At 54.2% G+C, this 279,802-nt stretch overlaps 5 protein-coding genes, 3 long non-coding RNA genes, 1 other non-coding gene and 1 pseudogene across 76 annotated transcripts; 6 read left to right on the forward strand and 4 right to left on the reverse strand.

The window, feature by feature from the left end:
* Positions 1 to 1,823: 1,823 nt before the first annotated feature.
* On the reverse strand, positions 1,824 to 12,051 carry PXMP2 (peroxisomal membrane protein 2). 2 transcript variants are annotated; one of them, XM_072802026.1, is made up of 5 exons: positions 11,883 to 12,049; positions 10,295 to 10,411; positions 8,541 to 8,703; positions 5,067 to 5,186; positions 1,824 to 2,169 (listed from the first exon to the last, which is right to left on the reverse strand). In XM_072802026.1, the coding sequence occupies exons 1-5, from the start codon at positions 12,002 to 12,004 to the stop codon at positions 2,101 to 2,103; spliced, it is 591 nt and encodes a 196-aa protein (XP_072658127.1). In that variant the 5' UTR covers positions 12,005 to 12,049; the 3' UTR covers positions 1,824 to 2,100. The 2 variants fall into 2 exon arrangements, with proteins under 2 accessions (XP_072658127.1, XP_072658126.1); XM_072802025.1 differs by lacking the exon at positions 1,824 to 2,169 and adding an exon at positions 3,360 to 3,892 and having other exon boundaries at positions 11,883 to 12,051.
* Positions 12,052 to 12,266: 215 nt separating this feature from the next.
* POLE (DNA polymerase epsilon, catalytic subunit) lies at positions 12,267 to 64,496 on the forward strand. Of its 6 annotated transcripts, none has more exons than XM_072801997.1 (49): positions 12,267 to 12,414; positions 17,548 to 17,689; positions 18,060 to 18,140; positions 18,543 to 18,587; positions 18,738 to 18,830; positions 19,104 to 19,258; positions 20,206 to 20,347; positions 20,478 to 20,558; positions 21,288 to 21,395; positions 21,915 to 22,025; positions 22,268 to 22,353; positions 22,667 to 22,786; positions 24,121 to 24,253; positions 24,346 to 24,459; positions 24,570 to 24,782; positions 24,974 to 25,081; positions 28,884 to 29,012; positions 29,091 to 29,193; positions 29,298 to 29,444; positions 29,845 to 29,990; positions 32,951 to 33,099; positions 34,309 to 34,401; positions 34,601 to 34,745; positions 37,005 to 37,162; positions 37,492 to 37,687; positions 38,912 to 39,126; positions 42,212 to 42,314; positions 42,772 to 42,852; positions 42,933 to 43,055; positions 45,897 to 46,109; positions 46,384 to 46,593; positions 46,827 to 46,970; positions 48,210 to 48,350; positions 48,498 to 48,651; positions 48,728 to 48,834; positions 48,996 to 49,172; positions 49,252 to 49,475; positions 49,574 to 49,794; positions 50,105 to 50,309; positions 50,737 to 50,910; positions 51,844 to 51,969; positions 53,347 to 53,479; positions 54,921 to 55,098; positions 55,887 to 56,015; positions 56,095 to 56,309; positions 61,517 to 61,717; positions 61,868 to 61,993; positions 62,786 to 62,914; positions 63,056 to 64,496. In XM_072801997.1, exons 1-49 carry the CDS (start codon positions 12,353 to 12,355, stop codon positions 63,167 to 63,169), a joined length of 6,903 nt encoding a protein of 2,300 aa, XP_072658098.1. In that variant the 5' UTR covers positions 12,267 to 12,352; the 3' UTR covers positions 63,170 to 64,496. The 6 variants fall into 6 exon arrangements, with proteins under 6 accessions (XP_072658098.1, XP_072658100.1, XP_072658099.1 ...); XM_072801999.1 differs by having other exon boundaries at positions 62,825 to 62,914; XM_072801998.1 differs by having other exon boundaries at positions 56,116 to 56,309.
* Positions 62,653 to 69,006, reverse strand: P2RX2 (purinergic receptor P2X 2). 11 transcript variants are annotated; one of them, XM_072802011.1, is made up of 12 exons: positions 68,804 to 69,006; positions 68,553 to 68,688; positions 68,390 to 68,461; positions 68,224 to 68,299; positions 68,056 to 68,152; positions 67,820 to 67,900; positions 67,567 to 67,705; positions 67,071 to 67,201; positions 66,830 to 66,920; positions 66,642 to 66,707; positions 66,473 to 66,550; positions 65,915 to 66,328 (listed from the first exon to the last, which is right to left on the reverse strand). In XM_072802011.1, exons 1-12 carry the CDS (start codon positions 68,977 to 68,979, stop codon positions 66,224 to 66,226), a joined length of 1,248 nt encoding a protein of 415 aa, XP_072658112.1. In that variant the 5' UTR covers positions 68,980 to 69,006; the 3' UTR covers positions 65,915 to 66,223. The 11 variants fall into 11 exon arrangements, with proteins under 11 accessions (XP_072658118.1, XP_072658117.1, XP_072658112.1 ...); XM_072802010.1 differs by having other exon boundaries at positions 67,567 to 67,741; XM_072802018.1 differs by having other exon boundaries at positions 65,915 to 66,550; positions 68,572 to 68,688; positions 68,836 to 69,006.
* A 178-nt stretch (positions 69,007 to 69,184) lies between these two features.
* LOC140619118 (uncharacterized) lies at positions 69,185 to 77,857 on the reverse strand. Of its 6 annotated transcripts, XR_012019034.1 has the most exons (7): positions 77,744 to 77,829; positions 76,037 to 76,239; positions 75,592 to 75,695; positions 73,825 to 73,853; positions 73,516 to 73,685; positions 73,127 to 73,299; positions 69,185 to 69,318 (listed from the first exon to the last, which is right to left on the reverse strand). It is a non-coding gene; the product is annotated as an uncharacterized lncRNA (long non-coding RNA). The 6 variants fall into 6 exon arrangements; XR_012019029.1 differs by having other exon boundaries at positions 73,516 to 73,853; XR_012019030.1 differs by having other exon boundaries at positions 73,516 to 73,853; positions 75,954 to 76,239.
* A 5,269-nt stretch (positions 77,858 to 83,126) lies between these two features.
* LRCOL1 (leucine rich colipase like 1) lies at positions 83,127 to 119,348 on the forward strand. 3 transcript variants are annotated; one of them, XM_072802061.1, is made up of 16 exons: positions 83,127 to 83,585; positions 84,965 to 85,090; positions 85,206 to 85,331; positions 85,414 to 85,536; positions 86,720 to 89,444; positions 89,665 to 89,799; positions 90,024 to 90,124; positions 103,314 to 103,462; positions 106,044 to 106,104; positions 106,792 to 107,546; positions 109,356 to 110,946; positions 114,572 to 114,688; positions 114,913 to 115,080; positions 115,438 to 117,134; positions 117,463 to 117,533; positions 118,042 to 119,348. In XM_072802061.1, the coding sequence occupies exons 1-5, from the start codon at positions 83,496 to 83,498 to the stop codon at positions 86,723 to 86,725; spliced, it is 471 nt and encodes a 156-aa protein (XP_072658162.1). In that variant the 5' UTR covers positions 83,127 to 83,495; the 3' UTR covers positions 86,726 to 89,444; positions 89,665 to 89,799; positions 90,024 to 90,124; positions 103,314 to 103,462; positions 106,044 to 106,104; positions 106,792 to 107,546; positions 109,356 to 110,946; positions 114,572 to 114,688; positions 114,913 to 115,080; positions 115,438 to 117,134; positions 117,463 to 117,533; positions 118,042 to 119,348. The 3 variants fall into 3 exon arrangements, 1 of the variants encoding a protein (XP_072658162.1); XR_012019057.1 differs by lacking the exons at positions 85,206 to 85,331; positions 85,414 to 85,536 and having other exon boundaries at positions 83,572 to 83,585; XR_012019056.1 differs by lacking the exons at positions 83,127 to 83,585; positions 85,414 to 85,536 and having other exon boundaries at positions 85,078 to 85,090; positions 114,572 to 114,824.
* On the forward strand, positions 108,479 to 108,560 carry LOC140619850 (U4 spliceosomal RNA; annotated as a pseudogene).
* FBRSL1 (fibrosin like 1) lies at positions 118,151 to 196,422 on the reverse strand. 27 transcript variants are annotated; one of them, XM_072802034.1, is made up of 21 exons: positions 196,032 to 196,415; positions 179,078 to 179,278; positions 165,618 to 165,722; positions 163,565 to 163,600; positions 148,410 to 148,439; positions 131,813 to 131,858; positions 131,131 to 131,352; positions 128,951 to 129,272; positions 128,627 to 128,844; positions 127,916 to 127,984; positions 127,531 to 127,745; positions 126,725 to 126,775; positions 126,439 to 126,534; positions 125,907 to 125,975; positions 125,716 to 125,745; positions 125,508 to 125,579; positions 124,260 to 124,371; positions 122,165 to 122,242; positions 121,873 to 121,956; positions 121,450 to 121,648; positions 118,151 to 120,471 (listed from the first exon to the last, which is right to left on the reverse strand). In XM_072802034.1, exons 1-21 carry the CDS (start codon positions 196,308 to 196,310, stop codon positions 119,508 to 119,510), a joined length of 3,498 nt encoding a protein of 1,165 aa, XP_072658135.1. In that variant the 5' UTR covers positions 196,311 to 196,415; the 3' UTR covers positions 118,151 to 119,507. The 27 variants fall into 27 exon arrangements, with proteins under 27 accessions (XP_072658135.1, XP_072658133.1, XP_072658134.1 ...); XM_072802032.1 differs by having other exon boundaries at positions 128,627 to 128,847; positions 196,032 to 196,414; XM_072802033.1 differs by having other exon boundaries at positions 124,260 to 124,368; positions 128,627 to 128,847; positions 196,032 to 196,413.
* Positions 129,253 to 133,517, forward strand: LOC140619125 (uncharacterized). Its single transcript, XR_012019058.1, has 3 exons — positions 129,253 to 129,882; positions 131,793 to 131,877; positions 133,111 to 133,517. It is a non-coding gene; the product is annotated as an uncharacterized lncRNA (long non-coding RNA).
* LOC140619851 (U6 spliceosomal RNA) lies at positions 182,632 to 182,738 on the forward strand. The gene has a single exon (XR_012019656.1). It is a non-coding gene; the product is annotated as a U6 spliceosomal RNA (small nuclear RNA).
* A 35,986-nt stretch (positions 196,423 to 232,408) lies between the features above and the next one.
* On the forward strand, positions 232,409 to 261,739 carry LOC140619119 (uncharacterized). 19 transcript variants are annotated; one of them, XR_012019037.1, is made up of 12 exons: positions 232,409 to 232,514; positions 232,882 to 233,029; positions 233,228 to 233,394; positions 234,334 to 236,143; positions 236,695 to 236,905; positions 239,661 to 240,016; positions 242,555 to 242,693; positions 251,580 to 251,785; positions 251,946 to 252,014; positions 257,747 to 257,919; positions 260,327 to 260,612; positions 261,616 to 261,739. It is a non-coding gene; the product is annotated as an uncharacterized lncRNA (long non-coding RNA). The 19 variants fall into 19 exon arrangements; XR_012019050.1 differs by lacking the exons at positions 251,580 to 251,785; positions 251,946 to 252,014 and having other exon boundaries at positions 234,334 to 234,515; positions 235,274 to 235,346; positions 236,041 to 236,143; XR_012019038.1 differs by lacking the exon at positions 251,580 to 251,785.
* The last annotated feature ends 18,063 nt before the right edge of the window (positions 261,740 to 279,802 follow it).

Here is a 279,802-nt window from a genome sequence, read left to right on the forward strand (position 1 = left end):
AGTTCTGTGGCATGAAGTACATTCACACTGTTGTGCAACCACCACCACCACCAACCAGCTCCAGAACCTAAATCTTCCCAAAGTGACACTCTGTCCCTATTGAATACTGACTCCCTGACTCCCCCAGCCCATGGTACTCACTATTCCCTTTTCTGTCTTTTGGATTTGACAAGTCTAGGGACCTCATGTAAGTAGAATCACACAGTACTTGTTCTTTTGAGACAGGCTTATTTCACCTAGCATAGTGTCCTCAAGGTTCATCCACATTGTCACATATGTCAAAATTTCCTTTTTAGGGCTGAATAATATTCCACTTTATGGATGGAACACATTTTGTTTATTCATCTGTCAATGGACACTTGAGTGGCTTCCATCCTTTGGCTACTATGAATAATGCTGTGAACATAGGTGTGCAAATATCTCTTTAAGTCCCTTTCAGTTTTGGGGCATATGTACCCAGAAATGGAATGGCTGGGTCCTCTTTGTAGGTTTTTAAATCAGGAATTGACATGATCTGACTTACATGGTGTCTTGAACCCATACATTTATGCCTACTCCTTCCAGAAGGTTGCTTACTAAAATGATAGTATAAAAATATATATATTTTTAAGTACACTCCACACCAGCATGGGGCCTGAACTCACAACCCTGGGATCAAGACCTGATCTGAAATCAAGACTCAAGATACTTAACTGAGCCACCCAAGTACCCAGTAAAAACATTTTAAGAAGAAAAAAAAAAAAAAAGACAAGCCCATAAGAAGAAATAAAAAGATTGGTTGACAAAATATTGGAAGCTGGAAATCAGATCATTTTTGACCTGAGAAGATGGAACATCAGCCGCCAGCATTGCAGGAAGCCAAGAAGCAAGCTCAGTTAGTTCAGTGAGTCTGGGAGAATCTGGGAGTTATAGGCAGTAGCCCCACCTCTGAGGAAAGGTGTGGGATTGAACAAAGGTTGACTGAAAAACCTGTAAGAGGCTGTCCTCTATACTCCCTCTGTTACCTGTATCTTCAGGTGAATACCTCACCTTCATCATGGCAGAAGACTTTCATTCCAGAGGATTTAAACCAGAAGGACTATGGCTTGAGAACACCAGACAGCTGAGATTAGGATGCATAGTACAGCTGAGATTATACTAACAGGACCTCTTTTCCTCTAGTTAGCTACAACAGTGTTGGCCACTAGACTTATACCATGCTCTACTACAACCATGACCCTTCCCCTAGGCAAAAAATTAAAGAATTCTTCTCTGGGGAAACAGGCTAGTCTAAGAGAAAAGGCCTCAGTTACTCAAAATGAGTGATCTTCAACAAAACTGGCTCCATGCTTGGTTAGTCCACAGTGAAGGCACTGCCTGAATGGCTGACTCTTAAGGACTTAGGTACAATCAGTAGACTTTTGGAAATCCTGATTGGAAAAATAAAGAGCAAAACAAACAGGAAAAAACACCCGTGAACCCTGAGAAAATGGCATATGAGACAAATTTTTTTAAATTAAATATAAAATTAAGATCCAAGGGTATTGTATCCATAAAACAAGAATGGGATACTGAAAATGAAAAAAGGTGAGTAGGGTTAACAACAAAAGAGCAGTAAGAGCAGAAAAAAGTCAGCTGAAAGGGTGGCATACACTTCTCCTAAGGCCTCCAAATGTCAAGGTAAAGTCTTGTTCTGGAAGGGCCCTTTCCCAGTGGCTCCACGTAGATAAGCAATAGCATTATAGATTTTACAACTTTTTTTAAAGTAAAAAAGTCTGCGGGCAGCCCTCTGGCCACCCATTTCTACCAAAGTGACAAAAGTGTTTTAAAAAAATCACTACAGAGAAAGCTACATTATAATTTATTGCCATCCTAATTCAATTCAAGGTGATAAGAGAGAGGTCAACACTGCTGTATTTTATGATTCTAAGGCAGCATTGCCTGAAGACAGTTCCTGACTTTTTAAAACACAAGATTCTTACATTAAAAGATTTCTGTTTCTCCATCTTCATTCACATGATCCGGAATCAGATAAAGTTATTTATTTCTGTTCCCTCACCCTAAGCAGGTGGGTCCCTAGACCCACATGGGCAGTGCATCTGCATTCACTCCAGGTCATCTTCACTTCCCCAGAGAGGCCAGGTAGATGTACCAGAACAGAGACACCAGGTTCGCAAAAAGCACTCGGAACTGCCAAAGAGAACACAGACCACAGTAAAGTGAAGCCCTGACCATATTTACTACTCACTGATCTCCCAGGACAGCTCATTCACTGGTCAGTCCATCTGCCCCCTATTGTATTCACGGAGCCTTTATTTCATACAAAGCACTGTGCTAGAGGGGTGACCAGGACACTATGCCTAGCAATGCTACAGGCCAGTAGGGAAAACAGACAATAACTGTCCCATATCCTTCTTCACTGAGCACCAGCTCCAGGCTCAACTTCTGACCCCAAGACTGGCCATCATGCAGCGGTTTCACCCAGCCCATTGGTGATACCCCTCCCCCCAGCCCAGACCATTACCCTGATTCGATGATCTGATGGATGTACTTCCACCTGATGCTACCTCCCTGGCATATAAGCTCCATGAAAGTAGGAGTCTGTTCTATCTTATTAATCACTGTATCGGGATCCCTGGGTGGCGCAGCGGTTTGGCGCCTGCCTTTGGCCCAGGGCGCGATCCTGGAGGCCCGGGATCGAATCCCACGTCGGGCTCCCGGTGCATGGAGCCTGCTTCTCCCTCTGCCTGTGTCTCTGCCTCTCTCTCTCTCTCTCTCTCTCTGTGACTATCATGAATAAATAAATAAAATCTTTAAAAAAAAAAAATCACTGTATCCCTAGAGTCTAGAGCAGTGGCGCATATAGTAGGTGCTCAGTAAATATTTAATAAATTCCACTGCCTCTTGACGCTCACCTGCAACCACCTTTTCCTTTTCTATATGCATTAGAATCCATGGCCCAAAGCCTTTGTTGCCTTTCCTTTCTGTTCCTTAGTTGTCCTCCCTGGAGAAACTTCCATCCTCCCTGATTCCCTGGAGCCCTATGCCCAAGAGGGTCTTCAGTTAGCTCCCTCCACTATTCTCTACAAGTTTACCCTATCTTTTCTCCTCTCAAGACACCCATCCTATCTCCTCTCTACTCAGTTTGGCCCTGACCTGCCCTCTGCCCTCCAGAGTAAAGAGGTATAGAAGGCAGTCCCCAGTGTACAGGCATCTCTCTCCTGTCTTAGGAAAGAAAGGCCTCTGCCTAAAGCACCTCTCTGCTTATGCCCAAATCCCATGCCTCCCTTTTTAGGGTACATATGGCCTCTCCTAGCTTCAAAGCCCTCTCCCATAATTTCTCCCCATATCTTCACAAATTTTTTTAAATATATTTTTTTAATTTTTATTTATTTGTGATAGTCACAGAGAGAGAGAGAGAGAGAGAGAGAGAGAGAATGAGGCAGAGACACAGGCAGAGGGAGAAGCAGGCTCCATGCACCGGGAGCCCGACGTGGGATTCGATCCCGGGTCTCCAGGATCGCGCCCTGGGCCAAAGGCAGGCGCCAAACCGCTGCGCCACCCAGGGATCCCTCTTCACAAATTTTCTGATAGAATTTTGCAGACTTCTGATTTCTTTTCTTCATTCACTACTCAATTCATAGCAGTCTGGCTTTAGCCCTCATGGAGCCACTGAAATTGCTTTTGGGAAGGTCACTGGTAAGATCATTGTTAAAGCCAATGAAACTGATTTTCATTTTGCTTTAATCCTGCAATATCTGTGGTTGTGTGTCACTGCCTTCTGGTTTTCTGCTACTCCTTGATGCGTATGGTGTGTGTGAGAGAGAGGGAGAGACCCTGCCCCTCCCTTCCTCTTCCCATCCTTCCAGTGGAGCTGTTGTTCAAGGGAGTTCCGCCCAGGTCTCTCTCCTCTCTAGAACAGGGGTGAAAACAAGCAGGTTACCTAAATAGTGTGGGGAAAAAAAAAGCTTGAGGCTGCTGTCCTTGGAAAGGTCTGTTTGAGAGGCTAGCCCTTACTTGGAGCTTGGGAACTTAAGAGTTCCTAAGGGTTCTCACCTTTTTCTTGGAGCTTGGGAACTTAAGAGTTCCTAAGGGTTCTCACCTTTTTCCAACTGATAAGAATGGCTCCCTATGCCTAGACTGCTTGCTAAAACATGGGTCATGCTGAGCACTTGCTCTCTTTCTGGGAGTTTAGAGTTCTGATACATGCCAGGCAAATGGTGCCTACATGACCAGCCTTCCCAAAAAACCCTAGGTGCTGTGTCTCTACAGGGCTTCCCTGGGCAGAAACATGGCCTACGTGTTGCTGCATTTTGGTGGTGTATGAGAGCTTGCTGTGTGACCCTCATGAGAGGGAGGGAGCACAGGAAGCCTAGAGTGGATTCCTAGGATCTAGTTGTATAACCTTGCTTTGAGGCTGTAATATACCCAGGCCGTGCGCATGCAGATATGCCAAACCCCTCTACCAGATCTCCAACTTTGGGTATGGTCTTAGGGCCGGACATAGATGAGCTGTACTTGGTGTATAAACGCAGTGCTCAGCCTTACCCTGGTAAGCTGTTCCTGAAGCTTAGAGTCCCTCCAGGCTCCCACCTTGCTCAGATCAGGGGTTCGAGGTGTGGCATACAGGGCAGTTTCAGCAGCTTGCCTCAGATCATGACCTACCTGGTGCCCAGACATGCTGAACCCCATGTGCATGGCACCCCAAGGGCTGCTCCACCCCCATGTCCCACTCTCTGCCAGGGTGCGCTCTGATGTCACTGCAGGTGAGGCTGCCCTTGCCTCTCCTGCACATCCTGCTTGAGCACTGACACTGCCTGGAAACTGTGTGAACTTTCGACTGACCCACAGGGCCAGGCACTGGCAGTACCACATCCTTGGGATATCCAAGCTGTTCCTGGACTGGGGGCTTTTCAAAAACATCTCTGGGACTAACAGATGAGGTGTGGACACCTGCTTCATCTCTCCAAATCCAGAATTGCTGATTCTGGGCAGAGAGAAAATCACCAATCATTCTAAGCAAAAATAAGGCTGGTAGTAGAAGATAAGGCCCCCTCTGGTTCTGCATGGTGCCAGCTGGCCCTCACCTGCAAAGGGACGTAGTTGATGTTGATGAACTGCACTGGGGTCCAGACTCGCCAGTTCATGCACAGTGCTGGCCAGAAGCTTCTCCTTATCTGGACAGCGAAAGCAGCTGTCTCTCTCCCCTGGAAAGGAGAGGAGTATGGATGGTGAGCAGTTGCTACTGCCATCAAAACAAGCTGGGGTTGCAAGGTCTGGAGGGCCCCAAACCCTAACATGATGATTTTTAAAACTGGATTTTATTCAATTTGTACGTAGACAGCACACCTGTGTGCCTAATTAGTGTTGCAGCTATCAGGAGCCAACCGCATGGTTGAGAAATCAAGAGTGAGATAGCCCACTTGCTGACACTGTACTGATGGCCCTCATGGACTTTCATCACTCTTTACAGAGCTGACTGAATGGTGGGATTTGTGCTGCTGGCCAGGGGCAGCTATTTATGGCTCAGCTGTCAGTTCTCAAAATAATCTAAAAAACTGATGGATTTTTCAGGCAAAACTTGAAGTGTTTAAAAATTGAACCCCAATAAATTGATTCTAAAAGTAAGTGCAATACTCTGGTTTCTTTTCAGATTGTATAATCTTTTGCCTTTTAAAAGATAAGAGCATAAGAATAGCCATCTTGAAAAAGAATAGCAAGGGGAGGCCTAAATCACTAAAAATTTAAAAAATACTTTGAAGTGATGGTAAAAGCTAAAAAAAAAACCCCACCATACCATGGAAATCAATAGAATTCAGCAAAAGATCAGAGGTCCAAATAAAGGCCAGCATGTATGGGAATGAGAGAGTGATAAAGTGGATGTTTCAAAGTACAGGAGATTGTTCAATAAATGGTAACAAGACAATCTGCTATTAAATGGAAAGAAACAAGACAAGTATATCTCCCACATATAAATAAAAAAGGATACTAGACTATTTCTATTTATCTGTTTATCAAAATGTACACAATAAAATCATAAAACAAACTATAGGAGAATATTCCCAGTATTTTCCTTGAAGGAAGCCCACAAAGGAAAAGAATGACAGATTTGAGTACATATATTTTTTAAACTCCTGTATGGAGTAACACACTATAAATAAGCTTTATTTATGTAACTTCAAATGTTTAACTTTATCTGTAGCTAAAAGACAAAAACTTGAAAAATGGGAAAAGTATCTGCAGTCTGTATTTGGCAAAGGATTGAGATCCTTAATATACACAAATATACAAATCAGTGAGAAAAAAGCAAACACTGATAAAAAATAAACAGTTCATAGAAGAAATACAGCAAGCATATAAAAAGTTCAATCTCATAAGTAAAGATGTATACATTATTTTTTATGTGTCAAATTGCAAACTATTTAAAAGAAAAATACAATCATGGTTATCAAGAGTGTGTGGAAGCCAACCACACTGGACAAAGCTGCGAGGGTTAAGTGCTCTGGGATCATAAAGCCTGGGTTTGACTGGACTCACAGGCTTGCAAGTTATGGCAACTTATGCTGTGGGCCTTAGCTTCCTCAAATATGGGGTTGACTTGCGGCTCAGATGACACAAAGCACTCATTGCAGAGCTTGGAACAAGTGCTCAATAAATGTCAGTTGTCTGTACTGTTCTGTACCACTGCAGGAAGGACGAGCAAGGACAGCCTTTTTGGACAATTCTAGGAATTAACCAAACAGGAATCCTTACACAAAAGAGACAGGCAAATGGTGGAATACTGTGCAGTCCAGATATGGTATCTGTGATCAAAAAATGCTGGACGTTGACACAACACAGGGAATAAGGTCAATGATATTATAATAAGAGTTGTGGTACACATAGTGTAATGTATAGAGAAACTGAATCACTGTGCTGTATAACTGAAACTAACATAACATTGTCAACTATATTCAAATTAAAAAATTTTTTTGTTAAATTTTTTTAAAAGATTTTATTTATTTATTCATGAGAGATACAGAAAGAGAGAGAGGCAGAGACACAGGCAGAGGAGAGAAGCAGGCTCTATGCAGGGGGCCGGACATGGGACTCGATCCAGGGTCCCCAGGATCACATCCTGGGCTGAAGGTGGCGCTAAACCTCTGAGCCACCCGGGCTGCCCCTTAATGTTTTTATTTTATTTTATTTTATTTTATTTTATTTTATTTTATTTTATTTATTTTATTTTATCTTATTTTATATTTTATTTTATTATTTTATTTTATTTTTTATTTTATTTTATTTATTTTATTTTTTATTTTATTTTATTTATTTTATTTTATTTATTTTATTTATTTTATTTTATTTATTTTATTTTATTTTATTTTATTTATTTTATTTTATTTATTTTTTTTTTTTTTTTTATTTATGAGAGACAGAGAGAGAGAGAGAGGCAGAGATACAGGTAGAGAGAGAAACAGGCTCCATGCAGGGAGCCCGACATGGGACTCAATCCGGGGTCTCCAGGATCATGCCCTGGGCTGAAGGTGGCGCTAAACCGCTGAGCCACCCAGGCTGCCCCCCCCCCCCCAATTTTTTTAATGCAGATGCAGAGGTATCTGTAGTGTGTGTGGTATAATGTCCCACATATATCATTTATTTGTTGGGTACTTTATACACTTTGCTACCTCAGATTTCCTAAGAGCTTCTCTGACACTTCTTTTTACTATCAGGGATTCATTACTAACCAGTTAAGTTGAAGCATCTTTCCTGCTTCCCCCCAGGAATGCTTTAGACCACAAGAGGTGTTCTCAGGAACAAAAACTCAAGATGCTGTTTCAAAATAAAACCTGAAGAAGGATTTACCTGCTGTGATTGGTTGGAACAATTACTTTCAGAGCAGAACATGACACATCCAGGGTAACACATCCAGGGTATACACAGTGAATGGAGAGATGGGTGGAGGTGCTAGTGAACTGGGAAGGGACTTTGGCTAAGCACAGTGAACAGACATGCCTGGTGATTAGAGGTGAACACACCTCTCATGTGGTGGGTTTTAATGTTTTAAGTCTACGCTGATACGTTAACCTCTTCAGAGCACTTGTGATGTTCAGGCATTGAGTTAGCATAGGCTTCTGCAATACCATCAGGGGCCTAAAATTTCTGTTTCATGAATCTCACGGACCCCCTTCTGAGAATCCTGTTTATAAAATAAAATATATCAACTACACTACTGTACTGAAATATACTTTTCAAAATATTCAGGAAAAGAATCCTAGACCAGTAGATGTGCTTCCATATTAACCTATTCAGTAATGAGCCTTGAAGGCAAGTACGAGGAGTCACAAAACAAAAGATATCCTGTCGAGGATAAATGATGTGTGATATCAAGATATTTGTGACTTCTTACTGTGGACCAACACTTACTGCCAGTACAACTGTGGTTTACGTTGATGTTTACACAGAGAAGTGAAAAATTTCAGTTTGAGTGTACTGAAAAGTTCACAGACCCTCTCAATTCCACCCACAGATGCCAAGTTAAGAGCTGCTGTGCCAGACAAGGAGCTATGGCAGAGACCAACCTCCAGGAAGTTCATGATGAGGAAGAACAATAGCAGGAAAGCTGGTGCAAAGAGGAGGCGGTCCAGGAGAAGCCTCTTGACCCCAGCCAAAGGGACCTCAGGAGGAATCCAGTGTTCCATGAAGAGGTAGAAGAAGTGATTCAGTGGCCCTGTGAAGAAGAACCTGAGGGCCCCCCGGTGATGGTGAGCAGGACTGCCATTCTCTGGATGTACCCTTCTTGGTCCAGCTTCACCTCCATACCCTGGAGTCCTAAAACCTGCCTTCCTGGAGTTCCCCATCACTAACCACACAGGCCTGTGTGGTCCCTCTAGAAAACAAGCTCTCTTTGAGAGCTTCAAGAATTTTTTTTTTTTTTTTTTTTTTTTGCCTCCAGACTTGTTCCTGCCTTGGATCTCTAATCAGTCTCTACCTAGCCAGCTCCTACTCAACATTGTCAGCTTGGAGACTTTGTTCATGATTTTTCTGGACAATGAACCCACCGCTCTCCCAGCCATTCTCTATTCCAGGTCCTGTTTCATTGTCTTGATAGCATGTATCACTATGTCATGATCTCATTTGTTTAGTCATATGGTGCCCTCTTTGTCACTTTTGAGGTAAATGTCACAAGACACAATTGTGTCTGTCTATTCACTGCTGTGCCTGCAGTGCCTAGAACATGGCCTGGCTCAGAGTAGGTGCTCAAGAATAAAACCTGGTGCTGTGCATTGACTTGTCTGTACTGCTACTATGTATTTCAAAGTGTAGAGTACCTGGGACAGAACTGAACCCAGCCACTCCATCTCCTGGTGCAACAAAACTGTAACTCTGTAAAATTCAGCAATAAAAAGATGGGCAGGGACCCAGGGGTCTTCCAATTTTTGACACTGGAAGTCCTTACACCAGTGGTTCCCAGCTGTTATTTCCTATCCTGCCACACATTAAGTAGCCTAGAGCAGGGGTCCTTAGTGGGAGAAAACAGAATTTTAACTGTACTTATTCTTTTTTTAGTGATCTCTAAACTGTGAAGCTTGACCTCATGACCTCGAGATCAAAAGTTGCATGTTCTACTGACTGAGCCAGCCAGGTGCCCTGAGAAGGAACAGAAGTCTTGAAGATGGAAACTGAGTGGATAAAGCCTCCCAGGGATTCTGACATGCTCCCTCCTTCCCGGGTGATTATGGCTTTAACTATAGTATAGAAACTTGTGATGACTGCAACCAACATGCTTACAAATACAAAGTGATATTTGTGAACTTTAAATTGAAAAAATGACTCATGTTGCAAAAGACTTCAAAATAATCCATCTATACAAACACTATTGTTGGCCAGAGAACTCAGTGTGGATTTAATTGGTAAAACTCCTGAATCTCTGTGGTCTCTGCAATTCCAAAAGTGGTTCAGAAACTGGACATTTTTCAGGATACCTAAGTATTTATTTTCTGGATGTTTACACTATGAAAATAACAGAAACAACTGGCCATATTTGAGTCCATTTTCCTTTTTCATGGTCTTTGTGTCTTGAAATCTCATTTAGGTTCAAGTGAGTTATCTGCTCTCAAATCTCTCAGCCCAATGAAGATAGCCGCTCCCACCCATGCAATTCAAATGAAAACCATAAAACCAGTTCACATTATCCACCATTCTGGTTTTTTCCCCATGTTACTTCAGTGCTTTTTAAAAATTATTTTTCCAAGTTAGATTATTTCAGAAAGTTGGTCTTGATACCCTAGCTTTGTTACAATTAGTTTTCTACTGGGTCCTTTATGGAACTCACCCATAAATGGCGTATCTGAGAGGCCCACTGACATCTAGCTTTTGAGAGCAGTTTTCTTTTTCCCGCTTCTTCTCAATCATCTGAGCCAGGAAATTCCCAAGTGCTGACAAAATGCCACTGTGGACAGAGATATAATCAGAAAACAGGAGCAAGGGACACCTGGGTGGCTCAGTGGTTTAGCACCTGCCTTCAGTTCAGTGCATGATCCTGGAGTTCCGGAATCCAGTCCCACGTCTGGCTCCCTGCAAGGAGCCTGCTTCTCCCTCTGCCTGTGTCTCTCTGTGTGTCTCTCATGAATCAATAAATAAAATCTTAAAAAAAAGAAAAAAAGAAAACAGGAGCAAGCAGCAGAAGTGTGTCATTCCTGCATGTAATCAGCATAGCTGTTCTGAGATCATGGTGGCATGGGTGGAGATAGGTCCTTTTTTTTTTTAAAGGCAGATGCTAAACTGCTGAGCCACCCAGGGATTCCCCGCCCCCCCCAGATGAGTCTTTTTTAAAACAGCCCCAGTGTAAGGTCCCTACATCGAAAGGTGGAGACAGTAGAACTTTACACACACGCACCCTTAACCTGTGGACTGTACCCATGCCAGTGACCTGCATGTGATATTGTACCACAGTGTTACAAAGTGTTACCAATGGGGGAAAGTGGGCAAAGTGTACAAGAAACCTCCCTGTATTATTTCCTACAACTGAATGTAAACCTACAATTACCACAGTAAGAGTTTCAGTAGAAAGGTGGAGACGGGCCCAGGTACTCCAGGGTTTGGTCTGTAGCTACCTTCTGATAAGCTCTGGGCACTTAAAAACTCCAAAATTCTTTGTATGGCGGATAAAGACCTTTTTGATCTGCTTCCTGCCTCACTGTTAATTTTCTGCAGCAAGGCAGACCTCCTCTCCACTGCTCCATTATTGGCTTGCTCCTCCCGGAGGGCCTTTGCACTTGGCACCCTCTGTCCAGGGAGCCTGTTCCCTTCCTTCAGGTCTTTGTTCAAATGCTGCCTCCTCAGATAAAACCTACCGACCACTTATCTGTGTGATCTATTTATCTGGCTTTTCTCTACTTTTTCAATAGAATAGAAGGTCCGCTGAGGGCAGGGACCTTACTTCACTTATTTGCTGCTGATGCTGGCACACCGGGGACATGCTGTACGTATTTATAAAAGGCTGCATTTAATAAAAAGGGACGAACTTATAAAACTAACTAATTAAGCTAACGAGGGAGAGCGACGTCTCATAAAAACGTTAGAACCCGGATTTAAAGGTGCAACGGAGCAGTCGACCCGGGGGCCTTCGGGCACCTTCCTCCCAAATTCAAAGCCGCTAAGACCACGAAAGTGCACACAGGCCGCCCCGCGGGCTGCGGCGCTGGAGGCCTGGACCCGCACAGGCCATCGGGCTGCGGCCGCCGGTCGGGGGAGAGCTGCAGGCGGGGCACCTGGCTATCCGGGAACCACCGTTCAGAACCCGCCCACGAGGAGCTCTCCGGCCGGTCGGGGCAGCTCGCCTTCTGCACCCCCATTCCCGCGGCCGGCCGAGCTCCGGGCATCCCCCCCGCCCGCCCACCTCCGCGGCCGCTCCTGCCGACCTGGTGGCCGCCTTGGTGAGCACTGGGTAGAGCCGCAGGAGGCGCAAGTACTGGACGAGCGCCCGCCGCAGCAGCGCCCGAAGCCCGGCACCCGCCCGCAGCCTGGACGCCGCCGGCGCCATCGCCTCCCGCTCCCCACCGCTGCGGACCCCGACCCCGCCTCACGCCCGCCGGGCCGCGGGGACTGCCTCACATTTCCCGCCCCGCTGCGTCCCGCAGTTCCGCCCCCGGGCCGCCCCCGCCGTACGCGCCGGGCGCGTCCTCACACTTTTCCCGGAGTCCCTATCCGGCCACGTGTCCCCGCCCCCCGCCCCCCATCCGGCCCCCGCGCCCGCGGCCACGGGAGTTCGCGGGGGGCGGGGAGCGGCGAGCCTGCCGATTGGGCGGCAGGCGCTTCCGCTGTCTCGCGAGGCCTGGTGGGAGCGCGCCAAATTTCTCCGGGAGAGCTGCGGCGGCCTCGGCGCGGCGCGATGGTTTGGAGGAACAGCGGCCGGCGTCGCGCGGAGCCGGGCCCGGACGGCGAGGCCAGCCGGTGAGGGGCGCGGCGAGGGCGACGGGAGAGTGGCTGGCGGGCGGGCGGGCCTGCGTTCTGCGGAGCGCGTAGCCGCGGCGGTTTTCCGCAGGCGGCTCCCAGCGGCGCGTTCCTCCTGGGCTAGCGCTGGTTGCCGCGGACGGAGTGCTGATGGCGACTCCGGGCGGAGCAGGTACAGCAGCCTCCCGTGGTTTGCAGAGCCGGGCCGGGGAGAGCGACCCCGCTGGGTCACGGCGCGTGCGAACGCTTCTCCCTCACCTCTCTCCCGGCTGGCTGCGGGGCGCCGTGGAGCTGTGAGGGGACCTGGAGTGTGTGTGCGGGCGGGGGAGCTGTGAGGGGACCGGGAGGGGTGTGAGGAGGGGGGGGCTGTGAGGGGACCGGGAGGGGTGTGAGGAGGGGGGGGCTGTGAGGGGACCGGGAGGGGTGTGAGGAGGGGGGGGCTGTGAGGGGACCAGGAGGGGTGTGGGGGGGGCGGCTGTGAGGGGACCAGGAGGGGTGTGAGGGGGGCTGTGAGGGGACCAGGAGGGGTGTGGGGGGGGCTGTGAGGGGACCAGGAAGGGTGTGAGGAGGGGGGGGCTGTGAGGGGACCAGGAGGGGTGTGAGGTGGGGGGCTGTGAGGGGACCGGGAGGGGTGTGGGGGGGAGCTGTGAGGGGACCGGGAGGGGTGTGAGGAGGGGGGGGCTGTGAGGGGACCAGGAGGGGTGTGGGGGGGGGCTGTGAGGGGACCAGGAGGGGTGTGGGGGGGCGGCTGTGAGGGGACCAGGAGGGGTGTGAGGGGGGCTGTGAGGGGACCAGGAGGGGTGTGGGGGGGGGCTGTGAGGGGACCAGGAGGGGTGTGGGGGGGAGCTGTGAGGGGACCAGGAGGGGTGTGGGGGCGGCTGTGAGGGGACCAGGAGGGGTGTGAGGGAGGCTGTGAGGGGACCAGGAGGGGTGTGAGGGGGGGGGCTGTGAGGGGACCAGGAGGGGTGTGGGGGGGAGCTGTGAGGGGACCAGGAGGGGTGTGGGGGGGGTTGTGAGGGGACCAGGAGGGATGTGGGGGGGAGCTGTGAGGGGACCGGAGGGGGGGTGTGGGGGGGAGTGTGAGGGGACCGGGAGGGGTGTGGGGGGGGCTGTGAGGGGACCGGGAGGGGTGTGGGGGGGAGCTGTGAGGGGACCGGAGGGGGGGTGTGGGGGGGAGTGTGAGGGGACCGGGAGGGGTGTGGGGGGGGCTGTGAGGGGACCGGGAGGGGTGTGAGGGGGGGCGGCTGTGAGGGGACCAGGAGGGGTGTGGGAGGGGGCTGTGAGGGGACCAGGAGGGGTGTGCGGGCGGGGGAGCTGTGAGGGGACGGGGGGGGGGTGTGTGGGGGGGAGTGTGAGGGGACCGGGAGGGGTGTGTGGGGGGCTGGGAGGGGTGTGAGGGGGGCGGCTGGGAGGGGACCAGGAGGGGTGTGTGGGCGGGGGAGCTGTGAGGGGACCAGGAGGGGTGTGGGGGGGGGGCTGTGAGGGGACCGAGTGTTTTGTGCCCCACAGGGGCCTGGACTAGGGTCAGTGAGCGCTACCCAGCCCCACCGCCCGCCATGCAAGCTTTGTGAATAGAAACAAGTGAACCGATTGATCGATCAGGTCGGTCGAGTAATGTCTTTCAGATAATGTATTCGTTGCAGAAGTTCACCTGTAGACAACAAAAAGTACATATATTCTTACATCGTGTTGATCTTTAATAAATATCACAAATGCTGTTTGTTGAGTGTCCAATGTGAACAAAGAATCCTGTCTATCGTATGCATATGACTTGTCACTGCTCGTTTTTTTTTTTGGCAAAACTAGAATCCAGTCCAAATTGGTCATCAAGATTCTTGCTTTTTTTAGTACCCTGCTGCCAACTTTGCAGTTTTCATTGTTTCTTACAATATGCATCAAAACCTCCTATGGTAGATATGTTACTTTTATTTTACCAAGAAACAAACTAATAATAAGTTTGAACGCTGTCACTTTAGAAATAAATAAAAATACAAAGAAACAATTTCTTTGAGTTAGTTGTAGATTCTTAGGCAGTTGTAAGAAATTACACAGATCCCATGCACTCATAAGCCAGTTTCTCCAAGTGGTAATGTAGTTTACTAGAGCACAAGGTCACAACCAGGAAATTGATGCTCATACACTGAATGGACACTCGTTATGTATTATGTGTGTATTTAGTTCTGTACACATTGTGTGTTTCTGACCCTGGCCATAATCAAGACACAGAATAACCCTTTTGTAGCCATGTCCACCTTCATTCCTCCCTCTTCTTCATCCACGGCAGCCACTAATCTTCTCCACCTCTAATTTTCTTTCAAGAATTCTACTTAAGTTGGATTAAAAGTGTTTAATTTGGGGAGGTTGGCTTTTTTCACTCAGCATAATTCCCTTGAGATCCATCCAAGTCATTGCATGAATCAGTTCAGTTTCTTCTGTTTTATTGATGGATAGTATTCCATGGGATGGATATAACATAGGTTAAGTATTCACCTGTTAAGGGCTATCTGGGTTGTTTTCACACTTTGGCTATAATGAAGTGGAATGAATGTTCACACATCAGTATTTGTATCAATGAGTTTTCATTCCTCTGGGGCAAATGCCCGGGGCGGGGGGGCAGAGAAAGAGTTTTCTTGTTGTTGTTGTTTTGTTTTAAGATTTTATTTATTTATTTATTTATTTATTTATTTATTTAGATTTTATTTATTCATGAGAGACAGAGAGAGAGAGAGGCAGAGACACAGGCAGAGGGAGAAGCAGGCTCCATGCAGGGAGCCCGCTGTGGGACTCAATCCTGGGTCTCCAGGATCACATCCCTGGACTGAAGGCAGCGCTAAAGCACTGAGCCACCAGGGCTGCCCCAGATTTTATTTATTTATTTGACAAAGAGAAAGGTTAAGGAGGCAGAGTGCTAGGCAGAGGAAGAAGCAGACTCCCTGCTGAGCAGGGAACGGATGTGGGACTTGATCCCAGGACCCTGGGATCACGACCTGAGCTGAAGGCAGACAGTTAAATGAGCCACCCAGGGAACCCCAGAGAGAGAATCTTTTTTTTTTCTTTTTAATAAAATAATTTTTATTGGTGTTCAATTTACCAACATACAGAATAACACCCAGTGCTCATCCCGTCAAGTGTCCCCCTCAGTGCCCGTCACCCACTCACCCCCACCCCCCGCCCTCCTCCCCTTCCACCACCCCTAGTTCGTTTCCCAGAGTTAGGAGTCTTTATGTTCTGTCTCCCTTTCTGATATTTCCCACACATTTCTTCTCCCTTCCCTTATATTCCCTTTCACTATTATTTATATTCCCCAAATGAATGAGAACATACACTGTTTGTCCTTCTCCGACTGACTTACTTCATTCAGCATAATACCCTCCAGTTCCATCCACGTTGAAGCAAATGGTGGGTATTTGTCGTTTCTAATGGCTGAGTAATATTCCATTGTATACACAGACCACATCTTCTTTATCCATTCATCTTTCAATGGACACCGAGGCTCCTTCCACAGTTTGGCTATTGTGGACATTGCTGCTAGAAACATCGGGGTGCAGGTGTCCCGGCGTTTCATCGCATCTGAATCTTTGGGGTAAATCCCCAACAGTGCAATTGCTGGGTCGTAGGGCAGGTCTATTTTTAACTCTTTGAGGAACCTCCACACAGTTTTCCAGAGTGGCTGCACCAGTTCACATTCCCACCAACAGTGTAAGAGGGTTCCCGTTCCTCTGCATCCTCTCCAGCATTTGTGGTTTCCTGCCTTGTTAATTTTCCCCATTCTCACTGGTGTGAGGTGGGATCTCATTGTGGTTTTGATTTGTATTTCCCTGATGGCAAGTGATGCAGAGCATTTTCTCATGTGCATGTTGGCCATGTCTATGTCTTCCTCTGTGAGATTTCTCTTCATGTCTTTTGCCCATTTCATGATTGGATTGTTTGTTTCTTTGGTGTTGAGTTTAAGAAGTTCTTTTAGATCTTGGAAACTAGCCCTTTATTTGATATGTCATTTGCAAATATCTTCTCCCATTCTGTAGGTTTTTTAGTTTTGTTGACTGTATCCTTTGCTGTGCAAAAGCTTCTTATCTTGATGAAGTCCCAATAGTTCATTTTTGCTTTTGTTTCTTTTGCCTTCGTGGATGTATCTTGCAAGAAGTTACTGTGGCCGAGTTCAAAAAGGGTGTTGCCTGTGTTCTCCTCTAGGATTTTGATGGACTCTTGTCTCACATTTAGATCTTTCATCCATTTTGAGTTTATCTTTGTGTATGGTGAAAGAGAGTGGTCTAGTTTCATTCTTCTGCATGTGGATGTCCAATTTTCCCAGCACCATTTATTGAAGAGACTGTCTTTCTTCCAATGGATACTCTTTCCTCCTTTATCGAATATTAGTTGGCCATAAAGTTGAGGGTCCACTTCTGGGTTCTGTATTCTGTTCCATTGATCTATGTGTCTGTTTTTGTGCCACACTGTCTTGATGACCACAGCTTTGTAGTACAACCTGAAATCTGGCATTGGGATGCCCCCAGATATGGTTTTCTTTTTTAAAATTCCCCTGGCTATTCGGGGTCTTTTCTGATTACACACAAATCTTAAAATAATTTGTTCTAACTCTCTGAAGAAAGTCCATGGTATTTTGATAGGGATTGCATTAAACATGTAAATTGCCCTGGGTAACATTGACATTTTCACAATATTAATTCTGCCAATCCATGAGCATGGAATATTTTTCCACCAGAGAGAGAATCTTAAGCAGGCTCCATGCCCAGTGTGGAGCCCAGTGTGGGGCTCAGTCTCATGACCCTGAGATCGTGACCTGAGCTGAGTCAGGCACAAGAGTCAGGCACTTAGCCGACTAAGCCCGTGGGGTGCTCCTGTGCATTTTAATATCTTATAAGGCAGCAGTGTCTTGCCATGATGGTTATTTTTATTAGTGTTCTGGTTACAGAGTTGCATAGGTTTTGAGGCTCCTTCCCCAGTCATGGTTCCTGCAACTTCTATTATTTTAATGAACTGTTTGGCCAAGGCTTTTCAGGGAGGCATCTACTATGTGGCATCCAAAATGCTTACACTGGGTGAACTGAGGGTTGCGGGAATAGATAGTGTCATGATCGGTGAAGACAGAATTTCCTTTCTCCTTTCATTCAGGGATGATGGCCTCTCCTCTTCTGTCTCAGCACTTAAGCGCCTGGAGCGCAGTCAGTGGACAGATAAGATGGATTTGCGGTTTGGTTTTGAGAGACTCAAGGAGTCTGGGGAGAAGACGGGCTGGCTTATCAACATGCACCCTGTAAGCACCTGGGCAGTTGCACTCTCCTTGTGGCTTAGGCCTTTGAAGAGTGGGTAGTGCAGCTGGAGATGGGATTGTTTGTAGCTCTCCTCCTTATTTAATGTCACTGGGCTGTATAGAGGTTACTGGGAATATAAAACTGAGGGGTGTCCCTGTTAACCTATAAAAAGTTTTCAAAGATGAGGGAGAGATTGAGAGAAATCCTCATTTGGAAGATGTGGTATGGTTCTTTGTGAGTAGGGTTGGTAGTGTTTATGTGGGGGTGGAGAAGGGTTTTGTTTTTGTGCTCAGTTTCCCAGAGTAGGAGCAAGAGGGTTCTTGTACTGCATAGAGGATAACCTTGTGCCCGTGTTGACTCATTCTCTCACAGACTGAGATTTTAGATGAAGACAAACGCTTAGTCAGCGCAGTAGATTACTACTTTATTCAAGATGATGGGAGCAGATTTAAGGTAAGCTCCTGAACCCCAGGCAGCTAAGACCCACTCAGTGATGAGGTATAGGTGGGGTCCAATATGCCAGGTGTTCATTTATCTGGGAGGAGAGGGGTTGGGAGGCTTCTAGTGTTCAGCTGCTTGAAGCATGTCAGGGACATGGACCCCTTGAAGCTACATGGGTCACTATTTAAGATATCATAACCAGCTTGGAAAGACCGAGATTTTGTTTGTCTCAGACTTTCGCTCCTGCCATATGTGCAGGTCCTAATTCCTGACTGTGTCATCTGGTAAAAGATGTCAAAGTCAAGGACACGTCGGATCTTGGCTGCTTGTGGGTATAACTGCAAATAGCCTGTCTTCACTTTTCTCCCTTTTTTTCTTTCTTATTGCCCCTGAATGGGTTGGTGGCTCTTGCAGGTGGCCTTGCCCTACGAGCCGTATTTCTACATTGCAGCCAGAAAGGTAAGTCTGTCGTCCATAGAATTAAGTCACATGACCTGTGCCTCATTTTATAGGGGGGGCTTCAGAACTGAAAGAGGCCTCTAGAGGAACATACAAGGAAAACAATAGTTTTTACTAATAGGAAGTCTTTTCATTCTGATCTTGATTTAGGGTTGTGAACGAGAAGTTTCATCTTTTCTCTCCAAGAAGTTTCAGGGTAGAATTGCTAAAATAGAGACTGTCCCCAAAGAGGATCTAGACTTGGTGAGTATCACCTGGACCTTCCAGGGTAAATGAGGCTGAGTCTACCCTGCTCCTGGGGTGAGATGGGAAGAAGCCAAGTTGAGCACCTATGCGATGTGACTGTCTATATGTCTTCTTAGAGAATTCTAGTGGTATAGAGTTGGACAAGATGCTTTGGACTTGCCAACTCTTCTACTTGTGTATTTACTTTTGAGTTGTTCTCCCTTTATTTTTTTACCCCAAATAAAGTCCTTTTTCTCTTGAACTCATGAACACAATCTCATCACTTTCTAGCCAAATCACTTGGTGGGTTTGAAGCGAAATTACATTAAGCTGTCCTTCCACACTGTGGAGGATCTTGTTAGAGTGAGGAAGGATGTCTCCCCTGCTGTGAAGAAGAACCGGGAGCAGGGTCATGCTGGTGATGCCTACACAGCTATGCTGTCCAGGTAAGCCTTGTAAGCAGAGCAGCTAGGCAGTCCACAGGACTGTTTTCCCATTTTTCATAGGTTGACAAGATGAATAGGAAGCAGGAATGCTCAGCAATGAAGTTAGCCTTAAGGCTCTGTTCAGTGTGGATACACTTGCAAGCAATTAGGTGGAATTTCTTTTCTTAAAATAAATTAAAATTATTTATGAGAGCAAGGGAGCAATGGGAGAGAAAGAGGGAGAGGAAGAGAGAGAATAATAAGGAGGTTCCACATCTAGCACAGAGCCAGGTAGGGGACTTAATTTCTGCATCTTGAGGTCATGACCTGAGCCAAAATCAAGAGTCAGACGCTTAACCTAGCCACCTAGGTGCTCCAGCCTAGGTAGAGTTTATGTGTTGCATTTGTGTTAAATGATTTCCTGGGTTGTAGTTTTAACTGTGCCTCTTTCCTTACATAGGGGTGGATTTCTGGCTGTGATAGTAAGGACATTTTGGATTCCCAGTGACACTACTTTTTTTTTTTTTCCTTTTTAAGATTTATTTATTTGAGAGAGCGAGCAAGAGCTAGTGTGAGCCTGGGGAGAGGCAGAGGGAGAGAGAGAATCCCAAGCTGACTCACCGCTGAGTAGAGAGCCTGATGTGAGGCCTGATCCCAGGACTCTGGAATTATGACCTGAGCTGAAGGCAGACACTTAATCCACTGAGCCACCTAGGCACCCCAATTTTTAAAAATTTTGACTTACATTTTATAAGACACATGTCCTAAGTGTGCATAGAATTTCCTCTGTATGGCCTGCTGCTTGTGGGAGGATGTCATCCAAGGCCATTCTCTAAGAAGAGCCTCTTTGGTCATCTCTGCCACCTTGATTTACCTTCTGTGTTTATTCCACATAGATTCTGGTCTTCCCTCTTTTTTGACCCCTAGTAGGGTATAGTTGAATAAGCTGGCCTCTCTTTGTTTTGCAGCGTTCTGCAAGGGGGCAGTGTGGTTATTGATGAAGAGGAAGCCTCTAAGAAGGTCACTGACCAGTTGGACAATATTGTGGACATGCGAGAGTATGATGTGCCCTACCACATCCGCCTCTCCATTGACCTGAAGATCCATGTGGTGAGTGGGCCATTACTTTGGGCAGCCGGATGGACAGTCAGGAGGTGACCCTGAAAGGATAAATCTGTAGAGATACACACCTCCCAGGACAGATGCAGAGCTCTTTATTAACGTGCTGCATGTCCTGCAGGCTCATTGGTACAACATCAGATACCGAGGAAGTGCCTTTCCTGTGGAAATCACCCGCCGAGATGACCTTGTTGAACGACCTGTGAGCACTGCTTGCATTTCCTCCATCCTGACTTTTCCACTTATTTCTGGAGAGATCTCATTTGGTGCTGAAGGATGAATTTGATTCAGACTTGTTTTTCTTTTTCCTCAAATACTTTAAAAAGTTGCAGAAAAATATTTTTTTTGGGGGGTGGTCAGTTTCTGACCGAGTATAATTTCATTCTGTGCTTACGTATCACCATATGATGTCTGTGTTTGAACTGGGCTGGATCTGAACATTTGAGGGAAAGCTCTGACTTCCATTTTGAGTGGTTGATGGTGAAGTGTTGTGGTGAAAAGTGAATTTATAATTGGCAGACCTTGATTCAGGATGGCTTTATGTTCTTGGGCAAGTCTGTACTCTGTTTTCTCATTTCCAGAATGAGAAAGCATTTCTACCACCATCTCCTATCTGGATTATCATAAAGGGGTCATGCATTTGCATGCACATCGAGACTCAAGTGTTCTGTAATTCTAGGATTTTCCTATCATGCTCCAACCTCTCATATATGTTTAAGTCTTCATAACCATCAGTGAATCATAGAATTCTTGATATAGGTCAGTCAACCCCCAAATGCCTGTCTCACTTCTTTTGGAACCTCTCCCTGTGGCAGCTCAACTCTTGCTTTTAGCAGCTGGAGGTGGAGGGGTGGGTGTTGAGATGACCATTGGGGTCTCTGGAGCTCGAATTGGTTTATGTCCAGCTTAACAAGACATCTCATCCCTGCAGGACCCTGTGGTTTTGGCATTTGACATTGAGACAACCAAACTGCCTCTCAAGTTTCCTGATGCTGAGACTGACCAGATTATGATGATTTCCTACATGATTGATGGTCAGGTAAGTGGTATCTTTTGGGATTTAAGCTTCCTAGGAGCAGGAACCTTGTCTGGTCCCTAAACCAGAGCAGTATCCACACTGTGGTTAATATATTTTGGGTGAAGGCAGCCTGGGTGGCTTAGCGGTTTAGTGCCACCTTCAGCCCAGGTTGTGATCCTGGAGACCTGGGATGGAGTCTCACGTCTGGCTCCCTGCATGGAGCCGGCTTCTCCCTCTGCCTGCCTCTCTCTCGTGTGTTCTCTCTCTCTTTCTCTCTCTCTCTTATAAATAAATAAATAAAATAAAAAAATACGTGTGTGTGTGTATGGTGAAAAATTAGTGAGTTGAGTTCAAGAAAGTGAACAAACAAGCCATACTCCTTCCTTCCAATACAAATTTGAGACACTTGGTGCTCTTCTTGGGAGAACTGGGGGCCTTCCCATTGCTGCAGATTCCTATGGTAGGGTCTTCTGCACCAAAAGTATAGTGTTTTGGCTTTGTGTGTCCTAACTCGCGCTGACTGGCGCACGCACTTTCTAGGGCTACCTCATCACCAACAGGGAGATCGTTTCAGAAGATGTCGAAGATTTCGAGTTCACCCCCAAGCCAGAGTATGAAGGACCTTTTTGTGTCTTTAATGAACCTGACGAGGTAAAGAGGTATTCCTTGGGAGACTGCCTAGTATTTGGGGTGAAATGGGAGGAAGAGGCACAACCCAGCAGTGTGCTGGACTGGATATTGAGTGGTGTGGTCCTCATTCACATTGGTGGCACAGGGTGAGTGTGAAAATAGTGACACGAGGTCCCTGCTTTTCCTAAACTTGGGGAGGGGTGCTTGGAAATAGCTCAAAGAGAAACGGAAATTCTCTGACAGCTAAGAATCATTGAATTCAGGTTCATCTAATCCAGAGATGGTTTGAACATGTCCAGGAGATGAAACCCACCATCATGGTCACCTACAATGGGGACTTTTTTGACTGGTAAGTCTGATGTCTTCTTTGTGAGTAACTAAAATGCGTTTGGGAGGGGATGTTGCACAGTGGTGTGAATATACCGCTTACTGCTGCCGAACTGTACACTTACTTACAAGTGGTTGAGATGGAAGGAAAGTGTTTGGGAGAGAAGGGAGGGATAGGAGGAATGCCACTTGGTGGCCGAAGAGGCTCCTTGTATTTTGAGGAGAAGTGTGGGGCTTCCTGGCTTTGCTTAGGGGTGTGCTAGGCGCAATCTTCTTGTCTCTGAGGGACTGAAGGATAACTGCCCATGTGCTTGTCGGTCTTCCCTTATCCTTAGGCCGTTTGTGGAGGCCAGAGCAGCAGTCCACGGACTAAGCATGTACCAGGAGATCGGGTTCCAGAAGGACAGTCAGGGAGAGTACAAGGCATCCCAGTGCATCCACATGGACTGTCTCAGGTAGGCCCGGCAGCTCATCGCACTATCTTAGGAGGGCCTTCTGTGACTGGAATCCAAAGCTCCTTTCTTGCACTACTGGTCCTGTTCACCTCCCTTTGAGGAAGGGGCCTTCTGAGAAGCAGCAGCCATCACCTTTGAGGACAGTGGCTGGGGCTCTGGCTAGGTCCAGGAATGTGCTGTCTTCATCATGTGCTCTTATTCCTTCTGCCAGTAAACATGTTAGCATTGGACCTGCTAGGGAAGCCAGAACAGAAAGATGGCCAAGTAGAGTAAGGTCTTGATGCTGTGAAAGCCCCCCACAAAGGTGGGGGTGCAGCAGCCAAGGATGTCCACACTGGAGATAGGCATTTGACGGGGCTCAGGGTGTTGAGAGGAAGGCTGAAGGGAAAGGAGGTTTTGTGGGCCCCTGTCCCCTGTGGGGAGGTGAATTTTGGGGAGCCATTGACACACTTAAAGTTTTATCTCTTTCCTCTGTAGCCTTGGCATTACCGTGCATGGGTTGGAAGGGGCAGGCCAAATCATAATTAGGATGGGAGTGAAGAGGGATGGACTTGGGGCCGGGGGCCTGTGGTCCTGTGGTTTGCGGTGGGCTTCTGGGCAAGGAGCACGTAGGTTCTAGGTGTAAGCAGGCCTGGGAACCCCATTCCCATGGGGCATGGTGATCAGCGGTCTCTGAGGAAAGGACGTAAAAGGATGGTTGGGGGCTCTCAGAGGAGGTGGCAATACTGGGAGGCCCCAGGGGGCATTTCTGAAGACAAGGATGGCAAGAGTGTGGAGGCCGAGGGAGGTGAGACTCAATGCAGTCAAGAGACAGCTGTGAGTGCTAGAGACCTAGCTGTGTCAGTCATGGGCTGAGCCATGGGGAGGATGTGGAAATGGGCACAGGGTGAGGGGTGTAGGGTGGCTTCCTGTTTCCATGCTGAAGGGGTTGTGTGAGGAGAGAACAGGAGTTTAAAACTAGGGCCTGGGGGCGGGGAAGAGCACAGCAGACTAGCAGCACCCACAGGAGAACCCGGAGAGGTTGAGGGAGGCCGGAGGTTATGGGTTCCCACTTGCTCATCTTTATATTTCTCCATGAGGGAGAAAGGGAAGCCATGGGGCTCAGAGGACTGGCCCTGGCATGTCCTCGTGTTTGTGGGCACATGGATGAAGCCAGCTGGATCTGGGGGAAAGGCTTCACGGGAGGCCAGGGCCTGCACTGTGTGGGGTCTTAGTGGAGATCTTTGGGGTGCCTGTTAGAACTGCATCTTTCTGGGGTGTATGCAGCTTTGCCATCTCTCATGGTTCTCTGTCTTTATCTCGGACTCATCTTTGACCTTTGGTCTCGTTCCCAGGTGGGTGAAGAGGGACAGTTACCTTCCTGTGGGCAGCCACAACCTCAAGGCAGCTGCCAAAGCCAAGCTAGGCTATGACCCAGTGGAGCTGGACCCTGAGGACATGTGCCGAATGGCCACCGAGCAGCCCCAGGCACGTGCATTTCCTCACTATGTCACTTTTAGCTTTGATGTTGTGCCTGCTTGGCTCCTCATTGCTCTTACTCTCTAATGTTTTCTCCTCAGACTCTGGCCACGTACTCCGTGTCAGATGCAGTGGCCACGTACTACCTGTACATGAAATACGTCCACCCCTTTATATTCGCCCTTTGCACCATTATCCCCATGGAGCCTGATGAGGTCAGTGCCTCTCCTGGCCCCATGTGCGCAGTGGAGCCGGGCCCAGCAGCTGATGTGGATGTGGCTGTGGGATTTTGACATGTGATTGAGGCCTGGTGTCTCCCCCACAGGTGCTGCGGAAGGGCTCTGGGACTCTCTGTGAGGCCTTGCTGATGGTGCAGGCCTTCCACGCCAACATCATCTTCCCCAATAAGCAGGAGCAGGAGTTCAACAAGCTGACAGGTGATGGCCACGTGCTGGATGCCGAGACCTATGTGGGTGGCCACGTGGAGGCCCTTGAGTCAGGCGTCTTTCGCAGTGACATCCCCTGCCGGTTCAGGATGGTGAGCCTCTCTGGTCTTCCTGGCCTCACCCCTTTTTTGCCCTGTGGATTCCTCCCTAGGCCTCCTTTGTCTGGGCTGCCCTGGACTTGGCTCCTCTGAAGCAGTCTCTGCAGTGTCCCACCTGAGGCAGATTGGCTGGGGCAAGGGCACTTCCCATCTCATTCCTGTCCTCTCTTGGTCATTTGTGCTAGAATCCTGCTGCCTTTGACTTCCTGCTGCAGAGGGTGGAGAAGACCATGCGCCATGCCATCGAGGAAGAGGAGAAGGTGCCCATGGAGCATGTCACCAACTTCCAAGAGGTGATGTTCCACTGGCCAGGGGAAATGGTCTTTGCCTGCCCTGCCTGTAGACCGGCTTCTTTCAGTAGCATGTTTGTCACATACCTCCTGGGCCCTGACACAGATGACACAGGGTCTCTTCTGGTCTGGCTGTGGGGGGCAGGACAGTGTTGTGGTCACAGTGAATGACCCAACTTGGAGACGTAGGAGAGTTTTACAGGGAGACGGGGTTCTTGGGCTGGCTCTTGGAACATCATGGTGGGTGGATGTAGGGCAGAGGTGAGTGCTGGCTCTCCTGCTCAGTTCATTTGGACTATTCTATAGGCAATGAGGAGCCATTGGTTTTTATTTTTCGTTAAAGAGACTTTAAAAGTGCTGAGAGTCAGTTCCTACGAGTGATGGAGTATAATATAGTGACCTTAACACCTATCAAATAACAGCACCATTTACAACGTGCCCCAAGCCTGGAGACCCCAGGTACCTCCCAGCTTACCAGTCCTGGTCTTCAGACACGGCAGTTCTCAGGTGCCTCTGCTGAGCACTGCTCAGCACTGGGGGGTACTGAGAGACTAGTGGTTTGGAATTTTTACCAGTTTTAGGATTGATTTCAGGAAACATTCTAATTGGCAGAACTCAAGTCAATTTGCGTACTCTGGAAACTGAAGTGCTATGCAGCGGTTGTCAGCTCCAGTTGCCATTTGCTTCAGGAACTCTTTTTTTTTTTTTTTTTTTTTTTTAATTTATTTATGATAGTCACAGAGAGAGAGAAAGAGAGAGAGAGGCAGAGAGAGAAGCAGGCTCCATGCACCTGGAGCCCGATGTGGGATTCGATCCTGGGTCTCCAGGGTCGCGCCCTGGGCCAAAGGCAGGTGCCAAACCGCTGCGCCACCCAGGGATCCCTGCTTCAGGAACTCTTAAGGGACAATATGTGAAGAGCGTCTAGGCTGAAAACCAAACATGAGTTAGCACCTCAGAAGGAACAGATACTACTTTCAAGTTGAAGAAGTGGCAGTATGAGTATGGTGTGCTGGGCAGAGGCCTCCCGACGCCTGGGGAAGCCCAGCAGGGGGCTCCCAGACGACAGGGAGTGGTCTGCGGGCTGTCTCCATAGTGGTCTAAAGGGCAGCCCAGGGTTTTTAGGGAAAGGAAAACAGGCTCATCACGTTTCTGAGGGACCATCCCAGCTCCAGGATGCTGACAGGAGGTGCCAGCTAGGGGTCTCAGCAGCGTAGGGCTCATCCTCTGGGAACTTTGCCTCCCGGGTAGCATTTCAGAACATGACTCAGGATAAAGAAGGATGGAGTGTCTGTTCTCCTAAAGATTCATTAGCTGAGAATTTAGTAACAAACAGAAGGTATTGATGCTTCTGGGATTTCCCAATCTATAGGATAGATTTTACTTTTTTTAGTTATGTTTTTTTATGATTTTTGGTGTGTTTTTTATCTTGACTGCTTTGGAGGAAGGGTTTTAAGGAGTCTTTTAATTCTAAGGGCATTTTTGTGTTCAAGTGATATTTCTCACATGACTGCCAACTTTAACATATGGCCACTTTCCTGGTTAATCTTGTGTCTATTTAGATGTTTTCCAGTTTACTCAAAATGGTCTAAAACAGAAGTGGGCAGATGATAGCCTGTGAGACCCATGTAGCCACCAAGCTAAGAATGGTTTTCACGTTTTTAAAATGTTATGAAAAAAAGAGTATGTGACAGAATGTGTGGCCACAAAACCTAAAGTATTTATTATCTGGTCCTTTACAGAAGTTTGCCGCATTATTAGATTAACCTGTGAATATACTAGTTCTCAAACGTGGGGATTGCATTCCTTGGTGTTGTGTACATTTGGTGCAGAATGAATTTACCAGATAAGTGCATGTTAATGCTTTGATTTAAGTAGATGTTGTGTTTTGGGGAGTGGATAAAAATATCTGTTCATCAGAAGCCATACTTTATTTTTTAGGACAGTATTTTTGTTTCTGGAGGCTCCGTTCTTTTCTGATGTGCTTCATCTTTTTTTTTTTTTTTTAATGGACTCTTTCTCTTCCTTTTAGAGTTTTAGTCTTCAGTATTTTTAATTGTGCTCATTTTCCCACATTTAGGAGATTTATTCTCAGATTCTCAGGGCTTCCTCCCACTGGGTATGCTCCGGGTCATGGGGTATTCTTCTCTCTGAGATTTGGAATGTGAATTTTTTTTTTTAAGATTTTATTTATTTATTCATGAGAGACACACAGAGAGAGGCAGAGACATAGGCAGAGGGAGAAGCAGGCTCCATGTAGGGAGCCCGATGTGGGACTCGATCCCGGGACTCCAGGATCACGCCTGGGTCAAAGGCAGCACTAAACCGCTGAGCCACCCAGGGATCCCTGGAATGTGAATTTATATTCAGCAGAGAGTCTCAGGCTGAGACTATAAGGAGCTGTCAGGTTCTTTGATGTTGTTTCTGGGCTGGAGTCCCTTCTTATGTGGATCCATGGCTGGAGGGTTCCTAGACTAAGTGGAGAGTATAATGTCAACCACACACTTGTTGGAGGGACCAGTCTGTGGTTGCCAGGTGCTCAGGAAGACTTTCTCCAGGAACCCAGAAGAGATGTGATTCTACTGAGCAGACTTCTCTAGTTTATCCTTTCACAGAGGTGGCCTTTTTGGATCTGGCCTTTATTTGGGGTTCTATTTCGTCTCCCTGTTGTGTGCAGGTTGCCGCTTGCCAAAGAGGCATGGGAAATGTGTGGGAGCACTCACACTGAGGGCTGAAATGGCCAGCCTTGGGAAGGCTTGTGTGTGAGGCTGGGACTTGGGGTTCAGGGGTCCTCAACTTCCTTGGACAGGAGTGCTGCGTGAACTTTACTCACGTATGCAAACACTGTTCATGCCGAGCATCCGCTTTCTTTCTCAGAGTCAGCAGTGTGTGTGCAAGCAGAGGACCCTACCTGACCAGCCCCAGTAGGGACCGTGAGCCCTGGGCCTGTGAGCCTCCCTGCACCAAGGCACTTGGCATATGTTGTCCTAGTTTGATGCTGGGAGCATGAAGCTCATCCCAGCTCAAACCTAACTTCCTGACTCTGCCCCATGTGCCTTTTCCCTTGGCTGGTTGAGTTCTATGTCCTTTCACTGTGAGTCACTGCACTATGGCGTGGTCCTGGGGACCCTGACACAGCCTGGTGTCTGCCAGGGCATAACCAAATTAGCTCACTGCTCTGGTTTTGAGTCTACTCTTTGCTTTTGCCCTCTGTGGGTAACTTAGAAGCTAACTTCTACATTTACAGGGTTCTCATATTTCATGCAGGATATCTGGGTATTTGGGATCAGGAGGACTTTTTAAGCTAACTGCTCATTTTCTGGTTTATAAAGAAATGCTGGAGACCATCTAGCACCGAGGATCAGAACATAGCATTTGGGCTAAGGGGGCCTATGCTTGAGCCCCTGCTAATCTCTTGTGACTTCTCATCTATCAGGTGAGGGGTTGCTAAGGGAGGGGTGTCACATGCCCCCACCATGCAGGGCACCCAAGAAGAGTGCTGTTGATATTCTAGCCGGGTCTTATCCTCACTGATGGATGGCCCTGCCGTGCAAGGCTACTACTCTCTCACAGTTTTCTCCCAACCCTGAAGGTCCTCTAGGGCAGAGGCTTCTGCTCCCCGATATGCTGTCCTCCTTAGGGCTCTGTCTTTTCTTGCAAGGGTCCTGTACATCCAGGCCCTGGTGTTGGTGGCCATTGTTTACTGTCCTTCTGGGACCTACGGGTGCTTTCTTTGTAACCGACAATACAATGACCATACAATCTCAAGTTTTTGCCTTGGGTGCCACTCCTTTGTCCTTTCTCCTAGGTGTGTGATCAGATTAAGACCAAGCTCACCTCCCTGAAAGATGTTCCAAACAGAATAGAGTGTCCCCTTATCTACCACCTGGATGTGGGGGCCATGTACCCTAACATCATCCTGACGAACCGCCTGCAGGTGAGACAGATTCCCACATCAGCATTGAGCTCTTTCTGCCCAGACCCTAACTGATCCCCCTGCTGCCCTGCCCTGCAGCCCTCTGCCGTGGTGGATGAGGCTACCTGTGCTGCCTGTGACTTCAATAAGCCTGGGGCCAACTGCCAGAGAAAGATGGCCTGGCAGTGGAGGGGCGAGTTCAGTGAGTGCAACACCAGGGCGGGGGTGGGGTAGCTCGGTGGGGTGGCTCAGTGGGGACCAGATGCATAGGTCCCTGTCATGGACTCTCCTCTGTCACCCTCCTAGTGCCAGCCAGTCGCAGTGAGTACCATCGGATCCAGCACCAGCTGGAGTCAGAGAAGTTCCCTCCCTTGACTGCAGAGGGTCCAGCCCGGGCCTTTCACGAGCTCTCTCGAGAGGAGCAGGCTAAATATGAGAAGCGGAGGCTGTCAGGTGAGCAACTTTCAAATGCTGTGCCGCCTCTAACTTGGGCCTTTGTTGGGTCGTGTTGGTACATCACTGCCAGAGGTCACTTAAAGGAGATGTTGCACTAGATGAGATCACTGTGAATGGGTTCTTCCTACAGCCTTTATTTCTTCTTTAGTCAGTGTTCAGATGATGAATTCTCCTTACTGTGCTCTTGAGGAATTTGGTCCAGTCACACTGGGGCTGTCCTTTTCTTGATAGGATAAACCAGCATGTATCTTCCTGACTTTTCTGCTGCTTTGTGTTAACCTAGAAAGCTGCATTTGTTGGCATCTGTTGCTTCCTAGCTTTCTTTGGCTATGTCCAGGAGGCCTGGCTCCCTCCTATGTGGAGTCTCTCATGCTCCCCTGCTCTCTCTGGGCCTCAGATTACTGCCGGAAGGCATACAAGAAGATACACGTCACCAGGGTGGAGGAGCGCCTCACCACTATCTGCCAGCGGGAGAACTCTTTCTATGTGGACACAGTGCGCGCCTTCCGAGACAGGCGTTATGAATTCAAAGGTCTCCACAAGGTGAGCCTAACCTTTATGAGGTCAGGACAGAGTCTAGTTTCTGAGATGAGACTCTTTCATGTGGGCAGTTGTAACTTCTCCACCTAGGATGTATGACTCCCAACCTCTAGGCTCTCATGGGTTTGGAAAGTAACGAGTGCACAGTTGTTTTTAGCTTTTAAGAATTAAAAACTTGAGGCCTTGAAACTATTCTGAATGACTGCTTTTGAAATATTTATGTAGAGCCAGGGTCAGCATACTATAGCTGAGTAGTCCATTTTTATCAACAAACTTTTATTGGAACTGAGCTGCATTCCCCTGCAGCAGGAGGTGAGCCCCTGGCATAGAAACAGGCTGCACGAGTACAGTAACCACCATGTGGCCCTTTAGTTTGCCAGCCTCTGATGGGAAGAGGCAGAGGGCAATTTACTGACAGGTTTCATTCAGTATGATCAAGGAAGGTCCATAGCAACACCTCAGTGATCGTCGCAGATTGTTATTTTAGACTTGAGCAGGTGGAGTTATTTCTCCTGAAAGACCTTTCACGACTAGACTCCGTAAGGCCCCTGCTCTGATAGATTCTTGTCATCACATTTTATTATTACTACCTGTTTTGCTGTTTTTTTTTTTTTTTTTTTGTGGTCAAATAGACATAAAACTTAACATATTTAATAAGCGCACAGTTCTGTGGCATTAGAGACATTCACACTGTTGTGCAGCTCCACCTCGTCCCTCTCCAGAACCCTTCATCTGACAGATGTGCCCATCCTTCTTCCTGTCTCAGAATTTAACTTCTGTGGGGCCTCTAGGTCAGTGGAGTCATGTGGTGTCTGCTGATGACCGGCTCCCTCCCTCAGCATCATGTCTTCAGGGCTCGTCCTGGTCGTGGCAGGTGTCAGAAGTTCCTTCCTTCTGAGACTGAACAACAGTCTGTTGTGTGGATGGACCACATTGTATTCACCCTTCATCCATGGGTGCTGGGTGGCTTCCACGTTTTGGTGTCTGAATGATGCTGCTGTGAACGTGGGTGTGCAATACCTCTTCAGGTCCCTGCTTTCAGTTCTTCCAGGGGTTTGCCCAACTGGAATTGCTGGGTCCTATGGTAATTCAGTTGTTAATCTTTTGAGAACTGCTGTATCATCATCTCATTTTGTTTCAATTGAGTATTAAGTTTCTTATTCCTTTGTCTCTCTTCACATAAGCACTAAAAGTATAGTGAGTGTATTTGTCTCATTTTTCAGAATGTAACTCAGTACATGGCAAGTAGTAGGTATTCAGTAAATATCTTCTTTTGTTTTTTAAATAGATAACAAACTTTCAAAAAAATTTCCTTCTCATACTGGTGAGAAGTGAAATATTTATGGCCTGCTCTGTGTGTCCTTGTTAGTTGCTCTTACTAGGGGCCTCTTGAGTAGCTCTTGTTACCCGAAGTCGAGTTAATACAGAGACATCTTGGCCTCAAGAAAGCCAGTCCCATCACAGAAATGCACCCCACAGTTTCTGCTAGCGAAGACTTGCTTCATCTCAGTGAAGCAGGTGTAGCTATTCTGCCACTGTGAGTCTCATCCACACACTGGGGATGTCCTCTGGCCTTGTCTTCTAGGCTGAGCATCTCAGGATGTGCAGCCTGTGGGTATGATGGCCAGGTGTCACCATGTGCCCCCCTCAGCTGCACTGGGTGGTGCTAGAGTCTGGTACCCCAGGCCCAGCATTCGTGATCTGTGGCTTCCAATCTGATTCAGATTCTAGAGAGCCTTTCATTCAGTCAAGATGTTTGTTGTCTATTTTTTGCCAGGCTTCTCGGTATTGAAACGCATTAGCCGGGGGAATGATGGTGAGATGTTATGGGGCAGGAGAAACTTCAAATGTTTGACAACTGTGACAGCAAGTAGGGACAGACATGCAGCTTGGGCAGGAGTGAGTTCAGGTGCCCCTGAGTGCCCATGCTGGTCACCTTTCCATGTGGGCAGTTCTATGGACTTTGACAAAAAACATACAGCTGTGTAACCACCACCACAGTGAAGAGAACATTTCCATCACAACCATTTAGAACAAGGTCCTTTGTTAGCTTGATCATGTCTGTCTTCCAGTGCTTGGTACAGGATCTGATGAGCAGCTCTTGGTCTACCAAGAGTCATGGCTCTTGAGTCAGTTATTATCTTGAGATGTTGCCTTTACTGCTGTGCATTTTTGCTCTCTGCCTGTTAGTAGTTTCTGAGTTCTGTTGTTGGAGAAGACCAGTAACTCAGATTATTGACTTCACTAAATCAGAGTAATTGGAATAATGGCGCATGTTGGGAACCCTGATACCTCTTGGGTGGCGTGAAGCCTCCGCCTCTGTTGCTGGTCTCAGACTTCGGTTTCATAATTTCTCTAGTTTACTGTTGGGTTCTGGGTTCTGTCCCAGGAGACTGAAGTTGTTCCAAGTGTCCAAGAGAGTTGCCATGGTATTTTCTCCCTGTCTTTGATCTCACAAGAATAAAAACATAACGTGGATACAATCCTTTGTGTTCAGAAGTCATTTCAGGACGTCTGCCTTACACCGGGGGCAGTGCTAGGTTACTGATGGCTCAGGACACGTGGGGCCAAGTGTGTGGTTCCGGCCTGGCTGCAGGATTGTGGGTTGTGCAGACCTGGGAGGGACATGTTGGTACCATACCCTTGTTAAATTTTTCAGGTGCAGCAATAGTGTGGTGGTTGTATAAAATGTCTTTATTCTTACAAATTGTGTGCTGGAGTCTTTAGGGGGGGTCAGGTCATGATGTCTACACCTTTGCACTGGCTGTGCCTGTGAAAGGAAAGGGATAGAGTAAATGCTGAGGGTCAGCAGTGGTTTTTTGGAATTATCTATTGTCTTCAGTTCGGTTGATTTTTGAAGTTTTCTATAGATTTGAAATTTTCAAGCTATTAAACTTTTGGGCCTTTGTGTGAAATGTGAGCTGAAGAAGCTGGGAGGCCATCAGTGTTTTTGTTGTTTTCAGGTGTGGAAGAAGAAACTCTCTGCAGCCATGGAGGTGGGTGATGCGGCCGAAGTGAAGCGCTGCAAGAACATGGAGGTCCTGTATGACTCCCTGCAGCTGGCGCACAAGTGCATCCTCAACTCCTTCTATGGCTACGTCATGCGCAGAGGGTAGGCTCCTGCCTGAGGGCATGAGTCAAGGGAGAGCCAGGAGAGTTGGTGCCTGTGGGCTTCATTCTGAGGGAGGTGGGAGAGATCTGGCTAGGGCGGGGGGCTGGGGTACGGCCCCACTGTGTGGGGTGCCAGGAGATGCATACTACAGGCATGTTGTCTCCAGGTCTTGGGCTAGAGATGGTGATTTGGTAGATTCCAGTATATTTATTTGACTTAGTGAAAGTCATCACTTGGAGGCTGTGGCGAGGCTCCAGGCAGTCCCTGAGCAGCACAGCGTGACTAATGAGGGGTGTGAGGCCATTCAAGGAGTCAGGATGGCCAGGAATGGGGGGGCCTTAGAGCCAAGGTGGACTGTTTCTGATGGACTTGGGACCAGGTGGGACCTGAATGGTGGGCAAGGACCTTGGGGGAAGGGGGGGTGGGGGTTGTGGAGGCCTGGCCACTGTGGTAGGGGTCATGAGGAGGGTCAGCATGGTGGCTCTGGAGAAGGAAAAATATGGGGCACTGGGGATTAGGTTTGAGGGAAAGTTGTTTTATTTTTTGTTGTTTTTTTTTTTTTTTTTTTAAGATTTATTCTAGAGAGAGAGCACGTGCTCACATGTGTACAGGACAGGGGGTAGGAGCAGAAGGAGGGAGAATCCCAAGCAGACTCCTCACAGAGCGTGGAGCCCAACACACGCCTTGATCCCATGACCTGAGCCAAAACCAAGAGTTGAATGCTTAACTGTCTGTGCTTCCCAGGCGTCCCTATTTTTTTTGCTTTTTAATGACAGAAGGAGGGGCGAGAAACAGGGCAAGAGTGGAGGCCCCAGGGGCAGGAGGGGTGGACCTTGGGTCACCTGACACCTCTAGATGAGACTTGGTTTGGGGGCAGTGAGGCAGATCTAGCGGGAAGCTGAGGCTGTTGCGAGCTTGTGTTTTCCTTGAGAAGTCAGAGGATGAGCATGGTGTCTGGGAGATGGGGAAGGCAGGAGATGGTGCTGGGGATGGTGAGAGGGCTCATGGGGACACACAACCTCTGGGCTGGTGCTGTGGCAGCCTGCTATATCTTCCAGCTCTGCACCCTGAAGGAAGCACAGAGGTGAGTGCTTCTGTGGTTCTCCTGCCCTGCTTCAGACAGCCCCTGCTAGGTGTCCTTCTCTTGCCCTCTAATGACCCTTTGAGGGGAGCCCTCCTCCCCCGCAAGGCTGTGACTCTCTTCCTCAGGGCTCGCTGGTACTCCATGGAGATGGCAGGCATTGTCTGCTTCACAGGGGCTAACATCATCACCCAGGCACGGGAGCTGATTGAGCAGATCGGGTGAGTGCTGTGCTCTGGTCAGCTGCTGTGAGTGAACAGCCTAGAAAGGAAGGGTGAGGAGTGGGAATAGGGAGTGAGCAGGTGGGTGTTGTGTTTCATGGGTCTCCAGCCAGGTAGGGCCTTCATGCTGGGTTTCTCCCTACATGGAGGAGGCCATGGTCCAGTATTCATATGGCCTTGCTTCTCTGTTTCTCTGAAGGAGACCCTTGGAGCTGGACACAGACGGAATATGGTGCGTCCTGCCCAACAGCTTTCCTGAAAACTTTGTCATCAAGACAACCAGTGTGAAAAAGCCCAAGGTGACCATTTCCTACCCTGGGGCCATGTTGAACATCATGGTGAAGGTGAGCCTGGGTCTCCAGGGAGGACCTGCCATCTGGGCCTGGGTTCCTAGCATCCTCACTCTGATGGAGATTTGGGAGGGGGACTGCATTGGCTCTCAGGTGTGTGTATTCCCTCTCCAAGCATCAGACTACCCTACCTGTGCCATTCGGCTTTTCTGTAGCCCGGGGATCTGTATAGAAAATGCTGTGCTCTTAAGTTTTCTCGTCTAGCACAGTGTCAGACTGTTTTACTTTTAACTTATTTTAAAATACTTGTAGACTTACAGAAAAGTCATGAAAATAGAACAGAGATTTGCATATATCTTTTAGCCAGCTTCCTCTCACGTTAACATCTGTAAACTGTTATCAGAACTAAGGAACTTATGTTGACACAACACTGACCAAGCTTGAGTCTTTATTTGGATTTCCCTGTTTCACCAGGGCTCCACACTGGTGTGCTTGTCCTGTCTCCTCTGTCCCTTCCAGGCTGGCCATTCCCTGTCTTCAAGGAATCCTGCTAGGTGTTTGTTGAGGGTGTCCCTTTTGGATCTGTGTGTTCTTTCTTGTCATTAGAATGAGGTCATTACGGGATGCCTGGGTGGCTCAGCGGTTGAGCATCTACATTGGGCTCAGGGTGTGATCCTGGGGTCCTGGGATTGAGTCCCCATCAGGCTCCTTGCGGGGAGCCTGCTTCTCCCTCTGCCTGTGTCTCTGTCCCTCTGCACTTCTGGTCACTTCTAGGTCAGCTCCTGCCTGGTGGCCTCCCCCTGTCCCACCCACTGTTCTGCTCACCTTCTCCCTGCAGGGGTAAGTCAAGGAGCCCACACTCTGGGGGACGAGCATCAGAGAGTCTGGCCGTGTGTAGAGACCAGCGGAGCCTTGAATGAACACTGGAGGAGATACTTGCGACTCTACAGTTGTCCTGTATCTCTCTAATTTTCCTTCGTTTGAGTATCTGTCGGTGATTCTGTGGTGGCTTTCCCCTCTGGCAGCTCTCTTTCCCGCATTCCTGGTACATTTATTAATTGGAATCCTTGTGTAAGGAAGCATTATCACCTTTCCTTCCCACTTAACCCTGCTTAGTGATTTCCTCGTCCTATTCTGGTATGTTTGTGACTCTGCTTGTTCCTCCTTCACATTTGCCTACATATTCTTGACACATGCCTCTGTTCTGTGGTTGGAGTTCAAGTGTGGATTTTTTCTTTTGTTTTGTTTTGTTTTTTTAAATTGCACTTTCTTACTTCCTGGTCCTGTAAGATGCTCCAGCCTCATCTTGAGTTTTCTTAGTCCCAGCCCTGGAATCAGCCATTTCTCTAAGGAGCCAGGTCCCTTTTATTGGAAACCAAGGTCAGGTGCAGGTGCTTGTTGTTACTGGGTGTTACTGCTTCTAGTTGCTCTCAGTGAATCAAGCTAGGAGAGATGTGTATGCCTGAGACCCGCCTCACCCACACATGCATCTGGATTTGTTTGTCTGCATGTACACTATAAAATACAGAACGTGAGTCTGCATTGATCTGTCCAGCCCCTAGCTGGTCCCCTTTCCTCATTCTTTCTTATAGTGAAAAGCCTGTCCCTCACTTTCTTGGTATGTTTATTTGCTTAGTGTGTGTGTGTGTGTGTGTGTAAAGTGGCTTCAGGATTGTGCCATCACGTGTGTAAACTTACTGGCTACAGCACAGTGTTTGTGTGTGTAGTTGTTTTTCTCTTTGGTTTGTACTACCCTGTCAAAACAGGGTTTGCAAGAGTGACTTCAGTCGGCCCTTTAGCGGGATTCTGTATATAATGTGGTCAGCTAGTGTCTTCCAGTCTGCAGTCCCTCTAAGGTCTACCCCATGTCCTAGTTGAATATTTTTTCATTTGCTTCTGGTAAGATTCACTCTTTACAGAGTGCAGTTCTGTGGTTTTTGACCTACATGGAGAGTCATGTTTCTACCACCACAAAGCAACACAGGACGGTTCTATCACCCGGAGGCTCCCGAGTGCTGCTCCTTTATCATCAGCCCCTCTCCCCATCCCCAGACCTTGGCTACCCATTGTGTTCGTTGTGCAATAATTCTATCTTTTCTAGAATGTCCTGTGAGTGAAGCAAGTCATAAAAGCTTCTGGATTTCGCAGAATGCATTTTAGTTCATTGACGTCTAACATGTGTCAGAACTTAACCTCTTTTTCTGGCTGAGTGGTGTCTGCTGTACAGTTTGCTGGTCCAGCCAGTCTTCAGAGGGCACCTGTCACTTCCAGGATGGTTGGGAGTGAGGCAGCCACCTTCCTCTTGGTTTGCAGGAAGGCTTCACCAATGATCAGTACCAGGAGCTGACTGAACCATCCTCACTCACCTATGTCACCCGTTCAGAGAACAGCATCTTTTTCGAGGTTGACGGACCCTACCTTGCCATGATCCTTCCAGCCTCCAAGGAAGAAGGCAAGAAACTGAAGAAGAGGTAGGAATCTCAAAGGCTTGTGTTTGGGAAGAAAATGAATGGATGATTGAACAACCCATCCAGGAAGTAGACCAGGAGGCCAGATGGGAATAGTGCTGGTTTTTTACCTTTTTGATTCAATTTGAAAAGGTAGTAACATGAATACCACCAGCTCTTGCTCTCTACCTGTTAGATTCTGGTTGTACAGACTGTAGGCCCTTACAAGCCTCAGGTGGCAAGATGTTTGCTGCCTGGTAGATGCTGGAGGGGGAGGGTCAGACAGAGGGCCAGGACACGGAGCCAGCATCCCAGGCTCCCATTCACTGCCGTGCTCGCCGGGGGGATTCCAGATATGCTGTCTTCAACGAGGACGGTTCCCTGGCTGAGCTGAAGGGCTTCGAGATCAAACGCCGAGGGGAGCTGCAGCTGATTAAGATCTTCCAGTCCTCAGTGTTCGAGGCTTTCCTCAAGGGCAGCACCTTAGAAGAAGTGTATGGCTCTGTTGCCAAGGTGGCTGACTACTGGCTGGACGTGCTGTACAGTAAGGTGAGGCCACCCCCTCCTTCCCTGGCTGCGAGGGTCCTGTGGGCAGAGGGGTGCTGTGTTCCCTGGGCTCCTGGAGAGCCAGGGGATCAGGGCTAACCCTGACAAAACCCTAGGACTGCCCTAGTTCTGGTGCCTCTCAGGATCCCTGTCAGCAGGAACCCCGTGTCCAGGGACAGAATTCTGTGAAGGAAATAAATGGCACAGAAAGATCAGTTGTGAGAGATAAATTTACCAGTGATCCCATCAACTTCTTTGATTTTCTAAATCTTTGTAGACTCTGTAAATGGGTATGTAGTTTCTACAGTGTAAACAATGGTGCTGGCTTCCCTTTAGAAACATCTCACAGAATTTTTTCTTCCCTCTTTGTTAATCATTAGTCTGTATTTCATCAAGTTCACATTACTTAACTCCCATAACTATCCACTGTTGCTGGGGATCAGATAGGCTTCTGGTTTCCACTGCGGTAATGTTGCCTTCAGCATCTCTGTACACATGATTTTCCTTCCTTGCTTGCATTGTTTGCTAAGAGGAGGCTTTCTAAATGAAAAGTATCCTGGAATATTCTGGAACATTTTTCTGTCTTCCTTTGTTTTGTGGGCTCCTGTAGCTTGGCATGTTGTCTTGTTCTGAGGGTTGGCCATAAATGAGAGTAAGTGCCAAGAGAGAAAAACACACAACACAGGATCCAGGCAAATATTACAGAATGTTGGGGGCAGAAGACCAGGGGTACATGTACACAGGAGCAGCTGGACAGAGAAGGCAGTGCTTGCATGTGGGAGCAGTGGAGCTGGGAGGTCAGGGGTGTGTGCACGCAGGAGCAGTAGAGCTGTTTGCTCTCGGCCTCTGACTCCTCATTGGTGAGGAGTGCTTCTACCCCTCAATGGGTCCATGGCTCTCCAACTGGCATAGTAGCTCCTCCTTTCCCTGTTTTTCTTTTCCTTTTAGGAGAAAAATCACCAGTTCTGTCTCTCTCTTTTGCAGCTCTGGTATCAGTAACCCAGTTGTTAACATCTTCTACATAGTTTAATGGTGTGGCAGTTAAGGGTTTGTGTAAGGATTTGTAAGTGTTGCTGTTCGCTGGTGGGAGACAGCCCTGGTATACTTCTGCCTCCAGCTCATCTGGCTGGAAAAGGTCAGATGACTCTGGGAGGAATGTTGTCAGTGAGCCTGGGGTAGCACTCCTTCCCTTCTGTGTGATGTTGTACCTGTTGCCTCTCTCTTCAGGCAGCTAACATGCCCGATTCTGAGCTGTTTGAGCTGATCTCTGAGAATCGCTCCATGTCTCGGAAGCTGGAAGATTATGGGGAGCAGAAGTCCACGTCTATCAGCACAGCCAAGCGCCTGGCTGAGTTCCTGGGAGATCAGATGGTGAAGGATGCAGGGCTGAGCTGCCGTTACATCATCTCTCGGAAGCCCGAGGGCTCTCCGGTCACAGAGAGGTAAGAGTTTTTGAGGTTGAGGAAGGGATTGCTTCATGTCTTGGATGCTCAGTTTGGAAGCCTGAGTCTGTTATGGAACTTCTGTACCTTCATAGTGAAGTGAGTTTCCTTGAAAAAGGATGGTTAGATGTTAGAGGAGGTGAGGGGACTGGGCCTTGGGCCCCTGCAGAACCTGGGTTCTTAGCAAGGCCAGACTGAGAGTACCCTCAGGCATAGAAGTGTGGGGGTGGTTAGGGGGTCAGCTACTATGGGCACCATCACAGGGTTCAGTTGAAGTCTAGGGCAGGGCCTTGGATCTCTCACATCCTCGAGGAGGCTGTTGCCACCCTGGCTGGAAAGGTCTCAGTGGTGAGCTGCACAGAATGCTCCAGCATCCGAGGCTCTGTTGTACTGCCAGTGCTGTATCCCTTAGCCATCTCTACTGACAGACGGAAGTGTCCTCCAGCTTCTGAAACATGTCCAGAATAATAGCAAAGGATTCCATCAGACAGCATCTTCCACTCCCGACTACAGAAGTTTCGGAGTCAGCAGGTGGTTCTCTTGTCACTCCCTTGCTCATCAGGTTGCTTGAATTGTGCAGGGCCCACATGAACAAAATAGAAAACAGTGCATTGAAGGCTCCTAGAATGGGCTCCTAGAATGGGCTCCTAGAATGATAGGTCTTATTCCTGCCCGTCATTGTGTGTCTGTGGTAGGGCTTCCCACCAGGAATTCAAGGGTTAGAAGTGATTCTGTGGACAGGCCTTGAGAAAAGTGCACAGATGGCCCGGGGGAGGGCAGGTGGGGTTGGGGGGACAAGTACTAAGTACCAACAAGAGAAAATGTTTCAAAGATGGCCAGAGCTGTGCTTCTGTGACCCTTTGTAACAGGGCCTTATTGCTCCTTCCACAAAGGGGTGTGCCTTCCTTTTCTTGTTCTCTGAGCAGCCCTGTGACTCACTGTGGCCAATGCAACATGGCAGACATGACCGCTGGTTGCAGGAGGCCTTGTGGTTCTGCTCTTGCCCTCTTGCTGCCTGATTGGCCTGCTGGGGGCTGAGAGGTCCTATGCAGAGGGAGGTCCAGGTGACAGCACCAACTGCCACACTTGGAGGGGAGGCCATTGCAGCTACGTGAGTGACCTCACGCAGGACTACCTCAGTTACAGACTCGTAAGCCGAAAAAAGGTTATTGTTTCAATTCATTGAGTTTGGAATGGTTTGTAATACAACAGTAGACAACTGATAAAGCTACAAACATTGATAATCACTGTTCTTGCCTATGCTAGGAAGGTTGGGGGAGAAAAGCAAATGAATGAAATAAACAGCAAATATTTCTTTAAAAAGAAATCCTCAGAGTTCTAACAAAAAGAGAAGGAATTTGGTATAAGTCTAAAAAAGGTTTTATACAGAGTAAAATAAAGAAGTCCTATCTGTCAATAAGAAAAAGACATCATAAAAAGCAGGCAACAGATATGAGCAGGCAACTGACAAGTGACGAATATGATGGTCAGTACACGGAAAGATGTTTAAACTCAGAGTAATCAGGAAGTGCAGATTTTGGAAGCATCTATTGGTTGGAAAGGAAGAGTGTGATGGTAGCAGTTGTCATGCATGTGGACAGGAGTGTGGGTGACAGTTACTTCAGAGCGAAGCCAGCAGTGCGTAGTGAGGTAGATGATGCCTGATTCCCCTCACAATTGAGCATGCCTGGGGATGTGCCCTGAATAATTGCCCCTGTGTGTTTACATTGTGTTGAAGAGTAAATGTTGGGAATGCCATAGTATCCCTCAACCAGAAAATGGACAAGTGTGTTTTTTTTAATGCAGTGAAATGCTATGAAGGCATTGGAATGATTGAATCACAGCTACATGGTGTGCTGCCAGGTGGCACATGAATTACATTGTACCAATAACATCTGTATAAAATTTACAGACATGAAGTTCTTGTTTCAGGAACATATGGACAGGAGTAATATAGAAGTATTCATGGGATTGGTAAACACTAAAATGGCGATCACATTTGTCTCTATATATGAGGTCGGTCTGGAGAGCTGCACAGAACTTCATCCTTATATTTATTTTCTCATATGTGAAGTAAAAATGGCAGGCCATGAAGGTTGATAGGACTAGGTGATGTGTGCACAGGTGTTTGTTGTGTTTTAAGTTTCTTTGTTTAGAACATTCACAGTAACAAATATTTCCTCCATTGAAAGGAAGGGGTATTGACAGTTGCTCTGTTGTTTTGCTAGTGACACGAAAGCTGGCTTATTCTTTCCAGAAGCACGTGGACTCTGCCTGTATCTTACTGAGTAACGTTTTAGAAGTGTCTAATTGTGGGGCACCTGGGAGGCTCAGTGATTGAGTGCCTTCAGCTCAGGTTGTGATCCTGGGGTCCTGTATCAGGTTCCCTGCAATGAGCCTGCTTCTCCCTCTGCCTATGTCTCTGTCTCTCTCTGTGTGTCTCTCATGAATAAATAAATAAAATCTTTAGAAAATAAAAGAAATAAAGTAAGCTTCATGCCCAGAGTGGAGCCCGATTGGGGCTTGAACGCACAACCATGATATCAAGACCTGAGCTGAAGGGACACCTGGGTGGCTCAGTGGTTGAGCATCTGCCTTTGGCTCAGGTCCTCATCCCAGGATCCTGGGATAGAGTCCCACGTTGGGTTCCCTGTAGGGAGCCTGCTTCTCCCTCTGCCTATGTCTCTGCCTCTCTCTCTTTGTCTCTCATGAATAAATAAATAATAATAATAAAAAAAGAAATGTCTGATTGTATGTACACACGTAAATATGTGAGTTATGTAAGAACATTTGTCAATAGCTCTAACAGTGGCCAAACAACACAGACCAAATGGCCACCAGTTGGGATTCTGCATTAATTAACCCATGATACTTTAATACAGTGGAACATTATGTAATTATTAATATGATAAATATTAGATGTTAGCTGTACTTTATACAAAGTGATGTCATTAAGTAAAAGCACGGGTTACAAACTAGGTTATGATCCCTTATTTCCATGTGAATTACACGTATGCTGGTGAGTGCTGTGACTGGAATCGGGGAGATTCCTGTGTTCCTGACTTTCGTGCCTCTCTTCACCCAGGGCCATCCCGCTTGCCATTTTCCAGGCAGAGCCCATGGTGAGGAAGCACTTTCTCCGGAAATGGCTTAAGAGTTCTTCCCTCCAAGACTTTGATATTCGCACGGTGAGTGCTGGCTTTGTTACTCTGAAAAGTTTAGGAGGAAGAGTCAACAGCAGAGTATCCCTGATTTGGGTCAGCATTTTGTCTGGAGTCTTCATTCTTGACATCCTCATTTCTCATACACAACGGGTGACACAACGGGTGAGGAGGTGGTTCTGCTTTAAGGCAACCCAGCACTGGGGATGGCTTGGATTCTGGTGCAGGGTTCTTGTGCTTCTTCAGCCATTTGCTAAGTCTGGGATCCTGGGAGTCATCTAGGTGCTCTGCCTTAGTTTCCTTCTCTATAAAGTAAGTACGTTTCATCCCACAATTTCAAGGTGGGTTAATAAGTACAACACAGGAAGCATTCAGAGCAGCACTTGGCCTAGAGTGGAGCAAAGCGCTGCTGCTGCTGCTGCTGCTACTGCTACTGCTGCCTCTTCTCCTATACGCTGTTGTTGTCTCTCTCCCGGACCCCCAGATTTTGGATTGGGAGTACTACATTGAGCGGCTAGGGAGTGCCATACAGAAGATCATCACGATCCCTGCAGCTTTGCAGCAGGTGAGGCCTTGCCAGTGTGGACGGCGTCTTGTGCGGCTCAAAAGCCATGCAGACAAATGATCAGTGTCACTTTTGTGCAGGTAAAGAACCCAGTACCACGCGTCAAGCACCCTGACTGGCTGCACAAGAAACTTTTGGAGAAGAATGATGTCTGCAAGCAGAAGAAGATCAGCGAGCTCTTTGTCCTCGAGGGCAGGAGACAGGTAGTGGGCCTGGGACAGCAGAGCCGCCATTATGGCCCCTGTGCGGCCTCCTGCTGCTGCTGTTTGAATGCTCCCATTCAAGTGTCTAGAGTGTTTCTTTTCTTTGTAGAAATGTGTGCCTGACAGTCGACTCTATTTCCCTCTGGGGATCTTCTGGGGTAGGACATACTGGATCTTCTGTTAGGGAGAAAGACTGTTTTCTTCTCTGTGAATAGGGTGGTAATTGGTCTCAGGGACTCTGTGAATTACTGTGCCAGAGACTTCAGTTTTTTTTTAAAAAAAATTTTTTTAAAGATTTATTTTATTTATTTATGATAGACATAGAGAGAGAGAGAGAGAGGCAGAGACACAGGAGGAGGGAGAAGTAGGCTCCATGCCGGGAGCCCGATGCGGGACTCGATCCCGGGACTCCAGGATCGCGCCCTGGGCCAAAGGCAGGCGCTAAACCGCTGAGCCACCCAGGGATCCCCGAGACTTCAGTTTTCTAAATTACAAAATAAAACCCTGTAGAAACCCTAGAAAATACTGAAGGGCTTAGCTAAAACTAGAAAAGCCAAAAGAAAATTCTCAGGTGCTGAAAATGAAAAGTGAACTTTATTATTATTTTTTTTCATTACTGACTTTTTGTCCCTAGAAAAGTGAACTTTAAACCAGAGCAGTATACAAACTTACCTGCAAAACAGATTCTCAGGTGGGAATTTTGAAACCTAATTTTATTTTAATTATAAGAGCTATCCCTAGGAGGCGAGGGGAGAAAGATGAAAAGGATGGAAAGTACACTATCAGTCAATACTAGCCTAAACAAAGGTAGTGTGGCTGTATTAATGCCAGCAAAATGATCCTTAAGCCAAAAGGTATTCGTAGGGTTAGGATGATTATTAAATAGTACTGAAAGTCCACAGTTTACCAGAAACTGTAATTCTTTTTTTTTTTTCTTTAGAAACTGTAATTCTTAAATTAAACCCAATTTAAATTTTGAATTACATAATGTAAATATTTACCTGATTAGAAGAAATAATTGACATCCAGTCAAATTTGGGAGATTTTAACAAATCCCTTTCAAATGAAAGATCTAGCAAACCAAAACAAGAATACATAAGGTTGGAGTGACATAGTTGACCAACTATGTTTAGTAACTAACCAGATTCACAGATTCAGTGAATAAATACTGGCTTGCACTCAGTGATCAGGAAATACACACATTCTTGTCAAGAACGTGCATTAGGGGCGCCTGCATAGCTCAGTCAGTGACGTGTCTGCCTTTGGCTCAGATCACGATCTCAGGGTCCTGAGGTCGAGCCCCACATTGGGCTCCCTGCTCAGTGGGGATTCTTCTCCCTCTCCCTCTGCTGCTCCCCCTGCTCATGCTCTCTCTCCCCCTTTCTTGTGTTCTCTTTCTCTCTCTCTCTCAAATAAGTTAATAAAATTAAAAAAAAAGAACTATGTACAACAATGACCATGTGCATACCAAAAATGACATCTGTATAATAATAACAAAAAGTAGATTGCAACAGATTCTAAATAGTTCATATGCAGACCATTTTGTTTGGAAATTTAAAAAAAATTGTAAATAACTCACGGAAAGAAATCATAATGGGAACTAGAAACACTTAATGAAAGTACTAATCCTATCAAAATTTGTGGTATGCAGCTGAAGAGCACCTATGTGTACATTGTATCTGCACAGGTAGATATTAGGAAAGGAAAGCAAGTAGGAAATTCAGCTTCCAATAAGTCAGAGAACAGCAGAGTGAGCTGTGGAGGTAGAAAGACAGAAGGTATGAAAGCAAGAACAGGAATGAGGAAAATGACAGTAAAACCCAAACAATCTTCGAAAAGGCTTAGAAAATGGACAAATCTTTGTCAAGGTAGATGAATCTTTGAGTTTTATTTTAATGAAAACAGACACAATTGTAGACACAGTAAACCCTAAAACAACGTTAGGAATTACCTTTCCCCACTAACCATGTGGGTGGAAGCTTAGATGGAAAGGACTGAATTATTCAAACTGAACTGAAAACCAGACTAGAACTTAAGCCATTAAGACATTGAATCACAAGTGAAAGGAAACAAACCAAATGATTTTTCATAGGATTTTTTTTTTTTAAGATTTTATTTATTCATGAGAGACACAGGGAGAGAGAGAGAGAGAGAAAGAGAGACAGATGCAGAGGGAGAAGCAAGCTCCATGCAGGGAGCCCGACATGGGACTCGATCCCGGGTCTCCAGGATCAGGCCCTGGGCTGAAGGTGATGCTAAACCACTGAGCCACCTGGGCTGCCCATAGGAATTTTTACCAAAGTTCTTAAACAGATTATTTCAGAGAATAAGAAAAGAGGAAGAGGCTCCTTAGCTCTTTGGAATGGACCGTATCTATATTATCTGTAGGGGTCTATCTCAAAAACACGTCATTGAGTGGGAAGAGCACAGGTTGCAGTGGGGCTGCACGCTATGGGACTCTAGACCACCCCAGCCCAAGGGAGGGGAGCAGGTTTGTAGGCTTGGAGTAGAAGAACAGAACACATGGGAAGTGACAGATGCTGTGCTGGGGGCTGGGATGCAGAAAGAAGGTACCCATCCTTTGCAATAGTTTCTTACAAGAAGGAGAGAGTCTTGGAGGAAACATGGAAAAATGTAAATGTGTGCTTCACAGTTGTGGTGTTTGAGTGACATTTTGTTTAACCTCTTCACTATTAGAAATTAGAAATAGATTGGTCAATGACTACCCATCTTTGTGTACAATTATTTTATCCCATTCAATTGATACCCATATGGTTTATTTCTAGAGGTGGAATTATCTGAGGGATGGTAGCATTTTAAGTCTCCTTTGGGTCTTTGCAGGTGGGCATGGCCCAGGTTCCAGAAGGCACCCAAAGCCTGGGTGCTCCTGATATGGAAGATTTTGGCCTCATGAAGCCATTGCACTTGGCCGTTCCTATTGCCACTAAGAGGAAGCGTGTCCTCTGGGAGAGCCAGGAGGAGTCACACGACCTGGAGCTGACGGTGCCCTGGCAGGAAATCTTGGGGCAGCCTCCAGCCCTTGGAACCACCCAGGTGATAAGCCTTGGAGCCTGGAGGGGCCAGTGGAAGGAGGCAGCAGGGACACCAGCAAGGCCTGAGCTGTGGCAGACTGTCTCCTATGGAGTCTTAAGTAGCTTGGGGGCCCCAGGATGGGTCTTGATCTCTGAGGTGGCCAGTAAGAGAGGTTTAGTCCTTATAAGAGACAGCCGGGCTTGGAAGCTAGGTCATGTGATTGCTGAAAAAGGCTGTTTCTGATTCGCTGTCTTCATTGTGTCCTCTTCCTGACCTGTTCTGCCATCTGTCCTAGGAAGAGTGGCTGGTTTGGCTCCGGTTCCATAAGAAGAAGTGGCAGCTGCAGGCCCGGCAACGCCTGGCTTGCAAGAAGAGGCGGTGTGTGGAGGTGGCAGAGGGCGAACCTCTGCCTGGGGCCATCCGAGAAAGGCCTGCCACTGGGTTGGGGGGCTTCCTGCGAAGGACCGCCCGCAGCATCTTGGACCTTCCATGGCAGATTGTGCAGGTGTGGACCGCTATCCATTGACAAGTGGGATGCCTCCAAGGGCAGCAACACAGCCAGTGGGAAAGGGTGTCTGGCAAGCTCATGATCCTGGAGACCCTCCTGTGGTCTGGCAGGGAAAGGGCAGGCCTCTGCTTTGGTGCCCCGGTGATTGGGGCTGGTGCCGGGAAGCACCTCGGAGGCCAGCATTTCCTGTGACCAGATGACACACCTGCTGTGTGCTCTTTCCCTTTCAGATCAGTGAAACCAGCCAGGCTGGTTTATTCAGGCTGTGGGCTGTCATCAGCAGTGACTTGTACTGCATCAGGCTGAACATCCCCCGAGTATTCTATGTCAACCAGCAGGTGGCTAAAGCTGAGGAGGGGCCTTCCTATCGCAAGGTATGGAGTAGCAGGTGTTGCTGGTCACTGTGGTCAGCTGCCTGCTCAGCCTCTGAGGTGGTCTCCACACCGATGGAGGGGGCCTCATGGAGAATGGGGCTTTGCGGATATAGAGCCTACTGAGCCAGGTGACCCTGAGCAAGGAGCCTCTGTCTCCTGAGAACCTTCTTGGGCTGCAATAAGAATTGAAATGGTGTCTTTGAAGCCCTCAGTGACCAGAGTTGCCAATGTCATCCTGGGTGCATTATCCTCTTGTGTCCGATGTCCATGTAGCAGGGCAAGGACGAGGTAGATATCTGTCTGGAGAGGCTGGAGGCTGTCTCCATAGGCTTTTCTGATGTTAACGGCTTCCCTGGGATACACTTCGATGCCACATGACTCATTTAAAGTGTGCTGTTCAGTGGCTTTTAATGTGTGTCTGTCATGCGGCATCTGCCACAGTCTGCCGTAGAACCTTTTTATCACCCTCAAAAAAAACCAGGACCCTTAGCAGTCTCCCCTTCCAGCCCCTGGTAATCACCACTCAACATTTTGCCTCTGGATTATCCAGTCGTGGATGTTTTATGTAAATGGAATCCACATAACTTTGAGCTCCACCCAAAGCTCATTTACTGAGGCTGTCGGCGCACATTTCTCAGTTGGGCACTAACAAGCTGATGTCTAGTTGAGGAGGTGAGATGTATGTGTTTATAACTGGGAACTGGACTGTAGAGGCTTTCTGGAGAAGGTGAGATTCAGTTCTGACCAAGGATTCAGCAGAGTGTGGGCCCAGAAAGGGCAGCAGAGAACATATGATCTGAATTCCTATGCTTTTCTTAGATGCAGTGCAGCTTTGCAACTTCAAAGGGGAACATCTTTTGGGGGGGATATTTTCCTGTTGAGTGCCCTCTCCTCTCCCCAAGGTCCCCCTGTACTCTTTGGCTCCTCTAGAGCAGTCTTCTGACCAGGCAAAAAAGGTTCCTCTCAGGTTAAACCCAGCAGACAGCAGGAAAATAAACTGGGAACACCTACTCCCTTGCAGTCTGAGCATTCCTCTGCTTTTCGGGAAGCTTCAGGCTGCCTCTCAAAGTAATAGCCCCAGCTTTCGGTTTTGTTCATTAGAAGAAATGGGCTCTAGGTGGTTCACTCTGTGTGCTTGTGGGCTCCAGAAGCCCTAGGACTGTTTAAGTGATGCACGTGTGTGTTTAACAGATATCACCACTTAGCCTTGTGACAAGGTCAACCCTCTGTTGTCACCAGGTCAGCCGAGTCCTTCCTCGCTCCAACATGGTCTACAATCTCTATGAGTACTCCGTGCCTGAGGACATGTACCAGGAACATATCAATGAAATCAATACTGAGTTATCAGCCCCAGACATTGAGGGCGTGTATGAGACTCAGGTAACAATCTTCCCAGCTCAACTGAGCAGGGATGGATCCATCTTGATGAGATGGAGGAGGGGAACTTCATATGGCATGGACAGGCTTGCAGCCCAGCTATGTGTCTGCTGAAGACACGGTGACCCTACCCCGTCTGCTCTCTTCCAGGTTCCATTACTATTCCGCGCCCTAGTGCAGCTGGGCTGTGTCTGTGTGGTCAATAAACAGCTGGTGAGGCACCTTTCAGGCTGGGAAGCAGAAACCTTTGCTCTCGAGCACCTGGAGATGCGTTCTCTGGCTCAGTTCAGCTACCTGGAACCAGGTATGATGCATGCCAGCTACCCATGCCTGGTCCAACCTCCCACACTCCTCAGGGTGACGGCCATGTTCTCCTACAGGGAGCATCCGCCACCTCTACCTGTACCATCATGCACAGGGCCACAAAGCACTCTTCGGCTTGTTCGTGCCCTCCCAGCGCAGAGCATCTGTGTTTGTGTTGGACACTGTGAGTTCCTGGCAAGAGGCTGGGGGAGGGGCAGACCTTTGGGCAGATCTAGCCTTCACTGACCAGAGCCTGCGGAGATTGTGTCTGAAGTAGTGCCATAGAGGGGACCTGCCCCCCACAGCTGCACAGGGAGAGGGCTGATGTGGCCTCTGTTGGTCCAGGTGCGAAGCAACCAGATGCCCAGCCTCAGCGCTCTTTACTCAGCCGAGCACAGCCTTCTGATGGAGAAAGTGGGCCCGGAGCTCCTGCCTCCTCCCAAACACACTTTTGAAGTTCGGGCGGAAACTGACATGAAAACCATCTGCAGAGCCATCCAGCGCTTCCTGCTGGCCTACAAAGTGAGTGCAGTCAGGCTTCTGTGTGCGAGCCCCTCCCCTAGCCTGGGTCCTGCTAGCTGCTTTCTTCTGGTATGTCCAGGAGGAGCGCCGTGGGCCCACACTCATCGCTGTTCAGTCCAACTGGGAGCTAAAGAGGCTGGCTGGTGAGGTTCCTGTCCTAGAGGAATTCCCACTAGTGCCTGTCCACGTGGCAGATAAGATCAGCTATGGAGTCCTGGACTGGCAGCGCCTCGGAGCCCGGCGCATGATCCGCCACTACCTCAACCTGGACACCTCTCTGTCACAGGCCTTCGAGATGAGCAGGTGAATGGAATGAAGGGAGTTTCACTGTGTTTCTGAGCTCTGACTTCTTTGCCATTTGCTCGTTGACTTTCTGGGGCCGACCCCATGTCCCTGTGCAGGTACTTCCACATCCCCATTGGTAATCTGCCTGAGGACATCTCCACCTTTGGCTCCGACCTCTTCTTTGCCCGCCATCTCCAGCGCCACAGCCACCTGCTCTGGCTGTCGCCTACGTCACGCCCTGACCTGGGTGGCAAGGAGGCTGATGACAATCGCCTTGTCATGGAATTCGATGACCAGGCCAGCGTGGAGATCAATTGTCCAGGCTGCTACTCTACAGGTGGGTGCTCAAGGCACATGGGGTCCACACCTGCTGGTGTTTCTGCCATTTATTGCCATTCATTGGTGGTGGGAATGCCTACTCATGGATGCTCAGCGCTTGGCTGTGCCGGTGTGGGAAATGAGTGTGCAGGAGCCTCTGCTGGTATGAGATAAGCAAGGGTGGGCTCCATCGTCTGCTCAGTGATGGTTTTGTCAGCCACCCCTGGCTTCCCTGAGTACCTAGCAGTATGTTTTCTGAGATACTGCTTGCTGTAGTTGAACTGAAGATACAAGAGGATTGTTGGACAAGTTCGTTTCTCTGTATGCAGTGTGTGTGGAGCTGGACATCCAAAACCTGGCTGTCAACACCATCCTGCAGTCCCACCATATCAATGACATGGAGGGGGCTGACAGCATGGGCATCAGCTTTGATGTGATCCAGCAAGCCTCTCTGGAGGACATGATCACTGGCAACCAGGCCGCCAGCACTCCAGCCAGCTACGATGAGACAGCCCTCTGCTCCAGCACCTTCAGGTATCCAGGAACCTTCCTCCTTGAGAATGTCCTCCAGAGACATTTTTGTTGACTCTTTGTTTTTTTGTATCCTGTCCCCTTCCTAGGCAGAACAGCTGAGTTTGGGATCTAGAAGGAACGTTAGAAACTCTTTTACCTCTCCCTTAGTTTTAGAAAATTAAGAACTAAGTTACTGGGGCTTCCCCTCCGCTCCAGGTGGCAGAGCCAGAAGCTCACAGGGGTCCAGGCTCTTTCCTCCATTTACTGCTTAGCTACCCGTTGAGCATTGTGTTCTGGCCAGAAGCATGCTGTAGGTGTTGAGGCCTGAGGGTGCAGGAGAGGGCCCAACAATGAGGTCTCTCTCCACAGTGAAGAGGGAGTACACAGAGGGTGATGGAGTAGGGGGATGCTGGTGACAAAGGGGACACCCTGTGCACCTTTTTTCCAGGATCCTGAAGAGCATGGTGGTGGGCTGGGTGAAGGAGATCACACAGTACCGCAACATCTATGCTGACAACCAGGTGATGCACTTTTACCGCTGGCTCCGGTCCCCATCATCACTGCTCCATGACCCTGTGCTGCATCGCACACTCCACAACATGATGAAGAAGCTCTTTCTGCAGTGAGTGCTATCAGTGGCTTACCCCAGGTCATGCTGAACTCTCAGTCCCCAAAACCAGAGATATGGCCAGCCAGCACCTCTGATCAGGAGCTCACTTCTGGGCTGGTGGCCCATGGCAGTAAAGGTCCTGGGGAAGGGTTAGCTGCTGTCACAGGCTGCAGCATCCTTCAGAGGTGTGCTGTGTGGTACAGTCTTTTTGCCTCCTTGTGATACAAGTCATCCTGCCCTGTGTTTGCTGTTCTACACCTCTAGTTAACGGTAGACCTTGGAGATGCACGTGTGGATGTGTCATCCTAACGGGCACTCAGGCTGCTGTCAGAACTTCAGTTGCTGTAGATCACCAAGCAAGAATAGTCATGTGAATGTATCTGGAGAGTAATCTCCAGCAAGTACCACTGATGCAGGTTTGGTAGATGTCATAACTAAATAGAAAAATACTAATTTGATTGATAGTGACAAATTTTCTCCATGGAAGTTGTACAGCTGATTGTACTAACAGCAGTCATTAAGAATGTGTGTCCCCAGGCCCACCAACACGGCAGACACTGGTACCAGCCTCCTGCCATAAAATGCTATCTGGGCATACTCTTAATTTTCAATCCTTATTATAAAAGAATTTGAATTTTCTTTTCACATCCTTTGCCCATTTCTCTGTAGTTTTTTTGCTTTTTTCCTCATTGATTTATCGGTTCTTTCTACATAAAAATTAGCCATTTTTGGGTGATATAAATTGCATGTTTTTTCCTGTCTTTGATGATCTTTACTTTTGCTTATGGTGGGTTTTTACCCTGAAGAAATCTTCATTCATTGTTACTTCTGGATTTCAAGCATATTTAGAATAGCTTTTTAGCTCAGGATCATCAGCTTGTTTTTTATGGTGTCTTGTGGTTTCTCTGTGGCATTTTGATCAGTGGTTCTAACCTTGGTCTGCAGGCTCATCGCTGAGTTCAAGCGCTTGGGGTCATCTGTCGTCTATGCCAACTTCAACCGCATCATCCTCTGCACGAAAAAGCGGCGGATCGAGGATGCCATTGCTTACATGGAGTACATCACCAGCAGGTGTTCACATTTCTGGATTTCTGCTGCTTCTCTTGTTCTCCTCTGATACCATTTAACTTCTGCTGAGGAACTTCCTGTCAGGAGCTTATAGTATGGATCTGTTCGCCATGAACACTTTCTGCCATTGGATATCCAAAGATATCCAAAGGAACCTTTATTTTACCTTTTTTAAAAGATATTTTTGCTGGCATAGAATTATAGGTAGATCTGATTTAAAATTTTTTTTGTTTCTCTCTGTATTTCTTTTTGGGCAATTTCCTTAATTGCATCTTTAAACTCACTCACCATCTCCTCAGGGTTCAGTCTGCTGTTCATCTTATCTGGTGGAGTTTTCACATCTAGATGCCTGGTGGGGGTCTTAAGTATTCCTAGAGTCTACTCAGCATGCTCTGTCTTCGTTCTAGCTCTGTGACTACATAGAATTCAGGTTTAATAAGCTTCACAGTGTCCTGTTTTGTGCAGTATAACACTTGTTTCAGCTCTAATTTGTATAGATTTGATAGATTTTTCTCTTTATTCTGGGTTTTCTCTGCTCCTTTGCTGACCTTGTGATGCCAGATTAGATGCCAGCAATTGTGAATCCATGTGAATGCTTGTCTGTTGGATACTTTTGCATTTTATTCTTCTGTAAATATTCTAGAGCTTTGTTACTAGGAAGCAGATTGACCCTTTCTGGCATTTTTGGAGATCTGTAGGCAGGGCAAGATCCAGGTTTAGTCTAGAGCTCATTATTCCTCACTGCTGAAGCAAGCCTGTTGCAAGCACAGCTTGGGTGCCTCATGAGTTACGAGGCTGTCAGTGGTGGGAGCACGCACTCTGCGGTCCTTGTTCTAGCTTCATGTGGTCTTCTTGCACACATGTGCCATGCCCTGTGGCATGCTTAGGGCCAGCCTGGGGAGGTCTCATGGTCTTACGCAACTCTCACTTCTCTGGTCCCCTTTGCACCGGTTCTTGCCACTCCCTCCTGGTTGGTACAGAAATCGCCTTCGTGTTGGGTTTATCATGTTCTCTAGAAAGTTTGAGAACAGATATAATCTGAATCCACTAAGTTTTGTGTTTTTTTTAAAGATTTTATTTATTCATGAGAGACACAAGGAGAGAGAGAGGCAGAGACATAAGCAGAGGGAGAAGCAGGTTCCCTGTGGGGAGCGTGATGTGGGACTCCATCCCAGGACCCCAGGATCACGCCCTGAGGCAAAGGCAGATACTCAACCACTGAGCCACCCAGGCGTCCCAAGTTTGTTTTTAAATAAGTGGAGGATAAGCAGATAGGTATGAAAATAAAAGAAGAAAAGTGGAGAATAAAAGAAGAAAAGTGGAGAAAAAAGGAAAACTATTGATTTCATTTAAACAGTTTCTGTTTTGATTTTTTTTTAGCATCCATTCTAAAGAGATCTTCCATTCTTTGACAATATCTTTCTCTCGGTGCTGGGAATTTCTTCTCTGGATGGATCCCTCTAACTATGGTGGAATCAAAGGAAATGCTCCATCTAGTATCCACTATGGACAGGTAAGACATAACCATCTTGGAGAGCTGAGGCTGGAATCTGAAATAACTTTGAGGTACATATTTGTATCTTTGCACACACTGGTGGTTATGGGCTGAATGCCTGGCGTGGTTCTCGGCCACATCCTGCAGTATATTCGAGAGCATGCTGCTCCTCCTGTGGAGTCTGTGAGGGAAGATTAGCGAGTAAGCAGGTGTAGAGGGTGGAGCAGTGGTGAGGGCTCAGAATAAACACAAAGCAGGGTAAGGGCAGAGAGCAGTCTGTGGGGCAGGGACTGATTTAGATGGGAAGGTTGTGCAGGGCTCTAAGGAGAGGACAGGCAAGTGAGGCTGGAAGAACTGGGCCAGGAGCCGGTGTCAGATTGCCATGTCAATGGGGTAGGGTTGGGCTTGTGGTCACAAGTGCAGCACAGAGCGGTGAGGGCCAGGCCACTTGGGTACACAGGCTGAGTTGGAGATTTGGTTTTTAGTGATGGAGAGATCGTGAGTGGGGACATGTCAGGGCCTGACTTCTACTAGGGCCCCACATCGTGGACAACACCGTAGGTCAGGCCTCGAGTAGCAGCCCAGTTAGCATTGGCCCAAGGGAGGGTGTAGGGCAGGTAGGGTCAGCAAGACAGACTCAGGTAGGTTTTGAAGGTGGAGGGAACAGGTCAGTGGAATGGCTATAGTTGATGTCTGGGGGTTTGTGTGTACCCAGGGGTGTGGAGCCATGTGTCTATTACAGATAGATAGGGAAGGAGAGCAAGTATGGGGTGAGGAGAGCATGCTTAGCCAGGGCATGAGGTGTACACAAGGTCAAGCTGCCCTTGGTACTGAGACTGGGTGGGAGACAGGGCTGGCCTCCGTACTAAGTGGTTGGGGGATGGCCGCCCTCCTTGCTGAGTAAGAGGTCCTGTGGGGACCCCAGTGGGAGTAGAGTGTAAGTATTGTAGCTGGATCAAGAGAAAGGCAGTGGTGGTTGCTGCTCTAAGGATACGGGCTCATGCCAGAGTTGATGTGTTGATGTGAAAGGCCCCCTTGAGAAGGGAATTTGGTAACACAGGAGGTATCTGTAGTAGGGCTGTATGGATAGAATTGTCACCATCTCAGAAGATCTGGGGTTCAGACAAGAGAACTACACCCCAGGTCACCTGCTTGTGACTCTTCCCTACCTGGGAGGAGGGGAGTTGAAGAACTTTAAAGTGAGTTCTCTGGAAGAACAAAATGAGCATCACAATCACCATATCTGGAGTGCTTCTACACATCGGGTGCATTACATATGTGACCTCATCCTCAGCGCCATCCTGTGGAAATTGTACCCAGGCCCAGGGATGTGGACTAGATGAGCATCACACTAGGCAGGTGGGGTCAGTAGACCCAGGTGTAAAATGACTTGTGCACTTCCTGCTGTGTGATACTGCTACGGCAAAGCCACAGCTGGGTCTTTGTGTCTGTATTACAGCAAGACTCCCAAAAAGGGGGCAGAGTAGAGGAGGAGGAGGAGGAGGAGGAGGAGGAAGAGGAGGAGGAAGGCAAACAGGAACCAGATGTGGAGGACATGCTGGAAAACAACTGGAACATTGTGCAGTTCCTGCCACAGGCAGCCTCCTGCCAGAGCTACTTCCTCATGATTGTTTCAGGTGAGCCATCCACACTAGCCACTGTGTCTGAGTTATGTGGTGGGAATAACATGGCTCTGGTGTGTTTGCATAGCAAGAAGGTAAACAATTGGAAAATAAACTAGAGTTCCAGATGCCCTGATTGCACACCTCCCTGCAAGGTGGAGAGGAGACCCTGTCTTCTGCCCAGGGCCTCAGCCTTTTCCAGAACCCCGTGAGAGTGGCTGCCCTCAGACGAGTCACCAAAGGGTTCATGGTTCTGTCCTAAGACTTGTCTGTGCACAAATAGGAGTAAAAATAAGTAGAAGAGATTAGAAGTTTCCTGAATCAATCCCCACTGGTAGGTCTTTAAGGCCTAACTTGTTGTGTCAGAAAGTCCTAAGTCTGATGTAGGGCTAAGGGTTCAGCGTTCAAAAAATAATATGGTTCAGTATTTATACAGCAAGGTGTCTGGGGTGGCTATTCACATGAAGTGTGTGAATTTTCCTCTGTAACAGCCCATTGCTGCACGAGCAGGTAAGGACAAGCACTGCAGAGAAGCCTGCTGATACATGGCGACCATGGCCGTTCTGTGCTATGCACATTTCTGTGTGCTTTGGAATGGATATGGCTGCTGGAGTTGTCCAGAGAGGGTGTGCAGTCCAGCTTTGGTTCTGTTGTGGGCCATTCTGTGGCCCTGCCCAGCGTACAGGTGGATGGTGGTGCCAGGCATCCAACCCCCCACGACCCGCCCCCCCCCCGCTTCTTCAGCTGAGCGTGGTCCACCAACAGCCACAGGCAGACCCCTCAAGGTCGCCCTTTCTCCACAGCATACATCGTGGCCGTGTACCACAGCATGAAGGAGGAGCTGCGGCGCAGTGCCCCAGGAGGCACACCCCTGAGATGGCGGGGGCCCAGCCAGCTCTCCCAGGATGCTGCGGCCTCCAGTGCCCTTCCTGGTGAGCATGCCCTCACCGTGTCCCAGGGGTCCTCGGGGCCCGCCCTCCACGTCCTGCTGTGGCTCAGTGGGGAGCTCAGCTATGGTCCCTGCCCTCCTAGGAATGATCACCTTCTCCCAAGACTACGTGGCCAACGAGCTGACTCAGAACTTCTTCACCATCACTCAGAAGATTCAGAAGAAAGTCACAGGCTCCCGGAGCTCCACTGAGCTCTCCAGCATGTTTCCTGCCCTTCCAGGTTCTCACTTGCTGCTCAACAACCCCGCATTGGAGTTCATCAAGTACGTGTGCAAGGTGAGGCTGCAGCACCCATGTGTGAGGCAGGGACTCTCCCACTAGCGAGGGTGTGCTAGGGGCTGGGAGGGCAAGAGGGTGGCCAGGTGCCTGGGTGCTGGCATGCTGGTGTGCACAGAGTTGGGAGTACATTCTTGTGGACTCCCCCACCCTTCACTACCCATTCTGTGCAGCTGCTGTGTGAGTCATTTGGGATGAGAAGTGGACGGGACAGGAAAGACCCCCATCCTCATGGAGCCTGCGCTCCAGTGAGGGGAGGACATGTCAGTGAGGGGCAGGGCAGGACATGTGAGGAAGAATGGGGCCCCCAGTGAGACCCTGTTGACCCAGAGGGCCTGGTCAGGTGCACCCTGTGCACCCCAGGAGGAACAGGATGCAAAGGCCTTGAGGTAGGATGATCTGGGGTTGCTGCTAAAAGACACATGCAGAGTGGGCATGAAATGGCAGATGCTTGCAGATCTCATGGCTGGTGGGTCCAGGGACAGACTCCCATAAGGAGTGGGCTGTGGTGGAGCCGCAGGGGAGAGCTTGCTCTGTTGCGAAATGCCTCTCTGGGAAGGCAGGCCGAGTCAGCGATGGGATAGCATTACTAGATGGCAACCATGCAGGCGTCACCTCTTAGAGAGCACTTTGCTGTGCATCAAGTTACCTCCCCGCAAACTGCCTTTCGACAGGATGCTCCAGGCTCAGGTGACTGCCGCTGGTAGTGGAGAGGTAGTTTAGCATGCTGTTTCCCTGCTTTGGTGGACTTCATAATTCTCAAGGTTTATTTATTTCTTTATTTTTTCAAGGTTTATCTTTAAGTGAAGGATAACTTATGTACAATGAGATCTCACAGTTGTTAGTCCCTGTCCTGTGAGCTTTGGCAAAGGCATACAGTCGTGTCTCCAGCACAGTCAGGATGCAGAACATTTATCCTGCACACCCACCTCGGCATGCGCTCCTCTGTCCCATCTGTCCTGTGTCCCTGTACTTTATGAAATTCACACACAGTAAGACCTACTCTTGGGAGGGCAGTCATTGGAGTTTCGCAGAGGGATGGAGCTGGGCCCCCAACAGCAGGGTTCCCACCATCACCACCTGGGTGAACTCCCCCTGCTTGCCTGGCACCACTGACCTGTCCCTGCACTGTCACCTCTTCCAGAATATGACATCGTGGATGATGTAGCCTTTTAGGTCTGGCTTCTTCCCCTTAGCAGAATGGGTCTGCACTTCTTCCAGATTGTCCCATGTTTCAGTATTTTGTTTCTGTGGCTGAGTGGCACCCCATTGTGCAGAAGAACCACGGTTTGTTGTTCACTGGTTAAAAGTACATCTGGGTTTTTATTTTTTTATTTTTAATAGCAAGGCTGCTATAAACATTCTTTTTTTTTCATTTTTATTTATTTATGATAGTCACAGAGAGAGAGAGAGAGAGGCAGAGACACAGGCAGAGGGAGAAGCAGGCTCTATGCACCGGGAGCCCGACGGTGGGATTCGATCCCGGGTCTCCAGGATCGTGCCCTGGCCCAAAGGCAGCCACTAAACCACTGCGCCACCCAGGGATCCCTATAAACATTCTTATATAGGTTGGTGTGGGGTTTTTTGTTTTTGTTTTTGCTTTTTTTTGAAGATTTTATTTATTCATGAGAGGCACAGAGAGAGACAGACAGACAGACAGAGGGAGAAGCAGGTTCCATGCAGGGAGCCCAACATGGGACTCGATCCCGGATCTCCAGGATCACGCCCTGGACTGAAGGTGGCGCTAAACCACTGAGCCACCCGGACTGCCCTCTTATATAGGTTTTTGTGTGAACAAAGTTTCATTTTATTGGATAAAAATGGAGGAGGAGGATTGCTGGGTCACATCTTAAGTGCATTCTTCTAAAGAGGCTGCTCCAGTGTGCATTCCCCCTGGTGGTGTATGACAAGATCCCAGCTGTTCCACATACCTCTTGGAACTTGGTAATCTTCAAAAATTTAGCTGTTCAGATAAGTGTGTGGTGGTATCTCATTATGTTCTTAATTTGTATTTCCCCAATACTAACAATGCTGTGTATTTTTTCACATGGTGTTTTTTGTCCGTATGTCTTCAGTGAAATGTCCAAAGTTTTTTGCCCATTATTAAAAACAGGGTTATTTTTCTTACTTTTGAGGGTTTTTTTTTAAAAGGTTATTTTTATTTATTTCAGAAAGAGAGAACATGAGCGGGGGCAGAGAGAGAGGGAGAAGCAGACACCCCGCTGAGTGGGGAGCCTGACTTGGGACTCAGTCCCAGGACCCTGAGATCATGACCTGAGTCAAAGGCAGGCACTTAACTGGCTGAGCCACCCAAGTACCCCATTATTTTTTAGTTTTAAAAGTTCTTTATATATTGTGGATATAAGTCCTTTATCAAATATGTGATGTCTAAATATTTTCTTCCAAACCTTTACCTACCTTTACCTACCTTTTCAAAATTCTCAACAGTATTTTTAGGTGAATGGATCTTAGCTTTGATTTGTCAATTTTTTTTTCTTTGGGGGAGGGGAGGAGAAGGGCAGACAGAGAGGGAGAGAGAATCCTAAGGCATAGAGCCCAACATGGGGCTGGATCTCACAACCTTGAGGTCATGACCTGAGGCTTAACTGACTCAGCCACCCAGGTGCCCCTGAGTTAATTTTTATAGAGTGTGCAGGTTGCAGATTGAGGTTAATATTTCTATGTAAGTGTGTCTGATTATCCCAATACGATTTATTTGAAAAGATTGTCCTTTGTAACTTTTTCAAAACTTAACTGGCCATATATATATATACATATGGCTCTTTTTCTGAATCTCCATCAGTCTCCTTGTCTATTTTCCAACACCACGTTGTCTTGATTTATGTGACTGTTGAGTCTTAAAACCAGATGGTGTGAACGCCTCAACTTCGTTTTGTTGTTGGTCTTTTCAAGATTGTTCTGGCTTTTCTGTCTAGTTCATTTGCTTTAAATATAAATTTTTGAATCTGTATATGAGGTTTTTTTTTTCCTTTTTGGATTTTATTTATTTAACAAAGAGAGAACACAAGCAGGGGGAGCAGCAGAGGGGAGGGAGAAGCAGACACCCTGCTGAGCAGGGAGCCCAATATGGGACTTGATCCCAGAACCCGGAGATCTTGACCTGAGCTGAAGGCTCACCCAGCCGAACTACCCAGGCACCCCAGTCTATCAGTTTCTATCCAGGAAAAAAAAAAAAAAATCCCTTTCAAATGTTGATTGGAGTCATTTTAACCTATAGATTAACTTAGGGAGAATTAACATTTTAGTGCTGAGATTCCTCAATTCGTGAACCATTGTATCTTTCCATTTATTTGGGTCATCTTTGGTTTTCTTCATCAGTGTTTTGAGGTTTTCAGCATATAAATAATTGCACACATTTGCACTTAAAGTTTTCAGGTTGTTTGGTCCCATTGTGATGGCAGTGACTTCTTTTAAACTTGTTTCCAGCTATTCATTGCTAATATATAGAGATACATGGATATTTGTATATTGACCTTGTATCTTGTATCACATCTTTTTTATCTATTCATTATCAATGGACACTTGGGCTGCTTCCATAATTTGACTATTGTAAATAATGCTGCAGTAAACATAGGGGTGCATATATCTTTTTCAATTAGTGTTTTCATTTTCTTTAAGTAAATACCCAGTAGTGGAATTACTGCATCATATAGTAATTCTAGTTTTAACTTTCTGAGGAACCTCCATACTATTTTTCACAGTGACTGCACCAGTTTGCATTCCTACTAACTGTCCATGAGGGTTCCCTTTTCTCTGCATCCCACCAACACCTGTTCTTTCTTACATTGATTTTAGCCCTTCTGACAGGTGTGAGGTGATACCTGATTCTGGTTTTGATTTGTATTTCCCTGATGATGAGGGATGTTGAGCATCTTTTCACATGGCTGTTGGCCACCTGGCTATGGCACTCATTTTTTTTTTTTTTTTTAAAGATTTTATGTATTCCTGAGAGACCGAGAGGCAGAGACACAGTCAGAGAGAGAGGGAGAGAGAGAGAGAGAGAGAGAGAGAGAAGCAGGCTCCATGCAGGGAGCCCAGTGTGGGACTCAATCCCAGGACTTCAGGATCACACCCTGAGCCAAAGGCAGACACTCAACTGCTGAGCCACCCAGGCGTCCCTGACACTGATTTTTAAATAATGATCCAGCCTTGCATTCCTGGGATATATCCCACTTGATCATGATGTGCTATTCATTTTATGTATTGGTGGGTTCAGTTTGTTGGTATTTTATTGGGGATTTTTGAGTGTACATGATGGTTGTTGGTCTGTTATTTTCCTGTACTGTCTTTATCTGGTATCAGGGTGATGTTAGCCTTATAAAGTCACTTAGATGTGTTTTCCTTTTGGTGTATCCTAGTAGATACTGTGTAGAATGTTGTTTTTTCTTAACATTTGGTAATTTACCAGTGAAATCTCTTTTCATTTTTTCTCTTTCGGTCCAGTTTTTTAAATTGGAAATAAGTAATCTGTATGTTTTTAAGCTTAAGTTGTCGTTCTTCATTATACATACTTGCCTGTTTACTTGTTTTCCATAATCTACTTATCTCACTGAATAGGGTGGTGTGCTTCAAATTTGACTATAAATAGTTATCCCAGGAATGTCTTCTAAGTGCTCTGTAGTTTTGTGGTGCTTTTGGCATTAATTTGACTATGGGAGCCAGAAAGATGTCTGTCCTGTCCTTCTTCTCCTTTAGGGACAGTCCTTCCCCTCTCATCTGTGGCTCTGTAAGCACCACCACGAGAGCCAGGCTTCCCAGCACCGGGTACACAGGCTGTAGCGTGAGGTAGAAGAGGCTTCTCTAGGCGGGCATGGGACTCCCCCCACCATTGGGGGTTGAGATCACACACTCTGCAAATGAGAATGTGATGTCCCGTTGATTTAGGACTGCCGTCATTGAGGAGGAAGGAATCAGTAGGAATGACAGGTAGAACATGTCGGTATGCTCCAGGGTCCCCTGGAACTGGGACTTGGGATCAGGGTAAAGCCTCTGTGCAGAGGGCTCTGCACTGAGGAATTGCTGGTGTGGATGCTACCACACCTCTCCTCTGACACTTGCAGCAGAAAAAGCCAGGGGTGAGGTGATGCTGAGGAACTGCAGCTTCAGGAGTTCACCTCAGACTTTTCCAGTCCAGACAGAGCAAGGAGGCCCAAGGGGCCATCCCTGACAAGCTCTGTTCTCCAAAGGTTCTGTCTCTGGACACGAACATCACAAACCAGGTGAACAAATTGAACCGGGATCTGCTTCGTCTGGTGGATGTTGGTGAGTTCTCGGAGGAGGCACAGTTCCGAGACCCTTGCCGTTCCTACGTGCTCCCTGAGGTCATCTGCCGCAGCTGTAACTTCTGCCGGGACCTGGACCTGTGTAAAGAGTTCGCCTTCTCGCAGGTGGGCAGTTGCTGGGTTCTTGCGCTCGCATTGGGTGGGAGGTGCTGCCGCGCCCACTGTTGAGCTTCTTCTGCTAGTTGTGACATAAAAGGCACTCACTGGCCTTGAGGACAATAGAAGACTGACCTGGCCCTGTCCTCCTCTGCCTAGGATGGGGCCGTGCTGCCTCAGTGGCTCTGCTCAAACTGTCAGGTTGCCTATGACACCTCAGTCATCGAGATGGCCCTGGTGGAAGCCCTGCAGAAGAAACTGATGGCCTTCACTCTGCAGGACCTGGTGAGCCTGATGGACCTGGCCTGCCCTCCAGTGGGCAGAGGGCTTTTTTTTTTTTTTTTTTTTTTTTAAGATTTTATCCATTTACTCATGAGACACACAGAGAGCGAGGCAGAGACAAAGGCAGAGGGAGAAGCAGGCCTCCATGTCCAGGGCTCCACCCTGACATTGGACTCGATTCCGGGTCTCTAGGATCACGCCCTGGCCTGGGCCGAAGGCAGCACTAAACTGCTGAGCCACCCGGGCTTCCCCAGAGGGCTTCTTAATAAGTAGTTTGCACCCATGAGAAACTATGGTTTGTACACTTCTCAAGTCACAACCCAGTCCTCTGAGGTGACCATCCCTTGGTTCAGGCATTGTCCTCGTGATTCATTCTCCTAGTGTCTTTGGGGTTCCTGCAGGGGCCAGGTGCTGGCTATGTGGACTTCTCATAGTGGGAGGGGATAGCAAGCAAGGTAGAGTGTGTGTCATGATAAGTGTCAAGAGAACGGGATGGGGGAGAGAGACACAGGGGTATTCTCACTGAGAGGAGACATCTGAGCAGAGATCTGAGGGGGTGTGATGGAATGGGGAGGCCCAAGGGAGGAGCAGGGGTGAGGGAGCAGAGTGAATGCAGCACCCTCAGTGATGGTGTTAGGAAGGAAGCGAATAGCGCATTTGGATAAATCCTATTGCAAAATCTTGAATTTTATTCATAGTTGAGCTAAAGGCCATGGTGGTAGAGAGCAGGGAGGGCCTGTCAAGTGAAAGTGCTGAGCTGCTGACCACTGCTGGCTGTTACCGTTACTGGCCTAGGCTGGGGAGACTCCTGACCAGGACTGCTCCTCATTGCAGATCTGCCTGAAGTGCCGAGGTGTGAAGGAGACCAACATGCCTGTGTACTGCAGCTGCGCCGGGGGCTTTACCCTCACCATCCACACCAAGGTGGGGGCTCCACAGCCAGCTAGCTCTGCAGCCCTTTACCATTTTCCTTTATCTGCTTCTTTCTCTACGTATGGGGCCTCTGCCATGCTTCCCTGTTCCTCCTCTGGAACCAGGTCTCACTGTGATGGGTCATTTCTGCAGGTCTTCATGGAGCAGATTGGAATCTTCCAGAACATTGCCCAGCACTATGGCATGTCCTACCTCACAGAGACCCTGGAGTGGCTGCTGCAGAAGAACCCTCAGCTGGGCCACTAGCACCGTGAGCAGCATTCCCATTCTCTGCCCTGACTTCCCAAACTTGTCACCTTGTCTGGGATGGAGCACCAAGGAAAATAAGCCCCAGGGAGCTTCAGGGAGCAGGTCACATGGCTCCGGAGAGGCCTGACCGAACCAGTGCAGGAAGCGGCTCCATCTCTGGGTTCTCTGGGCCTCCAGCTGTGGTCAGGCCACCCATGTCAGGCCTGACAAGGGAGGGGCCCCACCACTGTCTTGCTGAATAAACAGTCCTCCCTGCAGCCCTGCCCTCCTACCCTCTCCACTGCTGTTTCAGCGGGGCAGGGTTGGGGGGGGTTGTCTTGTCTGTGCAGAGTCCTTGAGGGTAGGTGGGTCTAGTGATGTCTAGAGAGTCTGCAGCCCCTGGCCCATGTTTTCTGATCACTTGTTACCACGGAGAACATGTCCTGGGGCTTGACGTCAGCAGGATTTGGGCCATTTCCAGGTACTCCAGAACTGAAACCTGTGGGGACCCGTATGTTTTTCGCACGATGAGTTCCCGAGACTTGGGCTTCTTGTCTGGAAACTTCCTGGACAGAGTAGGGTCTACAGGAGCAGTCCCCTTGTCTGCAGCACCACTACCCTCTGATGCATCTATGCTGTGACAAGTGCCCTCCAGGTCCAAGCGCTGCTCCCAGACTAGCAGGGAGCCAGAGGGCCCAGTGGGGGAGGCAGGTGCACACCATCTATTGCAGACTTGAATGTCATCAAGTGTTAGCACCTGGGTTTAAGGAAAACATTTCTTTCCATGAAGACTTCAAGTTTTTTCCTTCAGCTCTGAGGGATCTGTGTCTGGGGAGAGACAGGAGAAACACAACAGCAGCAATTTTGTGGGGGTTGAGCAGTTCCATTCTGGCTTCTCAGCCTTAGGGATTGGTCCAAGCCCTCTTTCCCTGGTGAGGCCAGCCCGGCCTCCAGAGGCCAAGTGGTCCATAGATCTGGGACCTGATGCTGTGCTCTCCCCGTGGATGGGGCTGGGCAAGGGGAGGAGCCCCAGGTCTGGGGGAGGGAGGGTCTGCCCTTCAGTGACCCCAAGAAGACTGCTGAGCATCTGCTTCCGCTGTTGTTTCGTCAACCCCAGAAGACCAACTCCACGCTTCGTTTTTAACTAGATGAGACTGGAAGCAGAAAAGGAACAGTGGAGTTGGCAAGGCAACAAGCAGGCTAAGTGAGTCCTTTGCTCAGGCCCCAAATGGGCAGCCCCAGGGGAAGCCCTGGGTGAGCCCCAGGCTGCTGTTGGCGCTGCATCCACCAAAAATTTACCCTTGTTGCCCAACTTCTCAGTATTACACTACACTTGGAACTCTCATTTTACTCTTTGAATTTTACGTTTCTTAAAATTTTACGTGTGTGTGTGCAAGGTGTCTGTCTCTACAAGGATAGAAGGAAGAGTAGCTACCATCTGTCCAGCTGGGTGCATTGGCCCCTGTGTCCTGTGCATGGGTGTGTCTAGGCCCCGTGGCCATGAGAAACTTGACACTGGCTGGAAGGTGGACAGAGGCTGCATCAGCCCCCAGATGGAGATCGAATCAAATTAGGGCTAGGTGGTGGGGGAGGGGCACTAACTAGGCTTCCTGGAAGCAAAGCCAGGGAAGTCCCAGGGGGTGGGGGTGGGGCTGGGGACCTGGACACTGCACCCTGTGTCCCTGCAGCAGGGCTCGGGCATTTGGGGTGGGGTAGCTGTGGGCCCCAGGATCACGCTCATGCTTGGGAATGGGAAACCTGAACCCTGGCCACAGTCCTTGAATCACAGTTCAGCCCTGACTGGAAAAGCCAGTTTCTCCAAAGCTAGAGCTGGATGTCAGCAAGCCAGACACCTAGGATGTTGCAGGCTTTGGATGACCGTGGAGTTATCACCTCAAGGATGGGAGGGTCTCTACAGGATGCCAGGCGGAGGCTTCTCAGATGTGTTATTGCTGGCCGGGTTGGGTGTGGGCAGGTGGAAGGGCTAGCTCTGGCCACTTGCTAGTGCCGCTTGAACTTGGGGACTCAGGCTGGGCAGGGTCTGAGACTTCACTGGACCTTGGAAGTGACAGGATCCCAGCTGAGGTGATGTGTGCAAAGCATGACCCATGCTGCCTCAGAACTGTGTACTTGCCATCCCTGTTGCTAGGAAACCGCCGTCCAAGTTCTGGCAGCCCCTCAAGTGGGGGCTTGACCAGGCAGGCACCAAGCAGGGTTGCTGAATGCAATGACTGCTGTGGTCTCTGAGGGTGTGGTGACCAATTATCTGCAGGCCTGGCCAGCTGGTGCCAACATGTATGCCTCTTCAACCTGGCCCACCTTCTCCATCCCCCTGACCAGCACTAAATTCCTGCCCTGCCCAGGCCCTGCTTTAAGTGGGGCCTGGGAAGCTTGTACAGGTATTTGAAGCAAGAGCCAGTGTTTGCCTTAGCATGACTCTCCTCATCTCCCTGGCCTCCCTCCTCCAGAGTCCCCATCCTTTCCCATGTTTTGGGTCTGGGGTGATAACTCCTGCCCCCAGGAGGCTGGTAAGCTAACTGAACCGTAGGCGCTGGGACAAGTCTGAGTTCATGCACTGAGCCCAGCCCCTTGGCCCTGCTGCTGACCTTACCATGACCTGGCTGGACGTGGGGGTAAACATGCCTGTGTGCCGGGCTGGGGAGACAGGGCCAGAGGCGTCCACTGCCCCCACTGCAAGGATCCTCTACTACATGTTTGTATTCAGGGCCTCAAGATGCTTTTACTAAAAAATGAGGCCAGAGCTTCTGGTCACAGGTTTATTGGATTCTGGATGTGTGATTTCTTGGCCATGAAGCAAGCAAAGGGCCCGGGTGGGGAGGGGTAAGAGGCCTGAGAGGAAGTCAGGGGAGAAGGAGGCAGAAATCTGCCCCTCTCTCCAGGCCTAGGGACATGGCCAGGGTCTGGGTGCCACCCATTTCTGTCAGCGCATCACTCGGTTGCACGGGGATCTTTGGGTTCCTGGTCTCCATGGGTTACCAGGGAAGTGCAGACACCAGGGACCCTCCAGGTGGGGCCTTGCTCAAGCAGCAGGATGGAGAGTGTGTGGTGGGCTCAGAGCTGGGCCAGACCTCGGGGATCTGCGAGTGTGGAGTCCTGCCAGGGAGGCTCGGAGGCGCACAGCTGTGGTCCAGTGGTCTGCTCAGGAGTATCCACCATCTGCTTGGGTGGGGGCGGGACAGCCAGAGCTTGGCAGGCCTGGCTGGGGTCTGCAGGGCAGGGAGGGGCTGGGGGAGGGGCCTGGCCCAAAACCAGAGCCAGAGTCACGGGCCAGCTACCAGGGGAGTGTCTGGGCGCGCACACCTTGTCGAATTTCTTATGGCTGTACACCTTGTTTTTGTTCATGAACGTCAGCAAGATCCAGTCACACAGGAAGGAGCCCTGGGCCAGCAAGACCCACGTGTGAAGGCCAGGGCAACACCCTCCCAGCCACCCCCACAAAGACCCCCATGCCCAGCATGTATTTCCTTACCACTCCAATGGAAGTCAGTGCTGTGGCCAGATTAATGATGGTGGGAATCAGGCTGAACTTCCCTGCCTTGGGAGGGGAGGCTGCCTTAGATGGTTGTGGGGTCAGGGGCACATGGGACTCAAGGGAGAATGTGGGAGATGGGACAAGCCTTCTCAGTTCTGGGCCTGCTGGAACCCAGGCTGCTTTACCTGTCCATGCACAATGACATCAATGCGGATCCCATAGGCCTTGATGAGTGTGCGGGTTGTGCTGTTGTTTGTCTTGTAATATTTGGCAAACCTGGAAAAGAACGACCCTGAGGAGCATGGTGGTGGGCGCCCACTCATCACCTGAGATGAGAAGCTGCAAGACCCCACCAGCCCCTGGCCCTGTTATGTTGGAGCTACTGCAGCAGGGCCAGTGAGGACCCTGCCCTCGCAGGGCTGTTACCTGAAGTTGTAGCCAGACGAGGCTGGGACGTGCTTGGGGTCGAGCCTTCGGAAGGAGTATTTGGGGTTGCATTTTGACGCCGGCAGGTCCAGGTCACAGTCCCAGTTGATGACGACTCCAATGACGCCACCCTGCCAAGAAGTGGGCACAGAGACGGGTGTTAGGGAAGGACCCTCAAGAGCCAGGGGGTCCTGCCCTGAGACTACTCAGATGGGGTGCTCATCTCTGGGTACCTGGGGCAACTCAGGGCTGAGCCAGGAGTGCTGGGGGAGTGTCCTCTGCTTCTGAAGCATGAGGGGACACCAGTGGCCAGCTGTGTGAGCAGGAGTCAATAATTCAGCAGGAGCCCTGCACACCCTGCACGATCGGGTTGGCCGATCATGTTTCTCTCCTCTGCCTGAACAGTGCCAAGGTTGGCAGACCCTTGGTCTACAAGTAGGAACCAGCACCTGGTCGGAGGGCTGCTTCACCCACTCCCCCTCTGCCGCCCCCTCACCGTATGTGCCAGCTCCGTGAAGTTCTCCCCTGCTTGCTCCACAATGAAGCCCAGCTTGAAGATGGGACAGTAGAGGTCAGAGACCTCATCGAATGTGCAGTGTTTCAGGTAGCCGTCCTTGCGGTGCTCTATGTTGCCCCTGAGGACAACATCAGGTGGGGGAGGAGCAGAAGCTCTGTGCCCACACACCCCACATTCCCAGGAGGTAGCTCCCATCCCTAGCCCGTTGTCACCATACCCTAGTGGCTCTTACTTGGAGAACTGGAATTTAGGGTAGTGGATGCTGTTCTTGATGAGGATGGTGAAATTTGGGGCCATCTTGCCGAGAAATTGGCTGAGGAGGCACAGACTGGGTGTGTTTAGGGTTCCCGCCCCAGCCCCCCTCCCCAGCACATCCCAGCTCTGGTCACTGAGGTAAGAAAGGAGCAAAATAGTCGTGCTGGGGTGTCCACTGGGTCCCAGGGAGGTGGGGTCACTGGGTGTGCACACCTGACAGAGGCCCCATCTTCCACTGGGCACCAGCCAGACACTTCGCAGGTCTTGGCTGAGCCTTGGTAGTAGGGTACACAGCGCCCGGTCCGCAGGCCTGTGGGCAGACGTGGGCTCAGGGGCTGAGGGGTGAGGCCCTGCCCCACCCCAGGGCCAGCACGCACTAACCGTTTCCCAGCATGTCCAGCTGCCCCGACACACAGTCCTCGTCCACGTCACAGGTGGCGTTGCTGACCCTCACACTCTAGGGAGGAGCCCGCGTGGTCAGAAGCCCCACACCTCCCGGGCAGAGTCCCCTCCGTCCACCCCAGCGTGGCCCTCCTCCCAGCCTCACCTCTGGGCAGTTTCCGAGGGTCTGGGAGGCTGTGACCTCAATCCTGGTGATGATGCTGAACACGCTGCCTCCCTGGGCTCAGAAAGAGGGGATGGTCGGCCAAGGTGGGCCGCGCAGTCACCCCTCGCTCCTTCCCAGGGGCGCGCGGGGCGCGCGAGCGCACCTCGGGGGGCTTCACGTACTCCTCCACATCCCACACTTTGTGCTCGGAGTAGGTGATGCCCTTGACCTTGGTGATGACGGAGCTCTCGGGGCCCGTCTCGCTGTCCTGGTAGCTCTTCTGCACGATGAACACGTACCTGCGGGACGGGCAGGGCCGCTCTGGAGGCGACCCGGGACCCTGCCCCGCCGGTCGCCGCTGCTCCAGGCCCCCGGCCCCGGCCCCCGGCCCGGCCCCCGCCCAGCCACACCCACCACACGAAGTAGAGCAGGATGAGCAGCTGTACCGCGCGGTACACGACGCCCAGGCGCCGGTTCTTCACCACGATCACCTTGGGCGTCTCGTAGTCCCAGAGAGCCGACCAGCAGCCCCCGGCCAGGCGCCGGGCCGCGTCCGCCCCCGCCGGGGGCTTGGGCTCCGCGGCCGCCATGGCCCGGAACTCCGCCCGGGGCAGGAGGCGGCGCGCACCCTGCGGGCTAGGGGCGCGGGCAGGGGAGCCCCGCGGCACCGCCCCGGGGCGTGGCCTGGCGCGCCCCGCCCCACCCCACCCGCCGGGGTCCACTCAGGGCTCGGCGTGCGCGGGGGCGTACCTGGCAGGTGCCGGCCCGGGAGGCCCGGAGCGCGCGGAGCCGAGCGGCCGGAGCGGGGGAAGCGCGCCCCGAGAGCGCCCCGGAGGGCCTCCTGGAGATGTGGGAGGACGGCCCCAGCGGCGTCTGAGCGCCAAGGGCAGCCCGTGCACACACTTCCCGGCTTATCGACCTTCGACACGCTTAAGACATCGAGTTAGTCTAAGGTCTACGAGGGGATTTCCGAAGGCCAGTTCTTGATTCCTGCCCGCCTTCACGTCCCGGGGATTGCCGCAACCCTGGGGCTCTTTCCTGGCCCAAACAACCCTTTGCTTGATCTCCGGACATGCTCAGAGCTACTCGGTTCAAGCCCCTGCTCCGCCCGAGCGTCCGACCCTCGCGTGTACCCAGTTGGCTATGGCTCCCAACTCTGCTTTTAGCCACTTCCAGTCCATGTGTTTTCTTTGCAACCAAAGTTGTTTTTTTAAATTAATCCTTGTTATATATTCACCCCATTTCATTATTTTGGAGCAAATCCCAGACATCATAGTATTTCACAAAATGACAAATTTCTTACTTTATTTAGGTGAAATTTACTTAGCCTCTAAGTAACTGTCTTAACGAACAATTGTTTAATGGACAATTAAACACTGTTGTGCAACCATCGTTATCTACTTCTAAAATATTTATATCTGGGCAGCCCCGGTGGCGCAGCGGTTTAGCGCCGCCTGCAGCCCAGGGTGTGATCCTGGAGACCCGGGGACGAGTCCCACATCAGGCTCCTTGCATGGAGCCTGCTTCTCCCTCTGCCTGTGTCTCTGCCTCTCTCTCTCATAAATAAATAAATAAATAAATAAATAAATCTTTTAAAAAAATAAAATATTTATATCATTCGCAAATAAACTCCCTGTTTCCCCCTCTTCCCATGCATTGGCAACCACCAATCTCCTTTCTGCGGATTTATCTCTTTTGTATATTTCATATAATGGAATCATATGCTATTTTTCATTTTGTGTCTGCGTTCTATCACTGGGCATAATGTTTCCAAGGTCCATCCAGGTTGTAGCATGTATCAATACTTAATTCCTTTTTGTGGAAGAATAATTCCAGTGAGTGGTTATTTCACAACTTACTCATCTTTTGATAGATGTTTGGGTGTTTCCATCTTTGGCTATTGTGGTGTTATGAACATTTGTGTACAAGTATTTGAACACCTATTTTCAATTCTTGGGGGGTATAGGAGTAGGGTTTCTGGGTCATATGGTAATTCTGTGTTTCACTTTTTGAGGAACCCCTATACCATTTTCCAAGCAGCTGAACCACTTTATGTTCCAGTCAGCAATGTATCAGGGCTCCAGTACTTGCACATCCTTGTCAACACTTGTTCGTTTCTGCTCATTTAGTCATTGCCATTCTAGTGGGGGAAATGGTATGTGTTTGGATAAATTTCTACTTAATCTTTTGCCAATTTTAAAATTAGATTTGCCTTTTTGTTGTTGGTTTGTAACAATTCTGTATATATTCTGGACACGAGGCCCTTGTCAAATACATGATTTGCAACTATTTTCTCCCATTGTGGGCCATCTTTTCACTGTCTTGGTCATGTTCTTTGAGACACAAAAGTCTTTAATTTCAACAAGATCAGTTTGTCTATTGTTTTCTTTTGTTGCTTGCATCTCTGGTGTCATTTCCAAGAATCTATTATCGATTACTAAATCCAAATTTATTTACAGGTTCAGTACAATCCCTATCAAAGTTACAGGTGCAGAAATAGATACACTGATCCTAAAATTCATATGGAAATGCAAGGGACCTGGAGTTGCCAAAATAATCTTGAAAAAGAAAAAGAAGTGGAAGACTTATACTTTCCAAGTTCAAACCTTACTACAAAGCTATAGTAATCAAGATCAATCAAGTTACTGTAGGATCTAGCAATTCCACTCTCATTGACATAAAGGTAGAAATGCAGATCTATGGAATTGAACTGAGAGCCAAGAAGTGAAATATAAATATGTAAAATAGAATAAAACAAATTGATTTCTAACAAGTACCAAAATAATTTAATGGGGAAAGTGTAGTCTTTCAACAAATAGTCCTAGGAATTTGGGTTTCCACATGCAAAAGAATGAACTTAGACCCCCTACCTCATACCATATATAGAAACTAACTCAAAATGCATCAAGGACCTAAATGTAAGAACTAAAAGCATAAAACTCTTAGAAGAAAACATGGGAGTAAACATTCGTGGCCTTAGATTTGAAAACGGAGGGCACCTTGGTGGTTCAGTGGTTGAGTGTCTGCCTTTGGCTCAGGTCGTGATCCTGGGGTCCTGAGATCTAGTCCTGTATCAGGCTCCCTGCAAGAAGCCTGCTTCTCCCTCTGCCTATGTCTCTGCTTCTCTCTGTATCTCTCATGAATAAATAAATAAAATCTTTTTAAAAATTAAAAAAAAAAGATTTGGTTGGGGGATGCCTGGGTGGCTCAACAGTTTGGCACCTGCCTTTGGGCTGGGGCATGATCCTGGGGTCCCGGGATGGAGTCCCGCATTGAGCTCCCTGCATGGAGCCTGCTTCTCCCTCTGTGTCTCTGCCTCTCTCTCTCTCTCTCTCTCATGAATAGATAAATAAAATTAAATATATATATATGTATTTGTTGGGACGCCTGAATGGCTCAGTGGTTGAGTGTCTGCCTTTGGCTTAGAGCATGATGCCGGAGTCCCAGGATTGAGTTCTGCATTGGGCTCCCCAAAGAACCTGCTTCTGCCTCTGCCTATGTCTCTGCCTCTCTCTATGTGTCTCTCATGAATAAATAAATAAAATCTTTTTAAAAAAAGATTTGGCAATGGATTCTTATAAATTACAACAAAGATATAAACAAAAAAATAGATAAACTGGACTTCACCAAAATTAACAACTGTGCTTCGAAGGATGCCATTGAGAAAGTGAAAACACCCACAGAATGGGAGAAAATATTTGCAAATCACATGTATGATAAGGATTTGTATCTTAAAAAAACAACCCTCTTATAATGATGACGAATAATGGATTAAAAAATGGGCAAAGTTAAAAAAAAAGGGCAAAGTATCTAAATAGAAATTTTTCCAAAGAAGATACACAAATGGCCCATAAGTACATGAAACAACTCTCAACATCATTAGTCAGGAGGAAGATATCACTACATACCACTGGGAAAGACATCCAACATTGTTGGAAAGGATGTGGGAAAATCACATTCTTCTTATATCTGATGGGAATGTAGATATGCTACAGCCACTGTGGAAAACTGTGTGGCAGTATATCAAAAGATTTGAACCTAGAGTTATCACAGGATCCACAATTCTACCTTTAGGTGGAAATGAAATGAAATGAAAACATGTTTTCATGCAGAAACTTGTACATAAGTGTTCATAGCATTATACATAATGACAAAGATTGGAAACAGCCTGAATGTCTATCAACTGATGAATGAATAAATAATACATGGTATATCCATACAATGAAATAGAACTCTGCAATAAATAGAATAAAGTACCTTATATGTTCCATATGTTACAACATAGGTGAACCTAGAAAATATTATGCTAGTGGAAAAAGCTAGTCCCTGAAGGCCACCTGTTGTATGAGTCCACTTATATAAAACATCCAAAATAGGCAAATCCATAGAGAGGAAAGCAGATTAGTGGTGCCAGGGGCTGGGTAAAGGGGGCAGCAAGTACAGACTACAGGGTCATGGTGCTGCCTGGGTGCGCGGTGGGATGGGCCACTGCTCCCTGTTGCCTATGGCCTGGGGATGACAGAGACCCTGTCCCCAGACCTGCAGATGTTGGTGTTGGCAGAGAGGGTCTCTATGCCTTAGAAGGGGGTGCCTGGTGAGTATGTGCCCCTTAGGAGCACAGGGTACATGGCTTTCCCACTGGCCAGGGGCTGGTCACTGTGTATCTGGTGCAGTGACCAGCCTGATCCCAACAGCCAGGAGGGGCACACATCCTCACTCAACATCTGGCACACTGACCTGACCAATAGAGGCTTTTATAAAGTCTTCTGGATCCAGTCGAGATTCAGGTATGTAAGGTGAAGGAGAACAGCTCTTCCAGGAGGCCAAGTGGAGGGAACATCCCTGACTCCGAGCACAGAGGTGGGTGCCAGAGCGAGAGGACAGTTGGGGTGCGCAGGGCAGTCAGGAGCCTGGGACACAGGGTTTGAGAAAGAGAAGACAAGAAGTGATGAATAATTGAAGCAAATTTTCTGATTTGAGCAAAGACTTGAATCTGCAGGTGAGTATGGCTTGTTGGGTCCCAGGGAGGATGACTTTAGGAAAGGTGCCCAAACAGTCTGGGTTAGATGTTTAAATTCCAGTGATGAAGACAGGTGGACTCAAAGAGTGTGCACTCTGTAGCTTACCTGGCTCCCTGTCAGCGAGGCCCCACCCTGGCAGCGTGCACAGGCATTTTTGTCTTCTACATATACTCAGTGCATCTTCCTCATCTTTTCTCAGAAGGAAAGGTATGCTAGATAATCTCGCGTTTGTCCCAGAATTTATTGATTTCTGTTCTTGAGATGGGTTTCCTGCCCTGTGTCATTAGGAATGCACGTCATGCAAGGAGAGCTCAAGGGCCCCTGGGAAGGTTCCAGTTACTAGCATACAAGCAGTCTCTCACATTCAGTGTGCAGTCTATGTTTGATTGGCTTCTGGAGACGCGAAGCACTTACAGTGAATTTATGAGGTATCCAGAAGTCTGCTGGAAAGAAAATTAAGAAATCAAATGGGAGCGGCTGGCTGGTTCAGTTGGTAGAGCGTGTGACTCTTGATCCTTGTGAGTTCAAGTCCCACACTGGGCAAAGAGCTTACTTAAGAAAATAAAAGTGTGTGTGTGTGGGGGGGGGACCAGAAAACCCTCCCGCTTAATGAAAGAAAGCAATAAAATGAAAACAGTTAATGCTAACTCCCCAGGCTGGGAGAAAGCCAATGTGGACTTTAGTCAAGGAATTTGTAAGAACAGCCAGTGTCCATTAAAACTCATAATTTGCATAATACTTTAAGATATTTTATTTATTTATTTGAGAGGGAGAGAGCACAAGCAGGGGGAGCAGCAGAGGCAGAGGAAGAAGCACATCCCCACTGAACAGGGAGCCCAACTTGGACTTGATCCCAGGACTCTGGGATCACAACCTGAGCTGAAGGCAGATGCTTAATGGACTGAGCCACCCAGGCGCCCCATATAATACTTTAAAATAAGTTAAAGAAATTAGTCTTGGGATCCCTGGGTGGCTCAGCAGTTGAGCATCTGCCTTTGGCCGAGGGCGTGATCCTGGAGTCCCAGGATCGAGTCCCGCGTCGGGCTCCCAGCATGGAGCCTGCTTCTCCCTCTGCCTGTGTCTCTGCCTCTCTCTCTTTGTGTGTCTCTCGTGAATAAATAAATAAAATCTTTTAAAATTTTTTTTAAAAATTAAAAAAAAAAGAAATTAGTCTTAGGAGGATTGAGTCTCAATAGTTTTTCAAGTGGAGAAGTTTACAAATGAAAAAATTAAGTTATTCAATTCTAAAACCTTTGGTTAACAGGAAATATTACTCTATGGCAAGAATCGAATAAAAATATCTATAAATAACAATATAAAACAACCAAGTTATAAGTAAAAGTTCAAAATAAAAAGTAAAAATAGATTTCCTTTATTGATATCAGATTCACATGCCTTATAATTTTTCCATTTGGAGTGGAATTCATTGTTTCTAGTATCTTCCCAGGGTTGTGCAAACATCAAAATCTGACTTTAGAGCATTCCCTGCCCAGAACAGCAGCTGCATACCCATCCCCAGTGCCCAGTCCCTGCTCCTGGACCCCCTGGACACCAGGACACCAGGACTGCCTGAACCCCTGGACCCCCTGGATTCCCTGGGGCCCCCCAGGACCCCCTGGACTCCCTGGGCCCTCTGGACCTCTGGACCCCAGGATCCTCTGGGTCCCTCGACCCCTGGACCCCTGGACCCACTGGACCCCAGGACCCTCTGGACCCCTTGGGCCCCCTGGATCCCAGGACCCCCAGACCCTGGACCTTCTGGACTCCAGGATCCCCTGGAACTCAGGACCCCCCTGGACCTCTGGACCCTCTGGACTCCAGGACCCCTGAACTCCCTGGCCCCCTGAACCCCAGAACCCCAGGTCCCCCAGGACCCCTGCACCCTCTGGATCCCAGGACCCCTGGACTTCCTCAGCCCCCTGGGCCCCTGGACGTTTGGACCCCAGGACCCCCTGGGCCCCCTGGACTCCTGGACCAGGGGACTCCTGTGTCTCCACCAGTGCGCCTATGTGCAACCCAGGCATCTGGGCTCCCTCCACACCCAGCTGCCGGGCTCTGGGCTGGGGTGCAGAGCCACTTGGACCCTGTGGGGACTTGGACCCGAGAAAGAACCAACCCTGCGCGCAGCCAACCTACAGGGCCCGAGAAACAATACCGACAGATGGCCCTCCAGATTTGTACCTCATTCTGCATCAGCTATCTGTTGACACAACCATGTCCCAAACTGGACCAAGCACTCCCAGGTGGCAGGGGACGCACAATCCTTTCCTCTCAGAGCCTAGCACCTAGTTAATAAGGAATACGTTGGTACACGTACTGACGAGTGAATGGTGTCTGCAGACACGAGTGAAGACCACCCCCTGAGACAAACAGACCATTGATCCAGAGCTTGGGAGCCAGCCCCCAGGTGGGACCGGGGAACCCACAGGTGGGGATGCTGTGCCCAGAGGGAAGTAGAGGGCAGCCCACCTGACTGGCTAGGGCGCATATTTGGCTGGTCCTGACTTGGAAAGGGGGAAGTGGGGGGATCTGGGGTCACTGACCCAGAGCTGGCTGTCCAGCCAGTTGCTGCCTTGGCTGTGGTCAGCTTCCCCGGCCCCTGTGTGCAGGGGACATGCCTGCTTACATTTGGTCCCTCCTGAAGAATGGTGGACGACTCTCATGGGGTGGAAGGTGGGGACAGGGTGGAGACAGGACAGGACGGTGGGACATGTTCCAGTGATGCCTCGGCACTATGCCCTGGGCTCCCTTGGCCTTGGGCCTCCTGGTTCTCCCTTGGGGGTTAGAGTCTTTTCTGGAATTACAGCTTGGCTGGTCACAGAGGAGCAGCTGGGAACCAAGATAAAAAGGTAAGAACAGGGACGCCTGGGTGGCTCAGTGGTTGAGCATCTGCCTTAGGCTCAGGGCGTGATCTTGGAGTCCTGGGATTGAGTCCCATGTTGGGCTCCCTGTGGGGAGCCTGCTTCTCCCTCTGCCTGTGTCTCTGCCTCTCTCTCTGTGTGTCTCATGAATGAATAAATAAAAATCCTTTTTAAAAAAGGTGGGGGCAGCCTGGGTGACTTGGTGGTTTAGTTCCGCCTTCAGCTCAGGTCGTGATCCTGGGGTCCCAGGTTCAAGTCCCGCGTCAGGCTCCCTTCATGGAGCCTGCTTCTCCCTCTGCCTGTGTCTCTGTCTCTTTTTCTCTGTCTCTCATGAATAAATAAATAAAATCTTTAAAAAAAAAAAAAGGTAGGAGCAATTATCAAGTGCAAAGGAGAGATTTCCTGCAAGAACTGTCCACTCTCACACATTCACCGGTGTGGCCTGCTTCTCTGTGTGTAAGTGTGCCAAGGCTGCCTGCCCTGGGGCCAGTGCCCTGGTCAAGGCCATGCCACCTTTTCTCAGGCAGTGAAAGAGGCAGGGTGGGTAAGGCCCCAGAGGGAGGGGTTTGTGCTCAAAATATAATAGTCATGGTTCAGGGAGTAATTTATTGGGATCTGCAATCTTTGGCAAGGTTTGGCATCAAGATTTTATTTGCCAGATCAAAATACTGTGGAATCATACCTGATATTGAGGTTTGGAAGGAAAGATGTCTGGTCTGAGAGATTAACAAATATCCAAGAAATGAGACTCCATTCATAGAAGAATATATTCTTTTTTTTAAATTTTTTAAAAAATTTATTTATGATAGTCACACAGAGAGAGAGAGAGAGAGAGGCAGAGACACAGGCAGAGGCAGAAGCAGGCTCCATGCACCGGGATCCCGACGTGGGATGCAATCCCGGGTCTCCAGGATCGCGCCCTGGGCCAAAGGCAGGCGCCAAACCGCTGCGCCACCCAGGGATCCCAAGAATATATTCTTTTAAAGATTTTATTTATGGAATGCCTGGGTGGCTCAGCAGTTGAGCATCTGCCTTTGGCTCAGGGCATGATCCCGGAGTCTCGGGATCAAGTCCCACATCATGCTTCCTGCGTAGAGTCTGAGTCTCCCTCTGCCTATGTCTCTGCCTCTCTGTGTGTGTCTCTCATGAATAAATAAATAAAATCCTAATTTTTTTAAAAAATATTTTACTTATTCATTTGACTCCCCTTATTTTTTTTAAAGATTTATTTATTTATTCATGATAGACATAGGGAGAGAGAGAGAGACAGAGACAGAGACATAGGAGAAGGGAGAAGCAGGCTCCATGCCAGGAGCCCGACGCTGGACTCGATCCCAGGACTCCAGGATTGCGCGCCCTGGACCAAAGGCAGGCGCTAAACCACTGAGCCACCCAGGGATCCCCTGACTCCCCTTATTTTAAAATACTCTTATATGGGGGTGCCTGGGTGGCTCAGTCAGTGAAGTGCCTACCTTCCATCTCAGGGTCCTGGGATCAAGCCCCATGTCAGCTTCCCTGCTCAGTGGGGAGTTTGCTTCTCCTTCAACCTGCCCCCTGCTGCTCGAGCTCACTCTCTTTCTCTCTCAAATAAATAAAATCTTAAAAAAAGCAAAATAAGTGGGGGCCGTGAGTGCCCATTCTTCGAGTTCGGAACAACCATGGCCCCAGGGCTGTGGCCTGTGATTCACTGTATTGAGACACACATGTGCACTTGACCATTGCAGCCATTGCATTGTGTGCGGTTCAGGGGCGTTAAGTGCATTCACGCCTCTGTCAGCTGCCAACACCGTCCACCTCCAGGACTCTCTCATCTTTCCAGAAGGATGCTCTGTCCCCACTAAAGCCTGACCCCACCCAGACACTGGCGTCCACCATCTACCCCGTGTCTGTGAGTCTGCCTGTGGCTCTGGGGCCCCCAGGTCAGTGGAGTCACGTGGTGTCTGCTGATGACCAGCTCCCTCCCTCAGCATCATGTCCTTGGGGCTCATCTGGGTTGTGGCAGGTGTCAGAAGTTCCTTCCTTCTGAGGCTGAACCATAGTCCATTCTAGGGATGGACCCCGTTTTGTTCATCCTTCATCCTGGACACGTAGACTGTTCCCCACTCTTGGCTGTGGACAGTGGTGGGCTGGAGCTTCTCTGTGTGGACAGTGTGTTCCTGTGGGATGTGAACTGTGGGACGGATCAGGCACATCAGGCCCATTTTATAAACTGGTCTATGAACTTTTCAAGAACCCATGAAAAGGTCTGAGACTGTAAAGTCTCTTTTTTTATTTTTTAAAGATTTTATTCATCCATTCATGAGAGAGATAGAGACAGAGGCAGAGACACAGGCAGAGGGAGAAGCAGGCTCCATGCAGGGAGCCCAGTGTGGGACTCGATCCTGGGACTCCAGGATCACGCCCTGGTGCTCAACCGCTGAGTCACCCAGGCGTCCCAGTTTGAAACTTTATTTTTTTAAAAGATTTTTTAAATTTATTCATGAGAGACACACACAGAGAGAGAGAGAGAGAGAGAGAGAGAGGCAGAGACACAGGCAGAGGGAGAAGCAGGCTCCATGCAGGGAGCCCGATGTGGGACTCGATCCCGGGTGTCCAGGATGACACCCTGGGCTGCAGGCGGCGCTAAACCGCTGAGCCACCCGTGCTGCCCCAGTTTGAAACTTTAAAATGTTGAAGTTGTGATTCAGATTTAGCTTTTATATAGTTATAATACTTATATTCATTAGGTTTGATATGATATGGAAATAGGACTTTCAAAATTCATACAATGGCTATGGATTTGACCATTTATCTTCAAAACCATTTCTCCGACTCCATCGTCTGGTGTTATTTCTCCAGAACATGTGCTGAGGGACATCTGGGAGCTCTGACCTACAGTGAGGGAGCAGAGGGGTTCCTGTGCCTTTCCCACTGTCCCTCCAGCCCCTGGCTCATGGGGCTTACCGATCAGCAGAATGGGGTGCCGCCCAGCAGGTAAGCTCAACACAGGGACTGATGTGTCTACACCCCAGGAGGGGAATGCCCTGCCCATACCTTGATCTGGATGGCCCACCTCCAGGACAGGGAGGCATGAATGTCTACGGTTAACTTACCCTACTGGTGGTAGGATAAGTGAAGCCCCAGAGGACTGATGTAGATGTACCACATGATTGGTTAGGGCACTTATTTGGCTTCTCAGGTTGGTCCTGAGGTGGGGAGGCCATAGCCACTGGCCCAGTGCTGGTCATTCAGGGCCAGCTGAGAGACCATGGCCAGCGAACCGGCTGAAGCCAACCCGGGTTGGCTTCTGTAGTCTGGTGGTCAGAGTTCCACTTTCATGGATGGTCTGGCCATCGTCTGTTTGTATGTTCAGTCTTCTGGAACCAAAAGGCGGGCCTCGGGGTGCACTATGGAGATACTTGGTGGCCTCATATAAGAGCTATTTCTGAATGGTGTGAATGAGAGCCTGACCTCAGGGGCCTAGGAGTCTGGGAAATGCTGGTGGGAGCAACAGGTGGGCAGCCTCAGGATCCCCCATGACATCTGGGCCTGAGGCCACCCAGAAGGCCTTGCTCATGGTCACCATCCACTATGCTGGGCAGTGCGTGGGGAACCCCCAAACTCACATCAACCTGCTAGCAGGTGGGACCCACACTAGCACGGATGTGTCTCTTCTTTGCTGCTGCTTCTTTTGAGAGGAAAATATTTAAACACCATCACCAAACACATACTGAAATAGACCTTGAAGTTCTTTTGAAAAAGTAAAAAGTAAAAGACTAATGCCATGGTTTGTGCCAGGTCCAGTGGCTTCTCTCTTCTCTCTTCCTCTGTGTTTGTCATTCTTCAGCGACTGCGGATCAAATAGGCTAAGAGTTTATGCTACTGCATCTCCTTTGAAACCAATTAGCAAACTTGTGAATGAAATGCTCTAGCAGTGCTTTTGTTGTGTGTGGGCCACAGTTTATTGCAGATAAATTGAAGTATAAAATTATAGAAAACCCAAAACGCAGACAGGTGATGTATCCTGTGACTTGCTATTTTTGCTAAGAAAACTATAAATGGTGCTAACCTCCTCTTGCCTTTCTGAGATGTCTTGTGTTGCTGAATTTGTCCTTACGGGAATTTGCATTTCACACTGGCAACAGGTAATTCCTGGATATTTTTGTGGAGGAGAAATGATACTGTGCTGACACATATTGTAAGCACTCCGGGGAAGATGCTATCATTGGTTGTTCAGACCAGCAAGTGCTCCTGTGGGTGTGAGATGAGTGGGAGGTAAACCAGAGTCACTGTGGCCCCCTCCCTGATGCTGCTCCCCTACCCCAGCACCTCTGCCTGGCTCTGGCTCCAGAGTCTCCTCATGACCTTCCTATCCATTGGAGCCTGCCCCCATCAAGGCGTCACCGGGCAGCCCTGTGCCCTCTCCACCATCTTGCTCTGCTCCCAGGCTGTCCTCCTCCATCTATGTCCTCTCCGAGCATGTAGGCCCCCGTGTGTCTGCCTGTCTCCTAGGGGGATTCTGTGTTTCTGAGTACGGGCCAGCCCAGGGGACAACTTGTCTTGCAGTTGGGGGTGATCCCGGCCTCAGGACCTGAATAGTCTGGGAAGCTTAGCAAACAGAATGCCACTGTGCTTTGCAGCATACGTGACCCCAGCAACGAACTAAGGGGTAAAATGAGCATGGCTTCACTGGAATCATCTGGAAACCACACCAGTGGGACACCACCTCTCACCTCATAGACAGGGAAACAGGGTCCAGAAAGGCTCAGCTGTCCCTCACAAGTCCCCACAGTGAATGAGGGAACCTGGGATGGGCACACCAAGGTCTGAGTTTGAGACTCCAGGGCCTTGACTTGGGGGCTGGCAGTCCTGAAGGGAGCCCTGCCACGGGTGCAGGAAGACAAATTCCAGGAGAGGTTCTGGAATGTGGACGAGGGGGCGGGGAGAGCATAGGCCTGGGGTAGAGGTTCAGAGTTGAGTTGTGGGGGACACCCAGTCCTGCACCACAGGGCTTTGGGAGACAGTGTGTGGGGGTTCTGAGGCATCAGTGTCAGAACGCTTCCCAAGGCTCTGACCTCTGGAAGGTATTGGAAAGAATGGGGGGAGAAGGCTGATGGACTCCAGGTTGTACTATGGGATGATGGAATGCTCTGGAACTAGATAGAGGAGGTGGCTGTGCAACATTAAGAATGCACTACATGGAGGTGCCTAGGGGGCTCAGTCAGTGAAGCATCCAACTCAGTTTTGGCTCTGCCCGCATTGGGCTCCACACTCAGCAGGGAGTCTGCTTGGGATGCTCTCCCTCTTTCTCCTCTCCTCCTCCCTGCACTTGCTCTCCGTGCTCCTGCTCTCTCTCTCTCCAAGTGAATAAGTGAATCTCAAAAAAAAAAAAAAAAAAAAAAGGGGCAGCAGCCCAGGTGGCTCAGCGGTTTAGCGCCACCTTCAGCTCTGGGTGTGATCCTGGAGACCCGGGATCGAGTCCCATGTCAGGCTCCCTGCATGGAGCCTGCTTCTCCTTCTGCCTCTCTCTCTCTGTGTGTCTTTCATGAATAAATAAAATATTTATTAAAAAAGAAAAAAAGAAAAAGCACCAAATGCCACTAAATTGTTGATTCTCTTTTTAAAAATTTTAAAAAGATATGTATTTGAGACAGAGAGTGTGCATGTGAGAGAGCACGAGTCAAGGAATGGCTGAGGCCGAGGGAGAAGCAGACTCCCCACTGAGCAGGCAGCCTGATGCGGGGCTCCCTGAGGTCATGACCTTAGCTGAAGGCAGACACTTCACTGATTGAGCCACCCAGGCACCCTGAATTGTTCACTTTCAAATGGTTGACTTTATGTTATGTGACTATCACCTCAATTAATTGAGAGAGAGCGTGCCCTTGTGCCACACAGGGGAGGAGCTGAGGGAGAGGGAGAACCCCAAGCAGTCTCCCTGCTGAGTGCGGAGATAGGTACAGAACTCGACCTTGCAACCCTGAGATCACGACCTGAGCCAAAACCAAGGGTCAGATGTTTCACTGACTGAGCCACCCAGGTGCCTCAATATCACTTTATTTTAAAAAATAAAAGAATGAGAGGCAAAAATGAGATCCAAACTGTCAGCTTTATGAATGACCAGGCAACCAGCCAAACACCTTCAGGTGGGTGCAGCTCAGGCTTCGATCTGAGGCTAACCTGGGATCCTAACCCACATGCAGGACAGGAGAGTCACCTGCGCCCACTTCCCCAACCTGCAGGTGCCCCTCCCCGCCCTCACACAGCACGACTGTGGGCAAGTACTGCCTACCTGTGGGGGAGACAGGAGCTGGACTGAGCAGGGAGCTCAGCAGTGAGGCTCTCAGGGGCCCTGGGTGCTCTCGAACACCAGAGAGCTTCCTGTTTCACTCAGAGACTCAGAAATCAGTTCCTGGAGAAAGGGATGTTGAAAATTCATTTTCCATTCAATGATAGAGATTTGCTATCAAGCCATAGAAGACACAGGGAGGAACCTTAAGTGGGCATTGATGAGTGCAGGAAGCCAGTCTAGTCTGGAAGGGCTGCATTTGGATGGTATCAACTCTAGGACATTGGGGACCAAAGAAGATGCCCCCCAATCCGTGGTTGCCAGGGTGTCGTGGGCAGGAGGAACAGGTGCAACACTCTGTGTGCTAATGTGCTGGCATTTGTCCCACACACAGAACATCCAGTACCTGGAGCAAGCCTAGGCAGCAGTGGCCTTGGGGTTGTAATAATCGCCCACGTGAGTTAATATGACGGAAATAGGCAGGGGGCGTGGGCTCTATGGGAACTCACCGTGCCTTTTTTTTTAAGATTTTAAATAAATATTTATTCATGACAGACAAAGAAAGAGAGAGAGAGAGAGAGAGAGAGAGAGATTGTGTGTGTGAGAGAGAGAGAGAGAGAGAGAGAGACAGGCAGAGGGAGAAGCAGGCTCCATGCAGGGAGCCCGACGTGGGAATCGATCCCGGATCTCCAGGATCACACCCCGGCGGAAGGCGGCGCTAAACTGCTGAGCCACCAGGGCTGCCCTCACCGTGCTTTTTGCACAATTTTTCTGTAAACTTAAAACTGCTCTAGAAAATACCATCTATTAATTTTTAAGAATTTATTTTGCAAAAAAAAAAAAAAGAATCTATTTTGCAAGAGAAAGATTGGGCAGGGGTGGGGGAAGGTTGTGGGTGTCCACCCGAGGGCTGTGGGGACAGGGCTGGCTGTCTGGGGCGCTGGCTAGCCGTGAGCCCAATGGCGTGTGCTGGGCATCTGGTCTTGCTGCTCCTCCTCCTGCCCACATCCATGGCCTGGAGGACCAGGATCCCGTTCCTGTCCCATAAGGTAAGTGTACACCCCACAGCGTTGCACCAGCGGAGGCGCCCCCCTCACGGGCTCTCTGGGGCTCCCAGCTCCTTTCCTGCAGGTGCATGCCCCCCATCCACCGAGTCTCATCTGGGCTCTTGAAAAGAGGGTACCTGGGAGCACGTCCCCTTCCCCAGGCATCTGGGTATCCAGAACGCCTGATTCTGGTGCCCAGGACTCCAACACCAAATCCAGGCCAGACGGCATGTGGAGGAGGTGGGGTGGGAGCAGAGCAAGGGTCTCTACTGGGAGGGGTGTGGGCAACATGGGAGTGCCCGTCCTGCTGTCCCTCCTCACCTCCCTGCTGCACATGGTGGTCAGCCTGCTGGAGGCCGCACTGCAAACAGGGCAGCTGGTGTCTGGCCGCAGGGCTGAGCTTCCTCCTCTGGCCGCTTCTCACCGCAAAGCCGCCTCACCCCCATCCCTGAGTGCCTTCCCCAGCTTCAATTGCACTAAGATTTTCAAAACCAAACAAATTTTTCCTGTGTGAAAACGCGAGGAGGCAGCAGCCCCGTGTGCTCTGGGGCCCTGGGCCCACTAGCCCTGTAGGGAGACCCCTGAGCTCCATTGGCTGCTACTGACTGTGTTCAGGGCTCTGCCCTGCATCCCCCTCCCCTGGAGCATGGGCAAGTGTGTGAGGCCCCTGCCCATGCTACAGGGCCCCCCACCTCCAGCAACAGACCTGTGAGGAGGCAGGTAGGAAGTGCTGTACCCAGGGTACAATGGCACCACTCTGTGCTCAGCACATTTTGTTTTGCTTTGGAAAATACACCTGTTTTTCATTTAAAAGTTGCTATTTATGTCAACAATGGACGAGGATACTACTTTTAAGTAAGTTTATGCAAAGCTTCTCTCAGAGTTAGTGCCTATGCCGGAAAATTCAGTAGGTAGAACCCACACCAACAACAGTTTTGGGGCCCTTAGTAACTTTTTGAGTTTGCAAAGGAATTTTGACACCAGAAGTTTGAGAACTTTGATCAAAGGCTTTGAGAGCAGGTGGCCTCCAGGGGGTGGGGTGGGGCCCCAGACACAGCTCTGGGCTGGCTCTGTGACCCCAGGAGGCACCTGCCCTCTCTGAGCCTGTAAAGCCATGAGAGACAGTCTCCTTCCTGCCCTGCTCCTCCTTCACTCTTCTTCTGTACCTCAGTTTACCCTCCTGTCCAGGTAGCTCACAAGATACAGACCGTGTTAGCTCCCTTCCTCTCCCTTTCCTTTGGCTCGCCCAGCCATCTGACCCACCAGGTGAGAAATATTCCAGGAAACTTGAAGGAACACAGAGAGAAGGGGACAGTGTTCTTACATTGAGCCGCCCTGGAGGGAAGCTGGGTCTATATATCACCTGGTGCTCGGCCTTGCAGGGGATTGGGGAAGCCTGCGAGGGTCACTCAGAGTGCCAGAGCCACTGCTGCGTCACCAATAGCCTGAACCCGCGGACATTCTGCACTTCCAGGACCATCTTCCTCAAGTGCTTGTCCTGGCAGAAGGTGTGTTGGAGCAGGGTGGCCAGGGTGAGGAGGGGAGAGGGCCCTCCTGCCCAGAGCCACCCTGGGAGGGGGGAGGGTGGCTAGTAGAGAGAACCAGGTCTCCATTTCCTGGTAGCCCAATAGCCACACCTGCTCTGAGCATTCGGAGTGCCAGAGCAACTGCTGTGTCACCACCAATGACAGCATGAAGATGTTCTGCAAGCCCAAGACTATTTTCCTACAGTGTATACCTTGGCGCAAGGTGAGTCAAAAGATGAGCCACGACAGGTAGGGGCAAGGCGAGAGTGGGGGGCAAGTGCCAGGCTCCTGCTCTGCATCCCCAGCCCAACGGGCATGACTGCACTGACCACACTGAGTGCAGAAGCCAGTGCTGCATCATGCCGAATGAGGTCAGCCACCACCGGTGCATCCCCCGGAGTGGGCTCCTGGCCCAGTGCCTGCCCATGGTGAGTCCCCTTCACACGTGAGATGGAGGTGCTTCCCGGAGGAGGGAGCCTTGATTTGCCTGAGGTCCTGCAGCGAGTAAACATGGCTCTGTCTCCAAACCCACTGGTTGTCCCCCTCCAGGAGAGACAGCCACCTGCTGTCTGGAGATTGGCCTCCATGTCCATTTCCTTGAGCAGGAAAGTATGGGTGAGGCCCCAGAAAAGCAAACAGGTCATGGGCAGAATGAGGTTTGCAAGTCTGCCAGGGTTCCAATAGGAAACATGTGCCACCTGCCATTAGATGTGTGGCGGGGTGGTGAACCCAAGGCACCAGGCAGCATCAGGATTTGCAACAGTGGGGTTGAGGGGTCCCAAGTGGAGGTCTCTCCAGAGCTGCTCTCTCCTTCTACCCTACCTCCTTCTGGACCTTTGTGATACCTGAACAGTAACTAGAAAACCAGAAGGACGGAGGTCAAGTGATGCAGCCCCAGAGGTCAGCCTCCTAGGGCACAAGACATGCATAGTGCCCTGGAGACCGCGGCAGCAGGCATGTGGGGACATGGGCAAATGAAAATTGAGGCAGGGGGTCAGAGTCAGGGTGATGGTGGTAGAAACATGGGAATGAAGATGGGGGGACAGAGGTGGGAGTGTCAGAGACAGTGGGAGGATGGGGGGTGGCTTTGGGAGACAAAGGAACAGATGGCAATGCGGAGGGTTGGAGATGGCAAGGGGGTTGCTGACAGAACACATGGGGACAGTGCCATGTGGGTGTTTAAGTACATGGTTTGATGCTGGAATCTGAAACTTCCTTCAGGTCATAAAGGGGTCTGTGCTCCCACAGGTCAAGGACCACATATTTGAGCACGTAACCATGTCTAGCCAAGTGTGGTATCAGCTCCTATGGTAGCACCAGGCACAGCAGGTGCTCACAGAAATGTGTTAAATGCTGGATGCCTCCTGCTGCCCTTGCCCCAGGGGAACTGAATGCATCGGTGAGGATGGGACAGCTGCTGGAGCCTTGCGGGCCCCATGTCCCACAGTCAGTGACACCAAGCTGCATTGAAGGGCCAGCATGGACCTGGGGGAAGCTCACCCTGGGTCTCATGCCTGAGTTTCACTGGAAGCTTGGCTGGTGGCTCAGAGCTGCTCTCTCTCTGGGCTGTGAAAGCTTGTAGGTACCAGACACATATGTCCCCTCTCCTAGTGGTGAACTCCTGAGGCCAATAGTGGGAAGTGTCTCTGAGGACAAATCACAGCCACTGGAACCCGCAGCTTAATGGCTTCGCATCAATAAACACTGCTGACCGACTGAACGTGTTGTGTCACTTCCATTTCCCCCCAGACAACAAAGGTAAGAAAAACAATCTGTGGATTCCTGAGAAGGTGAGTCTAGTCTGAGATCAAGTCGTAACTGGAAGGGAAAGAGCCAGAGCTGCACCGTTTAAGCCGCGCCGTGACAAGCCCTGCCCAAGCACACAGCCTCTTGTCTGTGCAAGTCTATTCATTGTTCCAAACTGAAAAGGCTCCCTAAGCATTGCTGGTGGATGTGAAACACGGTATAAAGGCAGATTGGCGCTGAGGACTCCCTGGAGGGACACCTGCTTCCCTGGGTCACTTCTCCTTCCCCCTTTGGCCTGAGTTTATGCAGCATCTCCTGGAGCAGATGCCCCAGCTGACTGACCCATCCCCACCAGCGGCTTCTTCGTGTTCCCAGTCCCTAGGACCTTAGTGTGTTGCCTGGAGAACCGTCTTCTGAGGCTTCCATTTCCCACACCTGCTGACATCAGACTTCTTGTCTGGGCTCCATCAGAAATAATTATCTCGTTCCTCTTCTCCTCCTCCTCCTCTCTCTTGCTCCTTCCCCTTCCCCTCCTCCCCTCCCTCTTCCCATGTCCTCCCCTTCCTCTCCTTCGCCAGCTGTCGGGGCAGAGGTGGAGGGGATGACGATCCTGAGATCCTGACGGTCCCGTGCTTACACTGGCCCCCACTGCCCAGAGTCACTTCTCCATGCCTGTATTTCTAGCAGCTAAACATAGTTCCTAAATTGTACCATCCAAAAGACAAGCTCCCTTTTATTGAAGATTTGGAAGAGATTTCTCTGTCCTTAACTGCACCCGATGAAGGCTTGCATTTAGAGGTCACAGTGGGTGAAAAGACATGTAACATGGAAGTTGCCTCCCGGGCTGAGGCACCACCAGAGCCCAGCTGAGAATGGCCGGCTGCTCAGGCCCACAGGAAGGCCTGGCCCTGAAACGGGGTCTCTGAGCAGGCTCCTGGGGCAGCATCCCTGACCCCAGCATCCCCCCAGGGCCCACGGGCAAGGTAGCCTGGCAGCCACCTCAATGAAGGCACAGCTGGAGGCCCACAGATGGTGAGCCAATTGCCTGTGGGCAGGGACCACAGGCCTGGGGTGGCCTGGACCTAAGAGGGCAGCTGATGCAGAGCGTGGGCCCGGAGATGCCTCAGAGAGATGCTTGGCATCGGCAGATCCGAGCCCGATCCGAGCCCGATCCCACACATGGGGCAGATGGGCCCTGAAGCCAGAGCTGGAGCCATCTGGACTGCCTGTGCCGCCAGGGCCAAGGGGACACCTGGGCACCTCCTTTGCTGCAGAGGCCTGGCCCCTCACGGACAGGTAGCCCACCTGGGGACCACGTGCCACCTCGAAGACCATCCCGGAGTGGGATCCGTCCACGCAGAGGCCGGTCCAGTGCTCTGAGGTCGACCCCAAGCTCCATGGGACTGGGGAGCCCCCTAAGCCCAAGGGGGGCAGGCAAGGGGCAGAGGGCAAGGGGCAGAGGGCAGGGTACAAGAGCGCAGGGGCAGCAGCTGGGAGACCAGGGACAGGGCAGCTGTAGGAAGAGGCTGGATCACAGGACAAAGCTATGGGGGCACATGGAATTGGCCTCGTTAAAAGTCTAATAACACAGTGGCACATATGTCCCTGAAAAGCCGATTGGGACACAACTGCCCTAGGTTTCCAGCCTCGGGTGGGGTGATGGTGAATCCTCCCACGAGAGACCCGGGGAGCCTTGAAGGCTGGAGAAGCCGGAGACCCATTGGGACACAAGCCAGGAGGAGACAGGCTGCTGCCACATGAAAGCCGCCAGCTTAGAAGGAGCCTCGGAGTTGGGGCCCTTCCACCTGGAAGGCAATCAGGGTGGTGTGGGTGTGGATGGAGCCCCCAGGCACAGAGGGACCCGGCTTCCAGGGCACAGGAGAAGGGGCCCCTACCGTGCATACACGAGCCACGCAGGTATGGGGATCCAGGGACCCAGGAGAGTGTGAGTGTGAGGAGCAGCCCCGGGGGTCCGATCCTCAGGCCCAGGCCAGCCAGCTGTGCCCGTGTCTCCCCCAGAGGTCACCCGGAGGGGCTGGGGTGGCCCGCGGCGTGCTTCCCAGCAAGAGACCCCTGGGAGGCTCGATGCTCAGGAACCTGGGACTCCCTCAGGCAGCAGCTGCAGGCAGGCTCGGCACCATTACAGGCTGTCATCCCACAAAGTGTTTGGGGGGGATCTTTTATTCCAGAGGCTGTGGGGTGATGGCAGCTCTCCCGCACCTCCGCACGTCCGCAGGGCCTCAGCTGGCTGCCCGGGTCAGGGGCGCCCACGACGCAGGTGCTAGAGTGTGGGGTGGCGGCGCCCCCAGGCTCCAGGGTCATGGCCCACACACTCTGCCCACTTGCAAGCCTGCACCTGCGCACACGGCTGTGCGTGTCCCTTTCAGCTGGAGCTGGAGGAGCCGGGACCGTGTGGCCAGGTGGGCCTGAGTCCACGACTGTGTTGTCTTTCTGTGAGAGACAACTGGCGCCTGGAGGTGGGGAGAAGGCAGGGACTTCCTTCCGCAGCCAGCGCACATGGGCTGTCAGCAGATGAGAGCCACTGCTCAGAATCCTTGCTGGGCTTTGACCCCAACGACTCACTGTCAAGGTAGGAGGCTCAGAGCAGGCTTCAGGGCCCCACTGCCACTGGGGGACTGGTGGGAGCGTACTGTGTGGGGACAGGATGTGGGGGGCCGCGTGGCCCGCAGCTTGGAACACACCGCATGGCTAGAGAAGCTGGGTCTCTGGGGTGGGTGGTCGGATGCCCCTTCCAACGACCTCCTGCACATTCTCCCGAGGTTGTGGTGGGGATGGGGGTGGGGGGTCAGGGCTGCTTTGCCAGGACACGACCTGGTGGCTGCAGGAATAGCCCCTCAAGGACACACGTGGAGCCTTGATACCTGGGAAGCCCGGACCCACCAGGCAGCCAGTCCAGACGGGGGCTGAGCTTGGCCACTTGAAAGGTACATCTAAGGTTGGCGGGGGGGCTCCCCACGGCCTGGAGGCTGTGTGTGTGGTTCCACCCCCACCCCAGCTCCCCAGGGCGGGCTGACGGGGCGCCTACTGAACATGCTCCAGCCACACACGCGGGTGCCTGGAGGGGCCTGTTCGCGAGTAGCCACTGGGGAGATGGCATCTGCCTATTTCCAAGGGCCAATCCACACAAATTCATCTCTGCCCCACGAAGGCAGAGTGGAGGGATCTCGAAGCCTTGCAAGGACTGGCTCCAGAGTGCTGACCATGGTATCCTCGAGGAGAGGCACCTGGGTCTCGTGTGCTGCAGAAACAGTGAGTCCATCTGGGGACGGACTTGCCCCCATTTCCCTGCTGCCTCAAAGGAATTTCAGGGGAGGGGGCTCCATGGTTGATGCAATGCATAGGTGGTGGGAGGTGGGCGCTGGCTCCTAGGGCAGTGACAGCGTGAGTGATGTGCCTGGGTGAGCCTCCCAGGTCAGGGGACCAGGAGCCTGGGACAGGGCCAGGCCGGCGGGGTCGGGACACAGGAGACACCTGTGTGGACCCCATCTAAGCCCGAACCTGCATGAAGGCACTTATCCCCTCTGAGGTCTGCGGGGTTTCAGGGCCGATGATGCTCAGGTTGCTGGTCTTTGCCATCCACGTCGCCTTGTTGTTGCTGTTGTTTCCGTGATACGTTTTTGTAAGGTTTCAATTGCAGTGTAGCTAACATGCGGTGTTGTGTTAGTTTGGGGCGCACAGTGTAGAGGCTCAGCACTTCCACACATCCCTCCGTGCTCCCCAGGGTCCCTGTGTGCTTCATCCCCTGGACCTGGTGCACGCTCCCCCCTCCTCCCCCTGCTGACCAGAGTTCCTACACGGAAGGGTCTGTTTCCTGGATTGCTCCTCGTCTTTCCTTTGCTTGTTTTGTTTCTAGAATTCCACACACGAGCGAGAGCATGTGTATTTCTCTTCCTTTGACCTACTTCACTTAGAACGATACCTGCTAGGTCCATTCACGTTGTCGCAAATGGCAAGATCTCACCCTTTCTGAGGGCTACTATCCCCGCGTGTATACACACCACCTCTTCTTTATCCATCCGTCTGTCCACAGACACCTGAGCTGCTTTGCCACATCTTGGTCACTGCAGGCAGTGCTGCAAAAACGTTGCGATGCATGTATCCCTTTCAATGATTGATTTTGTATTCTTTGGGTAAATGCCCAGAAATGTGATTACTGGATTCTAGGGTAGCTCTATTGTTAACTTTCTGAGGAACCTCCACACTGTTTCCCAGAGTGGCTGCGCCAGTTTGCATTCCCACCAGCGGTGCACGAGGGCTCCCCTTTGTCCGCCGCCTCTCCAACACCTGTTGTTTCCTGTGTTGTTGATTCTGGCCATCCTGACAGGTGTGAGGTGATACTGTGGTTTTGCTTTGTATTTCCCTGGTGATGAGCATCTTCTTCAACAGACACATGCCTGTTGGCCATCCACATGTCTTTTTTGGACAAATGTCTGTTCATGTCTTCTGCCCATTTTTAAATTAGATTATTTGCTTTTTGGGGTATCGAGTTGTATCAGTTATTTTTTGGATACTAGCCCTTTATCAGACATGTGCTTTCCAAATATCTTCTCCCATTCCTTGGTTGTCTTTTAATTTCGCTGACTATTTCCTTCACTGTGCAGAGCTTTTTATTTTGATGAAGTCCCAATAGTTCATTTTTGCTTTTGTTTCCCTTGCCTCAGGAGACGCATCTAGAAGGACGTTGCTACCGCCAGTGTCAGAGAAGTTACTGCCTGTGTCCTCTTCTAGGATTTTGATGGATTCTTGTCTCATATTTAGATCTTTGATCCATTTTGAAGTTACTTTTGTGTATGGTGTAAGAAAGTGGTCCAGTTTCATTCTTCTGCATGTCCAGTTTCCCCAGCACCATCTGTGGGAGAGATTGTGTTTTTCTCATAGGATATTCTTTCCTGCTTTGTTGAAGATGAGTTCTCCATTCCGTTCCATTGATCTCTGTGTCTGTTTTTGTGCCAATACCATAGTGTTTTGATCACTACAGCTTTGTAATATAACTTGAAGTCTGGAATTGTGATGCCACCAGCTTTGGCTTTCTTTTTCAACATTCCTTTGGCTATTGAAGGTCTTTCCTCGTTCCATACAAATTTTAGGATTGCTTGTTCTACCTCTGTGAAAGATGCTGTTGGTATTTTGATAGGGGTTGCATTGAATGTGTGGATGGTCTTGGGTAGTAGAGGCATTTCAAGAATATTTGTTCTTCAACTCATGAGCATGGAAGGCCTTTCCATTTGCTTATCTTGAATTTCTTTCATCAGCGCTTTCTGGTTCTCAGAATAGAGGTCTTTCACTCTTTGGTTAAATTTATTTTAGATGTTTTATTGTGTTTGGTGCAATTGTAGACGGTATTGTTTTAATTTCATGTTCTGCTGCTTCATTATTGGTATATAGGAAAGCAACAGGGTTCTGTATATTTATTCTGTATCCCGCAACTTTCCTGAAAGCATGTGTCCGTTCTAATAGTTTTTTGGTGGAGTCTAGGGTGTCCCCATTCTATCAAAGCCTGGACATAGTGTCCGCAGATCAAGGGTTAATGATCTAATCATGACTGTTGGTCTGCAAGCTCCTGGGAGCTTCCCAGATGTAATGTGAACCCAGCCGCTGCTCTGAGGACAGGGAGAGAGCAAAGAAACAGACAGGCCCCTCCAGATTGGTAGGTGGCAGTCTGGAGAAGCCAGGGAACTCACAGACGTGGCTTGTCTTGGGCAGCAGCGAGACAGGTAGATCTCCACACTCCCTGCCACCTCTTAGAGGTTTGCGCAGAGCCCGGAACTGGGCTCAGTCACGTCTACCGTCCAGAGGGTCTCAACGCCACATCACTGTCTTAGGGCCACATCCTTGGAGCAGCCACTGGGAGTTGGGAGGGCAAGGAAACCCACATTCCAAGGACAGGGGAGAGGTGGGCAGCCTCTGATTGCCTGGGTCCGGGTCACGGCCTCTCTGACCTTTCCCAGCACCTACCCCTCGTGCCTGGCTCTTACAACCTCACGTGAAACCTCTGTTCTGCAGTGGGCCCTGAGGGGCCAGGAAGGGCTTTCACGAGCACGGAGATGCCTCCTGTGGCAGCTGTCCTGCTGTGTTGCAGGCAGAGGCCACAGCAGTGATACAGGTGCATCCAGGAGAAAGCACAGAGAAGACAGCAATTCCCCAAATGAGCAACGACTTTCCCACCAAGAGGCCCATGATCCCAACCACTGATTTATGGAATCACTCAGGGCGCTCCCTGCTCCTCATGAGGTCCGAGAAACATGATACAGTAGCAGGCTCTGTCAGGCGCCAACCTGCAAGATTCTGCTTGGATAATGACACCGGTGCCTCCTTGCGAGGCAGCGGTGATGTCCAAGGCCATTCGATTTGGGAGGATAGCTGTTCTCATTAGAGATGCTTGGGTGTTCAGTAAAGACAGACTTTCTGGCCACCCCTCAAGGCTCACTGAATAAATTCAGTCAGGGCCGTCTGTGCTGCAAAGTCTGCAGACCGATGGAGTAAACAACGACAGCATCCAGGGGATCCTGCCGTCAAAGACAGAGTGTGTTCATCCGGCCTTCAGGAGAGGGGGCTTGTCAACTGTTGTGCCCATGGGGCAGATTCTCCCCTGTGCCTAGGGGAACCCCAGGGTGCAGCGGCCCAACCACCCAGGTGGGAGCCATGACCAAAGATTTGTGCACAAAACCGTGGAGGCCCATTAGGGGCCGCCCTCTAAATACCCGGGTGATGGGACCAGTCAGTGCCAAGCAGTCACTCTCCCTTCATCTGACAGGGTCACTACAGTCCCAGGGGTGCCCATCCCACATGTCTGGTACAATTGGGTGGCTTCTGTTTAGAGTGACTTTTCTGTTCCCAACATAGGGGTGACTGGGTGTGCTGATGTCTCTAACCCAGAGGAAGCTACATAAATCCATTCCAATTCTGAGCATAGCCAATCATGACTCTGATGGAAGACTTTCTGGAACCTTCCAGCGAGCAATCTGTTGGGCGGCCTTCATAGTGTGTTTGACAGGAAAACAATACCCATACCAGTGTTATGGACACGCTATTGGTCATATTAGATGACCAGGGTGCTAGTCCTCCCTGTTCTTGCTTAATGCCCTCCAGCCTCTCCCCGGAGGGGTAATACCCACCAGGACTCCCACCCTCTCCCCTCTTCTGACAGTGTGCGTTCCATGGCAGCTCTAGTGTGTTTTAGTAGGTCTGGCTGCAGCAAGACAGTGGGATTCCAGCAGAGACTGGGTAGTTTCCCTTCAACCAGGGGTGGGAAATGCCTGGTCTATCCCAGTGGGACTTCCCAGTACAAATTCCAGAGCCTCGCTCCTTTCCAGGTGTGATGGGGCTTCCTGTCCTCAGCAGCAGAGCGTGTGGATCCTCCGGGGAGTCAGGGCATTGATTGTGTCCTGCAGCTTCCATAGGTTTATGGAACTGGGTGCCTCAGTGGGAATTCCCATCTGGCACACGGGGCAACGGGCCCTACTGGTTGACCCTTCTGACGTAGTAAAGCCTGGACAGTACTGTGGTCCACCTGGCCAAGATGGTTTACCTGTCAGTGATTTACTCTGCTGTTCTCATATTCCACTGTTCCTTCCTACCAGCCCTGATGCTGTGGTTATAGGACAGATGGATGCTCCGTGCACTGTCACGTTCCTTCCCCCACTCTTACACATTATGATCCTCGCAGGGTCAACCGTCCATCACCCATACATGGCACCCAGCTTCCCTAGTGGGGCAGCCTGGTTTGCACAGTGATGGGGAAAGCTTGGGTGAGGCCAGATGCAGTGTCCACACAAACCAAGGCACATTTAGCACCCTCACTCAGAGGGAGGGGTCATGAGAATCCATTTGCCAAGCCCACCCCAGGTGGGGCCTTCATGGATGATCCTGGAATCCCTTCGCAGCTGCCCTGGGCATTGTTGAGAACACACGGGACGTGGTGATACTGCGGTAACCCGGTCACTGTACTTCCAGGGCAGTCTGCATCGGTAGCTCTGGGCCACCCCGTCAGGCACTGAGGTGGCCACTCTGCCTATGTCCCCAGTCTGCTGTCTCTGCTGAAGAGTCTGTTAGCCGGCGCTGAGCCTCAGCGGGGGCGTCTGCTGCCTGATGGCCGGGAGCTGTCAGAGCCTTATGAGTTGGGATACGAAAACAGTGAGGATCACCTCAGGCTCCTGCAGATGGACCTGCATGTCCCTCCACGTATCCTGGCCCCAGAGCGGCTTATCAGTGATTATTCACCCCCTTGGCTCCCACTGTCCAAGCTGCGGGGTTCATCCCTCTAGCACAGTGGGGGACCGGCCAGGCTCACGTTTTACCAGCAGGCCAGCGATCCCGAGTCTAGCCGGGGCTGAGCAGCCTGCTGTGGCCTGTTCCTGTTTCCATCCATAGGGTCCCATTGTTTGCTGAGTGGTGACTGCTGTCCGGGTGGTAGACTGCATGGATTAGACCCATTTTACAGGCATCAGCCAGGATTTCCATGCTTCCTCTCCTAGGCTACAGGGATGCCCCAGGAGGAGGGCCCAGGATATCCGGAGGATCTACGCACTCTGTGGAGCTCAGCGGCTCCCACATTTCTAGGACGGTAGGCTGGCAGACAGGTGCGCCTCCGCTGCAAATGGGTCTGACCCTTCGTCACAGTGGGAGTTTCAGCCATGGTGGAGGTTTGTCAATGGGACATGCCCTCAGCCCACTCGTTGACAGGCAGGGAAGCTCCTACAAAATGAGCCGTTCCCTAGTGAGAGGCTCTACGTGGAGGAGTGCTGTCTACACTGCTCGGAGGTAGTGATCTGCGGAAGTATGTCGGCTTTCTGCCCCCTCCAGATCTGAGACCAAAGTCCAAGAGGCTCTTAGTTTCTCTTGTTTCTGCTGCGGCGCCAGCCCATGGCACCCGGAGTCACGGGCACATCTAACTCAAGTGGCAACCCTGTTTGGGAGATACGTGTACGCACAGATCAGTGTCACCCTACTTTTATTTATTTATTTTTATTTTTTATTTATTTTTTTTTTAAGTTTTTTATTTATTTATGATAGTCACAGAGAGAGAAAGAGAGGCAGAGACATAGGCAGAGGGAGAAGCAGGCTCCATGCACCGGGAGCCCGGCGTGGGATTCAATCCCGGGTCTCCAGGATCGCGCCCTGGGCCAAAGGCAGGCGCCAAACCGCTGCGCCACCCAGGGATCCCACCCTACTTTTTTTTTTTTTTAATTATTTATTTATTTATTTATTTATTTATTTATTTATTTATTTATTTATGATAGTCACACACACACAGAGAGAGAGAGAGAGAGGCAGAGACATAGGCAGAGGGAGAAGCAGGCTCCATGCACCGGGAGCCCGACGTGGGATTCAATCCCGGGTCTCCAGGATCGCGCCCTGGGCCAAAGGCAGGCGCCAAACCGCTGCGCCACCCAGGGATCCCACCCTACTTTTTTTTTTTTTTTAATTAATTAATTAATTAATTATTTATTTATTTATTTATGATAGTCACACAGAGAGAGAGAGAGAGAGAGAGAGGCAGAGACAGGCAGAGGGAGAAGCAGGCTCCATGCACCGGGAGCCCGACATGGGATTCGATCCCCGGTCTCCAGGATCGTGCCCTGGGCCAAAGGCAGGCGCTAAACCGCTGCGCCACCCAGGGATCCCCCACCCTACTTTTAATTAACATGTTTCCTTTTGGTTTAGATTCTGGCGGGTGTTGTGCTAAGTCTTATTTCTGTGGGGGCCTGCGGTAATCTTTCGGGAGTTGGTCTGTCCTTTTTGTATCGGTGGTTTACAGATCCTGCCGCCTCCCAGGTTGGGTCAGCCCAAGCTTTGATTCTAGATGGTTAGCGAGCAACCCAGAGTCTTGCTGCAGAACAAGCCCCTGGGCCTCTCAGTTCAATCAGAGGCACTTGGGTCGTGGGGTAAGGGGAAGAGGCACGTTGTGGCGTCTTCCTCAGCCCGGTCTTGTGTTTGCTTTCCTGAAGTGGGTGGCCTGATCGATGCAATGATGGTTGGGCTACCATGGCAAACGACCCAGATTTCTAGTGCTCTGATGGTGGGCTGTGTAAAATATTTTGTGTGTCGATAGAGGATGCCTCTTCCTGACTCTGTGTCTACTGTGGCCCTTGCATATAGTTTGTCCTCATGTAGGGTCCATTAGGCCCCATTTGTATAATCTGGAAGAGGCTGCCAGCTTCGACCTTGTCTAGATTATTCATTACTGACCTCTGAACTGTAACTGTGCCCGTTCTCTCCCGTCTTTGATAGTGGAGGTGTTTGGTGGGAGTGTACAAGCTCCTGTTCTCTCACCACGTTCTCCTGCTGCACGTGCCAGAGTGACGTGTTGGCGAGGTGCCCATGTGTGCTCCCAGTTGTCCTTCTGACATGCAGGGACATGTGTGATGAAGTCGGGGACAGCAGCCCGTGCTGCTTTCTGCCATACGCCCTTACCCCACATCTGTTTCCTGCTGCATGGTCATCTCCCCGCCACGCTCCACACCAAAGAGCATGTCACTAGCTCTACCCAGAAGTCTGAGAACAGATATACCCCATTCTGGTTTCCCTTAGTAGATTCTTTCATTGCCAATTTTATGGCTATTTGTTCAGCATATTGTGCCGATTCTCCTGATTCTGAGGCTGTTGGGGTTAGACCATCGCCAGTTCTCAGGGCAGCAGCCTGGCAACTACTGTGGTTGGTGTCGCGGAGGCAAGTCTGTCTGGAAAGCGTGCGTTGTGTTCCATGCACCAGGGTGGTCCTCAGTACAAACTGCTGGAGCGTGCACGCGCTCACTGCTGGAAAGTTCTGCAGGTCTGCTACTGGCACAGCTGGGATCTCCTCAGCTGATGCAGAGGGCCGACCTCCCATCTGTGTCCTGCTCAGAAATGTGCCATCTCCCTGTCAGGACTTGTGCTCAGGACTAGTTCCCCTCTGTCTGTCAGGGCTCTGCTGTCAGGGGCCACTCCAGATTCGGCCCCTGGAGTTGACGGATCGTTGGTGTATTTTCTGGTAGTGGTTCTGCTGTCTGTGGGGCCTCAGAGAGACCTGGGGGAGCCACGGAGGCAGTTGGTATCTGTTCTCAGCACCCGGGAACATCTCAGTGTAAAACCCTTTACCCTGGTAAGCATATTTGTGATTTCAGTCCCTGCTGACTGTGTTGCAGACCCTTGTACACGGTGACACTCCCGCGTGTGTCAGAATCTTTGTTCACTGGTGCCAGTGTATCACAGGTTCTGACAGCGTTTTCCCAATAAGTATTGGCAGTGTCGTGAGTCTCCGTCCATGGAAGTTCCCGACTCTTCCGAGTTATTTCACAAATGTGTTTCACATTCTCCCCATATGTCATTTGTGCTGTGTCCTATCACTCCTGTCTGTTCCTGATGTCATTCGTCTGTGGTAGGGGTGGGTATGCAGCTATGTTGTGTGGGAGGCTGTGTGGTATTTTTCTGCCTTCTGAGGACCACGTTATGCCTCGAAGTTTTACTGTAGTGTGAGATACGTGGCCTTTACTTGGGTCAATTGTCCAGCCCTTGAATGTAACGAATTCCATTAACTTTATGTGTGTAGACATTGGTGTATTCTCCGAGTTGTCACCAGAAATAAGGGCATCATCAACGTAGGAAATGTTGGTGTGAGTGTGTGTGTGTGTGTGTGTGTCTGTCTGTCTATGAAAGGCCTGGAAGTCTTGAGCTAGAAGGTTGTGGGCTCTTTCTGGGCTGCTAAGGTATCTTTGTGGTTGCCTAGTGAACTGATGATGTCTGCCTTCCCATGTGAATATGGTTATGCGTTGGTTCTTTGCATCCATGGGAAGAAGAATGGACTCGTCCAGTCATTCAACCTGCATGTACTGAGTTTCAGATCCAGTGGGGATGTGGTTTATGATAGTGGTTGTATCTGAGACTGTTCCCTCAATTTTGCAGTGTTAGTTTAAATTCCGACAAACTATTATAAATCTATAGGACTGTGCCAACTTAAGCCCACAAGGTTGGTCTATTATATGAAATAGTATGTACCATAACTCATTCTTTTAGGAATTTTTAAATTTTTCCCATAATTTGAATATGTCCTATTTCATCCATTCCAAGAATATTTTCCCAATGGGGCCATTTGAGGCACTTACCCTCAATGGCTGCTCTATGACCAATTGTTAGGAATCCAGGTACTCATGTCCCTGGGCTTAATTTTCCAAGTAACCCTTTAATTAGCTGCCGTATCAGAAAGATATTTGGGGTGGGCTTCCTCTGCACTGGAGGCTATGCAGGTTGTTGGGGACTGACCAGAGCACTCCAGTCGTGGAGGCCTCAGGTGCTGAAGGGCAGCTGATGGGCTGTGTACTGTGAGTGTGGGGTGTGTAGGAAGCCAGAGACCTACACCTGGTATGTGTCTGAGAGTACAGGTGCCAAGGGTGAGGTCTTAGGGGCCCACATATCTGCTTAAATATATCCTCTCCAGCACAGATGCAATTATTCCTCCTGAACACAAAGCTGGAGGAAGCTGCACTCTTCTGGGAGCCTCTTCATTAGGTGATACCTAAGAGCCTTGACTATGGGTTTAGGGGACGAAAGCATTTTATCTCTCCTTCAAGGTTCTTCTAGCTGGTTTAAGAATTAATTCAACATGATTAATAGGAGGAAAAAACAAAGTTTTATTTCACACACATGGTAGCGCAATGATGAAATTGAGACACAGAAAATGACCAAGGCAGGCAGCTTCTGTATGTTCAGCATACAGAAGCATAAATCTGTGACATTTTAGCAGGACAATCAATTAAGTAATCAGGTATTAAACAATAGGCATTTCAATGGAAAGGGTAAAAAACAGTAATGAGTGGAGCAAATGATACACTAGTTTCTGAGTTCTGAGGGTGGCCAGTCAAGAAGATTTTTTTTTAAAGATTTTATTTATTTATTCCTGAGACACACACACACACACACACACACACACACACATACACACACACAGAGAGGCAGAGACACAGGCAGAGGGAGAAGCAGGCTCCATGCAGGGAGCCCGATGTGGGACTCGATCCCGGGTGTCCAGGATCACACCCCGGGCTGAAGGCAGCGCTAAACCGCTGAGCCACCCGGGCTGCCCAAGAGGATTTCTAGACGTCAGGGCTGAAGCATCTTTAGATGGAGTGAAGGCAGGCAGTGGTGATTGGAGAGCCTTCCCTGGTTAGCAGTTGGAATTTTCTGGTGATCTCTGAGTGCAATAGGCTCGGAGATTGTCTAGGAGCTGTTGTAGTGGTTTTTCTGTAGTACACAGCAAATCATTCATATTCAGTTTGCAAGACTGCAGGCAAAGGGGCAGTTTCCATGTTCAATGATTTCAAGTAAAATGATGGAAGAAAATTGGGAATGTGTGGAGAGTTGTAGTCTGACATTGAAAGAATTTGGAGAAATCAGGATTCAGAGTAGTTTACAGTGAGAAATCAAAACTTCAGGGACACCTGGGTGGCTTCGGCTCAGGGCGTGATCCCGGGTTCCGGGATCAAATTCCGCATCAGGCTTCCTGTGGGGAGCCTGCTTCTCCCTGTCTGTGTCTCTGCCTCTCTCTCTTTGTCTCTCATACATGAATACATAAATAAATAACAAAACAAAACCTCAAAACTGTGAGAATTAGAATCTAATATCCAAAAGAATGTATTATAGTTACAGTGGAATCATTTTTCTCTCAACAATTACTCCCATTTCTGTCAACGGTATTCCAATACGACTGTTTTGTAGGCAAATTAGATCTAGTTTCAATAAACTTGGCTTCAGTATTTAGATCAGTGCAGCAAGAATAGTAATTGATCATATGGGCTCTTTAAATATGTTTTGCTTGGAACTTTTTTAAGGAATCAGATTGAAGTTTTTGAAGATTTTATTTCTCAAGTGTAGTTGACTCACACTGTTACTTTACTTTCAGTTTTATAATATAATGATTCGACAAGTCTACACAATATACAATACTCACCACGATAATAGTCACTGTCACCATATACCGTTACTACACTGTCACCGACTGTGTTCTCTATGCTGTACCTTTCCTCCCTATGACTCATATTTGGAACTTTGTACCTCTTAATCCCCTTCCCCTATTTGGTCCATTTCCCTACTGGCTTGCTTCTGCATGCAATAGTTTGTTCCGTTTAGGAGTCTGGTCTTGGCTTTGGTTTATTTTTGTTCTTTTGTGTTGTAGATATCACATACAAGGAAATCTGTATGGTTTTGTTTTCCTCTCTCCAACTTATTTCACGTAGCATAATACCCTCTAGGTCTATCTGTGTTGTTGCAAATGACCAGATTTCTCTCTTTTTATGGCGGAGTAATACTTCATTGTGTACATGTATTACATCTTTGTCCATTCATCTATCATTGGACATGTAGGTCACTTTTATATCTTGACTATTATACATACTGCTGCATCTGCATAGGGATGCATATATCTTTTTGAATTTGTGTTTTCATTTTCTTTGGGTAAATACCGAAGCTAGAAACACCATCTGATCCAGTAGTTCTATTTTTAACTTCTTGAGGAACCTCCATACTGTGTTCCTCAGTGGCTGCACCAGTTTGCATTCCCACCAACAGTGCACGAGGGTTCCCCTTTCTCTGCATCTTTGCCAACACTTGTCCTTTCTTGTCTGTTGGAGACTAGCCATTCTGAGAGGTAGGATGTGATATCTTACTGTGTTTTGAATTCAGTTTTCCTGATGATGATGATTAGTGATGTTGAGTATTTTCTCATGTGGTTCTGTCTTCTTTGGGCCTACTCACAGCCTCTACCTTTTTTTAAAATTAATTTTTAAATTTAAATTCAATTAGCCAAGATATAGTGCATTAGTCTCAGATAAGGCCTCTACTTTTTTTTAAAATTTTTATTTATTTATGATAGTCACACAGAGAGAGAGAGAGAGGCAGAGACACAGGCAGAGGGAGAAGCAGGCTCCATGCACTGGGAGCCCGATGTGGGATTCGATTCAGGGTCTCCCGGATCGCGCCCTGGGCCAAAGGCAGGCGCCAAACTGCTGCGCCACCCAGGGATCCCAAGGCCTCTACTTTTTTAAAAGTTCGATTATTTTGTGGGATTTCTCTCCCCCGCCCGCCCCGCCGTGGGATTTCTGTGTGTGTGTGTGTGTGTGTGTGTGTGTGTAGTTGTAGTTCTTTGTATATTGGGATACTAACCCATTATTGGATATGTCACTTGCAAATGTCTTCTCCCATTCATTTTCATTGAATTTTCATTTGTTGAGTTTCCTTCACTGGGCAAAGCTTTCCAGTTTAGTGTCATCCCAAAACTCAGTTTTTGGTTTGACTTATCTTACGTGGGGAGACACATGAGAAAGATGTTGCTGAGGCTAATGTACAAGGTTTTGCCTCTTTTCTCTTAGAAGTTTTATGGTGTCAGGGCTCACACTTAGGTCTTTAATCCTTTTGGAGTTCATTTTCATGGATGGCATAAGCACGTGGTCCCATTACAATCTTCTGCATGTAGTTGTCCAGTTTTCCCAGCACCGTGTATGCCTTCTCCCCACTGCATATTCTTGCCTCCTTTGTCTTCGATAAATTGACCATAAAATGTGGGTTTATCTCCAGGCTATCTGCCCTGCTCCATTAATCTATGTCTGTTTTTGTGCCAGTCCCATGCTGCTTTGATCACTACAGCTTTGTGGTATATCTTGAAATCTGGGATTGCTTCTCAAGGTTGCTTTGGATATGTGGAGTCTTTGTGGTTCCATGCACATTTTAGGATTACTTGTTCTAGTTCTGTGAAAAATACTGTTGGCATTTTCATAGGGATTGCATTGAATGTGGAGAGTCCTTTGGGTAGTGTGGACATTTTAACAACATTAATTCTTCCACTCCATGAGCTTAGTGTAGCTTTCCATTTGCTAGTGTCGTGTTCAATGTCTTTCATCCATATTTCTTTTTTTTTTTTTTTTTTTTTTTCATCCATATTTCATAGTTTTCAGAGTACGAGTCTTTCACTTCCCTGGTTAAATTTATTCCTAGATATTTTATCCCTTTTGGTGCAATCATAAATGGGATTGTTTTCTTAATTTCTCTTTCTGCTACTTTGATCTCAGTGTATAGAAACAACACATTTCTGGGCACGCCTGGGTGGCTCAGTGGTTGAGCATGTACCTTTCGGCTCAGGGCGTGATCCCGTGATCCGGGGATCGAGTCCCACATAGAGTCCTGCATCGCTCCCCACAGGGATCCTGCTTCTCCCTTTGCCTATGTCTCTGCCTCTCTCTCTCTGTCTCTCATGAATAAATAAATAAAATATTTTTTTAAAGAAACAACACATTTCTGTATATTAACTTGGTATTCTACAATTTTACAGAATTCATTTATTAGTTGTAAAAGATTCTTGGTGGAGTCTTCCAGGTTTTATATCCATAGTATCATGCCACCTGCAAATACTGACAGTTTTACTTTTTCCTTACCAATCTGGATATCTTTTATCTCTTTTTCTCGGTCTGGTTGCCAGGATTACACCTCCCAGTACCACAGTGAACAAAAATGGCACCAGCGGGCATCCTTGTCCTGTCTCTCATCTTAGAGGAAAAGCTCTCAGGTTTTCACCGTTGACTTTGATGAGTGCTTGGGGTCTGCTGCATATGGTCTTCATCATTTGAGGTATGTTTCCTCTGATGCCACTTTGTTGAGGGTTTTATCAAGAACGGATGTTGTCAAATGCTTTTTCTGCATCTGTTAAGATGATTGTGTGTTTTTTTCCCTTCATTTTGTTAATGTGATGTATCACCATGATTCCAGTATTGAACCATCCTTCTATATCTGGAATGAATCCCACCTCATTCTGGTAAATAATCCTTCTAATGTATGGTTGAACTTGGTTTGCAAATAGTATGTTGAGGTGTGTTTTTGCATCTATGCTCATCAGGGATACTGGCCTGTAGTTCTTTTTTTGTGATGTCTTTGGTTTTGGTGTCAAGATAATGCTAGCCTCGAAGAATGAATCTGGAAGTTTTCCTTCCTTTTCTGTTTTGGATTTGGCTTGAGAAGAATAGTTATTATTCTTGTTCAAATGTTTGGTAGCACTCATCTGTGAAACCACCTGGTCCTGGTCCTTTGTTTGTTAGGAGTTTTATTACTGATTCAATTTTGTTACTAGTAATTAATCTGTTCAGATTTTCTAATTCTTCCTGATTCAGTTTTGGACACTTGGGTGTCTTTAGCAATTTATCCATTTCTTCTGGGTGGTCCAATTTGTTGGTTTATGATTTTTCATAGTAGTCTCCTATCGTTATTTCTGTGCTGTAGGTTGTTATTTCTCTCTCATCTGTAATTTTATTTGAAATTTTTTCCATAATGAGTTTAGCTAAATGTTTATCAATTTTGTTTCTTTTCATAGAACTAGGTCTTCATTTTATTTATCTTTTTTGTTTTTTTTTTTAATTTTTATTTATTTATGATAGTCACACAGAGAGAGAGAGAGAGGCAGAGACATAGGCAGAGGGAGAAGCAGGCTCCATGCACCGGAGCCCGATGTGGGATTCGATCCCGGGTCTCCAGGATCGCCCCTGGGCCAAAGGCAGGCGCCAAACCGCTGCACCACCCAGGGATCCCTCTTTTTTGGTTTTTAAGCTCTTTCATTTCTTTCCCCTCTGATTGTTTACTACTTCCTTCCTTGTGCCAACTAAACTTCTCTCTTAAAAATTTTACTGCTTCCCAAAGATTTTACATGATTGTGTTTGCAATTTCGTTTGTGTCAGGTATTTAGCTTTATTCTTCAATTTCTTTGATGACACATTTGTTTAGTAGCATGTTAGCCTCCATGTCAGCGGTTTTTCCATTTTTTTCTTCTCACTGATTTCTAGTTTTATGTGGTTTGAAAAGATGCTTGATGAGATTTCAATCTTCAATTTGATGAAACTTTATTTGGAGTGTCTAGGCATATCACCTCGGTCCTTAGGCTCTCCAAGTAATAGACACATACTAGGGACCCAGCGGGAGTTCCTGGAATGGCTTTTTTGGAGCTGATACCCTCACCAGGGAGCCAGGACAGAGCACAAGTGTCCTCAGGTTGATTCTCAGCACACAGGCCAGGGAGGGGGTGACACTGAGCACATGAGGGCAGGGAGAGACATGGGTGGGGGCCAGTGCACAGAACATGCCTCTGCATACATTGCGTGTCTTGTTGGGAAATTGATTCTCTACCCCTGGGAGTTATTTTTACTGTGAGAACTGGGGGGAGGTGTGCCATAGCTGGGGACTGGGCTTTGTCCTGGCGCAGGCTGGTTTGGTCCCGTCTTCACCAGGATTTCGGGTCCCTCCTCAGTGAGCACCCTCCTTCCACTCCACTGCAGGAGGTACCATCAAAGGGCACAATCTTCTGGCTTTCCTGGGAGCCCCACCACTCAAGCAAGGGGCACAGCAGTCCTGGAGCACTAGAGCTTGCGGTTCAGGCTGGGGTCCGAGTCCAGTCCCTGCTTTATCTCCTAGGCTTTCAATGGATTTAATTCATCACTTAGCAAAACATCAAGATTTCAGGTTACCAAAAAAAAATTGGGGGAATTACTTTTAAAGCTTACCTACAAACATCTTATTTCTACCTACCTAATTCAGGTAATATGTTCCCAACAGCCATGTGTAGATCACCCACGAAAACTGCATGAGCTCTCTGGCTAAGTCCGCCGTTCTCTGCAACTATGTTTTTGTTATTGTTGAAAAATTTTGTGACCTAAATAACAAACTCATCTTTGTTATTTAGGGCTTTTAGTAAACCCAGGAAACATGAGTTTTCCCTTAAGGCTGATAACTCTGAAGGAGTTAGGATTGAAACTTAACTCCTTAAGATTAAAAACTCAGGCACCTGGCAGTGGTTGAGGATCTGCCTTCAGCTCAGGTTGTAGTCCGGGGTCCTGGGATCGAGTCCTGCATCAGGCTCCCCACAGGGAGCCTGGTTCTCCCTCTGCCTGTGCACCTGCCTCTCACACACCTCACAGAGGTGTGTCTCTCATGAATAAATATGTAAAATCTTTATAAGAGTTTTCAGTCTTTTTTTAAAATTAAACCCACAATCTTAAATTTGTCTTTACTACCAAACATTTTTCCCAGATCATGTGAACTTGAAATTCATTTTAATTTAGTTTCTATTTTTGAGAATTTTTATGAGTACTAAATGTATATAAGTGCTCAATTTTCTTTAAGCCAATTAAATAGAGTTTTTTTTGTTTTTGTTTTTGTTTTTTTACAGTGTGATTTTGTTCCAGTAACTTCATTTTCTGTAATACCTACAAACCTTTTGAGACGAACAGGTGAGCTTTCAGGATTGGTAAAGGTAGGTGGGCTTTGACTCACTTGTAGATTTGCATTTCTGGCTTTGTAGGGTTTGCAAGACAGAGAGACACTGGGTGACAGCCTGGATGTCACAGGACGGCCCAACTTTCTAACCTCGCTTGGCTTCTTCACATCAGGGAGAACGCCAACCAAGACATGAGTCAAAACATTTACACCTTCATAAAGTCTGTATAAAGTGCTTGTAACACAAGTTTTCTGAGTTCAGAATTCGACCTTGGCTCCTATCAGTGCCTTGAGCCCGTTATTTGCAGGAAGGCCTTGGAGAGACTCTGCTCCTTTGCCTCCTCCACGGGAACAGTTTGTATTGACAAGCACTGATCATTCTCACTTCTCCCCACACTTGGGAAGATCTTCTGGGGATCTGGCCTATTTCGGGGTGGGGCGGGGCATCTAGGATGCATCTGCAGGGGACACTGCCTGGGTCTGTGAGGCCAGCAGTGCCCAAGGACAGACCCTGAACCATACCAGGAATTGCAAACTTCGAGCATGGATGTAACTAGCCTGTGACCTCAGGGCTGAGAGATGAGGCGAGAGTGCTCACTGTAGATCGTGTAGGGAAAGGCCAGGCCACAGAGGCAGATAGGCCAGAATGTGAGAAGCAGAGCTCACCTTGTTCTAATTCTCACTTCTGCTGTTTGGTCAAGGGAGCCCCTGAGGCCGACCATTGGACTTGTCAGACAACTGAGAATTCTCGACAGAGAATTTGTTTTCTCTCAAATACAGCCACTTTGAAGGGTCTGTCATCGGGCCAGTGACGAGGAGGATCCTACTAATCTCAGCAAGAACTCAAAGCAATAAGCTATGAGAAATACCTGGAGGCCACTTGCCAGGCTCACCATGGACACGAGAGGCATCTCTGAAAGGGACACAGGTGACGTGCCTCATGCAAGCCACACGTTTACTCCTGAGAATAGTCTAAGAAAGCAAAGGCCTCGGTCCCCAGGCAGTGAGGACGGTGTGTGAAACACGCTGTCTCCGGTCTCCCATGGACATGAGAGGTCTCCAACCACCATCCTGCTCACCTGTGACATGGGGCAGGTGCCGCTGGAAGGGGACTCTTCCAGCACTCACAGACACGGAGTTGAGAGGACAGGCCCCTGATGTGCTGGTGCCTCTTGTGCCAAACCCCGCAGGGAGCTGGCACAGCCAGACAGCATGCTGCCCGTTGACCATGCACGGAGGGAAGCCCCTCACTGGGCCAGAGGGCCAAGGCCAGAGAACATTGTCACTGCTCCCGAAGCCAGGCTCTCAGGACATGGAGCCACATGGAGGGAAGCCCCGCATTGGGTTTTCAGCCAGGGAACCCACTGCGCCAACGGGCTGCTTTCCACTGGGGATGTGCCCATCGATGCGGCTTGAACCACAGGCTCAAGGTCCTGTGGCTGCGTGTCTCCCTATGGTGAGTCCTCTTTAGGACAAATGTGCAGATAACAAAACCGTGACGATCTCTGGGAGGAAACAGTGAGTTGGCCAAGAGAACTCAACCAAATTCACCAGAGTCCTAAGCCCAAGGAACTAGCTCTGCAACTATTTTCTCCTGCAGCTTAAGTTTAGGAAGCAAGAGAGAAGGGACTCGCACAACTCTTGTTTCTGTCCAACCCAGAGGCCGACCCAGGAAGGGTCTGGTCTGGCTCTGTGTTGTGACTCAGGTTAATGGAGAGGAATTGCTATGCCAATGTGCACATTTTTGGGTGCCCTGCCCCTCTATAGGTGTTGGAGGAGGTCAGGGCCTGGAATCATCCATATTCCTTGGACACATGCTTGCCCCTTCCGGGTCCAGCCCCTCTCGACCCTGGTGTTGTTTTAGGTCCCTGGCTAAACAAAGCTGTGCAGCCAGCGCTGGTGCCATACACACACAGCAGCCAACCTTGGCAGCCAGGATACTCCAGGCCTGTGGAACTCAGGCTGTTCCGCCAATAGCATAGCCTCCAAGGCAGGGGAATGCCTGGAAAATCTTCCTGTCGTGGCAGCTTTAAGCTGACAGCAGTCACTCCCTCTGTGGACTGGCTGCCTGACGAGGGCCCTGGTGACCCCAGCTACCAAGGCTCCCAGGTGTCTTTTTGGCGCTAATTGCCAGGATTGTTTCTCCAGCTCTGCCTTCACAGGGAGAAGGCACATGTGTAAGGTTAGGGCTTGAGAGAGGCAGGTGCCTCCTACTGCCGACAGCGGGAACCGTGATCAGGCTTCGACTGTGGCAGGTCCCTGGCCACCCTGAGTATCAATGCAAGTGTGTGAAAAACATACCCCGTCCGGCCAACCATAGGCAGCTGGGACATGCATGGCCCCAGGGTGGAGGGAGCACAGCCCCCAAATCTTTCTGAAGATTCCTTTAGCTTTGCGCAGTGGCAGCATCGTAGCCAATGAGGTTTATCCGAGGCGCGATTATTGCTAATTGAAGATTCCTTTAAACTAGGAAAAGTCAGCCACTATTTCAAGTGGCCGTTTGATGGGGTCCCGGGCTTAGCACTCATCGGGGTTCCAGGAGTCTCTTGGTGAAGGGGACCCCAGCAGCCAGACAGGCCCCCTCCTGGCCAGGCAGTCCAGCTCCTGCCCTGGCATCTGTGTGGGATAGGGCTTGGAAGGAGCAGAGGTCTTGTGCCCACCGAGAGGACCCATGACCCAGGCTCTCCTGACACTTGCTCTGTTTCAGGGCAGTAGATGCAGATAAAACATTAGACAAAATTCAGGGATCCCTGGGTGGCTCAGCGGTTTAGCGCCTGCCTTTGGCCCAGGGCGTGATCCTGGAGTCCCGGATCGAGTCCCACATCGGGCTCCCGGCATGGAGCTTGCTTCTCCTTCCTCCTGTGTCTCTGCCTCTCTCTCTCTCTCTCTCTCTCTATCATAAATAAATAAATATTAAAAAAAACATTAGACAAAATTCAACACCAATTTATGATAAAACCCTGGCAATCTGGAAGTAAGGGGAACTCCCTCAACTTAATAAAGAGCAGCTAACATTATACTTTATAATCAGGAACAAGGCAAAGATGTCCTCTCCCACCACTCCTTTTCAACATCATAATGAGAGATGATGACATTTTGGAAGAGGGAGAGTGGGCAGGTGATGATAACTGACTTAGTGGAGAGACAAGCCCAGCTACTCCAACTAGATGAGAATAAGATCCCAAATTCTCAGCAAGTTACTTGGTGGATGTCAACACATGGATTCTAGTTTATTTTTTTTTTTTTTTTTTTTTTTGGATTCTAGTTTATATGGAGAAGAAAAGATCCAGAATAGCCAGCTCCATCTTGAATGACAAGAAGGAGGCAAGAGGACTGGCCCTATGACACCACCCAATATCCAGAGCCTCTGGGAAGTGACAGGGATGGAGACAGTGAGGTCCTGCTGAACGGACAGATCAACGGGGCAGAAAATGAGCTACAACATAGTCCATTGATCACTGCCAAAGGTGTAAAGACCATACGACAGAACAAAGATGGGCTCTTCCATACATGGCACTGGGACAACAGAACAACCATGTGCAAAACAATAAAGAACCACCGAGATAGAGGCCTTACACCCATTATAAAATTACCTCAAACTGGAACACTGACCCAAGGGTAAAACACAAAATGACAGGCTGCTTATCATTCTGCTTTGTAGATCTCATATTTTCTACACATTGAGGGTGCGTGGCAACCCTGTGGCACCAAGGCCATCGGTGACATTATTCCTATGGCATTTGCTCACTTCATGTCTCTGGCCCCATGTTGGGAATGCCCACCATATACCAAATGCTTCCACTGTTACGCTGTGTGTTCTGGTGATCTTTGATGTTACTACTGTAATTGTCTGGGGCACCTGTATCCATAATGACGAACTTCATATGTGCTGTGTGTGTTGTGACCGCTCCATCCACTGCCGTCCCCATCTCCCTCCTTCTCCTCAGGCCTCCTGCTCTCTGAGACACAACAGTACTGAAACCAAGGCAGCTAGTGATCCTACTGTGGCTTCTAGGTATTCAGGTGAAAGAGCTACATGCCTCTCGCTGTAAATCAAAAGCTAGACATGATTAAGCTCAGTGAGGAAGGCATGTTGAAAGTGAGATATGCTGAAAGCCAGGCCTTTTGTACCAAACAGACCAGTGGTGAAGGAAGAGTAACATTCTGGAAGAAACTGAAAGAGCTACACCAGTGAACACACGAAGGATACGTTGGCACCAGCTAATGAGGATTCTGACGCACACCAGAGTGTCTCCACACAACAAGGGTCTGCAACACAGTCAGCAGGGACTGAAATCACAAACATGCTTTATCGCGGTGGGTTTTACACTGAGATGTTCCCGGGTGCTGAGAACAGATACCAACTGCCTCAATGGCTCCCCCAGGTCTCTCTGAAACCCCACAAACAGCAGAGCCACTACCAGAAAATACACCAACGATCCGTCAACTCCAGGGGCCGAATCTGGAGTGGCCCCTGACAGCAGAGCCCTGACAGACAGAGGGGAACTAGTCCTGAGCACAAGTCCTGACAGGGAGATGGCACATTTCTGAGCAGGACACAGATGGGAGGTCGGCCCTCTGCATCAGCTGAGGAGATCCCAACTGTGCCAGTAACAGACCTGCTGGAACTTGTCCACTCTCCAGCAGTTTGCACTGGGGACCTTCTGCTCTCTGGGAAACCCCAATCGCTGGAGAAGCAGGATATGCAGGGATGCATCAGTGGAAACCTCCACTTGACTCTCCACAAGGATCAGTGAAGCACCAGAACACCACTCTCTTCCACACTGACCTGGAGGAAGAAGATTGGACAGAACCGCTAACTGGCACCTGGTATTAGAACCCAGCAACTCCACCAGGTACCGGCTTTTGTACTTCTCCCTTATCTCACCCGACTGAATTGAATGTAGCATTGGGTACAAGGCAGAGACTCCGAAAATACCCCCAATTTAATTCCTGATTTACTTTGTGTGCTAGCATTTCATTGTAGAAGAGCAGCTGCTGAATCTGCATAAAGGGCAATTAGATCTTTAAACAGAAATAGGCAAAAAAAAAAAAATCATTTATCACTCCCAACTTGCAACATTTAATCCATAGTCACCAATTAGAACGTTAATAATAGATCCATGACATGAAGTCCCGACTTTATTTTTATTTTTTAAAAATATGTTATTTATTTATTCATGAGAGACACAGAGAGAGAGAGCGAGGCAGAGACACAGGCAGAAGGAAAAGCAGGCTCCATGCAGAAGCCTGATGTGGGACTCGATCCTAGGACTCCAGGATCATGCCTTGGACCGAAGGCAGGTGCTAAACCGCTGAGCCACCCAGGGATCCCCAAAGTCCTGACTTTAAAAGAACAGGGACACCTTGTAAGGTGCATAGAGGACACATGAAAACAGCCTACAATACACATCACTACCCCATTGGTGTGCATCAGGCTTCAATCTCACATCACAGATTTCTACCCCAAGAATATGGAAACCTATGTTAAGAAAACCTCTCACAGACATATTGGAACCTACAGTAGAGGCGATGCCTTGACATTTAACATACAGGAGTTCAGATCAGATATAAGTCCCCAGGTGGTGTTCAGGGTTATCCATTTATCTCTGTGCCTAACTTAAAACCTGTATCAAAGCGGATCTGCTAAAAGGAAGGAAACAGTTGATGTTCACTGGTAGGAGTTTCAATTGGAGGAACATTGGCAGCTGCTTTTTTCTATATCAGATCATTCGAATATCACACTTTAAACATTTTTGAAACCAAATAATCTCAGAATGACACATGTTGGGCCCAGATGGACAAAACTAGCAATGTGTGACAAAACAGAAATCAATTTTACACGGAAGTAAACAGGGACATGGAAATTTGACATGAAGCAGTTGGAGAAATCACTATAAATAACAACATACTGAAAAAAACGACATGAAAATATCAGAAAGGGAGACAGAACATAAAGACTCCTAACTCTGGGAAACGAACTAGGGGTGATGGAAGGGGAGGAGGGCGGGGGGTGGGGGTGAATGGGTAACGGGCACTGAGGGGGACACTTGACAGGATGAGCACTGGGTGTTATTCTGTATGTTGGTAAATTGAACACCAATAAAAAATAAATTTATTATTAAAAAATAAAGTAATAAATAAATAAATAAACTTTGGGAAAAAAAAGGTATTTCTCTGACTGTAGGCTGACAATTGTTGCAGTAGGATAGGCTAATATGGAGAAAACTCTTGAACAGCTATAATCTTGGGGGCAATCCTGGTTGTCTGAGATGCCAGACAGCTCAGCCAGAGGTGAAGGAGATACCACACATCCCTGTGCCTGTGCTTCCTTGGGAAACTGTAAAAGTACACTATTGGCACTTCCAAGAGGAAACACGACATTGGTTGACCATACTGTTGTGGTTCCTCAATATGAGAAGAGAGAGCAGAGTGAGCCTTATGACAGAAGGCATATTCCTGCTCTGAAAACTATGAAATATGGATGAAAGACATTGAAGACGACACTAGCAAATGGAAAGCTACACTAAGCTCATGGAGTGGAAGAATTAATGTTGTTAAAATGTCCACACTACCCAAAGGACTCTCCACATTCAATGCAATCCCTATGAAAATGCCAACAGTATTTTTCACAGAACTAGAACAAGTAATCCTAAAATGTGCATGGAACCACAAAGACTCCACATATCCAAAGCAACCTTGAGAAGGAAGAACAGAGTTGGAGGCATTGCAATCCCAGATTTCAAGATATACCACAAAGCTGTAGTGATCAAAGCAGCATGGGGCTGGCACAAAAACAGACATAGATTAATGGAGCAGGGCAGATAGCCCGGAGATAAACCCACATTTTATGGTCAATTTATCGAAGACAAAGGAGGCAAGAATATGCAGTGGGGAGAAGGCATACACGGTGCTGGGAAAACTGGACAACTACATGCAGAAGATTGTAATGGGACCACGTGCTTATGCCATCCATGAAAATGAACTCCAAAAGGATTAAAGACCTAAGTGTGAGCCCCGACACTGTAAAACTCTAAAATAAAACATAGGCAGTAATTTCTTGGACATCAACCTTAGAGGTAGTTTTCTAGATGGGTATCTTCAAACAAGGGAAAAAGATGGAAAACTAATGCGTTGGGACTATGTCAAATCAACAAGCTTCTGCACAGGGAAAGGAACCATCAACAACATGAAAAGAAAACTTACCAACTGGGAAAAGATATTTGCAAATGACATATCTGATAAAAAGTATCCAAAATATATAAAGAACTTATAAATTTCAACACCCCCAAAACAAACAATCCACATTAAAAATGGACAGAAGACATGAACAGACATTTTTCGAAAGAAGACATGTGGATGGCTACAGATATGAAAAGATGTTCAACATCCCTCATCATCAGGAAAATGCAATCAAATCCACAAGGAGGTACCACCTCACACCCGTCAGAATGGCTAGAATCAAAAAGACAAGAAATAACAAATGTTGGTGAGGACGCCAACTGGTGCAGCCACTGTAGAGAACAGTATGGAGGTTCCTCCAAAAAATGAAAACAGAACTACCATATGATCTAGTAATTGCACTGCTGGGTATTTACCTAAAGAAAATGATAATGCTAATTTGAAAAAATACATGCACCCTCATGCTTATTGCAGCATTATTTATAATAGGCAAATTATGGAAGCAGCCTAAGTGTCCCTTGATAGATGAATGGAAGAAGATGTGGAACACACACAACAGAATATTACTCGGTCTTAAAAATAAATGAAATCTTGTCATTTGTAACAATATGGATGGAAGCAGAAGGTGTTAAGTGAAATAAGTCAGGGAAAGACAAATACCATGATTTCATTTACTGTGGAATCAAACAAACCAAAAAAGAAGAAAACAGAAATAGACTCATAAATGCAATCAGGGAAATTGTGGTAGCCAGAGAGGAGGAGATTGGAGAGTTGAGAGAACCAGGGGGAAGGAGTAGAGGTACAAACTTCCAGTCATAAATGTCACAAGGATGAAAAGTATGGCAAAAGGAATATAGCTACTGATACTGTACTGTCATTTATGGTGGCAGATGATGACTACAACGATCATGGTGAACACTGGGTGATGTACAGAACTGTCGAATCACTATGTTGCAACCTATATTTAATATGACATTGTATGCCAACTATGATACAAAATTTAAAAATTTTAATGTCTGATACTATTTATGAAAAGTTCGAGCAAGGCAAATTTAACAGAGTCCCTATTCTGCGGCACTGATATAGACAATAAAGCCAAGTTGACTGAAACTAGATCTAATTTGCAAACAAATTACTCTTACTGTTGTTACTGCTGATAGAAATGGGAGTAATTTTTGAGAGAAAAATTACGATTCCACTGTAACCATAAATACATACTTTTGGATATTAGATTCTATTTCTGCTGTTTTGAAGTTTTGATTTCTATCTGTAAACTACTCTGAATCCTGATTTTTCCAGATTCTTCCAATGTCAGACTACAATTTTCCACACATATACAATTTTCTTCTACCTTTTTGACTTGAAATCATGGAACACAGAAATATGGGGAGGCTGCTGGATGCCGGCCTCGGACAGGTCTGCTCAGAATGGCTTCGGTTGATGCCGCCCGTCTGTGTCTGGAGCCCTTCCCACTGCAGCCCTGGTGTCAGTGGGGTGGGCCTCCCCCTCCACGGGAGGCGCCGGGTGCTCAGGGACCCCCGGACCCCAGAAGGTGGGCACGTGCCTGCGAGCCTTCTGGGACCGAGCTATCCTCTCCCTGGCATTTTTCCCAGCTAAACGGTATTTTATTCCATGGCCAGCGCAAGCAATCAAAAACATCGTGATGAAGTGGAAGATGAAAAGCTCCCGTTGGCCACCTCGTGCGCTCAGCTCAGGGCATTAAGCGACTCGGGCTGTGCGCGGTCACCACGGCCACCGCCGGCGACTTCCCACAGGGACGCTGCGTCCCCACCCCCACCTCGCAGAAGGTTCGTCCCGGTCCCGGTGCGCCGCCCCGCCCACGCCCGTCGCCCGCCCGGGAGGACCTCGCGCGGGTGCAGGGGAAGCGCAACCCCCGCGCGTGCTGCTCTTTCCAGCGGGCCCCGCGGCAGGTTTGTTTTCTGTGCCAACCGGCTGCAGCTGGAGCCAGGGGACCGCAGCTAGCGGAAGTGCCCAGGCTGAGGCCCGGGTGGGCCAGGTCGCCGGGGGCGGGCGGGGAGGAGGGGCTCCGCCGCCACGGGCGCCTCTGGCTGGGGACGCGGGGCCGGGACCGGCGCGGGGAGGGGCGGCTGGCGGGGCCCCGGCGGGGGAACTCCTGGGAACTCCTCCCTGTGGTCTCTCCCCAGGGCGAGCCAATCAGAAGCGACAAGAGGTGTCACCCTGGGTAGTGCCCCGTGGATGCGCCGCCCTCAGCCCAGGGCAGCCGCGCCTCTGCGCCTCGCCCGCGCGTCGTGGCTTTCATAAGGGGGTGGCGGTGGCGGTGGCGGTGGCGGTGGCGCAGGCTGCTGCCGTGATGGTCCTCGCTGGGAAAGACGCGCGATCGCCGTCGGGGAGGGAGCGGGAGCCCGCAGAGCCCCCTGGTTGGCGCTGCCCCGCGGGACCCCATCGGAGCTCCAGGAGCCACTCAGCGAGAGACGGGCGGGCGGGGCTGCAGGACGTGCCCCCGGGCGGGAGGAGCCCTGGCGCTGGAGCCCTCCCCCCTCTGCTGCCACCTGGGTCCTGGAAGTGCAGGAGGGATGCTTGGTGGGGCGCTGGGCGGGCAGGGGGCACCTAGCCCCGCGGAGAGGGGAGACCCCAGACTGGGGACAAACCCGTGAGCCCGACCCCAGAGGGGCGCCGGCCAGTCAGAAGTGGCTCAAGTAACGGTGGGCCTGCCTCTGCTCCCCGAGCTGCCAGGAGTGCATTTCCAGGAAGCACATCCTTTCCCAGGAGGGCCCCAGTGGCCGTGTGGCCTCGCACCAGGGAGTAGAACCCGAGCCAGGGCCCTCAGAGGCCCAGGCACCATAGGAGCTAGGGACACAGCTCGGGCACAGCGCTTCCCGCAGGACCCGGCCTGGGCCATGGAGGGCTCTCTGACTCACCCTGGGTCTTCCCTCCACTGAGCTCCCCATGTGGGTTCTTTCTGTTGGGTTACAATCTATTTTTTTTTTAAGATTTTATTTATTCATGAGAGAGAGAGAGAGAGAGAGAGAGAGAGAGGCACAGACACAGGCAGAGGGAGAAGCAGGCTCCCTGCAGGGAGCCCAATGTGGGACTCGATCTGGGGACTCCAGGATCACGCCCTGAGCCAAAGGCAGATGATGCTCAACCACTGTGCCAGGAGTCCCTGGGTTACAATGTTAGTTCACTTAAATTTCTCCTGCAGTAGCTTCCAAAGCAAGGACATGGAATAAACACCGTGTCAGAACATGTCTTTATTCTTGACGAATCTGGCTGGGGTGCTTTCCATATCCCTTCATTTAAATGCCCTCCCCCACATTGCGTTGGATCTTTTTTCCTGAAAATTCTGAGTCAGATGATGGGTGTCCTGGGAAGGCCCTCTTTTGTTTTTCCTGTTCTTCAACTCATCATCTTTTTGTTTTACCTTCTAGGAGATTTTACAAATTTTGTAAATTCTTATCTTTTAACCCTTTTATAGAAAATCTTTGACAACCATTATTCTGATTTTAAAGACACTTCCTAGGGAATAATGTTTCAGTGTAGACCCTGAGTCCCCGGAGTTTGGTGCTACATTACAGATAATAGTGCCTTATAGGCCACTCTTGTAGATTAGGGCCTTTGGTGGGGAGTGCTCCACTAGAGGGCTCTCAGGAGGCGCCTACCACAGAGTGCTCCATGGAAGTACCCACCACAGAATACTCTCAGGAGGTGCCCATGAGAGTGCTCCCAGGAAGACACTTTACCAGAGTGCTCCCACGGCGTACCGACCACAGAATGTTCCCTTGAGGATACTCCACCTCAGTGCGCCCAGGAAGTGCTCCCAGGAGGACTCTCCACCATAGACTGCACCCAGGAAGATGCTCCACCAGAGTGCTCCCGGAAGGTACCCACCAGTGCTCCCAGGAGGATGCTCCAGCAGTGTGCTCTCTCAGGAAAACACTCTACCAGAGTGCTCCCAGGGACAGAATTTCACTATGGATTTGCTCCATCACGAGTAATCCTCCTCATGGGTAACACTCCATTAGAGAAAATGGCATCCCTCAGGGATGAGAAAGCCTGTCTCCATGCAGGTACCAACACTCTCTCCCATGGGTAACATTCCACCAGGGGCCCTTGCCTGGGACAGGGGTGGAAAGTACTCCTCTCCACCCTGTGGTTGAATGCAGACTGTGTCCTTTGGCTTTTAGCTCAAATATTTTATCTCTTTACAGGATATGCCTGGAATCCCAGGTGGTCTCAGGGAAGAGTCTGATTGGCACCCACATGCCCATTTTACCTATGGGTAGGTTCTCAGAGCCCTGGGGGCCAGCGCGCTGGCCAGGCCTGTGCTTCTCCCTCACCCCTGCTCTGCCTGGCAGCTGGCTTGGGCTTAGCGTCGCCACTGGACACAGAGGGCTCCGTGGGGGACCCCCAGGCCTCCATATGGGGGGCCCTACTTAGGCTCAGGCCTGGCTGCTCACCCAACAAAGGCAAATCCATTCAGAGCACCGAGTCAGGGCCCCCATTTCCGAACCACGGGCCGGGAGCAGAGGTGGCTAGTTCTGCCTCTGCCCTCTCCTTCCCTGAGCCCTCATTTCTCCATAAAAAGGCTCATCTGGCTCCATGTGGTACCAGTGCTGCAGGGGCAAGGCCAGCATTCCAGGGATGTGACCCTCCACCCAGTGCACAGAGGGGACAGGGCTGATGGGGTGGGAGAGGCATTCCAAGAGCAGGAACAGTCCTGGGGGCGCCAGTCCAGGCAAAGCTAGGGATGGCACGGACAGAGCCCAGGGAAGGTGCTCTGCTTCTAGATGAAGGGGACCAGCAGCCCCGCTCTACCCGGCGCACTGCACTGCCCTGGGGGAGGGGGACAAGATCCCCCACATTCTACAATGACACACAAAACACCTGACCACCTCGTGATCCAAAATCAAGCCTGTATTTATCTTCATTGATTGACACGTGAACTGAATGTTTAAAACAACCAGAGTCCACAGTGGAAACATGGCTTGGGAATACAGAACAGAGCAGATGGCTGCAGAGGGCTGAACCCATGAGGCTCCAAAGTGCAGTGGACACAGGTGTGGACAGCAGGGAACAGAAAGGACACTGAGGTCAGGACAAGGGGACGTTCAGGTGGTTATGAAAGCAAAACCAAAATCGAAAGATCATGCCAAGGCCTCCACAGGTGGAGGAGCACGCTGAGAAACACCTGCTGACGGCTTTCACATGGAAGAGTGGACATAAGCTACTATTTCTGTTTGCAATGAACCGTTAGACTCTCCACTCCTACTAAACATCTACTTGTCTGGTATGGATTCCAAGAACGCTGCACAATGAGCGCTAGAGTCCAGAGATGTCCTCAAGACCGGAGTGGCCAGTTGAGTGGCCACCGAGGAGGGTGGGTCCGGGAGCTTGGGAGCAGCTCCGACGTGCTGCCAGGCAGCGGGAAGCTTCCTCCCCAGACAGCGGCCAGTCCCACCTCGGAGCGCTTGCATAGTTGAAAGATCTGCTGCAGTGATGCTTCCAAGCATTTTCAACTGACAGCGAGTGGGTTTTTTGTGACCATATTAAACAAATAACCAGAAAGATTTCTAGAAACTGCTTTTTATAAAGTCTACCTAGGTTAAGAATTTAATAATGTCATATATTTATATTAACAGGCTATTTACATATTTCATGTTTTTTTTTAAAAAACAAACCAAAAAAGAAATCCTCTTATGCTTCTGCATAAGGCAAAAAAAGTTTTGTACATTATTATTATTTTAATATATATCTGTAACTTCGGTTCCAAGTACCAAGGGAGGGCCAGGCCAGCCCTGAAGGGGGGGGGGGGGGCCTCACAGTGCGCTGGACAAAAATGACCGTTTTTATCTCCATAAATAAGACAAAAGATCCTGGGGCTCTAAGAGAGAGATCTGAGGCCTTTACATTGCAAATCTGAACTGAAGATAAAAAAGCAAAAACTTTTGTTTCTTTTTAAATGTCTAAAGAGCACAAAATTGAAAAAAATACAAATCTATTAAAAACGCTTCTCACCTGTGGGAAAAGATGTACAAACGTGAACTTTCTCCCAGTAGCCTAATCTCAAGCTCAGAAAACAAAAGCTCGCCCCCAGCGAAGCTGCAGATTTAACTACCCCACGGCGCGGGTTTTAGGCGGAAAGCGAGCGTCACCCCGGGCCCGACGGGGCTGTGCTTAGGTTCCAGAAACGTCCTCATCTTAGCCTGTAGCAGTGCATGTGTGGAAGGCCTCGGCCCGGGGCGGGGCCCGGGGACTACCGGGCCTCCACCTCCTGGGGGTTGCGGGACGGGGAGTAGTCGCGCATCTCGGGCCCGTGGCCCCCAAGCGGCGTAGTCCTGCTGCGCGGCGGCGGCCCGGGAGGCGTGGGGGGCGCGCCGGCAGCCACCAGCGGGGGGGGCGCGCCCAGGGCAGCGGTGGCCGCGGCGGCGGCGGCGGGCGGGGTCCGCGCCAGGAGCCCGCCGTGCAGCGCGGCGGCGGCGGCGGCCCCGAGGCGCGGGTAGTGCAGGGCGCCCAGCGCGGGCAGGAGCGCGGCGCCGTCGAGGTGTGCGGCCCGCGCGCGCTCCAGCTCCTCCCGGCGCGCCTCCCTCAGGCGCTCAGGGCTGTAATCATGCGGTTCGCGGTCGCGGTAGGGGCGCTCGGGGGGCTCGTAGAGGGCGGCGGGGCCCGGGGCGGGGGCGGCGGTGGGGGCGGGCAGGGCGCGCCGGGGCAGCTCCAGGCCGCGGTAGGCATCGCGCAGGGTCTCCCACGTGAAGCCCAGGCGCTCGCGGGCCGCCGGGGCCAGCCCGAGCTGCAGGGGCGCAGGGGGCACGCGTGGGTGATCGGGCGCTGGGTGCAAGCCGGCCGCGGGGGGCTCGGGCGCGTCGCTGTCTTCCCTGCGCTCCTCCTTGACCCTGACGTCACCTTGGGGCCGCTGGGCCAGCACCTCCAAGGGCTTTCCCAGCTCCCGGCCCAGGAGGCCGGCTAGACGCAGGCTGTCGCCCAGGGCCGCCTTGCAGTAGGGGGACGGTGGGCGCACAGCCGGCTTGGCGCCGTCGTCCTTGGCCGGAGAGCAGCTCTCCTTGACGCGGGGCTCGGGCTCGGGCTCGCGCTCGCGCTCGGCGAGGACTCCGGGCCGGCAGGGTTCGCCCTGGCCGCGGAGCAGGAGGCTGCTGACCGGGGCCCCTGCTGGGGCTGTGGGTGACGCCTGGCTCAGCAGGCGCGTCTTCTCCAGGAGGTCCCTGGAATTGACAAGGCAGACCCATTCCCTCAGCCGGGGTGGGGTGGGGGAAAGACCAGGCGGGGCTCTGGAACAGGTGCCCCTGAGGCAAGCGGCTTACTACAACGTTCCCCCCATGTAACCTCGGGTCCTTGGGGTGTGGGTGTGTGTAGGGGGGTTTGTCCCTGACTACCCGGTCAACACGGACACACCCACACCTCATGCAGGCCTCACGCGACCCCCACGATTCCCTCCCCCTGACAAACAGCTCAGGAAGAAGCTTTGCAGCAGAACATGGAGATCCCCCTCCAGTCCCAAGCCAAGAGGCCCCTCAGTGAGGAATGGGGTCTCCAAGTACACTCTGGGGAGGGGGCCCCAGGGTCCTGCCTTGGCCATGGCTGACCATAGCTCCCATTCACAAGGCCCCACTGCCCTGTGCCTTGAATATGAATACAGGGGCAGGGATGAGGGCATGGCCTCCAGGGCTGCTCTGGAACTGCGGCCTTGGCTGGGGACCCCCCAATAGGAGGGGCTTGGTCAGAGCCCTCCTCTGCTCCTGTCCACCCCACTAGCCAGCCACAACTCCATCCTCATGTTTCTGACTCTGCTGCCGACTCTGGAATTGGACCCCCACCTCCCTTACCCCAGTCTCTTCCTGCTGCCCTGCGGCAGCCTGACTCGGCCCATCCTCTCAGGCCGACCCTCCCGCAGGGGCCCCCACTTAAAAGATGCAGATAGCTCTGCTGCCCTGCTGGCCTGAGCTCCCTGCGGAGGCCCCACGGTGGCCAATGAGCTGTCCATCTCCCATGCTGCTTCCAGGGGTGGACCCTCCCTCTCCATAGCTCCTGCCTAAATCCTGCCCCACCAGGGGTTCTCCCTGGGGGCCCTCTCTCCATTGGCCTTCCAGGCCTTGAGGGTACAGCAAGGGAGATCTCCAGGGCAGAGCCAGAGTTCTGCAAAGCCAGCCGGAGGCCCTGGGAACAGTGGGGGTGCCACTCACCGCTCCTCCCTGCCCTTGTCCGGCTCTCGGTCGTGGTTGGTCAGGGCTGAGACCCGATCAGGGTCCACAGGTTTAGGCCATGGGGGTGGTGTGGGAAACGAGGGGGGCGCCCGGTGCAGTCGATTCCAGGTCTCATGGGGGCTAGGTAGGCCATGCAGCGAGGAGCTCTCCTTGGGGGCAAAGATGCCGCTGCCCTGAGCTGGAGAGGGGCAGCAGTGAGAGTCCAGGACAGCGTGCCCACCCCCACCAAGGGTGCCCCAATGGAACCGCAGGGCTGCTGGGGAGAAGCACACCATTCCTGCATCCCAGGGAGGCAGCCAGAGTGTCACGGTGAGCCAGGGGTCAGGGTGCATGCCAAACCCACACCAGAAGCCCCGTGTGTACGAGTGGGTCGAGCAGGGAGCAAGGGTGGTGGTCACTCACTCAGTGCATGGCTCCCTAAGCCTCCGAAGGCGTTGCTGCCCAGGCTCCCCAGGCCCCCAAAGGTACCTGGCCTGCTGAAAGGGTCTGTGGGGACAAGTGGGGTCCAGGTTTCTGCGTGGCTCATGCCAGGGCTCCCATCTGACTCTCCTCCTACCCATGACACCAGAACATGGCAGGTGCCAAGTATAGGGTCTGAGGGGTCACCTCTTCCCACCACACACACCCTCTCCCAAATCCTCTGAGGTCTGCAGAAGGCCTGTCACAGACTTCAGTGACCTGAGAGCACACCTACCTGTCAGGTGACCCATGGTCAGGAAGCTGCTGGGATGGGCCGGGGGTCCAAATGGGTTGGTGGTGGGATGGGCAGCACCTGTGGGGGCAGGTTGTCAGGGGCCTGACACACCTGAGGGCTCCTGTTTGTAGCTTGCTCCCAGGGTGGGGATATGCCAGCTGCCTCTGGGAACCAATGTATACCTTCCACTGGAAGCGTGTGGGGAGGGGGGGGCACTGAGAGAGCTTTCCAGGCTGTCCTCTAGACACTGACCCCAAGACTTCCAACTAGAAGCTAAGAAATGATCCTGGCTACATCACAGTGTCTTAGGGGACAAAGCCACTGAAGACGGCATCTCCTGCTGTGGTCTCCTCCAGCCACAGCCCACAGGTGTCACCACGGGGTCAGCTGTGCTGGAGCCCGGCCCTAGTCGCACCTCCAGGGCAGCTGGGGTAGGCACAGGCCCTGAGAAGGGGCTGCTGGGTTGGGGGACTGGCTCTACTGCTAGGGTGGGGCATATACCCTTTGTTCTGGGGGGTGGATTTCTGGCAAAGACTGGTGATGTGGCCTGCCCTCGCTCTCCAGCATCCCCAGTCTCGGGGGACACCCGCAGTGGAGGGTTTGTTTTTGCTGGGCTGCTGCACGCAGTTTCTAATCTCCAGGAGCCCCCCACCAGAAAGCTAGCCACTCTCCTGAATGACTCACAGCTCGAAGAAATCAAACTGGAAATTAGAAAATAAGAGACAGCTTGCTCTGGTGCTAATGAAGATGTGTGTGGGGTGAAGTGTCCCTTTAGGGCACACGCATTGAGAAAGGACCAACAAGCGATAGGCAAGCTCCCAGCTTGAGGAGTCAAGAAGGCCAGGGGGTAGAGCCCTGGTGCAAGAGGAGATGCCTGACAAGCAGGGTAGGCCAGCGGCGTCCATGACCATGTGGCCCTGGACTGGGTGTGTGGAGGGCGGGGAAGTGCATGGGTGCCAAGTCCAGGCTCCACACAGCAGAGGAAGCCAAGGCCCACTGCCTGGGCCCCACGATGAACACACGTCCTGTGGACCTAGGGACTGAACCCCAGGTGGGAGGGACAGACACCAGGAGACCCTCTGCCCAGATTAGGGTCTGGAGACCACCAGGGTGTTGGGGCCAGGAACTAGAGAAGCGCCCATGCTTGTGAGGCCAGCCTGGGGGACCGTGCCCACAGCCAGCACTGCAAACTGTTTCCGGGGCCCTCGCTGACCACACGTCTGGGTGTGAGGTGGCAGCAGGTACAGGGGAGTGTGTGTGGACACACAGCAGGGCAGTTGGCTGGTGTGTGTGGGGTGTTTCTGAGAAGGCAGTGTCTACAAGATCCTGACAGCTGGGGAGGGGAGCGGCAGACCCAGAGGCAGCCTCAGGAGGGACGGTATGTGAGGCTGGGACTTGGGAGTTTGGGGGTCCTCAACTTCCTCGGACAGGAGTGCCGTGTGAACCTCATTCACTTGTGCAAACACGGTTTATGCTGACCACCTGCTTTCCTTCGGGAGTCAGCAGTGTGAGTGTGTGCAGGCACAGAACCCTACCTGGCCAGCCCCAGTAGGGACCCTGAGTGCCAGGCCTGTGAGCCTCCCTGCACCACAACACTTGGTGAGGAAAGGGGAGGAGTCCTGGGTCCCCCAGGACAGAACTCAGCAGTCCTATGCCTGGCTTCCTGCTCATCTTGCCCTATGCGCCTTTCCCCTTTGCCCATCTTGCTGCATCCCTGCTCTGGGATGCATCTTGGCAGTGGGAGTGACGAGTCCTGGAAGGGTGGCCCATGGCTGCTGGTGCAGGGCAAGCACGCAGATTCTGGGAGCAGAGCCAAAACCCTTCCTTGGAGAGGGAAGGGATTCTTGCCCCTCCCTGCCTCAGGTGGGGCCTGGACAGACATCAGAAGTGAAGCTGCAGGGTGAGGGAAAGCCTGGGGAGGGCACCCCACACGCGGTAGGACACCAGGGGGTGGCCAGGGGGTGGGTGACAGCGTGCAGCAGCGGGGAGTAAACAAAAATGCCGAGGCTGCTGGAGCGCCAGCCCAGGGCACAGGCAGGATCATCTCTGCCCGCCAGCCCTCCCCCCTGCCTTGTGCTCTGGACAGGGCGCTCACCCGAGCCGAAGAGGGGCCGGGCTAGGTCCTGCGGGTAGTGGAGTCCAGCAAACACGCCTGGGGCTGGGGGTCTGCTGGCCAAGTCCAGCTTGTGAGGGTCCAGCTGCATCTGCTGGGAAGGACAAAGCACATGCGGGGCCTGCAGTCCAGACAGCCACGGCTGCCGACAAGCAAGCAATCCCCCCACTGGGATGGAAAACCCCCCATCCTGTCCCAGGAGTGCCACACGCAGCCAGTATGACATGTGCTGGATGTACAGGGTGGTCGTGGAGAGTGGTGTGTTCTACACCGAAGTGCACCGCCATCCAGAGCTCGCGTTTTCATTGGAAACACTTTACCCATGTTAAGACTGTCAAATTAAGTTGAAAAAGTAGCTTCACAGACCTAAGTCATTTTAGATACGTTTCAGTTTCCAGTAACTGATTAACATTTAAATTTACTAAATGAAAAAAATAAAAAATAAAAAATAAAAATAAAAATAAATTTACTAAATGAAACAAAAAAGCCCGTGGCTCCGTTGTGGTGGCCACAAGAGTGCTCCCTGGTTCTGCCCTGCTGTAGTACCTGTCCTGGCGGTGGGGTGCCCTAGCCCACCAGGGGCAGCCCCCACTGGCCAGCCCCCCCAGGGCTATCCTCACACACGTGCATAAGGGAACAGGCAGTATCTTGGCATTAAGACCCTGCTGACTTCTCATAGCATGTTCTGGATGGGATGTTTTTTGAAAGCTGTGCATGGAGGTGGCATGTGGCCAGAAATGGTAGCAAAGAGTGTCCAGGTCTTTCTGTACCAGGGGGTGAGGTGGAGGATGGGGGGGGCAGGGGGGCTGGGGCACAAGTCTGGGTGAGGAGTTCTCCCGCCTCCCCCTGCCCTTCCAAGGCAACCCCAACCCTTCTCGTGTCATCTAGGTAACCGCCAGGGGGCCCCTCCCAGGCACATGTGTAGCGCCCCTCGTTCACTGCTGGGGATCTAGGCACACACACAGCAGGTGCTCAACAAATGCTTGGAGAAAAGGATGGGGGACAGAATTGAAGATCTTGTGGAGGGCTCAAATGATGCTGGTGGGACCAGCACAAGGTCAGCTCCCCCAAACCCCCGCCTGGGGACATGATGGGTGACCCCCACCACCTGGCCTCCTCTCCACCCTGCCCCATGCCCACATAAGGAGCACAAGGACACGGTCCCAAATGGGTACATCAGGACACCCTCTGACACCCCGGCCTGGCCAGGAGAACAAGGAATAGGCTCACCTTTATCTTCTGCTGATGGTGGTAGATCTGCCAGGCAATCTGCACGTGTACAGCACACCACTTCCCAGGTTTCTATGACAGGGTGGGCCACACTCAGCTGCATAGCCAGGGCCTCTGCATTCTGTTCCCTGGATCTGCAGTCCTCCCAAGCCACAACCCTCCGTGAGGTCCCACCAGACCCCTTCCTCTCAAAGACACACAAACTCACCCTGACTGTGGTCCGGTATGGGTCGGACACCTGTCATTAACAGAGAAGGAAACGTTAGATCCAGGCCTTGGGGGAGGCTGAGTCCTGGGGGTGGGGTAGAGACCTGCCCGCAGCTGCCACCATCCTCCACAAGGGAGACCAGGCTGCCTGGGATGGCCCCAGGGAGGGACGGGTGGGCAGCTGCCACCTACCCCAGGGGCTTTCTGGAGAAGGGTGTGAACAGCACTGGCCCGGCCTGTTACCTCGATTGGGTTTGAAGTCTGAGGGGAGAAAACAGGATGTGAGAAGTGCAGACCCCGGGCCCAGGCAGAGGACCCCATGTGGCCCCACACACTGCCACCAGGGGATGCCTGGCTTCCCACATCCTCAGTCCAAAAGTTTCTGCAAAAATGGGCAGGGGCTCCTGACTAGGACACACCTGGGTTAGGGGGGCTGAGAGAGCCTCCTACAGCATGGACAGCTCTGTGCTATGTGGGGTGGCCAGCCCTGCTTCTCCCCACGCTAGCCTCAGGCACTCCCAGTGGAGTGAGGGTGCATGGAGCAGTGCTACGGGGTTGCCCCAGAGCCCTAGGCTGCAGCTGCCTAGGCAGGGGTCATGCTGCTGCTGCTGCTGCTGCTGCACAGCCACATCCCACCCGGTATGGCTGGCTCACCCCAACACAACTGCATGGCAGGGGCTCCCATGGGCCCTGAACCCCGTCCCACCGCAGGAACAGCTGGTACCTTGGGCTGAAAAGCACCCTGTAGGGACCCAAAGGGGCCTGGGTGTGGGAGCAGGGTGGGCAGTCCGGGGATGGCAGAAGAGAAGGACGGGAAAAACTGCAAGAGAAAGAGGGGGAGCGTTCCAGAGGCCCCACTGGGAGCATGGATGTCCTGGGGGTGCACTGGGCCTGGCCCCCTGTACTAGGTGGGAGGCAACCTGACAAGGCCTCTGGGTAGGCACAGCCCCACCCTTTACCCGCTACCTGCAGCCCACAGGCCAGCCCAGGGACCTCGAAGGGGCACTCACGTTGGAATGTCGGAAGTAGGAGCTGTCCAGCTTGGGTGCATATTTATCAAACTGGAAGGAAAAGAATGGAGAGTGAGGCCTCCCCTAGCTTGTCACACCCTCTGCTGGGCCCGGCACCCACACCCCCGTTGGGCCAGGTGGTGACCTGAATGGTTGTCCTGCCTTCTGCAGCTGGTGGTCTGCAGCTCCCTGGGGGCACTGGCCCAATACCCTGAATTGGGCCCTGGGACCCAGTTCTCAGACTGGGCAGGGCCCCTACCTGTCTAATGGTACCACTGCACATGGCCCATCTGTGCCATCTGACAGTACGGGCTGAGGCCCAAGAGATGCTGCAGCCATGATCAGGGGGGTGGAGCCCAGGGCTGGTGATCAAGCAGTGAGACGCACCCAGGCCCCCAGTGAATAGGTCCTTCACAGAGCAAAGTCTAGGGATAATGTACTCTGCTTCCCACAGCAAGTGGCTCAGGAGACAGGGGCCCAGGATCTGGGGCCCATGGGAGGGAGTCCTGGTTCCCCGGCCCTGCTCATTCCTGTCTCTGGATCTGCTGTCCTGTTGCCAACAGAGATGCTGAAAACCCTGTGTGGATGAGACTGGCCCTGAAGCCACGTCATCCAGTGTGTGGATGTGGAGCACCTGCCCAGGCCCAGGACTGGGGATATCACATGACCCAGAGAAGGACCAGACAGCGAGGCCAGATGGACAGAAAGGGACGGTAAGAACCTGTGTGCGTGCAGAGAGCGTGTGCCTGCTGTGTGTCCCGCTGCCCGGGCCGCCCCCCGCCCGCACGCATGGAGGGCCTACGCACCGGCGGGGGTGCGGTGGGCGGCAGGAGAGGCGTCGGGGACAGCCCCGTGGGGAAGGGGGCAAATGTGTGTTGGTGCTGGTGTGTGTGCTGGTGTGTGTGTTGGTGCTGGTGGAACTCCGCCCGCAGCAGAGCCCCCGGGCCCAGGGGGGCGCCGGGCCGCTCAGCGCTCTGGACCAGAAAACGCGCGTTCAGCTCTTGCCTGAGCAGCTCGTGATCTACAAGAGAAAAAGAGAGAGAGACGGAGAGGCACGTCGGCCGCGGGCTCCCGGCGGGGCGAGGCAGATAGTCACCTGGCACTCCCGATTTCGGCAGGCCAAGCCGTGCTGGCCGCTCGCTAGGTGCGGGCCCCAGGGTGCAGGTAAGAGAGGTGCCTGTGACCAAGTACCAATCAGAATCCCCGAATGAGGCTGGCAATACATGATTGGCTGGCTGAATGAGATCAACAGGCTGGCATCTAAAGGCAAGAGAGAACACCGTGAGCTGCCGGTGCCCCCGAGCCGGCCACAGGGGAGCCCTGCCCCCCCAGCCCAGCATCCTGGTCCCATCCCAGGGCACCGAGCTGCCCCGGACTTGCATCGGGTGGCTCGGGAATTTAAAAAAAAAAAACTTGGGAGTCAAGCTCCATGGGAGAAATCTTCAGTGACCTGATATTCGGCCTTGAGAGGGCATCTGGAACCACGCAGGGAGGGAGAGACCAGGCTCCCGCCCTTCACCTGGAAACCCTTCACACCAGGATTCTACATGCCCCCAAGAAGGGCCCAGGTCCTTCGTTCCAGACACCCCTCCCTGACTAGGCCAGGGGAGGGCTCGGGATGCAGCAGGGGAACGCGTCCGTGTGTCTGCGTGCACGTAGGTGGCACCCACGCACCTGCATGCGTGTGCACAACCCAGGCCCAGGCAGGAAGCTTTCTCTGCACTGGGGAGTAGGACCCCCTTGGGAAAGGCAGCCTGCCGGGGCCAGGACCCTGCCATCAGCCCCTGAGGTCCCGCAGCAGGTAGGGGAGGCTCTGCAGCACCCCTTCCCCAGAGACACCGAGTCCCTCCCCGCTGCCCAGAGTGGAGGGGGACGGTGACCCCAGCCCCAGCCAGCACCTACCGGCAGGGTGTCCTGGGATGACCAGGCTGTTGGCCGGCAGCGCCGGGGGCGGGGGCAGTGTCGGGGGGGCGGCGAACATGGCCGCCGCGTGGTGCTGGTGCTGGGCCTGCGAGCGGAGCGCCAAGTGTGAGGTAGACAGGTGGGGGCCCGGCCCGAGAGGCGACAGGGACGCGTGCTTCGCGAGCCCGAGGCTGGCGCTGCTGCTGGCGCTGCTGCTCCTGCTGCGGGGAGCGGGGCTCAGTGCCTGGGGGCGGGCATCCGCGCGGCCCCGCCCCCCGAGGCGTGCAGGCCCCGCCCCCCGAGGCGCGCGGGCCCCGCCCCCACCTGAAGCTGTGCAGGCCGTTGTGCGCAGCCGCAGCCGCAGCCGCAGCGCCGTGGCCGTGGCCGTGGCCGTGGCCGTGGCCGGCGAAGGCGCCCAGGGGCAGAGGCACGTGCGTCGGGAGCGGGGCGCGGGGCTGCGGGGCTGCGGGCGGAGGCTGCGGGGTGAGGCGGGGCAGGGCCGGGGCTTCCTTCTTGACGGGCGGGCTGGCCAGGGCGCCCGAGGCGGGGCCGGCGGGGGGCAGGATGGGTGGCTCGGCGCTCAGCTCGCGGCTGCGCTCCAGGCCCGAGACTTTGGGCGGCCCGGCCTCCTCGCCCAGCGTGGGGCCTGCGGAGAGAGGGCCCGAGTGGGGGGGGGCTCGGTGACAGTGGCAGCGAAGTCACAGCCAGGGCTGAGCCCCCACCACCCAGTTCACAGTGCGCTGGGGCCAGGGCCTGCCAGGCCAGGGCGGGCTGCCGTTTCGGGGAGCAGCGATGCCGGCGCGGGCATCACGACCAGGCAAAGGCAGGCAAAGGGCAGCACCGCAGCGGCCGGAGCAGGGCACTGGCCCCGAACCTGCTGCGCCCTGGGTCCAGGCCCTAACCACCTCCACCACTCATTCACTCGCTGCCCTTGCCGCTGAGCAACGCCTGTGCTAGGGGCCTGCTTTTTCTCTCAAACTAACCAGGGGACCCACAGCCTGATCGCTCTTTGGGCCGGTAACTGGCCTCAGCCGAACCTGGTGGGAGGAAGTGGCTTGCGCCCCCCAGCCCCCCCACCGACTGTCACCACCCAGGTCATCCCCAAGCTCAGCATACCCACTGTCCCTCATCTCCCATCCAGGCTGACCCAGCAGGTGCTGCCTTCCTTGGAGCTGTGCATTTGTGCCAGGCATGTGCTCATGACAGTGACCTCCTGCCTACTCCCTGCAAACCCCAGTCACACGCCCAGAGGCCAGGTGGGTAAGGAATACCCAAAACAGGCTGGGCAGAGGACACATGTCTAGGCCAGAGGAGGCTTTGCCTGGAGCAGACAATGGCCCAGTTTCGAGGATGGGAATCCAGGTTCCTGGGTGCAGTCACCCTGTTGGGCCACTGGCAGGTTTCACTTCCTTCTGGGTACCACAAAGGCCCTTGGCATGCAAAGTGGAGCAAGATGCGCCTCTTCCCCTGCTGCTGCATGGCCGTGGGCCTCAGGCCGACTCTGTGGGACCTCTGGGACATCTCCTCCCTGGTAGGAACAGGTGGCAGCAAAATAGGTGGCAGCAGGAAATGGCTCCTTCTGCCTCCACTAGGGTGCCACTTCCCTCTGCAGCCCCCACTCATCAGGGACAGAACTGAGGAGGACCGATGGCTTCAGCCCCATGGGTCATGGCACCATCTCGATCCACTGGCTTACAGTTGCCAAGGGCTGGCAGCCTGGCACTCCCGCCACTCCCCCAACCTCCTCTTGCATCCTGCCTCTCCTGCCAGCCCCTTGCAAAGTAAGAGTGGCCATCAAGACAGAAAGGGCAGACATAGTGTGCGCCTCTCCCCTCTCTGGGGAAGCATGAGCACTACCAGGGATCACCCAGCAGGAACCTCCCTGAGAGCCCTGCTTTCCTGAGCCCTGCCTATGTCAGTGAGTGGACCTTGTAGTGGATCTGGTAGTGTGCCAGAAGGCTGTGTCCACATTGTAATCACTAGCACCTGTGCATGTGACCCAATTTGGAAAAAGGGTCTTTGCAGATGTCATCAGGCTAAGAATTTTGAGATGACATCAATCTGGAATAGGGTGGGCCCTAAACTCAGTGGTGGGTGTCCTTCTGAGGAAAAAGGAGGCGGCCATGGGAGATGGGAGGGATACGGCCCCAAGTCCAGGGACACCCAGAAGTGGAAGAGGCAGGAAGGAATCTCCCTTAGTTTTCAGAGTGTGGCCTTGCCAACATCTTCATTTCAGACTTCTAGTCTCCAGAACTGTTGAGATGGTAAGTGTCTGCCCATTCTGAGCTACCCAGTTTGTGATCAGTTACTGAAAACCACACTCCATGTGAAAAGCCAGCAGAGCGTGCCTCTCTCCCCTGACCTCTCTGGCATTCCTTCCCTAACTGTCCAGATGAGGGGGCTTTGTTGAAATGTTCTCCTTTGAGGACGAGGCTTCTCCAAAAAAAACGTGGAGACTATGCCCTGCTACCAAACCCGAGGGACCAGACACTGCACACACCTACCTGTCTGTGCTGTAAGACCTGATGTGTCTAGTCCCATCCAGATGGCGCCTCCAAGCAAAACGGCCCCTTCTCGGTACTGGGTCCAAGGACACCTACTCTGGACCACAGTCATGACTGATAGGCTGGGTGACAACAGCCTTTCCTGGCCTCGGATGGGATGGATGCACTCTCTAGAGCAGCGCTGGCCAGGATAGCTGTCCGGTACCACGAAATGGTTTGCACCTGTGCCACCGATATGGGGGCCATGGGCCAGGGGTTGGGGCTGCTGTGCAGGGATCTGGTCCCTGCATGGCAGCCAGCCTACACCATGGCATGGGTGCTCAGCAAGTGCCAAAACCATGAGCTGCCAGTTGACCCCATGAGCCTGGAGAGGGTCTGACAACCTGTCTTGCTAGCAGTTCTGTAAAGGGGCAGGAACCCCACTTTGGGAACCACTGCTCCACTGCTGGCCCTGCCCCTGACTTCTGTTTTCCCTGTAGCTTTCGCTGGGCGGTGGGGAACGGATAGACTATAAATCCTAGCATCTAACTCCTGCCTCAGACTCTGTGTCCACAACCAACCTAACCCATGATAGGGCTTAACCTGGAGCCCACTCTGTCGCCCCAAGAGGCCCATTGTCCCTTCTCATGATGGCTTCTGGAATATACCCGGTCCTTTCCTAGAGGCCAAGGAACATGCTTACCTTTATCGGCTGCTGGGGCAAAGAGCTTCTCGGAGCCCACGGACGCCTGGAAGACAGAGAGGAAGGTCAGAAACTAGAGGCTAGAGGGAACTTAGGGCCTGCGGGTGAACTGGCTCTTACCCCTGCCCCCCAGGGAACAGCTCTGAGCAGGTTTTATGCACGAGGGCTGCCTGGCCTAGAAGAACATGTCATCCCATGCCACCAGCCGCCACCCAGGACCATGCCCATGCCTGGTGTGAGCAAGTGTACACAGGTCACTCAATCCACAATCAGGGAATTGAGGATGCTCAGCAGATGTGGGGGTTCAGTGTGGCCCTAGCCCCAGGAACCCAAGGACTCCGTGGGGCCTGGTGCTGGACGGAGCAGACCTTAGGATGGAACCAGCTGCAGGACAGCACTTGTCACACTCTGGTCCAAGCCCTGGTTCTGGGGACCATGGCAGGCGCCAAGTGATTTCTGATAGAGCCCACCTCCCATTCTCTTCTGGGGAGACACCCACATGGATGCAAGGTGGCAGGATATCAGGGCGAAGACACGGCCCTGCATGGAGGACTCTGCCACAACTCACAGGAAGGGGCTCCCTAAGACTGCCCTGAGGAGACCTATTCTTGCTAGTTGATTCCTTTTAAAAGATTTTATTTTTAAGTAATCTCTACACCCAACATGGAACTCGAACTTACAACCCTGAGATGGAGAGTTGTGTGCTCCATCAACCGAGCCAGCCAGCCAGGCACCCTGGTAGTTTTTTTTTAAAGACAAGTTCACTGAGCTGTAATTCACACGCCATACAGTTTACCTGGTCAAAGGTGTACAATGCAGCAGCTCTAGTGTATTTGCAGCTGTGAGCAACTGTCACCTCACTAAGGCCTCGGACATTTCCATCACCCCAAGTGAAACTGTGAGATCTTAAGCCATCGCCCCAGCCCTCCCATCCCCTGACCCCAGGACCACCGCCTCCCTCAGGTGCACAGAGGCCCCATGTTGGGCTTCCCAGTAGGGGGAGGGGCCACTGGCAGGGGTGCGGGGGTGTGAGGAGACAGGGCACCAAAAAGCATGAGGCCTCAGACCATGAGGACAGCCACTGTCAAAACTCGACAGCAGCAGGTGCTGTTGGGGAGGCAGACACCGGACTGACTCTGGCACACTGCGGGTAGGAAGGTAAATGGTGAGGCCGTTGTGGACAACTGCAGTCTCCTTGAGGTTGAACGTGGATATACCACGTGATCCAGCAGTCCCACTCCTGCATACCTGCCCCCCAAACTGAGAGCAGAGTCTCAAACAATTAATCTGTATGCTAGGAGGCACGGCAGCATTATTCACAGGAGCCAAGCAGCTGGGATGGCCTGGAGTCCATCAGCAGGCGTACAGGGAAACAAAGTGGTCCACGTGGCCAACAGGTACCAGTCAGCCTTTTAAGGAAAGACAGTATGACATGTACTACAAGGGCGGACCTCGAGGACGTGGCGCTGAGGCAAAGAGGCCAGAACCAGAGGACATCCAGTGTCGGACCCCACTTATGTGAAGAGTTGGCGCACCGGGGCAGGGGTGGGGGTCAGAATTGAAGAGACCCTGTCGGTTTTACAGGCAAAGAGTCCCAGATGAAGCAGCACACATGGTGTGAGTACACTCGATGCCCTGAGCCGTGCACTGAGAATCGGTTACAAGAGTATATTGTCTTACCACAATACATACAAAATTAAAAGAAAACACAAGGGAGCTTTCTGGGCTGATGAAAATGTTCTATAGCTGACTGTGGTGGCGGAAATGCAGTTATGCACATCTGTCAAAGTACATGACACTGTGCACTTAGAGCGGGAGCACTTTCTTGCCCCTAAGTTCTGGGGCACGAGGGTCCATGACATGATGCGCCACTGACCCAAGAGCAGACCCAGGCCCATGTGGGACCTGGACTAGATGCTGCTCCCTGTGTCAGAATAATTCCAGACAGATCGGTGAGGTGACTGTGGGAAACGGGATCACAACGGAGGAGGAAGCCTGTCACTGCACAACGCTGTGATCACACTGGAATGTGGTTAGCCCTTTCCAACCATGTCCCCAAAACCGGGACCAGGAAAAGAGGGCAGTAATGCAGCCCCCAAACCAGAGCCTGGGGCTGGTGGAGCTGCCAGGCAGGGAGGCAGCCGCACTTCACACCACACCCTCTCAGAGGGCTTGCAGAGGCCTGGGGGAAGGACCTTTGACAGGTAAACAAGAGCCTGGCGGGCCTCAGATGCAGAGGCTCAGACCAGGAAGGTGGGTGGAGGCTCTGCTACCCCCACTGTATTTGAGCATGGGCAGCCGTGCACTGGGGGGTCCTTCCTGCCTGGCCTGCCAGACCGTGGAGGCTGTGTGTGACCTTCTCACCCACGCCCATCCCAGCAAGATGACGGCTCCCACACAGGGGCACCAGGGCTGAGCCCTCCTCCCTCTCCCCCTCGTTTGTTTTGTCTTTTCCAGCACATTCTACATGGTGAGTAGTGGCAGTTAGAATCCTTGGCTTATCACCTCACCCCTGAGGAGTCCCCATGGGGAGAAGGGGTCTCCCTGAACTGGTTTGCAGGGCAGGGTAGGGGGACTGTCAGCCCTGGTGGGGTAGGGGGGCATTGCAGCCGGGCCTGTTTCCAGACATGACCAGCAATTCCTGTCCCCATCTGCACCTCAGGGCCAGGCCCCTAATCCTGCTCAATCCCAGGATGGACGAGGAAAGTCTGCAGAGTGACAATGCCCCGCCCCAGGACCAGGAGGGGGACAGCTCACACCAGTCTGCTCCATGGCAGACACGGCCCCAAGTCTGCCAGGAGCAGATAAGCACGTGCACTACTGGCCATGGCACCCCCATGCTGTACCCCTCTCTGATGGTGCATGGGTCACCCACCTTCCCAGGACCTGCCCGAGGACTTTAGTCCTTCCTGGACTGGGCCCTCACCATGACCCCAGGACCCCATAGCAGCGCCCAAGTGACAGCTCTGCTGTTATAATTATTACCTGGGCTTGTTAACATGTTCACAAACTAATTCACAAAGCCAAGAGTCTCTTTAAAATCCAAATCAGAACAGGTCACCACCCTACCCTGCTGCAGACTTAAACACTCAGGGCCTTCTCAGGATCCTCACCTGCAATCTGAGCTTTCCTGCAATTCTGTAAGGTTGTGAGCAGCCCACTGGGTCCACCTCATCCTGGGGCCCCTGACCCTGACCCAGCTGGCACCTCTGCCCGCTCCTCAGCACCAGGTGCCAGCACGGTTTGAAGGTCTCTTCTTGCTTGGCTGCCTCTCAGCTGCCCTGGACTCACGTGGGCGCTGCCACAAATGAGAGGAGCTGCTGTGTGCTGACCACGGCCTCCTAAGGTCTTCATCACCTGTGCGCTGATGGCCCTCTGGGCCAGAGATGGTGTTAACTGCGCCAGCAGTTCCAGGGTCCCCAGCTCAGGGGCATGGCCAGAGGGCTGGCACATGCCCCCACCCCCCCCTTGACACATCAAAGGAACGAGCTCAAGGCCTCACCACACCACCTCAACTGCCATGACCTTCCAGGACTCTGAGTGCATGAAGGGAAGCTGGGGGGCCCCCAAGCCCCAACCTCCTTCATAAGCCCCTCCCTCCTGACACAGCCATCCCATCTGAGCAAGCCTGTATCAGATTGGAACGCTGACAGGTGGCCCTGAGAATATTCCTGTGTTTCTGTGGGTCCCAGCCTTGGAGGATGGCGGGCAAGCTCACTAAGGCTGCAGGCTGGATACAGCTGCCGGGGCCAGGAGGTGGCGCCCTAGGCCCTGGGAAATTCCAGGGGAGCAGGGGAGGGGGTGAGGGGGGAGTGCCCTCCCCACCACTCCCAGCCCTGGATGCCAGCCTGGCAGAGGCAGAGGGAAGGTCACTCTCTCAGGGCCATCCAATCTCCACAACCTCCACTGCCACAGATGGGCCAAGTGAAAGTTTGCTGCGGGAAGTTGAGGGATTTGCGTCCCTGCAGGGGACCTGGGAAGGGACCCAGGTGGGCTTCTGGGCTAGTAAGGGGCCTGGACATCTGCCCTCTCCCTCATCTAGGAAGGCTCTGAGCAGACGGCTGCAGGGCCGGAGCCCAGGCTCCAGCCCCCTTCCCAGGGCAGGCAAAGAAGCACTCTTGCTGTAAGTCACCCAGTACAGTCCCTCTGCCCGTCCCTTCCAGAAGAGGGGTCTGCAGCTGACCCAAGGGGGTGGGTGGCCCCAGGGCAGCCACCAGACCTGTGCAAATAAGCTCCCAAAGATCATCTCCTGGGATGTCACCCAGGCAGCCACATCTCCAAACCTGGCACTGAGCCAGCGGGGGGTGGGGGGTGGAGGACACACGACAGACGGACGGGGCGGGAAGGGGTCACTCCGGGCGACATACAAGCGGGGGGTGCCCAGGCTGCAGGTCCACAGTCTCGGTGGAGGGGCCACGCCCGGCAGGGACAGTGTCACGGACGGCACTAACTATCCTGGGGCGCACAATCCCGGCCGCGGGCGGAGGTCGCGACGCGCTTTGTCTTCCAGGACACGACCCGCGGGGCAGCTCGGCTCAGACACGCGGCGTCGCCTCCCCGACCGCGCCCCGCCCCAGACAAAGAACTCCGCTCGGGCGGGCAGGTGAGCGCGGAGAGCGCCGGGAACCGCCGGGGACCAGACAAAAGCGCGCGCCCGGCCCCGCCTCCGCCGCGTGCCCTCCCCCCGCGCCCGGCCAGCCCCCGGGACCCTCCGCGGGGCTCTCCCCCCGCCCGCCGGCCGCCACGTGGGCCGCGGGGCTCCGCGCGCTCGGCTCCCGGGGCACGGGGCGGGCAGGGCGCGGGGGGCTCTCCGCCCCGGCCCCCAAAGTCCCGAATCCCTCCCGGAGCCGCCAGCGCGCACTCACCGCGCGGGCGCCCCGGGTCTGGTGCGCTCCGCAGGCAGTGGCCGCTAGTCCTCGGGCGGGGGCCGGAGCCGGATCCGGGGCCGGGGCCGGGGCCGGGGCCGGGCGGCATGGACGCGGGCGGCAGAGCGCGGGCCCGCCGCCTCTGGCCGTCGAGGCGGCCCCTCTCCCGGCGCGCCCCGCCTAGCCGGAGCCCGGGCCGGGGCCGTGCATGCCCGCCCGCTCCGGGCTGCTGTAGGGCGCGCGGCACCCCCGCGCCGTCGGGCGCCGCGAGGGCCGGGGGAGGCGGCGGCGGGCGCACTGCTGGCGGGCGCGCAGGCGGCGGCGGGAGCGCGGGCGGCGGGCGGCGGGCGGGGCGGAGGCGGGGCGCGGGCAGGCCCGACTAATCCAGCCCCGAGGCGCGGATTTGCCCGCGCGGGGCCGCAGGCCGGTTGGGGCCTGGCTCCCCCGCCGCCGCCAGGTCAGCGCGTGCCGCACCTGCGCTGCCGAGCGCTGGACCAGCCCAACCCAGCGACCCGCAACAAGTGTAAAGGGGGGAAACTGAGTCACCAAGCGGGGAGGCAGGACGGCAGAGCTCGTACTTGCGTCCAATGTAAGCCCCGCCCTCCCTAGGGCTCGCTTTCACCATCTGCAAAACCAGGACGGTAGTGGGGAAGGGCCGGGTCAGCTCCTGGAAATGCAGACGGCCACCGGCTGCCGGGTGGGGAGAAGCGCCCCGCAGAGCCGGCGAACCACCGCCCCTTGCGACGTCCTTCAGGGCGAGCACTGACCCAGGCCCACCGGGCAGCCTCTGAGCCAGAGCGCACAGGCGGGGCTTCCCATCGTGAGATGAGCCGGGAAGGGGCACCAGGAGGTGGGGCGTCCAGGGACTCTTGGCTTAGAAGCACTTGATGGGATGAGCACTGGGTGTTGGCAAATTGAATTAAAAAAAAAAAAAAAAAAAGGCAGCAGCAGCAGCAGCCCAGGTACAGAACGTGCAAACACCTGCTCCAGGCTTTGAGAATCCGTCGCTGGGTCCACTCAGGGGAGGGTGCTGCGTAGGGAGACCATGGTTAACAGCTCCAGGGTCCCATTCGCCTTTTCGAAGGAAAGGCAGGTAAATATCCCAGGAGGACATATTTGCATAGGTCACCGGTAGTCTCTCAGGGCACAGAAGAAATGGCTAACAACAGTGCCACTCTAGGTGGGACCTTAGGCCTTTTGTTCTGCTTGAATTATTTACCAAATACACATACTCCCTTCTCCTGGCAAATTAACACCGTTCCCCTAAGTCCTGCTGTTTGCTGCCCTAAAGAGAGCAAACACTGTCTGAGAGTCAGACATCACGCAATATGCCTGATAGTGAAACTGTAGGTCCTCATGCCCGCAATCTTTGAGGACACCCCATCACCCCCATTTTATCAATGAGAAAACAGAGAGATGTGAGCTGGTTCATCAGCTGGTGCAGCTGTTGTCGATTTGAACCCTGGCAGTATGACTGCAGTTTCCATGAGCTCCTCTGGGAAGGTAGCAGAGGCCAGACCTAGTGGGACAATCGGGGGCTGGTGGTGGGGAGTCTCTGCCTCACAGGTGAGAGCCTGTGGGCCTCTGGGCCTCCTCCCCTGCCACACCACACTCCATAGGGGTATGAGCTCCTGCACACGGCCCCGGCTCTGAGGCCTCTGGCAGCAAAGGTCCGTGCAGTGGGGTGTCCTAACCTGCCTGTGTTCAGCAGCAAAAGGGCCCAGGAGTCTGCCAGTAGTTACCCACAGGGCAGAGTGGACCGATGGGTAACCAGCTGACCCTGGGAGAGGTAGGCAAAGGGTGGTGGGCAGCGTACTCATAGGGAAGGAAATGGGAGATGCCCCCTGCTGGCTCTGGAGACACAGGAAGGACCAGGAGCTAGGCATGGGGGCGCCTTTAGAAGCTGTTAGACACAGGAAACAGTTCTCCCCTGGAGCAAGCGCCCAAGGGACAAGCCTGGCCCACCCCTTGACTTAACCCAGTGAGATGTTTCCAGAACTGAGATAACCAGTGTGTGCTGTCTTCAGCCACCAAGTTGGTGGTGATTTAGGAAACCCTAATGTTTATATCCAGGACTCCCATGAGAGGCATAGCAGGCTGCCCCCAGCATGTCAGCACACAAATGCCCATTAGCAGGCCTGGATCCTACTTATTGCCTAGTAGGAGCCACCAGCAAACACACAGGCAAACAGGCAAGACAAGTACTGTGGGGTGCTCAGAGCAGCAAAGGAGATGAGAAAAGTGGTGCGCTGCTGAGTGGCTTCAGGGAAGCCCTTCCAAATAGGGGCCGCTGAGCAGAGCTGGCAAATGAGGAGGACCAAGTTGAGGGGACTCTGGGGAACAGCTCTTCTCAGATAGCTAGCAGCCAGTGCAAAGGTCCTGAGGCCAGAACAACCTGGTAGGGCCCTGAGGGAGCTTGGGTGTTTGTGCGGAACAACATGTTGGGGTGGGGGTGGGGACCAATGGGTCCATCTGGGAGCTGCTATGACAAGCCAGGCAGCATGGGAGTGAAAAGGAGTGGGTGGTGGGGCCTCTCCCATGACGGAGATGGGACTGTTCTGTGAGAGCTGACAGGTGGCACTGGGTACAGGAGCCTGGAGCGCTGTATGGAAGGAGCAGAGGGCAGGGTGACGTGGACATGGACAGGGATGGGGTCCCAGCTCTGTCATTTCATGACCCTGGACAGGTCCCACCCTCCTTGGGGCAGACGGACACCAAATTGGGTATTCCTCACTAGCTGAGCTACGAGTCCCAGGGTCCCCCAGAGGTGTGTTCTATTGCCGCACCTCTTACAGAGGCCAGGCTGCAACCATTTCCCCCAGTTGGCTGGGGACCCTGCCCCTGGCAGGGCCAGTGTGGGTGGGGACAAAGTGGGACTGCTGGGCCCATCTCAGCAGCAGCAGCAGGAGGAGGAGCCCCGGCCCCCGGGAGAAGCCTGTCTTCATTTCCCAAGGCCACCTTGGGCACTGATCATCCCAGAGACACCACCTCTGAGCCCTGCACTGCCTCCCCCTGCAGTCTGGGAACCCAGGGCAGGCCTGTCTCTGGTTGTGTTTAGAAAGTCAGGCAGCTGTGCCCTGAACAATCTGAATCTGATGAGGAAACGAGGGGTAGACCAAGAGGAGGAGGAGGCAGCAGCCAGGGGGCACAGGGGCTTCCCCAGAAACAGGGCAGTCAGAGCTCACGCTCAAGCCAGTATTATAACTCTGTCATCACAGGCAGCACCAGGGGAGGTATCATCATCACGGGGAGCCCTGGAAGGGGCTCCACCCACACCCGGGGGCCACTGGGAACTCCTAAGGGGTGGCAGTGAGGGGCACCTGCCCCCCCCCAACCCTCCACCCCCCAGGCTGCCGCTCTGTGGTAAGTGGAGGCAGAGTTTGCAGAAGAAGGCATGCAGGCCTCAGCCTTGTGCCAGGAACACCTGACACCTGCTGAGACCAGCTACAGGGACAGGGCCCCCATGAGAGGATGGGGGTCATGGCTAGGGGGTCTCGGGGGGAGGGAAAGGGTGCTGGGCCTGAGTGCCCTCCCCTCCCTTACCACCCAGCATGGGCCCTGGTCCTGGCCTTGGTTCTTCTGGTCTCACACAGACCTCATGGGAGTGGACTGGCAGGCTCAGCTGAGGCCAGGGCATGGCAGGCGGGGAGGCGGGGGCAGGGACCAGGGAGGGTCCTCGCTTAAGCAGCACCCAGTGCTGGGAGAGAAGAGAAGCCAGAAAGACCCACAAACCTCACTAAGGGGCTGACAGAGGGTGAAAACAGACCCTGCTCAAATAGCTGAGACACAGAGCTGAGCTAGACGGCCTGGCTGCGCTGTGGCTTGTGCTGTCCAGGAGGTGGATGTGAGCAGGACAGGGCATCAGCTGCACAGGCTGAATGGTGGCCCCAAGAGACAGGCCACCCAGGACCTCAGAATGTGACCGTATGTGGGGTTAGGGTCTCTGCAAGGAATTAAGGATCTCAGGGCACCTGGGCAGCTCAGTCGGTTAAGCCTCCAACTGATTTCGGCTAAGGTCATACTCTCAGGGTCATAAGGTCAAGGCCTGCCTCTAGCTCTGCACTGGGTATAGAGTCTGTTTGGGGTTGTCTTTCCCCACGCCCCCTCCTTTCTCTCTTTCTCCCTTCCTCTGAAAATACAACAAAACAAAGGATAAGGATCTTGAAATGAAATCATCCTAGGTCCGGGCGGCCCTAAATCCGATGACTGTCCCTCTAAGGAGACACAGAGAAACCACATGACGGTGGAGGCAGGGACACCTGGATGAGGTGGACGAGGTAGATGAGGCGGAAAGGACCCTCCCCTGGAAGGTGTGCCCTGCCCACACCTCAATTCTGGATTCTGGCCCCAGAACCATGGTGAATATGTTCCTGATCTGTGCTAGAGTCCAGTGAGGCAGGAGGCAGGCCCCCTGACCAGCACATCCCTCTGGGGTGAAACAGAAGCTGTGAGTGCCACAGGGCGGAGGACAGGGCTGAGGGTGGGGCCTCCACATGTCAGGAGGGGTGCCTGTGTGTGCATGTGTGTGCACAGAGCATACACACATGTGACAGCATTGTGTGGTGTGAACACTTATGTGTGTGAGGTGGGAAGGATGTGGGTGCTGTTCACCATCCCCCTAAGGTTCTTGCAGTGGCTTGGCACTTGTCACCAGGTGGGAGATGGGAGGCAGGCCTGGCTCTGCAACCCCTCCCCTCTGGTCACCCCAGGTCCTGCTGGGGGGCCCCCAAGGGGCAGAGGCCTATGGTGAGGCCAGGGTGGGCGTGGGGTCTCTGGCATGGAGTCTGTAGGGCAGGATGGGGAGTCTGGACCCCCCGCCCCACTGACCCCTGCCCCCCCCCCCCCCCACTGACCCCTGCCCCAGCCACCCCTCATCTCTTCAGGTTCTCACTAGAGCTGAGAACATCTGGCCTGGGTGTGCTCAGCCCAGGCCTGGCCCCGAGACCCTGGGGTTCCCGCCCTGCCCCTACCTACTCAGTGAGGCCTAGAAGGTGAGCAGGGCAGGTGGGGGCTGAGGGACTGTGACCCCCTGGACACAGAGGGGAGATGGCCTCTCCCTAAGCCCCGACCCAGGCAGGCCCCAGGCCCACACCCCCATGTTCTGCTCAGCTTGTTCTGGAAGGGCCAGGGGGTGGAGGGCAGGAGGGACAGATGCCCCCACACCTTCTAGGCCTGTTACTCCCACCGGGCTAGAAGGGGCAGCTTCTCGGCCTGCCTGGCACCTCTACTTTCTGATGCATACAGCAGGTGCCTGGGGGCCAAGGCTCATCCCCCACTTTCTGTCCCTGGGAAGCATCTGCCCCCACCCCAAGCCCCAGCAAGGCTCTGTGCACACCCAAGGAGGGCCTGGCAAGGCTGTGGGATGACACCATCCAGTGGTGGGGGCAGGCTGGCCCAGATCAGCGGGGCCCTGAGGCATCATGTGGCTGCAGGATCCCCAGGCTCTGTTTCATTTAGGCTCCTGTGAAGTGTTTATCGCTTGCAGCCTGAAACACCCTGGCCTCCCTCACACTGACCTGCTTCTTTGGGACCCCTGGTCATAGAAAGCACTCTCCACCGTGTGCTGTGGCATGAGGCCTGGGCTAAGGAACCAAGGGACTCAGAGACGTGGGTAAGGAGTGTGTGAGGAGGCGGTGAGCGTGGGGCCCTGGTGGACCCAGTGAGACCAAAAGAGTCCTTCCAGGAGGGAGGAAGAGGGTCAGAGCAGCTGTAACAGGAGGGCAGAGGGCAGAGTGACATGAGGGAACAGCCTGGAGCCTGGGAAACTGGAAGAGTAAGGAGCTGTTTTCTCCCTGCAACCTCTAGAAGGAACCAGGTAGGCTGACACCTTGATTTGGGCCTCATGACACCCATTCAGACTTGTGACCTTCAAAACTATAAAACCTGAGCTGTTCTGAGCCACCGAGTTCATGATGACTTATGACAGCAGGTGCTAACCCCACCCTACCCCCTCGGCTCGGATGCCATAGCATGATCCTCCCCTGGGCCGCCAGTGCTTGTGAGCGCATCACTGAACCCTTCTGGTCCTCAGATACCTTGCTTGGATCAAGCTGCAGGACAGATACTGCTTTGGGTTCTCTGGGGCCTGGTGAGCTGATGGTCCTCACTGGGCCCTGCCTGCCACACCCAGTGCTGCCTGGATCTTCGGCAAGCAAACAGCCAAAGGCCTTGCCTTGGACAGACTGTGGGAAGGCCCCTTGGCCAGAGTGCATGGCTCAGAGGGGTGGCTGGCTTCATTGCACCCCCACCCTGCCCCTGAGGCACTCCCTATACCTATGAGATGGCCTCGACCTGGGCTTATCTGGGGAGCACTGGCTCCCCACACCATCATCCCCACAGCACTGGACCTGGAGAGGCAGGGTGCCAGGTGAGGGGGACAGGAGAGCCCCCCCACAGCCTTCTGGGCAGGTTCCTGGGAGCAGGTTCAGGAGAGGCACATGGGGGAAGCCCTCTGTGAGCAGCAGGACCTCCCACAGTAATGGGTTACAGGACATGTCCTCAGAGGGCCCTTGGCCCTGCTGCCCTGGGCATCGGCCTCTTTGAGCCAGGGTCCTACGTGGTCCAGCAGCTGAAGGGCCACTGGCTTCAGGGCAGGGAGCTGCAGCCCAGGGCTGCTTGTGTGGTCGACTGTGCCCTCTCCCTGAAGTTCACAGGGACCTCAGAGGTGGACCTTATGAGCCTAACTGTAGTGATAAAGCAGAGGTGCCAGGCGGGCCCTGTGGGGCACAGAGGAGCTTGGGCCAGAGTGTGTTCACTGTAGACACAGGGTGCAGAAGAGGTAAGGGGGGTGGATGCCGCCTCATGACAGGCAGCCCCCAGTGTGCTTCCTATGGACCTGGAGCTCTCACCTCCACCTAGACAGCAGGCACCCCCATGACCCCCACTGAGCAGAAAGTTTAGTCCAGAGGGTGCAGACCAGCCATGGAAGTGCTGGCGCCCACAGGTGACCCCAGCCCCTCCCAGCTGGCCAGCTGCCTGCCTGCCTGCCCTGTCCCCGGTCCAGCTGCTCAGGAGCCGGCAGAGGCCCAGCACTGGGTATGTCCCCATGGGGGATCTGGCAGACAGGCCAGCCAGCCAGACATCCCTTGAGGGAGTGCTGTGGCCATAGGCAGTGAGGAAGAACCCTGGCCAACCAGCCACCTGGCTGGGCCATGGGGCAGACAGCAGCCAGTCCACGCCCAGGAGGCTGCCTAATGAGCCCCACACAATTTTTCACCCCATATTTTTCCAATAAAAAAGCAGTTAGACACCAACCGCAGCCTTGCAGAGGGGCCATCTGGCTGCCTGGCAGCACAGGCTGCCTTCCCCGCCAGCAGCCAGCGCCTGGAGCAGGGCCAGGGTGGTGGGGAAGGCCAGGTTGGGGGGGGCCTGCAGAGCCAGGCATGGGGCATGCATGGGGCAGAGCCTGGTCTATCAGGAGGGGTGGGGGGTAGCCACTCGCAGGGGGAGGAGATAGAAAGGTCTTCCTGTCTGTGAGCACCAGCCTCTGGTCTCTATGTGTCTGTGTCTTGGATGTGGACCATCCCCAGTGTCTGCGCCTAGAGCCAGGGGCAGCAGGACCTCCAGGAGGTGCAGGTGCATCTGACCTCAGGCCCTGGCAGATGGAGGAGGAGATTAGCTGGAACAGAGAGCCTGGGTCTTCCTGGCTGCCCTGTCCCAGAGGAGACCTTCCCAGGGGCAGCCTGCCTGCCACGCTTTCCCCAGGGCCCAGCACATGTGTTGGGTCAGCATGGACAGACCCAGGGCTCTACGCTGCAGCTTTTCACCCTCCTGCCCAGCCTGCCTGTCCAGCTGCCTCACCAGAGGCCCAGAGTAGCCGGGGTGTCTCCTGTCCTGCTGTCTCCAGGCCTCTGCGCAGCAAGGGACATGACAAGTGCAAAGCATTCCAACCTCATGTGGTGCACGAGTACCCCAGGGCTGAGGAGGTAGAGGCACCCTCTGGCTGGGCCCCAGGTGAGGGCATGCTGCAGGGGGACACCCCTCTCTTTCACTGACACGTTCTTGAAGCCCTATTAAGTCAGGGCTTTTGCCATCCTGCAAATACCGTGGAGACACTGGGCCATCCTCCCCTGACCAGCTCCTCCTGGAAGGAGTGAAGGACCTCATGTGACCGTGCCTCGGAGAAAGGTGGTAGGTGCTGCGGGGGGCAGAGGCTCCTGGGAGGTGGTCCTGGAGTGAGGGCAGCTCTGGGCGAGTGGGTACTGCACCCTTTTGAGCTGCACCTGCTTCTTGATGGGTGGGCAGGAAATCACCCATCACCCTGGAGCCCAGCCTAGGAAAGGGAGGGAACCCCACATGGTGTATCATTAGTGTCCCCATGCAGCCTGGAGGGACATGGGGCTCTTGGGATCGTGGTTCCCCACTGCCCTTGGGACAAACCTCAGCTGCCTGCCATGATTCACGTAATGTGGTCTCGCTGAACACATGCTCATACCTTCCTCTCTCACTCTGCTCCGGCCTCACTGGACATTTTGCACCAACAGTATTCCTGCCTCACCAGGCAGGTGATCAGTCACTCTGCATGATCAGTGTTGTGGGGAGGTGAGATGCATATGAGGTGGCTGGTGCTAATAGCTGCCTTCATGGGCCAAGGGGGTGAGGAAGAAAGCTGCATACCAAGGATGGCCAAGCAGAAAGACAGGAACCTGATGACCATGGACATGCCATGCCAGCCTGGAGGGCCCACACCTAGGCTTCCAGGTGAAGAATACAAGCTCCTCTATTAAGCCACTGCGAATAGTTTCCACTATAGCAGCCAAATGCAGTTCCCAACCAACGTGGGGCCGTGTGGTACCTTGGAAGCCAGGACTGAGGATTGGGCATTGACTGCGCTGGCAGTTTGGGTCTCTGCCTCAGATGGGGCCAGATTTGTGAGCAGATGAGAGGCAGTGAGGGCAGGGTGGCCAGCTACAGCATCCAGACCTGCAGCCCATGCAGCCACACAGAGCCTGGTGAGGCACAATGGCCCAGCAGGGCTGACCAGACCCAACCCCTCCCAGGGGTGGAAATACGGAGATGCATCCAAGTGGCTGACAAATTATCCTGCACAGAGCCCTTGCTCCAGGCGGCCTCTCTGGGAAGCACCGAGACCTCCCCACAATCATGCAGCTTTGGGGCTCAGCCCAAGCACCCACTGCCCAGCCCATGCTATACCATGGTCAGTTGTGTGGAGTCTCAGCCCTGGCCTCTGGCCTCCATCCCAGCTGCCCAGGGACATACCCTACTGTCACAGAAGACTCAGGTACTCATGGGAGAGGCAAACTCGGGTGACCACGGAGGAAGCCTGTGCCCTTCTTCCCTAGCTCTCCAGCCAAGGGGCTTTCTGAAGCACAGTCCAGCTCTATCTGACTTCAAGGGAATGTTTGCCCACAAACAGCAGCTTGCCAACTCTGTGTTAACTGACCCAGAGCTCACCATAGCCCTAAAACGGGTCTCCATCTCCCATGAAAGAGGTGGGGGTACTGGGGCATGGAGGCAGTTCTGTGTCCTCCTCTGGCCCTGGCCACACTAAAGCTGGGATGGGGGTGGCATGGCCTCCCACCTGCCCCACCATGGAGCCAGGATGTGGCACCATATCGCCAGTGCAGACTTCTCATTGTGGCCACACCGGGGGCCCAGCACACAGGTGTGGGGAAGGCTGACTCCCCACAGCCAGTATCACTCCCCTAAGACCCACAGCCACAAGCCCTGGAGGTGGCCTGAAGGGTGTCTGGGCCAAGTGGGTCTGGGTCTGCCTCTGGCACAGCAGAGAAGTGAGCCCCAACATAGCCCCTAGCCAGTTCCTCTGGGCAGGAGTTTCTCCCTTGGGCTGCACAGGGAATTGCCAGGAAACCAAGACTCATGAGTTCTAGACCCCACCCCCTACCCATCCAGAGTGAGCTCCTCTGCCCACACCTGCTCTCCCCCTGTCCCTTGGCCAGGCTGAGCTGGGCTGGTGCTCAAGTGTCACTCAGGACTGGTCTATGGGCTCCCCAGTGGGTGTGAGTGCAAAGGAGGCCACAGCTACAGCCTCCTGCTAGCCCTTGGTGGTGTCCCTGTCCAGGACATCGATGGCCACGTCAGAAGTGACCTCTTGTCCCTGGGGCACAGTCAGAGCTGCGCCCAAGTGCCTGCCCTTTCCCACCACCCGGTCTCCACCACCCAGAGTCCTCACTCTTGTAGCAGGAGTAGGCTGAGAGGGAGAGGGAGATATCGGCCAGGGCTAATAGTGACCAAGGGCCCAGGCCAAGCTGGGCCCCGGAGCTCCTGGAGGGCTGGGGTCAACTCTCTGGCTACCGGAGAGGAGGAGGCAGTGGCTCTGGGTGGGGAGTGACCTGGCAGCTGTGTCAGGACTCTGACACCTGGAAGGAAGCAGCTTGGGGGTAGCAGCTCAGTTTCTTCTGTGGAAGCCAGGGGCCCTGGGTGGGGACAGCCAGCAGTCTCAGGGCCTCAGAAAGCCCTTCCTCTGAGCTTCTCTCAGAGCAGCCCCTGGCTTCAGAGAGCACTTTCTGCAAGGTGATTCTAGATAAAGGAGGTGCCGGAAGCGAGGTGTCAGCTCAGCACCTTCCAGAGGCCCTTCATCTAATTCCTCAGAGAGGCTGAGGACAGGCCCCAGAAATGCTGGGGGTGCCCACCGAGCTCCTCTGCCCCAGGATCCAGACAGGGGCATTCATTCCCAGCTGCCTGCCCTTCAGCCGCTGTTCTCAAATGATCCAGACCCCCGTAAGGACCCCATGTAGGACTTCTGGGCTGGCTTCCTGTCCACTTCCCACCAACCCTGGCTCCCAGGCTGGTCTTCCGGGCCCCCGGGCAGTCTCCACACACCCATCCCGCCTGGCAGCTTACCAGCTCTTTCCATACTTACTCACGTCTGCTGAGAGAGGCCACCTGGCTGTCCATGCCGTGGACAGCGCCTGCCCAATGCTAAGCGGGAACCATTGTCACGCATGGCACAGAGGTCCCAATGGGACTTCATTCCATTTCCCAAAACAGGCCTAAAAGCCAGTGCTCAGCTGACCCTTTGGTCCTCCCAAAAGCACGCTGGGACACCCTGTCCCCATGGGTGGATACTGGTCCTCCTCATCCACTCAGCACTCCTCTTGGCCTGCCGGCCCCCCGACCAGGTCATGGCCATTGCCTATAGCCACATCACCAACTACCACTCTTCCCAGCTGGGCTGGTCACTTATTCACAGCACCCAGCCTGCCTGGGGTCCAGCTATGTGACCTCGGGTAGGATCCTTACCCTCTCTATGCCTTGGTATCCCAGGATACGTTGGGGAGTCACAGTCCCTGCCCCCCAGGGCCTTGGAACAAGCAGAGTACCAGGCCTGGGCCCAGGCGTCTTGCCCCTACGGTGTCTTGCCTGCTCAGAGCTCAGCACACAGCAAGTGCTCTGTGGACAGCAGCTGGGCCGAGAGGTCAGGGTGGCCTCCTCCCTGCTCCCCACAGGACATTCAGGGGCCGGTAGTGACCAGGGCCCTGGGGAGGCCCACTCTGGGCTTTCTTCTGAGCTAAACTCTCCAGGAGCCGTGTAAATCCCGAGTTAATGGGAACTTCATTACTCCTGAAAAGGAGTGTAATTAGGAGGTGCTAACACGCTACCACTATTAGCAGAAATCTGTTCTGGTGATGTTTATGGCACCCACTCTGCCCTCAGCACCCCCACCCCAGGATGCCCAGGCAGAGATGGGGCCTGGACCAATCCTGCACTCCCATGGATGAAGGTCTCGGGAGGAGGTGTGGAGGGCTTACCTTGTCGTCCCCTTCACTCTCGCTGTCACACTGCAGGGGGAGAGAGACAGAGAGTCAGCACCCTGCAGTACCCCATGGCGGGGCAGGGGTCATGGGAGGAGCCTCGCGGGGTGAGACAGATCTGGAGGCCGGCGAGGCCCTGGGTGAGGGCTCCCCACAAAGCCCCCCTCCTCACCCCAGGCTACACGTGAGGCAGCTTCACCCCCCCAGCCCTCCAGCCCCCCAGTCCTGGGACAGAGCTGCTACCTTGTGACCCTCGCAGGCCTCCTCCCACATGCTGGACTCTGCAGGTGGGAGGTCAGTGGAGACAGGTGAGGAGCTGACGCTCCTGGGCAGTGGAGACACACCACAGTCCACATGCCCACAGATGGGGAAGTGCAGCCTCAGCAGCCCCAGCTCTACTGAGGGGGGCACCCAGATCACTCAGATAGATGAGGTGGTCAGGCCAGGCCTGTGGCCACAGCACCGCCCTTGAGAGGGCCACCGCCTCCCCATGCCTCGTGTGCCCCTACAGTCTGGGTATGAACCCCTGGGCATGTTAGCTCAGCTGGTAAAGAAGGGTTGGTAATTGTGCAAACAAATCTTTGTTTCCATTTTCAGTAAGCAGAGCTTTAAAAAGAAAGGCTGCTCTTCTAGAAACCACGGCAATTTCCCCCCTAAAAGAATATAAAGAAAAATAATCCCTTCCTAGCAACCACAATTACTATCTGTCGTGTCAAATGAATTCTGCCACTGAAAATAATCTCCTGGGCCACACATGAGGGTGACAGGCCCCGTCAGCCCCACATGCTGCTGGTTAGTGCAGGGAAGGGGTGCTCTGCCCTGGCACTGCAGTGTGAGGGCAGGGTGCGCTTGGTGGCAAGGTTCATGGAGTTGTACAGATATGCCCCTTGCTTTCCCCACCCAACTGCAGCTGGAAGTGACCCTGGGTGATGGGGTGGCAAGATTCCTACCCCCTCAGCCCCATGGACCCCAGGGAGTGGTGGGTGTCCTTTTACAGATGGCAGAGGGGACGTGTGGGTGCACATAGTCCTGACCGCACAACAGTTAAGAGCTCCGAGGGGCAGGGAGAGGGCAGAGTGGCTGAAGCCCAGGATGGGAGTGTTCAAGACGAGGCTGAAGGGGTGAGGGGCCGGGAGTGTCATCGTCCTGTCCTGCTGAGCTGGGACAGAGCTCGGCCAGGAGAGCCTGGGCATGCCAGCGTCTGTGTGCAGGCAGAGAGGGGTGGGAGCCCTGGAGGGGAACCGTGGGGGTCAAGAGCCCCTGTGACACTGCAACTTTCTGCCTGATCTGTGGCACGGAGCACTTGCTGGGAGGCTGGGCCTTGTGTGTGAGCTGCAGGACCGCAGCTAGGGGTGCCCGGGACCTCCCAGCCTGGCTGTTTCACACCTCTCCCCACAGCTTAATGACCCACCAATTGAGGTTGAGTGAGGGTGCTTTCCAGGAGTGCATGGGCCCTATAATTAACCCAACCGCACACCCTGTCAGCCAGCACAAGGCCATGTCGTAAATGAATTCACGTTATTAAGTCCTACTGAATTAATGTTTAACTGCAATAGAGCCAGAACTGAATGAGGCAATTAATCAGGACAAGGAGGGAAAAAGAGCCACATCTGTCTTGCAGGAGCTGCTTGAGCGAGGTGACCTTCACAGGGTAGAACTGGACTGGGTGGCCCTGGTGGGTGTAACCCTGAGGGGGGCGTGCAGGGAAAGCAGGGAGTCCATGGAGCAGAGGATGACTCCAACCCCCAAGGAGCAGTGCTGACTACGTGGGGAGGCCAAGACATGGGCAAATCCCTTGACCTCTCCATGCCTCAGTTTACTTCTGCAAAACACAGACAAATACCTACCTACAGAGTGTTGTGCAGCTTCAATGAGTATGAATATGTGCAAAGCACTAGGACAGTGCTGGGTAAATACTCAGCATGATATATAGCATGACGATAACTTCATCACCATCATCGCTACCACCATCACATTATCACTATTATCATCAATACCATCATCACTATCACCATCCTCACCATCATCATCTTTACCATCACCACACCTGCCTCAGCCTCTTCCTTCATATCACTTGAACAGCTCTTGGAGGCATCTAGCCCCCTAAATGGTCTGGACACAGACACCTGTCACCTGACAGTGCCTTGCTCCCCAAGGAGCACCTGCACAGGTTGTCTGGGGTCTTGGCCTCTATCCCCAGGCCTCTTCCAGAAACCTGGGCAGCTACTTGCTTGGGTGGGGGCGGCTTGTCACCCTCCAGAATTGGGAGACACAAATCAACACAGTCATGGAGCAGCAAGAGAAATGTACCTGTTTCTTCTCTCAGTGTGAACGTTAATTACTGCTTCACAGCAGACCTTATAGCAAGGCTTCCCGTCTCCCATTTTTCAAACAAAGGCATGAAAAATTCATGGGCTGAGAGTCCCTGACACTGAGCCCACTGCTCCCATCAGATGCTCCATTGAGCCCCTGGGTCTGGCCCAGAGATCCCCACAAAGAATGGGGAGGAGAGGCAGGGAGCAGGGGCAGGGTCCTCTTGCTCCCTGTGGGACCTCCTCATGCCATAGAGACAGGCACTGAAAGCCACTCCTGGCTCTGCTTCTCCCTCCCCCCAGCTTCCCACCCAGGTGACCCCACTCAGAACAGGGGTCAGAGAGGGCTGAAAGCTGGTGGCACATGGCCTGGCGCTCGGGACTGGGCCAGGTTTCTGCTCTAGCCACAGTGCACAATCTGGGATGCTGCCTACAGAGGCCCTGCTTACAGAGCTGCCCAGAGACCAAGGAGGACTGGACTTCTCATCAGCTTGAGACTTACTCTTGAAGGACACTGCTGCCTGCAAAGGCCTGAGATGCAAACTAAAAAAAATCAGCAGGGTCTATGGTCTGTGTGTGGGTAGAAGACAATGGAACATTCTATGCAGCCCACCTGAGCATGAGGGCAGAAAAGTCTGAGCTGCTGGACAGTCAGTGCTGATACCACACTGCGGGCTATGTCCACATGGTTTGAAGTGTGCATATGCACTTCTTGTATACTCTGAGGATGCCTGGGGAATTTCAGGAGGCACAAATCCTCAATGTGGGCTGTTTTCATTGGGCCTATTCTCGTGGCTCATGCCTGTGTGTGCAAGCCCAGCTGGCCTGTCATGTATGTGCATGTTCCAAGACATGTCAAGGCATGCTCTGAGGCTTCCCTCACATGAGTATCTGGGCATCCTGTCCAATGGTGCTTTTCCCCAGGGTGTCCTGCCAAGTATCCCAATGCATGCATGGCACTGTGCACCCAGGTGACCTGATACAGGCTACCTGTCCTTATGCACGTGGCGCAGGAGCACTGGCCATGCTCCCAGGACATGTCTGTGCTTCCCATGGACCCTTGTGGGGGTCAGCTCCAGCTTATTAAACATTCTGCTCCCTAGTGGTGCCTTGGAAGAACCTCAGGGAGGAGAGTGGCCGCCTTGCCTGCCCATGTGAGTATCTGTCCTCCACGGAGAAGGGCACAGGTCCCCACCATCCTGCTGTACATGCTCCACTGGGATATAGAACACGTGCCTGTTAAGCAAGTTGGCTAAAGCAAGGAGCCGTGAACAGACAGCAGGAAGCCCAGGGCATGTCCCTCACCATCAGCAGTCAGGCTGGGATGGCCATGTTTCACCCTCGTCACACTCCAGCTGTGTACATGAGCACCACAGATGCTGGACAGTGACCCGAGACCTCGTGGGCCGGGGTATCAGGAGCAAGGTGGGGGCTACAGTCTGGTCCGTGCCTGGGGTGGCCATGAGATCAGCTGGGTGGATGACTGTATCTGATGGGTTGAACCACAGCTGCAAGAGCCGGGCACACTGCACAAGGTGGGAGCCGTGCCCGCCACTTCACAGACAAGAAAGTGGAGGCCCAGAAGGTGAAGGGACTTGTTGGCAGCCACGCGGCCCACAGACAGGAGCCCAGCACTAGAACCTGGGGTTTGGCTGTGCGGGCGGCAGCCTTGGGACTGCAGGGCAGGCAGGGGAGGGGAGCCCCACATCCTATTGGTGGGAGACCCAGGGCACTATGGGGGGTGGGACTGAGGGCCCATTTGCTCACTGAGGCCGCTTCTATACAACTCAGGCCCCACCACAGACCCACCTGCTTATGGATGGGGAAACTAAGGCAAAATAGGAGTCCACCTAGGGGAATGGGTGCATGAGCTCTGGAACCCAGTTTCAATCTGGCCCTTCTGGTAAGGACCTCATGCCAGGGACTCCCTCAGAGCAGTTGGGATAGGGCTGGGGCCCCAGTATGACTGTGAACAGCCCCAGGCCATGTAGGTCCAGGAAGTCACAGTGAGCCTGATTAATTATGCACGATAGCTGGATAGGGACCCTGATAATCCCATTCTTGTTTACTCAGCTAATTCACTTTTTAGGAGTGTTTAGGCTTTAAAGCAAAACAAAGCACTAATTACCCAATTAGTGAGCAATTAAGTTACTGCAGCCTAATAGCCCAAGTGTGGACTGCCTAACGGGCTGATGGTGAGCGAGACCCACTTAGCAGAGCCATGCAGCTGGAGCCACGCAGGCACACTTGGGAGGGGAAGGGCAGAGCCACGTTACTGTCACAGATGGAGACAGTAAGGACAGATGGGGCCAAGATCTGCCCTCCCCAGCGTGCTCACTTAGAGTGGCCAGAGAGGGGTGGGGGTGCCAGCCTGTGCCCACCTTGTGTCTCTGCATCTTAGGTACAATATGGAGATCCTTGCAGGCAGTGGTTTGGAGCTCTGAGAGAGCCCTGCACAGGCCACCATACAGAGACAGGAGATGGCCCTGCAGCTGGACAGTGGGCTTGTGGGGCCCTGAGAGATGAGTGGGTTGGTGTCCCTGCCTCCTGCTCCCAGGCCTCCTCCTGCATTTTGAGTCATGGCTGATAGCAGTCTCTGAGGGCAGCCCATGGTGACACAGCGTGGGGCCTGGGGGCAGTCTGGGACTATTCCTGAGTCCCAAGCCTGAGCTGAGGCTGGAAACACTGCAGCCTATGCACAATCTCACATCAGAGGGGAGAGTCTGGGGCACGGTGTTGGGCATAGCCAGTGACTGGTCAGAGGGAAAGCCAGCCTGAAAGAAGCCACCCCTCTAACCCTCCAAATCTCAAGAGGGCCTGGAACAGAATTAATCCTTCTACTACTTGGCCCATGTGACCTGCCTTGCTGCCCCTGGACAGAATGCATGGATGGATGGAAGGGTGCATGAGTGACTTAGTGTGGTGTATACATCCAGCATTCCCTGCTGGATGCAGCCAGCAGGGAATGAGTGCATGCATGGATGGATTGACAGATAGATGGATGGCCTGATGGATGACTTAGGGTGGTGCACACAGAACCCAGACAGAGCCGTCAGGGAATGAATGCAAGGATGGATGGACAGACGGACAGACAAATGGATGAATGACTTAGTGTGGTCCACACAGTATCCAGACAGAGCTGGGAGGGAATGAATACATGGACAGATGGATAGACAGGTGGAATAATGCATGCACGGATGGAGGGATGACTTGGGCTCTGACCATGTCTGAACTGCCCTATCATCCTGCTCCCGATGCGGGGTCTCAAGGAGGCAGCACTTCGGAGGGTATTCTGGGTTTCACAGTGAAGGCCATCCCACAGCACACTGTGAAAAACAGAAATGACTTTAAATATTCTCTGGTTGCAGTTACCAAAGGTATCAGGGAGAACTGGGCATTGTTTTGTGGGATAACTTGTCCGAGTTCACCTATCCAGGAGGAGGACACTCTGGGAGCACCCCAAGGCAACAGTGGGCATGGAGGACACTCCTGCCTGGACGGATGGAAGCCTGAAGCCCTGGCTACTGGCTGTGCTAGGATGTCACCTCCCACCGTAGTTGGGGCAGCCCTGTCCTTCTTGGGAGTGTGAGCCTCCCAGAGCCGCCCCTGCACCCTACCACACCCTGCTCTGGGCCCCTCTACTCCTACCAGCAGCTCCTGGCCTCACAGCACCCCCCTCCCCCGGGCTAGCCCTGCCTTCCCCCACCTGCAGGATGCACTTGCACACACACACACTTGCACACATACAATATGCTCACTATCACACACAGGCTCCTGCCCCCACACATGGTCATGCTCCTGGGCCTGTGTGAACACTATCCCCCTGGGGTGCTCTGGCACACCTCTGGACCCCACCCTGATGGCTCCTCCACATTCTCTCCCCTCCTGCTCCATCCACTCTGCACTTTTGCTCTGACGGGCTACACATTTACTCCTTGCCCATCCCCCAACTGCCCTTCCCTCTACGGTCTCCACGAGAGCAGGGATTTCTGGGTTTTCTTCAATCCCCTGAGCTCAGGGTCTGGAGCCAACTGTCATGGGCAGTAAGTGCTCAATAAATACTCAGAGACTGCAAATGATCACCACTTTCCACTCATGAGCTTCTTCCGACCTGGCATGGCCCCACCTGAGCCTCAAGGGGACAGCAGGGACCCTCCACTCCCACCTCAGGGGCCTTACTGCTCCCTTGGTCCGTTTCTTCCTCCAAACCCTCTAAACAGCGCGTCAGACATCAAGCCCACGCTCCCTTTTTCTTATTAGTGGCTCTCCCACTAGCCCTTGCTGGGCTGGAATAATTAACGAGCCTGTGTCAGAGAATGAATAAAAGATGGCCCACAGTCCTGCCGCATGCGGCTGACCTTTCTCAAGTCGACTGTATTAATATATTCTCCTGTTGTCAGACTCAAAGTGCTAACTGCCTTATGAATTATTTAACAACACAAAAAGTCTTAACCAGAACAGTGTTAACATTAATTCCTAACCTTCTGCACCCTAGCAGCTCTGCGTGGTCCACATAATTGAATTTCAGCTTCCGACCAGTACCTGGCTCCCAGCAGCCCAGCCTGTCACCCAGCCTGTTGCCCACCTGTGTGCCCAGGCCTGCTCCCCCTCCAGCTGTAGCTCCTGGCACATGTGGCCACCACCATGAAGGCTCCTTGTGGGCTTGTCCAGAGTCTGTGTCCAGCCTCTGGGGACATGAGTGTGGCCTGGTCTCCAGGCGTGAGCTGCCTGGGAGTGTGGGCCCTGGGCTGCTTCCAGTGGCTGGGGCCTGCACGGCTGAGTAACTCCTGATCCCAGAGTCCAGGCAGGAAGGGGGCCTCGACGGGAGACTGAATGCAGGAATGGGAAAAGGAAAGGAAGGCAGGACACTGGCAGAGGTGGGAAGCCATAGTGACCCCCTACTAAGGGGATGGCAGGGGCTGCCCACACCCCAGGCTAGGCAGGAAGGGGGTGCGCCAGCTGCCCTGCCCCATAAGACATCCCATGGGGGCAGTGCTGGGGTTGGGGTGGGCAGGCCGTAGGCTGGCTCCTGCCTGGGGGCTCCACGGGAGGAGCTAGCACAGACAAGGGGGCTTTGGTGGTCCCCACAACCCCTCCTGGAGTCCACACTGTGTGCAGTCCCAGCCAAGAGGACACTGCGAGGTAGCCATGCTGTCCGAGGCTCAGCCTCACATTCCCCCAGCCAAAAGTCCTCAAGGGATCCTGGCAGATGCCAGGGGCATGGAATTCCCTACAGCAGAGTCCACAAAGCACTGAAATGGAACAGGACAAGAACCCTCAGCAGGCAGCAGCTTCTAGAATGTTGCAGGGTCTTCCCAATGGAGTGAGGTGAGGGACCCTGTGCAGAGGCTGGAGTGTTCAGTGACAGGGGTGCAGGGGGGCATCTGGGGTGGCTTTTCCTGGAAGTCCCTGCAAAGTGACCGAGGCAGGCCCAAACCCGTTGCCCACCCATGTGCCTGACCCCACGCCTGCCCAGTTGTTCTGTGACACCTGGTGGGCTGGTGCCTGTTCCTCAGCTCCAGTGGGCAGCCCGTGGCCAGTTTGAAATTAAATCATGGGAGGCAGGGATTTTAAAGATGGGTGGAAAACACTATGGAGACTAGTTGGTTTCTCACAAACATATGCTCTCTTGCCACTAAATCCAACCCTCGGTCAGATGGCAGCACAAGAAATGTGTGACCTGTGTGACCCCCAAGGCATGGATGACCGTAGTCCAGGGTTCCAGGCCCCCAGCTGGAGTAGAGTGCCCTGACGCACTGGATGCCTCTCAGAACCCAATCCCCCTGTTGCTGACTGAACCCCAAATCTCCCATAGGTGACCTGCCCAGAGAAGTGTCAATGGGCTGGATGTATTTGGGCTGTTGGGATAAGCCTTACCTGAAGCCTGCCTCCCTTTCAGCCCTGGGAGAGACCAGGCCCCTGACCCTCCATGTGGCCCCTTCATTCTTCCACTGAGTCCTGACCTAGAATTTGCTCTTGGCCTGATGTTGCCTGCCAGCTCCTCTCTGACCACAGGCACAGTCACTCCCAGCACCTACCCCCCATCCTGGTGACCAACACTGAAAGCATCTGCCACGGACGGATCAGTTTCCTCCCACTGTCTGCCCACTAGGGCAGGGACCCAGAGATTTGTTCTGCTTGCACCCCCAAAGGATGGGCCTTCCTGGGACAGGTGGTGCTAAGGCTATGGCATAGTCACCAACACGTGGCACTTCAGTGGGGTGGCACCCCTGTGGGGGTACAATGACGTGGGGTGGTGCTGGAACAGCAAACACCCAGGATGCTCATTCACTGTTTCCATGTTCCAGCCATCTTACAGAGAAAACTGAGGTCCTCTGGCCCCAGGGCAGCCTCACACTCCTCCCCCACATCTGAGACCCTTACTCAACCTTGCCCAGCTGTCCCTCACTTTAGGGACACGACTCTGCAGGGCTGTAGACCCAAAGGGAGGACCGCTAGGGGGACGGGAGTAAGTGGCGTCTTGTACCCCATCCCGTCCCACACTCTGGCACCCGGGAGCCCCACATGACCTTTGTAGGCAGCACTGACACCTGTTCTCACAGCCGCAGGTGAGGTCCCAGCCATCCTGCAGGGCCACATATTGACCCTTCATGGCTCAAGGACCTGGATCTCAGGGCTGGGAGGGCCCAGGGGCTGTCCTGGTGTGTGTGTGGACTTGACCTGACTGTGACCTGTGGGGGCTCCTGCATGCCTGCCGCCCAGGTGCACACGCAGCTCGCCTCCATGCATGGGGATGGCTGGACAGAACAGCAGCAGGGTGGGGCAGGGAGGCTTCCAGGGGGACCACTCCTCCCCGCCCCCAGCATCTGGCCAAAGGGGTGGGGGTGGGAAGTTTCTCCAATCAGGAAGGTTGAGTCCCCAGCACCCAAGGAGGGGAAGGGCACGTGACCCCAGAGTGCCTAGTGCACACTCTGCCCTGGCCAGGCTGACTCCATCTGGGACAGCAGGGCAAGGGGACAGGGAGACACCCACACAGAAGGGCCTTAGAAAGATGATCAACAGCAATGTGCCCCTGTGACTGCCCAGGCAGGCAGCACCTGTCAGACACACAGCTGCCTCCAGAGTCTGCTCATCCAGGGTATGGCCCAGAGACTGAGCACCCTGCCCCTCCTCCTCCTCCACACCCACACCCCTCCACCTCCCCTGGAGACCAGTGCCCCTCCCCCTGGGCACGGGCACCCCTCCTCCGGACACCTGTACCCCCTCTGCCTGGTTTATCTTTCTCCTCAGCACTTGCCACCAGCTACGGCACTGTGCAGGTCACCTATTTATCTGTTCATTCTCTGTTCTGTCCTGCTTTATCTGTGGGTACACAGCAATTCACTGCCCTGCCCCCTTTCAGGAAGAACTTTCTACCTAGCTGCAGGGAGTGGGGGCCACATCCACTGGGCAGCAGAGCAATAAAGGGTTAGCCCAAGTGTGCTGGGCCACACCTTCATCTGTCTCCACAGTGGCCAGCTCTCCTGGGAACACACTCTTGGATATACCCAGGGGCCACTTTCAGGACCTCACAACCAGCCCGAGGAGGTGGTGCGAACAGGCTGGGGCTGACATCCCCTGACCCCAGCAATGGCTGCATCCCAGAGCCCTAGAAAGTGGGCTGAGTGAAGGGTGGGTGCATGGGTGGGTGCATGGATGGGTGGGCAGGGGATGCTCCAACAAGCGCCAGGCTGGGGCTGCATCACAGGGAAGGACACGGTGCTCTGGACACGCCCGCCGTGCCCAACAGGACTGCCCCGGTGCTTAGAGGTCACGAGGAGAATGCAGCTCCCTGACTCCGGGGAGAGGCTGACTGGCTTTTATTGCTTTTGTACAAATTATGGCCGCTCAGAAGTGGCCCAAGGAGCAGGGTAATGGATGTCATAAACCTGCCTCATAAAGACAGAGCCTGCATCGAGGCATCAGGGCCCTGCCAGCATTGAGTGGGTCAGCAAAGGCCAATGCTGTTCAGGGAGATGGCTGGGGACGCTGAGTGCTGGGCCACTGCTGGGGAGCAAAGAGGTCTCAGGACAGCTAGAGGCACCTCAGGCACCTCCCTGCCAGCCTCCCACAGAGTACAGCTGGCCAGGGATTCACTGTACGTTGTCTACCCACCCTCCTGCCATCTAGCACCTCACTGGGGCCCAAGCCCACCCCTGTCTCATGCTGCATCCCACCCCACCTTTAATCACAGACATCCCCGGCTCAAGAGGGCAAACCTAACGAGTGGCCTGCATGCATCCATCCAGTTACCTCAAGCTCCATTCCCTGTCCCCGGGGGCAGGGGGGGGGGCACCTGCTTTGCTGCCCCAAAGCACAGGTCCTACCTGGACTCAGCCCTGTGAGCCCCATACCTGGGCCTCCAGAAGGTACAGCCGCACCCCTCCTGCTAGGAGCAGGTGACCAAGGATGGGAAACCAAGTGGAGAGCCAGGAGCTACAACCACCATCCCCAAGAGGAAGGGGTGGCCCATGTGTGGCTGCATGTGTGCTCAGGTTGTCAGTGGAGCATACATGGGCTGCATGGACACCAGGGAGGAGCCCACATGTATGCTGAGTCATGCACATACAGCCTCTGGTGGTGGCAGTCACTGCTCTTCCAGCTGGAGCTCAGGTGAGTCTCATTCATGGAGGCACTCAGACAGGGCCAGGCACAGCCCCAAATGTTTGTTGAGGGCCATTAGGTGTCACATGTGCTTGCACCCCTGCTTCACCAGCAGAAGCCTGCTGTGCCCACTTCCCCAGGTAAGGAGAGCCCCGTCGGAACAGGTAAGGGGCTCTGCTGTGTGGTATGTCCATCTTACAAAGGGTGGGCACCCTCCTGCTGAGAAATGGGCCTTGGCCCCATCCCTTAAGTGCCATTGGGTTTGGTGACTGTGATGAGAGGGTGTGGGAGCCACACCAGCAATACTGCTTCCTCCTGACTCTTGTGCCCAGGACCCTGGTCACAGCCCAGGCAGCCTGCTCAGGGACCACACAGGGAGGCTCAGGTATGGGAGTGAAGGAAGCTTCCATAACTGTGGCCCGGGCCATGGGATTGCCTAGACTTCGGAGCATATCAGCACAGTGCTGGCTTGGATGGGGCCAGGTGCTCATTTAGCTCTGGCCTGCGGCCCAGCACTGAGGCACAGCCAGGGGTGCACTGCAGGCCATAGCCGCCCCCCTCCACTGCCCCGTGGCACCCCTCCATGGCCCCGTGGCCTTGGCCGCCCTCTTCCATGGCCCTGGGGCTTCGGGACTAGCTGGGCTCTGGGACAGAAAGCTGCTGCTATAACAGGAGGTGCAAGGAAATTAGCTGTCTGCAAGCCAACCAAAATTTTACAATCAATTTCTAGAAATCTCCCAAAGGTGAGCAACCAACTGGCCAATTATAAGGGGTTACTGCCCTGGCAGGTGTAGAGGCACACTGCCCAGCCCAGATGAGCCGGTGGGCATCCTGTGCCCTTCTGCACCTGGCCAGAGGCTGGCTGTCTCACACACACCCTCAGCCTTCCAGTTGCCTGGCCTGGGGAGGAGGCAGATAGATGCCCCTTCCTCCCTAGGCTGCCCTGCTCTGCTGGGAACTCCAATTGAGTCAAAGTGAGAGCCCTACCAGGCCCTCACCTCCCCCTGCATCCCCTTGCCCCTTGCTTCACACAGGAAGGCAGACCCCTCCCACTGCAGGGCCTTTGCACTATTTCCCATGTCACTGATATGGCTGAGGCCTTCCTTCCCCTGCCCACTGCTCACATTCGTGCCCCTGCACCCCGGCCTCACCCCTCCCTACCACCATGTTGCCGCTGCATTCACCACCTCAAACTAGAAGCAGCACTTTTTCTCCATGGCACTGTGAGGCCTGTGGGACACAGGCCATTTGGTTCTTTCCAGCACCGGTTGTTGCAGGGAGGAGGGAATACACACTATATATTGCGGGCACAGAGGAGGGGGGCTGAGGACACTGGCTGCTGCCGGGCAGGGTGGGGTGCAGGGCGGGCACAGGCACCAGAGAAGGAGCCCAGGATGGTCCTGGGAAGGGAGGGGATCCACAGACTAGCCTGCCTGCTCCTGTGGGGCCTAGCTCAGCCCCTCCAAGAGCACCTGGGCTGGGTCCTCTGAGGTTGGGGGGTCATTACAGCATCCACATGAAGGGGCCTGAGACCTCCCTGGCTCATCACAGGTGGTTGCCAGTGGGCTCACTGTTGTTCTGCCTCTGCAAGCATGGGGCCCTTCCAGGACACTCCATGCATCACACTCGGGGTGGGAGGGTGGGGCTGGACTCCAACCTCAACAGGCATCCAGATCCTCATTGCTCTCTAATAAGGGAACCCCCAAGTGCTGCTTCAGAGGCAGATGGGTCATCATGTCCCCAGCTGCATGGAGCCGAATGGAGGAAAATACTTTCCAACTAATCTCAAGACACTAAGGAGCATCTGACAGGGTGCTGGGGGCACTGCCCAAAAACTACTGGGACAGAAGCTGTTGAGGATGAGCAATAGTTGGGGATTTTCTGGGGGTAAACCTCACAGAATTAAATCCCTTTAAGTATGGCCTATAAAGCAGGTCAGACAACAATTGCCCTGAGTCACCTAGTGCGGGAACACTATTGGGGACGTGAGCCCTGCTGAGCTTGAGGCCTCACTTACAGAAAACACAAGCAGCAGGGGCTCCAGGGCACACACAGGGACACGTGGCATGCCTGCTGTCAACCATACACAAAAGAGGCACTGTGCCATGCTGGTCACTTTCATGCAGATATACACATGGCATGCATGCACCACGTGCCCATACGTGCACAGAACACAGGCGCAGATGTGCCTAGCCCCACCACAGCCACACAGAAACACCACCTTGCAGACACGTGTCAGCACACAAGAGGACACAGCACATACTCTTCTTTCATAGAGTCGCACACGAGCTACTCATGGGGCAGGTGCACGTAGAAGCCACATGCCCTACCTCTGGAACATGTGCACACACACCCACACACATGCATACACACATACACACACATTTACACACAGGCCCCCACTTGTCCTCACCCTGCCCACTCCTATGAGACAAGGGTCACCTGGGTTGCTTCTGGCTCTAGTGCCCACTTGGTAGACACCAGGGACCAGCACACACATCTGCTCATGCCAGGGCCAAAAGTACACAAAGGAACCTCCACGGCCCTAGCAGCAGTCTGGGCCCAACCCTGCCACCACCTGTCACTCCCGTGCAGCAGCCGTGGGGGGTTAAGTTGTAAGCAGCTGGCACATTAATTATGGGTTCTTCTCCAGGAAACATTCGAAGAAACTCTTAGGGGAGAAGACCATGAATAACGCACATAACTTGGAAGCAGAAGGGCTGCCTGGTGGCTGTGACAAGAGGCTACGAGGCAGGGAGACCCCAGCTGCCCGGGGGCTCTCAGGCATGAAAGGAGGCTCCAAATGGGGGGCCCTGAGCCAGGCCCCTCTCCCTTTACCTCACCCACTAGTGAGGGTTCCTGGCCCTCACTCTCCCCAGTCCCACCCTGTGCCACATAGTGTATTGTAACCAGACACCCCTCGTGTTGGCAGGTCTGCCCACTCTGTCCCTAGCTGGGTACCAACGCTGGCACAGCTCCTGGCCAGTGTGCTGCTGGCTCAGCAAGGTGCACTCCAGGAGTGGTTGATAAGCTGAGACCGCCCAGCCTGTGGGAGGAAGGCACAGTGTAGGGTGTGCTGTGACCCAGGGCTGTGACCAGGGACCTGAGGACAGCAGGGTTCCCCCAGGGAAACACTCCCAGGCATCGGGATGTGACCACCTGGAAGTGTACAGCCCCTCAGATGTAGAACTGCCTGGGCTGGCAGACCCTGAGGTTGGGGCGGTTGGGAGTCAGGGGAGGCCCAGGGCTGCAGGGTGTCCCTGCCACATAGAAAATCAGCAGGTTAATTACACACCCTATAAAGAGCTGCTGTGATTTAGAGAATGAGCCCAGCAGGTCCTGGAAGTCTGGAGCTCACAGTAAATCAGGGGCTGTGGGGATGAGGCAGGTGGAGCCCAGGCCCTGCCTTCCAATGAGCCAACGGCTATAAATCTACAGAAATGGCTTTTATGGAGCTCTGGGTTTTATGGTGTCATTAACGTTTCTCCTGATACTTAAGGGGCAACAAAATGAAGTCGCAAGGAAAGGTTAGGGGCTGCTTCCCTGGGCCAGGATGGGGCAGTGGGGAGGTAATGCTCCTCAGGGCCAGAGGCAGGGAGGTGGTACTCCCCTGGGCCAGGGGCAGGGGGTGATGCTCCGCTGGGGCAGGGGCAGGGCCAGTGATGCTCCCCAGGGCCAGGACCCGGGGAGTGATGCTCCCAAGGCCAGGGGCAGGGAAGTAGTACTCCCCAAGGGTAATGCTCCCTTGGACAGAGCCAGGGGAGTGGTGCTCCCCTGGGCCAGGGGCAGGGGGATAGTGGTCCTCAAGGGCAGGGAAGTGGCCTCCACAGAGCTGGAGTTGTCAGGTCTACAAGTCAGCCACCTCCTGCCCCTCATGCCTGAGTCCAGGCAGAGCACATCGTGGAGGTGTCAAGTCCCTGGTGGGGTGGTCACTCGGCACCCAGGGCCCTTCACTCCAGGTACCTCCCGGCAGGACCCAGAGGCAGAGTGTCTCCCCTACCCCGAGTGCTCGAGGAATTTGGGGAATGAGGGCCAGTAGGTCTCCCCCAGGGCAGGACCCTGAATGAGCGTGATGCTCCCTCCCAATCTCTGCCCGCTTTGGCCCCAGCCCCAGCCCTGCACAAAGTCCCCTCCCAGCCTTGCTGCAGGGCCAGGACCACCCCGAAGTCTCTGGCCCCGAAGGGGAAACACTCAGGACAGCTGGGAGCTGCAAAGGTACACAGATGGCAGACTTACCGAGTAGCCTCTGCCCGAGACGGCCTGCGTAGAGCTCTGCAGGGAAGGAAGAACAGTTAGGAGGAGGGTTCACAACCCCAGTGGCTGCCCCTCCTCTGAGGACCTCCTCCTCCTGGCCCAGGACCTCAGCCTTTTTCAGACCCCCATCTCTGCGTGCTGACAGGCCACTGTGCCACAGAGGAGGGTACAGCAGAGTGTCACAGGGCCCTGGCAGCCTCAAGCCTTCCTCCAGAGACTCAGAAGATGCAGCCCTGCCCAGCAGAGTCAACCCAACAGAGAGGCAGGCAAAGTCCCCAGGTCCCTTCATAGATGGGCTCACTCCTTGGGCACATTTCGGCCCCTCCCAGAGGGCCAGGTCCCAAACCAGCTATGGGAAACAGGTGAGGCACGCTGTTGCTGGGGCTCCGTTCATGTCCTCCCCCTCTGGCCCAGGCAGGGGGACCAATGACCACCCACCAGCCACCAGCCTCACAGGTTGCGGGGGTTGGGGGTGGAGGGCAGACTTCCTGGAAGGGGAGTAAATGGGTAGCCTGGGGCCAGAGGTGAGGGGCACCCAGGAAGGTCCCTTGAGGCCACCCAGCAACACTTGACTTGACAGGGCATTTCAGATTTGGCAGGAGAAACCAGTGAGGAGATGTGCTCAGTGGGCAGCCACGCGAGGAGGGGCATTCCACCAGCACACAGGCTGGCAAGGCAGGGGGCAGAGCGCAGGAAGGGGCAACCGACAGGGTGGATGTGGGGGTGGTGCAGGGTGTGAGTGAGCTCAGGGGGCCAACACAGGCTCATCAGGGACCCGTAGACTTGGGTCCAGAGCATGCCAGGGCGGAACGGGTTTGGCTGCAGACTCCTCCAGGAGGGTGGGGGACCACGGGTTGAGGGGTGGTGCAAAGGGCAGGAAGGGGTCCCCCCTTACTGCAGCCTAGGCACAGCACCCCATCCAGCCTTGGCTGGGGCTCTGGGACCTTTCCTTCCCCAGATGGACCCTTGCTAGGTCCTAGGGGGGGATCATCCTTGCGGGGGAGGGGAGCTACCTCTAAGCCCTGCTGAAGGGGGCGGGTGGGGTGCTGTAACTGCTCTGGAGCATGTGTCCTCAGGGCCCTCCCTGAAGTGCTCAGAATCCTCCTTCACACTCATCCCACCAGCAATTAGAGTCCGAAGTAGGGCAGCCCCACAGCCCCAGACAATTACCAGTCTATTTTCCCATCTTGTGGTGACAAGCTCCCGAGCTGGGCAATTAGCCTCTCCTCCCAGCCTCCCCACCAGCGGCTGCACCCTCCAGGCCTCTATTGAGATGATAATGAGAGATGCTCACTCCTTTCAGTCACCCAGAAACCCAGCCCCTGAGCTTCCAGGCTTCTGCAGCTGGGGGTCTAGGAAGACAAAAGCCTCTGGGTGGGGGGAAGGGGCCTCCGCCTGGGGCCTCTCCCCTGGTCACCATCCTAGTTCCCTGCTGCGCCCACCCACCCCCTCCTCCAAGTGGCTGTGGTCAGGGAGACCCAGAGGCCCTGAAGGGCACCCAGCACTCCTATTGCTGGCCCAATCTCAAGTGGCATCCTCTGCGTGTTGCCAGGGTCATCCCCACACTAGGCTGGATACTCAGGGACCTGTCCTCCCAGGACACTATGGGTCCCCGACCAGGCCAGCATGTGCCTCAGCGGGGCACCCTCGCTCCCCGTGGGCCTGAAGCTGCCCACCGCACCGCCCCCCTCACCGCCCAGGGCCCAGAGCAGGCCCGCCCAGCAGACCAGGAGCACTGCCCACAGGGGTTCCCACTGTGGCCCTGTCTGGCAGTACCCATGGGCCAGGGTGCACCCCCAGCAGGACAAGGTTTCCCCGTGGCTCCTGCCAGGGCCTACTCTGGGTTTCTCATTTAAACCCCTCCTAGTGGGGAATTCCTCATTAGTGAAACCTCACGTTTTAAGGAAGGCACAATGCTAAGTGCAAACGCAAAGCTCTCGGTGAGCCTTTCAATATCTGCTAAAGGTGGGGAGCAGCCCGGCTCCGAGTGAGGGACTTGGGAGTGTTTGGCTGAGCAAGAAGCTGGGGCACTCACGTCACTGAGCTGGTCCCGAGAACTACTCCTCCGGGAGCTGGTGGCTTCGTGGAAGCTGTCATCCCCACTGTGGTGGTCGCCCCCTCTGGATGCTGTGACCTTCATCTGGGGACAGGGAGAGGGAGGCTCAGCAAACACAGACTCTGGCCCTCTGCCTGCGGAGGCAGGGTGGGGGCACATCCAGGGTCAGGCTCCTCACTTCTGCCTTGACCTGCTCACCCACACTGAGCCCCGGGCCATGGCCCAGAGAGAGGGCAGCAGGGGCAAAGCAGGCATGGAAAGAAGCACCCAGAAGAGCAGACCGCACACGACGCCACTGCTGGCTCTGCCCTGGTTTCCTGGAGCCAGCGGGCTACCCTGCCCCATCTCAACACCAGGGAGCTGGTCCCCGGCCTCCACGGCAGGCCACCTTTGCTGCCCCTACGGCACACACGAGCCCCAGGGTACTGCCGGCTGAGTGTGAACTGCCCACTGCCCACTGTGTGCCCTAGGGCCACCACCAGACCTCTTTGTGTCTCTGCCCTGCACCTACACAGCAGGGCGAATGCACCCAGGAGGCCCAGAGTCCCCAGGCCCTGCTGTGCTCAGCACTCCACTTCTCACGCACAAGCCCTGAGGAGATGCTTGTGTCCACTTTGTGGAGGGCAAACCAAGCCCAGAAGGTGAAGCAGACCCAGAATTCCTGCTCCTCTTCTCCTTCTCACTGGGAAAGAACTTTAGACCCTTGCACTGACCTCCCGCAGCCAGGGAGTCACACCTCCAACCACATGGCCCAGACTTCTTGGGCAGCCCTGCTTGCTGCCTGGGGTCTGCCACCCACCACCTCCCTACCCCCAGCCCTGTATTCTGGAGCATCCCTGCAGCTCTGTCCTCTAGGTCAGCATGCAGGGCACACACTGACCACTGTACCTTGTCTATATGCCTGGCATCTTCCTCGGAACAGACCCAACACCTGTGGGACAGCGTGGGGACACCGAGGGCATGTGAGTGTCCTGCACCTCTCTTTGCCCCTCAGCCTCCTAGCCCACCCAGTATGGTGCCCTCAAGTACAGAACCCATCCCACCACCATGGTCCACGAGGCCTGGCCAGGGTCCAGAGCCTATGACCAATCCTCCACGTCCAGCCTTTTTGTCTCGAGCACCCTCCGGCCTGGAGACCCTGGCTGAGCCAAAGGCCAGGATGGGTCAGCAAGGAACACTGGCTATGATCTAGAATATTCTTGAGGCCTGAGTAAACGACCCCAGGACCTGGGCCCTTCCTCCTGCAGACCCCACTGCCGGCTCGGCCAGAAGCCTCTCTCCAGGCAGCCCCTCAGACCCCCTGTTCCCCAGGGCCACCCCAGGTTCCAAGTTGGAGGTACGGCCCCCCAAAGCCATGGGCCCCGTGTTGGCCAGCAGTACAAATGACAAGACAGAACCTGTGTCCGCAGTCCATAGCCCAGGGCCCTGCACAGAGGGTCCAGAGGAGGCCCAGGGGTGGCCCAGGCCTCGGCACCCTCTCCTTCTCGGAGGCAGGCCCAGGGCAGGGTCCTGGTCCCAGGGCAGGGTCCTGGTCCCATGCCAGGCAAGAGCCCCCAGACCACAGATTATGGGACCCCTGCCTGCTTTGTTCCATCCTGGTCAGCTGAGTGCGGCACGTCCAGACCGAGCCAGCATGGCCTCTTCTGACTATCCCCAGGCTCAGCTGCCTCACCTGTGCAATAGGGATGCCTACCAAATCCCTCACGCGTGACAAGGAGCATGTGCACGTAGGTGTCTGAGTGACACAGTTCCATCAACCTGAGTCGACAGGGCCAGCACCCACCAAGAAGCCGCCAGATGTCACTGTTGTCACCTGCAGTTCTAACTACCCTAAACCCGCCCCAGGCTTACAGAATTTGAAACTCAAACCGCGGGTCATCAGGCCCTCTGGGAGATGCTGCTGTGGCTCCAGCTGAGACCCATGGCTCCAATAATTAGTAATCACCCCATGAGCCCCACACTCACTACTGAGGGGACAGCAGCTCAGGTTGAACCCAGGGCAGGGTCCCACCCCAGGAGAGAAAAGCTGGACCCACAGACACCTCAGGGACAGGAAAGGACTAGTGCAGGGCTGCCATGTACAGTAGTGAAGATTGTTCACTGCACAGGTTTACCCAGTAAGGAGAGAGGGAATAGAGGGGCTAAACTACAACCCCCCACACAGCTGAGATTGGAGAAGGGAGAAAGCCACATTTCACTTCACACACTCAAAGAGGCTGTCTCCTCTCTCAACTGGGTCCCAGAAAGGATGCCTCAGCAAGACTCCTCAGTGATACTCTGCAGGAGGGGCAGGCTGGGGTCTGTCACCCCTCCTTGAGTGGCCAGTTTTGGCTCAGAAAGCCCCATCCCAGAAAATCCTATAAAACTGAGTCTTACATCCTACGAAGTACCCCAATCCCAGACACAATGGGATGAGTTTGGCTGTCCTGTAGCCCCACCTGCTATCCTAGCTGCCCAGAAATGTTACTGGCCAGCTATGTGGGGGTTGGGAGGGGCGTGTCAGGAATGGTACACATGTTTCCAGCTGGAGCTGGAGAGATGAGATCAGAGTCCCTGGCCTTTAAGTCCATGTCTAGGGCTAGAAGGTGCTCTGATTGCCCTGGGAGGGTAAGTGGGAGCCCCTATGCCTGTGTCCACCACTGAGCCTTGTGGTCCATCCACCTATCCACTTATCCATTCATCCATCCATCTATCCATCCATCCATCCATTCATCCATCCATCCATCCATCCATCCATCCATCCATCCATCCACTTGTCCATTCATTCACTCATCCATCCATCCATCCATCCAACTCATCCTTCCATTCACTCATCTACCCACTCATGCATCCATCCATCCATCCATTCGCTCATCTACCCATTCACCCAAACAACTCTCCATCCACTTATCCACCTACCCATCCATCCAACCATCCATCCACTCATCTACCCATTCACCACTCATCCATCCACCCACCAATCCATCCACCCATCAGTCCATCCCCCATCTATCCACCAACATGCCCATCCATCTCCCCATCTACACACTCAGCCACCTACCCATCCACCCATCCATCTACTCATCCATCCACCTGTTCACCCACCTGTCTATCCATCCATCCATCATCCCACCCACCCAACCACCTATCCACCTATGCATCCATCCATCTATCCATCCATAGGTCCACCTGTCACCTGCCCACCCAATGCTTACAGAGTACCTACGCACTGGCTCTGTTCTGGGCAGCAAACACAATAAGACACACATTCCCATCCTCCTGAAGCCAACAATGAAGAGACTGGCACACAGTTGGCAGATAGCTACAAGTACCAAGACAACAGCAGAGAAAAAAGACAAGGCTGCCAAGGTGGAGGAGCCCTAACATGGAGTGCCTGAGGCTTCTGTGGTGTGAGGACACCATGGCTGGTTTCAGCTGCCAACAGTCTGAAAACTGGCTCACAAACGGCTCTTGCAAGGTGGCATGCCAGCAGAGCAGGCTCTCAGACTTGTGGGGATGGGACTCTGCCTTCAGACTGAGGGACATGTAGAAATGTGGCATTGCCTTCAGTCTGGCAGGGTCAGGTCCTGGCTCTCAGAAAGGTGGGTAGAGCACAATTCCTTTGAACTAGCATGACAGGGCACTGTCATCAGATTAGTGGGGCTAAGGATACTACTTCCTGGTGGTGGCATACCACAAGCTCTCTGACAGGGACAGAATGGCCACGGCAACTCACCCATGAAGAAGCCCAGACTCCTCAGGCTGCTACCCACTCTTGTGATCCCTCCCCTTCCCTGACCTCTCCCCCACAGGGCCCTCTAGTCCAGGCTCCACTGCACATCCCGGGAGGAAGTGTCTATGTCCTGGGCTGGCCGGCAAGCACACTGGGCCACAGACAGGCAACATGTGGTTCCCCTTGGTGATCAGGCCACGGGGTGGTGGGTGTGGGGGTGAGGGGAGTGGGTGGCTAGTGCAGAGGACATTGCAAAGGGCCCAAGAGGGAGGACGCAGCAGTGCCCCTGGGCAGACAGGAGACAGCCCATGGCTATCCCAGGCCTGGCTGCCCCCAGGATTTCCTACTACTTGCTCTCCCAGTCCCTGGGGCTCGGTGGGGCTTCCTGACCCCAGAACCTACAACCCATCCCACCTGGCACGTGCAACCACTGCCTTCCCCGTGGCACATGGCAGCAGTGAACATGTCATGTCATTGCTGTGTTCAGTTCAGCATATTCACCCTCCCAGCTGCAGGGCCTGAACCCGTGGTCGGCAGAGGCCTGCTCTTGGTCCAGTGCTATGGAGAAGCAGGGTAGAGGCGGCCGCAGGGAGCCCTGAGGCTTGGGGCATGGCCACAGAGCAAGGCCAGCCCAGGGAGGCGCCCTTCTCACAGACAGTGCGATCATGCGTGGGCGGGCAGGGCTGGCGGGAGCAGGCGACCCCCCTCCCCCCTACAAGGCTGCATGCACAGCTTCTGGACTCTGGGCTCTGTCATGTGCATGCATCCCCTCCCTGCTCCCCACCCTTGAACATGAACAGTAGCTCACAGCTCAGCTTGGGTGTTTCCAGGCTGGCATCCCCCCACTGATGGCAGCATCTGTTGGTGAAGTGAAGTCATAACCCACTGAGACATGAGACATGCAGTCCTTGGGGCTGCATGCAGGGTCAGACGTGACCAGTTGGGAGGACATCCTGCTGCAACCACTCCTCTGGTCGGCTAACACCTACTTGGGTTATAAGCTGGATTCTGCTTTCTCCAGAAATCCTTCTCGATGCTCTGTCCACTCCTGCATCAGCCAGGCTGGGCTAGGGACCGTTCAGGACCCTGGGGCCCCAAGTGTCCCTCTGAAAGTGAAGCAGCATCCCAGATTGGCTTGTCTGTCTCCTGCACTGTGCGGTGAATGCTCCGTGGACAGAGGCAGGACCAGGCGCAGTGAAGGGGGTTCAAGCAATGCAAGTGTTCCCACAGACAGCCCAGTACCAGGAGCAAACTGCTGCTCTCTGACACTGGCCACCCTTCCACTGCCCCCTGCTCCTCCACTGAGACAGAGACGGGTCGATGGGGAGACAATGGATGGGCCGCAGATGGACAGATGTGTAAGATGCACAACACATCGAGGGATGCTAGTGAGACACATGGCTAGCAGGCTCTGGGAGACACAAGCTGTGGGCCCTATCTGTGCACAGGTGTGGTCCCCCTTGCTAGAGGGACAAGATGAGCAACCACATCCAGCGCCCAGAACTATTAGAGTGGGCACAGAGGTGCGTGCCACTGGAGATGGAGTGGGGTCCCCTGGGCTCCATCTGGCCTCCGTCACTTTTTGGCTTGGCCCTGGAGCCTGCTTGATCACCGTCCCCATCTTTCTGAAAGACTAATGACCTGATCAAGCCACCCAGAACCTCCTCGTGCCTGCAGAAGCCTCCTGCTCATCAGCTGCCCATGTGGGCAGCTGGCCCACTGACCAACCACGGATGCCAGCCCACCACCACCAAGAGTTCTTAAAAGCATCCATCAGTTCATGCCCTGCACTGGTTACCACCCCCGGCGGTATGCCTCTGCAGGAGAGTGCCCTCCTAAGTGCCAGGCCTGCCAGAAGAGGCTCCCTGAGCCCCGATCTACAGCAGCCCCTTTTCCCTTTGGACACTGGCCTGCTGGCCACTCAAAATCCCTCCACCTGTTCCAAGCTGTCTTCCCCACTGGAACTCCTCCTCTCTGAAGGTAGGGATTGTCTTCTGTCCTGTTCCTGCTGCATCCCAGGGCCCAGACAGGGGCCAGGTGGGGCCAGGTAGGGTGGGTCCTGCCACTCTGGGCAACCCATCTCTCCTCTACCCTCTCAACAGAGCCTGTGTTCAAGCCCTCCAGGCTGTCCAGAGCCCAACTCTCAGTTCCCATGAGCACCACAGCTGGCATGGGAGCTCTGGGCTTGCAGCAGTCCCACCCCAGCACCTGCGGGCCAGCCTATGGCTCCTGAAGCTGCCCTGGGAAGGAACCTGAGAAGGCCTGGCAAGGGGGCTCAAGAGACGGCTCTGTGAGAGAGAACTGGGGCGGCACCACAGTGACAGCAGCAAAGACAAATCCAGAGCACCAGGCACCGGCAGATGGACTTGCGTTTGTCTTGTGTGCGTGCATGTGCACGAGATGTGTAGCATGGGTGACCCCCCACCTGATGGATGACGAAGCAGGCCAGAAAGGTGGAGGGGTGGAGCACGAGAAGGGTGGCAGGCAGGAGGTGAGCCCCGGCTGCAGAGCTGCACCACAGCGTGCGTGGATGCCACGGCTGGGGGGCCGCAGCAATCCTGGAAGCCCCATGCGCCACACGGAGCTGCAAACCTGGTGTGAGAATGAGTCAGGGTGGGGACAGCTATTTGCACAAGTAGGAGCCAGCCGTTCACACCAGCTCAGGACCTGCCACTGTTCTGAGATGAGTTCAATTAATGCTCTACTCCCAATGCCGCTGGGGGAGGAGCAATGTAACCTGGCCTAACCCCACCACACAGAAGGGAAAACCCAGTACTGAGGGGCAGAGTCCACTGCCCAAGGCCACATAGCGAGCCTCAGGGCACCTAGAGCTGACGTTGGCCAAGGTGGAGCATCCGGAACTCTGCCATGACCCCCACCTGCCTCCCCTAGCATCTGCCTCAGCCCGGCTGCGGGTCATGTGACCTGGTCGTTAAGTGAAGGCAGGTGCACAGGGTGTGAGGGCCCTGGGGCAGGGAAACCCCGGAGGGTGGATGGTGCAGAAGCTGAAGCTCGAGGATCATCAGTCAGCCAGAAGTAAGAGTCAAGGCAGGAGAGGGACACAGGTCACCAGGAATGAGAGGGCAGAGAGAACCTTCCAGAACACTTTGGGCAAGGGGTGGACATGGTCAAATGGGCTCCAAAGAGGAACCTCACTACCTGCAGATGGCAGAGAGACAGGGCCCAGGAGGCCAGGGGCTGCCTTCCAGGGAAGGGTCAAGGTTGAGGACACAGGCTACAGGAATGGAGCTGCCCAGGTGTGGACCCTGGCTCACCCAGCACCCTGGCAGTCTCAAGCTGCTGAACTGCTGCTTCTGGGTTCTCCTCGTCATCCTCGTCTGAAACGTGGTGGTAACCTCGCCTGCTACTTCCTGGGTGTGGCCAGCCATGTTGGAGGCGATGCTGGGGCTAACCCTGGGGCCTGGGCAGCTAGAGCTCAGCTCCTCCTGTCAGGCACTGCGCGACCATCGTGCCCAGCGGGGTGCGGAGCTATCCGCATCATGGAGCTAATGTCCTCAACAGACACAGTCCCACGCTGATGACCTGCTGCGTCATGGTCTGCAGGGTCAGGCTGTACTTTCCTGGCGGCCTGCGCACCTCCCCTCAGCGCATTCGGGCACCTGCAGCGCAGCCTCAGCTCTGCGGTCAGACTCTGGTCACTGGGGATCCTCATTCTTCACCCATCCAGCTGGGGCCCTGTGTCGTTGGTGCTTTCAAAGAACTGGCTTTGCCAGTGTTCTCTCCTGTTTTCTGGTTGATTAATTTCCACTCTTCTCTGTCATCCCTTTCTCTAGACCCACCCTCTCCAGCTCTGGGCAGTCACTGGCCTCATGCCTGTCCCCTCCCCCAGCACACACACCAGAGTGTCACTGAGTGCGGACAAAGAATTTTTATGGCCGTTTCCTTTGAGTTATTTTCTAATGCAATCATTTGGAAAGACATTCACAAGGTGGAAGCCAAGGACTGGCCATGTGTGGCAAGGACGGAGCAGCAAGGGGCGGTTATCTGTGTCCAGCCCCACCCCCTGGGCAGAGGCCCGCTCTCCCCATCTCCTGGGCCTGTTCACACTCAGCTACAGGCCCTGTGGCATCTGAGTGGATACCCAGCCTACAGCGACATGGGGAACTTTTGGGCTGATGCACTCAGCCTGGCAGCCTGGTGGCAGGGATCAGAAGCAAGGGCTGGCAGAGCGTGTGAGGAGACTCATGGAGACAGGTCACTGTGGGCTTTACCCAGGCTGCACCACCCTCCACACCCCATAGAATCGGAGCCACGTGGGAACGGAGCATGTGGATGGGCTGGTCTGAACGGAGGAGGGCTAGATACATACCGCTTTCCAAAGCTTGCCAGAAAGGGGAAATGTCCCACTGACTTCCATACTGACTATTGAAATGATACAACTTTGGACACAGAAAGTTAGATATTGTCTCTTGAATTTCAACGTGGCTGCAAGAGGGGTTACCACCATGTGGTTCTCACCATAACCCATCACACGGCACATCACACCAAGCTCCATCTATAGGTTCAGACATGCCTTTTAACAGGATCCTGGGGCCCCTCTAGGGGCCCCTCAAGTCTGGGCACCCCAACCCCAGCACTAGGGCAGGGTTCTTGCTGAATTCCCCCAGACAAGTGGGGGGTTGGACATGGGCAGCACCTTCCTTAAATGCCCCTAGTTTCGGCAAATGGTGTGCATGTGGGGTGGTGACTGCGGCCTGTGGCCAGTCCACCTGGCTGGCCCGTTCCCCAGCCCAGCTGAGCAACGGTGTAGGTGGAGGCGTGCCAGCCCCTCTAACACACTCCATGGTGATGGAGCCACTTTGTGTGTCTGCTAGAGCAGAGCCCCACGGGGCAGGGCTGGTCCACACCGGTCAGGATGCCTCTTCAGTGCCTGGAGCAGTACCCAGTGATGGAGGTGCTGGCAGGATCCTCGGTCAGCGAGCTTGGGGCAGTCCAGGGGCTCCTCCGCCCTGGGCATTCCATGTGAGGGGGCAGGACGTGTCAGAACGGCGCTGGCATTCCACCTGAGCTTGGAGCCTGCCACTTCCTGACCCCTCACTTGGCACACTCGGCCAGAAGGCAGGAGAGCCCCTGGACTGCCCAAGCCCTGACGTGTACATGCAGACAAGCTCCTCCCAGGAACCGGACCGCATCCTGGCTGAGTGCCAGACCTCCCCACCTTCTGTGGGCGCACCCTGAGGGCTCTCCTTCCCCCCTCCTCCCTGTGAACCACCACACCCCTTGCTTCTCACCCATCTACCAGCAATCAGGCATGGTCTCCTCAGGGCCCCATCTGCAGACAGGGAGGTAGAGGCAGGGGACTTATGTAGGGTGGGCTACAGGGCTTGGAGGGAGACCCGAGCAGAGTGCTGCACCCAGCTCCCATCTCTATCCAGGGGCCTCCCTAAGACCCACAGCACCCTAAGGACTCATCCTGCCCCCATTCTCCCCACGACAGGGCGGGCCACAACCCCCACCTCTAGCCTTGGGACCACATAAGCTGTCAGGGCCCAAACCCCTCCCCGCAGGCCACACATGGCCATTCAGCTGTGTTCTTTGGCTAGTGAGGTGGTTCCTAATGTTAGAATGAGCCACCATTTCAAAATCTCCAGATCCATAGAAAACCAGCTGCTCTCAGAAACAGAGACCATACAGGACCCTGCTCTCCTGTCAGCAATAAGGGTGGCTATGCCCCGCCCCCAGACATGGCACACGTGGTCTAGTCCCCCATAGCAAGTGGGTGCCTCTCCAGCATGCACCCCCTCAGGGTCCAGTCACTTTGAACCCAGGGCCAGCCGTGACCCCAGGGGGCCCCTCTGGGTTCAAATGGTTCCGCAAGTATGCAGGCGACAAAGGGGTGGGGGTGGTGACCAAGGGTACCACCGGGCTCACTCATGGTGGGGCCATTCCGCCTGGGGAAGCAGTGGGCCTTGACAGGGGGCTGCGGTCTTCCACCTTTTCCTGCTGACCAGCGCCCTGTCTATTCTGTTTCCTCCACTCAGGTCCTTATGTGCAGAAGGGCCTGGAAAGGCAGTGGTTGCACCAGTTCCACCCACCAGGCTCGCCCATGGGACCAAGAAGGCAAAGATTCTAATACTACTATCCTCAGATCAGGAGGGTTCTGGGAAGGAAAGAGGGGACAGTGGGGGACCAGGAGTCTGTGACAAATGTGCAGCATGCAGTGACCCCTTCCTGAGCAGGAGCTCCGAGGGACATGGCAGGACATGAGGGCTTGCCAAGACAGTTGGATGACTATGGCGAGTGCGTACCCCCCGAACGCACACCACATAGCATGGTGAGCTGTGTCCAGGCCACACACCCCTCCTTGGGCACCCCTTCCCTAGGCTGCCTTCCTGCCACACAGGAGGAACACAGTGAACAGGAGGCAAATCCAGATACGCACAAAACCACTTGTCACAATAAATCATTTCACATATGACACACACTCGCTGCGCTGTCGTAAAAATAATGGCACGGCACTTTTTATTTTCTTTAATCAGAAAAATAAGCCCCACATTTCTGGGAGACCCTGGGTTAGGACCAGATGCCTGCAGGCCCTACTCTGGGCATTGTGCAGCAGGGAAGCCCCCACACCCAGCCAGTGGGGACCCTGGAGGGCCAGCAACCTCATGAGCAAATGGGGTTGGTAAGGGGAGCCTCCAAGGCCTCCAAGAATGGGATCAGCACTGGAGCAGCTGTTGCAGCCCAGTGAGACCAGGCACACAAACAGCTGCTGAAGCCCTGCCAGGGCCTCCACCAGGTGGCTGGTGCTGCTCTCTAGAAAGGGCTGCAACCTCCTCCCCCAGAGACCCTCAAATTCTGGAGGGTCAGAGCTGAGCACCAGTGTGGGACTGCCCTGAGCCTGGGATCTGGGGTGAGGGATGGGTGGAGGGCAGAAAAACCCTGTAGTGTGAGGTCTGTTCCACAGGGAACCTCCTGGGGGGCAGGGGCAACAGCTGAAAGCCCCACGGGCTGAGTGGAGCCCAGGAGGAGACATTCCAAGAACGGCCCCAGCCCTCCTGGTCCAGAGCTTGGGGCACAGCCCTCCTTGTCACTAGCAGCTCCTACTCGGCCACAGACAGCCCTGAGCGCCCCTTGCGTCTGTCCCCTCCCTGCATTCACAGAACCCTGGAGGTGGACGCGCGACGTCACCCTTTGCCAGAGGGAGGTGAGCGGGACCCCGTGGCCAGGCTCCAGTTGACCCTCATTCTGCCTAGGGGCATGGAATGCACACAGGCCAGACAGATTCAGGCCCAGGGAGGGCAAGGCCTGCGGCTGGCAGCCCCCACATGCGCACACACATCCGCACACACTTGCAGGGATGCACACCCATGTAGGCGTGCACAAGAGCTCTCACGTACTTCTGAGGCACACAGACACAGAGGGATCCTCCAGTGTGCGCCCGGGCCCCTGGGGTAGCCGTGGTCACTCTCCTAGGAGGGTGCACATACAAAGCGGCGGGCACAATGGGGACAGGCATGGCAGGGAGCTGGGAGGATGCTGGGGAGGTCCTCTCCTCTCTTCCTGATGCAGATGGGCCTCAGCCTGGTGGCAGCCCTGCAGGGGCTGCCTCTGCCAAGCCTCAGTTGCCAACCACAAACAGCCTGGACTGTCTGCAGAAGGCCTCCGGCCAGTGAGTCTGGTAATACATGTGCCTGCACAGCCACCCAGAGTAGTCTAGGAAGTGGGTGTCAGGCTCCGGGACTGACGGATGGGGCCTGGCGGGCCACTGCAGGGGTGGAGGATCGAGTCCGTCGTGACCTCAGCGGCCTGCAGGGCCGGCCCAGGGCCAGAAGTGATAGCTGTGGTTCATGGGCCCGAACCAGGTCCAGCAGTGACCGCCGTGGCTGGCTTGGGGGCCCCAGGAGGGGCCGGCGGGGTGGGCCTGGCCGGCCCAGGAGCGACGGGCGCTCAGGGATGGGGAGCAAAGGCTGGGGTTTGCAGGACTGGCTAGGGCCCAGGAGGGACTTCAGGGGCTGGCAGGGCTGCTCTGGGCCAAGGAGCAGCCGCTTTTGTTGGCACGGCTGTCCAGGGCCCAGGAGGGAAGGTTTTGGGGGGCCAGGGTGCTCTGGGGCTTCAACTAATTGCTGGGGCTGACTGAGGCCCAGCAGGGACCCCCTGGGGCGGCTAGGCTGACCCAGGAGGGACCTCCGGGGCTGGTATGAGGCTAGGGGCACCCTCCTGGGACAGCAGCATTGGCCTGAAAGTGAGCTGGCAGGCCGGCGGCGTGGACGCAGCAAGAGGAGTGACTGTGGGGGTCGGCACCGCTGTCCTGAGGCTGCCCTGCTGGGCTGGCCACGGACACAGGGGGCCACCCATGACCGCACGGGCCAGCAGCGGTGCCAGAGGGCCAGCAGGGAGCGCAGGGGCCGGCAGAGGTGGCAGGGGGCCAGCAGGGAGCGCAGGGGCCGGCAGCGCTGCCAGGGAGCCAGCAGAGAGCGCAGGGGTCGGCAGCGGTGCCACGGGGTCAGCAGGGAACGCAGGGGCCGGCAGCGCTGCCATGGGGCCAGCAGGGAGCGCAGGCGCCGAGAGCGCTGCCTAGGGCCTAGGAGCGCCCAACGTGGCCGGCAAGGCTGAGCCAGGAGTGGCCGCTGTGGCCGGCAGTGCTGATCTGGGGCTGGAAGCAGCTGCTGTGGCCGGCAGGGCTGGCCCGGGCCCAGGAGTGACCGCCGGGGCTGGCGGGGCTGACCCGGGCCCAGAAGTGACCGCTGGGGCCAATGGCCCTGACCCGGGAGTGGCCGCTGGGGCTGGCAGGGCTGCCCAGGGTCCGGGAGAGCCCGACGGGGCTGGCAGCGCTGACACGGGGCTGGGAGTGACCCCTGGGGCTGGCTGGGCTGGAGCTGCTGCTGGCGCTGGGCCGGGCCGTTCGGGTCCCAGTTGGCTGGGAGCGGCCCCCCTTCTGGGGAGCACACCTGCATGGAAGAAAGAGCACGTGTCCACCTGGGCAGGTGTGCCTGCAGACCCCCCAACCAGCCCAGGCCCCTGAGACATGCTGCCCCCTCACCAGCAGCCCAATCCCCACAGGAGTTGACTGTAGAGTGTGAAATGCCAAGAAAAACCCCTCTCTGAAAAGAAGGCGCAAACCATGAGTCCCTGAGAAGGAAAGCAGCGGCACCTGGGAGAGAGCCACCCCCCTCCCCCCGCCCACCTCCAGGGCTCTGGTGACAGCAAGGACAACCCTCCCACCAAGGGCCCAGCTGGGGGCCGCTGTGGAGGGAGGCCCCTGGGTAGGGCTGCTCCCTGCACCTGGACCCCTGACCACGAGTCACGTGATCCCCCCACATGCTGTATCCTACAGAAGTGTAGCAGATGGAGAACACCCAATGCTGAACCTGGCCCCACACATTACAGACACGCTGGACACTCCGTGGTCGGCGGAGCCTGACAGACGCAATGGGGAGACGGGGCCAGCCTATCAGCGGGTGCACCCTCCTGCCCCAAGTACATTTTCCCCACCAAATCCCTGGGCTCTCAGCTGGCCTCTCTGGCTGTGCGACCCCCCAGGGGACAGTCTCCTATCTGCTTGGGACCTGGGCTCACGGCGAGCAGCTGCCTTGGGCCCTAGTCCACATGTACCTCAATCCCTACGCCCAACAACAATGGAGCACGTTGCCAGGCGGGCCCAGATGCCGATGGTGGTGTCCAGGTGCTGGGGTGGCCCCAAGGGCACCCAGGGGAGAGGGCACAGAGCCTACAGTTCTGAGTGGGGGCAGGGCCCAGTGCTCACCTGCTTGGTGGGCTGCAGTGGAACCTTCTTCTTTCCCCGGTCGCAGGCAGGCTCCAGGTCCTGCTCGGGGCTGCCAATCTCCAGGGGATGCCCGTTCTCACTTGGTTCTGCAGATGGGCAGTTTTCTGCCTCGCGGGGCTTCTTAGCAAGGCGACGTTCCCATTTCTCCTTGCGCTCCTGTGGCTTCAGGGCCATGTCCTTCTGTGAGTGAGGAAAGACAAAGCTGGTTAACTGGCAGTGACGCTTGACCCCCTTGTGTTAACCCACCAGTGACACCACATAGACCATGTTGTGCCCTGAGGGTGGGTCCCTGGGCATGTGTCGGCACCTACCTAGAGGTGCCAAGCCCTTGAGTAAGCAGTCAGGCTGGGGCTCACACCTCAGGAAGATGGGCAGATGGGTCAGGTGAATATAAGTGAGCCTGTCAGGACTAGAGGGCTGAGAGAGTAATGTGGAAACAAAACTGGACCAGGGGCTATGTTTCCCAAGGGGTCCCAATCGGTCGGGGGGCGGGGGGGGGGGGGAGCTGATCCGTGACCCAAACTGGAGCAGGTGCTGAGACCAACAGCTGTGCTGGCCTTCCTAGGGGTACCCCTTGGGTTCCTGAGCTGAGGGCCACTGCCATAGCAGCTGACTACTATCCCCTGGTCTAGAGCCACCCATGAGTTGATCTGCCCAACTTCATGCAGCCGGGCATCCTGACACCATGGAGGCCTATCTGGGAAACCAGTCCCTGACTCAGCCAGCTGTGCAGAACTTCAGGGACACTAGACCCCTTCCCTAGAATGGGGACCTGTGCCCATTTTGATCATAGCTGCACCTGGTCCCAAAGCAGGGAGTGACACCCAGGGGGTATTTACTGAGCACCTACTGCTGTGCTAATGCCAACAATAGTGTGTGTGGGGGGGTCTCTCATGCCCTGTGGGGTCCCCACACCATGGTGCACAGCTCCTACTGTGTAGAGGTGGTCCTGCCAGTGAGCCCAGAGCCCAGGAGAGACTGGCATTTACTGGTAGTGAGCAGGTGCAATGCCACCCACCAGCCTCCTATTTGGGTCCATGGAGTAGGGTGGGAGATACCGTCTCCACTGAGCTGCTGAAGAGGGAAGGAACCAGCTGCAAGAGGCCCAGAAGATTCTGAAAGTATTCACCCAAGAGGAAGGGGAGGAGGGCCTGAAAAGGTGATGCCCATGGCTGAGATGCTCCCTGGTTCCCACAGGAAGTACTTCCTGAGAAACTGAGGGGGATGTGCCAATGCAGCCAGCCCTGACCACGGCAGCCTCTCCCAGGGCTGGCCTCTGTTCTCAGGTGAGCACCTGGCCCCAGCCAAGCCTCAGAGGCCTCAGTCTACGTGGGCAGGTGACAGAAAGAACCAACGCCCCAGCCTTTTGTGGTCCCCTGCCCCGGCGATGGAGACGGTGACACGCTGTGCTTGCCCGGGTAGGGTCCTCCAATCTAGCACCAGGCAGCCACAGCAAGTTGCCCCCCACCACACACACACAGCTCCTCCTGATGGGTGAGAGGCGCCCACAGTCCCCAGAACTGATGAGGTGCACCAACGTGGCTGGCCAGGCTAGAGCTGCCCTTCTAGCATGGACGTCGCATGACTGCCCTGCTGTGACCCCACAGCCTGGTTGGGAGCAACCATGCATAGCCATGGCTGCATCTGCAGGTGGCAGACTTCTCTCTTAGGGTGGAACACTCCTGAGGGGCCTGCGCCCAAGTCACACAGACTGAAGACAGCCCCAGCAGGGCCTCCCACCTGTCAGGACACTAAGGGGCTGGATATGCATCCTCCTGCACGAAGAGGGGTTCACCCTGCATCCCTACCCCTACCCAGGGCTCACAGAGGGACAACGGAAAGGGAGAGGAGAGCTGGGCTGCAGAGGCACCTGTCCTGGGACATCGGCAAGGTTGGGAGCTGTCCCTTTCTTAAGCTGTTCCCAGGCCACACAGCTCTGCCCAAAGCTCCACAGGCTTTGGCCAGGGTAGCAAGTGGATCCTCACTCTTCAGACATGGGACAGACCCTTTCCCACGCTCACCTTCTGGAATATCAGACCCCAGGGACACCCACGGGCTGCTAGCATTTATGCAGCCCCTCCTGAAGTCCCAGTCAAATGCCCTCATGCCTCTCTGAACCTCTCAGAGCCCCAGCTCATCTCAGCCCAAAGGGGCCGCTCCCCATACACCCTGACGATGGAGCCCCTACTCACCATAAGAGCTCCCAGCTCCTGCCCTCTCTATGGCTATCGGTCTGATCGCAGACTCTGGGGGTCTCCCTGCCTCTGCATACACAAGGCTGGCAGGAAACACTAACTATGCCAGCTCAGCTCCAGGCACCAGTGAGCAGCCCAGAGGGGAGCTGGCTCAAATGGACAGCAGGGCAGCCCACGCAAGGAAGCTGAAGGGAAGGGGCCACGTCAGAGCTGCTTAGGGAGGGCTCCTGGGCAGGGCCTGGGACACCCCTCTCCCCAGAGGACCAGCAAGTGCAATCACCCTGAGGTGGCGAGGAGCTCTATGCTCCCTCTTGTGCCTGCCTCCCTGGCTCCACTGGTCAGCATATAGCCACAGGGTTCCCTGGGGAAGAAAACTGAGGCAGTCCCTCCAGGGACAAGAAAGTCTCGAGACTGTAGCTCATTCTCCACGTGTGGGCACTTAATACTTGCTGACTCCTGGTGCCCCCACGACACATGGGCACCATACCCCCTTAGTCTGTCACTCTTAACTCATGGCTTTCAGGCCTCCTGTCCAGGGCAAATCTTGCTGCTACCAGCCAGTTCCCTCCCACACAGGCCATAGGAACAATGAGGCCCCACAGTCCTCGCCTTTTCAACCTGGACGCTGACACCCAGCCGCAGGCTGCCAGAACCTCAGCACCAAGGTTCCCGCCTGGCCCCAGTCCCCCATTGTGGTACAGAGGGTGGGCCCGGCAGGCTGTGGTCAGAGACCTGCAGAGAAAAACCAGAGCAATGTGCTATAAGGGTGTATCAGCCGGGGCTTCCCAGAGAAGTAGACCAGCAGGATGCGTGTACACGGGGAGCCTCACTAGGAGAAGCTAGCTGCACAACTCTGGAGGCCCAGATGCCCCAACCCCTGCTGTGGGCAACCTAGAGACCCAGGAAGGCCAGGGGTGCAAGCTCTCTTCCCAGGGCCGGAAAAGCCTCCCTCCTAGTTCAACGGGGTAGGTGGGAGGAGCTCTCTCTTCCTTCTGGGAGAGTCTTTTTATTCTATTCAGGCCTTGGCTGGATTGACTAAGGCCAAGAGGAGCCCATCTCATTCAACATACAGATTTAATTTTTTTTTTTATTTATTTATGATAGGCACACAGTGAGAGAGAGAGAGAGAGAGAGAGAGAGAGAGAGGCAGAGACACAGGCAGAGGGAGAAGCAGGCTCCATGCACCGGAAGCCCAACGTGGGATTCGATCCTGGATCCCCAGGATCGCGCCCTGGGCCAAAGGCAGGCGCTAAACCGCTGCGCCACCCAGGGATCCCCAACATACAGATTTAAAAGCTAGCCTCACAGGTACCCAGAACGTTTGATCAAAAGTCTGGGGTGCTCGCTTCGGCAGCACATATACTAAAATTGGAACGATACAGAGAAGATTAGCATGGCCCCTGCGCAAGGATGACACGCAAATTCATGAAGCGTTCCATATTTTTGAATAGCAATGCTTCGATTAAAATTATAAATGAGAAAAAAAAAAAAAGTCTGGGCCCCAGGGGGACACTGACCACACCGGGAGCAGGTATAGACACTACCTGATGTGCATGTGGGTAAGGAAACAGGAGTTTGAGGTGCCCCACCACGCACGGGCATGCACATGCACGATGCTCACGTGTGTGCCCCCACCCCGGCCTCCACAGCCAGTGTCTGCTATAGCTGAACTGTGTGGGCTCCTGGGCCCCACCCCATCCTGGCCCTGACATCAGCTACTCAGCTACCAGGTGTGTCCACACCATGCACCCCCGCCCCCACGGGCCACCTACATCTCCGTCTTGCCACAGAGCCCTGTGGGCCACCTCCTCCTGCATGCCTCCACAACATGCACGTCCTGAGTCACTGTGGGCTGAGCCTCACTTTCACAGAGAGAGCCACTAGTTCGGAGGGAAGGAGCAGGAAGCCCTTCTAGGACCTTTCAATCAGTTAAAATCACAGAAGCAGCTTCTAGCCTGGGGGACAGCCTCTGAACTCCCCTGTCAGAGCCCGGGAGATGAGAACGGGGATGGCCTGCACTGTGCATGATCAGAAGCACAAGCAGATCCGCAGAATGTGTCAACGTTTCATTACTAACTATGAAACCTGTGGGATACTGGCTGGGCTAGGATCTGTCTAACAAGCACTGGTAGTCAAAACAGACAAAACCACGGCGCAGGGATGGCAGGGCAGACATACTGCAAAGCAAGCACAGTGACCTGCCAGCCACAGACCTCGGTGGGGGGCTCCTCCCTCTCAGCCCTGCCTTGGCCCCTCTGTGGGTTCTGGAAGGGCCTCAGGGCAACTCCAGGCCACTTCTCCACACACAACCAGTCACATCTTTCATGCAATGAAAGTATGTAGCACTCAACCACAAATCATTCAATGCATCACATTTTCTGTAAACCTGTTATATTTGTTTAGTTTTTTTTCAACAAACAAAAAACCTAGATTGTTAGAATCCTTAAAATACCAGTGACGAAGCCTGTCTCCTGGCCTAGACTCAGTCCAGCTCAATCTTGGCCCCAGGGCAGGAGCTCCTACACCTGGAAGAGTATGGGAGCTGGGAAGCCATTTGCTCCCAGCCCCGCAAAGGTTGAGCCAGTAGGCCCCGTGCACATGGAGGGACAGCAACACCACAAGACCTCTCCTGGCTCACATGGGCAAGAGGCCTTGTGCACAGGGACCCAGAGGTGGCCACCCCCACCCAGCTACTGCCTGAGAATGACTCCAGGAGTCCCTGGGCTTCACAGAGCAGACCCCTGTACTGTGTACCCAAGAGGCTCTTGGTCACAGGACTCAGCAAATCCTGCCATGGGACATTGCTGGGACATGTCTGGCTGGCCCTTTCCTGGTACACCAGGACTGGGGCTGGACTTCACCTGTTATGCTGACCCCATGTGAGCTTGGGCCAGTTCCAGAGGCTCACCCAAGCTCAGGCACACACTGTCACAGTTCTGCCCCCACTGAGCCAGCAGTGGGAATGCTGGCCCTGAGTCCCAATCACGGCTCTGCCTGCACTGTGGGGCCTCTGGGTAGGGTTCCTTATCTGTAGATGGGGCAGCAGCTATGCCCAGACTGTGGTGAGTGTTCTGGCAAGGCAGAGCCAAGAGCCAGGGCAGGTCTGCAGGCAGACTCTCTGGGCAGAACCCCCAGGGAGGGAGGCCAGGTGAGCGGGGGGCTGGTGTCTGACTCTCAGGATACTCGGTGTGCCTACAGAACTGGAGGACCCACTGAGGCTGCAGCAGTGGTTTGGGGTGAGCCAGGACAAGCTCCAGCAGTCCGGGGCCGGGCTGTATCCTCGAGCTGCTGTCTGCTTGCTGACCCACCAGATGTGGCCAGGCACACCCTAGCACCCCTGCCTACACACAGGGTGGCCCTACAGAGGGGGCATGGCCAAGCGCTGCAGCCCATGACCCTTGAGGCCTGAAGTAGTGCCCCCACAGTGAAGCCCCCAGCACCCCAGTAGCAGCCAGGCCCCTGGATCCTCCACAGACCAAAAGGGGGATCTGACGATGCCATGAAATCAATGATTACGTTTTCCTGTAGCAATTTCATGGGGTTATTTTTAGCATCACCAGTTAAGATCTCTAATGGCACTTCAGTAAACCATGCAGAGATAAAAGTAATTAGAACTGGCAAACCCAGATTCAGATTCTCACTGAGGGCTGAGGCTTCATGGTCTAACATGGATCTGACCTTTCCAGGCTCCCAGATTCTCCAGGCAAAGGCATGGCTACACCCCTCCAGGTGGGTATCCTCTTCACTCCTGGAAGCATGGGGGCCTCTCCCCCAGGACCTGGGCCTGAGCTTCCCAGGTCACATAGAACCTGCCCCTCACTGCCAAGCATGGGCACTTCCTTGGTCGGGTGGAAGGACTGGCCCACCTGACCTTAACTCCCTGTTGCATGGCTGGGGCTGCCTGTCTCCCAGAACCTCTGGGACACAGGAGCCCCCAGCAGACCTTGCAGGCTGATGGTTCTGTCAACAGCTCTCCCTGTTCCAGAAGCTCAGGCCAAATTCCACCCACAGCTCACCTGACAGGCCGTCATCACCCACCTGGAAGCCCTTCTGCACCCATCTGCCCCAGGGCCTTGGCACAGTGGCTCCCGCTACCCTGGTATCTATGTGGCTCACTCTCCTTCACCTGCAAGATTTGACTCAAACTTCACCCCAGCTCACCCCTGAGTAAAACCCAGCCCCATGCTCTACCTACCCTTTGTGCTATGACCTACCAAGCTCCAACCCAGAGGGCAGGGACCACCTCTCCCACCCCAGCTAGGAAGGAGGCAGCTTGTCCACTGCCCACCAGCAACTGGGACACCCCCCCACCCCAGAGTTGACCAACTATCCTCATCTGTCTGGGACCAAGAGGGCTCCCTGGGTGTGGGAAGTGTAGTGCTAACGATGGGGAAGTGACAGAAAAACAGGAGGGGGGGGGGGTCCTGTGAACCACAGCAGCACTTCTGCCCTATCTCGACAACCTCCCCTAGAGTCACAGAGAGCTGAGGACAGGATGGCAGCAGAGTGGGATGAGAGAGCCCATGTCCAGGTGCAACAAAGCCTAGGGTGCCTCTGACACCTGCTGCTGACTGCTGTTCGAGAGTCAGACTGACTCTGAGCTGGCCCTGGAAAGTCCCTGCAGGAAACCTGCACCCAGTGGTCCCTGCCCTGGCCTGAGAGCATATCCAGGTGCCTCCTCCCTGGCCCGTCCCCTCCTAACCTCATACCCACACCAGGTGGACTCCCCATCATCTACTCCTCCCAAACAGCCCACCTGCTGTCCCTCCATGGAAGGTAAGGCATCCTGTCCAAGAGGTTCTTCAACCCACCAGGCTGTGGCTACCCAAAGCTAATGCCACCCTCGAAGACGATCCTCTGAAGGCCTTGCTGACACCTCAGTTGCCCCAGAACCTTCTGGAACCAGCCTTGTGCACCAGGCCCACTCAGTGAGCTCCCCCTCAGCACCCCTGCTCCTGAGTGCCCCCCCTATACTGTGCTCCATGCACTGGAGCATCTGGCAGGACCAGTATGGCTTGAGGGCAGATGGTCAAAGACCCGGGAGTTGGGGAGTCAGTCTAGGACAGCCTCAGTAGAACCACGACACCTTTGTCACACCTGGTGCTCAGCATGCTAGCAGATATCCTCCCCTTCCGTGGCTCTGGAACACTCATTCCTTTACATGTTCCACTCATTCCCACATGCTGAGCGCTTGCTAGGGCAGAAGAGGTCACCTGGAAACACAGGACACCCACCCTATGGTCTGGGATAAGTTAGACAGATGATGACGAACGACAGGTGCTCCAGACAAAGGCACGGAGCCTGAGGCAAAGAGGCAGCCAGGCCCCATTCCAGGCCCCCTGCCCAGGTCTGCAGAGCATGGACACATCCTCCCACGTCCACTGTGACTTCACACTGTGACCCCTATATTGACTACCCAAGCAGCCCTCTAATCCACACTCGACCGGAATCTTGAGGTTCACAACTGCTGTCTCAGCCACTGGGTTTGGAGGTCAGACTCTGTCCAAGCCCCTCCCAGCCCCTCTACGTACAGAGGGCATGCCAGACACTCGCCGGTGACTGCTAGAGCTGGCCTCAGGCTCGCTGCCCTACAAGCTCCCCCTCAGTCTCTGGGACCTGCATGGCTGCTGCTCAGTTATCACACACGGAGGGGACTGCCCAGGGAGGCCAGAAGCCAGGCCCACTGTGGCTGAAGCATCCCCGGCCTGTGTTGTCCTCCGGTGGGGGACTGAGATCCAACCTCAGGGTTAGCTCAGGGAAAAGCACTGGAAAGGGAAGGGGGAGGGAGACATGAGCAGGTGGCAGGCACTTCCAGCTCATCACCCCCACTCCCCAGATGAGGAAAGTAAGGCCCAGAAGAGGCAGAGGCCACGTGGTGAGGAAGAGAAGTGGATCTAACCAGGTGTCTGGCCTAGCCTCCCTCACTTCACTGTCCTCTTCAGCTGGCCAGGAGCAGGGGGAGGCTCAGAAGCATCCTGAGCCTGCTCTGGAAGACGGGGTGGGCACAGCAGTAGGAACGCCTGAGGAAGGAGTGCCCAGGGCCCCAGATGACAGGGTGGGCAGGGCCAGGCCTCATGGAGAACATGAGCTCATTCCATGGGTGACAGACTGGGGCCCCTCACTTTATCCAGGAGACAGGGCTACACGAATCCCTGAGAAAGACCCACTGGAACTACAGGTGGAGCCAGGTACTGAGTGTGAGCCACATAGCAGGTGCAACAGTGTGGCTGAGGATTAGCTAGAGGCTGGCTGGGATCTGAGGACCAGTAGGCGGGGTTGGGGAGAGGGGTCAGAGCAGATCCCGAGGGGCCATGTGGAGGCTCTAGGTCTGACTTTCAGCATCGCTGCACATCACAGTGGGCTGTGGCCTCCGGGTCCTCCTTGTCAAAGGGGTACCAGTGGCGGCCCTTCGATGGGGCAACTCAGGCGCCCCACCCAGATGGCTGCTCTGCACCCTGTAACTACCTGATACCCTGCCCTCTCCAGAGTACCCTCCCGTGTCCGGGGCCCATAGGCACCTGCAGTTGGGTCAGTGTGTGTGTGTGTGGTGCCGGGCCTGCCCCCTGTGTAGAGTCCAGGGAGAGCACCCACCCCAAACAACTGCTCCAGAAGAAGCAGAGCCAGGGATCACTGAAATGCCTCACTAGGCGGAGTCGAAGCTGGACAGCTGGGCATGGAAGGGTGAGGAGAGAGCATGGATATGCCCCGCCAGGCCAGCCTGGCCTCTCTGCCAGGGGATCCCTCCTCTACAGGGACACAGGCATCCCCCAGGCCCCACACAAGTGTAAGTCTTACACACTGTGTAAGACAGGCAGGGGTGGTCTACACATGCTAAGCTGGGTACCAGGGTTCGGAACCAGCTCTACCCTACATGCAGCTTCAAACAGAAGCCCGGTACACAGAGTCCTGGTGAGCTGAATAAGGCTGGTAACTCGTTGGTGAGTTTTCTTTCTTTAGCTACTTGGGCAAACCAGGGCACCAGAACAATCTCCATATGGAGCTGGAAGCAGGTATCATGTTTGCCCAGAGTCCCCAAAGCATTCAATTCCACATGGGATTCAGATTCTGGCTCCCAAGGGAGAGAGTGCCTCGAGTGCCCTTGGGGCCCTAACCTGGTCACCTCCTCAACCTTCTGCAGGCCTCTCAATCCAGATGTCCCACCTAGCCTTGCCATCCTCCTGGGTTAATCCCTGTGGGCACCTCCCAGCACCTGCCCAGCCTACACAGCCTCATGCCGAGCCTTCAATCTCCTTTCTGGCACTCGCCAGTCTAGTTACCAATCTGCATCCTGTCTGGAGCCAACACGGTGGCTGGCACAGGGTCTGGCACATAACTGGCACTCAATAAATGCTCAGTCATCAGTCACTCCCTGTGAGCCACTGGTCACTTCTAAAGGCCTAAAGCGCCCCAATATGTGAGCCTGCCCTGCCCTGGGGCAACCACTGCCTGAGCCCCAGTGGACAAGAAGCAATGAGAAGACATCCTGAGCAATGGTCCAGGTAAGAGGGGGATGCCACAAGCTGCACAAAGGAAGGGTTATCTAACCCAGCATTGGAGAGCGCTGACTGGGTCACGGTGTGGCTGCCCAGGCTTCTGGGAGGGTGCACCTAGGGGCTCTCAGCAAAGGAGCATGGGCAGGTGACCATGAACACAGCTACACTTCCACCTCGGGCAGTCAGCAAAAGCCTGGTGCCTCGGCTTCCCCCCGTTCCCTAACAGGGCTGGCCACAGCCCCCACCCCTGGGAGCTCCATGTACAGCATGTGAACCACAGGAGTCAAGGCCAGGATGATGGTGGCTCCCAGCAGGTGCCATGCCCAGTGGCTGTGCAGCTGTTGTCACTCTGGCTTCCCTGAGAATATGACATGCCCAAGCCCACGGTGGGGGTGGCTTCCAGACTCCAGGGTCCTTCCTCCAGAAGGCAGCTACTGTCCACCTGAACAGAATACAGGCGAACAGAGCCCAAGGCTTCACCCCCTGCCAACTCACAGGTAGCCCTGCTCGGCAGCAACTGTCCCAGACCAGCCTGCTCAGGGCTGGGGCCTAGGGGGTGGGGGTGGAGGGGCACCCTGCTAACTCTACTTCCAGAAGCAGGTCCCATGGACCTCTTACTCATTACCTGCCTCCCCGCCACAAATGGAGCTGACTGGGGTCTCTAACTGGCCACCAGCAAATGAAGCTGGAACACCAGGACCCCAAGTGTGGAGAGGAGCTAACGATTCCTGTGCCATTCAGACTGTTCCAGAGCACAAGAGAACATGCAACAGACACAAGACAATCTCAGACTAATTTTATATAAAAATACAGGGCTAGGGGATCCCTGGGTGGCTCAGCGGTTTAGCGCCTGCCTTCGGTCCAGGGCGTGATCCTGGAGTCCTGGGATCGAGTCCCACATCAGGCTCCTGGTATGGAGCCTGCTTCTCTCTCTGCCTGTGTCTCTGCCCCTCTCTCTGTCTATCATGAATAAATAAATAAGATCTCTTAAAAAAAAAAAAAAAAAAGAATACAGGGCTAAAAACCCAACTAAAATATCCACAAAGCAATCTGACACAAGACTGCCAACATGACCTGGAATTCAGAGACAGCTTGACGTCACCGGGTCCAAAGAAGGATGATAATCATCACATAGGGGTGCGAGTAAGGCCCATTGCTCACTTCTGGTGCCAGTCCAGACACTTTCCAAGAGGGACACCATGTCCACGTGAAAGGTCACATACAGCCGTGCTGAGGCCAGGGGAAGCAGGAGAGGCCCCCTGGAAAGGACGGGGGTAGAGGCGCTGACAGAGGCCACAAAACAAGAAGGGAGATGAGCAGTGACAATGCTATGTTCCTGGCAGACGCCACAGCAGCCAATGGGAAACCTGGAGACTCCACTGGGCAAGTGTCCAAACTGAGAAGGGAACCTGCTTGTGCCTGGGCACCACACTGCAACGACCTATCAGAAGGCAGAGCGACCGAGGTGTGAGGCGGACTAGTGGGCCATCACATGGACCCTCAGCAGGAACAGGCCTGGTGCCGCAGCTCACAGATGACTGTGTCTCCGTGTATCAATGTGAACAGCACACCACCGTAGGCCCCCCAGGCCCAGGTCTGGGAGCTTCTCTCTGGAAACAAGCACGTGTACAAGGAAGTACCAGGTGGGGAGACGTCAGCGAGTAAACCCACACTGCCCAAGTCCTCATGGTGGGGGGGGGGGAACGACACACAGTCATGACAAGGAACAGAGGACAAGCCAAGAGGGGCTGGTGGTAGCCCAGACACGGGGGTGGAAGACTCCCTGCTGGGGAAGGGAGTTATGTGACCAGAGAGTGAGTCCCTGATACTGTGGAAAGAGTCCTATGGGCAGAGGAGAGAGCAGTTAGCAAGGGCCAAAAGTGTGCCCATGTGTATGTCTGAGGATTCTCAGGGTGGAGGGGAGTGGGAGGAGAGGGAGGGGACCTAGATGTAGCTGGAGCTACAGAAGTGAGAGGCTGGGGGGCCTGGAGGGGGCCACTGCAGGCAGGGTTACTAAGCTGCAAGTTTAGAACAGTGACAGGCCCAAGAAGCTAAGGGGGTGGTGGGGACAGGGACCAGTTCTGTGAATTCATGAGCATTTGCTGCCCACTGGGTTGGAGGTATGTATGGGAAGGGACTGTCCTGCAGCAGGCCCTGGACAATGGAGAAAGGGCACGAGGCCCAGGATGGGGTTTCACCATGTGTGACCAAGGGGCCACATGCAGGCCTGTCCTCTGCTCTGTCCAGGCCACAGAGCTGCTGCCCCAGATGGGGTCTAAAGCATAGACATACACAGAGATCTACACATGTGTATGGACACATGTGCACACATACCGGGGGCATGGACCTTATACACACACACACACACACACACACACACACATATGCTGTGCACCTGACACTGTCTAGAATCTCAGAGAGGGCAGGGGGAAGGAGGGCTGTGGCCTGCCACTGGGGTGCCTCCTGGCCCAGACTGGGGAGTATAGCCTCCAGGCCCCTAGTAGAAGGGTAGGAGTGGGGAGACTTGAGGCTGCTACCTCTGCCACCATCAGTCCCACACATCACAGATGCTAGGGCACAGTGTGAGCAAGACAGACAGAGAAACTGAAGCCCAGAAGCCACAAGTACTATGTACATGATCCCCAGCCAAAGAGGAGCAAGGGAGTGGGCTGGGGTGATGGAGCCCAGGAAACAGCCCCTGCTCACCGGCCTAGGGCTTGAGACCCTCACCTGTGCCCTGCAGGGGGTGGAGGGGACAGGGACAACAAGCTGGCCAGCAGACACACAGGGTCACCACCCATTGGGAAGACCATGGCCACCTCCACTGTGCTGTGCCATACTGTGTGAGTGTTCACTGTGGCATTAGCACCGTGACAGGTGTACAGTGACAGACCAGACCCCTCCCAGCCCGTGGTTGCCACAGGCTCTGCAGACTGTCACTGATGTCCACAATGCTCAGAGGGGTAGCCTTTCCCCAGAGGTCAGACAGCTGGCCCAGGGCAGCAAAGGGAAGACCATCCCTTTAGATGCTATAGAGACCACTGTCCCCTCTTCTCAAGCCCCGATTCTTCCCAAAGAGCATCCAGAAGACATGACTGACATTTGGGTGAAGACTCATGAGATTTCTGTCGTCTAGTGCTGTGGTGTGTGGATCCCAGAAGAGAACTCTGCCCCCCACCCCCCGAGCTTGTTTCCTCATCTACTGAGTGGGCATGTGAGGACAGTGCCGTGAGCAGCAGCTGTCAATGTCACCACTGTTCCCACGACACATCTTCCCTCAGGAAGGTGCTGACCCGCACAGCAGGAGCCCAGTCCAGGCTCCTACTTCACTGTTAGCAAACTGCTGCTGCCCAGGCAAGGGGGCAGAGGAGGCTGTGTGATGGCTTTGCTTTCACCGACCTGAGGGGTCCCCCTTGGAGGGAGCAGCCTCCCCCACAGCAGTAGCCCTCAGGGCAATGGGGGAGCAGATCAACTGCTGTGCAGCCTAGGCAGCCTAGGCAGCCTAGCCCTGGGGCCGTCCTCCATGCCATGAAGGCAGGCAAGTGCTCCCACTCTCAAGTCTCAGTCTCCCATCTGGAGTGTAGCAGACAACCTGAAGTAGGTGTTCTGGCTGGTAGGCATGGACACTACTCTGTCCCCATCATGGGAGGGCTGGGCTGGGCACACATACAGCCCCCTGATCAAGGTCCCCACAGGTGGGACCAACAATGCAGGCTCTTGCACATGGACAATGGGGCCACATCCTGAGCCCCCCACACTCCTGGCCCTAGCAACCAGACCTAGCATGATCGCGTGCCCCTTGCTCAGGGGGACACTGAACACCAGCTTGCAGAGAAATCACTACCACTGAGTGCCCTGCATGGGCCCAGGGGGGGAGGGGGAGTTCTGGCCCCCTCCATATGGTCACCTCCCACCAGGACTCGAGTAGCCTCCACCGCCTGCCACAGGGCCCCAGCCCAGCCCCAGCATCTTAAGACTGAGGGAACTCGGTTACTTCCAGCAGAAATGCCCAGCACATGCCCAGACAGCATCAGAAGCTGGGCGGCCCACACAGCATTCACTGGCTGATGTGGTCGTGGGGAGGCCAGGGCAGGTTTCCCAGCACAGCTGGGCACAGCAGCTTGCCTCTAGTTTCAGAAACCTATTGTATGGATTATCAAAGCAACACATACCGGTCATTATAGGAAAAAGAATTAGAAAAAGGAAGTCACCGATGACCATGTCTACAATTTGGGTGTCTTCCTTCTCACTTTTTACTCCTGGATACATGCCTCCTAGACACACATATGGAGGTGGGAAATAACCCTTTCTTTCTAGTAAACATACATGCATAGCATACTCTGGCCAAGGCAGTTACTGAAGGTCAAGGCCAGAACTCAATATTTTTTCAGGATGTATCTTTTCTCTGATATTGATTTTTGAACCAGCTCAAAGCATCTTGCTGTTCTGAAGCAAATTAGCAAAGAATCAAACAGATGCCAAACCAGAAGGGTGGTTTCCACTGGGTACTAGTAGCACACACTCTCTCAAGAGGTAGGCACTACATGAGCATGGAGGGGAAAGACTGGTACACAGGCATACAGACACCCCTGAGGGGGAAGTGCTGGGAGGCGCACAGTAGGCCTGCTGGGCTCACCAGGCTCTTGCCTGCAAAGCAGATCTCCCAGGGGACCCAGGGGCTAGCACAATCTGACCTATGGCCTAATGGGTCCCTCTGCCATTAGGAAGGATCAGGAGGACCCTGTCAGAGGACCTCAATTCTGCCCTGGCCTGCCCCTTAAGGGCCTTCCCATTACCTCTGGAGACAGACGTGTCACAGGAAAGACAGCCCCTGTCGTCCAACCCCCCCCCCCCCCCCCCCCCGCCAAATCACAGAACCTCTGTCCCACTGCCACCTGCTCACTGTTCCCACTCTGTTGAACAGTTAGAAAGCTGATGGGAGGACCAGGGCTCTGATGTGCAACCCCTGCCCGGCCCATGGGACATACCCCCAACTCAGATGCTGAGCGCTAGCTGTCCAACCCAAAACTCCATGGAGATAACTCCATCCCAGGGCCTTGTACACACTGGGAGCCCGGCCAGACCTGGAAGCCCTCTCCTCCATCAACACCACCACTGTCACATGCATGTGTCCACAGCACCGCACAGAGGTGGCCTGGGATCCTCTTAGTCACCCAAGGAAGGGACTCGTCTTCCCTTAGGAGAAAACACAGGGAGGTGCACAGGGAGGTGCTGGAAGAGTGGGGTCAGGGGCCTGCCTGGGGCATGGGGGACGGGGCAGGCTGCATCCTCAGGACAAAGGTAAGGAGGACTCTTGCACAGTGGCACTCTTCAAACCTTCTGAGCAGGTCGACACCTGACACTGGTTGTTTATGCCCTGGGGGATGGCAGCAGTTTACATCCCTGTGCCATGGCAGCCCTGGCAGAGCTGATACTGGGAAGGCTGGGGCCTTGACATTCATGGCACTGGGCCTCAGTATCCCCATCTGTACAGTGGAGTTTGAGGACAACCAGAGTCAGAACAGTGCCTGATCGGGTACATGTTCACTGCATGCTGGCACTCAATGTCCTAATGAATTATCTGAACTCTGGGGAAAACCATTATACTTCAGCAAAAAACGAGTCAACCAATCTAGAAGTTATGACTGGTAAAGAAGTCCCGTACTTTCCCGGGCAGGTCAATCCCTCCCTGGCTCAGTAGTGCAGAAAAAGGTGCATGGTGACTTGGCTGTGTGAACACCAGGCAGAGAGCAGACTCAGTCGCACTATGATCTGATGGGGCTGCTGGGAGCCTGCAGAAGACCCGAGCCCAAGACTGCCCTCTTGAGTGTCCCCGATGCCAGAGGAGTCCACCGAAGCTGCTGCAGCACATGCGTTCTACAGCTTACTTCAGCAGGAGTGCAGTGACTTCTGGCACAGCCTTCCCCAACAGTAGTTTCTCCTCCCACTTGTTCACTCCACAAACATGTATGGGGCATGGGGACAGAGCACACAAGACAGAGCACACAAGACAGACATGGTGCCTGCTCTCTTCCAGCTTACAAGTTTTGCTGGGGAGAGAGCCAAAAGAGAGTGTAAATCACTAGATGGCTTCAGGGAGAGTGGTCACTGACAGAAACGAAAGCAGGAGATGAGTGGGTGCGGGTCCTGCTTCAGGTCACTGAGGAGGGCCTGAGTAACATCTGTGCTGAGACACGAAGGTTCCAAACAACCTTGGCAGAGAGGACAGCAGGTCCAGAGAGCCCGAGGCAGCAGAACATCAAGAGGCGAACATGGTGACACAAGAGGATGTGCAGGGTGCAGGGCAGGTACACAGGTGGAAGGTGGCTGGAGGAACCAGTCTCAGAAGCTGCAGTGCAGAACTTATCCACACCTTCCCATGCCCCAAGTGTCTCAGCTGGGGAGCCCTTGGACTGGAAGCCAACTAGGCCCCCAAGTGTACACACAGAAGACCGGGCTGCGGTGGAGGGCTGGGTGGTGGCTAAGTGCCCCACTTCTATGCATCTACCTGTCCCTGGGCCACCAGCACCTAACCCTGCTCTCCACAGGCCTGGCACACCTTCAGGAGAGGGTGCACAGTGGGGACCTGCACGTAGGCACTTCCCCATCCCCAGAGCTTGGCCTCTAACCAGGGATTCCAAGCCTCCAGCCCCCAAGCCCCAGGAAAAGGAAGGGGGGCTGTTAACCGAGCAATCTCTGGGACCCCCAAACCCAGCAGATGGTGGCTGCCTGGGTAAGTGATGCAGGGGACCCCGGAGCGGGGTGTGCTGGCTGGCGCCAGCAGGACTATGGGGTCTGGCCAGCGTTTCTACACAGTTCTGGGGGACAGAGGCGCCCCACCCATCCAACTTGCCAAATCTGAGCGTCAGTACCCACTTCCTTGTCCACTCACCTGGGTTCATGCAAGAGGGGCAGTGTTTGCTCAGCAAACACTACCTGGGATAACTCAGCCAGACAAACGCTACGTTCTGCCTCCTTATCAGGCAGCCAGGGAAGCAGTGGTCAGGAGGGGGCTCTGACTGTCCCCCCGGCACCCACCCCGGTCTACACGGACACCTCAAGAGGCGGAACAAGAACCCCCGAGGATCCACTCCATCCCCGCCCTTACCGTGGCCAGCAGCGCTACCCACCGAGCACGTCCGGGCCGAACACGGAGAAACAGCTGAAAGCGGCGCGGGTGCCCACGGACGGCGCCGTCTGGAGACCTCCCCCCGCCGGCAGCCCCGCGGCGGCCGCCCCACCTACCTCCAGGGCCTCGAGCGTGCTGAAGCTGGCGATGGCGAAGCCGTCGATGACCTCCTCCTCCTGCGAGCTGGACTCGCGGCGGCGGCGGCGCGGGGGGCGCGCGGCGGCGGCGCGAGGTGGGGGCGCGCGGGGCAGCCCCGCGTTCTCCTTGCCGGGCCCGGGCTCGGCCTCGTCGCCCGACGACGCGCTCTGCTCACGGCCATCGCGGGCGGCCTCCCGGCGCCGGCCGCGGTCCCTCTGCGCGCGCGAGCGCCGGCTCTGGCGGACCTTGGCCTCCATGGTGCGCAGTGACCTTGCAGCCGCGCCGTCGGGCTCCCGCGCTCCCGCTGCCCCTGCCGCTGCGCTACGCGGCACCGCCGGGCTCGTTGCGAGCCGCGCGGGCTCCGGCCCCGGGCGGCGGCGAGCGGCGGGCCGGGCCGGGCATGCCGCGCGGGCTCCCTCAGCCCTGGGCCCGGTGCGGCCTGGGAGCCCCGACGCGGGCGGCCGCGCGCATCGGCGGGGCGGCCTGCGCTCAGCGGCCCTCGGCCGCGCTCCCAGGGGCGCGCCTCATGCGCTGCGGGCGGCGGCGGCGGCGGCGGCGGCGGCGGCGGCGGCGGCGGCGGCGGCGGGCGGGGCCCGGGCTGAGGCGCCGTGGCCCGGAGGCTCAGGCTCTAGCTGAGACGGCGACGGCGGCAGTGGCGGCGCCCGGAGCCGATAACAACTGACGTACTTCCGCCCGGCAGCCAGCGCCAGAGGAAGTGGCGCCGCGGCGAAGCCCCGCCCCGGCCCCGCCCCGGCCCCGCCCCTCCAGCCCGCCGAGGCCCCGCCTCCGGCTCGCTGGGCCCCGCCCCCTGCGCGCTGCGCGGCGCCGAGCCCGGGCCCCCGGCCTGCAGGCTCCGCCCCCCGGGGGAGCTCGGAACCGCGCGTCTCCCCGCCCGCCCCTCGGCGCGCACCTGTGCTGGGGCCCCTCCACGTGGGAGGTGCACGGTCCATCCAGGAGTCTCTGCCCTCCTTCAGTCGCATCGGACACGTGGGCGAAGGGGCACGCTCAGCGTCCACCCGAGCTGGGGGCGGGGGGCCAAGGGCTGGGGCTGGGGTCCCCCTGGAGGCGTTCTCCCACAGCCTCCAAGTCCTGCGCACGTGGGGGTGTGTGCAGGAGGGACGGACTGTCCCTGCCCGGAAGTGAGCGTGTGCAGGCGGGGTGCCCATACCCGCACCCCAGTCTAAGCTGTGCCCACGTGCCCCCGGCCCCTCCTCTGCAGGTGGGTCTCCGGCGGGGCTCTCAGCTGTCCAGCCGCTCCAGGCCCCAGAACACACCTTCGCAGACACCCAGGGCTGCCTGGTTTGCTTGGAGACAGCCGCTTGGGCTCCAGGGCTTAGTCCCCAGCAACGCTCCAGAAAAGCTGAACGAGAAGGGGCAGCTGGAGAGTTGAAAGCTAGATCTAAGGGTGAACTTCTTCATTCACCAACAGGAGATTGTCTGGAGTCAGGAGGGGCCGTCTGCGTCCAGGTTTGTGGTGCTGTAGTGTGATGCTCCCCTTTTGGAAGTGGAAGAGAGCACGATCACATAGCCAAATAACAATGTCTAATGATACCATGAAGCAAACTGAATAGGGAGGCATCATAGTGAGTTTGGGGTAGTCCCAGGATGCCCCTGAATGAGGGTCTGAGCTCAGACCTGCAGGATGAGAAGGAGCTGGCTGGCACAGAACTGGGGAACCATGCCTCCCTGCAGAGAGCATGGCCCACGCAAAGGCAGGAAGACGTGCTGGAGGGTCCCCCCATATAGAGACTTGAGCTTTGAGTCTGTGTCACCCTGCCAGGGCCAAAGACCCCCCACGGGGGGGGGGGGCAGAGAGGTGCCCGGCTTGGGTGCCCTGTTCACCAGGCTGTCCCCGGTAGCAGTTGGGAAGGCAACTCTACAAACTTCTGGACAAAGGGTTGGGGCTCTTAGGTCCCGGCCCCTCCCTTCAGTGAGGCTCTCTGGTCTCTGAGCCCTCCCTAGCCCTCTCCTAGCCTCCCCAGGGTGGGGGGGCAGTGTTCCCCTCCACCTCTTCCATTCCAGGTTTTGTTTGTTTTGTTTTAATTTTTATTTATTTATGATAGTCACACACAGAGAGAGAGAGAGAGAGAGAGAGAGAGGCAGAGACACGGGCAGAGGGAGAAGCAGGCTCCATGCACCGGAAGCCCCATGTGGGATTCGATCCCGGGTCTCCAGGATGGCACCCTGGGCCAAAGGCAGGCGCTAAACCGCTGCACCACCCAGGTATCCCCTTGTTTTGTTTTTTTAAAGATTTTATTTATTTTTTTCATGAGAGACACAGAGAGAGGCAGAGACACAGGCAGAGGGAGAAACAGGCTCCATGCAGGGAGCCTGATGCGGGACTTGATCCCGGAATCTGGGATCATGACCTGAGCCAAAGGCAGATGCTCAACCACTGAGCTACCCAGGCATCCCCCATTCCAGGTTCTGTTAGGAAAACTCTCTCTACTCCTCCAGCATCATCCCCTGCGAGCTGTAAGAACCTCGGCAGGGAGACAGGAATGGATCTGGCACAGTCCCTCTGTGTTCCTGCTACCCTAATTCTCCTGTGAGGATAGAAGGCCAGAAAACATGGGCATCGGAGGGTGTCCTAGGATAATATTTCAGGATTTCACATGGATGCAGGCTATTGGGTCCATGGCCTGCTCTGAGGGCTGCTTCCAGGCCCCAGACCTGCTCTGTAGGGTGCAGAGACTCACCCTACACGGAGCCTGGGGCATCCTGCAGGCCCTTTCCTGTCACCCCTTCCCCACCCTCCTAGAACAATGCTGCGCTGGGCAGGGCAGCCGTAGAACCAGACTATCCATCCTCCACTTCCTCCCAGAATACTAGGGGAGTGATCTTGCTTCTCTGCCCCCGGATCCCTGCTCCAAAACAGGGCTGGAAGTGATGGCTGTGTTCCCTGCAGGCAGTGTCTGCATGTTCAGCCAGTCTGCCAGCTCTGGAACTGTCAGCATGTGGGACAGTCATGTGGGACTTGGCATGCATCTCTGCACCTGTCCCAGAGTTTTCAATTTGTCTGGTCCCAGGTGGGGCTTGAGAATTTACATGTCCAACGAACCGGCTACAGGTCTGGGGACCACACTCTGGGAACCACAGGTTTCCCTGCTATGACAACACCTGGCATGTAGTAAGGCTTGCAGAAGAGTGCCACCTCTGTAGCCACCAGAGTCCCTGAGAATGGGTGCTGCACCTCCCTGAGGCAGCCCTCACCCTCAGGGCCTGCCTCTTGATGACCACAATAGCCTCCCTCTTCTTGCCCTAGTTCTGGGCACATCCCTAGCTACTCTCCAGGCCCCCGGGGCTTGGCCCTTTGGCCTACTGGCAGCCCTGTTCTTTCCTGCCACTGCGTCCCATCCCTGAGGACCATCCTTCCCAGGGCAGAGGGGGGTCCCTGCCCATATACGGGAACACTGCCAGAGAGAAGCTTCTGCACCCCCCTCCCCCCAGCCTGCCGTTGAAGTGGGCCAGCAGCCCAGCCCTCACCTAGTCACCGCACATGCATGCCCCCTCCAGCAGAGCTCTGAGAGGCTTTGCTGGTAAAGAGTTGCTTCCAGGATGGCCTGTCAGCCCCATCAATCCTCACCATTTGGTTTTGCTTTGGAGAGTCATTGCTCTTCTGTAAGGCTCTGAGCAAAGTTAATTGACATGAAATTGTATTCAAAATTCAATTTGCTCTCACAGATCCAATTCAGGCCCTATAAATCAGCGAGCCAGCTATTCCTTTGGGGTTCAAATATGCTTTTTGCTTGCAGGGTGACAGCCAGAAAACCAGTTCTGGCTAACAGGCCAGCCCCTAGTGCCACGTCTATGAACTAAATGTTAGTTCCACCATGGTAGTAGACGCTCGTGGTTTCCACCTTCCCAGTATTCATTCCACCTCCTTCAGGTTAGAGCACGTCAAAGAATTTGAGATTCTTAGACTGCTTCCGTGGTCTTATTTGGGGGCTGAGCTCATTGAGATGCTCCTCCCTCCCCTAGCCAAGGAACAGGCTGATATGTTAGCTCCACTGTGATAATGCTGCATAACGAGCAGCCCACAGAATTCCTGTGACTTACAACACTAAATGTTCTTTTTCTTGCTCCCAGGGCTATGGATTGACCTGAGGGGCTCTGCTTCAGACTGTGGGTCAGGTGCAGGTGTCTCTCTGGAACCCAGGTGGCAGGATGTGAACTACCTGGGGCATTCTCCTAACAAAACTCAGAGGGCCAGGCCGAACCACAGAGGTGCCCAGAAACCTATACTGTAAGCCTTGCATCTTGTCTGTTCACATCTCGTGTGCAGCAAGTCAGGTGGCCAGGGCTGCCCTACATGAGACAGGAAGCCGATGCCTGCCCCCGGGGTTGTGGAGGGCTGGCACTGCTAACCACATGGCAGAGAATAGGCATGGTTCTGTGGAAGCAAACATGTGGGGATATTCCCACGTGGCACAGACCGTCCCTGGAGTTACAATCTGTCCTTAGGACAGTATCCAAGAGATTGATATTTGGGGTGTGCCCATCCCAAATGTGCCTCTTCCCCTAGTTCCTGCTCCACGGGACCTGCTCTGTGGTCAGTTTCTGAGCCTGTCCCACCACCCACTGTCCACACCCACTGTCCTGATCAGCCCTGACGCCAATGTCATTTCTTCCCAGTGGCTGGCTGCTGGCTTCACGCTGAGCCGGGTCCCACATGAGAAACTGGTGCATGCTCTGGCAAGCAGAAGTGAAAGCAGGACCAGTTTACTCCAGATGAGCTTCAAGGCACCTGGGTTTGCCAGGGTTGTGCACCAAGTTGGGATCCATGGTCTCCTGCCCCCCAAGGGCTCTGGTCGTGTCCCTCTGCTTCTTGGTTCTGCAGGAAAGTTGTATCATGTGTGTGGAGGTGGTGGGAGGTCTGTTTAGACTATCTTCACAGCTGCTGCCAGCCTTCCCGGAGATGTGCCCTCGCCACACGTGCTGTCCCTGTGACGTGGAAGGCCGGGCTGTGGGGCCCAGACAGTGCCCCCTGAGACCTGCAGTCTCTCCCACAGGGATGCCCTCTCCTGCATCTTGGTGCTCGCTCTAATGGGTGAGCACATCTGTCAGCTCCAGAAGAGCAGCATTGGGCCTGACTTGATGCCAGCATGCAGCGGGGGCTGGAAGCAATGTGGAGGGCCGCAGGTCTCCCAGCCTCCTGGCTGGCCTGGAGGATGCTTTCCAGCCGGCCTAGGCCTGGGGGAAGCGGGGGAGGCTCCAGTGAGAAAGTGGTATCTGCAGGGCATTGTCAGAGCTGGAGGGTGCCGCCCACGTGCCCCCTACACCAAACCTGTTCCAAGCTGTGCTGACAGCAGGGGAGGTCTGTGGGAGCAAAGAGAGGCCCCAACAAAGTGCCTGGACTCACAGGGCTCTTCCCTTGATGTTGCCAGAAACCCAAACCCAGACTCTCTTACTTCATCTTGGAAACTCAGAGGTATTTCCTGGGCCTGAGGTAGAGCTGGACTCTCGAGACGGGCTTTACCTGCAGAGGTGAGTTCAAGATCAAGGGGAAGGACACGGTCTCTCAGAGCCTCCAGGGTGCTCAGCCTGGCTGACACTTTGATCAAGGACTTCGGGCCTCCAGGACCTGATAGAATCTGTTGTTTTAAGCCATGTGGTCTGTGGCCACAGGAAGTGCCATCAGGCCCACACCCTGCCCGGCACCACCCTATGGACCTGGCCATGCCTCACCTCCATCCGTGGGACAGATGGAAGAAGCCGTGTGTCCATTCTGAGCCCAGACTTGAGAGATGTGGTGTGTTTCTGCCTGCTGTCCTGCACCTCTGCCATAGCCTTGAGGAAGGCATGACCAGGCTGGCCCTGCTGGTCCCAGATACCGTGGCCATGGTGCCCAGGAATACCCATCCTAGAGTGAGTCCAGCTGAAATGAATAGGCACAGCCAGCCTTCAGACACGTGAACCATAAATATGTATTGTCAAAGATGCTAGGATCCTGAGTGTTTGTTACTCAGCACTTTTGTGGACTACCTGACAGGTGCAGATGGGGCTGATGCAGGAGGGGTCGTGCAGCCATGCTGCTCCAAGGTGGCCGGGTGCCTTCAGTTGTGGATCGTGAGGGGCCTGCCACAGGGGGACTGAAATGTTTCCACTCCAGCAGGCCAGGCAACAGGAAGGAACACATCGTTGGTGACTTTCAGAACATCTGTGGTGCACAGTGAGGGGGTGGAGATCTCCAGAGGCGCAGACTTGGCTCCCCCAGGGCCTGTGGTTGGCCAGCAGAGGTGAGTACTTAGCTAATCATTACACTCTGAGTTACCAATTCCTTTTACTTGTTGGTTTCTGTAGCACAGAGGCGGTGGAGGCCACAGCTGAGTGACTGTGCAGGGGACACAATGTGGACAGTAGCTGGAGAGCAGTTTCCTACCGAGGAAGCATGGTGCGGTGGTGTGACAGTGATGACGGTGATGATGGTGACGATACCAACAGCTCTCAGTTGTTGGGAACTTAGTATTACCGCATATGGTTCCAAATACTTTCCCCTGCAAACTCATTGAGTCTTTACAAGACTCTTCGTTGCAGGTGGAGGTCTTACCCATTCTTAATAGCAATTTGCAGTTGTCCCCTAGGGGAAAATGTTACATGTTACCCATGCCACAATCAAGAAGCAGAACATGGCTTGTAGCATTGGCTTCTGCTCTTCTTACTTGGTACTTTATAGGTACAACATGGCTGCTGCAGCTCCAATCATCATGTCCTTACTCCAAAGGCCCATGCAGAGAAGGAAAGCCGACTGAGTGCCAGTCCAAGGAGTTCTCGTTGATCAGAACAGAGTTTCATAGCTATTAATTGTTGTAAAGGTCGCTGGGAAAATAAAAATCCAACAAAAGGCGGTGGGGGGGGGCGGGGAATTTGCTATGACTGCCTTAAGCCAGATGGGATTTATCATAAGGCCAAGGGAAGGGGACCCATCTTTCCTGTGGTCAAGGGCTTTCTGCCTCTTGAGGAACAGCCTGGAGCTGTGCAAGCAGGGGAGCAGGGCATGTGTGGCTGTTTGGTGGACGGTGAGCCCTGTGCCATCATGCCAACTTTGGTAACAGGATCCTGATTTTCTCTGGGGTCACTTTCTCCTTTGCTCATTCTGTGAAGTTAGGGAAGTGTTAAGTCTCATCACCCAAGTTTTGCCAATTGAAAAATCACATTTCCCTGTCCCCAGATTTTGGTCCAGGGATGGGTCGTCACCCTTGGAAGGGAAAGTCACTCTTTCCCTCAGGTTTTGGGGGCGTTCTGGTTGCCATCTTGCCATCACAAGGGGAGGGAATACCTACTGAGGAATGGATCCCACGTGGAGGACAGCTGAGCAAAGGGACAGAGGGAACCACATCCTGAAGACATTTTTTAACTTTAGATCCTACTATACCTGAAGGCAGAACTTCCCATGCACTTCACAGACACATAACTCACTACATCCCCTTTTTGCTTAAGCCAGTTTGTGTGTTGAGTCTTCTGCCACAAGCACATCTTCCTGAAAGAATGCTGTGTGAAATGACCCTACTACCTGTTGGAAGCCCATGCAGGCCGCAGAGCCAGGTGGGACCTGGATTTTCTCATTCCTGTGCCTTGAAGCTTGATACTTCTCCCCAGACTCCTGGCTTCACTCGGTCAGGGCTGATGCCACCAACTGACTGCTCCAGGCAGGCAGTGGCCCTGGGGATTCCAGCACCGGCAGCTGTGTGGCACTGTGCTGTCCTTCCTCTCTTCGTCTACTGGGCGAATACTTTCTGAGCTCTGTGGGGCTTCAGAACGTACCTAAGGTCATGGAAAGCCCGGGGCGAGGGGTGGGGTGGGGGAAGCAGATGGCATCTGTATGTGCCAGCTCTTCTTTCCCAAATGCCCGCCTACATGTGCATGAAGGCAGGAGGGCATACAGGGAGGGGGTGGGTCGAGCACCAGCTGAGGAGTAGGTGTAAGTGCGCAGCTGGGGCTCCACGGTGCTCCGGCTTGCCTACAACCCAGCTGTGATGGACCAGGTTACGCGGTGGTGACCCTCTCTGACCGCCAGCTCCTCGCTACTGGTTTAGTTCTTGCCCACGCACTGGGGGTGGGGTGGGGGCCCTGCTCCACATAGTCACTTAAGGGTCCAGGTGCCTCAAGGGTCTGTCATCGCCTGTGAAAGGGAGCCCAGGACCCTGCCTTCTTTCATCAGTCCTGCTGTCCTCTGTGTTGGCCCTATTCTTAGCTAGGCTCACACCTGGTGTAGCAACATGGCCCTGAACTGAAGCTCCAGCAGCACACTCTCCTGGAGTAATGACTCCAGCAAGACAGTCCCACTAAAATCCCAGGGTTCACTCTGATTGGACTGACTTGGGCTATTTGCCCATGCTTGATCAAATATCATCACTGTCACTGTCAACTCCATCACCGTTACCATCACCACCATCACCATCGCCACCATCACCATCGCCACCATCACCATCATCCTTTTTTTTTTCATCACCAACATCCTAAGGGTGAAAGTGGAGTTGGAGGTGATGAAGTGTGAGGGTACAAGGAAGACTTCTCTGGTCACAGGGGTCTCCAGCCCCCATGTCAGGCAAGAGAGCTTTACTGCATGAGGAGAGTCAGAAGAGCACACTGGAAACATCAGAGCTAAGACAAGCCTTTGCTGAAGGATTCATATGTTGGCTCCAGGCTCACCTTCTCTAGGGTATCACTTTTGCTAGTGTGGTGTGGAGACAGGATTTGGCTCACACAAGACAGTTGGGGGTAAATTGTAGAATTTTCCTCCAGGAAAGAAGAATTGGATGTGGGGCACCCCTTTCCTAGTCTCCTGGGCCCCACTTTCAATGCCAGCATCAGGGCAGGAAGCACGGAGGTGTGGGAGAGTTCCTATCCAGGCCAACCGATGCATACAGTCTCCTGCCTGAGCACTGTTGGGTCAGGATGAGGCAAGGAGTACATCCCGGGGCAGATAGCTGGACACATGATGGAGCAGAGGATGGATCTCACAGAACTCCTTGGCTGGCTCTGCACACAGACAGGGCCCCTCTGCCCCGGGGATGTGGAAGGCTCTGACTTCTGTTACAGAGACATGTGTGCAGTTCTCCTTGGTTTTCCTCTGTCTCCTGACGCTGTTCTAAAGATGGAGAAATGCTAATGTCATAAGGAAAGGCTTTTGGGGTCCTGATGGCCCAGAAGTGGAGGATACTCAGAGTAGGGATGTTTCGGGCATCAGTTGCCAATGGTACAGAGAGACCAAGGCCCCCGGGGGGATGACTTGTACAAAGTCACATAGGATGGGTTGGGGTGGATCCAGGGCACAGTCCATTTGCAGGGATCTTTCAGGAGCCAAAGGACACTGGAGAGGACTCTCAATGGAAAACCCAAGCCAGTCAGGCATGAATAAAATAGAACTATGTTAGTTAGCACAGACGCATGGGGGTGCCAGGCAGGCTGCCTTCAGGTATGGCTGAATCTAGAGGCCAACCCAGGCCGACATGTCTGAACCTCCCTGGTTCTGTGCTCTGCTGCTCACCTTCCTGATTGTTCACACAGACCCCGGAGCATCACTGGTTTGACAAAGGCCACCATCCCGTACCTGTCCAGGTTATGGACATGGGGGGCGGGAATGGCACACACTGACCAGCCAGACCTGGGTTTGGCCAAGGAGACAGTAAGGCTCCTGGGACTGTGAAGGATGCTCTTTACAGCAGGCTGAGGTGCCATTAGCAAGAAAGGGTGGGCGTGGGCAGAAAGAGTCCCTGTGCCTGACAAAGGATATACCATGGCCCCAAGAAATGCAGGGTGTGGCAGTACTGTCTGTCCCTCCCAGGGGAAGCTCCTGGCTGTGAGCAGGTGCCTGCCATGTGCATGCTCTGGGGGCTGGGCCAGCAGCCTGGCCCAGAGGTCCTGGGGAAGTGGCAGCCCATGTGCTCTGAGCTTTTCCATGGCAACAGCTAGACCAGCTGACTGCTCAGCTCAGCAGCTGCTTATGAGCCTCTGGGCAGGTGGATGGGGAGGCCACACTCCGCATCCTACTAAGGGTGGGCATCAGGTGGGGCCAGGATGGTCACTGATACCCCAGGTTCTCCTGGGCCCTTAAAACCTCATGGTTTTAGGGTCAGACCTGACATTTTCTCGGTGGATGATCTAGAACACAAGTAATCTGGGTTTTAGTTTCCTCATCTGTAGGACACAAAGAATCATGCCCACGTCCTGGGTTTGGGGACAGTCGTAGGTTAATGAAATGGAATCCGTGGGGCCTCCTCATGGGGGCAGTTCGAGGATGGTGAGAAAGATGCGGGCCTGAGACTGGCCTCAGGGTAGCGCCAGGAGATGTCCTTTGGAAAGTAGGGACGATTGAGGTTAGATACTCCGGCCTAAGAAGGCAGGTGCACTGTGAAGGAATGAGCAACAGAACAGAGTCCTTCCTTCTTCATTGATCTAACAGACCCCAGGCTCTTCAGGGCAGTGCTTAGCAGCCCCATCCTGGGTGATTGGAGCTGTGGGTGCTCCAGCAACAACAGTGTCACATGGGGGTTGGGGAAGGCCTGGTGACATTTGTGGAAGGTGTGGCACTGCAAAGGGAGCCCTATGGGGTTACTGGGAGTGGACCGGATTCCCTGTAAATGCATATTGCAAATTCTAGGGTGACCACAAAAATTCTTTTCCAAGAAATATTGTTGATGCCCTGGAAAGGGATGCAGGTATTTTGGGGTGCAGGGAAGCACGGGTGAGGAGGCTCTGGGCCCAGCACAGGAGAGAGCCATTCCCACAGGGCTGTAGGCTGTGGGGAGGGACAGAGACTGGGACAGAGATGCAGAAGAAGGGAGGGATGGAGGGACAGAGGGAGGGAGTAGGCTCAGGACAGTGCAGGGTCAGGGCACAGAGGTGCCAGGGACAGATACCCTACCCTCTCTCCTGCTGGTGCTGCCCTCTGGGCAGGGAGCCCCGGACTGGTCACCTCCAGCACCAGAGTGGGATGGTGAGGCTGCAGCCTCTGACATCCAAACAGAAGTTCCAGAAGTACAGATGGGTGACCTTCATCCTAAGGATGGCTGGAACCCGCAGCCTGGGGCCTGAGCGAGCCGGGGCTTTGGGGTTTGTCCTGGGAGGCTATTCTCTGTGCTGGCAGAGTCTGGCCCCCAAGGTGTTTGCATTACTGTCCTCATAACCACCTCAGACAGATTCTCTGCCCACCAGGGAGAGTTGGGCAGTGGCCCTCTGGCAGAGGGTGAATTTGTTGTTCAAGCAAGAATGGTTTTGGGAAGCCCTCGGGGTGGGCATACAGCCTCATGCTTACTCTGGCTGCATGGGCTGGTTGTGGCTTCTTCTGGGCACTCTGTGGGGGCCTCTGTGGCCAGAGCGGGATGGGCTGGGGACACTGGGACATCCATCCCAGTCAGTCAGCCCTTGAAGGGGCTTGTGGAGCGCTGTGGGGGCTCAGGGGCAGAAGCCACAGTTAAATGGATCCAGGGGCCTCCCAACAGGCTACGGGCCAAGATGCAGAGGAGCAGGTAGGCAGCAGCAGAACCACATGTGTGCAGGGTGGATCCTGGGTGGTGGGCACCGTGTGGAATCAGGCTGGACTGTGGCAGGCAGAGTTCTAAAGTACAGGGCACAGCATCGGGCAGTGAGGGAAGGGACTGAGTCAGGGAGGAGTGTGGAAAACGTGTGGGGTAGTATGCAGGGAGGATGTGACACAGGAGCCGCTGGGCCAAATGCAGGAGGAATGTGTGCACAGTCTAGCATCCTGTGTGATCTGGGGCCTGAGTCAGGGCAGACCTGTGTGCCGTGGTGGCCCTCAGCTCATCCCAATCATGATAAAGCCTCCTGTGGGGGACCTGCTGTCCATACAGATGTAACAAGACACAACATTTGGCTCAAACCCATGATGAACGCTTTTCCAGGGGGCAGGGAGGGGGGTTGGGCATAGGTGGAGGGGGTTCAGCCCACCCCCAGCCCTGCAATCTGTCACTGGTTCCTGATGGCATTCTGGGAATCTGGAAGGCACCCCAGCCTGCTTCCCTGCCCTCACATCCCACTGGGCCATTCACCGATTCCAAACAGTATTGATTAAGCCTGTGCTCTGGGCTGGGTGCCATGTTCCCCACTAGGATGCAGAGACAGGGTGGAGATGCTAAGTGAGTCTGGGGGGCAGTTGGCATTGGTTGTTCCGTGAGAAACAACCAGCTGTGAAGTTGGGGGAGCCCAGTGCACACAGGACCCCTGCTTCTGACACCTTCGGCTGGTCTGGGGTCCCTGAGACCCCCCACTCTGATACAGCCAGTCTGGGGTCCCCGAGACCCTCTCCAGTTGGACAGACCCCTAGGAGGACTCTTGAGCTCCCTGAGAGCTGTTTTCTCACACCAGAGTTTACTTTTTTTTTTTTAAGATTTTATTTATTTATTCATAAAGATGCAGAGAGAGAGAGAGAGAGGCAGAGACACAGGCAGAGGGAGAAGCAGGCTCCATGCAGGGAGCCTGAAGTGGGACTCGATCCCGGGTCTCCAGGATCACGCCCTGAGCTGCAGGTGGCGCTAAACCGCTGTGCCACCAGGGCTGCCCTCACACCAGAGTTTACTACGGGGAAGGGCACAGGGCAGGCCCAGGAGGTCCCCAAAGCCCCATCTCTGGGGCCCTCCCAGTGGGGCTGTGGACAGAGTCGGCTCTAGCCCTGACATGGGACAGCAAGCACCGGGCACTGCCAACCAGGGGGCTCCCACCTCAGTGTTGTCTCTACAAGACTGTGGGGCCAGGTGGCTGCTGGTGCCCAGCCCCTTCCAGGGTGGAGCAAATGCCGTGAGGCCCAAAGCCCCACCAAGACCTGTGTGTGGGCTCTGAAAGGCCAGGTCCGGGCGGCCAGCACTCCTAGTGGACAGGGCACTGGGGGCCCGCGTCCCTCTGGGGAGCTGGGCAGAGGCCAGCCCTCAATTTGGGAGAGGTGACCATTTACTCCACCCTCCACAAAGCTGACCTGTTTTCCTGGCATCTCTCTTGGTCTCAGGGAGGAGCAGATGGAGGAGTCACCATAGCAGGGGCCAGGCATCCTTCCAAGAGGCAGAGATGGGCTGCTACAGCTGCTGGCAGTGGCCGTTGGGTACTGCCACCATGCTCAAGGCCAGGCTGGGCACGGGGGACAGAGGTGGTGACCCAAGGCTGTGCTGCATTTGCACTCATTCTGCAGGCTTGGCTTGAGCACTTGCTGTATCCCTGTGTTCTGGGCCCAGATGCAGCCTCTGTTAATCTGCTATATGTGGGGGCAGGTGCCACAGAGAGAGATAATGCGGTAGGGAGGGAGTGGGAAGGGAAGGGCCCGCTGAAGGCACCTCCCCTGCAACCCTTGAGGACTGAGCTGCGGGGAAAGGTCAGCTCACAGCTGAGTTGGGATATCCCATCCCTCCTCTCGCCTCATCCCTCCTTGTCTCTCAGAAACTGGGAGGTACACCTGCTCCCCAGGTTCTCGGGCCTTAGAACTTGGACTGTATCACATGATGGGCTTTCCCAGGTGCCCACAGGCAGATGCAGGCCTGGGACTGCTCAGCCTCCCTGACCAAGTGAACCAGCATGGGGCCAGTGTGGGCCTGGCGGGCCCTTCTCCTCCCCGTATTGGATGCACTCCCTGGGAGGCTGTCCTTGCCCACTATCGGCACTCACCTACAGGTGAAGCGAGACGGTACCCCTATGGGGTGGGTGTGGGGACAGAGGGACATGGAAAGGCCTTGAGGGTTTCCCACTGGCCTCAGCAACCAGGAAGGAGTGGTTGTTTCTCAAGTCCAGGACACGGCCTGCGGGGGAGGGGGATGGGCTGGTGGTTTGGGGAGCCGCATTTGTTTCCTGGGGCTGCCATAACAAAGCACCACAAAACCCGGGTGGCTTCAAACCACAGAAATGTGTTCTCTCTCAGTTCTGGAGGCCACAAGTCTGAGGTCCAGGTGTCCGCAGGGCCTGGCTCCCTCTAGAGGGGCCAGGGGAGGGTCCTTCCTGCCTCGTCCAGCTTCTGGCTCCCGGTGCGTCCTGGGCTTCTGTGGCCCTCACCCAGGTCTCTGACCTGGGCTTCCGCCCCCCTCCCCCCACCCGCCCTCTACTTCCCTAGGGCCACAGGAGGCCTGGAGGGTGTCTGTGGGTGTGGCCTACGTGTGAATGGGAAGATCTTAGGTCTCCAGGTGGAATTTGCTCAGGAGGAAATGTCTAACACCAGGTGGTTAGCAGAATAACAATAAGCCTGTCAGGGACGTGTTGACTATTTGCTGGCACCCTATGAGGGCTCCATCCCACTGCCTCCCTCCTGCACTAGGGACCACCTCAGGCAGGGTCAGCGTGCAGCTCCCTGCTGATGCTCCCTGTGGATGTGGAGGGTCAAAGGTCAAGATCACTCAGCTGGAAGCCTTGGTGCTGAGGTTCCCAGGCTTGTGTGCCCCCTTCCAGGCTGTCCTGCGAGGAAAGAGAAGCCAGAGCAGCATTTGGCAGAGGCCCATGGACTCCGAGGGGTGGTGGGCAGGAGGCCAGCCTCCAGCTGGTGCTGGGTCATATCCCTTCTGCCTGGAGAGCACCAGCTGTGACATGAAAAGTGATATTTGCAATGCTTGCAGTCGGGACTCATCTGGAAGGCTGTGGGGGCCCTGGGCACCACAGCTTCACCAGGCCAAGGGTGACTGCCGGGGCTGTGGCCAGAATCCCCACTCACTCATTCGTCTCCTCAGCAGCAGGTTGGATGGCGGGCGTGCTGTGTCAGAACCTATTCTGGACACTGGCAACTAGCAGAGGCCAAGTCCAAAGGGGCCCTGGCCCATGTGGGCTTTCACAGGGGCAGCTTCTGGCCCTGACCTGTTTCCAAGATCGTCCACCGGACACACTGGGAAGGTGTCCAAAAGCCAGGGATGCTAGAGCATCTGTGGGTGACCCACTGGGGGGTCAGGCAGGGCAGGGGGCAGGCCACCAGGAGCTCCTAGGTCTGGGAGCAGGAGAGGAAGGCCCAGCTGAGGGTGAACAGTTGCAGGGGTCCCTGGGGAGTGAGGCACAGGCCATGGGGGCAGCCTGGTGGACTGGACTCTTCCAGACAAGAGTTGAGCTGCCCCTTAGGCTGCAGACTTTATACATTCATTCAGATTTCAGTAAGGGTGGAGGGGAGAGAGATTTTCATTTCTTTGACTTTTCAGGTTTTTCCCAACTTTTTTTTTTTTTTTTAAGATTTTATTTATTTATTCATGAGACACAGAGACAGAGGCACAGACACAGGCAGAGGGAGAAGCAGGCTCCATGCAGGGAGCCCAATGCAGGACTCAATCCCTGGACTCCAGGATCATACCCTGAACTGAAGGCAGATGCTCAACCGCTAAGCCATCCGGGCGTCCCTCCCAACAGTTTTTAACTAAAACTTTCAAACACGTAGAGAAGCTGCAGGAATGTCCTGTGATGATCAGTGTACCCGCCACCCAGACTCTGCCAGTGCTGGCTCTCCCTGTGCCGCCCCCCCTCAGCTCCCCCTCTCTCTGGGCAGCTGGGGCTGGCAGGCAGCTGGGGTGGGTGGCCAAGCAGGTCTACACAAACAGGGGCTGAAGATCCCAGGAGTTCATCCTCCCTGTTCTGGGGCCAGAAGTCTGAGATCTGGAGCTGCAGGCCGTCACTGCCCTGGTGGCCACTGGTGTCCTAGGCCCGTGACCATCTCTGCCTCGCCATCCTGTGCCCTCCCCTCTGTGTCTCTTGTAAGGACATATGTCCCTGGATTTGGGGCTACCCTCATCGAGGGTCAAGAATAATTACATCACAAAGACCCCTTTTCCAGCTAAAGTCCACATCCCTAATGGACACCTGTCTTGGGGACCACCAAATAGGGGAGAGAGCTGCATTCAGGGGGAGGTGCTGGTACAAGTGAGTGTAGTGGGGTTGCTGGTCATCTCTGAGAATGCAGAGGTGGGTCTTAGGAACTGCGAGGGGTGGACTGAGGGATGGGGTGCTGGGGGTGACCCCAGCACTGGTCTTGTCCCTCTGCACTGCTTCCACCTCTTTTCTGAGCTCACAAACATGGATAATGATGATAATTAAGTACAGATTAAGATTTAAATTTGAGGTGTGACCTACAAAGGTGAGTCCCTGACATCCTGAAGATTAGTCGTGGGTGGGAGTGGGGGCAGATGCAGGAGGCTCTGGGACAGAAAAAGGGAGGATCCCGGTCCTCCCCCTGCAGAAGAGGACAGTCCTTTACTGGGGTCCCCAGGGTTCACTGGGTGGGGTTCTGGGCCCTGAGGACGGCAGGCTTTGAGCGCTGGCTCTGACTTCATCTCCATGATTCCTTCCCATCCCTGCCATTCCCCTCAGACCAGGGGTGCAAGCCAGGCCCCCATCCCCAGGAACAGACTGGCTGATGTATCCATGAAGCCATGAGCAAACCTCAGGCCTGGGGGTGTCCACGTGTCCCCCCGCCCCAGCAGTGCTGGCAGGACTCCTGGCTGGGAGTCAAGGCTAGGGAGAACCAAGCAGGTTCCCGTTTCCCAAGGGCACAGGGCCTAGACCCGAGGACCACCAAGACACACAGGCTTCGGGGACATTCTTTGCTCCCAAGTGATGCTCAAGGGCGTCCAGGAAGGAAGTAGTCCTGCAGGCAGGTTCCCTGCTTCCTAACTAGTCAGAAGGAAGATCTTCATGGCTCAAAGCTGCACGCCTTGCCTCTCCCAGCTCTCTGGTCTGATGTCCATGTGTGGGCCGGGCTGGTTCTGTCTGGAGGCCCTGGGGAGAGTCTAATCCCTGCCCATTTTCTGGTTCCTGGGTGCTGCCCTCACCTCTGCTCTGCTCTCTGCCCCAACCTCTGGCTTATGCCCTTCCCGGACTGATCCCTACCTCCCTCTTGTAAGGACCCCCGTGGTGACATGGCTCCCACAATTCAGAACAGTCTCTCATTGAAGAACCTTAATTTAGCAATTGCTTCAGAGTCCTTTTTCCCTTTTAATGTGACATATTCACAAGTCTCAGAGAGTAGGACCTGGTGTCTTTCTGCCCACCATACCTGTGTGACCCAACAAGGCCATTGACATCTGTGAATGTCAGCGAGGTGTTTGGCAGACTTTCAACGTATTCTGGGGGGAGGCTGGATGCTGAGGGAGGTGTGGCCCCTGGGTCGCGGGTCCCAGTCTGCTGCCGGAAGATGGCTGTCCTCCAAGTGCCGGCCTGGGGCCAGGTGGCCTGTGTGCCAATTCTGGCTCCATGCTGCATGTGGCCTTGGATGAGCCTCTGTTCCCTCAGCGGGAGCACAGCCCACCTCAGAGGAGCATGAGGGTTCTGGCAAGACAGCCCCTGTGTGGCAGGGAGTGTTTTTATGGATGCTGGTGGAGCACCCCCACCCGTGCACTCTCCGCTGTCCCTGAGGGGTCTGCCCTTTCCCTAGAACCTGGCCAGCGTGACATAGGGACGCTGGGGACAACCACCCTACAGCCCATGTGGGGCGAGGCCATGAGGAGGTGGGGACGGAACAGGGCCCTCAGCCCCAGCCACGCATCCTGGAAATGGGCCCTCTGTCTCACTGAGCTACCCTGGTGACCGCATCTGCAGCAGAGACACACGTGGTTGCTGAGCCCTGCCCGAATGGTAGGTTCATAAGCCAAGGAAGTGAGTGCAGTGGTTAAGCCACCAAGTTTTGGGGTTTTGTCAAGTGGTATCAGAAAACTGATGTGCCACTCGAAGTGCTGAGCACAATGTAAGCACGTGGTCGGTGCTCGAAGATGGCAGCTCTTCTTGTCATGGGGATCAGCCGTCCCCACTGTGGTAGGATCTGAAATCCTGTGGGTGTGTTAGGAGTGCGTGTGTTCAAGGGAACGCATTCAGACACCAGACAACTCTTCTTGGAGGCTGGAACGAGCCCCTGCCTGCAACTTTGTCTGGGGGTCTTGGGATCCAGGCTCTGAAAGGGGTGCAGAGGTGCCATCAGTGCCCAGAGCCCCTCTTTGGGTCTAAGAACCACTAGGAGGTTTCACAGGGAGGAAGTTTCCTTGCTGCCTGGTGTGCCCTGGGGCTTTGTGGGCATTGTGTCTGCCCTCCAGGGCCCTCAGAGGGAGGGGAGGAGGGCTTCCTGCAGCCATGGACCCTCAGGGTGTCAGGGAGGTGGGGTGCCTCACGGTGTACCCCTCTGTTGCCGCCCCTGCCTCTGCAACAGAGCCCCAGGCAGGCACCTGCCACCAGGTCAGACCAGGGCAGGGAGCTCTCTAGGGGGTGATTTTTTTCCCCAAGGGACATTGGCAACATCTGTTTTCACACTAGTTGACATTAGTTTTCACACTAGTTGTCTTTCTCCATGTCTCTGGGCTCCTCTGCCTCCCCCAGGAAAGGACTCTTGTGGAGACACCCGATCATCCAGGATAATCCTGTTTTAAGGTCAACTGATTAGCGGCTTTAATTCCATATGCAGCCTTAATCCCCCTGCCATGTAACCTAATACATTCATAGGTTCCGGGGATTAGTGTGGCAGTAAGGCCTCACTTTAACTTGATTACATCAGCAAAGACTTTTTCCCAAATAAGGTGACACACATAGGTGCTGGAGGTTATGCTGGGGCACATTGTTTTGGGGGCAATTCAACCCCTGACAAGACCTTAGATGAGTATCTGATGCACAGCAAGGTGTGCGTGTGCTGAGCAGCCAGACGGGGTAGGGACAGGGGTCTAGGGCCCGCCTTGCCCTCAGAGAGCCACCTTGCCTGCCTCTGGCATCTCTGCAGGAACCAGGAGGAAGTTAGAAACCTCCAGCCGCGTGCCTGCTCACAGCCTGGTTGTAAAGGGGCCCCTCCTGTTGCCTCTTGCTCTCCAGCTGGCTAATCTGATGGCTTGTGGGGCAGAGGTCCTTGGTGCTCCTCCAGGGCAAGAGGGCTGCTGAGGACTCCGAGGTCTGGGCCTGGAGTTCATGTGGCATCCCTTCCCACATCCTAATGGTCAAGGCTGGACACAAGGCTGGCTCTGATTTGGAGTATGGCAAGTAGACCCCCCTTGCTGGGAAGATAGCCAGGTTGCACTGGGAAGGGCCTGAGTGCAGGGGGCAGCAGGACCTGGCTGTATTTGCCGCCCACAGCCCAGCAGGGCATTTGCTTGATTCTTGTTCTGAACTTCAGGAAGGTGTGCAGGTGGGTGTGCACCTGCATGCCTGCACATACTCACATTCACGCACTCACACAGAGACCCAGGATTTTCTTTATAAAGCCATGACCTACAGAACCTCAACACCTGTATTTATTCCAAATAAATGGCTCTCTCTGCCTGGGTCTGTCCACCTGTGTGCTGGTGCCATGCTGAGGGTGATGAGCTCTCGAGCTATTCCTAATGCCCCCTGCATGCTCCTCTGCCCTGGCCCTTGGAGCAGAGAGAAGGAGGGGACCCCCTACCAGTCTGTGGCACTCCTCCCAGCAGACCCTGGAGACTCTGCACCCTCCCAGGCAGTCTTGCTCAGACCCCTGCCTCCCACCACCAGCCTCTGCTCTCACGAGGGAGCCAGTGCCTCTGGCTTGCCCTGGGACCCTCCTGGGACGCTGGCCACTCTGCCTCCACCTTGTCTGTAGGCAGCCAGCGCTCCACTGGCTGCACAGATGCCCAGATTTGGGGAGAGGAGTCCTGGGTGGCCTCAGCCCCCTCCCACCACCCTGTGAAGCTGGGCTTCCCAGACCCACCTCTGCCTCAGACCCCTCATCCCCATACCACAGAAAGGAGCAAATGCCTTCAGGGGCAGGTGGGGGAAGAAGCAGCGATTTCAAGGGGGTCCTGGGTCCTGTGTGGGTCTTCGGGCCTGGCAAAGTGAGAGGGTGTCAGAGAAGCAGGCAGCTCTTGGGATCGCATTCACGCGGCACACTGTCTCCCAGAACAAAAGCCAAAGTTCTCAGGAATGGATTTGGAGGGCCTTCCGTCACTGAGGGTCAGAAGTTCCCTTAACCCTTCCCATCCATGCAGGCCAAGGATGGAGACCTGCCTGCATGCCAGGGGGAGGGGGGCAGGGGAAGGACACCAGGGCACCTGCATGCCCAGCTGTCCAGGGCCTGTGGGTCACTGACCCCAGGTCTCCCTGGCTTCAGCAAATCCTTTCCTTTGATGAGGAACAAGGCCCGAGGCATCCAGAAACAGGTATACATTCCAGGGCTCATCACAGGGATTCTGGAATTCAGTTAAGTCAGCTGTCCTCCTGCTTCTGGGTGCAATCAGGAGCCTGGCTGCTGGGCCTGCTCCCTCAGAGCCCCCACCCCTCTATACAGGGCCCCCCAAGCTGTTGTGTGTGTACACAGTTGGCCCTGCTGCGCCAGGAGCTGTGCCAGGAGCCAGCACAGCAGACGGCCATCAGCCAGAGGACAAGGTGAGTAAGATGGGGCCTCGGGGCCTTGGGGAGCCACATTGTGTGTCATATGGTGGCTGGTGCCTCATTACAGGTCCTGGGGAGAGCCAAGACAGCCAGCCTGCAGTGCTCCAGGGCTGACCAGGGAAGGTGTCGTGGGAGGGGGGTGGTGTTGGAATAGAGGGGCTGTGGAACAAGCAGGAGGGGTGGCCAGGGGCCGGGGGCCAGGGGGCCAGGGTCAAGGACCTTGGGGCAAGGGCAGTCCTGGGCAGGGGATAGGGGGTCTGGGGGGCCGTGATCTGGGGGCAGGCCTCCAAGGCCGTTCCTGAGGACACTGGCTTCCATTCTGGGAGATGGCATCCTGCATGGAATAACGTCCCCCCACGATTCATGTCCACAGGAACCTCAGAACATGGCCTCATTTGGAATGGGGTCCTGCAGCCAAGGGGCCGGCCTGTCATACTGCATACTCCCAGTTACCCTGACAGACCCTGGTGCACGCCTGGCCTAACACAGTGTCCAGCAGCTGTGCAGACCCTCGTAGGGGGACCCTTGGAGGCAGAGCTGGGGACCCCAAGGCTGGGCCTCAGTCCCTCCCTCTGTGCTCCACGCCTGCTCCCCAGGTCCTCAGGAGCTGCGGGTGTACAGCCTGGGAAGCCATCTCCAGGGCCCTAGGGTCCCAGGGAGGGCTGGAGGGATGGGCAGGAGACCACAGCCTACACTGTGGAGGCTGACGTGGGACCCTGTGAGGCCCAGCAGCTGCAAATAGCCTGTCCTGTGACCCCTGGGCCTGCCCTCTGCAGGCATCCTTCTGCCCTCTGTGACTCAGGCTGCATAGGTGGTCCTGCCTGGACACTGAGCCTGCCTCTGGGGGCCCGTTGGCGTGCCTGTGGACAAGCCCACACTGGCAGGATCCCAAGTCCCCCTACTCCCTGCCTTCCCCAGCCCACTGATGTTAGAGGGTCATTCGGCAGGGAGGGGCAGGTGTGCAGCCCCCAGTGCCCCCTCACCGAGGGTCCCTCCCACTCCCCACCTCTACAGATGTCTGGCTTGTGGCTTGTCCAGCCTCTCCCATTTGAGAGAATTTTCAGGCTGCATGCTGTAGACAGAAAAGCAGTGAAACCTTTGGAGAAGCCACCAGAGAACAGCGCTGGGAAATGATCTTTATTCAGACAGGAGAAGGGACCAGAGTGGGTGTAGGGTGTAGGACGGGTGGGCACAGGCCCCAGAGGCTCCTGGGAGGGTGCCTGTGGCCAGCACACCAGCAGGCAAGTCCAGGATGCCCCACTGCCCCCTGGCCACCAAGCCAGGCTCACCCTCCTCCTCGCTGGCCTATGGAGGGGCTGGTTCGCAGCAGGGCGTGATGGGGACAGGCTCTGCCTATCTGGCCCCTCCGTTGGGTGGAGGGAGGACCACACAGCTGGCCCGTCCAGGCCTGGAGCGTCGTTGCTGCAGGAGCTCACTGGGCTCTGGCAGCTGTCCTTACCACTGGCCATGACGGTGGGGGTCCTGGGGACAGTGAGGCCTGGCCCAGCTCCCGGGGCCTCCCACAGGGTGGCCTGTGATTCTCCCTGCCAGATGATGTCTGTGCAGTGGGGCTGGGGGTCTGGGCCCCTCACATCAGCCCAGGGGTTCCTCGTTCTGGTGGCCTTGGAAATCCTTCCTGGCAGTTGGTTACCCTTCCTGGAGGGCTCTGGTTGCTCTGCTCCACACTGAGGAGAAGCAGGTTATGTTTTAATTTTGGAGGTCTTGCCCCGGGTTTGATGGATGCGCGCTCAGCTGCTGACAGCGAGGGAGTCCCATGGTCTCCCATGCCAGATGTCGCTGCTCCCAGATAAGCCCGTCTGGCTTCTTGGCCACCCCTGCCCTCTGGGGCCAGCAGCGTGTGGAGGATGCCAGGCCACTGCTGGAACACGGCCGGTGCAGATGGGGGTCCCACCTCTGGGGGCCGTTCCTGGGACCGTAGGCCGTGGCCACAGTGGCGGATGGGGCCGGTTACAGGGAAACCAGGTCTGGGTTCTTCCAGGTACTTCTGCTGTGCAACAGGGCTGCAGTGACCTTGACACTCAGGGTAGGCCATAGAGGACTACGGTCCGTGGGAGCTGCAGCTAGAATCCCACATCAGTCAGGAGCTGCAGAGGAGTTCAGAGGGCAACTGGCACGGGGAGGGCTGGGGAGCCAAGGGGAAGGGGTGTCTGGGGGCTGGTAGCTGTGGCCTGCCCTTGTGGGGAAGGGAGAGGGAGCGGTGATGAAGTTTTGGAATGTAGGTGAGGTCCTGAGCCGACAACCAAGAAAGTATTCTTGAGACGTCTTTGGTGCAAAATGGTGGTTTTATTAAAGCCCAGGGGCAGGACCTGTGGGCAGGAAGAGCTGCTGCCCTGGGCCTGTGAGGAGCGGCTGATTATATACCTGGAGTTGGGAGGGGTTTGAGGAGAGCGTACTCTCTAAGGAATTTTGGAAGCAAGGTTTCCAGAATGTTGAGGGGGCTAGCTATTGTTGGGAAAAGGTCACTTATTACCGTCTAATAAAACCTGAGTCATGAGACCCTTCGGATGTGTGTCGATGGGCTATATGCTTAGGGGATCCGCGTCAACACGTATCTTGGGGGTTAGGAGATAAAGGAAATTTCTAAAGGAATTTTTATATGTTCAAGTAGGCTTACAGGATCCTGGGGATCGGGCTAGGAATGCCTTCTGCCCTTAGCAAAGTATGAACAACGAGGCAGTTGAGTCCATAGAGGAATGTCCCTCTGTCTATTTCAAGGACTTAATGTGACGCCCTGGGCCTGTGCTTTGTCCTCAGCTAGTCTTCTGTTCCTGCATCAGGTGGCACTGCCTGCTGGGCATTGGCAGGCTGTGCAGGAGTGCAGGGAGCAGGGCCTCACTGACAGGATGCAACCATCTCTTGCTGTGCCCCCTGTGTGCAGAGCCGGTAAGGAGGCGGTAGGACCCAGGGCCTCCTGGGGACAGCAAGAGCTCAGTGGCTTTGATTCCGGCCTGGGCTGGCTTCTTCCACATGAGCAGCTGCCTACAGCCTCAGATCCTGACCCACGATCCTACCAGACACAGAACAGGCCCCTGTGGTTCATCCCTCACCACCCATCCCACTGTGGCTCACGTGGCCACAGGGGTGCCCAAACAACAGACTGAGCAGGGAAGCCCCCAGGATCTGGTGGATGGAGGCATCGGGGTCACCGACCTGCAGGCATGGGGTCTGCCCTAGTCCTCATCTGACCCCGGGATGGCCTGAGGAGTGTCCAGGGGACACCTCTACTCCCCATCATTTCCCCACTGCCAGTGTGTGCAGCACCCACCTCTCCTCTGCTCCTTGGACTCTTCCAGGCCAGGAGACTGGACCTTAGGGGCAGCTGGCACCATGGCGGTCTCCCTGGGGGCTAGGCAGGAGCAGGGCGGCACCTGTGTCCCCAACAACATGATTACTGTAGTGAGGTATGGCCAGAACGGGCCGGAAGCAGCCTTCCCTCTGTCTGGGCTCACCCTTGTCCTATGCACTTCACAGAGGTGCAGTTCCCACTCCTCACCCCTGTGCATAAGGCACCCTGTTGGCTGGTCAGGGCCAGTTTGGGGTCTACTAGGTGATCCTCCGGGCTCCTGCAGGATCCCTCAACACCTGCTTCCAGTCCCCACCTGGATCCCTGGTCCCACCGCCGTGAACAACCCTTCTCTCCTGTCCCCAGGCTGCGCGCCCCATCAGGCCTGTCTCTTGGCTCAGACTCTGGGCTACTCCTGCTCCTGTTCTTGATGCCCCCCATCTGCTCTGCTGAAAATCTGTGGCTCTGGTTAATTCCAGCACTTTTTCTGCTCTTTGTATCTTTCAGTGGTGTCACTGCAGAGAAAATAAGAGTGAGGTCCTTGATGTGGGAAAATGTTGGGGTTCAGAGCAGATGGCCAGGAAAGAATTCCTCAGACATCTTGGGTTCAGAAAGCTATTTTTATTATTAAAGCCCGGGGACAGGACTCTGGGCAGGAAGAGCCACTCTGGGATCTGGAGGGTGACTGGTTACGTTCTTTCAAGTTGGGAGGGGTTTGCCAGTGGGTCAGCCCCCCAGGTATTTCAGAAGGGAGGTTTCCAGGACCCTGAGGGGGCTAGCCATTGTCAGGGAAAGGTCATTTATGACTGTTTAGTAAACAGTCAGTCCTGGGACCCTTCAGATGTATGTTAGGAGCCCGTGTGCTGGGTGTATCCTGGGGGCAGAGATAAAGGAAGTCTCCAAGGGAATTTCTGTACCTTAAGGGAGACCCACTGATTCTGGGGGTTGGGTGAGGTCAAGCCAAGGTTGTCGCTTGCCCTCAGCAGAGCATCCACGGCGGCGAGGCATCCCAGAGGATGGTCACTCCGCCGCTTTTAAGGGCTCATCAAGGGGCTATGAGCAGTGAGGAAATCCCATGTTTCCTCTTCTTGCCTTTGTTTCGCACATCAGTGCTGACGGGTCGGGTCACTGGGCTCCCGGCCTCGGAGCTCCCGTGAGTCCCGGGCTGCGGGCTGCACGGTGGGCCTCTGGAAGGGTGCCGTGGAGGACTTCTCTGCCCCAGTGGCCGACGCCCCTGCCCCACACTCATTCTCTGGAGAACTTGCTTCCTGTTTCACTGAGACAAGCGAAGAAGAAGCCGCTGTGGGAAGAGGGCTTTCCCAGGCCTGCAAGGTGCACGCAGCCTTGGCCTCCCCCTCCACAAACCGGGCCACTTGTGACCCCACCCCCACCCCCATCCCCACCTCCACTGAGGCCTGCTGGCTGCTCCTAGGAGGGCTGCTTCCTGCTTACACCCCAGCGCTCAGCCAGCAGCCCCCTTTCCTGCACAATTGCTCTTTCCAAGACCCTTCCCAAGACACAAGCTCCACCCCATTCCCCTCCGGCTGCCCTGCTACAAACTGAGGAACTTTCCAGGCACACCTGTTGCCTCCTGCCAAGTCCTAAGGGCACAGCCTCCCCCTTGCTCATTCCCTGGAACCACAGGGTCTTTGCACTGCTGATTCTCAGTGGGGGCAGGACAGCGGGGGATGCACAGGTCTCCTGGGATTCTTGATCCAAACTGTCTCTCCAAAACCCCCTCCCAGCCGCAGTGCACATAGCCCCTGTTGAAGAGACCTCGCTGTACTAGAATGCTCCCTGGTTGAAGTCTTAATAACTTTAATGATTTTTTTAAAAGATTTTATTTTATTATTTATTCATGAGAGAAACAGAGAGAGAGGCAGAGACACAGGCAGAGGGAGAAGCAGGCTCCATGCACCGGGAGCCCGACGTGGGACTAGATCCCAGGACCCCAGGATCATGCCCTGGGCCGAAGGCAGGCACCAAACTGCTGAGCCACACAGGGATACCCAACTTTAATGATTTTTGTCTTGGTGTTTATTCTGTGATGAAGTCCAATGGGACGAAGGAGGGTATGCTGGGGGCATGGCCCTTCCTGGGACAGGTTCTTGACCATCTCCCCTGCCTGGGATTCTCGACACTGGCTGGCCTCCGCCACGGGGGCCTGGGAGTAGGCAAAGGGGTCAGGGTCAGTGTCGGCATCAGGGTAGGGGGCTTCCCTGCAGTGTCTCAGGTGGGGCATGCCCTGGCTGCCGCAGGGCTGGTGGGAGTCTGCAGGAAGCTGTGCCTTAGTGCCTGAATTGGGAACCACACATGTCCCAAGGTGGAGATTTTAATTTCTTAGGGGTTACTCACTTGTTGTGGATGGTGGTATGTGCTTGTGGGAGGGTGGATGCCTCATCAGACCCCCTCCCCACCCTGCCACCCCCATCCTGCCTCCCATTCTGTCAGACCATCGAGGGGCGGGACCTGGTGATTATGGGGTCCCAGGACTGGCCTCTGCAGGAGGGTCCACACATCCCCAGAAATTCTCGTGCCTGGGGCTTTCCCTTGAGCCAGTTGCATCTTCTTTTCTCTGTATTATGGACACCTGGGGCCTCGGGGCCTTGCTGACCTGACCCTGGAGGGACTGCCCCTCCCCGGACTAGCCGGTTCCCAGGGGCAGTAAGCAACCCGCCTGAAGGGCTCCTTCTTGTGCAAACCACCAAGCCGGTAAAGCCTCCCACCACCCAACCTCCTCCACCCTTGCCTCCCACCCTGACCAGCCCTGCTGCCTCCTCTAGCGTCCTGCATTGTCCGGCGGCTCTGTGGCCTTCCCCGGACAGGTTTGGGTTTTCTCTCTGGCAGCTGGGGTGCCCTCTGGGAACACCAACCGTGTGGTCTTGGTGATGCTGGATGTGTATTACACACTCCAGTGTGTGCGTTGAAGGCTGGCATTACGTAATAAAAACATGGATAGCAAAATTCATGCTAATAACTTTAACTTTTTATTTAGTGAGAATGGCATCACATACCATTACATACATACCATACAAGTGGAAAATAGCAGACAAGCAGATGGGACAGAGGAGGAAAGAGACTCCCCATTTTGTGTCCATAATGGCACCGTTTCCCTGTGTGCTGGGCCCCGTGGATTACGCAGCCAGCCCACAGATGTGAGAAGGGGTGTTGCCATGGTGATGACGGCGGCTTCTGGGTTGGCATCTGGGTTGCTGTTGACAAGGCAGGGGTGTTAGTGGTGGTGCAGAGTAGAGGGGACATCTGTGAGATTTCCAGAGGGAAAGGACTCTCTGTCCCTGAGAGTCTGGGTTCGTGGCTGTCTGTGGAGGCCATGGCGAGAGGTCCTCCTGGGCTCCATCTCCCCCAGGCTACCCACAGGAAAGAATTCAAATAAAGAAATCTTATAAACAGAAGATTTACACCCAGACAGGCAGGAGTGGGAAGCCTTGCCTGTCCTGAAGCAGTGAGCAGTGAGCATGCCTACCTCGAGGCCTGAGTGGGCTAGGGATCCAGGAGGGGACGCCCACAAGACTGGCTGGCCAGTGCAAGAGCCCATGGACAGGGAGTCGGGGAGATGCAGCCCTAACGCATTTCCCAAACAGCAGAGGGACCTGAGACAGAGAGTGGACTGGGCAGTAGGGTGGGTCCCGCGTGCCAGATCGCCCTGAGAAGGACCTATCCGAGGATTCCTACGCAGCCTGCAGCTTTCGGGGGGAACCTGGAATAAATCTGGGACAGTACCCTCAAAAGTGATCTCTATTAAATACCCTGACCACGGGATGGGGTCCCACCTGCCTTTGGGGGGGTTGGGGTCATGACTTGGAAAGAGGGCAGAGAGGTGCCCTGTGATCTCAGACTCAGCCCCTGGGAGTCCTGCGCCTGATGTTGACTCACTCACTGAGAGCTGGCCCTCAGGAGGGCCCAACCATCCCAGGCCTGGGGTCTCGTGACTGCCATGCTGAGGACCGTTGGTTGGTCATGCAATTAATGACAGCACTTGGGGCTGCCCCTGCTCCTGCCAGCCCCTTTTCACGCTGAGACCACAGCGGGGCAACGCAACACACAAAATGTGGTGAATCGCTATTATTCACAATGGTAAACCTGTTCCTACAGTGACAGAACAGGATATCAAAATAATCCAAAGGGAAGCACATAATGGGGAGTGTTCGGTGGTGAATAGGCCTGCTGTCACCGCTGGCTTGGGGCTGGGGCAGGATGCTGGACCTGCAGGGTTCTGTACTCCAGGGTGCTTTGGAAGAGGTTTTAAAGCACAGGCTCCATTTCTCTGGAGTGTTTCTGTTTCCTTTCCTTTCCATACTTGCTCCTCCTCCATCTGGAGCTTCTGTGGAGAAACAGATGCCTCTGGAGGCAGGCGGGGGCAGCCAGGGAGACCAGGGAGACCGTTGGAGGGGATGCATGAGTTCCGGCAGGCCCTGTGGCCGGCCTCCTGGGGCGGCGCCTGCTGGCCACTTCCCCACCCCAGCCTGCTGAGAAGCAGTGGCCAGCCTGGCACTCTGGGAGCTGGCGGGACAGGACATGCCCCGACCTTGGACCTTGGAGGACCCGCCCCAGGTCTGCGTGTGCACAGAGCACCTCAGTGCCTGGCCTGCGTGCACATGGGGGCATAGCCCTGGCGTCTGCTGGGCTTTGTCTGGGCAAACCTTGAACTACTGCATTCTGTTCTGCTGGGGGAGGAGAGGGGCAGGTCGAGAGGCAGGGCTTCAATTCAATGTCTTTGGAAAAACTCCCAACAACAGGGAGGAAGTGAGGCCCAGAGGCCTCACAGGGCCAGAAAAGTCCCTGAAAATGGCTGTGGCAGCCCCCTGGGCTCCATTTGGCGATGTTTCCCAGGTGGGTGGCCTATGAGCTTCTGCTCTGGGGATGCAGGTGGCGGCTGAGCACCCTCTGTGAGCTGCAGGAAGCAGATGCCCCGGGGCTGCCAGCTGCCCACTCTGAGGTCCAGCACCCCAGCCGGGACATAGGCTCCATGTGGGGCATCTGGGAAACCAGCCAGCAGTGGTGTGTGCCCCGCAGGCTGGTCCAGGGTCTGCATCCTCCCTGCAGGTCGCTGGACCCAGGTGCTCTGTGAACCCAATGTGAGAATAGTTACATGCATCTCCGGGGAGGAGGGGCTTCCTGGGTCCTTTATGTAAGGAGCTGGTGGACCGTGCAGCTGACACGGTTTTACTGTTACTTCACAGTTAATATGTTCATCCCACCTGGAATCCAGAGCAGTAGAGTTCTCGTGGGCACAGGAATAATGGCCTCTCAAGCTAGTGTGGGCACCCTGGCTCCTGTTCTGGGGCCAGAGCCCAAATCAAGGGGTAGGCAGGACCTCGCTCCCCCTGGAGGCTCTGGGAGAACTCTCCTTGTCCCTCCTGGCTTGGCTCCTGGTGGCCACGGTGGCTGCAGTGTCCCTCCTGCCTCTGCCTCCTGTGTCACACGCTGGCCAGTGAGCCTCCCCCAAGTTTCTGTAAGACTCCCTCCCCACAGCCATTTGGATGACTTGTCCGAACTGATGAGATCTGCAACACACTTTTCCTAGGTTCTCACATCCTAAGATTCTAGGGGACATGCGTGTTTGGGGACCCCATTCAACCCAGCACGATGCGCAGGGACACTTATTTGATCTTTCCAACACCACAATCTTCCCGTGGGGCGGGCATGCAAGTAGAAACCAGGCAGGGCAGGGAAGGGGCTTGTCCAAGGCCCCGTGGAGGAATTACTGTGTGTCAGTTACTGTGGTTGCACAGCAAGCTACCATGCACTTGGTAGCATCCAACCACAGCAGCATTGACCTGGTTCTTGAATTTGGGCAGGGCATGGGGGTGAGGATGGCTTGCATGTTGGGGTCCAGCTTATCTCAGGGCCTGCTGGCTGTCAGCTGCAGCCTTGGCAGGACTCTCGCCTCCCACTGGCCTGGGCTTCCTCACAGCATGGTGGTGGTTCCAGGTGTAAGCATCTGGGCAGCAGAGAAAGCCAGGTGGAGACCAGCCGTTGCCCCAAGTGTGCTCAGGTATGCAGGTGTGCTGGATGCCAGGCCCAGGAATACACGTAGCGCAGCACATCCTCCCTGACTCCTGCTGCCGAAGTCTGGTGTGGGAGGGCTGCTAGCTGACTGCCCGCAGGGCACAGGCCACCTTCTGCAACCCTTGGCACCTTGCCCAGAAGCAGCCCAGCCCTGCCAGGGTTCAGGCCCCGGGCCAGGCGGGATATCCCCGCACTGCCACCTGGTGGTCGCTGCTCAAGCTCTGGGAGATTCTGGGAACCAACTCCAGAGCACCTGCAGACTTCAAGCATCTGTGGCTCCTCCAGGCCCAGGGTGTGGAACAGACAAGCATGGGCTGTAGTACAGATGCTTCCTTCACCCTCCACTTCATCCTGCATGGGGCACTGGCATCCAGAAGCCGTTGGGAAGAATTCAGGCGCTTCTGGAACACACAGCCTGGAAACACTTGGACCCTCCCCCCCAAACAAAGAAGCCCCACTGAGGAAGGCCCATGTCCCTGCTGCCACAGCTCCCAAGGACTTCCTGCCTGTCTGTTCACCATTCCCTCCCTAGTGGGTGCTAGATAGGCTGGCCCTCCTTCCAGGGTGTAGGGGTTACCAGCTCTGCCTATAGGACAGGGAACGGGGCTGGGTCCGGCGCTGACGGGCTGAGTGGGCTGGGCGGCTGGGCTTGTGTCTGTGAGCAGGTGCTAATGGCCTCCTGGCTGCTCTGCCCTGCCTGATGCGGTTTGGCGACTGTACCCACCGAGGCTTTCCTGCTACACTCAGCCTCCTCCTGTCGTGACCCCATGTGACCTCATCCACACCTGTTTGCTCCCTCCCTAGGAGTCGGGGATGTGACTCACACAGGAGGTCGGGAGCCAGCTGGGACCTTCATTCTGGGGAGGGAGGCCCATTACAAGTTAGTCTTGGGGAGTGGCAAATGCCCTGACGCATGCTGTGGAGTGACTAGAGGTCTAAGCCCGATGGAGTGGGCCTGCAGCATTGCAGCATTGGGGGTGGAGGGCGGTGAGCACAAGGGCGTGGTGAGCAGAAAGCTTTCCTCTTGGTGGGGGTGGGGGGCAGCCCTCAGTGGGGGGTTGCTTCTGTTCTTTCAGGTCTCTGGAAATCAGAGAGGATGCTGCTGTGACTGAGTTTCCCCGAAATCTCGTCTTCTGAGCCAGGTGCCTGTGTCTCTCTCAACACTCAGTCTGTGGATGACTTTGCATGGAAGGATTACCAGGAAGCCAAAACTGATGGAATTCTTGGGTGGTCGGCCACAGGGCAGGCAGGATCCCCTCTGGGTGGCAGGAAGAGCAGGCTGGCCCCTCCGGGGCTTTGGGTGAGCCACTGCAGGGAACCCAGCCCCTACTGTTGCCCTGGGCAACAGCTGGACTGGGGATTTTCCTAACCTTGAAAACTGATTACTGGCCTTGCCAGCGCCCACGGTCTTAAAGCAGATTAAGCAGGAGGTTGGTGGATTTAGGGACCCAGGCTTCGCCTCCTCCAGGGCATCTATGGCAACCCCCTACCCACAGAGACTAGAAGGTTTCAGGTGGGCAGGTGTCTGCCCTGGGGGCTCTGGGCCTTAGGGTTTACCACGTAACCCCCTTCTGCTGGGAGAGGCCCCACACATGTGGGATGGTTGGCCCATCTCAGATCAGCACAGCCTCATCACCCGGCTGAAATCGGACACCCCTCTCTTGGCCTCTTGGCCCAAAGATCCTATTTCAGTGCCTTCAAATAGCGTGCAAGTCCAGGTTCCTCTTAGGACACCCACCAAGCCCCTGAGGCTGCCACCTGTGCCTGGGCTGTGCTGGTCCCCCAGGGGGAAGGGAGACTCGCCTCTGATGGCCACAAAGGGCACATGTGATGGGCGTCACTTGTGCGTTAGGTTATAAGGTCAGGCTTCTGTCAGCCTCTCCTTCCTGCTCTGCTCCATCTGCCAATGAAGCCAGCAGCTGCCATCTCAAGAGCCGCCTTGGGAGAGGCCCCCAGACAAGGGACCGAGGACAGTGTCCAGCTGCAGAGAGCTGAATCCTGCTGTGAGGCCTGTGTGCCAGCTTGGAGCCTTCAGACAGACTGTGGGCTCGCTGACATCAGCTACTGGGATTGGAGTTGTTTGTTACATAGCGATAACTAACTACTGGATGCCTGGTGCCCTGTTGTCTCCAGCAGCTCCATGGCCTCATCATACCCTGAGCAAAGCAGAGGCCTTCCTGTGGCCCCCTCGGACTTGCCTGCCGCCCGCACTCCTTCTCTTCCAGCCACAGGCACACTGTACTGTCTTTGATGCTCCACGTGCTTCTGTCTTAGGGATTTGGCGCTGGCTGTTCCCTCTGCCTGGGATGCTTTTCCCTGAGCTGTGAGTAGGTGGGTCCCACACCTAACCTTCCCCTCCCTGCGTATTGGGCCTCATGGCATCTGTCAAGGCCTGCACTGTCCTCTGCCGCCCCTCCCCTGCGCTGAAATGTGTGCCCTGGGACAACAAGGATTCCATGCGCCTATCTCCCAACCGCGGCACCCCTAGTGCCTGGATCCATGTCAGCACACCCTCAATTGGTGTCTGGTGAATGGCCAGGTATGGGGATACCAGGTGAGTCCAGTCAGCCCAGCATGAAGAAATGTCTGGCCTTCCATGCACATTTACTCAGCTAAGTCACAGGATGTGGGTGAGGATTCAAGATTCTGAGCATATCGGAGGAAATGTAATCCATGGGCCTACCTATCCTACATGTTCTCTGTCTGTGACACTCGGGTGAAGACCAGGGAGGAAGGAGAGGGCTGGAGCTGTCCGGCTGGCTGGGCAGCCCTCTGACTGCTGGAGGGACCACAATAGCTCCCTGCTGGCCACCTCCCAGTGGCTCCTTCATCTTCCTCCCATTGCCTCGTTGTGCAGTAGGGAGCACTCTGCAACCACGGTCCGACTCCCAACATTGCCTCCATTTTCTCCTTTAAAAAATCGTGAGAAACGTTTCTTACCTCCACCAGTTAATGCCTGAATCTGTTCTTATAAAAAAATTCAAATATAGCTGATAAAGCAACCTGCTCTGGCCCCTGCCTCCCAAGCCCCCTCTCCAGGGTCCGTGAGTGCCGGGAAACTCACAGCGCCTGGGAGGCGGGGGCCTCTCGGCTTTTCCTGCCCCACAGCCCTGGTGGGGTGTGCTGATGGAGCATCTGCCAGCCTGGCTGGAGTTCAGTGAGTTCCCCCAGACCCTGCTGCACGTCCATGAGAAGCAGCCCTGTCATTCCACGTCACCAAAGTCTGGGGATGGCTCGTGGCTGCTGCAGAGCGTGGCTCGCCCTGACCACTGCAGGAATGGGCACCGACCTCTGGGCACTGCTGTAGCCTGAGCCCGAAGCCCGGCACGCTGGCGTGGCAGACGGAGAGGAAGCTCCATGCACGCAGTGAGAGACGGGGTGGGTCCAGACAAGGCAGCAGCAGTGGCGGAGGGTGCTCACAGGAGCAGGAGGAAGAGAGGGAGACTCTAAATATTGTCCCCCCAATGCCGGGACCGTTAGCAGATCTCCAGCCCCCCAAAGTCAATCAGATCTGACTGGGTGGGTGGTCCCCAGACACCGAGCCCGGTGCCAAGAGACTGGCTCACGTGCATTCTGGGACAATAGCGATGCCGGCACCATGCTCTGGCAACACGGAGCAGGTTGATGGGTCTTCCGATGAGAGGTACCCCTGTAGGTCTGGAAGGAACCCCCCACCCCTGAGCGGGCATCACCCAGAGGCCCTGGCTGAGTGTGGCTGAAATACGGGGTCATCTTGCCGTGGAGACAGGAGGACAGTGAGCAGAATTAACTGGTCTAGAAGGCAGACCTCAAAAGTCTTTAGAGCTGTTCACAAATAATTTGGTGTCCTTTTCCAGACACGTGTCCCTGCCTCTTGAAGTTAAGCCTCGCTGTGTGACCTGCTTTGGCCGATGACACTTGAGCCTTTAAAGGTCAGTTCACAGTGCTTCTCGCTTTGGTGGTGGCAGAAAGGGATGTCAGCTCGGGCTCCCAGTCCCCGGTGAACACAGAGTAAAAGCCTCCACTGGCTCAGCCTGGACACACAGAAGGAGCAAGAGGTGAACGGTGGCATATGCCATCATGGAGGGGGGGCCATTTGCAACACAGCAGAGTCTGCCCCCACTGGTCGCTTCCCCAAGACCAGGGGAGTCTGCCTCTCTGGTCCGAGTCTGGAGGCAGTGGGCACAGGGCCGTTTCTCAGGGAGGCTCAATGCCCTACTCCTGGGTCCACTGGAGACAGTGAGGGTCACAGGGGATTACCCTACGGAGGTGCTGGGCTAGGCAGTGGGAGGCATGGCTCCAGTCACACCAGCCAACGTGGGTTCGGGTGGCCGGCGTCCCCTGGGCTCTGCCATGAGGGAGTGTCCTGCATCCTGGCAGGTGAACGCACAGCCGTGAATCCTGCCCTCCCCACCCTCCCAGGCCCAACAGCCCGAGAGCCTCTGCTGTCACCTTCAGGAACCTGAGGGACCCCACACTAAGAGAAGTTGCCAGGAGCTTGGGTTTGCTTGTACTTTCAGAGGTTCTGGTTAGATTACAGCCACGATGCGAGGTGTTGATAACGTTGTTAATAATAATGGTACGTCTGGTAAGCTCCTTCCACAAAAGAAGCCTCCCCCCGGGAAGGCTCATTGGTCTGTTCACACATAGTTTCCACACATCTCTAAGAATTACCATTTTAATGGCTTTGGGTATAGATACCAGGAGGCAGTTACATTTAACAGCATAAATCCAATTCCCTCCGCACTCAGTTTTCTCAGGTTACAGAATCACTTGGAGCCTGTCAGTGCTGGGTGGTTCCCTCTGTCCCTGTCGTCTCTCCCTCTCCAGTCGGGTTGCAATCCTGCAGAGGAAGATGTGCACATACAAAGTAACAGCCTTGATCTCCTTACAGCAAAATCTAATTAGGCGGGACCAGAGCTGGGACCAGCAAGTTGCTCCAGGGTGCTGCCAGCCCCAGGCCGCTGCCACCTCTCCCATGTGGCCATGGATAACGTGCTTTCATGACCCCTAATGGTGCCTGTCTGCCCTTTCCCCTGGGCCCCAGCCAGGGGTGTGTGTGTCCCTCTAGGGTCTTCTCTGGGGAGTCCCTGAGCCCTATGGGTTTTCCATGTGGGTTTTTGTCCTTGGTCTGCCCTTCTGCTGCAGTGGTGATGACATAGAGATCACATTCTGAGGGTGACACACATGCTCATTTAGTGCCACATGTCCCTGAGATGTACCTATGTATGGGTAGTAAACCCCCATTTTATGCATGGGAAGCAGGTACAGAGATGGTAAGTAACTGACCACAGTCACACAGCGAGCATCAGAGCCAGGCAGTGCTCACCCAGAGGCAATTTGGACTCTGGTTAATCCTGGGGGCACTGTGCCATCCTGCCTCGCTCCACGGACAGTGGGCGGCCATGGTATGTACCCAGCCATCTGTCCCGTCTTCTGCTAACAGCTCCAGGTACCCCATTTAGAACCGCCTCTGCCTCTGGGCCAGTCGTGCACTGAGTGGAAACACCCCCTGCCTTGCCTGGGGGCCAGTGGCAGCCCTCACCCCTCTGGCACCATGGTTGGCTCACCGTGAGCCCATGGTCCATGCCACACCAATCAAAGTTGGGCCTGTGACTCTGGGTGGGTCTGACAGGAGGGGCCCTGGGCAGCAAGCAGGTGGGACTGGTGCCAGGGTCCCCTGTGGGGCATGGATTCCCCTCTTCTGCTTCAATGTCTGCGTGACTCAAGCACTTTTTTTTTTTTAATTTTTTATTGGTGTTCAGACTCAAGCACTTTGACACCTGTTCCTCTGGGCGCCCATATGGGGAGGTGTGCGTATGTGCACACCAATGCACGGTAGCCAGTGGGGCTGGGTGCCTGGGTCATTCCTACTGGCATTGCATGTGTAGACGCCAGGACTGCTCATAGGGCCTGGGCAGCTCTGCATGCTCACCTTTCTGAGTTGGCCCCGGATGGAGCGGCTCAGGGAACGCACGGCTGCCCATCTGCTACACCCCAACTGTCCGACTCGAGCTCTGGAGATGGTCTAACCAGGGATGATGAGGATGACGTAGGATTGCTTAGGAGATGTGGTTGCGCTCAACCCCCGGGCCCATCAGATTCCCTCCCTCATGTCTGTTTATTTTTTATTTAATTAAAATTTTTATTAAAAAATATTTTTTAAAGATTTTATTTATTTATTCATGAGACACACACACACACACACACAGAGAGAGAGAGAGAGAGAGAGAGGCAGAGGGAGAAGCAGGCTCCATGCAGGGAGCCTGATGTGGGACTCGATCCCGGGTCTCCAGGATCATTTCCTGGGCCAAAGGCAGTGTCAAACTGGTGAGCCACCTGGGCTACCCTTTAATTTAAATTTTTACAGATTTTATTTATTTACTTGACAGAGAGAGAGCAGAGGTGGGAGTAGGGACAGAGGCAGAGGGAAAAGCAGGCTCCCTGCTCAGCAAGGAGCCTAATGCGGGGCTCGATTCCAGGACTCTGGACCATGACCTGAGCCCAAAGCAGACACTTAATCAACTGAGCCACCCAGGTGCCCCCTCATGTCTGTTTACAGAAGAGGAACCTGGGGTGAGTGCCAGTGTCTGGGTGGACTGAAGCCCAGAGAGAACCCAGCCACTCTGGGACCCTGGTCGTGTTACAGCCACATCCCGGGCACATTTGGAAAACACATGGGAGGGGCGGTAGGGGTGGTCGAGGTACATCTGGAGTCCTGGGTCCTCACATGTCAGCCTTTGTGACACACACTGTTATGTCAGCAGCCCCTCCTTGACCAGTTCAGAAGGTCTGGGGCCATCCATGTGCACCCTCTTGGGGCCTTGACTTGGCATGGGAGACATTCAGCCGCCCAGACTATGGAGAGGTTACTTGGAGGGGCCATGCGGGGGAACCACGTGGAGGGGCCACGGGTAGAGGCCACGGGGAGGGACCATATGGAGAGACCACAGGGAGGGACTGAGGGGAGAGACCATGTGGAGGGGTCATGGGAAGGGACCACAGGGAGGGATCACTCAATCTTGCCAGGGAGAGAAGGGCTCAAGTAATCCAATTCAAAAATGTGTCTTTAGTAGGGAGTTAGGGAGGAAGAAAGACGTTGAATAACTATCAAGACAAGATACAAAGAGAAAAAAAAAAAAAAAGATACAAAGAGAAAATAGTATCTGATATTTGACGAAAAGTTATTAGGCTCCCAGAGGACCATTCACAGGAGCATCCTGTGGTCTCACTAGGAACTTCCAGAAACTGCCCAAGCATTTGTGAAGGGATGTGGAAGCTGCCCATGGTGGGGCCTGGCTCTCCCCAGATTTGCTGGGGACATTTGTCACGGAGCCGTCATGGCTGGAGAGGAGCCAGGCCGGAGCACACATGCTTGTCCTGGTGAGTCTACTCTGGCAGGGGCCTGAGGGCAGTGGTCTGCCTGGGACCCCAGGGTACAGCCCCTCTGCCCCCGCCGGAGGGCTGCCAACCCCAGGGCCCTGCAGAAAGCTGGTGGCTCCTGCGCTAGAGACAGCACAACTTGTGGGGCAGCCCCTCCCTCTTCTTCCTTATGGCCCTAATTTGTTGTTCTGCAAGCAGAGAGCAGAGAATCCTCCAGGGTGTCGGGGGGCAAGCGGACTGTGACGTGCAGCCGGCAGGCCTGCTCTCTCCAGGCTCCTGGGTGTTGCCACGAAAGCTGAGCGGAGGCTTCTCTTTTCAGCGCCACCCGAGGCTGGATACCACGGGGGAGCATGGGGCCGAGGCAGGTATGACCGCGGGCCAGGTGTCCACACAGTCAGTCAAAAGCCAGGTGGCCTGTTCCCTCTTCCGAGCGATAGAGAGTGACTGCACTGCCTCCCCCCGCCCGCCCCCGTGGGAGTATCCACCTACTGCACTTAGTGCCGGCACAGGGCATGGCGCAAGGGGCACACGCTTGCTGTCACTGTCCTTACTCGAAAGTACAGGATGGTAATAATGTGACCTCAAAACAGGACAGGGGACCTTCATGGGCTCAGGGGTTGTCAGTGATTTCATAAGGCGTGTGGTTTTTATTTATGATTTCTCATGGCTTGTGAGGTTCTGGGAGATTGGGGTCTTGGCGAGGACAGCCCCACCCGAGATGCACACTGTTGTGACTGGGCAGCATCCTGGGGGGGGCCAGGCCAGCAGCCGCGTCCCCTACAGGAGGCTTGTTACTGGACAGATGGACGGTAGGGTGGATAGGCGAAGGCCCGCATGTCCTGCTGCCTCATTAGCATTCCACCTGGAGTGAGCTGCCAGCAGGGCTGCATTAACCCCCCGTCCGGAGCCTTCCTGGCGGCCGCTTAGTGCAGCCCTGTCGAGACCCATTGATTTGCTGTCCCTATCACTTCCCGACACGATGGCCATGATGGCCATGACTTCAGACCATGGCTGTTGCCATGGCAACGAAATGACCCATAGTAGTCCCTGCCTCCTCCAACAGATGAAGGACAGAGGTTTCCTATGCCTTTGGTGTGGAGGACAGTTTGCCCTCCCCTCACAGGAGCGGAGCCCCTGGCCATCGGCCCCCTCCATCTAGACACCAGGTGGCTGACGACTGCGTGAGAGCCATGCCCGTTCCACGTGTTCCATCACTCCTGCTGCTGGTGTAAAACGTGGGTGGCACGAAGTGTGCGGTAACGAGACACACAGACATCTCATCAGAAATTCTGTGTTGCCAGCAGGTTCTCCAGGACACTGTCTTTCCAGTTCCGATGTGCAGCGATCTTCGGCTGGGACTGGCAGAAGGCTGTGCTACCGACATGCACTCGGCAATGCTTCTGTGCAAGTGAAGGAGCCAGGAAGTGGGGCAGTGAGGCTGGGGTCAAGGCCCAGGGCACCCCAGGAGCATTTCCCCAGGCCTCTGGTTTGCTCTGCAGTTCACAGACCTTCTATAGGGTTCAGCCTCATGATCAGCATTGCCTCATCCCCTTCCAGGGTGGGGACAGTGAGGGGTGCCGTCAGCCAAGCCTTGGTGGGCGGCACATGCCAGGGGCTGTGCTGGGCCTCCCCCGTGCTGTGGGGGACGTGGACCCAAGGTTTCAGGAGCCTTGGCTTCCTTGTGACTCTGTGGCCAGCCAGTGGCCGGAGGGTACCTCAATACGGCTCCTGGGGGCAAGAGTGTGTGTCCCTGGTGGAGGCACTTGACCGTGTGAGCCCAGGGCTGCTGTCCTGCCTCTGTGGCTCCTCTGTAAGGCGGGGACAACTGTGCCCCAAAGTGATCCCTGAACTCTCGGTGCTTCGAACAGCTGGGGCTGCTGGGGGCGTGAGGCAGGGCGGCACCCTGTGTCTTGGCCACGGGGAGCCCACCCACAGGCTGCTATGGCCACTCTGTGAAGCGCTCCCACGTGCTGTGGTGCCCAGTAGGGCTCCCTGGGGACTAGCTTTCCTCTTTGGTCTTCATGGGAGGGCATGCAGGAGGGGCTGGGAGGCAGCAGAGGATGGCTCCTGCCCCTCCCACTCTCTGGGCCTCTCCCCTCCCTCTCTGACTCTTTCTGTATCTACCCACCTCCCCACCATCTCAGGATGGGGGTGGCCTGGGCGCCGGCTGCCCGTGGGCTCCATGCTCATGACTGACAGGGACCCAGGACCAGGTCAACCAGATTTTGTTTCCTTCTCATCAAGGTCAGCCAGCGCTGGGGGCCTCAAGTGGACCCATGCGAATCCAAGGTGGACAAGTGCTGAAAGGGAACAGCAGGTCCTCTGGGCCTCTTGGGGGAGGACTGTCAGGGATGCGATCCCTGGGCTGGCCAGGGACACCCGATCTCCTCCCAGGGCTGTAGGGCTGGCATGGGAGCTGCAGGGTTGGGAAGGGACCGGAACCCAGGCAGAGGTGGGGGTGACACCTGGTACTAATGTGCTCCATGGGGCCAGCGGGCAGTGGGGGCAGGGGCGGCCCTGGGGCTGCAGGGGTGCTGCAGGGAGGGTCAGGAACCTCCATAGCCCTTCACCCCTCCTGGCTCAGGAGTCACAGCTTCATCTCTTCCAGTCTGTGGAGTCAGCGAGCAGAAAGGGGGACTGCTTCCTGTCTCTGTGCCCTGACCTCTTGGGCTAGGTCCTCCTGACTTGCTGTCCCTGGAGGGTGTACCTGAGCCTTTGTCCCGGACCCTCACCTTTCTCAGCCATGCCCACAGCCTGGCCCATGCCTTCCCATCTCAGGGTTCCCACTTGGCCGTCACCCCAGGGTGTCCTCGCTGGGAGTGGTCTTCTCTTATCCCCACCCACACCACCCTATCTCTGGGAAGGCCAGCTGCAGTCTTGCCTCCTACAGGCAGAATTCCAGGATTGCTCCGGTTGTTGCCTTCTCTCCTTCCACCTCTTCTAGGACACCTGTTCAGGCTTAGGCTGAGGGCAGGCTTCCTGTGGGGACCTGGTTGTACTCTCTCTTCCAGGGGTGTTGCAACAAGCTGAATGAATATCTACACCCAACATGCGGCTCAAGCTCATGACCCAACATCAAGAGTCCCAGGCTGCATGACTGAACCCACCAGGCAGGTGCCCAGGGAACGTGTCCCTTTCTCATTGTTTCAGGAATGCAGGTCAAGGGCTCATTATTCTAAACAAGTTTAGCTGTCAGGTCCTGAGCTCGAGGTGGGCAGGTGAGGCTCTTCCACCCCCTGTGCTGGCCCCTCCCCCACTGAGGGCATCGTGGGGCAGGTTCTGCGTTATTACTTTATGTGGGAGTCACCATTCCCCTTGCAAACATGGTTCAGTGCTCTCTCATAACACACCCCAGATTGAGCTCCTGCACATCCTTCAGAACCCCTGTCCCCCTGACCTCTTCCTTATCTCAGGAAATGACTCTTCAAGGTGTGGGCGGGGTCATCCTTGTCTCTGTTCCCCTCTAACCTCTCAGCATCCTGTCAGGTCTACCTGAGAAATACTGAGTCAGATCACATCATAGCCCTCCACTACGGCCCTCTGGGGAGGAGGGACAGGGACAGGGGGATCGGGGGAGTGGGGAGGGAGGGAAGGCCAGTGGGAGGCCTGCCTCTGCCCCTTTCCTTTAAAAAAATAAAAGATTTTATTTATTTATTCATAGAGAGAGAGAGAGAGGCAGAGGGAGAAGCAGGCTCCACCCTGGGAGCCTGAGGTGGGACTCGATCTCGGGACTCCAGGATCACACCCCGGGCTGCAGGTGGCGCCAAACCGCTGTGCCACCGGGGCTGCCCCTCTGCCCCTTTCCTGCCTCCCATGTCCCTTCCCCATGTCCCTTCTCCAGTGCTGGCCTGGATGCAGCTGCGGCCATGCCCACAGGTAAGTAACGTGACAGCATCGGTACATTAGTCTTGATGCCCACCATGCAAACCTCCTCAGCGTGTGGGCATCCAGCTTCGCCGGCTGCCCAGCTCTGATGTGCCTTCTGGTGGTGGGACTAGATCATCCTGTGTCATCTGACATGGTTTCAGCCAGTGGTCGAGGGTTCTGCAGGCAGGCTGTGAGCTCCTGGCCGTTGGGGGTCTGCCCCTCCTCGAGGTCATCTGCCCACCCTGCACCCTGAGAGGGCTCTCTGAGCACAGGCACTGGGCTGGGAGGGGGTGCGAGCAGGCCACGGGGGTCACCCAAGGCAGCAACGCTCTGCGGGGTCAAGGTCAGAAACAGGAGCCAGTGAGTTTTTGCCCCAAGCACTTATTGGGCACCTACTATGTGCCGGGCACTGTTCTTGGTGCTGGGAAGTGAGACATGGTCTCTCTGCCGTAGGCTTCAGGCGGAGGGACAGGATGGCAGGAGCAGGTGTGGATTAAGATGACCTGAAAGTGTGGCCAGGTCCAACACCCAGGTGGTTGTGCCTCGGGCCAACGATGGGGAGCGCCACTGGAAAGGAAACACCTTGTGATGGAAGGTCATCCCAGCTGCCCTAGGTCACCCTACCTTGTTGCTGGTCTGACACCTGTTGGGGGCATCTCAAGTGCACCCCACATCAGTGTGCCACAAGGACCAGGCCATGGTGTGAGCACAGTGTGGGTGCCACTCGCCCTCCTCACAGGGCTCAGGCCACCTCCACCTTCATTTGAAGTACATAGATTTGGTTAAAAACTTCTTTAAAGCAGCCTCACAGAGGAAATAATGAATCATAGCTGGTTTCCCTGCCAATGCCTGGGCCCCCGCATGGAGAGGACCACCCTTTCCAGATTCTTACTGGTCACAAAGGCAGTGGACTGACTGCAGCCCGAACTGGGTCCACATGGAACATGTACCCCCTCATGGGCTTTGGGATGCTCCGTGGGTGATGATGGGGCACAGCAGGCGCTTCCAGAAGCTTCTCCCCTTCCCTGCCCTCTCAGACACTCTGTAGCTGCTAGGCTGTGAGGGTGTGGACTCCTGTGCCCCGCGGGGACCAGACTGGAGGTACCGCTGCTCCCTGCCCCCAGAGGAGGCTGCTGGCCGGAGCTGCTGACCAGCCCTGTGGTCACATAGCCCGTGGGCGCGGAGTTGGGATGCAGCATCTGCACTCGAAGCCCCCAAAGGCGGCTCTGGCTCCAGTGATGGTCTGGGTGCCCTGCGGGTGCTTTGCAGGCCGGTTACTGGGGCACTGTCAGCTGCAGCGCCCAGATGCTTTCATGTCCTGCCCCAGCATCCTCTGTCCCACAGGGCTGCTCTAGAGCAGCTTCACCTGTGTATGATCATCCCCAATCCTACAGCCCTAGAGACACACCTGTGTCCTTTTTCCTCCAGGGGCTCCTGGGACAGGTCTGTAGGTGCTCAGACAGACGGAGTGTGGACCCAGTCCCCAGCCTCAGCAACTGGGCTGGCAGGCGCAGAGTGGCGGGGCTTAAAGTGTCCTCAGTGCTCAGGGGGCCCACAGCCTGCTTCCTGGAGCAGGGCTCCCGGGGCAGGCACCAAGGTTTCTGAGCACATTAACAGGGGGAATCAGGGCCTCCAGCTCCCAATGTCCCCAGTACACCAGGGTCTGGAGGATCTGGTCCCTTCTCAGGTCACTGCATTTTTGCCGGGGGGACATCAGACATGGGCTGGCAGACATTGCCGTCCACCCTCTCAAGGCCTCTGCGGGGACTTCTGGGGGCCCAATAGACTGGTCAGGAACGCAGCCTAGGACTGATCTGGGGTCCCTGAGCACCCCAAGCCCTGGGCAGACGTGTCCTGGAGATGAATGGGGAGACACTCCCCGTGCCAGAGGTGTGTAGGGAGGGGATTCCCTGGGCTCCAGGCTGTACCACTGTCTTCACTAGGGGCAGGGAGGGCAACCCACAGGAGTATGGGCCTGGTTAAGGAGAGGGTCTCCCCACAGTAAGAGCTTGTGGTGGTGTAGGGCACATGCCCACGGAGGGAGAGGCTGTCACCATCCTCTGCCCCAGGCCAGCCATAGCCAAGTCTTGAGGGTTCCCATCCTAGGTTCCCTCTCCCAGGGTGCCAGCACACAGTGTGGCCAAGCATGACACCTAGTGGGCAGAGGGGACCTTGCTCCTAGTGCTTTTACAGGCTGGGGAGTCCCTCATTCTCAGTGGACCCTCAGCCTGGGAGAAGCACTCAGCATGGGTGGAGCACTCAGCCTGGGAGGATCTTCAGTCTAGGAGGACTCTGAGCCTGGGTGGAGCACACAGCCCTACCAGGCCCAGTGGCTTGTGGCTTTCACAGAAACCTCTATTTGTTGGGGGATGGGGCAAGGGAAGGGTGGGCTGCAGGTGCTAGAAGGCAGCCATCACAGGCTTCAGGATTTACCTGTCCCCGGGGAGAAATCATGGAAGCCTGCCCACCTGGGAGACTGAGTCCTGACCCAGACCCACGGGGGCTTGGCTGTGCTTTATACCCAGGGATGTGTGCCCTGGACTGAAGATGCAGCGATGAGACCCTCACCCCTGCCAGGAGAGGGGGGTGTTCCATGGGTTCAGCTAGGTGGGGGCAGGGCTGGCAGGAGTGGTGTCCCCAGGTTGGGGTTGCATGGCTTCCTCTTTGGTTCCCAGCGCCTAGCCCCAGACAGGTTCTCCCTCAGGTCCTCACCAGGCACCAGCACCCTGCTCTTCCTACCTGCTCTGTTTCTGCTTCTATTCAGGTCTTCAACGGATGTGGCGGAGCCACATTCAGCCCAAGCGGTGACTTCTCCAGGTGGTGCTCCTGCTGGGGAAGAGCCACATTCTCACTGCAGCCCCTGTGAAGTCCCCCTCCCCTTGGGTGTGGTGGGCTGACTGAGTGACTTATTTCTGAAAGACGGAGGAGGCACCTTAGCCCTGGGGTCAAGGTCACTTTGGGAGCAGGTGCCTCAAGGTGCCCTGATGGGAAGGTGCTTCACCTGTGTACGATCATCCCCAATCCCACAGCCCTAGAGACTCATGAGAAAGCATCAGAGCAACCCAGATCGGCTGAGGGCAGTCCGGAAACACCTGACCAATGCTGCTCAAAGCTGTCAAGGTGAGGGCCAAGCACGAGCCTGGGCCTAGATGTGGGGGGTGTGCTGGGCCCCGGGCATAGACCTGTGTGGAGAAGTGGCCCCTGGCCTGGGGAACAGTGGTTACTGCTACCACTTGATGTTTTGACCATGGGCTGTGGGTGGGAGGTGAGGGCTGAAACTATCCACAGGTAGGGAGGGTATCCAAGGAGCGGGGCTGGTGCCCCCTAGTCCTACAGGACCACGTGCGCCCACCAGATGGCAGCAGTGCCCTGCAGCCTGGACCACCTGCAGCCCTGCAGGTGCCTGGAGGTCAGGTGGGCTGGGCTGGGGCTGGCCTCCCCCTCAGGCCTGACAGGCGGTCCGTAGCTATGAAGGGCACCGGAGGGCAAGAGGAAGACCAGGAGGGCCTCCTCAGGAGGAAACCTGTGCTCTTGGGGTCAGCCCTGCCTGCCATGCTCTGTCTCCCTGTTGCTCTTTCTCTGTCTCTGTTTCTCTCTCCTTCCTGTCTCTTCATCTGTCTCTCCCTGTCTTTCTCTCTCTCTTCTGATCTCCCTGCCCTTTTTCCAGACCTGGGTCAGACAGTCTGGTTTCAAGCCCTCGGTCCCTCTGTTTGGGCCCAATGACCAGCATTCCATGTGGCAGGGCCCTCATCTGGACACAGAGTGGAAGCGGGCTCTGCCAGCAGGGCTGTTGATGGCCTCAGAGGAGCCTACACTGTCCGCATCTGTGTCAAGTAATCAAACGACATACAGACTCTCCCCTCCCTCCATCAGGGTACTGCCCCTGTGTCGTGGGTCAGACACTACCAAGACCCCATTGGGGTGTACCCGGTGTTGCCCTCAGCAACTTTTTTTTTTTCCTCAGCACTTTTCCAACCAAACTCTTCCTTGTCTGGATGAGGAACCGAGGCCCAGCGGGTGATGACTGCCCTGGGCTACTCCCTCCTGGTGCTAGTCACTATAGGCAGCCTTCCCTTAGCCACGCTTCCACTGAAAGCCCCCTGAAGGCAGAGGGACTGGCATTCGGCACCCAGGCCAGGGGCTGTGGCCTCAGGGTTGGAAATTCTGGGGTCCTGGCACTTGTGCCAGCTTATCTTTTGGGCCCAATGACCCCGACCTCCCACTAGATGACCGCAGACCTCAGGCTGACAAAGCTGGCTAGCAAAGCCCAGGTCCTGGCCAGGTGGTCTTCCCAGCAGAGCTGAGAGCCTCATCCACACCAGCTTCCCACAGAGCTGGGTGCCCCATACTGACCGGGGGCAGAGGGCTGTGGGTGGCACTTTCATTTTGTTTGTAATCGAAGCTGCTATCTCAAAATTGCCATCCCCTTCCCTCATGTAGGTGGCAGATTGTCTTTTTTTTTTTTTTTTTTTGGCAGATTGTCTTAATAAGATTTTTTTCCCCTGAAAAATCATTTGATTTGCTGTGCTGTGTGTGTGTACCTGCACATTTGTGTGTGCACACGTTCATGTGTGTATATGCGTGTGCATGGTATATATACATGTATGCACACGTGTGTGCATGTGTGCACAGGTACGTGTGTGCATGCATGCATGTTTGTTTGGAGGAGTCATGACCTAATTCTGGAATCTGGGGGTGGGAGAGAACCCGATGCGCCCCATGCCTCTTGAAGAGCTGCATCACCTCCTCTCCACTGCTCTTGCTCACGTCAAGGGGACCCGCCACCCTTCCTCCAGGAACTCCCTATCACCACGTGACCCCCTCCTCCTTGACACTTATCCTGAGTTCTGCGGTCTGTGGACGAGATGCTGATGGGCTAGTCCAGGGGAGAGACAGTGGGTGTGGCAGGTGTTCATGCAAACCTTGAGGATGCCAATCATGCATGTGTCCGGCATCCTGGATGGTGGAATCCATGTGAGTGGGAGCAGGTGGGCAGGGCCCAGGGTGAGGCGCTTGTGGGCAGAGGCTTATCTAGCTCTCCTCGCAGCCCAGAAGTGGGGGTGGCACCTCTCATGTTGTCATGTGCTCTCCTGGATGGGAGGCAGGCAGACATGGGAACTGAGAGTAGGACGGCGGCCGGCCAGCTCCCGGAGGTGAGAGGGCCAGCTGGAAGTGGAGTCCAGGAGCGCAGCACAGGGCTTGTGGCACCGTCCTGCTTGCCCTCTCTTCGGCTGCTGGCCACACTGCCTGGGTCCATTCATTGCATAGCCTGTAACAGCAGTGAGGACAGTCCTGCGGGATGAGCCACTGAGGTCTGGTGCTGCAGTTCGGGGCTGCGGTTGTTGGCAGGTTTGCTGCAGTTCCGACGGCTCCAGGTCATCCCTCTGCACCTCCTGGATGCTGATGATGTGGGGCTGCTGCCTTCTCCCCTGAGGCAGGAGGGGGCAGGCTCTGCCAGGGCGTCCGTCTGTCAGTACACCTCACACTGCAGTGGGGCTCAGGCCGCTGGCCTGTGCTCCCAGCGCCAGCAAGGTTTCCACTCTCATCCTACAGATCTGAAGTCCTGAGGTCATGGTTCTTCTATAATCCACAAGAGATGGAAATATAACTCAGATTAGCTTTAAAGAAAGGCAATAAAAGCTCACTTTATTTGCACAGGTCACTGAAGTCCACGGCTTCCCCACGGCTGCTTCCCAGCACTCTGATGACGTCAGGATCTGCTGCTCTTTTCCTAGGTTAATTTCATTCTCCAGCAAACTTTGAAATGGGGATGCAGTTGGCTGCCAGCCCCCCAGAGGTACGTCCCATCAGGTTACAGCTCCACAGAAGGAGCTGTTTCTTCCCATACCCTCCCTGAGAGCTCCATGGCATCTCCGAGGGGCCCCAGCAACCGTCCCGTCCAACCCCAGATCAACACCGTGATTGTGCTTGGTGTGGCCTGGATCGAGGGCCTTCTTGAGCCCCCAGGTTGGACTGGCTTGGACACAGGGAGCTGGTGCAAAATGGAGGGACATTGGGCAGGCAGGGTGCAGAGCCAGACACAAGTAACCCTGTGGCCACCTGGACTCACCTGGGCTTGGCATTCAGCCCCCATAGAGCCTGGCCCGCAGCACCAAGAGCTGTGTCAAAGTCAGGAAGACAAAATATTCTGTGGTCAGAATTTCACGTTTCCTACTCAGTAAATAGCAATTAGCTAACTTACCTAGAACTTGTCCTGGGGAGTAAGGCCTCTCTCGGTGATGGAGCTAAGGCTGAGAAAGGATGCAGAATGGATTGTTGCCCAAGTGGCATCTTGGACTTGGAGGCTGGACCCAACCTGCCACGATCTGAACACGCCTTATGCTCCTATGGGTTCTCTTTCTTGGTTTGCAGGTACTTTCGTGCTCCATGTGCAGCCCCACTTGCACGCGGAGCTCTCCTCCTCCAGAGTCTGGCCTGAGGTGGCCTGAATGTTTGAGGCCTGGAGGTTGCTTGGTGCTCGACTGCTTCTGTCAGTCATTGCGAGAGGTCCCGGCCAGGAGCCCAACAGGGGACCTTCTCCACTGTGACCCTGTTGGCCCCTGACCTTGGACTGTCTGTGCTCCTGAACCGTGAGGAATTGATGTCTGTTTATGTCTGTTTATGAGCCTTCCACCCATAGTCGATGAGCAGCCGGACGGACCAGGATTTGGTCTGAGCTTGGTTTCTCTGCCATGAACTCTGATGGCGCTGTTTTCCGACATGGCTATGGTGCGAAGTCCCCAGTATCTGCCTCCCCCGCCGCCCCTGGGCTTCAGTGGGGCACATGGCCTCCAGGGTAAGGACAGGCCTCCCAGCCATGTTGCAGCTTGGTGCAGCCAGGTGACAATGCAACCCAGCCCAGGGGCTCCCGGTGGGGCCATGTCCTCGTCCTACAGCTGCAGTAGGTGTGGCAGCAAGGCCTCGGGAGTCTGCCACCTCTGACACCACCCTGGCAGCCAGGACCCCTGGGTCACTCTTAGGAGAGGACACCATGCAGCAGCCCTGGTCCTCGACCTCTGCGCTGACTCGGGCTCGCGTCACCGGCAGCCCAGCTCAGGTGGGAGTGACCCTGACAGACCAACCCCCACGCAGGACCACTGAGCCAGCAGGTGTTGGCAACACTGCCCCTTGCCCTCGGGACACGGACGCCATGGCTCTGGTGACACCTGCACTCCTGCTGGATTGTAGAACGGACCAGAGGGCGCCTCGTGCAGCTGGGGGACGTTGACCCCGTGGGGAGCCAGCTGGCTGTTTCCTTCACCCTAAATTCACATCCTTAACATGGAAATTGATGCCACTTTATTTTCTCTTTCATTAAAAAGGGGCCTGATTTGGATAACGTTTCACTCTGAAATAATGAAAGTCTAAATCTGGGGAATAAAGACAGGGAGCAGGTTAAGGAGGAGGATTTCCCGAGGCGGAACCCGGCGCTGTGAGCTTCGGGCGGTGGTGTCCTTTGGCTGTGCTCTGACGGTCTCTCCATTTGTCATGTGGTTTCCCTGCGTCTGCATTTGTTCTCAAAGGTTTCCAGGTTGCCGTCTGCATGTGACATTGTGCCAGGATCAGGGGGGCAGGGCTGAGCAGGGGACTGGGGACCCCCTCTGTTTTTTAGGCTGTTATTCTCAATTATTTTTGCCTCAACAAGGGGAACTGGCCTCTTCCGGGAGAAGCCAGCAGCCTTCAGCGGTCCCCCTGCTTGCTCCTCCTGGTTTGGGGGAAGCTGCAGGGACCCGCAGGAGGGGGCTGGGCGGCCTGATGCCACAGCTGGTGGACCGCCCTGCGTCCATCCTGCCCTGCCTCTGCTCCTTCCTTGACCACTCGTCGGGCCGCGGCAAAGTCCCCACACGTCTGTGAGCTGAGGGTATTGTGTCCTGGAGGATGGCAAGCCCCTGTGTGGGCAGCACGGGTGTTTGCAGCTTGCAGGGTGATGGTTTGGCCTGGGCTGGGAGCTGTCCCGGAGCCATGGTGCCAGAGGGGCCGCCGGCCTCTCCACACCCGTTGTCTACTGATCGCCAGTCTGCCAGCCCTGCCTCTTGACAGGAGAGGTGCCCCAGAACTTTCTGACATGCAGCCCCCCTTGACTCATGATGCAGTCCCATCCCAATAAACCTGCCGTGAGTTGGAAACGACACCCCTGACCTACGGGCCCTCCCAGCCCGGGTCAGCCCACCATAGACATGCCTCAAAGGTGCACTGACATTAGCCTGCAGTTGGGCAAGCACGTGACCCAGCCTAGTTTATCATAAAGTCGACTGGCTCCCATTACTTATCGAACATGGTGATGGAGGCAGAATGGCTATCAGGGTATCAGCTATTAACCCTGCTGATCCTGTGGCCAGGCCTGGCATCTGGGAGGGGATGGGACAAGGACAGCGAGCCTGGGACCAGATCCAAATTCAAAATTCCAGGTTTGGTTCCTTCTGCACATGGGTCACTTCTGCTCCATCAAAAAGTTAGAAAGTCACAACTTGAACTACTGTGAGTTGGAGACTGTCTGTGAGGCCAGCTCAGTCGGCCAGGCTGCCATGGCATTCACAGGAGCTGTCCAGTCTCCTCTGCAGATGCACCGCTCTGTCCAGCATTTCCTGAAAAATCCCCACTGGGCTGGCCCAGGGCATGAGCTGCTGGGGCCCAGTCCAGCAGAGTTGGCTTCTTGCGGGGGTGCATGCCAGCCCCCTAGTCACATGGCCCAGAGATAACCTAGGGTTGGGACCACATGGCCCAAGAAAGGGGAAGAATGAGCCCCAGCGGGGAATGGCACCAGTGGGGCATGGCGTCCCTGGCCCCCCATGCCAGGGCAGAGGAGATCACCACCAACATCTTGCTCCCTTGCCATTGGGTCCAGTTCTTGAGCTGGCCTCAGGAAGATGGTTCCTGTGTGGGGCCACCAAGGGCCTCACTCTGCCTCAGTTTCCCCACCTGCACTTGTTCATGGTCACACATGCTAAGGATTCAGACCCACTTTACCATCAGGCTGTTTGAACATGTGGACGAGAAGCCCTGGGAGCTGTTTGCAACAGCAAGGCCCTTGGATAGAGGCACCGTCCCTGCTGTGTCCTGGGAGCCAGGCCAGCATCCTGCTGGGCCTGGTGGATTAACCATCACTGGGTCCTCACTTGGACAGATGGCCTGGCCTGATCTGGGAGGGATGACAGCTGGACAAATCTAAACCCCTCTAGAGGCTTTGTCAGCACAGGCCAGGTGCTCGGACCCCCTGTCTGGGCCGGCCCCTGAGGACCTGCCAGCAGTGGCCGAGATGCACCAGCTGTTGGGTGGCAAGCAGCCTGAGGTAAATGCCTCCCTGCAGATGGTTGTGCCTCACGCCTCCTGATGCTCCCAGGTGAGCGCAGGCTGGAGTCCTGGGGACATGCAGGACTTGCTGGGGGCCGGTCCCCAGAAGCATTCAGCTTAGCAGGAGGGAAAGTGTTCATCTGGAGATGGTGCCTTGGAGAGGCAGCACAGCCCCTTTGATAATTACAGATGTGTCTGAGATGTTTGGGGTGGCAGTTCAACTCCACGGGGGAATGCTATGAGAGCAAGCCAGACTGATTTCTCCGGTGGCCCTGGGCCCCGCCTCACTCATGAGCACAGACAGAGCTGTGGGGTGGATGAGGTGCCTGTGTTAGGGGATGAGGTTTGTATGGAATGAAGGTGGTGGTCAGAGCTGGTGGCTGGTCTGGGGTGGCTGTGACCCCTGGTCTGTCCTATCCAGCTGTGGCCGGCATCCTGTGGGAATAGCTCCTCGCTTGGTGAATTCACCAAATCAGCTGTATCACATTGGCCCCTCTGTCCTGTGAGGAAATGCAGGCCCACGGTGGCATGGTCCTAAACTTCTAATTGCACCTGTTCGCAGACTGGCTGTGATTGGTGCTGCCTGGGAGGGGGATGCACGAGGGCGCACAGGTGCCAGGTTTGGGGCAAGGTTGGGGTAATGGGATGGGGCCTGGATTTCCTGAAGAGAAAGCCCGAGAAAGCTGTCTGAGTAGAGCCAAGTCCCAGGAGACCATCAAAGTGAAAAGAAAGAATTGAATGAATGTCATAAATGTCACGAATTCCTCAGACCAAGTACCCCTGACTCCTTGCCTCCCTGACTCTAAATGCAGGGAATCTCCAGGCTCTGCCACCCTCTGCCCAGCTCCCTCCCACCACACATGGACTGGCACATGCCTTCTGGAAACTTCCATCCTCCCTGCGGCCCACCCTGTCCAGCTTCCTAGTCCCGGCACAAACATCAACACCTAGAAGCTTTGCCCCCCCCCCACACCTAGACTTGCACTGCCAACAGATTTCAGCTCTTCACGCTGTGAGTGGTGAATTGTCAAACGTTTCACTGTCCCGTCTTCTGGATGGGGGCTGTATGCCCTGCATCCCTACCCATGGCGCCGCATGGGGCGCTGACCGGCTGTGGGCACCCAGCCCTGGGGTCTTCTCCAGTCCCCACGTGGGGCTGACCCCATGGGCCTGGGTGTGCCCCCAGCTCTCAAGGATGTCTGTGGCTAGAGGCTTCTGTGGTCTTCTGCAAGAGTTGCTTTGTTCCTGACCAACCAACTTTGTTAGAAGGAGAGACCAAACTATGCTCACTGAGCAAAAACACCTGGGAGGGGATGCCTGGGTGGCTCAGTGGTTGAGCATCTGCCTTTGGCTGGGGTCACGATCCCGGAGTCCCGGGATCGAGTCCCACATCGGGCTCCGTGCATGGGGCCTGCTTCTACCTCTGCTTATGTCTCTGCCTCTCTCTCTGGGTCTCTCATGAATAAATAAATAAAATCTTAAAAAAAAAAAAAAACACCAGGGAGAAGGAGAGAAAAAAAATTTCAAAGATAGCAATCAGAGTGGGTGATGGTCCACTCCATGACCTCATCGCCTTAAGCACCTCTGAAGGGCCTGTGTCCGAACAGCCACCCAGTGACATGCACATGGGGCGGCACAGCTGGGCTCCCAGCTCCCTGGACCCAAAAAAGCTGCCTGTGCTGGGTCTGAGCATATTCTGGATATTGCTACAGAATGCCCCAGACTGGCTGGTAAACGGCACCCCTCTTTCTCACAACTTGAAGCCAGGAACCCAGGTCAGGTGGCAGCACGGTGGGGGTTGGTGAGAGCCCTCTCCCAGGATGGAGCTGGCCTCCTTGCTGTGTCCATATGCTGTATCCACAGCCCCCTGTTATGGGGACACCAATCCCCAGAAGCCCCAGCTCCTGACATCACAGGTGGTTAGGGTTCAACATAGGAGTTTTGGGGGAGCCACAGACATTTAGGCCATGACAACTGGGTAGGATTAAATCCACCAAAAACTGCATTCAGGTCCTAATCCTCTGGGAAGGTGACCTAACGTGGACACAGATCTCAGCAGGTGTGATTAGTTAAGATGAGGTCATAGTGGATTGGGACGGCCCCTGGTCCAATGGCTGGTGTTTTAGAAGAAGGGGCTGGGAGGCTGGAGAGATGTTCCAAGAGGAGGGTGCATGAGAGAGGGGAGGGACACGTAGGTAAGCCCAGCAGCGCTGGGGACATAGGGCGGCAGGAGCCGCTGCACCAGGAGCTGCAAGGGGCCGGCACAGTCCCTCTTGTAGCCTCAGAAGGAAGCAGCCCGGTGGCACCTGGACTTGGGGCCTCAGGCTTCCAGGTTGGGAGAGAATAAACTCCATCCAGGCTGTGGTACAGGAAACGGACATGCCCCTGATGGGAGCGTTCACGCAGGGCTCCACCTGTAATGAGCACATGTTACTGCCTCAAACCTGAGCAAACCGGCTGGATTCTGGTGTCTCAGCAGCTCACCTGCCGAGGACAAAACAGCTTATAGCTTGTCTTTGTCTCGCCTGCTTCCTACTGTGGGGATGGGTCCTCCGAGACATACAGTACAGCCTGCTGTGCCAAGATGCCTCGCACCTGACGTCCAGGCTATTTGTCCTGCTCTGACGTCGAGTGTGTAAGCATGCTAGCAGGGCGTGGGGCCCTAGGGAGAGGAAAGCTTGGAAATCTGAGGTCAGAAGTTGGCATTTATTTATTTATTTATTTATTTAGATTTTATTTATTCATGAGAGAGGCAGAGACATAGGCAGAGGGAGAAGCAGGCTCCATGAAGAGAGCCCGATGTGGGACTTGATCCTGGGACTCCAGGATCATGCCCTGGGCCGAAGGCAGGCGCCAAACCGCTGAACCACCCAGGTGTCCCTACATTCATTTATTTTTGAGAGGCAGGCTGATCGCTTTCCAACAGTTTAGCTGGATTCTCAGTGATCAGGGTCCCAAGGCCAGAGCCACTGCTGCGGCAGGAAAATTACCCTGGTGCTGGTTCAGAATGGCTGGGAGACTGTATGCCGCCTCTCCAGGCGTCTGCGCTGTCAGCGCTGCTGTGCCGCTCTCTGGAGCTCACTGCATCTGCTCAGACCCCACGCAAACAGCTTCACCCCTGGGGCCACCAGCACCTGCAGCAGTCACGGGGCCCGGGGATGAGTTTCTATCCATTGCTCTTGCTTCTCTACATGTCTGCTAATTTGTGGTCAGATGCTGGACATGGTGGTGTTCTGTGGCCAAGGGGTGGATTTGCCGGCTGTAACTCCCTGGCTTTGCCCTGTGGGTCCCCTTATCTACTCACATCCTTGTCCTCAGCCAGACCCAGGGAGACCCTGTGAAGGTTTCCAAAGCGCTTTCTCCACACACTCCTCTCTGACACCTTGCAAATTCTGCCTCCCGACCTCAGCTCTTGGTCTTCTCAGCTCAGGGAGACAGCTGTGCATGGAGTGAGTGAGGTCTCCAGGGAGCCTGTTTCATGCCTGCAGCCCAAGGTCTGAACACAGCCATCCTGTGTACTTTGTCCTGTTTTCTGGTTGTCGGTGGTACTGGTCATGTCTGTCCCAGGGACTCCAGTGTGGCTGGAAGTGGAGTGCCGTGGAGGTTTGCACCCTCGCAGGCATATAGCGTTCCTGTCTTTTGAACCTGATGATGGTTTCGGGTGGCAGCTGCCGTGGGTGTTTCTGCCTGGAGGACTATTAGCATCCTGCTGAGCGGGATGGTCACCACACTTCCCCACTTTCCCAGAAGATGCATGCTGAGGCTATAAGCCATGCAGGTAACCCTGCAGAGTAGAGTGCCTGCATGCATTAGGGCACCTCCCCAAACATCTCTAATTAAAGCCTGGAGACATAGGGTGGGGGTGGGGACTGCTACCCTCACTGGTCTTCCTGGACAACCAGGCAAAATTGTCCCCATGGGTGGGGCCAGGGCAGGAATCTCCTCCATCTACTCCAGGTCTTTGTGTTCCCCTCCCTGAGACATAGGCAGCCCTGTGGCCCCCTGCATCTTCGACACAGCTCAAGAACGGCCATGCCCAACTGAGGGTCAGTGTAGGAGGTTGAATTGTGTCCCCCCAAAAAGATATGTCTGAGCCGTAGCCCTGAGTACCTGTGGACGTGCCTTATTTGGACATCATATCTTTGCAGATATGATCAGATTATAACCCAGGATCTGGAGATGAGGTCATCCTGGGTTATCCAGGCCCCGAATCTAACAGCTGGTGTTCTTACGAGAAACACAGACGTGCCGGGGAGAAGCCGTGTGAAGACAGAGGCAGAGACAGGAGGGACGTGGCCATAAGCCCAGGATGCCTGGAGCCATCCGAGAATGCTTCCTCCAAGAAGCCTCGTTAGAGAACCATCATGTAGAGCTGCAGATGAATAAGATACCATCTTGCCTTAAGGACGCGGTTTAACCTGGAAGGGGCCCACGAACAAATGTGGTTGCACCCAGGGGTGTGTAGGCCTTTCCAGCAGGTCCTGAGAGCTCTTGATGAAATATTTCTGTGCTTTATTTATTCACTTACTTTATGTCGAATACACCGAGCCCTATCTTTCTTTGCAGATACACTCAAGAGGACAGCATTTCTGTGACCCATCACTGATGCCACCAATGATCCAACCCCCCCTACCTTGTGCTTGTGGCTGTCATGCCCTTTGTTATTCGCTGCCAAGGTCCCGCCCCCCACGAGGCTCTGGTCACAGACCCTGGGCCCCCGGCGGGGATCAGTGGACACATAGCCATGCAGACATGCTAGCATATCTGCAGTGTCCTGCACAGGATGCCCCAGGGCCCCATCCTCCTTGGTCCTGCCTGTGGATTCTGACACACGTATTCTTTTAATCTGCTCCTGCTGGGTGATGAGCCCTGTCCTGATGGTCCCCACCTGTCACTGCAGACTTTCAGGTGGAAATCTGTACAAGTCCACTCAGCAAGCCCCACCACTGGGGCTGAAACAACAGGTTATCCTGGTCCTGGAGGCCAGAGCTTGGAACCAGCAGATTGGTGTCTGATGAGGTCTGCCTCTTGGCTCATAGACAGTGTTGTTTTGGTGTCCTATGCAGGTGGAGGAGCTCTTCAGGGTCCCTTTTATTAGGGCAGGAACCCCTCAAGGGGCTCCACCCTCATGACCTTGTCTCCATCACCTTGGGAGTTAGGGATCAATGTGTGAACCTGTGGACCAAATGATGCCCTCTGACTTTTGGCCAGTGTTTTCCTCACAGCTTCTCTGAGTCCAGTCTGGATCCCACCTCTGGGGTCCTCCTGCCTCAAAGTTGGGCGGGGCCCTGTGGCCAATGCAGCTCGTGTGTCGTGAGTAGATGACATGGGTCACCTCCACTCTGATGCCAGTGTGTTCAGGCAGATTCTACTCAACTCCCCAACCCCGCAGGAAGTAAATGTCTCAGTGTGCATGCAGCCCGAGCTGGGAGAGGCTGAGATGTGAGACCTCCTCCCCTGTAGAGCGTTTCAACCCACGTGACCCAACTTCCCTGAGCTGCTACAGCTTTGAAGCCAATGCACTCACAGATGCTCGAAGTCCTTGTGCAGGAACACGATGCACAGTTTTACAGGCACCTACGTGCATGCTGAACCAGGGTGAGCATGATCGCCCAGACACTGCGTCCAAGTCCTGAACTTGGTTTTCAAGAAGATACATCTGACAAGTACTGAGATCAAGCCCTGACCTCTGCTGCTTGTCAGAGTAAACACTTCAAATCTTTTCTTTTCTTTTTTTTTTTACACTTCAAATCTTTAGATGGGTTTGCACATGATCTCTGATGCCTGCAGTGAGCTCCTGTTGCCCCACACCCTGCTACACTTGAAGGTACACCACATGACCCCGGAGCACCCTACTGCAAGGTGGCACCTGAGTGAAGGGGAGGGGAGCTAAGTTCTGCTTGAATGCATGGCCTGAGACACCAGATGAGGGCAGACGTGGCTAGATGAGGGCAGGCGAGGGCAGGAGAGTGCAGGCAAGTCCAGATGTATGGGAAGCCAGGGGCAGGCAGGCAAGAACACTGCTAGGGGCCCCTGGCCATTTCTGGGGTGTCCTAGCTTGTGTTCTGAGATGTGAGATTCATCCGGGTGTGAGGAGCCTCACTGCCCCTCAGCCTCCCAGAGCTAGTGCATCTCCTCCTTCCTCCCTCACCTGCCCCCACTCCCTGTCTCCTGGCCCTGGGCTCCTGGAGCCCCACGTGCCTTATCAGTGGCCTGAGCTGTGGGGAGAAGCTGTAGTCTATTAAGATTTAAAGAGATTCAATGTAAGGAGACAAGCAAGAGAAGGAATTTAATTTAGTGATAAAAAAGTAATCAAATCTCAACTTGTAGACGGAGAGCCATTGCCCAGGTTGCCAATTGTTCTTGTACACTCGTTTTGAAGCAATTAGCTTGGGTGGCAGCTGGCTCCTGGGGGCACAGGGCAGGTGCCCCTGGAAGCCCTCCAACCATGGTGCCGAGGCTGCAGAGCTGGGGCCCCGTGAATAGGTGCAAACCTGAAACCGACCTTTCATACAAACCAGCAAACTCGAGCTGGGGGCTGCTGCCTGGGGACCCTGGGGGTGGGGTGGGGGCGCTCCTGGCTGCCCTTTCCAGCCACATCTTCCGACTCCTGGAAGGACACTTAGAGGCAGTCCGTGCCCACGTCTCTTCCTCTCACAATTTTAGGAAGGCCTCCTGCTGAGAGTTTGTTTTTAACTGTCCCGCTGACCTGCCTGGGCACCACTGTCTTCTCTCATGGGGTGGCGGGGGCAAGGGTCCTCCCTGCTAGGGTATAGTGGGGATCCTCCCTGCTGGGGGGGCATGACCCCACCCAGCTAAGGGTGTGCAAGTCTTCTCTGCTGAGAGGAAGTGATTCTCTTGAGCCACTGGCTCCGAAGGGCAGCAGCTTCTGATGTCCTAATATGAAGGGCAATTCCTGGATTGAGTGAATCCGTCCAGAGGCGGAAAGGTAGTGTTAGGGATGCCAAACACGAAGAACATATTTATACCATTTAGAGCCTGTCATTAACAACTGCGAAATCCTGGCATAATCACTTCCAGCACCTCCAGTTTTCCTTTGGAGAAAACTACTCTGTTGTGTCTGTAAAAGAAAGCATTCTCATCACAAAGAATGCAATCAGAAAAGCCCAAAGAAATGCAGGAACCCACTGCAGGCAGCTTCCCCAGCATGTCCGATCTGCTATTCATACTTGGTGAGGCCATGCAGGTAGGCAGGTGAGTGTGCAAGTGTGTCACAGGTAGGCAGGCAGGTGCACAGGTAGGCAGGTGGGTATGCAGGCAGGCAGGTGGGTGTGCAGGTTAATGCCCAGAAGCAGCATGTGGCCCTGCTGCAGGAGCTGGTCAGCAGATGTTCTATTTCATTCACCTGAATGTCAGATGAGAAAGGATTAGAGACATTTCTGAAACACAAATGTCTGTCAACTATCCTTTCTTGCAAGATCTCTCTAAATGTGATGTTAAAAAGTTTATGAAGAACAGCAAAAGGTTTTAGAATGCCTGACTTAATTTTAGATGTGGCTGTAAAGTGCGTACATTAGTTGGGACACAATAAAAAATGTGTGTATTTGGTGTCTGCCTAGTTCCCACCGCACTGCTCTGGAGACAGGGGCCTCAGGAGGGGCTGGCAGCCAGGGACCTGACTTCGGGGTCCCAGGGCTGCAGACTGAGTGAATGTCAGTCACCGGCACCCGCAGTGTGATGCCCCCAGGGATGGTCCAGGGGTGGGGAGAGCTCCCAGGCGGCTGAGCAGGTGGCAGCAGCCGAGGGGCGGTGGGAAAGGGGAACCAGCCCTCCCTCCCGTGAGTGTGCGAGTTCCGTCCATCCCTGGCCTTCCTGACTCGGGGTGGCTGTGTCCCTAGTTCTGTGCGGTCCCACCTGACGGGGCTGCTGTCTGGGTCTGGGGTCCGTTCCAGGAGAGCTTGGACGCAGACACCCCTGCCATAGCTTCTTATTCCCGATATGGGGCCCAGTTCTGGAGCCGTTGCTGGCGGAGGCTCCTTCCTCAGGAAGGGCCCAGGGTCCGTGTTCTTCCCACGGGACGCGCACGCCGCACCCCCGTCCTCGGGACATCCCAGCGGGAGCAACTGCGGCTCCTGCCCTCACGCCACGTCTTGTTGTTCTGTTTGGTTTGTTTTCTGATGTTCTCCAGGACACACCTGTTAGTCCTGTGCTAGTGCTGGGGCTATTCGTAAAGGTGGGCTCTGAGATTCAGAAGACTTCCATCTTCGGGGGCGCCGCTGCGTTTCTCCGCTCTGGGCTGTTTGTTGGGCCCCTCGCTTGTCTCCTGAGATCTGCCTTCTTCTCAGGTCACTTCGTTACTTTATCATCTTGTCTTACATGCTTTTTGTTGTTGAATCACGTTATCATTGTTTCACCATGAGAAGGTTACTAGAACTTCCTTCAATCTTAGAATTCGGTCCTCCCCCCCCCCCGCCTCCTCTGCCTGTCTCTACTGTCTCCCTGGGCATGTATTGGGGTGACCTGGCTGTGATGGATCGGGTGTCTGTCCAGACACTTGCTTGTCTCTGCTGTAACATGAGGGCTTCTTTACTCCTGCCCCTGGTTTGTAGGACAGATGTGCTGCCACCCCTGCCCCCTAGGACAGATGTGCTGTCCCCAACCTGCCCCCCTAGGACAGACTTGCGCCCCACCCTCTGTGTCACCCTGCGATTCACTCTTCTGTAGGCAGCTGTGCTTGGGACGACAGGCACACCCCATGGGGCATATTTCAGATGCTGCTTCTCACCCACTGAGCAGTTCTGCTTTTCCCCACTTCCTACAAAACTGGTTTCTGTTCGGAGCAGTGATGAGCCCAGCTAAAAGCAACGGCCGTTATTCACAGCGACCCTGGTGATTAGGTGTGGCCGTATGACATGGTTCTGGTCTGTGGGGTGAATGGGGGAGTCTTCTTTCCATGCATCGCTGCCACTCTTCCCTCTGCCTTTACCTTCTTCCTCCCTCCTGAGATTTGCTTGCTGGCTGGGGCTGTGGCCTGTCTGGTAGCCAGAAGGAGGAGGACACCTGGGACACTCTCAGGGTTTCCTGCTGCCTATGTAAATTCCCTGGGGATGGGCTGAACCGTGGACTCCTGTGGAGCAGGCCCAGGGACAGGCGGGGCAGCTGCATGTCTACAAGGTCATGGCGTGGGTGTTGTCCATGCTGCTGGCCTGGGGGGTGTGCTCTGAGCACCCCGAGTCAGATACCCTACAGCCAGGCTAGCAGGCTGCCCTGTTTCTCCAGGATTGCCAGGCTCTGCGTCTACTGCAGGGGTTCCCAGGGGTGCCTGGAGCCTCCTTCCTTCTCACCGCACCCACCCTCCTGGGTTTCCACCCCGGCAGCCTTGCCCTGAGGCCTCAGTCAGCAGGAGGAAGAAATACAAGGGTCCCCAGGGTTTGTTCCTCTCAAGATGAAATACTCATGAGCATGTTTAGGACTTTGCTAACTCACCAGCCTTTCTCTGTAAAATCATTTATTTTAGTATCAAAATGGCAATAATCATTTGGAGGGTGCTGCTCCAGAGCTATTATAGTGAATAATTACTGTCAATTTGTCTCTCAGAGCAGTTATAACTTATACACGTCGCTCAGTGCCCACCCCTGGGCACATGGGGAGCCTACAGTGTCCTGGAAAACCAGCAGCTGCTCTCAGATGGGCCCAGGACTCCTGTTTGTGCACAAATTCACAAGCAGAACTAGAGGGAGAGGGGCCGGGGAAGGGGGTGCTGAAGACACACAGAGCATGGCCTGACTGCCCAGGGATGGAGAAAGAAGGGGCAGGGCTATCACCAGACCCCACTGCTCAGGATGAAGCCAATGACAGATACCTGATTAGTTACTCTGACCAGAGGGAGGCACGGGGCCCAAGCTCTGCTAGTGTACCCTGTCGGTCAAGGTCGGGGCGCTGTTGCCAGCCTGTGAGCTGAGGGACACTTGTTTTTTGTTTTTTTGTTTTTGTTTTTGTTTTTTAATTTGTTTTATAGTGCTATTTATTTCTAGCATTTCCTTTGAATTATTTTTTAGAGTTTTCATCTCTGCTTACATTACCCATCTTGCATGTTGTCTGTTTTTTCCATTAAAGCCCTTAACATACCATAGTTATTTTATTTTATTTTATTTTATTTTATTTTATTTTATTTTTAAAAAATATTTTATTTATTTATTCATAGAGATGCAGAGAGAGAGAGAGAGAGAGAGGCAGAGACACAGGCAGAGGGAGAAGCAGGCTCCATGCAGGGAGCCTGATGTGGGACTCGATCCAGGGTCTCCAGGATCACACCCCGGGCTGCAGGCAGCGCTAAGCTGCTGCGCCACTGGGGCTGCCCTTTATTTTATTTTTTAAATTTTTTTTTGAGGGACACTTGTTGACAGCCACTGAGTTTGGGGGTAACTTGTTACAAAGCGTGATTGGCAAAAACTGGCTGACTGCCCCAGGGAGTATGAAAAGGGGCTGGAGCAGGGAGGCCACTGTGGGTACCGGGTGAGGATCAGGGACAGGAGGCATCCGGCAGGTGTCCTGTGGTCTGTGTGCTTTGCCCGGGCACTCTGCAGAGAGCTGTGGAGACTCCCCCACCACGCGGATGGACTCGGGGTACCCGGCTACATGGGGAACGGTGAGGCTGGGCTCTGCCGAGGGAAATCAGGTGCTCAGGGGCTACCACGCCGGCCTGCAGGATGTGTGTCTGGACGTACCTTCCAAGGGCTCTGGACAAAGTGCTGGGCTCACCCACTGGCTTCCTGCCCCTTGGGGAGGATAGGTGGGTTCCAGTCCCTCCATCTCTCAGCTACTCGCAGGAGGGGCATTGCCACTCAGTTTTTTTTTTTTTTTTTTTTTTTTTTTTTTTTTTTTGCCACTCAGTTCTATCTTCTCCCAGGCTGAGGGATGATCTTGAGTTTTATCGGTGGGAAACCTCGTTTGATTTTTCATGATTTGCAGCCTGGAAGTTGGTAGATTTTAGGAGGCTCTTAAATAAATTGCCTAGGAAGAAAGATGAGCTTCATCTGTCCCAACTGCAGCCTTTACCAAGATGGACTGGGAGCAGGCATATGAGGGGCTGTTTCGGTCAGGGGACAGGGACAGGGTGCAAGGATAGGGGATGGGGACAGGGACAGGGGGCAGGGGGCAGCGGGCAGGGGCTGGGAGCAGGGGCAGGGAATAGGGGGCAGGGGTAGGGGACAGGGGTAGGGGGCAGGGGGCTCAGTGAAGGCGTGTGTGTAAAGGTGTGCCACTTATGACACTGCCGTTATTCTTTGTGTTTTGATGTGCATAAAAGTTGAGCATAATTTTTCCTGATCATGTTAGGAAATTACATTTATGGGAGAATCGCTGTGAGACAGGCAAGTGTAGTGCTGCCTACAGGCTATAGCCCAGTGGAAGTCACATCTGTTCGGCTTTCTGAGCCACTAGGCTCCTTGAGTTTACAAAATTGGGTGTATACTCCACCCGGTGGTTTACAACATTCTCCTAAAAATGCAACGCATGCTGATTATGATATTTCTTACCGCCTGATTTTTTTTTTACCGCCTGATTTTAATATTTTTTTTCTTTATTTATTTATGATAGTCACAGAGAGAGAGAGAGAGGCAGAGACACAGGCAGAGGGAGAAGCAGGCTCCATGCACCGGGAGCCCGATGTGGGATTCGATCCCGGGTCTCCAGGATCGCGCCCTGGGCCAAAGGCAGGCGCCAAACCACTGCGCCATCCAGGGATCCCAACTGCCTGATTTTAATGACCAGTGAGTGATCCCTTGTTGGGACAGCCCCCCCCCCCCCCCGCCCCAGTCTCTTACTGTTGCACACTTCACCGTCCTGGAGGGTTTCTGTGTGTGAGTTGCTAAGGCAGGAGGCCAGGTGTCCTCACAGGGAGCTGCCCCCAGGTCAATGGCTTCCAATGACAGCAGGTACAACCAGCTGGGTCTTGGGTCTCGGGTCTCAGGCGGTGGGCTCGCCTTTTCCTCCTGGACACAGGCTGAGCAGCAGGTCCTGGGCTGGCCACCGGGGGCAGCACCCCCACAGGGACGGGAGTGGGCTCCACTTCTGCAGGGCTCCAGAAGCTTCCGTGCACACCTTTGCCCCAGTGGGCACCATGCCCGTGCCTGCCAGCATAGGACCTCACGTGGATGGCCAGCAAACACCCAGGGATACCATCTACCACATTAGCAATACCACCGTGACAAGCGTCTTCTGCGATGTAACTGTCCCACCTGCTGGTGTCCTGGGGCTGTCCTGATGCAGCCCCGCAAGGGGCAGGGGGATTTGCCTGCAGCCACTACTCCCCCGAGGCTCTGGAGGTTACAAGTCTGAAGTCAAGGGTCCCCAGGGCTGTGCTCCAAGGGCAGTCCTTCCTGCCCCAACCCGTGCCTGCTGGTGGTGGCCATCACGGCATCCCTCATAGTCACATAGCCATGTCCCTATGTCTCCGTCCTGACATTCCTTTCAATGAGGGCACAGTCAGATCAGAGCCCACCTTCCCCAGCATGTCCTCATGGGACCTAACTATGTCTGCAAGGACCCCGTTCCCAAATACAGTCACCTTCAGAGGGGCTAGGGTTGGGACTTCAACCAGTGAGCTCGGAGGGGACACAGGTCAGCCCATGACAATCCACAGATAAAAGCAGCAAGTGTCCTACTCCTGGCCTGAACTATGAGATAGGGGGCCCCTCTGGCCAAGGGCTCCTCAGAGGCACACAAAGGGAAGGAAAAGCCCCAGGGTACAGGGCACCCCACCAGCAGCCTTCAGGGCACTGGACGATTTCTCTCTCCCACAGTTTTGGGTTGGGAATTCAGGGCAAGCTTGGTGGGGGCTCTGGCTTGGGTCATGCATGGCGGGGGTGGTGGGTGGCTGGGCAGGACCCACTCCCAGGACAGTGCTACAGTGCTTCTGGGGCTGTCAGGGGACACAGAGATCCCTTACCCTGCACAATGGGGGCTATCACTCCCCCACCCCTTGGAGGCAGCCCCACAAGATGCAGGATCTGGGGGAGACCACCACACACTGCTGGCCCCCAGGTCAGTCCCCAGGGCATGGCTGGGGGAGGGGTGGGTTGAGCTCAGGAAGGAGCTCCGATGACCCAGGACACCAGGCGTGAGATGGAAGACTGACGGAGGAGCGGGGGGCCTTGCCTGTCCCACCCAAGGTGCTGCTCTTCAGCCCCAAAGCGAGGTGCCTGCTGTGAAGGCCTTGCCCATGTCCAGCTGCCCGACTCCCTCACCGACCCTCAGATTTCCTCACTTGGCTGGCACGTTTTCTCCTGCCAAGCAAGTGGCAGGCTCAGCTGCTGCCCATCCTTCCTTCTTGTCCTCCTGCCTTCCTCCCTCCCTTTCCTACCCTTTCCTTTCCCTCCTCTCCCCACACTCTCTCTCCCCTCCCTTCTCCTCCAGGGAGCAGCCAGAGCAAGCCCTGGGGACATCAGCCTTCCACACCAAACCTCCAACAGCCCCCTAGTGCTCCCAGCACAAACTACACTGCCTCACCCATGGTTCCATCCATGGGTGCATCCATCAGCGTCCTCCAGAGAAACAGGGTCAGAGGACATGTGTGTGCAGGTGCAGAGGTGGTGCCCGTCCCAAATCTGTGGGAAAAGAGGCAGGAGGGAGACCCATGGGGGAGCTGATGCTGCATCTTGAGTCTGCAGGAACGAGTCCCTCCCCATGGGGACCTCAGTCTTTTTCCTCTTTCAGCCTTCAACTGATCGGGTGAGGCCCACCCACACCATGGAGGGTAATCTACTTTACTCAAAGTCTACTGACTTAAATGTTAATCACTCTTCCCCCCAGAAATAGAAAACCCTGTCCTATAATTCCTACAGAACCTCAATGGATCCTGCATAGTCAAAAAAACCTCTTGAACAAGAAGAACAAAGCTGGAGGTCCCATACTTCCTGATTTCTGGGCTTACTACAAAGCTACAGTAACCTAAACAGTTTGGCCTATAGACAAACACATAAGCCAATGGAATAGAAGAGAGAGCCCAGAAATAAATGCTTCCATTGTGGTCAGAACATTCCTGACAAGGGTCCCAGGCAGCTGGGTATCCAACATGTAGGAGGTATAGGTTGGGCCTTTGTTTCACATTATATACAAAAATTAACCTAAAATAGATCACAAACTTATTTTTTTAAAAGATTTTATTTATTCATTCAGGAGAGAGAGAGAGAGAGAGGCAGAGACACAGGCAGAGGGAGAAGCAGGCTCCATGCAGGGAGCCCGACGTGGGACTCCATCGCGGGACTACGGGACCACGCCCTGAGCCGGAGGCAATCAACCGCTGAGTCACCCAGGCGTCCCAGGAAGGAACTTCTGACACCTGCCATGACCCAGATGAGCCCCGAGGACATGATGCTGAGGGAGGGAGCTGGTCATCAGCAGACACCACGTGACTCCACTGACCTGGAGGCCCCAGAGCCACGGGCAGACTCACAGACACAGGGTAGATGGTGGGTGACAGGGCCTGGGCAGGATCAGGGTTTAGCGGGGACAGAGCATCCGTCTGGGAAGACGTGAGAGTCCTGGAGGTGGACGGTGGTGGTGGCTGACGGCGGTGTGAATGTGCTTAATGCCCCTGAATGCACACTTAAAAATGGTTAAGATGGTAAATTTTACATTATGAATATTTTACCACAATTTTAAAAAGTGTTAATCACATCTAAAAAGTACCTTTGCAGCAACATTTACGCTGGTTTTGATGCCACACAGGGAACCATGGCCTTCTCAGGTTGACACACAAAATTAACCACAGAGAGAGAGAGGCCAGAGGAGGCCAGAGTCCTGGAGGAGGGCTCTGGGGGCTGTGTCTGTGGGGCCAGCAGAGGGATGCCCATGTGCGCCATCTGTCCCAGCCTCCCGGACAGGCGTGTGTCCTGGTGTCTTTTCCAGGATGTGGCTGGCCGCTTTGTGCTGGCATTGCTGAAACCCCACAGCCCTGCACTGCTTCATCTGCGCTCACCCAGGGGGTTTCGTTGTGACTCACTTTGGCCGGCATGCCCTCCTGTTCCTGCATCCCCACAAAGCCATAGGGGGATCAGGCTGCCCAGTGAGAGGATACAGTGGGCACCAAGGGCCCACTCTGAGTGGGTAGCAGGGGAGAAGCACACAGGTGTGCAAGCCAGCCTCCTCCCCGCCACCCCACAGAGGCTGTGCCCTCGCAGCCAGTGGCCACTACTCTGTGAGCCACAGACCGTGGTCCTGACTTCCTACCCGGGATAGTGCTCTAGAGACGTCTTCAAAGCCCTCTTTGTTCCCGTGGTCAGTGTGGGGCATTGAAAGGCCAGGCTCCACCACCCAGCTCCCCTCCCAAACTCCCCTGGTTTGCTGCTGCTGAGCCCAGAAACATGTCCTGACCACTGGTCAAACGTGGGCCTGCCACAGGTCAGACCCCTGGGGACCCTGGCCGGTGCACCATTTCTGACAACCATCACTTTCCATTCTCACAGATTTCTCCCTGAGGACCTCCTCCTTCCCCTGGCTCAACTATGCACCCTTTAGCCCACTGCCTCAGGGTCTTACTAGGAATGATTGCTTCTCTTTTAATTGAATGTGGAAATGTGTTCCATCCAAGTGGCACTGTTATTATTTGATGTTGAATTCCAAGTAAAATAAAAATTAAAATTCTCTGTGCTGGCTCATCTGCAATTGTGAATCTCTGTTTGCCACACAGCGAGTCATGTGTTTGAGAATAGTCATGCTAATGGATTCAGAAATGTAATTATATTTATAATTGGAAGCATAAATTAGCTTCTTCTTTTGTGAGGCTGGATCTAAATATCGGGTGGCATGTTTACTGTGTGCACGCACACATGCATATATGTGTGTGATGCATGTGTGCATGTGTGCGTGTGCATGCGTGCATGTGCATATGGGTGTGCACTTTTGTGATGTGTGATGTACGTGTGCATGTGTGTATGCACATATATACGTGCATATGTGTATGAGTGTGCATGTTTGGTGTGTGCGTGTGCATGCCTGAGCACCAGTCAGAAGGTATTTACTGAATGAAACTTCTCTCACTGCACCTGGACATATCTGCGTGTGCAGATTCTGCTGTTTGGGACAGACAGAGTGACTAGTGACAGTGCCAGGCTACACAGTCTTCGGCCGTGGGCGCCCAGGACGCCATTCTCAGGAGCAGCCACTGTGCCACCCTGGACTTGCCCTGGGCCTTCCCCTCTTGCCCTTGCACCTGGCGATGCCCAGCCCAGAGGATGGCAGTTGGTGGAAAGGTGGCTAACACTGCTGGTTGCCAGGCAACCTTATCCAGGGCTATCCAAACCCCAATTTTGTTCAGACTTCAGGGAGCAGAGATGTGCTCAGGGAGGCAGGCCTGCCTCAGCCTCCCGGGTGATTCTTGGTCTGGCACAGCTGATGCTGCCATGCAGTCAGGCTGTCCTGATGACGGGGGAGCACCCTGCCTGCCTGATGGGCTCAGGCAGAGGCTGCCAGGGGCTGCTGGGAGACTGCACTCTTCAGAAGGGACAGGAGGAAAGGAGTGGCTCCCTGAGGCTTTCTGATGGGGACACCTAGGGAGGAGCCACAGGGTCCCTGAAGAAACACTTTCGAGCCACCCATCAGTCCACCTTCAGCTAGCTTGCTTTCATAGTTATAGATGAGAGATCATTAATCCCTTGTTATTTTAGCTGCTTTTCAGTTGGGTTTCTGGAGAGCATTTCATCCAGAGTTAGGGCTTATCATCTAGAAAGCTGTGTGGTTTTGATCACTTTGTCCACATTATCATCGAGGTAGCACTGGCCTGGTCAGGTGGGTTGGGGAGATCTCCCTCCTCCTTTTCCAGGAAAGGCTCATAGAAGGTGGGAACGCCCTTCCTAACAGGCAAGGCTTTGCTGCCCACAGAGGGGAGGGCAGTGCTGGTGCTTTCCTGGAGGCCCCTAGATTCACTTGCAAATTCTTCTTCAGCCAGGACTGCTCCTGGGGCTTGGGTCTGGGGCTGGAGATGCTCTGGCCTCTCCCACCGGAGGATGGCCAGGCTCTGCTCAGCCAGCTTGTGTTTGGGCTGGATTTGGAAAGGGCTGGGCCAGCTCTTATTTTGTTTGTCTGGAAATGAAATTGGACCAGATACAACTGGTGGAACCTGGATCACTGGACGTGTTTTCCTTTTTTCCGTCTCCACAGGGCATTTATGATTTTCTTGGGTTTGGCTGCAGGAGCTGCCATCCCCCAGGGGCTGCACCCCCGACCTGGCCCACCTGCTGCCTGGGCACCTGCTGCTGTGCAGGCACACTCTGCACCTGCTGCTGCACCCCACACCCACACCTGGCCCTCCCACTCTGCCCCACACCTGTTTCTGGCCCTCCTGCTGGCCCTACACCTGCACCTGCTGCTGCACAGGTGCACTCCGCACCTGGCCCTCCTGCTGTGCCAGCGCACTCCGGGAAGCACAGATGGTGGCCTGAGGCCCTCTGGGTCCACAGTGCTCAGAGCTCCTTGGGCTGGACTCTTCAGGATTGGGGGGCTCCCTGGCCAATCAAGTCACAAGGGGCCAGAGAGATGAGACCAAAGCCCTGCAGTGCCCCTCCAGGAAACAGTGCCCCAATTTCTGTCCCTCTTCTAGTCCCCCAACTGAGGGGATCCATAGATGAGCATGTCACTGATTATAGCCATCTGATTGGCTGGGGAAGGCCATGTGACCCAAGCCCAGCCAGCCAGCTGGAACCCCTGGAACTGGAGCTCTGACCAGGTGACAGTAGAGAGGCTCCCTGTGTCCTAAGTGCTTGGACACCCTGCTGGTGACATCCTGCCAGGAGGGAAGAGCTGGGCTGGAAAAAGAGCCAGGAGAGACTTGGTCTCAATGACATTGGTGGAGCACCTGGATCAAGGTGTACCTGAAGTTCATGCTACCCCAACTGTTTTCTCTAACTTTGCCGGTATGTGCCTTTCAAAAATTTCCATTGGAATGTCTGCCACTCTCAGGGACTGAACAAGCCCTGACCGCTACCCTCTAGTGCTGCCCTGGGGCTCACAGTGAGCTAATGGTGGAACTGGAGGCAGAATCCTGGCTCCCTGCCCCCTGCCCTGTGCCCTGCTGGCCCATGGAGGCTGGTGCTTACCCCCACACCAAGCGCCCTGGGGCGGTGGACTGCTGCCTCTCCGCACAGTCAGAGGCATTTAGCTGCCACTCACTAAAGACCTGGGCAGGCCCCTCCTCCCTGCCTGCAGGAGGCACCTTCCCAGCCTCTTTCAAAGACAGCTTCTCTAAGTCATTTTTGCGGAACTGGCCTCAAAGCCTCAAGGTCAGACTCCCCCATGAGCTGCTCTGAAAGAAGAAATTTCTTCTGAGAAAGAAAGAGAGGAGGCTGTGCCTGTGATGTTACCGGGCTTCTGGGCCCAGCAGGGGCGCTGAGATGCACAAATGTTCCCAGAAAATGAAAAAAGTTCCTTTTTGTTTAAATTAAGCAAATTAAGAAGTGGGGCTGCATGGCCATCTGCTAGCACATCCACACAGACTTGGTGCCCACAAAAGGCTCTCTCTCCTCTCTGCTTCCCCCAAGACAAGGATGTGCCTGGGCCACCAGTGTCTGCATTTCTCTCTGACACAGACCCACTTATCTGCTCTGCCTTGGGACTTCCTGGATGACCCAGAGGTGGTGGCCAAGCATCTCCGAGCTGAGTGGGGGATTTTCCAGGTGAAGCTGGGATAAGTAACTCCCTCCCTTTCCATAGGGACTGACCGTCCTGACGACATGCTCCTACTCCCTCATGCCCCAGCAAACTGGGGAACTCTCGCTTTAGAACATCTGTCTTTTTCTTCAGTTGAGTCTTGATTACTTACCCATTAGTTGGTTGAAAGCTAAGTCATGGGGGTTCCTTGGCCTTGACCTGGCTGCTCATCTGGGCTGGGACACTAAGGTGTGGCACAAGGTCATCAACCTGTGTACAGTGGTGTGTAGGCCTGAGGGGTTAGTCCCAAAGGCAGCCCACATCATTCGGGATTATGTTCAACTACATCTAAGGAAAACCTGACTACCGCAAGGTAAGCAAAAGAGGACAACTCGACAGTATAAGGTTCAAACAACTGCTTGGGGGTGTCAGGGAGACCTCAGACTCACTTCCTGCTCCATCATCCTTGGTGTATGTCTTTTTGGCCTCATGGGTACAAAATGGCTGCTGTACCCCCGAGCATTATGTCCACATTCAAAACAGGAAGAACAGGCAACACTTAAGTCAGAAAAAAATGCTTTCCCAGAAATCCCCTTTTGTTCACTGGCCCACACTCACTGGGGAGAAACCAGGATGGGGCAGAGCATGGGACCAAGCTATTCATTGAAAGGGGCCAGGGACGCCTGGGTAGCTCAGCAGTTGAGCGTCTGCCTTTGGCTCAGGGCGTGATCCCAGGATCCAGGATCGAGTCTGGCATCGGGCTCCCCACAGGGAGCCTGCTTCTCCCTCTGCCTGTGTCTCTGCCTCTCTCTGTGTCTCTCATGAATAAACAAATAAAATCTTAAAAAAAAAAAAAAAGAAAGGGGCTTGGTGGGGAGGGGCCATGAGATATAACATGGGGAGACCATCGTGGGAGGAACTCCAGTGAGTTAGTGAAATTTGATTTTGGGGTTTATTTTAAAAATTAATAGATTTGGGGGGTTTTGGAGCAGTTGTAGGATTACAGAAGACAGAACGGAAGGCAGAGTTCCCACATGCCCCCCGTTTCTCCTATTATTAACATCTTACATAAGTGGGGCACACTTGTTACAACTGGAAGACCAGTATTAACACAACTTTACTACCCACGAGGCTCTGATCTGCGCTACCCCTGAGGATTTGGACAAAGGAGTGTCTCCAGCATTTCAGCCTCACACAGAAGAGCTCCGCCACTCCACACATGTCCTGTACAAGTGCTCAGCACCTGCTTATTTGACCCTCATAAAGCCCCACGAGGGAGGGGGTGTGACCGAACCCATTCTACAAAGGAGGAAACTGGGACGTGGAAGTACAAACCACGTTACTCCAGGGATGCGACCTGGGAGCAGAGCCAGCCTGGGAGCAGGCCACTGATGGGAGGGCTGCTGCCACATGCTGTCTGGAGAACCGAACGGCGGGGGGTCAAGGTGGGTGAGGCCAAGTGGAACTACCGGCTGTTGGGGGCCCGCCAGCCTGGGAGCCCCGCCCCTGCCCCCACGGTGCTGCCCGCAGGTGCCCGTCCCAAGGCACCAGTCAGGAAGGCAGCCTTTCCAATAGAGCGATAGATTGGTGTCGCAGCCCGTTCTGTCTCCTGCAGAGGCCAGGAAAGAAGTATTTCGGATGCACTAGTATTGTTCCTTCCGTGGCTCCAACCTGCCTATTCATCCTCTGAGGCAGGGCAGGGTTTGCTGAGTAAGAATCGTACGTGACAGTTGCATCAACAGGGCTTTTTCTGTAATTATTATGCCTAGTCCAGGTGTAATTACCCATCATTCGAGAGGGGGAGTAATAATGTATTTGCCTTGCAATTTGCAAAAGCATCTCACATTGCTGCACAGGCTCAGAGAGGGGTGGGCCACGCTTCCCAGCCGCATCCCACAGGCACTCTCAGGGGACGTCCCAGATTCTGGACTTGGCCCTGCTGGAGCTGCCCTGGGGTGCTCCTCCCAGTTACTGTAGCTGCCTTCACCCACACATTGTCCAGCAGGATGAGGAGACAGTCCCACTTGCAGAAAGAGAAACTTCCAGCTCTTCTCCGTGCAGGTGGACGGAATGGGCCACCTTGGGGCAGGCCATGGTACACAGAAGGAATTGCTCCAGGCCTCTGGTTGTGGAAGGAGTAAACTCACAGGCTCCTCAGGCCCAGGGGCAGTAGGACAGGGTGACCTTCAGGCGGTGTTTGCTCAAGGTGCCTTGTCAGGAGGACTTGGCCGCAGGTGTGTAGAACCTAAGACCTCTAGGACAGAGGCCTGGGTGCAGATGGGTAAGAGCTGTTCTGGGAGAAGTCACCTCCGGGCCCATTTTTCAGACATGGAAACAGTAGTTTGCATAGAGAAGAAGTGAAGAAAACACGGAGGGAGAGGTATCCTGCTCAGCAAGCAGGGTCAGGGCACAGCTGGTGGTGTCCCCACCAGCCAGAGGGCAGGCACCCTGCCTCGGCCCTGTCCCCAGACCCCAACCTCCAGGGCAGAACCAGATATTTTGCATATACTGGTTTCTCCTGCTTCTGCCGCCCTTCTTCTGGTCTGAGATCCGAGGTTATTGGACACCTTGTGGCAGCATGGGTTTTCCAGATATGGTGGTGATCAAATTTCCTGGTTTTGGTTTCTGCAGCTGCCATAACAAGGTCCCATGGGCATTTATAGTGCTCCAGTCCTGGACGCTGGAAGTCCAAGAGCAGGTGTGGGCAGCTTGGTTTCTCCTGAGGCTGCTCTCCTTGACGCAGAGATGGCATGTCTTCTCCGTGCCCTCACATGGTCACCCCTCTGTGGGTCCCTGTGTCCTGATCTTTTTTCATAAGGTCATGTTGGATTAGGGTCCACCCTGATGACCTCATTTAACTTGATCATCTTCAAAAAGTTCACATATGAGATCCTGGGGGTAGGACCTCATCTTATGTTTTATGGGGGCACAGTGCAGCCCATCACACTGCCACATTTCCTGTTCTTCTGAGATGTGACTGTGACAGCCTCCTGCTGGTGGATGGAAGTCACGTGGTCTTCCTTGGAGTTTGCATGGATTTCTGATGACACTGGAATGATGTTGTGTGACGTTGGGGCTTAGTCATGTAGGTAGTGCTTCTCTCCAAGGCCCTTGGCTCCAGTACCCAATTCCATCTCCCACGAGGAGGCCACATAGTGACAGAGTGAGGCCCCGAGGGAGCCGGTGCCAACTGGCCAGGCTGTGTATCCGCGCCTGGCCCCATTCAAGCTGCCCCAGCTGATGCCTTGGAGCAGCAATGACCCCTTCCTACCAGTTGCCTGAATGCAGATTTGTGAACAAAATAAATAGCTGTTGCTGTTCTAAGCCATTAAGTGGTTTGTTGTGCAGGCGTGGAGGGCTGATGTTGCCCTGAGTACATGACACCAGGTCCCACGGGGACTCGGGTTGAGGGTGTGGGTAGAGCTGGGGTCCGTGGGGACAGGGCTCTGGGAGGCTGGAGAGGAGCTTCTCAGTCTGCTTCCAAGCCAGCACCACAGTTTGGGGCCATTGGGCACGTGTGTCGGTGAAGGGCCCCTGTGAGAGCTTCCCCGTGGATTTGGACCATAGCCTGCAAGCTCCACAGGACTGTGAGGGCCTGTGCCTGTAGCATCACCCTGTGGCAGCAGCGAAGCCCTCTCTCTGCCTGTTCAGCTTCTGGGACTGAGGCTGCTCCTTTGAGTGGACCTCTCCATCCTGTGGCTTTGAGGGGCGGGGGCAAATTCAGACAGCCAGAGCTTTAGGCTCAGCTTTATCCAGGCGCTTAAGCCATGTTGTCCAGAGTCTTCCTCCAGCTCTCAGCCTGTCCTCTCTGGGTTGCCTCCCTCCTCAGGCAGGCTCTCTCCACCAGGAGGCCCCTGAAAGCCTCTCTGTCCATAGTGACTGCAGAGGCCCTAGGGTCAGCTGCCCCTGCCTGGCTGGGTCACGTCCCCTGCCTGGACGTCGCTGGGCTGGGATGTGGAATGGTCATCGGCCCCACTCTGGGAGCAAAGAAGGGGGCAGTGAGAGCTGGGGCCATGCTCCAGAGGAAAGCTGGCTGCTGTCACGGCAGAAGGGACACTCACTGGGTTCCCATCAGGCAAGAGGAACAAATGTCTACACAGGGACCAGGCCAAACCCACAAGGGAGGAGAAGCCAGAAACAAGGTGGAGATGAGTTCTGAGCTGAGAGACTACCTTGTCTGGACTGCACTGAAAGCTGCTGCCAGCCTCCACCTGCCCTGACATCTCTGCCGACCAGTTCTGCTCCTTCCTGGGGCCTCCTGATGACCATGTACCCAAGGAAGCCCTGGGGGCTGCCTTGCCATCATCCGTCTGCCAGCCCAGGACCAGAGCGGTGAGGAGCCGCCAGGAGACTGACTCTCCACCTGGCTGCTAGGGCTTCCTGGCTGAGCCAGGCCTGAGAGTGTATCCATAAAGGCCAGGCAAGGATCCTGGTCGCTTAATTATGGGCTTCATTAAAAGAGAAGATCAATGACCAGGATAATAAGAGCTCACAGATAACGGAAACAATTAAACCAATTTGTCCTAGGTGATGCAGAAGATGTCCTGTCTGATGCAGCCTTCCTTGAAGCTGCACTTCCAGGCCCCCCCATACGGGTAATTTGGGTTGAATTAAAAATCTCTGTGAATCCAGTACAGTGTCAGAAGCTTGGCTCAACCCTGATGATGGCTCTGATTTGGGTGTGAATCTCTTGCTTTGGGACCACTCCCCTAAGCGGGAACCACAGAGAGCCGGCCTGTGCCACCAGTGTCAGAGTGGGCTGTCTGTGTATCCCTCCCTCATTCATTCAACAAACACCTATGTCTGGAGATACGGAGGTGGGTGGGGTGTACATGTGAGTTTCCAGGGAGCCTTCCAGTCCAGCATGAAGGAAAGACACTCATCAAGTAGTCACAGGATTATGTTTCTATGAACTTTGGTAAAAGACGCAGACCTAGGGGTGATGGAGGTGAAGGTGGCCATTCTCTGGCTTATGTGTCCGGATGGGCCACTCCTCAGGCCACCTGTGGCTTGGGCAAGATCTCTCATGGTGGGGGAGGTGTGCTCTGCATAGTCCAGCTTCCTTTGTTGGATGCATCTTCTCTCTCCACAACTGTGTGGAGTCTAAGGACGGCTTTCCCCAGGGAAAGCAGGACATCTGACTGGGCCATCTGGGCATCACCCTTGTCACAGCTGATTGGCCAGGATGTATCACATGGCCATACCTGCTTCAAGGCAGGGTGGAGAATGTAGAACTCACCTGGCAGCCATGAGCCTTTGGGTTCTGTGGCCAGGGGGATCCAAGGGGGAGTTTGGAGGACGCAGAGCCATGAAGGCCAAACCTTATGGAGTGCAGGTCTGGTGACTTGGCATGAGGAAGCCAGGGAGAGAGGAGGTCAAGGTGTGAGTTGGAGAGAGGGGCTTGGCAGGATCCACAATTCTAGTTTCCATCCTGAGGCTCACCTGCCATTCCCCAAAGTCAGATTTCGTGAGTTTATACACATGGCTTCTAAGAAGCGGTTTCCAGTTGGGTTACCACCACTTACCCCCAAATGTGGGGCCAGAGGGTCAGCGTGGCACTGAGACCCCACTCTCCCCACTCATGACTCCCTGGCCCCCATGTCTCAGTGCAGCCTGGACAGATTTGTGTGGGCTTCTTGCAGGCCTGGGGCTGATGGCACACAAACATGATGGGATTGCCTTATTTTTTGGGGGTATCGCCTTTATACGGCGCTTACCTGTTACCTTCCTCTACACCAACCAGGCACTTTGGGGCTCACCTGCGGCAGTGGTCTCCACCTTTCACAACTTCTGTTCTTCCCCAATCACCAGGATCTCTTCTCCATGAAGAAAGCCTTTGGCAAAAGCTCTTCTGTCCTTCTTTTTTTGATTTGTGTTTTTTAAAAGACTGAAGGCAAGCTGTCATGTGTCACAGCAGCATGTGAAAGGAAGCACATATTTTCCACACACAGTTGCTCTTAATCTCAGGCCCCAGGAATGCAAAGTTTCAGAAAGTAAACACCAATGGAGCAGAGTTGGAACGTTCCAGATGGTGGGGCTGCGCCGGTGGAAGCGGCTCCCTCGGAAGCTGGAACATACCCTGCCAAACAGAAGCCGTGTGAGTCACTCTCCAGGGTGGCTGGGTGGTTTCTGCTCCTCTCCTGCCTCTTCTCCAAATGTTTTCCTGAGACTGACACAGGCCAGAGACTCAAGCACCAGCATTTCTGCTGGTTTGTGAGTGTGAAGTAGGGGTGCAGGCAGGTGTTCAGGCCAGGGCCCCTCACCCCTGCTTGAAGAGGGTGCAGCTACGGGGCCCACCTGGGGCCCTGAGCCTTGGGCAGAGATAGCTCTGGGAGCTCAGAAGGTAGGGCAGGGGGCTCCACCTGCCTTTAGATGTGGGAGACCAGACCACATGAGTGACTCTATTTTCACATCGTAATGGGACATTAGAGACCCCTGAAACTAGCCTCAGTTTGAAAGCTACATTTCACTGTTACATAAGGTAGAGAACATTTATGTGAGACTGACAGTGTCAGCTGTCTATCTTGGGGAGTGTCACCCATGCTGTTTCTAACTGGGGGTGGGTTCAGGGTGTACAGGGGGAAGAAGGGAGGGGCCCTTAGCAGGAGCTCGAACGCCAAACCTCAGGGACTCCTTTAGGATGGGCCTGGCCCCAAACCACCCTCGGGGGCCTGTTCCCCAGCATATGGATGTATTACTTATGGTCACAAAGTAACTTAACGAGGTGAATCTGAAGTTTTATCACTGCAGAGAAGGAAACAGTGTCTGTGGGACCAGTCTGTATTCTTCATGTTCCTTTGGTCACAAGTGATCCACGAACCCGCAGGTAGAGGAGGGAAGTGCTGGTGGCCTCTGCACAGTTCTGACAGGAGGGGCTCAGGGACACAGGGATGAGGCTGAGCGGGGCCTCCCCCTAGAGCCTGGTGTCCCAGCATGTGGCTCTGCCTCCTGCGAGGGACCCTCCTGCGGTACAAGCTCCCAGGGCCTGTAACTGAAGAGCCTTTCCCCCACCCCCATTCCCCATACAAAATAAAAATCTCAAAGCAGACGCAGGCCACGTCTGATGTGATGACCTGGTGTGGACGATTGTGGAAGTGGAGGCCACCAGTGTTCCCCAGAAAAGTAGGGCCCCCAAGGAGGAGGGTAAGAACCCCACATCCTGTTCTTGCATGGTCTCTCCTGCTGCACCTGTGTCCCCTGATCCCCGGAACCAGCAACGGTGCCCCCTGATTCTCCAATGACAGTGCCCTTCTGCTGCTGCTCTGCACCTCCTCCAATCTGTGACTCTGTGACTCTGACCTGAATGGTCAGTGTGCCTCAGCTAGGACACTGGAGCTCATGTCCCTCTGCACATGCAACCCCTCCAGAGACAAGGAGAGCTCTGGTGACAGTCCCTCCCCCACCTCTGGGCATGGCCAGGTACCTCCTCAGCCCCCCAGAGGGAGCTTGGTTGACTCACAGTCTGCCTAGAGGGTTGCAGTAAGACGACACTTGCTCCCTGGGCTGCCCTGGATCCCTGATCAAGCTGTGCCTGGACCCCGCCTGCCTCTCATTTCCTAGTTACAGGAGCTGATAAATTCCATCTATTCTGCTCAAGCCTCTTTATGTTGGATTTTCTGTTATTTGCCACAGATAAAGTCCTGACCAACCACCAAATATTGACTTAGGGCATTATATCAGCAAATGCAGGATATGACTGCTGTGGGGATAGACAAAACTATGAAATCTCAGAGGCTTAATACAGAAAATGTTTACTTTCAGCATTAAAATCTCATGTCACTATTCGATGTAGGTCACCAGGGGCTGGTTGGCAGGTGCAGGCTCAACTCAGGTCCCTCTGAGTCCTGCAGCCTGTCCCTTCTCTAAGCCCTGAGGTCCTCTCCAGTTAGTGGAGGCTGCGGACAGAGCGGGAACTGAGAAGGCATCTGGTCTGGGCCTGGAAGGGAAGCCCATCCTTTCTGCTCCCACGCCATTGGTCAGAACTCAGTCATATGGCTATACTTTTCAGCTGGGGAGTCTGGGAAATGTAGTCCAGCTGTGTGTCCAGGTGGAAGAGGGAAGGCCCGCTCTGCCTAGCTCTGCAGCTGCCCTGAACTTGTTGTGGGTTTGCTTCTACCCAGGTGCTGGGCTGATGCTCAGAGCTGGACTACAACCCCTTCTCCACCCTAGATGTGAACTACCTGGGCTCCAAGCTCCTCACTTTACCCCTTATCATGCAGCATTCCACACTTGGGAGGCTTATTGGGTTGATCAAAGCAAGTGGCGGGTTCTGAGAACCTCTGGTCACCCTGTTGAAGAGACATTCGAGGCATGGCAAAAGGAAGCCATCCCACTGCTGAGCTAATAGGTCAAATATTTCTAAGTGCGGTGGTGGATCAGCCCCTGTGCACCATCCGGGACGTTGGTGGCTGTCTGCAGAGGGGAGAGGTTAGCGAAAAGAAATTTCAGAGCCTGGGCTGCTTTCTGATGCCCAGTCATGATGACCATCTAATCACTGCTTGTCAAGCAGGGCCACAGACCCAGAGGAAGACTGACTCTCTCCAGGGAAGCCAGATTTACTGCTGTTTGCAGCAATCCTGCCTCCTCCAGGGGTAGGAGGGGTAACAGTCAGGGTAACACAGGGCTCTGAAGCCCCAAACTTGCTTTAGACTCACATTCTTCTCACATTGATTTGTTTTTTCTCTTCTTCCTCACCTCCTCTCTGCCCTCTGCTGTGGGGCAGGGGGTGAAGGGGTGGGGATGCAACACATGGGAATACTGGCAGGAAGAGAGATTTACATTCACCCACTTGACAGACGGTTTGGGAAGGAACATGCGGTGCTGTTCAATCAATGCCCCTGATCCCCTGCAGCATCTTTCATGCTGGAGGCTTGGGGAGAAGCGCGGACAAGGGAGGAAGAAGAGGGAGCCACTGTGCAGGGGTCCTTGTGGGATCAGGGGAGGATGGGAGTCCTCGGTTCTTAGCTTGGGGCTCCAGCACGGCAGGCAGTGAGGGGTTTGGGGGGTCTGAGTTAGGGTGTGTTGAGAGGAGCAGTGCACAGAGAGAGATAGAGCATTTGGGTTCCTTTTCCTCTGGTTCCTAATTATTTTCAGTGTCTGGAGGTTGGCTAGTCTTTGGGAGTCAATTTTACCTATGAAATCACTGCAGTCTCTGCCTTGTTCATCCACTGGGGTGATCTAGACATGGAAGGAGATGTGAGTGGAAGTCCCTGTTTCCACATGTGTGTGTGAGAGTGCTTGTCACAGCCAGTTTGTGTAGGCTGTGGGAAGCAGGCCCAAATTCTCTCTCATATTTTCACCTTCAGATTTTCATGTCCATTTTGCAGATGAGGGAATCTGACACGTGTCCAAGATCACACAGCTACTGAGTGATGGACCTGGACAAGCACTTCTGAAGCAACAGGAAAAGCAATGCATGGGAGACCAAAGCCACCTGAAGAGGGTATCTTGGTCACAAGAGCTGGGGAGAGCTCCCTGGCAGAGGGCCAGGAGGTGGAATGGGGGCACAGATGTCTCGCCACACCTGTACTCTCAGGAGTCTGCAAGTCTGGAGGACTCGCTCACCCGTGGCTGTGGTGCAGGAGCCTTGGGTCTTTGCATGAATCCCTGGGGCAGGGAGGCCGGGATGGGCCCATGGGCACATCCCTGGGACCTGCCTTTAGTGCCAGGAGGTCTGGGGAAGCCACCATACTCACCTGGTCTTAACTCTCAAGGAACCGGTGCCCTTTGCAGTCTGTCCCCAGAGGGCATGGCTATGCTTGGTCAGCAAGATGGGCAGCAGGCTAGGGAGAACATATTCATCACAGTGTCCCGGAACTGCCCCCAGAGGAGCTGGCATAGAGCCAGAGGGGTGGGGGCAGGGCAGAACCATACCCTGAGCGTCCATCTCCTGTTGGTTCTGAGGAAGCAGCTCCATTGACAATGGGTGCTATCTCATTGAGTAGGTGCGCTTACCTAACATTTCTTGGAGAAGGAAATTGAAGTTGAGAAGGTATAGTGACCTCTGAGTCCTGCAGAAGCCAGGCAGGGCTGGGACATTTCCAGAAGCATCTTCCAGGAAAGGAAATAAATATGAATATGCCAAGACTATTTCAATGATAAGTGACAGAAACCCCACTGAAAATGGCAAAAAGAGCAGATTTGTTGGTCATGAAGTTGGATTCAGGCACAACTGGGTTCAGGGGTTCACATGCTTCCCAGGGTCCCTCACTCTGCCTTCCCTCTGTTGAGCTCTTCATTCTCAGCCAGCCCCAGTTCCCAGTAAAGAAGATTCGCATCAGCTCCTCAATTATATGCCACCAGGTGTGTAAATGTTATGGCAAAAGAGCAAGCACCATTTGCCAGTCTCCCACACAAAAAAACAAAGAATTGGGTTCTGTTATCCTGACTCAGGGCATGTGTCCAACTCCAAACTAATCCCTCGACCAGAGGCATGGAATATGGCCAGATGAGTCATGGACCATTCTGAGTGTTGGACTGGGGGCTACTCATATCAATCGATTTAGAATAGGTGGCTCCTCAAAGCTATCTTGGAGAACAGTTGTGTGAGGAGGAGAAATGGATGCTGGTCCAGCCAAGCAACATACAGCTGTCATACAAACAAATGACATGAACATCCTTCCACAGCTAGATGTGAGCCAGGGTTGCACTGCATGAACTCGTTTCACCAACACAAGTCTGCGCAAGGTGACTTAGGGTTCCACCGCACCTCTATTCACTGTCACTTTCACCATCTCTGAGCCACTCGGACTCACTTGTACTTGTATAGGCCAACAATACTTGGATGCAGTGAATGAGTTCCCATGGGGGTCAGAGTTAAAGAAATTAATCTGAAGAAAGAGAGAGAGAATCTCTGTGTGTGTATGTGCATATGTGTATGTGCAATGATGGAGATGATGATGGTGGTGACGGTGTGGTGGTGATGATGGTGGTGATAGTGATGGTAGTTATGGTGAGGATGGTGATGGTGATGGTGGTGATGGTGGTGATGGTGGTGATGGTGATGATGGTGATGGTGGTGATGGAGTTGACAGTGATGATGGTGATGATGGTGATGGTGATGGTGGTGATGGTGATGATGGTGATGATGGTGATGGTGATGGTGGTGAGGGTGATAATGGTGGCTGCACTTTGTTTGTGGCACGGAATACTTGAAGAAGAGTCAGGGATCTAAAAAAGTGATTTAAACTTAAAAGTGTGGAGGCCAGGGAGGTAAAATAAATGCCTGAGGTGGACCAGACTGGAACTATGGCAGACTAGGTCATGCATGTCCTTCCAAAAGGAGCAGTGTTTGCCCAGGACCCTCCACTTCCATGAGGAAACAGGAGCAGTCTTTGGTCATATTTCTCCATACTTCTAGAGACATCACAAATCCTTAAATGTGAACTAGTCAGGGGCATCTGGGTGGCTCAGTGGGTTGAGCATCCAACTCTTGATCTCAGCTCAGGTCTTGATCTCAGGATCGTGAGTTTGAGCCCCAAGTGGAGCTCTGTGCTGGGTGTGGACCCTACCTAAGAAATAGTCAGATTTGCAAAATTGGCAAATAACTCAAATTTTGAAGAAAGTTTTGGTGGGCTAAAGAAAACAGATCTACTGGAAATACTTGAGAGCTTCTTTGAAGTGAAATTGCAGGGCAGGATGGACAGAACAAAATCCGAGAGGCCTGGGAGCTAGACCCAGCCTCCACTGCTCTGGTCCCATCCTGGGTCAGAATCTGTGCCAGAGCTCCAGCCTCCAGATCCTCTACCTCCCTCCATCTCCAAGCCCTGGGCTTCCTGGGCCCCAGGGTCCCAGGGCACCCCAGCTCTCCCTGGCTGGGTGGGAAACACAGCGGCCTGCTGTGCAAAGTGTTTGATATTTGAATTAAAATGGAGCTTATCTGAGAAATCCCAGCTCTACAGAATCCTATAGTTGCAGCATGTGGATCATTTATACTTATGGAGAATTAATGGAAGACTTTGTGGCTGTGTTTAAGGGGAGATCTTGGGAACCTCACCACGAGGGAGAACCCTCAGGCCCTTGAGAGGATAATGGGGAGACAGAGCCCCAGAAAGGTGCTCTTCCCCTGGGGGCCTGGCCAGGGGCGATGTCACTTCCCTCAGCCTTGGCTGCCAGGTGATGGGAGGTGCTGGGCTTCATCTGGCGGTGCCAGCAGCAAGCAGGTAGCTGCAAGACTTGCCCTTGATCCCACTGATGACTGTGATGGCCAGGAGGTACTGAGCTCCTTCACGGGGCCAGGCCCTATCACTCCCCTTACAGGCATATATTCCTGAAATCCCCTAATAGCCTTAGCGGGAACGGCACATGCCATTCAGATAAGAAAGGGACTCAGGAGAGCTTATGCAACCTGCTCAACGTCACAAGCTCTTAGTTGGTTATTACAGGTCACGTCATGTCCTCCAAATTCATATTTTCATGTCCAAATCCCCTACTACCTTAGAATGTGATCTCTCAGAGTCCTTGCTGGTGTAACTGGTGGAGTTAGAATGGGAGTGGGCCCAAATTCAGATGACTGCATTCTTAGAAAAATGGGAAATTTGATCACAGACATATATGGGAGAAGGCTGCATAAAGATAGGACAGGAGGGGATCTCTGGGTGGCTCAGCGGTTTAGAGCCTGCCTTTGGCCCAGGGCGCGATCCTGGAGTCCTGGGATCGAGTCCCACGTCGGGCTCCCTACATGGAGCCTGCTTCTCTCTCCTCCTGTGTCTCTGCCTCTCTCTCTCTATCATAAATCAATCAATCAATCAATCAATCAATCAATCTTAAAAAAAAAAGATAGGACAGGAATTGGGGTGGCATCTCCTCTGCATCTACAAGCCAACAAACACTGAGGGATGCCAGCCAGCAGCAGCTGGAGGGGAGGTGGGGATGGATTCTCCTCCCAGCCTCTGGAGAAGCCAGTCCAGGACACCTGGACCTGAGAATTCCAGCTTCCAGGATAGGGAGGGCACTCCTGTCTGTGTGCCAGACAGCCTGGTGCCCAGTGCTTGCTAGGGTAGTGCGGCAGATACCTGCAGCGGGGGCTCCAGCTGTCCCCCAGGATGGGGTTCTGGGGCCCTCCCAGGCAGACACCTCCAGGCACAGCTGGGGCCATGGGGCTTCGCTCTCCTCCATGCACATGGCCACCTCCTGCACATGCTAGAGTCACCCCAATGGTGTGCTCAGCTAGAGACTTGCACACGAGACACAGATGGTGAGGGGTCTGGGTAGCTAGCGCTCACAGCTCCACAAAGGGCTTTGTCATTTGTGGAGTGACCCCCTTTCCTCCTGCTTCTGGGGACTGCACCTGCCCCCTCTGTCTCTCTGTCTGTCTTTCTGTCTCTGTCTCTCTCTTCAGTGAAGTATAGCTGACACACACTGTTATACCCTCTTCTCCGCTGGGGTTATTGCTTCCCAGTGTGTGAGGTCTTGGAGGGACAGGCCAGATTTTACTGCCCTCCAAAGAGAAGCCAACCAGCCTCTTTATTCTCAGGATCTGGCTCATGTGCAGAGAACTTGGAGCCTGAAAAAGGTGATGCTCCTTCAGCTGTAGGGGACACCCTGAGCCACTGGCCCTCCATCCCAGCTCACACTGAAGATGCTTCTGGCTCTTGTCCACGCTTGGTTCTTTATGCCCCATTCTACCTGGCTCATGTCTTCCCCATAAACACCATTCCTGCCCACGTTCCCCTGGATCAGAGTCTGCTGCTCATAACCAGAGAACTCTGGGCAGATGGCTGGCCCCTGCACTCTGGCCTCTGCACTCAGGCCCCTTGGCCTGGCACACTGTGGTTCCCTTCGCTGTCTGTGAGCACCATCAGAACACGGCGCCTGCTGAGGCCCCAGACACACAGGGGAAAAGCCGACAACTGACCACAGCTGACCACAGATGCACTGGGAGCTCTGCCAAGTCCAGAAGAACCCGCCAGCCACCAGCGAGCAATAGAAATGTTTCCCGTGGCCTCTGGGGTTCAGCAGAGCCAGGGCCACAGATGGCGGGTATGTCCTTCCGCAAAGCAGGTGGGAAGAACCACAAGAAGAACCATCCGAACACTGGACACTCCTCTCTTCAGGGGAGCCGCTGAATCAGGCCTACCAGGAGCTGCCTGCCCCCTGGGGGGCGGGGGGGTTCGTGAACTCTGCCCAGTCAGCGGGCACTGAAGATTGGCGGTTCCCACAGCCCCATGGGCCTCTGTGGAGACGGCAGTTTCCACAAGGGGCACAGCAAATCCCAGTGAGCAATTTCGTTTGGTAAAGTTGTTAAGAAAATTATATGTAGTGCTGAAATTATATAACTGTTATTGCAGCTTGTTTAAAAATTATCTGGATTTAATTGATCAATTAGATTAAATTATGTAGTCATGAGCCTTGGCAAAGGCCCAGGCCAGAGCTCACAGGATTTGAATAGCCCATGCTCCTGGCCCCAGAAGCCTCGATGCCAGTACAGATTTATTTTTGAGAATGAGGTTGTTACAGGTTATTCTAGATGGTTTGTTTAAAATGGCGTGCAGGGAGTGCCCCTATGCCTGAGAGGCCTCACCACTGTCATGGGGGTCGTGATCAGGGAGGCTCCTGGTGAGTGCAAGCAGCCAAGGGCCCACTGACCCGTCCTTCTGTCTCCCCACCTCCTCAGGACACCCTTGCTGCAGACGAGCCTGGCGACCCAGAGTGGCTCAGGGCAGGTGGGAAGACAGATGGTTATCGTCTTTATTTACAGATAGGAAACTATGCAGTTGGCCTGGAGGGGCCCGGCTCTGTCAGAGGCACACTGTGGCCCCAGTCCCCTTCAGTAGAGCCTGGGACACAGGACCCACGTTGTCAGGTCCAGAGACTCGCCCAAAGCATCCCGGCGCCCTGTGAGCAGGCATGAGTGTGTGTGCAGGGGTGTGGGGTACAGGGTGCAGGGAGCAGGTGAGGTCTTGGCATCATCACTTTGGCCAAAACAAATCCGGTTGGATGGGGGAGGGAAGAGGTGCAGAAATGCCTTCTTCGCAGCACAAAAGAGCGTTGGTTTTCCCTAAAAATGAA

The sequence above is a fragment of the Canis lupus genome, chromosome 27 (genome assembly GCF_048164855.1).
Source record: "Canis lupus baileyi chromosome 27, mCanLup2.hap1, whole genome shotgun sequence".
In the NCBI taxonomy this organism is placed as follows: Eukaryota; Metazoa; Chordata; class Mammalia; order Carnivora; family Canidae; genus Canis; species Canis lupus.

Excerpts from the sequence above, each read along its gene's own strand:
- POLE (XM_072801997.1), top strand. The coding sequence starts at position 12,353 with ATGGTTTGGAGGAACAGCGGCCGGCGTCGCGCGGAGCCGGGCCCGGAC. Across the intron at positions 12,415-17,547 it reads CCGGACGGCGAGGCCAGCCG|GGATGATGGCCTCTCCTCTT; the intron begins GTGAGGGGCGCG and ends CCTTTCATTCAG. Across the intron at positions 56,310-61,516 it reads TCATCAAGTACGTGTGCAAG|GTTCTGTCTCTGGACACGAA; the intron begins GTGAGGCTGCAG and ends TGTTCTCCAAAG.
- LRCOL1 (XM_072802061.1), top strand. The coding sequence starts at position 83,496 with ATGGCGTGTGCTGGGCATCTGGTCTTGCTGCTCCTCCTCCTGCCCACA. Across the intron at positions 83,586-84,964 it reads TCCCGTTCCTGTCCCATAAG|GGGATTGGGGAAGCCTGCGA; the intron begins GTAAGTGTACAC and ends TCGGCCTTGCAG. Across the intron at positions 85,332-85,413 it reads AGTGTATACCTTGGCGCAAG|CCCAACGGGCATGACTGCAC; the intron begins GTGAGTCAAAAG and ends CTGCATCCCCAG.
- P2RX2 (XM_072802007.1), bottom strand. The coding sequence starts at position 68,979 with ATGGCGGCCGCGGAGCCCAAGCCCCCGGCGGGGGCGGACGCGGCCCGG. Across the intron at positions 68,689-68,803 it reads ATCCTGCTCTACTTCGTGTG|GTACGTGTTCATCGTGCAGA; the intron begins GTGGGTGTGGCT and ends CCCGTCCCGCAG. Across the intron at positions 66,708-66,829 it reads ATGTCATTGTGCATGGACAG|GCAGGGAAGTTCAGCCTGAT; the intron begins GTAAAGCAGCCT and ends TCCCCTCCCAAG.
- FBRSL1 (XM_072802032.1), bottom strand. The coding sequence starts at position 196,310 with ATGGAGGCCAAGGTCCGCCAGAGCCGGCGCTCGCGCGCGCAGAGGGAC. Across the intron at positions 165,723-179,077 it reads CACTGCAGCCCACCAAGCAG|ATGAAGGTCACAGCATCCAG; the intron begins GTGAGCACTGGG and ends CCCTGTCCCCAG. Across the intron at positions 125,746-125,906 it reads TTCTCCAGAAAGCCCCTGGG|GTGTCCGACCCATACCGGAC; the intron begins GTAGGTGGCAGC and ends TGTTAATGACAG.
- PXMP2 (XM_072802025.1), bottom strand. The coding sequence starts at position 12,004 with ATGGCGCCGGCGGCGTCCAGGCTGCGGGCGGGTGCCGGGCTTCGGGCG. Across the intron at positions 10,412-11,882 it reads CTCACCAAGGCGGCCACCAG|TGGCATTTTGTCAGCACTTG; the intron begins GTCGGCAGGAGC and ends CTCTGTCCACAG. Across the intron at positions 5,187-8,540 it reads TCATCATGAACTTCCTGGAG|GGGAGAGAGACAGCTGCTTT; the intron begins GTTGGTCTCTGC and ends TCTCCTTTCCAG.